Source organism: Sus scrofa, chromosome 13 (genome assembly GCF_000003025.6).
Source record: "Sus scrofa isolate TJ Tabasco breed Duroc chromosome 13, Sscrofa11.1, whole genome shotgun sequence".
In the NCBI taxonomy this organism is placed as follows: Eukaryota; Metazoa; Chordata; class Mammalia; order Artiodactyla; family Suidae; genus Sus; species Sus scrofa.
In genome coordinates this window covers 71,197,596-71,483,819 of record NC_010455.5, presented here as the reverse complement: position 1 = coordinate 71,483,819, position 286,224 = coordinate 71,197,596, and the positions used below count along the sequence as shown (strand labels likewise).

At 51.2% G+C, this 286,224-nt stretch overlaps 3 protein-coding genes across 22 annotated transcripts in view; 1 reads left to right on the top strand and 2 right to left on the bottom strand.

Moving 5' to 3' along the window:
- The window catches only part of KIAA1257 (KIAA1257 ortholog), a 72,399-nt gene extending 9,465 nt beyond the window's left edge, over nucleotides 1-62,934 (top strand). The window contains exons 5-16 of one of the 7 annotated variants that reach the window (XM_021069402.1): nucleotides 449-580; nucleotides 1,511-1,583; nucleotides 3,870-3,991; nucleotides 7,034-7,180; nucleotides 12,739-12,923; nucleotides 23,278-24,176; nucleotides 34,880-35,074; nucleotides 36,840-37,134; nucleotides 58,715-58,879; nucleotides 59,415-59,618; nucleotides 59,690-59,840; nucleotides 62,744-62,934. In XM_021069402.1, coding sequence (XP_020925061.1) covers nucleotides 449-580; nucleotides 1,511-1,583; nucleotides 3,870-3,991; nucleotides 7,034-7,180; nucleotides 12,739-12,923; nucleotides 23,278-24,176; nucleotides 34,880-35,074; nucleotides 36,840-37,134; nucleotides 58,715-58,879; nucleotides 59,415-59,618; nucleotides 59,690-59,840; nucleotides 62,744-62,778 — 2,603 coding nt within the window. In that variant the 3' untranslated portion in view covers nucleotides 62,779-62,934. Of the gene's footprint in view, nucleotides 1-448; nucleotides 581-1,507; nucleotides 1,584-3,869; nucleotides 3,992-7,033; nucleotides 7,181-12,738; nucleotides 12,924-17,021; nucleotides 17,092-23,277; nucleotides 24,177-34,879; nucleotides 35,075-36,810; nucleotides 37,135-58,714; nucleotides 58,880-59,414; nucleotides 59,619-59,689; nucleotides 59,841-60,608; nucleotides 60,911-62,743 lie in introns of those variants that run through there. The other 6 variants (XM_013990112.2, XM_013990109.2, XM_013990106.2 and 3 more) reach the window with 6 other exon arrangements.
- Nucleotides 61,389-108,894, bottom strand: ACAD9 (acyl-CoA dehydrogenase family member 9). Of its 2 annotated transcripts, none has more exons than XM_021069406.1 (18): nucleotides 108,650-108,894; nucleotides 89,560-89,653; nucleotides 81,313-81,414; nucleotides 77,597-77,703; nucleotides 76,708-76,808; nucleotides 75,910-75,988; nucleotides 73,939-74,113; nucleotides 73,157-73,230; nucleotides 69,113-69,188; nucleotides 67,781-67,851; nucleotides 67,430-67,549; nucleotides 66,181-66,309; nucleotides 64,434-64,513; nucleotides 63,777-63,903; nucleotides 63,515-63,592; nucleotides 62,975-63,103; nucleotides 62,270-62,342; nucleotides 61,389-61,850 (listed from the first exon to the last, which is right to left on the bottom strand). In XM_021069406.1, the coding sequence occupies exons 1-18, from the start codon at nucleotides 108,797-108,799 to the stop codon at nucleotides 61,750-61,752; spliced, it is 1,866 nt and encodes a 621-aa protein (XP_020925065.1). In that variant the 5' UTR covers nucleotides 108,800-108,894; the 3' UTR covers nucleotides 61,389-61,749. The 2 variants fall into 2 exon arrangements, with proteins under 2 accessions (XP_020925065.1, XP_020925064.1); XM_021069405.1 differs by having other exon boundaries at nucleotides 61,428-61,850; nucleotides 73,157-73,245; nucleotides 108,650-108,883.
- On the bottom strand, nucleotides 117,135-279,853 carry IQSEC1 (IQ motif and Sec7 domain 1). Of its 13 annotated transcripts, XM_021069392.1 has the most exons (15): nucleotides 279,472-279,836; nucleotides 254,265-254,309; nucleotides 158,430-158,724; nucleotides 153,280-154,526; nucleotides 141,512-141,673; nucleotides 139,551-139,673; nucleotides 138,122-138,288; nucleotides 133,951-134,090; nucleotides 133,469-133,498; nucleotides 132,463-132,588; nucleotides 130,907-131,006; nucleotides 128,712-128,873; nucleotides 127,741-127,917; nucleotides 122,425-122,474; nucleotides 117,803-121,264 (listed from the first exon to the last, which is right to left on the bottom strand). In XM_021069392.1, exons 1-15 carry the CDS (start codon nucleotides 279,492-279,494, stop codon nucleotides 120,716-120,718), a joined length of 3,396 nt encoding a protein of 1,131 aa, XP_020925051.1. In that variant the 5' UTR covers nucleotides 279,495-279,836; the 3' UTR covers nucleotides 117,803-120,715. The 13 variants fall into 13 exon arrangements, with proteins under 13 accessions (XP_020925059.1, XP_020925055.1, XP_020925057.1 ...); XM_021069400.1 differs by lacking the exon at nucleotides 254,265-254,309 and having other exon boundaries at nucleotides 117,135-119,226; nucleotides 279,472-279,853; XM_021069396.1 differs by lacking the exon at nucleotides 279,472-279,836 and having other exon boundaries at nucleotides 117,135-119,226; nucleotides 254,265-254,305.

The window sequence follows — 286,224 nt, the reverse complement described above, 5'->3', positions numbered from 1 at the left end:
CAAACCCTCGCATGTGGAGGCTAATCGGAGGCTAGGGGTCTAATCGGAGCTAGGGGTCTAATCGGAGCTGTAGCTGCTGGCCTTCACCACAGCCACAGCAATGCAGGATCTGAGCTGTGTCTGCAACCTACACCACAGCTCACGGCAACATCGGATCCTTAATCCACTGAGCAAGGCCAGGGATCAAACCCAAAACCTCATGGTTCCTAGTTGGATTCGTTAACCGCTGAGCCACGACAGGAACTCCCAAACCCTTAATGGTCTTATTTGGGACAATTCGCTGCCATTCGAAATTTGAGTACCAGGTGGTTTGAGGCAGTGACTCTAGGAGGGCAGGGCATCACCTATTGCCACCTCCTGCACCTCGAGTGTGATTGTTACATAGTGGGTGTTCAGTGTGGATTTCCAATTGATGGAGTCAGTGACGCTTTCTTCTCCTGCATTCTAGAGGAAGTGAAACATTTGGTCTTAAGTCAGAGAAGACTGTCAGAACAGAGCATTCACATCAAAGAGGAGCTGCACCAGGAGCACACCCCAGGGAAACCAGAAAAGGCAATAAAAAGCTTGAAGACTTTGCAGGGTGAGTGGAGCTGGCCTTGGTGGACTAGCTGAGTGCAGGACCACAGCAGGGAAAGCAGCTACTTGGTGCTGCTGGTGTGGCGACCGTGCCCCGGCGTCCATCCCTGTGTGTGCAGCAGCGGCTGCTGGGGCTCCTCACCTCCCAGCTGGCTGGGCTCTTCCTGTGCAACTGGCTTTCCTTGTTGATTCTTTTTCTGTCATTTCTGTGACTTACAAAGAAAATTTTCCAACTGTAGAAGTATATATATACATGCAGTACATATACATATATTTTTTTCTATAATTTTCAGTGCACATAGAAACATATAAAACCAACAGATAAAATAAGCTACAATTGCATCACAAAGACTGTTATATTTTGGTTATCGTATTATGGCATGTTTCTTTGTTTTTGTGCTAAGGTTTTTTTTTTGCCTAGCTGAGGCTATCCTGGATACATAATTTTGTATCCTGAGACGACCACGTTATCACACGCACTGTCCTATTTCCTTAACACATTTCTGTAAAAGTCATTCGCGGTGACTACATAATATTTCATCTCTTGGTGGTACCCTAAGTTGCTAACTATCCCCTGTCGTGGGAACTTACATACCTTGAGAGTATAGTTTTCAGTATATTCCCTGAGATAAACAGTGCTTAAGTCGATAAGCGAACGGATAACTTTCTTCTCTTTTTCTTCTGTGGGGTATTATATAAGGACCCGTGGGCTTCTCTTGCCTCCATTTGTGCAAAAAAATCCTATTTAGTCTGTACATTTATTCATTTACTCATCTCTTATTAGGCAGCCTTTTCACTGGCTGCCTACTGCACACCGGGCGGGCTGCCTAGAGGCTGGCGCCGCGTGCAGGTCAGGGCCCTGGCTGCAAAGTGAGTTAGATGGAGCAAGAGGTTTGGAGACATTGGCTTAATGTTATCAGTTCTCACCCAGCAGAAACAGAAATGCTTCCCAGGAGCACCGAGGACTATGAGAAGTTACTCAGGACGGAAGATCTGGCCACAGGGTGGTAAGGATGGCCCCACATGATTTTAGGGGGTGGGAGTGGAGCCCCCCTCGTTCTAGCCCACAGACTGCCACCAAGGGTCGTGTCCATTTTCGGGAACTTTGGTTGTTGGAGTTCATGCATCCAGGTGAGACTAACGGGATGGGGAAAGAGATGCTGTGTCTGTGAGCACGCATTATGCGCCAGGCCCTATGCTCTCTCAGGCATGAGTGCATCTCATTTAACCCTCAGAACAACTGTTCTGTGGGTGGTGTCACTGTCTTGGCTAAGTGATTGGAACCAAGACATAAGAACAGAATTCCTGGGAAACTTGGGAACACTGGTGAAGCCTGGGTCTCAACTCACACCTTCAGACGACTGAGTCCACAGTGTTCTTCTGGAAGTCATTGTCCTGTGCTCCTGTAGTCCTGCATGGGTGCCATGGGACTAGGGGAGGATGGAGGCCAGGATGGCAGCTTGGGAGAAAGGAAGAACCAAAAGAACATGTCATTGTATTTTATTTATTTTAATTTAATTTTTTTTTTTTTTGTCTTTTTAGGGCTGTACCTGTGGCATATGGACATTCCCAGGCTAGGGGTAGAACTGGAGCTGCAGCTGCTGGCCTATACCACAGCCACAGCAATGCAAGCCACATCTTTGACCTACAGCACAGCCCACGGCAACACCAGATCCTTAACCCAATGAGCGAGGCCAGGGATCAAAGCAGTGTCCTCATGGATACTAATTGGGTTCGTTACTGCTGAGCCATGACAGGAACTCTAAGAACAAGTCTCTTTTTTTGGTTTTTAGGGACACCCTTGTGGCATATGGAGGGTCCCAGGCTAGGGGTCCAGTCGGAGCTACAGCTGCCAGCCTACACTGCAGCCACAGCAATGCCAGATCTGAACCGAGTCTGCAGCCTACACCACAGCTCATGGCAACACTGGATTCTTAATCCACTGAGCAAGGCCAGGGGTCGAACCCACAACCTCATGGTTTCTAGTTGGATTCGTTTCTGCTGAGCCACGATGGGAGCTCCAGAGCATGTCATTTTAAAGTGTTTATTGAAAAAAATTTTTTTGCATTGAATTTATAGATTAATTTGGAAAGAACTGACCTTTTAAAATTGAGAAGTTTTCCTATACATGATCATGGTTTACTTTTTCACCTAATTCAGGCCCTCCTTTATGACTTTTAATGGGGATAATTTTTTTTTCTCCCTATAGATGTATATAATTCCTGTAAATGAATTCCTGGATAATTTTAGAGTTTCAGTTGCTCTTATTAATATATTATTTTCCCATCATAATTGATAGTGCAAGTTTGTCTGCAGACCAGAAGCCTCAGCATTACTGGGAGCTTGTTAGAAATGGGAGTCTAGTGGGAGGGATCGGGAGCTTGGGCTTATCAGACACAACTTAGAAAAGATTTACAAGGAGATCCTGCTGAGTAGCATTGAGAACTTTGTCTAGATACTCATGTTGCAACAGAACAAAGGGTGGGGAAAAATGTAATTGTAATGTATACATGTAAAGATAACTTGATCCCCTTGCCGTACAGTGGGAAAAAATAAAATGGGAGTCTTAGGGCCCCCCACAGGCCCACTGAACTGCAAGCTTCATTTTATTGAGTAACGTTCCTGGATGATTCATATGCACATCAACATTTCCTAAGCACTGGTTGAAAGGAATACAATGTCACGTATTTTTTAAATTTTTAAAATATTTAAAAAATTTTTATTAAAATAGGAATTCCTATCATGTCTCAATGGAAATGAATCTGACTAGTATCCATGAAGATGTAGGCTGGATCCCTGGCCTTGCTCAGTGGGTTAAGGATCCGGTGTTGCCGTGAGCTGTGGTGCAGGTCGCAGATGCGGTTTGAATCTGGCATTGCTGTGGCTGTGGTATAGGCTGGCAGCTGCAGCTCTGATTCAACCCCTAGCCCGGAATTCCAAATGTCATGGATGCAGCCCTAAAAATTTTAAAAAATTATTAAAATATCATTGATTTACAAGCAATATATTTTTAAAAATCTGCTTACAATTCAGTCCAGTAAATCGATTCTTGTTTTCTTTTAAGACTGCTTCTGTGGCATATGGAAGCTCCCAGGCTCGGGGCTTAATGGGAGCTGTAGCTACCAGCCTACACCGGATCCTCAACCTACTGAGCGAAGCCAGGGGTCAAACCTGCATCCTCATGGAGACTAGTTGGGTTCTTAACCTGATGAGCCACAATGGGAACTCTAGATTATTAGATGTGCTCCCTGACTTTTCTCACCTTTGTTTTTCTCTTTGTGGATTTTTTTTAGGTGGGGTGCTTCAAAACCAGTGATGTCTTCGGGAGGGGCAACCATGTCGGAGATGAGGCAGTTAATTGAGAGGCCATCACATAGCAGCGTAACAAACTTGTTAGAAAAGCAAAAATTTCAAAGTAAGTTATAGTGGGATTTTTGAAATTTTATAGTATAACCATATCTGGAAAAGAATTATGAAATATTTCAAATTCAGAATACTTCAATAAGATTCAAACGTTACTCAGAAGTAAAAAGTACTATGTGCTGTTTAGACTTACCCATTCTGACTCACCTCTTCTTGTCCATCCATCCATCCACCTGTCTCTTCCTTCCTCACTCCACCAGGGTTTCTGTGTTCCTGGTCCATGGTGTGGTATGCACGGGGAACATGAAAATCCCTAGTATTGACCAGAGACTTCTAAATAAATAATGACAGCTCTGTGTGATAGGTGCTGTGCAGGAGGGTGTGTGTGTGTGATAGGAGCTGGGGGGTGGGTGTGTGGGTTGTGGCGGGTGTGGACATTCTCTGGAGGATAAGAAGCCATCTGCCTCTCCCAGTGGAACGAGGGAACAGCCTCCCAGGGGCAGCAGCAGTTCATGGGAAGTGTGTGTGTTGGTGTCAGGCTGCCCCCAGGCAGGGTCCTTAGGTCACTGAATCCGCCTCCATACCCCTGGCCTCCAAATCCTTGCCAGGTTGTCAGCAAGTGGTTGAGCTTCCAGCATGAGGTGGAAAGTTCCAGATCCTGGATGTTTGCTGCCCATTTCCTGTTTTTTGGCTGTAACTGCCACAGTCAATCCACTTTTCTTGGTTCTAGTTCAACTTGAAGCTTCTGGAGTCGGATTCTCCCTGAGGGTGGGAGACACGGGATCAAGTCGGTCTTGTTTTTAAAACCCTGAAGACCAGTCCACATGCTCATGTCTGAACACCTCTCAATGCCTCCTACATTTTCTCTTCTCTAGATTAATCAGCCTCATTGTTTTTTAATTCCTTTAGCATTTTTATTTTTTTGTCTTTTTAGAGCTGCAGGTGCGGCATATGGAGGTTCCCAGGCTAGGAGTCCAATCGGAGCTGTAGCCACAGGCTTACGCCACAGCCACAGCAACAGGGGATCTGAGCCATGTCTGTGACCTACACCACAGCTCACAGCAATTCTGGATCCTTAACCCACTGAGCGAGGCCAGGGTTCAGACCCACATCCTCATGGATAATAGTCGGATTTGTTTCTGCTGTGCCACATTGGGAACTCCCTCCTTTAAGTTTTTTAAGGAGGTTTTCAAAGAATTATTTTTATTTTGAAATAGAGATATTAAAGTCCACAGAAAAACATAACAGCAGTGGTAACATAACATAAACATAACAATTTAGGTGTTAGTATTTTGTCATATTTCCTTTATTTCTTTCTCGTTCCTATTTTCTTTCTTTTTAAAGAAAAAGAGGTTACAGATACAGTGTACGAGCCCTTTGCATTCTATGCTTTTCTAAAAATTATTTTTGATTTTTTAATGTTTATTTTTTGGCGCACCCGTGGCTCTCTTCTCAGACCAGAGATTGAACCTGTGCCACAGCAGTGACAACACCGGATCCTTAACCACGGGCCATCAGGGAACCCCTGCATCCTGTACTTTTAAGAAGCACCTTAAAGTGATCCTCACTTAGAAATTGGTGTGATTCCCCCGCTCCACCCTCCGTCTTTCTCATGGATTCACACAATGTTGTACTGATCTGTGTGTTTGTGCGTTTCAGAAATGACTTCACATGTGCATGTCTTCTACAATTTGCTCTTTCACTCAGCTTGATTTCTGAGACTTATTTTGTGTCAGTACTGTTAAGTCCAGCCCCTTCTTCTACCTTCTGTGAAGCGCCCTATTGGGTGGGTGTACCCCTGCAGGCCTCACTGAAGGACATTTGAATTGTCACCAGTTTCCTGCTGCCACTAGCATGGGGTCTCCAGTGCACATGAGGAAGGGTCTAGGGCATGTGCCCAGTGGGATCATGGGCATAGGAAACTTTTCTTGCCCACTTGAGAGATGCTGCCAGCTTAGGGTCCAGGTTGTACCTGTCTGCACTCCTGATAGCAGCCCTCAGAGCCCCCACTTTCCCACCACACACCCTTGCTTGGCATGGGGGAGAGCATTCTAGTTTGCTTATTTGAGTAACACTTGTGTCATTTGCCTGTTCCAACTTCTTGGCTTATGTTTTTCTGTTGAGGTTAGCTTTTTTCTTGTTGATCCCAAAGCTTTATTTTTCTTAGGTCTTTTGAATAATGAGGGTCGTGTGTGTCCTGCACACACATCACAGGCTGAGAGCTTGCCTTACCCTGTCTTTTCATGGGGGCTGTCATGTTTTGCACACGAGTCACTCAATTCTCCTTTCCGGTTTGTATTTTAGGTAACACTTAAGAAACCTTTCTTCATCCAGACAGCAGTCTAATCGCCTGAATATTCTTCTAATGATTTGAAGTTTTTGTTTTCCACCTTTAGTCTGCCACTCATTTTGCACTTGGCATGAGCTGCTCAACAATTTCATTTGACTCCAGGTGGATAATCAATGTAATTGACAAGCCTGTCCTTTCATATGCACTTTAAATGCCACCTCTGGCATCTGTCAAGGCTCCCTATGTGTGTGGATGTATCCCTGGGTTTGCCCAGAAGGTCTGTTGCATTGGTCTTTCTATCACGGTTTTAATTACCCAGGGTTATGTGTCATATCATCTCCTTTTTCTCCTTGATCTGAGTTATGCCCCTCTGCTCACTGACTCTTCTCAGCACTCTTGGAGGTGGGTGCTCTTGTCCCACTAGACAGGTGGGGGAAGGTGCTTTGCTTAGGAGCGATAGCCCTGGTTCTGGCACTTGGGTGGTTCAGCTCCTGAGCCCACACCCAGCCTGCTCTACGGAGCCAACGTGGAGGACAGCTTGGCTACTTGTGGTACTGGTGTCGCGGCATGTTTGTTCTGGAGATCAGAATGATCTCTTAATGTTGCCCTGTGTGCAACTGATGACTGGTCTGTGGTGTGCACTTGGATGCCTCCTCTGGTTGCTGGAAGGGCCGGAGGCACAAAGAGCAGACTCTGCCTCCAAGGAGCTCCGGGCACCTTCCCACGTCCCTGCAGCATGAGGCGCGCCTGGCAGCTGGGATCTGAGCTCCCCTTAAGGCTTACTCCCTTCCTTTGATTTCATAGTTAAACAGAAAGAATCAAATGGGCAGAGGAAAAGCCGGAGGAGAAGGAAGAAGTCTCGACTGGAGGAGGAGACGGACTCCAGCCTGGCAGGCCTGGGGAGGCAGAGCCCCATCTCCATCCAGCTGGCCATGATGCCGCTCCTTGCAGGTAGCACACCTGTTCCCCACAATGGCCTGGCCACATGTGGCCAGAAGGTCCATAAACAGGACACTCCCAGTGAGGCAGCTCCTTTCCCACGCCACCTCGTTTTATGCTCTCAGGCTCCTCCGCAAAGTGGGGGGAATGTCTCCATTATACTGTGGGGGGAAGGGAGGCACAGAGAGGTCAATTGCTTTGTTCAAGATCACATAGAAAGTAAGTGAAATCAGGGTTGAACCCAGGCCTGATTCCAGAGTCCAAGGAAACCTGTGGATAAGAAATGTCACAGTTTTGTTGCTAAATAAAATGGTGCTTTGTATAAAAATGCATTCCTGCAGATTTTCACAAAGACATCTAGTAAAGGAAATGAGGAAAGGGAGACAGTGTTTATGTCCCATCATTTACTTCTCACAACAAACTCTGATCCCCACAATGGTGGTGGTGGTGGTGGTATCGGGGGGGTTCAGTTTTTTTCAGTGAGGAATCAAAATTCAGAGAAGTCAAGCAACTTACCTGTGGGCACATAGCTCAGTGGCAGAACAAGGACTTGATTCTTTTGCTTTGCAAGATCTGTCACGATTTATGAACTAGGTTCGATAAATAATAATAGTTTAGATAGTGAAGGCTCAGAATGTATTTTGGGTAAAATTATGTGACTTAGTTTTAAAAAAAGTAATATGGGGGAACCCTTTTTCATTTTAGAGAAAATAACTTCAGACCACTTTCACTATGCAGAAACTTAGGCAGAGGCAGAGGGCAAAACCCTGTAGGGTTGGCGCCCAGTTCCTCAGGTGCCTGGAAAATTGTAGTTCTTGCTTGAGTTGTTGTTGATACATTTTGAGGAAATTCTATTATCTTTTTTAGGTTGCAGTTTTAAATGGATTTTTGAAAATTATTTCCACCCAAAGTGAGTTTTCAGACTGTTACCCACTCAAGCTCTGTCTCCCATGGCACAGCTGTGTGTTAACCCTTTGGACATGAGTTCCCCTCTTATTGGCCAAGAGACTTTGCAGGATCACTTAACATCCCTGGGCCTATCGAGTTGAAGTCCAGCAGCAGTGGCTCCCACCCAGAGGACTTTGGTGCTGTGTGATGCATTTTTGGTTGTCACAGTGAGAATGGGATGCTGCTGAATGTCTCCCAGTGCATAGGATGGTCCCCACAACAGAGAATTATCTGTCCCCAAATGTTGGTACTACTGAAACTTGAGACCCTACCCTGGATTGTGGCTGACACCACCCAGCATTTCTGAGTGATGATCTGAGTTGATGTTTGCCCTGGAGAGTCCTTCTAAACTGGGCAGTCTAGGGAGTTCCTATTGTGGCTCAGTGGAAATGAATCTGACTAATATCCATGAGGATGTAGGTTCCATCCCTGGCCTCACTCAGTGGGTTGGGGATCCGCGTTGCTATGAACTGCAGCGTAGGTCACAGATATGGCTAGGATCCCACGTTGCTGTGGCTGTGGCATAGGCCAGCAGCTATAGCTCCGATTTGACCCCTAGCCTGGGAACTTCCATATGCTGTGGTGCAGTCCTAAAAACAAAAAATAAAAATATACAAAATAAATAAACCGGGCAATCTGGAGTTCCCACTGTGGTACAGTGGGATTGGCAGCGTCTGTGGAGCACTGGGATGCAGGTTCACTCCCTGGCCTGGCACAGCAGGTTAAGGATCTGGGGTTGCTCAGATTTGATCCCTAATCCAGGAACTCCATATGCTACAGGGCCAAAAAAGGAAAAGAAAAAAAGAAACGAAAAAAGCACTCTTACAGCTGCCTATGTGCCCTGCGGCCACATCACGACCCTTTTCTGTAGTTGCATTGTTATAAAACTGTCATGGCAGAAGGGGTGCTGTGCTGGATTTGGCTCAAATGTACCACTTACCTTCTACATCAATACCCATGCAAATACCTCTGCTTTTCTCCCTGGACCACAACAGTGAAAATGACACCCCTGGCCACCAAGCATAGACCCTGTGTTACCCGTTCCTGAGTGTGTTCTGTTCTAGGGTAAGTGCCCTGAGCAGCGCCCTGGCAGAGCTTTCTGCAGTGAAGGTCTCGATTCCTGTCTCCTCATAGCCATGTGTGGCCGGCTACTGAGCATGTGAAATGGGACTGTGTGATGGAGGAAATGCATTTTATTTTATTTATCTTTTTGGCCGCATCTGCAGCATGTGGAAGTTCCCAGGCCAGGGACTGAACCTGTAGCACAGGTGGGACCTATGCCACAGTTGTAGTCACACCGGATCCTTAACACATTGCACCACAGGGGAACTTCTGGAGGAGAAGTGCATTTTAAATTGTATTTAATTTTAATTAATTTGAATATAAAGTATCCACATACAGCCAGTATCTATTGGACTGGATAACACAAATCTAGGCTGGTAGTTCTAGACTTGCCTGGGGAGATTTTTTTTTTTTAATTAAAGTATAGTGATTTACAGTGTTGTACCAGATTCTGCTATAGAGCAAATTGACTCAGATGGGTGTGTGTGTGTGTGTGTGTAACCACATTCCTTTATATTATCTTCCATCATAGTCTATCCCAGGAGTTGGATACAGTTCCCTGTGCTGTACCAATAGGCCCTTGTTATCTATCCATTTTAAATGCTATAGTTTGCATCTGCTAACCCCAAACTCCCAGTCCATCTCACTCCCTTTCCTTCCCCTTGGCAACTACAAGTCTGTTCTCCATGTCCATGAGTTTGTTTCTGTTCTGTAGATAGGTTCATTTGTGTCATATTTTAGATTCTACATGTAAGTGATATCTTATGGTGTTTATTTTTCCCTTTCTGACTTATTTCACCTAGTAAGATAATCTCTAGTTGGATCCAAGTTGCTGTGCATGGCATTATTTCATTCTTTTTTATGGCTGAGTAGTAGTCCATTGTATATACGTACCACATCTTCTTAATCTAGTTGTCAGTTGATGGACATTTAGGTTGCCTCCATGTCTCAGCTATTGTGAATAGCGCTGCTGTGAACATAGGGGTGCATGTATCTTTTTGAATTATGTTTTTGTCTGGATATATGCCCAAAAGTGGGATTGCTGGATCATATGGTAGTTCTATTTTGAGTTTTCTGAGTAACCTCCATACTGTTTTTCATAGTGACTGCACCAACTTACAGACCACCAATTGTGTAGGAGTGTTCTCTTTTCACCACACCCTCTCCAGCATTTGTTATTTGTAGACTTTTTGCGAGGGAAGGGGTTGCATCCATGGCATCTGGAAGTTCCTGGGCTGGGAGCCAAATCTAGGCTGGGAATCAAATTGAAGCTTCGGCTGTGACCTAGACCACAGCTGCCACAACAAAAGATCTTTAACCCACTGTGCCAGGTTTCTATTTGTAGACTTTTTAGTGATGGCCATTCTGACTGGTGTGAGGTGGTACCTTTATGTTTATCCTTTTGCTATGCCTTATGTTTACCATCACTTTCACAATTAAGGTTTTTTTTCCTTTTTGATCTGTATACTGGTGTATTTAAGCAATTACTTTCCAGGTGTGATTTCCTGCTTTTTATATCTTCTTGATTCTTTTCTCTTTAGAGGAGACATTTCAATATTTCTTTTAGGGTAGGTTTAGTATTGCTGTACTTTTTAAGTTTTTGTTTGTCTAAGAAATTATTTACTTCTCTTATTCTAAATGATAATCTTGCTGGGGAGAGTATTTAGGTTGCACACTGTCCCCTTTCACAACTTTGAATATATCTTGCCACCCCCTGTGGCCTTGAATGTTTTTGTAGAGAAATCAGCTAATAGCCTTATGTGGGTTCCGTTTATAATTAACACTTTTTTTGGCTTTTGCTGCCTTTAGAATCCTCTCTTTATCTTTAACATTTACCATTTTTATTGTAATATGTTTTAGTGTGGGTCTGTTTGGGTTCCTCTTGTTTGGGACCCTCTGTGCTTCCTGTACCTAAATATCTGGGAAATTTTCAGCCATAATTACTTCAAGTACATCTTCAATCCCTTTTTCTTTTCTTCTCATTCCGGAATCCTCATTATGCAAAGATTGGCACACTTTATAATATCTCATAGAGCTCTTATATTTCAATTTTTTTTTCATTTGACTTTCTGTCTGCTGTCCTGATTGGGTGGTTTCCATTATTCTATCTTCCAGGTCACTTATTCTTTCCTCTGCATTATTCATTCTGCTGTTCAGTGCCTTCAGCTCAGCTTTTGTCTTGGCAAATAAATTTTCTAATTGTTCTTGGCTTCTCCTTATGGTTTCTAGTTCCTTTGTAAAGTAACCTGCATTACTGTTGAGAGCAGTTCTTAATTCCTTCGGTATTTTCATTGCCTCCTTTTTGAACTCTGTGTCTGTTAAAGGCAGAGGTCTGTTTCATTGTTTGCTCCTTCAAGGGAATTCTCCTCTTCTTTTAACTGGGAATGGTTCCTGTGCTTCTTCATTTTGCTTATATTTTTCTTAGTCTGTGAGTTTAGGGAAAACAGTTATCTAGTGTAGTCTTGGAAGGTTATTTATATGTGGGAGCATCCCTGGGTAGCTTGTGAGGCCTTACTATTTATTTTTGGCATGAGGGCTGCTTTTGGTTTGAATGCTTACTGCGTCTTTCCTCAGAGTGTGAAAGGGCATGGCCTGCGTGCACTCCCAGGGAGTGGCAATGGCAGGTGTGCTTGCTCCTAGGGAGGTGGAGGCTGGGTGTGGGGCCCTTGGCAGTGGTGGGTAGCACCTAGTTGTGGGGCCCTGGACAGCAACAGTGCTCCCTGGGAAGTTAGGGGAGTTGGGTGGTACTTGATTTGCAGTGCCCTCAGAAGGGTTGGTGGCAGCGGCAGGCCATAACTGCTCCTCAGGGTGGTGGTGGCAGATAGCGCTAAGTTGTGGAACCCCCAGCAATAGTGGCCACCCGTGGGAGGTGGTAGTGACAGGCAGTGCCTGATTGCAGGACCCTTGGCAGTGGCAGTGGTGGCAGTGGGCCATGTATGCTCCCAGGGGGCATTCCTAATTATTATTATTCTTTTTTTTGGCTGCCCTGCAGCGTAGGGAACTCCTGGGCCAGGGATCAGATCCAAGCTGCAGTTGTGACCTAAGCTACAGCTGTGGCAATGCTGGATCCTTAACCCACTGTTCTGGGCCAGGAATTGTACTCAGAGCCCTGCTCTCCCAAGACTTTGCTCATCCCGTGGCACCACAGTGGGAGCTCCGGTTATTATTATTCTTTTTTAAAGTTTTCCTCTTTAGGAGTTCCTGTAATGGCTCAGCAGTTAACAAATCTGACTAGCATCCATGAGGATGCAGGTTCGATCCTTGGCCTCACTCAGTGGGTTAAGGCTCCAGCAGTGCCGTGAGCTGATGTAGTTTGCAGACATGGCTTGGATCCTGCATTGCTGTGGCTGTGGTGTAGGCTGGCAGCTGCAGCTCTGATTGGACCCCTAACCTGGGAACCTCCATGTGCCGAGGGTGCAGCCCTAAAAAGCAAAAAAAAAAAAAAAAGTTTTCCTCTTTTAGGTGTAGTTTTATCCTTGCCTCTCAGGTTGGCCAACCCCCTATGCTTGTCTCGGGGACATGATAAGTAACCGTCTGCTGTGGTGTGTATCTTCCCCCAGGATGGCAAACTGTCGTGAGTCATGGCCACAGGAGGTCCACCAACATCTTGGACTGTTTTTTGACCTTAAAAACAGAAGTTCCTCTTATGACTGAAGAGCAAAAGCAGGAGTTGAACCCTTTGACCATAAAGATCAAGTGCGTCTCCTGCCTTCCTTCACAGCCTGTGTCCATCCCTGAACTAGAGGTGAGAGGGAGCCAGACCCCCGGGTTTGAGAGCTGTGTTTCCCAGCCCACCCACAATGTGTCACCCCTCATCCCTCCTCATCTCATGGCCTGGCTGAGAAGTTGGGTCCTCATCTCTGTTTTCCCATTTAGGATCTCAGAGCCAGACGTGAAAGAGATTAATTTCCTGGGATAAGAGCTTCCAAGCCTGAGGTCTCTCCACTACACTACAGGGTCTTCAGGGGAAGGGCCTCCTTGCCATGGCTGCAACACTTGGTGCATGCTGATGTTGAACCAGCCAGTTTGGTGCTGCTGCTCCCCTGGGAGTCCCCTCTCCCGCTGGGTCCCCATTTCCTAGATTGGGTCTCTTACTCTTGTTTTGTTTGCTCTCTGCTTTTGCTGGAGCACATCCTCCTGTAGATTTTTGAGAAAAGGTTAATGGGGGATATCTGTTTTATGATTTCCTATGTCTGAAAACATCTTTATTCTACCCTTACACTTGATGATGGTCTGGTTATAGAATTCTAGGTTCAGAGTCATTTTCCTTCAGAGTTTTGAAGGCATTGTTCCATCCTCTTGTACTCCATGTTGATTTCTGTATGTGCTTTTGTGCTTCTCTCAAAGCTTATAGAATCTTCTTTTTGTCTTCTGCAATGGCTTAAATATGTATCTTGTGTGGGTACATCTACATACATATATTATACTTCTTTTTTTAGGACCGCACTTGTGACATATGGAAGTTCCCAGGCTAGGGGTTGAATCGGAGCTGCAGCTGCTGAACTATGCCACAGCCACAGCAACACAGGATCCAAGCCACGTCCACAGCCTACACCACAGCTCACTGCAATGCTGGATCCTTTAACTCACTGATCAGGGCCAGGTATTAAACCTGCATCCTCATGGATACTAGTTGGATTCCCATATATTGTACTTTCATTCTTCAATATAGGTTCACAGTGTTAGGCGAGTGTGGAGAAAAAGAGAACAAGTCGGGTGTTTAGGCAAAGAGAAGAAAATTTATTAGAGAGGAGAGGAGAGGGTGACTGACCCTTGAGAAGAGCCAGTCCCCTGCCCTTCTCCCGGGGCCTTCTTAATACCCCGCGGATGGGAAATTGGATTCGCTGAAGCGGGGTCTCTGGTGGTCTCATAGTCATGAGAAAGTCAGAGGTGTCTCACGGTAGGGTGGTCTTGTAATCCTGAGAAAGCTGGAGGTGTGTGGTGTCCCACAGTGAAGAGGGAAGGCTCTTGTAGTCTTAGGAAAGTAGGCACCAGCGGCAAAAACAGGATGTCGCTTGAGCAAGGTGGTCCATCTCATGGGTCAGCATAAAGAGCCATTTTAACAGTGAGCCCCCATGTAGCTCCTAACACACAGGGAAGTTGTGAAGGTCATATAGAGAGGTTACACCTTGGATAGCTATTGTGCAATATCAAACTTAGGATCCTGACATTGTTCCAACACGTGTGTATAGTTCCATGCCATTTTATTGTATTGGTAAATAGATTTCTGTAACTGTCGTTGCACCCAAGATACAGAACGATTCTATCCCCAAAAAGATCTCCTTCCCACTAGTCTTTACAATCACCTCCTTACCTCCCACCATCCCTAAGCTACCGTTTTGCATTCCATCTCTATAATTTTGTCAATTTGGAAGTTTTACTGTGATAAGTCGAATTGTGTTACCTCAAAAAGTTATGTCGAGGAGTTCCTATTCTGGTGCAGCATAAACAAATCTGACTAGTACCCATGAGGATATGGGTTCAATCCCTGGCCTTCCTCAGTGGTTTGGGATCTGGCGTTGCTGTGAGCTGTGGTATAGATCACAGACATGGCTTGGATCTCATGTTGGTGTGGTGTAGGCTGGCAGCTGCAGTTCTGATTCAACCCCTAGCCTGGGAACCTCCGTATGCCACCTGTGTGGCCCTAAAAAGACACACACACAAAAAGGTATGTTGGACTCTTAACCTCCAAGACCTCAGAATGTGACCATATTTAGGAAAAGGGCCTTTGCAGTAGTAATTAAGCTAAGTGGAGGTCAATAGAATAGGCCCTAATCCAATATGACCAGTGTCCTTCCTTACAAGAAAGGGAAATTTGGACATAGACACAGGCATGCATGGAGGGAAGACTCCATGAGGAGACACAAGGGAAGCCATGGGAGGAGTGGATTTATGCTGCCATGAGAATTGTCTGGGACTGTTAGAGCTGGAAGAGGCAGGGAAGGATCCTTCTTTAATACCGACAGATGGAGCATGGCCTTGCTGACACTGTGATTTCACACTGCTCACCTCCAGAACTGTGAGACAATACACTTCTGTTGTTTTACGCCACCTAATTTGTGATAATTTATTATGGATGCCCTAGAAAACCAATAGAGTTATATATATGGAAATATCCAGTATTTGACTGTTTGATATTGGCTTTTCCCCCCTCACTCAACATAATGTCCTTGTGTATAGTTAAGTCATATATCTTTATTCAGCAGGTCTTTAAATTTATTTATTTAGGCCATTACCATTTAGTGTAAATGGTAGCTATGTTAGAACTGAAGTGTACCATTTAGATTTTGTTTTCTGTTTGTTTCCTCTGGTTTTATGTTTCTCTGTTTTATTTTTTTTTCCTGCCTTCCTTTGGGTTACTTGAACAGCTTTAGAATTCTATTTTGTTCTATCTGTAGTATTTTTGAGTATATCTTTTGATATAGATTTGTCGTGATTACTGTAGGAATTGCATTATGTGTGCCTAACTTATCATAGTCTATTAATGTGGACATTTTACCAGTTTGCGTGAAAGATCTCCTTCAAGTGAAACCTTCCTCTAAATTCTTTTACTGTCTCTCATTTATAATTTGTCTTATTTCCTCTACATAAGACTGAGAACTGCATCAGATGATTCATACATTTTGCTTCAACTGTGAAACATAGTTTATTTATTATTATTATTATTATCTTTTCTTTTTAAGGCTGTACTAACAGCATATGGAGGTCCCTGGGCTAGGGATTGAACTGGAGCTGCAGCTGCAGACCTACATGACATACACAGCAACACTGGATCTGTACTGCATCTGTTCCCTACACCTCAACTTGTGGCAATGCCAGATCCTTAATCTGCTGAATGAGGCCAGGGATTGAATCTGCATCCTCATGGACACTATGTTAGGTTCTTAACCTGCTGAGCCACAACAGGAGCTCGCAACTATGAAACATAGTTTAGAAAACTCAAGAGGGGAGCTCTGTGGCTCAGGGGGTTAAGGATCTGGCATTTTCACTGCTGTGCCTCAGATCACTGCTGTGACGCAGGCTTGATCCCTGGCCTGGGAACTTCCATATGCTGGGAATGTGGCCCCCGCCCCAAGAAAAAAGAAAAAAAAAAAAGAAAAGATGGAAAGGAAAGTGTATTGTATTTACCCATAACTTCGTTCTTTCCATTGTTCTTTCTTCCCTCCTGATGTTCCAAGATTGATTGACTGATTGATTTTTTAATATTTTAATAATTTCCTTTACATTTCAAGAACTTTCTTTTTCTGTGCTTTTTTTTTTTTTTTTTTTTTTTTTTTGCTTTTTAGTGCCAAACTTGTGGCATATGGAAGTTCCCAGGCTAGGGGTTGATTTGGAGATACAGCTGCCAGTCTATGCTACAGCCACAGCAAGGCCAGATCCAAGCTATGTCTGCAATCTATACCACAGCTCATGGCACCACTGGATCTTTAACCCACTGAGTGAGGCCAGGGATTGAACCTGTATCCTCATGGATACTGGTTGGTTTTGTTCTGGCTGAGCCACAATGGGAAGGCCTCAAGAACTTTCTTTAGCCATTATCTTAGGGTAGATCTGCTGATGATGAACTCTTAGTTTTCCTTTGTCTGAGGATGTCTTCATATTTCTCCTGTACTTCTGAAGGATCGATCACTTGAGTAGAATTTGGGGTTGACAGTCCTTTTTTTCTTTAGCACTTGAAAATGTGCTACTTACAGTTGGGCTTTATTTTATTTATTTATTTATTTATTTATTTATTTATTTATTTAATGAGAAATCCAAACCGTTTGAATTGTTTTTCCTTTAGGAAAGGAGGAATTTATCTCTTGCAGCTTTCAACCTTTTTTTCTTTGTCTCTGTTTTTCAGAAGTTGTGTCTTGGTGTGGATTTCTCTGAGTTCATCCTGTTGGACTCACTCAGCTTTTGGAATCCATAGGGTATGTCTTTCACCAGATTTGGGGAAATTTCAGCCATTAATTTCTTTGAATATGTTTCATCACCACCCTCTTTTTTTTTTCTTCTTCTGGAACTCTGGTGACACGAATGTTTGTTCTTCCATTAAAGTCCTACAGGTCCCTGAATCTCCATTCATTCATTTTCAGTCTGTTTTTCTTTATGTTCTTCAGGTCAGATTATTTCTATTGTTCTATTTTCATGTTCACCAGTTCTTTTCTCTGTCCCTCCCATTCTGTTCTTGAGCCCATTCATTGAGTTTTTAAATTTTAGTTACAATTTTCAGTTCTAAAATTTCCATATGGTTCTTCTTTATATCTTCCCTTTCTTTGCTGAGAATTTCCATTTTTTTCTGTTTCAAGCATGTTCATAATTGCTTTAAAATTATTGTCTGATAATTCCAAGATGTGTCATCTTGGTGTTGGCATCTGTTGATCATCATTTTTTATTTAAGTTGAGGTCTTGGTTCTTGGTGTGATAGGTGATTTCTAAGTTATAGTTTGGACATTTGGGGTATTGAGGTATGAGACTCTGGATCTTTTTTAACAGTTCTGTTTCAGCAGATGTCCTCTGACACCCTGCCAGTGGAGGGATGGGGTGCCAGCTGATTCCTGCCAGGCAGAGGAGGAAGTCCCGGTTCCCCACTTGGCACCTGTACTCTGGGGGGAGGCTGCCTTGCTGCTGCTCCCACGTGACCTTTACTGACACCATGGTGGTGGGCAGCTTCACTACCTCTAGATGGTGATGAAGGATTCTGTCCTCATACTCAGCTTCCCCGATGCCTTTTCCTGCTGGGCAGGGATGAAAGCCCTGATCCCTACTTGGTCTTTCCTTATCACCCAAGTGAGGGGGACAGCAAGGGACATCTTGTTGCAGTCGGGTAAGGTTGGCTTTTGCTTATGGGTGTGAAGGTGGGGCTGGGCTTTCTTCATAGTGCTTGGCTGGGGTAGGACATTTACTTCTCTATAAGTTTTCTTAGCTTGCTAGGCCCTTTGGCTGGAGCAAGAAGGAGTTTTCCTGGGGTCTCCCTGATGCTGCCATCAGCATCTGGGTTGCTAATTTTTCCAGCACCTGGTCCAGAACATACCAGAAAGGTAGAAACCCCAGAAAGCTCACCACATGCCCCTCAGGCCCTGCTGTCCAGCAGTCCTCTCTCTACTTTTCAGAGCCTTCCTACCTTTGTTTACACACAAGTCCAGGAGACTTTTGTGCTTAGCAGGAGAAATAGGAAAAATGTGTCTGTTTCATCTCGGTCCAGAACAGGAAGTCTGTGGCATATTTTTATCCACCAAGCTGTGGGGCCATGAGTCCAGCTGACCTGGGGGAATCATGTCCCTCATCTCTGCAGAATTGTCTTGAACTGTTTCACTCACCATTTCCTCCTTATTTTTCTCCTATTTTGGAACTCCTGTTACTTAGAGGTTGAATCTCCTGGACTGTTCTGCTTATTGCTTTTGTTGCTTTTTCTTCCTTGGTAGTTCTTTTTTTTTTTTTTAATAGCAAATGTACAGAAGAGTTGGCATAGCAGGCCCATGGTAACTGTCTTTAAAAAGGTCTGCTTGCACGGCTGGCTCTTAGCTGGCATTTGGAAACAGAAAGCAAAAAAGTACAAATATCCAATAGTAAAATTGACTTTTTGTCTTTCAGTACAGTTCTGTAAGTTTCATTCTGCGTGTAGATCGTGTTCTCACCCCCACCATAAGGATCCAGAACACTTCTTTTTTTTTTTTTTTAAGGACCGCACCTGCAACATACTTAGGTTCCCAGGCTAGGGGTCTGATTGGAGCTACAGCTGCTGGCCTACGCCATAGCCGCAGCAATGCCAGATCCAAGCCATGTCTGCGAACTACATCACAGCTCACAGCAACACCAGATCTGTAACCCACTGAGCAAAGCCAGGCATCGACCCCACAACCTCATGATTCCTAGTCAGATTCGTTTCCACTGCACCATGATGGGAACTCAGGATCCAGAACACTTCTATGACACCCCCCACAACACACAAAAAACGCCCTTTTGTACTTGCCCTTTATAACCACATCTTCCCCACCACTGATGTATTTGTCAGTACGTTTTTTTTTTGTTTTTTTTTTTTTTTGTCTTTTTGCCATTTCTAGGGCTGCTCCCGCGGCATATGGAGGTTCCCAGGCTAAGGGTCAAATCGGAGCCTACACCAGAGCCACAGCAACACCAGATCTGAGTTGTGTCTGTGACCTACACCACAGCTCACAGCAATGCCAGATCCTTAACCTGCTGAGCAAGGCCAGGGACTGAACCCGCAACCTCATGGTTCCTAATGGGATTCGTTAACCACTGCGCCACATCGGGAACTCCTTGTCAGTATGTTTTGAAGGCTGTCATGTAGATGGGGCCGCATATTGCATAACATCCACACCAGTAACCTCTGCTTCAGCAGGGAACAATGCAGTGGCCTCTTTGGCTCAGCACAGTGCTGGTGAGGTTCTGTCAAGCCTTTTGGTGGCTGAGTTGTATTCTGCAGCTGGATGTAACATAGTCTGGCTACCCTTTCACCCACCCTTTTACGTGGTTTCTAGTTTGGGGCAGTTAGGAATACAGCTGTTTAAAACATTCGTGCACGTGTTTTTGTGTGAACCAAGTCTTCAGTTCTTTAGGATGGATAAATGCCCACCAATGGGATTGCTGGCTCGAGGGCCAGTGTCCAGATGGCTCCCTAAGACCCCCCCACACTGTTCCCTGGAGCGGCCATGGCAGTCTTCATCCCCATCAGTGCCATGCGAGGGGTCAAGCTGCTCCTTCACCTCCCCAGAACTTGGCCTTGTCAGTGTTTTATTTTTAATTTTAGCCACTCTAATGAGTATGCAGTGTTATCTCAGAAGGCTTTGTGGGTTTTGTTGACCACCCCCAAGGCATGTGGAATATGCTGGGCTGGGGATCAAATCTGAGCTGTGGCAGCAGCAATGCTGGATCCTTAACCAGCTGCGCCACCAGAGAACTCCCAGCAGGCTTGAATGTGCACTGCCCTGATGGTGGTGATGTGGCACATCTCTTAATCTGCTTATCTACCATTTTATGTCCCCTGTGTGAAGGGTCTGTTCAAGTTTTCACCCATTTTTCAACTGAGTCTCAGCTTTCCTGTTGTTGAGTTCTGAGAGTTTTAAAATTGATTCTGGATGTAAGTCTTCTGTTGGATATATTCTTCACTGATATTTTCTTCCAGTCTATAGTCTTTATATTCTCTTAATTCTTTTAATTTTGATAAAGTCAAAATTATGCATTTTTTTCTTCTATGGATTGTGTTTTGGGGTCACACCTAGAACTCTTGGCCTAGCCCTTGGTCACAAAGATTTTTTTCTTCTCTATTTTTATTGTTTCACATATGACATTTATATCTACAATCAACTTTTTAAAATTTAAAAAAATGTATTGCTCAATGAATTTTATTACATATACAGTTGTACAATGATCACCACCACTGAACTTTATAGCATTTCCATCCCAAACCCTCAGCACATCCCCCCACCCCCTAACGTGTCTCATTTGGAAAACATAAGTTTTTCCAAGTCTGTGAGTCAGTATCTGTTCTGCAAAGAAGTTCATTCTGCCCTTTTTTAAGATTCTGCCTATCAGTGAAAGCATTTGATGTTGGTGTCTCATTGTCTGACTGACTTCACTCAGCATGATAATTTCTAGGTCCATCTATGTTCTTAAAAAATGTTGGTATTTCATTCCTTTTAATGGCTGAGTGATATTCCATTGTGTATATGTACCACATCTTCTTGATCCACTCCTCTGTCGATGGACATTTAGGTTGTTTCCATGTCTTGGCTATTGTGAATAGTGCTGCAGTGAACATATGGGTGCATGTGTCTTTGTGAGTCATGGTTTTCTATGATCAATTTTGAGTTAATATTTGTATAAGGTTTAAGTTGAGGTTCTTTTTTTTGGAATATGCATGACTGATTATACCAGTACCATTTGTGGAAAAGACTTTTTTTCATTGAATTTCTTTTGCACTTAGGACAAAAATCGGTTGGCTGTATTGGCATGGGTCTATTTCTGGGTTCTTTATTCTTCTTTTTCAAAACAGTGTTGGCTGTTGCAGTTTCTTTGCCCTTTCATATACATTTCTGAATCAGCTTGTCTCTACCTACAAAAACTCGTGCTGGGATTTTGACTGGTATTGAATTAAACCCATAGGTCAGTGTGGGGGAGAGTGACCTCCTCCTGTGTTGAGCCTAGTGGTCCTGGAATTCAGCATGTCTCTCCCTTTGTTTAGGTCTTCTTTCTGGCATCAGTGTTTTAAAGCTCTAAAGACCCTGTTTTCATTTGTCTGCACAACAAACAGCCTCCCACCATCATGAGGCAAGGGGAGGGTGCCCTGGATGGGCAGATGGCTTCTTGGGGGATTGACACTGGCTCCTGTGCTGGACTCTTCCCTGCGACCTCCAGATGCAGAGATCCTGGGTCCTGTCCGCCCCTAAACCTTGGGGTTCTGCCAAGAAACCTGGCTGGCCCCCAGCTTCTACATCGTGTTCTTGGGATTCGGCCCCTCACCTGTGCTCTCTGCCCACTGCTGTCCTAGCGCTCACACTGCCTTTGGTCCCCCTGACCTTTGGCCTTATACATTTATGTCTTAAAATGTCTTTGTGGTCTTAGTGGTGTTCGGTGAGGAGTGGAATTAGATGTATGTGTTTGATCTGCCACGTATCTGTTAGGACTGATGTTTAGCTCGCATCCCCACTGGGCTGAAGTTGCCGGCGCCCAGCTTGGGGCCTGGTATGAACTGTCGGTCAGCGTGAGAACGAACAGGCAGCTTGCATACACTCTTTGTTTCGCAGTTGCTCTGTTCCAAGAGGATTCCCCTTTCTCGCATGTTTAGGTGCCTGCCCATTGCTGCCTTGGCAACCATATTACAAAGTTGGAACTTGAACTTGCCTGAGGGCAGGGCCAGGAGAGTAAAACAATGGGGACCCCACTCCCTCTGTCTGTGGGGGTCCCCCACACTACTCCTTGGAACAGAAGAGCACTTTGCTCTCCACACCTGGTGCACAACCCTGGGATCCCGGCTTCTTTTGGTCTAACCTGGGACAGACGGAAGAAAGTAAAACCCAGGAAACTCATTTGTCTGCAGCTTTTTACTTTTCAGACACCACCCCCCCCCAATTTCTGCTCTGTGCATCTGTTTAGGGTTTTTATCCGGTTCACGGGGTAGATGTAGGTGGTGTGTGCTTATTGTGTTGAAACAGGTTTGAAAGCTCCTCTTTTATTATTGTCTTTTTTATTAGTGATGGATGGATATTCTTTTAATATTGTGGATACAGGTTCATCAGACATATATGTATTGTTTCTTTTTTCTGCCAGTCTGGAGCTTGACTTTAATTTTCTTAGTAGTGTCTTTGATGCAATCCATTTTATTGACTTTTTAGTGCTTTTTGTGTCAAATAGATCTTTTTCCACCCCAAGTTTATGAAGATACTATCCCATGTTTTCTGTTAGAAGATGTTATGTTTTTAGCTTTTATGTTTGAGTCCATGTTGCTGTAAGAGAACGTTTTCTTAGTTATTCTGCCACGTACCTGGGAGCCCCACCAACCCAGGGTTATTTTAAAATCAGTGGTCAGCATCTGTGTGAAATAAATAGTACAGTTGGAGTATGTGTTTCCACCACAAACTTGTGTAAGGGTTAGCTTCTGGTTATAAAATCCTAGCACATGAAAGTCTCCTACTTGTGCCCCCCTTACGCCCCACCCTGCTATTCTCTTAGACACAGACAGAAGTTGCCCTTGGGCACTTTATATGCTAAAGGTGAGCCGGTGTCCATCCTCCAGATGCATGTCTGGAAAACATGGGTTCTATCCTAAAGGCCCTCCTTTATACCTTTTCTGTGCCTGGCTGTAGGATGGGAAGGAGGCATAGGGCCTGTCCTCGAGGCGCGGACCCTCTGTGGGGAGGAAACAGTGGCTAAGACTTACTGAGCCCTCCTCTGCACCACCCATCAGCTTGGTGCTTTCCACGCATCCCTGAGACCTGCCCATGACCTTGAGTGCAGCTCTGTCATTGGAGTTTGTGGATGAGGAACTGTGGGCTGCAGGGGCTACGTGGGGCTTAGCTGGCGCTGGGATTTGTGCCCCCGTGGGGAAAGAGGGGCACTTGTGGCCATACGTTTGACCGCCCTCTGCTCTCTCACAGCGGCTGTGCATGCCTGTGTACTGCCGGTACCAGTTCCACGAGACTCCAGTGCACAGGACCGAGGGCCAGCCCCACGGCAACCGTGTCTACTTCCAGGATGTCAATGTCATTTTCCTGGGGGCGATGCACCCCAGCGACCTGCGGGAATACCTGGAAGGCCCCCCCATGGTGGTGGAAGTTCATGACCGTGACCGCAAGTTGGAGGGGTATTCCCGCAAGCCCACCCTGTTTGGGGAGGACCCCCTGGACTCATACCTCAACCTCCAGGCCCTCATCTCCCCCAAAGAGACAGAGAACAACCCCTTTGAGTACCGGGAGAAGACGTGGGACCCTTATGGGGTCGCCCAGGTCAGCTTTGCTGACCTCCTCCTTGGCCACAAGTTCTTGAACCTAGCGGTCCCCGTCCACAGCTGCAAGCCCAAGGCCACAGCCGTTGGCCAGCACTGCAGGAGCAGGAAGGTGGTCGGGTCCCAGGCCCCCAGGGGTGGCCTCCAGTGTGGCCCGATGCCCACTGGCAACTACCTGGAGGCCAGCACCCTGCTGAAGCTGCGGGTGGACGTGGCAGTGCCACTGCGGGCTAGGCCCGAGGCCCCCGAACCCCCAGCTGCCCAGTTTGGCCGCATCATCTTTGTGTTCGACTCCAGGAAGATCACCCTCCTGCTCAGCCTCCTGCAGGACATCACCATGATCAACGCCAGGGCCCTGGACCTGGATGTCTACCCACTGGAGGACATGCAGCAGATCCTGTCTGCCTTTAAGATGCGGGTGAAGATCCAGGAGAGGCAGGACCTGGACGTGCTCACTGGCTTCCACCTGCTGGACGGGAGGGTCCACCTCCTCATCCTAGAGGGCCTGGCCGAGCAAGGCTTGAAGCAGCTGTGGGAGGGCCACCAGAGCCGGTAAGTGTGGCAGATGGGGGCATCTGGGTGGGGAGAGGTCTCTCAGAGCCCAGCTCAGCTTCAGGGTCCCCACCTGTGGGTGGGGTCGGCTGATTTCGTGCTCCTCGGGGTGTGTGCAGGGCACTTGGCAGGGCTCAGCCTCCGGGAACAGGGAGAGTCGCTTGCCTTGGTTGAAGGGAAGACTTCAGTGCTCTGTGGAAGGGATGGTGGGCGAGGAAAATGGGTCCTGCCTCCAGCTTTCTGAGGGGCCTGTGGTCTCTCGGGAAGCGGTATTTGCGTGGCCTTGAGGGGGGCGCCACAAGGACTGAGATTGTCAGCCCAAGGAAGACGTGTCTAATTTTCCTGAAACTGGAGGGGCTGCAGAAGGTTCTGTCCCTGGAGGCCTTCAGTGCACCTACTGGCCATTCATAGGAAATGTTGCAGAGGCCATTAAAGTGTCCCCTTCTGGGCCGGAGCAAGCAGCCCCTCATGGCTTCTATTCTTCTGTTTTGGTGACATGATAATTCTCTTCTTTCCCGACATGCAGCCATCCTAGTGGGATAAATAGGGCCCCCCTCCTCCAGTCTGGACGCCCCCATCTGTCCTCAGGGCTCAGACACCCCAGGACCCAGATGCTGACAGCAGGGAGTCTGAAAGTTGAATCTGTCCACTCAGGAGGGGAGTGCAGTCCTTGGGGGCCTGTCCTGTGCTGATGGGCCCAGTGTACTGGGGGCAGTGGTACAGGGCTGGTTGTCTACCCAGGAGATCTGAAAGCTACATCCATCCAAAAGCCTGCATGCAAATATTCACGGCAGCATTACTTGTAATAGTCCAAAAGTGACATAACACAAATGCCCATCAACTAATGAGCACAATGTGGTCTATTCATAGCAGGGAATAGTATTCAGCCATAAAAAGGGAATGAAGTACCGGTACACATACCAACATGGATGGACCTTAAAAACATTGTGCTGAGTGAAATAAGTCAGTCAGAGAACTATAAAAACTGTGATCTCACTTCTCTGTGGAGTTGACAAAATACAACAAACTAGTGAATATAACAGGAAAGAAGCAGACTCACAGATATGGAGAAAAACGAGGGGTTACCAATGGGGAGAGGAAGAGGGAGGGGCAAGAGAAGGGGAGGGTGATAAGAGGGGCAGACTACTATGCATAAAGTAAGTAAGCTACAGATAAGCAATGAGATCCTGCTGTGTAGCACTGGGAAGTATGTCTGCTCACTGAGGATGGAGCATGATAATGTGAGAAAAAAGAATGTATACATGTATGTATGTGTGCCTGGGTCACCTTGCTGTACAGTAGAAAATTGACAGAACATTGTAAACCAGCTGTAATGGAAAAAATAAAAATCATTATTAAAAAATAAGTAAGCTATGAGGATGTATTGTACAGCACAGAACAGTATTTTATAGTAACTACACAGGGAGCACAATCTAAAAATCTTGAATCACTATGCTGTACCCCTAAGCTAGTATAATATTGTAAATCAGCTATACTTTGATAAAATTATGCTAATAAAAGAAGCCAGACATCAAGGGCTACATAGTATATGATTCCATGTATAAAAAATATCTAAACTAGTCAAATCCATAGAGACAGATCAGTGGTTTCCAGGGCCTGAGAAGAGGGCTGAGGGAGAAGTGGGGAGTGATTGTTAATTGTTGACTTTTTGGGGGGTACACTATTTTATTTTATTCACCTTTAAATTTCACCATCAACCATTGAGCTTAAGTAAGTGCTGGCCCTATGTTCAGATTTCTGAAATAAAGTTGGACAGACAGCTTTAGGGGTGCAGTGGATTACACAGTACACAATACATCACGCAATTAGAGAAAATGTAGGGGGTGATAGACCTGTAAATACCTTTACCCATTTAGTGGCATTAAGATAAGGACAGGCTCTACATTGGGAAGAAAGATCCGTTCAGGACTGAAGAGAGAGGGTCCTTGGCTGCTGACAGAGCCTCCCTTGGACCTCAGACTTGAGACAAACCAAGGAGTCTGTCCCTGTACAAACCCCTCTGAGTTCAGGGAAAACAGTAACAGGACAGATATTAAGGAAGTGGCAAGAGCCAGTGAGGATTGTGGGGGCTAGCTGGAAGTGTGCGGGGCTGGCTGGAGGTGGGACATGTTGCAGCTCCAGGCCAGGATTTGCAGGTGAGAGGAGCAGTCTGGAATCACAGTGGCCAGTACCTTCTTCAGAGTCCCGTTTTCTAACAAGTTGGTTTCCTCCAACAGAGTGAAATTGATTGTGTGTAGCAGAGAATTTGCCTGCCCGAGAGGGCTGCCTTTTGCCCTTGGCTCCTGGGAGGTGATCTGTGTCATACCCGGCAGGAGTGTTTTGTTTAGGTTGGGAGCTGACCACACGGAGTCTCAGGGAGAAGCCTCCCCTGACAGTCAGAGGGTGGAGGTTGGTGGTGCCAGAAAGACCAGCAGTGTACTAGGGCTTGGGTCATGCAGTGTCAGTGGACACAAAAACTGAGGTTGCTCTGTGCGCCACCAGTCAGTCATGTAAAAACCGCACACCAGGGCCAGGGGAGCTATTTTGTGTAACATGTCCTTTCATCATTCTAAAAATATCTTTTCCAAAGAAAAAGTTTTGAATTTTGATGGAGTCCAATTAATTGATTTTTTTTTTTTTTTTGCTTTTGCTTTTGTAGATTATGCTTTTGGAAACTGATTCTTCACAAAGCCTTAGGTCTTGAGTATTTTTCTGTTTTCTTCCAAAAGATTCATAGTTTTAGGGTTTACTGTTTTTATTTTTATGGCTGCACCCACAGCATATAGAAGTTCCTGGTCTAGGGATTTAATCCAAGCTGCAGCTGTGACCTGTACCACCGCTGTGGCAATGTAGGATCCTTTAATCCACTGCACCAGGCAAGGGATGGAACCTGTGCCTCCACAATGACCTGAGCTGCTGCAGTTGAATTCTTTACCCACTGCGCCACAGTGGGAACTCCATTTTATGGTTTATTTTTATTTTTAATAGTTTTTATTTTTTCCATTATAGTTGGTTTACAGTGTTCTGTCAATTTCTACTGTACAGCAAGGTGACCCAGTCACACACACATATATATATATATACATTCTTTTCTCACATTATCCTCCATCATGTTCCATCACAAGTGACTAGATATAGTTCCCTGTGCTATACAGCAGGATCTCATTACTTATCAATTCCAAAGGCAATAGTTGCATCTATTAACCCCAAATTCCCAGTCCATCCCACTCCCTCCACCTCCCTCTCGGTAACCACAAGTCTGTTCTCCAAGTCCATGAGTTTCTTTTCTTTCCTTCTTTCTTTCCTTCTTTCTTTCCTTCCTTCTTTCTTTCTTTCTTTCTTTCTTTCTTTCTTTCTTTCTTTCTTTCTTTCTTTCTTTCTTTCTTTCTTTCTTTCTTTCTTTTGTCTTTTTGCCTTTTCTAGGGCTGCACCCATGGCATATGGAGATTCCCAGGCTAGGGGTCAAATTGGAGCTGTAGCTGCCAGCCTACACCAGAGCCATAACAATGCAGGATCTGAGCCATGTCTGCAACCTACACCACAGCTCATGGCAATGTGGGATCCTTAACCCACTGAGCGAGGCCAGGGATTGAACCCGCAATCTCATGGTTCCTAGTCGGATTCATGAACTACTGAGCCATGACAGGAACTTCCATGGGTTTCTTTTCTGTGGAAAGGTTCGTTTGTGCTGTATATTAGATTCCAGATATAAGTTATATCATATGGTATTTGTCTTTTTCTTTCTGACTTCACTTAGTATGAGAGTCTCTGGTTCCATCCATGTTGCTGCAAATGGCATTATTTTGTTCTTTTTGTGGCTGAGTAGTATTCCATTGTGAATATGTACCACATCTTCTGAATCCATTCATCTGTCAATGGACATCTAGGTTGTTTTCATGTCTTGGCTATTGCGAATAGGGATGCAGTGAACATAGGGGTGCATGTATCTTTTTCAAGGAAAATTTTGTCCGGATGTATGCCCAAGAGTGAGATTGCTGGGTCATATGATAGTTCTATATTTAGTTTTCTGAGCCTCCATACTATTTTCCTTAGTGGTTGTACCAATTTACTTTTCCACCAACAGTGTAGGTTCTCCACATCCTCTCCAGACTTTGCTATTTGTTGATTTGTTAATGATGGCCATTCTGACAGGCGTGAGGTGGTACCTCATAATAGTTTTGATTTGCATTTCTCTAATAATTAGTGATGTTGAGCATTTTTTTCATGCGCTTGTTGGCCATCTGTATATCGTCTTTGGATAAATGTCCATTCAGATCTTCTGCCCAGTTTTCAGTTGGGTTGTTGGTTTTTTTTTTTTGCTGTTGAGTTGTATAAGTTGTTTGTGTATTTTAGAGATTAAGCCCTTGCCAGTTGCATCATTTGAAACTATTTTATCCCATTCTGTGGCTTGTCTTTTTGTTTATGGTTTCCTTTGCTGTGAAAAAGCTTGTCAGTTTGATTAGGTCCCATTGGTTTATTTTGGCTTTTATTTTCTGTTGCCTTGGGAGTCTGACCTAAGGAAACATTTGTACGGTTGATGTCAGAGAATGTTTTGCCTATATTGTCTTCTAGGAGTTTGATGGTGTCTTGTATTCTGTTTAAGTCTTTAGGCCATTTTGAGTTTATTTCTGTGCATGGTGTGAGGGTGTGTTTCAGTTTCACTGGTTTACACGTGGCAGTCCAGTTTTCCCAGCACCACTTGCTGAAAAAACTGTCTTTTTCCCATTTTATGTTCTTGCCTCCTTTGTTGAAGATTATTTGACTGTAAGTGTCTGGGTTTATTTCTGGGTTCTCTATTCTGTTGCATTGGTCTGTGTGTCTGTTTTGGTACCAGTACCACACTGTCTTGATTACTGTAGCTTTGTAATATTGCCTGAAGTCTTGGTTTACCTTTAAGTTGATGATTCATTTTGAGTTAATTTTTTTGTATAAATTGCAAGGTTTAGATTGCAATTTTTAAAAATGAAGGTATAATTTGCACATAACTTTATGTTTCAGGTATACAGCTTCATGATTCAGTATTTGTATATATTGAATATTACTTATCACTACATAAGTCTGATTAACATCCACCATCATAGATAGATAGATATATACATACATACAAGCAGAAATATCTCCTTTACTTTTTCAGTTTTTTGTTTTTGCTCTTTTGGCCTTTAAGCAATCAAATAAAAACATTTCCATAAATAAATACTGAAGCTATATATTACAATGTAAGTTAAAGCAATCAAGGAATAAAAAGCCAAGTATTGGCAAAAAAAAGTCCATCATCATGCATAGTTAAAGAATTTTTTGTGATAAGAATGTTTAAGATCTACTTTCTTGTAGTTCCCATCATGGCTCAGCAAGTTAAGAACTTGACAATATCTATAAGGGTACTGGCCTCATCCTCAATCCCTGGCCTCACTCAGTGGGTTAAGGATCTGGCATTGCCATGAGGTGTGGTGTAGGTCACAGATGTGGGTCGGATCTGGCATTGCTGTGGCTGTGGTCTAGACCAGCAGTGGCAACTGCTATTCAACCCCTAGCCTAGCAACATCCATATGTTGCAGATGTGGCCCTAAAAAGGAAAAAAAAAATCTTCTCTCAAGTACACAATATGTAGTATTAACTATAGTCACTGTCCTGTACAATATACCCCCAGGGCTTATTTTATAAATGCTTTAATAACATTTTGATCCCCTCCACCAATTTTTCTCATTCCACACACTGCCTCTGACAGCCACCAATTTTTCCTCTGTATCTTTGAGCTTTAGTTTTTATTATTTTGGTTTTTTAATTTTATTATTATTTTTTTTGTCTTTTTGTCTTTTCTATGGCCACACCCACAGCATATGGAGGTTCCCAGGCTAGGGGCCTAGTCGGAGATGTAGCCACCAGCATATGCCAGAGCCACAGCAATGCGGGATCTGAGCTGCGTCTGCGACCTATACCACAGCTCACGACAATGCCAGATCCTTAACCCACTGAGCAAGGCCAGGGTTCGAACCCACAACCTCACTGTTCCTAGTTGGATTCATTAACCACTGAGCCACGATGGGAACTCCCTTGTTTTGTTTTTTAGATTCCACATATAAATGAGATCATATGGCATTTGTTTTTCTCTGTCTGACTGACTTCACTCAGTAAGATGCCCCGGAGATCCATCCAGGTTGTCACAAATATCAAGATTGTCTTTTTATGACTGAATAATGTTTCATCATGTAAATAAACACATTTTCTTTTTCATTCATCCATTGATGGACACTTAGGTTGTTTCCATATCTTGTTAGAGATGATGCTTCAGTGAATGTAGGGATGCATGTATCTGTTTGAATTAGTGTTTTTGTTTCCTTAAGATAAATACACAGAAGTGGAATTGCTAGATCATATGGTAGTTCTAATTTTTTGAGGAACCTCCAAACTTCTCCATAGTGGCTGTATCAGTTTACATTCTCACCAGCAGTGCTTGAGGGTTTCCTTTTGTCCACATCCTCACCAAACTTGTTATTTTTTTTAATAATAGCTATTCATAGTAGGTATGAGGTAATAATTCATGTTTGTTTTGATTTGCGTGTCCCTGATGATTGGTGATGTTGAGCATCTTTCCATGTGCCTGTTGGCTATCTGTTTGTCATCTCTGGTAAAATGTCTATTAATATCTTCTGGCAGTTCCCATTGTGGATCAGTGGTTAATGAATCCGACTGGGAACAGTGAGGTTGCAGGTTTGATCCCTGGCCTTGCTCAGTGGGTTAAGGATCCAGTGTTGCCGTGAGCTGTGGTATAGGTTGCAGATGCAGCTCGGATCCTGTGTGGCTGTGGCTGTGGCATAGGCTGGCGGCTACAGCTCTGATTAGACCCCTAGCCTGGAAACCTCCATAAGCTGTGGGTGCAGCCCTAGAAAAGGCAAAAAGACAAAAAAAAAAAAAATCTGCCCATTTAAAAGTCAGATTGTTTTGTTTCTCTTGGGTTATATGCATTCTTTGTTTATTTTGGATATAAGCCCTTCTCAGGTATATGATTTGCAAGTATTTTTCCCAGCCAGTAAGTTGCTTTTTCATTTATTTATTGTTTTCTTTGCTGTGCAGAAGCTTTTTGGTTTGATGTAGTCCCACTTGTCTATTTTAGCTTTTGGTGTCAGGTCAAAAAAATAATTGCCAAGGCCAGTGTCAAGGAGCTTATTGCCTATGTTTCCTCCTAAGAGTTTTATGTTTCAGGGCTTACATTCAAGTCTTTAATACATTTTGAGTTAATTCTTGCATATGTGTACGACAGTGGTCCAGTTTCATTGTTTTGCGTGAGACTGTCCAGCTTTCCCAATGCTATTTATTGAGGAGACTATCATTTCCACACTGTATATTCTTGGCTGGTTTGTCATAAGTGGATTGGTCATATATGCATGGGTGTTTCTGGACTCTCTATTCTGCTTCATTGATCCATGTGTCTGTTTTTATGCCAATACCATACTGTTTTGGTTACAATAGATTATGATATAGTTTGAAATCAGGAAGTATAATGCCTTCATCTTTGTTTTCCTTCCTCAAGATTACTTTTGCTGGAGTTCCCATCATGGTGCAGTGGTTAATGAATCCGACTAGGAACCATGAGGTTGCGGGTTCGATCCCTGCCCTTGCTCGGTGGGTTAATGATCCGGTGTTGCTGTGAGCTGTGGTGTAGGTCGCAGACGCGGCTTGGATCCTGTGTCGCTGTGGCTCTGTGTAGACTGGCAGCTACAGCTCCGATTAGACCCCTAGCCTGGGAATCTCCATATGCCATGGGAGTGGCCCAAGAAATGGCAAAAAGACAAAAAAAAAAAAAAAAAGATTACTTTTGCTATTTGGAGTCTTTTATGGTATTGTACAAATTTTTGGATTATTTTTTCTCTTTCTGTGAAAAATGCCATTGGAATTTTGACAGGGATTGCACTGACTCTGTAATTTGCTTTGGATAATATGGACCTTTTAACAATATTAATTCTTTTTCCAGCTTTCTTTTCATTCCCCTGTGCATGGAATATCTTTTTTCCCTCCTTTACTATCAGTCTTTGTGTGTCTTTATGTTTGAAATGAGTCTCTTATAGGTAGCATATAGATGGGTCTTTTTTTTTTTTTTAAATCTATTCAGTCACTCTGTGTCTTTTGGTTAGAGTATTTAGTGCATTTCCACTTAGAATAATTGTTGAGGTGTTCCCTGGTGGCTCAGCTGGTTAAGAAGCCTACCAACAGTGTAGGAGTGTTACCTTTTCTCCACATGCTCTCCAGAATTTGTTTTTTGCAGACTTACTAATGATGGCCATTCTAACTACTGTGAGTTGGTATCTCATTGTAGTTTTGATTTGCATTTCTCTAATAATCAGTGATGTTGAGCATTTTTTCATGTACTTTTTGGCCATCTGTATATCTTCTTTGGAGAAATGTCTATTCAGGTCTTTTGCCGATTTTTCCATTGGGTTGTTGTTTTTTTGCTGTTGAATTGTATGAATTGTTTGTATATTTTGGAGATTAAGCCCTTGTCGGTTGCATCATTTACAACTATTTTCTCCCATTCCATAAGTTGTCTTTTTGGTGTTTTTGTTTTGTTTTGTTTTTTATAGTTTCCTTTGCTGTGCAAAATCCTGTAAGTTTCATTAAGTACCTTTTTTTTTTTTTTTAAATTTCTATTGCCTTGGGAGACTGACCTGCAAACATTTGGATGGTTGATGTTGGAGAATGTTTTGCCTATGTTCTTTTCTAGGAATTGATGGTGTCTTGTCTTATGTTTAAGTTTTTAAGCCATTTTGAGTTTATTTTTGTGCATGGTGTTTAGGTGTGTTCTAGGTTCATTGGTTTATATGCAGCTGTCCAGTTTTCCCAGCACCACTTACTGAAGAGAGTGATGGAGAGCTGTCCATTTTATATTCTTGCCTCCTTTGTCAACAATTAATTGACCATGGGTGTCTGGGCTTATTTCTGGGTTCTCTATTCTGTTCCATTGGTCTGTATGTCTGTTTTTGTACCAGTACCACACTGTCCTGATTACTGTAGCTTTGTAAAATTCTCTGAAGACTGGGAGAGTTATGCCTCCTGCTTGTCCCCCCACCCCAAGACTGCTTTGGGAATTCTGTGTCTTTTATAATTCCATATAAATTTTTGGATTGTTTGTTCTAGTTCTGTGAAAAATGTCATGGGTAATTTGATAGGGACCATGTTAAATCTGAAGATTGTTTTGGATGGTATAGCTATTTTAACAATATTCTTCCAATCCAGGAGCATGGATATTTTTCCATTACTTAGAATTCTCTTTAATTTCCTTGATAAGTGTTTTAGAGTGCTCAATGTGTAAGTCTTTCATCTCCTTCATCAGGTTTATTCCCAGGTATTTAATTTTTTTGGTGTGATTTTAAAAAATAATGGGGTTTTTACACATTCCCTGTCTGATACTCATTTTATATATGTGTGTATATATGTATATATGTGTATATATACATAATTTAATATATAATTATAAAAATTATAAATTATATAAAATTATATATTATAAAAATTATAATTACATATATAATTTTTTTGCTGTACCCATGGCATATGGAAGTTCCCAGGCCAGGGACTGACTCTGAGCCACAGCTGTGACCTACACCACAGCTGTGGCAATGCTAGGTCCTTGATTGGGGATCAAACCTGAGCTGCCACAGAGACACTGCCAAATCTAAACCCACTGCACCACAGTGAGATCTCCATGTTTTATATTTTTGATATCACATTTTACATCTTTTTACCTTTAGGATCTTTTAACTAGTTATTTTAATTTTAGTCATTTTTATTACTTTTGTCTTTTAACCTTCATATTAGGTTTATAAGTGATTAATTCACTGCTTTTACTATATTTTTACCTTTGTTATATTTTCGTATTTTTTATATTAGTAGTTGGCATCATTTCTTTTCAAATTAAAGAAATTTCTTAAACATTTTTGTGAGAGTGGTTTAGTGGGGATGAACTCTGTTAGTTTTTCTTATCTGGAAAACTCTTTATCTCTTCTTCAATTCTGAATGATAACTCTGCCAGGTAGAGTATTCTTTGTTGGAAGACTTTGTCTTTTGACACTCTGAATACACAGTGCCACTTCCTTCTGGCCTGAAAAGCGTCTCCTGAAAAAATCTGCTGACAGTCTTATGGGAGTTACCTTGTGCATAACAAGTTGTTTTTCTCTTCCTGCTTTTGAGCTTCTCTCCTTGTCCTTAACCTTTGACATTTTAATTATAATGTGTCTTGTTGTGGGTCTCTGGTTCATCTTATCTGGAATTCCACTTTGATGTGGCTCTTTTCTCTTTTGCCTTTGTGAAAGGGTCATTCAGCTAGTTTTTAGTGTTTTGTTTTGTTTTCCTAGAGGAAATTGTTGCATATGTAGCTGTAGATCTATGTCCCATGAGAGGAGGTAAGTTCAGAATATTCCTACATCACCCTCTTGAACTGGAACATAGGTTGAGTTTTTATTTGTTTCCTTTTGCCTATGGATATCTAATTTCTCCAGCACCGTTTGTTGAGCAAGACTGGTTTCACCGTTTTCACTGCCAATGTCCCTTTCAAGAGCCCAGGTTTTGAATGACTGTCTACCAGGAGGCATTTACTACTAATTCATTCCCTTGGTTTGCATGTTTTTAAACAAGTAAACGATCCCAACAAAGCAGAACTGCCGATTCCTGGTGGGTAGAACTGCCAGCAACACGGCCGGCCTCTCTTACAGGGTCCCCCAGGCGGAGCAGGGCGGGTACAAGGTGCTCTACAACTCAGAGCTGCGCTTCCGTAGCCGCCTCTATGCGGACCTGGAGACTGTCCTGTACCACGTGCGCCTGTTCCAGCCACTGGCACAGCTGGTGAAGCACACAGTGCTCTATGTGCGCAACACAGTGCCGCAGCCTGTCTTCCAGGCACTGAACAGGTATTCCCGAGATGCCCCTGGCCCATTGCTCCCTCAGCCTCTTGTGCTCTGCCAAGGGAGCTGTAGGAGCATCCTGGCGAAAGAAGACAGCTTACCAGAACCAGGCACACAGTCTTCCCTGTCCTGGGGAATGTTCTAGAATAGCCTGAGGAATGAAAGTTGGGGGAGCCAAGAGGCTGGAACCACAGGATCCCCCAGCCAACACCAGCTTTCTTTCCCAACTGAAGCCTCCCTTTCCTGTCTGCTTCTTCCCTAACCTCCCCCACCCCACCTCATTCCTCTGGAAGCCATTCTCCAGAGCCCTGGATCTTTCAGGATTTGATACTTTCACCTGCACGCATACTTTTGGTGACCTCCCTGGCCCTTGTGAGGCTGTACCCACCCTGGGCATCTGTGCTGCTAAGGAGGGGGGTGGGAATTGAGCATTGCTTTTGCTTGCTGGAAGCCACCCCCTGGGTGTGTGGGACCCCACCACCTAGCCTGCTGTGGGAGGAGGGCTGAGGGGCAGAGACTGACCAAGGGCAGTAGGGTCCCAGGGCCATGGCCAGGCTGGCAGCTCAGGTGGTGGCTGGTTCTTTCAGGAAGTCAGGAAAGGGTGACATTGAGAATGGAAGACAAACACTGTCAGGTGGGCAATCTGCTCATTGCAGGTCAGGGGCAGGAGGTACCTTTATATTGTACAAATGTACAGCTCTTTATATTTTTAGAGCCAGCAACAGATGAGGCCGAGATCCCCCCCCACACACACACACACTTGCTGAATGTACTTATAAAGGAGATGGAGGGCAGGGTCGGGGGAGAGAAGGAGCAAAAAAGAGAAGCAGATATAGAAAAGGAGAACTCTGGGCAGAACAGCTTCCTCCCCAACCTCATCTCTGAGGGAGGGCCTGGCACCTGTAGATTGGGTCACCCCAAAACAGTGGCCGATAGGAAGCTCATGCTGGGGAGGGGCTGGAGCATTTGGGTGTCCAGAGCCTCTGGTCTACGCCAGGAGGCTGGCCGTGGGGAGCCTGGCGGGTGATAGGAAGTAGGGAGGGTTCCACTGGGAAGAGGGTGGGGGGCAAGTACTCACTGCACCCTAAGGAGTTTCCCCTCTGGGGAGTCTCCGCTCTATTCTGGTCTGAGTGGTCAGGTTGGGAAAGAGAAACGCAGAAAGACCAGGTGGTGGGTCAGAGAGCACAGCTAGGGGGAGGCAGAGCCCACCAGGCATCAGCCTCACACCAGACCTCAGGAGCCATGAATAACAGCTCCTGACCTGTGTTCTCCAGAGCATCCATGCAGATCAGTGCTGCTGCTTGCTTGCTGGGACCCTGCGAAGGCAGTGAGGGCTCCCCACTCACCTTGGCGGGGGTGACCACTCCATCCTTGCGCTTCGCTGAGCTATGAGACTCGGTGTCTGGAGCCTGTCCCCTGGGCAAGAAGGAGTACTGAGTGCCCCCGTCCCCACCCCCCGACAGCCAGCCTGTTGAGGCTGCTTCCCAGTGGGCTGTGGGTTGGTGAGAAGTAAGGAATAAGGCCACAGGAACTGAAAAGTTATCAGGGGAAGAACATGGGAAGCCTCTAACTGCTGGGAGATGAGAGGGGAGAGGGAAGGAGGGCTTCCTCACCGTGGGCTCAGCAGGTGGAATGGAAGCTCCTGGTGCAGGGGTTGTGTGACCCAGGACCAGCTCATCACCCTCTCTGTGCTTCGTTTCCTCTGGTAAAATGGGGACCGTCGGACCTATCCTGCAAGGTAGGAGGCTGAGTGGGGCCCTTCTGCGTCTAGGATCTACTGCATCTGCCAGTACAGCGCCAGGCTCAGGGATGTGGTCACTGGAGACCTGCTGCCCTCCTCAGCCATGATCAAGGAGTTGAGCCAGGAGTTTGGGATACCCATTTCCCAGGAAGATCTCACAGAGGGGAAACTGCTGGCCGTGTCCCCACCTCCTGCTCCCAACCTTGACTTCTGGAGCCGGAAATCCACCCTCACCTCTGAGATCCAGGTGCACCAGGAGAAGTACCTGCAGTGGCGGAACACCATGATCCTGAAGAGCAAAGAGCAGAAGCGCAGCCTGATCCAGGTGGGCGTTCTCTCCCCATGGGACCTGGGCTGTTCTGTCGCTTGCTGGGAGATACAGCACAGGTGGTGGATTCCTGAGCAGAGCATCTCCTCTGGCCTGAGTGTGTTCTGCCAAGGGGCCTCACGTTGGGTGGGAAGGAGGTGCCCAGTCCAGGGCACAACCAGGTTGGAAGCTTTCACCCCCAACCCTGGTGTACCTTGTCCTTCCTGAAAAGGAATACTCTTAGGTATATTTCCTTTTATTTGGCCCCTGAGTTCATCTTAGAGAAAAAAACTGTGTGTGTGTGTGTGTGTGTGTGAGAGAGAGAGAGAGAGAGAGAGAGAGAGAGACAGAAGTATCTTGCTTAAACTGCAAAGGTCATGGATATTATATGATGTCCAAGCAACACAGGAGATAAATTAACCTGGGTGAGAAAATCTGAGTAGAGATGAAGAGAACAGGAGACCGAGAAGCTGGTGAGGTAATGGGAGGCCAAGTGCCTATGGCTTAAATGTCCAAGGGCCTCCCTCAGCCCACACCAACCAAAAAGACTGAAAAAAAAAAACATCTGCGTTGTGACTTGAACTCATAGGCCTGTAGTCTATGTGGGTAAAGCCTCTGTCCCTCCCTCTCACCTCAATCTCTTGTTTTAAAAAGGTTTTATTTTTATTTGTTTATTTATTTTTTGCTTTTTAGGGGCATACCTGTGGCATATGGAAGTTCCCAGGCTAGGGGGTCTAATCGAAGCTACAGCTGCCGGCCTACACCACAGCCACAGCAACGCCAGATCCAAGCCACATCTTGCAACCTACACCACAGCTCATGGCAACACCGGATCCTTAACCCACTGAGCAAGGCCAGGGATCAAACCCACAACCTCATGATTTCTAGTCAGATTTGTTTCCGGTGCGCCACTCCATGAAGTCTCAGAGGTTTGTTTGTTTTTTCCCCCCACTATTTTATTTATTTATTTACTTATTTATTTATTGTCTTTGCTAGGGCTGCACCCGAGGCATATGGAGGTTCCCAGGCTAGGGGTCTAATTGGAGCTGTAGCCACCGGCCTACACCACAGCCACAGCAACACAGGATCCCAGCCAAGTTTGCGTCCTACACCACAGCTCATGGCAACACCAGATCCTTAACCCAATAAGCAAGGCCAGGGATCGAACCCGCAACCTCATCGTTCCTAGTCAGATTCGTTAACCACTGAGCCATGATGGGAACTCCTCAGAGGTTTTAATATGTGTGCATTCTTTATGAAAACCAATAAGGAGGCTGTTTTTCAATCTATTTTTTCTGTTTCCTAATTCATTAACTTTACTTTGTTTTTCATGATACTTTAAAACTTTTTTTTTTTGGTCTTTTTGCCTTTTCTAGGGCTGCTCCTGCGGCATATGGAGGTTCCCAGGTTAGGGGTCGAATCGGAGCTGTAGCTGCCAGCCTACGCCAGCCAGAGCCACAGCAACGCAGCATCTGAACCGAGTCTGAGACCTACACCACAGCTCACGGCAACGCCGGGTCCTTAACCCACTGAGCAAGGGCAGGGATCGAACCCTCAAGCTCATGGTTCCTAGGCGGATTCGTTAACCACTGCGCCACGACGGGAACTCCCTAAAACATTTTCTCTTTTTTTTTGCTTGTTGGCTATTTCATTCATTTAAATTCATCTCTCTTTTTTTTTTTTTTTTAAACTGTACTGGAGTAGAAGTGGTATACAGTGTTTGTTGGTTTCAGGTGTACAGCAGGGTGAAACAGTCATGGCATGTATGTACCAATCCCAACCTCCCAGTCCATGCTTCCCCGAAGTGTGTTTCCCCTTTCATAACTGTAAGTTTGGTTTCTTTATCTTATCTTTTTTTTTTTTTTAGGGCCGCACTTAGGGCATATGGAAGTTCCCAGCCATAGAAATGCAGGATCCTAGCCAAGTCTGCAACCCATATCACAGCTCACAGCAATGGCAGATCCCCTACCCACTGAGGAAGACCAGGAATCAAACCCGCAACTTCATGGATACTTGTCGTATTCATTTTTGCTGTGCCACAACAGGAACTCCTATGTTTGGTTTCAAAATCTTTGAGTCTGTTTCTGTTTGTGAATAAGTTCTTTTTGTATCATTTTTATTAGATTCTACATATTAGTGAACTCATGTGATATCTGTCTTTCTCTGTCTGACTTACTTCACTTAGTATGATAATATCTAGGTCCCTCCATGTTGCTGCAAATGGCATTATTTCATTATTTTTTATGGCTGAGTAGTATTCCATTGTATACATGTACCATGTCTTTATCCACCCTGCTGTTGATAGACATTTAGGTTGTTTCCACATCTTGGCTATTGTGAATAGTGCTGCAATGAACATAGGCATGCATGTATCTTTTCAAATTATAGTTTTGTCCAGATAGATGCCCAGGAGTAGGATTGCTGGATCATATGCTAATCCTGTATTTAGTTTTTAAAAACTAAATATAGTTTTTCCATAATGCTTTCCAGAATGATTGTACCAACCTACATTCCCCCCAGCAGTGTAGGAGGGTTCCTTTTCCCCATGCCCTCTCCAGCATTTATTGTTTGTAGGCTTTTTAACAGTGGCCTTTCTGACCGGTGTGAGATGATATCTAATTGTAGTTTTGATTTGCATTGCTCTAATAATTAGTGATGTTGAGCATCTCTTCATTTTTTTTTTTTCGCCGTCTGTATTTCTTTGGAGAAATGTCTATTTAGATCTTCTGACCATTTTTTTTGTTTGGGTTGTTGGGTTTTTTTGATATAAAGGTGTATGAGATGTTTGTATATTTTGGAGTGTAATCCCTTGTCAGTCTCTTTGCATAAATTCTTTCTTTTTGGGTTTCCCTGTGGTATATGGAGTTCCCAGGCCAGGGATCATTTGCAAGCTGCACTTACAACTTATGCCGCAGCTGCAGCAACGCTGGATCCTTTAACCTACTGTGCTGGACCAGGGATTGAACCTTTATCCTGGCGTTTCAAAGATGCTCTTGATGGACCATGGCAGGATCTCCCTAAATTCTTTTCTTGTTTAAAAAGAAAAGCTCTGAATCCTCCTTTGGACGTATTCTGTGAAGTGTTGTATGTGCTGTGTATTCTTGTTGTTTTGCCTTAAGTTTCTTATAAGTTACAAAACAAGACCTAGGTCCATACCTATAAAAAGTCAGACAATACAGAGCATATTAGCAGACTGTCCTTACCCCTTTATCGCCCCTCAGTGCACTTACGTATACACACATATGTGCATGAATTTATTATAGTCACTTATGGATTAGCACTATTTTATTAATGCCATTTAACAGTGGGCCTTGAAGATTTTATAATAAGATAACTGTACAGAATTTTATGTGATTTAGTATGCCCCATCTCCTATTTTTTTGGCTGTGACCACAGCATGTGGAAGTTCGTGGGCCAAGGATAGAACCCATGCCATAGCAGCACCCTGAGCTGCTGCAGTGACAACACCAGATCCTTAACTTACTGTGTTACAAGAGTACTCCTCTTATATTTTGTAGAAATCCTTGGAAATACTGTTAGAGATTTTTAAGAAATTATGTTTTTGTCGTCTTAGGAATTGCTACTTCAGCTTTAGATATCTTACACACATTAAAATCAATAATCAAAACCCAACCATTATTTTTTTCTATGTTTATATTGTTACTAAAGTGTAATTAACATTAATATACAGGAATTCCCATTGTGGCTTAGCAGGTTAAGAACCTGATTAGTATCCTTAAGGATGCAGGTTTGATCCCTGGCCTCGCTCAGTGGGTTAAGGATCCGGTGTTGCTATGAGCTGTGGTGTAGGTCACAGACATGACTTGGATCTGGCGCAGCAGGTGCAGCCTTAAAAAGCAAAAACAAAACAAAACAAAACCCCACATCAATATCCATGAAACCCACTCATTTTAGGTATATGTAAGTCATATCAGTGATATTTTAATAAATTTATGGAGTTGCACAACCATGTGATCCAGTGTTAGTACATTTCCATCATCACATGAAGAAGTTTCCTTATGCTTATTTGCAGTCAGTCCCTGCTTCCACTCCCAGCCCCAGGTAGCCACTGATATGCTTTCTGCCTCTTACAGATTTGTGTTTCCTGGACATTTCATGTAAATGGAATCATGCAATATGTGACTTTTCATGTCTGGCTTCTTTCATTAAGCCCGTTTCGGAGGTCCATCCATGTTGCAGAATATATCAAAAGTTTGTTCCTTTTTAAACTGCTGAGTACTAGCATGTCGATTTGAGTGTACCACATTTTATTTATCCATTCAACACTTGATGGAACTTGTGTTGCTCCTGGTTTGGCAACGAATGAATGAATGACTATTGCCCCTGTGAACATGTGCATACAGATCATGGGTGGAAATGTTTTCATTTCCATTGGGTAGAAACCCAGAAGTAGAATTACTGGGTGGTTTGGTAAGTTTATGTTTGACATTGTAAGAAATTTTCAAGCAGTTTTACAGTGTAGTAGCACAATTTTACACCACCAAAAGCAGTGCACAAGGGTTCCACTTACTCCATATCCTCACAAACACTTGTTACTCTCATTATTTTTTGTTATAGCCATTCTAGTGTTTGTGTAGTGGTAACTTAGTGTGGTTTTATGTGCATTGTGTAATCAGTAATGGTGTTGGATGTGCTTTTAATGTGCTTATTAGCAATTCATCTTCTTTGATGAAATATCTATTCATATCTTTAACCCATTTTAAAATCAGATTGTCTTATTGGATCGTAAGTGTTCTTTATATATTTTGATACAATTGCTTAGTCAGAAATATGATTTGTAAATATTTCCACAGTATCTTTGTCTTATATTTTTATCTTCTTAAATCATACAAGGAAAAGTTCTTGTAGTATAAAAGTTTTTAATTTTCATGAATCCCAATTTATCAATTTTTTCTTTTTCAGTCATGCTTTTGGTGTCATAGGTAAGAAGTCTGCCTAACCTAAGATCACACAAGGCATTTTTCCTATGCCTTATTTTAGGAGATTTATATTTTTAGCATACATTTATGTCTATGAATTTGACCAAGTTTTTTTTTTGTGTTTATGATGTAAAGGGGTCTAAATTCATCATTGTACATATGGATATCCAATTTTCTAGCACCGCTTCTCAAAAAGACTAGCTCTTCCCCCACTGAATTGCCTTGGCAATTCAAGAATCAATTGACCATAAGTTTAATTCTGGGTTGTTATGTTCCATCAATTTATATGCCTATCCTTATACCAGCCCCACATTATTTTGATTACTGTAACTTTATGGTCACTTTTGAGATTGGATTGTGTTAAGTCCTTTAAGTTCTTTTTTTTTTTTTTTTTTTTTTTTTTGGCTGCACCCATGGCATATGGAGGTTCCCCGGCCAGGGACTGAATCCAAGCCACAGCTGCCTTTGCCATAGTTGCAGCAACACCGGATCCTTTAACCCACCGTGCTGGGCCAGGGATCAAACTCACGCCTCCACAGTGACCCGAGCAACAGCTGTCAGATTTTTAACCCACTGCACCACAGTGAGAACTTCTGCTTTTCAAAATTGTATTTTTGGTCGTACACATTTCTGTATAAAGTTTAGGATCAGCGTGCCAAAAAAGCCTGTGGAGGTTTTCATGAAGGTTGTTATTGAATCTATAGATCAATCTGGGGAGAATGACATCTTCACAGTTTGGAAGTTGCTAATTTATAAACAAGAAAGGTCTCTGTTTTTATTAATTCTCCTTAAATTTCTCTCAGTAATCTCTGTAGTTGTCACTGTACAAATCTTACACTTTTGTGAAATGAATGCTATTATGAATTGAATTATTTTGTTCAATTTTTGGGTTCCTCATTGCCATAATACAGAGATACAGTGGCTTTTTATGTATTGCTCTTATGTCCTGCACGTTTTGAAACTGGGTCACCTCCCTCTTCCTCTCCAGTCTGGATACCTCCCTTCCTGTATATTAGTCTGCTCAGGTTTCCACATTGAAATAGCGTGGGCTGGTGTCTTAAACATCAGCACTCAATTTTCTCACATGCGGGAGGCTGTGATGCCCAAGATCAAGGTGCTAGGAAGAGTCAGTTTCCTTCTGAGGCCTCTCCTCTTCGCTTGTAGCTGGCCACCAGCTCGAGGTGTGTCACGCAGCCTTTTCTCTGTGAGCAGGTGTGTGAGAGTGAGAGGGCCAGCTCTCGGTACCTCTTCTCATGGGACATTAATCCTGTTAGATGTGGGCCCCCACCCTCATGACCTCATTTAACCTTATCACCTCCTCACACCAAATACAGCCACACTGGGGGTAGGAATGGAACATACAAGTTTAGGGGACGCATAGACATTACAGTCCGTAAGTCTCCCACCCCTCCTCCCCTTTGCACAACCTCCAGCCTCTAGGACAAAGCACGCTGTGGAACAGGAGAGCAGAGACGTGCTTGCCTGGTTCCTGATCTAGGGGGCGCACTCAGTGTTCTGCCATGTTCTCCCAGGCTGGATACAGGCTTGGGGGAGCGGAGCTTCATCAGGTTGAGGAAGTTCCCTTGTGGTCTTTGTTTTTCTCAGGAATAAATGTTGGGTTCTGTCCATTGCTTTTTTTCTGCATGTGTTGAGGTGCTTCTTGAGCTTTACTAATATGGCATATTGTTACTCGATGTTTAGATTTAAAACAGCCTTGTATTCCTGGGATAAACCCCACTTGGTTGGTCAGGGTGGATAATCTCTTTGTGTTGCTGGATTTGGTTTGCTAATATTTTGTGTTTTTCTTATGATATCTTTGTCTGCCTTTAGTGTCAGGGTAATACTGGCCCTGGAAAATGAATTGGGAAGTGTTCCCTCCTCTTTTATTTTCTGAAAATTTGTGAAAAGGTTGGTTTGCCTTCTTTCAGTGCTTGGTAGAACTAACCAGTGAAGTCATCTAAACCTGAGCTTGTCTTGGGAAAATTTTTAAATTTTATTGTATTTTTTGTTTGTTTGTTTGCTTTTTTTTTTCTTTTAAAGCCGTACTAGCTGTATGCGGAGGTTCCCAGGCTAGGGGTTGAATCGAAGCTACAGCTGCCAGCTTCTGCCACAGCCACAGCAATGCAGAATGCAAGCTGAGTCTGTGACCCTCATGGCAACATCAGATCCTTAACCCATTGATCAAGGCCAGGGATTGAACCTACAACCTCATGGTTCCTAGTCAGATTCGTTTCTGCTGCGCCACGAAGGGAACTCTGGGAAAAATTTCAAATTACTGTTTCATCTCTCGCTTATTATAAGTTTATTCAGATATTTGTATCTTCCTAAGACAGGTTTGGTAATTTGCATCTTTCTAGGTATTTTTCTCTTTCATTTCATCTAGTCTTTTTGGCATATAGTTATTCATAGTTTTCAAGAGAATACTCCTTTAATCCTTTAAATTTTGGTAAATCAGTGGGATATCTCCTCATTTCTGATCTTACTGATTTGTGTCTTTTTTTTTTTTGTTCATTCTAGCTAAGTTTGTCAATATTGCTTTTTTCAAAGAACCAGTTTCGGAGTTCATTTTTTTCCTTTGCTTTTCTATTTTCTAGTTAATCTATTTCTGCTCTAAACTGTATTATAACTCTCTTCCTTCTGCTACTTTGGATTTAATTTGTATCTCTAGTTCTTGAGAAAAGTTAATTTTTTTATTTATCTTCTTTCATATATGTATTTCAGCTATGAAATTTCCCCTAAATACTACTTTAGCTGCAACCCATAAATTTGGAAAGTTGAATATCCATTTTTCATTTACCACAAAATACTTTATAATTCCTATTGTGGTATTTGGAATTGTATTGCTTAATATTCAAATATTTGGAGATTTATCAGATGTCTTTCTGTTGATAATTTTTAATTAAATTTTGTTGTGACTGGAGAAGTATTTTGCATGATTTCTGTCCTATGAATGTATTGCATTTGTTTCATGGCCTAGCATATGTCTGCCCTCGGGCCTGAAAGGAGTATGTATTCCTTTGATGTTGAGAGGACTGTCATATAAGAGGCAGTCCCCATTAGTGGTTGAACTTTCTATTTCTTCAAGGCTGTCATTTTTATCTTATTGTATTTGGTACGTCTGTGTTTATAATTATGAAGGCTTCCTGATGAATCAACCCTTTAATCATTGCAGAATACCCCTCTTTGCTTTTAGTAACGTTTCTTGTCTTAAAGACCAATCTGTCTTATGTTAATGTTCCCGCCGCAGCTCTTGTCTCTGTTTTTCATTTTCCCCCACCCTTTTACTTTGAAAGTGTTTGTGTCTTTGATTCTAAAGTGTATCCTAGAGTTCCCATTGCTGCTCAGCAGAAACGAACTCGACTAGTATCCATGAGGACGTGGGTTCTATCCCTGGTCTCACATAGTGGGTTAAGGATCTGGCATTGCTGTGAGCTGTGGTGTATGTCGCAGACATGGCTTGGATCCCCTGTTGCTGTGGCTGTGGTGTAGGCTGGTGGCTGTGGCTCCATTTTAGACCCCCTAGCCTGGGAACTTCCATATGCCATAGGTGTGGTCCTAAAAAAATAAATATATAAAAATAAAGTGTGTCCTTTGGAGAGCATATAGTTGAATCCTTTCTTTTATTTTTAAATGCATTCCAACACTTTCTGCTTTTTGATTGTTATGTATACAATAATTATTGATATGGTAGGAATCATGTCTCCTAGGTTTTTTCTGTATATATCATGTTGATTTTGTTCTTCTGTTGCTCCTTGACTGCCTCCTTTTGTGTTGAACAGATATTTTTAGTGTACAGTTTTAATATTTTTATTGGTTTTTGTCTTTAAAAAAGTTATTTCTGGAGTTCCTGTTGTGGCGCAGTGGTTAACGAATCCGACTAGGAACCATGAGGTTGCGGGTTCGGTCCCTGCCCTTGCTCAGTGGGTTAACGATCCGGCGTTGCCGTGAGCTGTGGTGTAGGTTGCAGACGCGGCTCGGATCCTGCGTTGCTGTGGCTCTGGCGTAGGCCGGTGGCTACAGCTCCGATTCGACCCCTAGCCTGGGAACCTCCATGTGCCTTGGGAGCGGCCCAAGAAATAGCAAAAAGGCAAAAAATAAAAATAAAAATAAAAATAAAAAAATAAAAACAAAAAAGTTATTTCTTGGTTTCTCTAGGTTTTTTTTTTTCTGTAATGTGCTTCTTAATTTACCATAACCTAATCTTTACTTAAGATTATTACTGACTTAATTTGGGTAAAGTAGAAACTGTTCTATAATATAGAACATTTCCATTTTCTTCCCCTCCTTTGTGCTATTATTATCATACTAAATCTATATATGCAATAACCCCCAAAATATAATGCTACAATTAATTTATGCAGTCATATCTTTAAAAGTAGAGAAAGGAAAAATATATTTATATTTTATTTTATATTTACCCACATATTTATCTTTTCCAGTGAGATTTCATTCTGTAGATTCTAGTTACCATCTGGTGTCTTTTTGCCAGATTTTAAAGGCCCTCCTTTAGTATACCTAGTAAGGCAGCTCACTGCCAATAAGTCTTGTCTTTATCAGAGAATATCTCTTTTGAAATGATTTTTATTTTTTCCATTATAGTCGGTTTACGGTGTTCTGTCAGTTTTATACTGTCAGAGATATCTTTATTTCACCTTCATTTTTGAAGGGTGTTTTGCTTAATACAGACTCTTTGGTTTACACTTTTTTTTTCCTTTCACCACTTAGAAAATACCATTACACCAGCTTTTGGTCTCTATTGAATCTGACAAGTATTTAGCCATTCATCGTATTTTTGTTCCCCTGTACACAGTGGGCTTTTTTCCTTGCTATTCCTGAGATTTGCTACTTCCAAGGTTTTCTTATTATCTTTTTCTTTCAACTGTTTGATATGCCCAGATGTGGATTTCTTTATATTTATCCAACTTGGGATTCACTGAGCTTCCTAGATCAGTAGATTAACATTCTGGGTCACCATTTCTTCAAATTCTTTTTTTTCTGTTCCTCCTTCTCTCTTCCCCCTCTCCTATTTCATGTGTGTTGTTTCACTGGATGATGTCCTACATGTTTTTGGCCATGCCCATGACATGTGGAAGTCCCTGGGCCAGGGATCAAACCCACACCATAGCCAATAGTGCCAGATTCTTAACTTCTAGCCACTAGGGAACTCCTGAGGTTTTTTAAAAAATTTGTTTCTTCAGATTGGGTAACTTCTGTTGACCTATTTTCAATTCCAATTCTTTGTTGGCTCAAATCTGCTATTGAGTCCCTCTCGTGAATTTTGCATTTCAGTTACTGTATGTTCTAACTCCGGAATTTTCATTTATCTCTTAAAAATAATCTCTTTACTAATATTGTCTATTTATTTAATCATTGTATACTTTCCTTGAAGTTTTAGAATAATTTCTTTTAGTTTTTTTTTTCATAATAGCTTCTTTGACATCTTTGGTTACTAAGCCAACCTGCTGGACATGATTACTGCAGGTTGGCTTAGTAACCAAAGATTGATTGTCTACATTTTCCTATTTCTTTTCACACTCCCTATTTTTTATTCAAAAGTTGGTCATCTAAAATACCTTGCAACAACTTTGGATTCTGATTTCTCCCCCTGGTGGGGAGGGGTGGTTATTGTTTACTGCGTAACTTGCCTGTACTTAATCTGTCTCTTCATGGGGGTGTGGCTGGTGATAGCTCTGCTGGATTTTAGATGGTTTTTATTTATTTATTTTTGGTCATGCCCACAACATGCAGAAGTTCTGGGGCCAGGGATCGAACCCCGCCACAGCAGTGACCTGAACTGCAGCAGTGACAATGCCTGATCCTTAACCTGCTGAAGAACCAGGACACTCCAAGTTGTTTTTATTTTTAAGCCTGCCTTCCTTGAGGTCAGCGCTAGGTCTGCCTCACTTAGTGATCAGACAGCTGGTCAGAAGTCATGCTCAGACACCTTGAGCCAGGCAGGTTCCAGCCTTACCATTGGATCTTCTTGGGTGTGGGAGGGCATGCTCAGTCTGCTGCAGCTTGTACTTGCCTTTACGGCTCCTCTGCACGTGAAGGCAGCCTGTCTGCCAGGGAGCTGTGAGGAGCTTATCAAGGTCCTCCAAGGCCATCTGATATCCTGTATCTTCCTGTTAAATTCTGATTACTCTGCTGGCTTGTTGCTTGCCCCATCTAGGATTGCAACCTCTGTCCCACTGAGCACTGGTCCTCCCCTGTCCTTTTGCTTCTGAGAGGGCCATTGTTGCTTACAGTGGCTACACTCATGGGGTTCTTCAAGCTCTACCCCAACTCAAGTGAGCCTGTAATCAAGTATGCATCTCTGATTTTCATGACTTGCTCACATAAAAGAACAATGCTCTGACCACAGAGGTGGCAGGAATGAAACCAACTCCTACCGTTCAGTACAATTTTTTTTTCTTTTTTGCCTGCATCTGCAGCATATGGAAGTTCCCGGGCCTGGGTTCAAATATGAGCCACAGCTGTGACAACACCAGATCTTTAACCCACTGTGCCCAGGTGGGGATCCAACCCAAACCACCACAGATCCTTAACTCCCTGTGCCACAGTGGGAACTCCCAATTTTATGAATGAATGTTTCTGTTCTATGCCTTTGGACAGTTTCAAGTGGTTGCTTTTGACAGTTCTGTTGTTTCATCCTTGCTCTTTGAGGGAAGGACCGTACTCCCTACTCCACTGGACTACAAGTCCTATTGTCCTCCTGCCTAATTGTAACTTTCACTTATTTTTGTGTTTGCTACTATTTCTTGGGTCTATTCTACTTCATCATTTGTTATATATTTTTTTCCTTTTAGAAAGTGTTTGTGGACAATAAACTCAGAGTTTGCAGAGCCAAGGTCTTCATTCTGTCTTTGCACTTGACTAGCAGCTGAGCTGTTTTGAGGATTATAGAATCAAATCCCCATTCCCCCCACCACCTCCCAAACCCATTGCTTTCTAGAATCAGGAGTCTCAGGTAAGTCTGATGCCTATCTGATTAGTTTTCCTTTTTAGCTAAACTGTGATACCCTCTAGTCTCTAAAACTCTCTTGACCCCAGGTTCATATGTACCTGTGCAAGTGGGGACTAACTTAAAGGGCCTTCAACTACAATGTTTTCCTCTTAATTTCTACCTTTTTTTTTTTTTTTTTTTTTTTTTTTTTTGGTATTGAATTCCACTTTATCTTGCATTTCACTGATGTGATCTTTCATTTTGACCATTGTTAGTCACAACTGTTAATAGTTTAGAATTCTAAATAACATCATTTATTATTTTCAAGGATTTCTCATTATTCCCTGTGCTATTGTCACAAATGATAGTTTTGTTAATATTATTAAGATACATGTAAGTGTGTACTATCAAAAATAACAAAACCAATATATCTTGACCCACTCTCCAACTTAAAAAATTAAACATTATCGATATTTCGGTATTTCCCATGTGCCATTTCCCACTCTTACCTCTTAGCCATAAAAAATCACTATTCCAAATTTTATTTATTTTTCTCTATAGTTTTACTGCATATGTATATAATCTTGTGTGGTTTTCATTTCTGCTAAGTGTTAATGACATCCAACCATGTTTATGTAGGAATATATATATCTATGAGCATTTGTATTGTTATTTTGTTTTGCTATTTTAAACAATGTGATTGTAAACATGTTAACATATCTTTTCATTTAAAACATGCAACATTTTTTCATAAAATGCACACCTAGGATTAGGATTGTTGAGTAGTACTTCCAGTTGTCTGGATAATACTTTATAGTCAGATTTAAACCATTGCTAATCTAATGTGTAATAGTGTCTCAAGAAGGTTTTAATTTGCATTCCACTGTTTACTAGTGAAGTTGAATATATTTTTATAAACTTGATATCTTCTTTTATACAAACTCTTTCCTTTGGATTTTAGGTCTTGTTTTAATGTTCTTTTTTTTTTTTTTTTTTTTTTTTTTTTTGCCTTTTTGCCTTTTTGCCTTTTTGCCTTTTCTAGGGCCGCTCCTGCAGCATATGGAGGTTCCCAGGCTAGGGGTCGAATCAGAGCTGTAGCCACCGGCCTATGCCAGAGCCACAGCAACGCGGGATCCGAGCTGCGTCTGCAACCTACACCACAGCTCACGGCAATGCGGGATCCTTAACCCACTGAGCAAGGCCAGGGACCGAACCCGCAACCTCATGGTTCCTAGTTGGATTCATTTCTGCTGTGCCATGAAGGGAACTCCTGTTTTAATGTTCTTAATGCTATGCTAATGGTATTTATATATGGCATAAGTATCTTCTGGTGTCTGTCTTTTCACTCTCCTAATGCTGTCTTTTAATTGACTATAAGTTACTTTACATTTTGTAAATTTTCCATTTCTTCCCTTATGACTTAAATCTTTTACCTTAAGAAATCTTCTCCTGCCCTAGTGTCATAAAATTATTCTCTTTTTTCCTTCAAGATTTAACTTTTTGTTCATCTAGTTTAAATCTTTAGTCCATATGGAGGTTTTTTTTTTTTTTTTTTTTTGTATGAGGGCAGGAATTTCATTCCATTTCCTTCATATCATCAGTGGTACCCACACTGTGTGAAGAAGTCCATCCCTTCCTCAGTGATATGCACCGCCCAGTCTGTCAGATCAAGTAGAGTTGCTGTTTAGGCATGAATCTGTTTCTAGGTAACAGAGATATTTGTTGAAATTGCATTTATGAGTGAAATATTCTCTTCAAAGAACTAATGTTCTTTGTTGCCTTGATTTCTGTTGTACCTTTACTTTCTCCTTCATTGATTTCTGCTCTTATTACTTTCCTTTTTAAAAAAAAAACTATAGGAGTTCCCGTCGTGGCACAGTGGTTAACGAATCCGACTAGGAACCATGAGGCTGCGGGTTCGGTCCCTGCCCTTGCTCAGTGGGTTAATGATCCGGCGTTGCTGTGAGCTGTGGTGTAGGTTGCAGATGCGGCTCGGATCCCGCGTTGCTGTGGCTCTGGCATGGGCCAGTGGCTACAGCTCCGATTCGACCCCTAGCCTGGGAGCCTCCATATGCCGCGGGAGTGGCCCAAAGAAATAGCAAAAAGACAAAAAAAAAAAAACAAACAAACAAACTATAGATTTAATTTTTATTTTTTAAAATGCTTTTAAGCTTTTGTATAGTTGATTTACAATGTTGTGTTAAGGTACGGTGTAGAGCAAAGTGATTCATTTATATACACACACACATATATGTATGTGTATATACTTTTTCATTATAGGTTATTGGAAGATAGAGTATAATTTCCTTTGCTAGATAGAACTTTGTTATTTATTTCATATAAAGTAGTATATATCTGCTAATCATAAGCTAATTTATCCCTCCCCCACTTAATGCCTTTGGTGGCCATAAATTTGTGTCTGTGAATCTGTTTTGTAAATAAGTTCATTGGTATCATATTTTAGGTTCTATATATAAGTGATATCATGTATTTGTCATCTTACTTCACTTACTATGATAATCTCTAGGTCCATGTTGCTGAAAATGGCATTATTTCATTTTTTATGGCTGAGCAATATTCCATTGTATATATATATGTGCCATATCTTCTTATCCACTCCTCTGTTGATGGACACAGGTTGCTTCCATGTCTTGGCTATTGTAAATAGTGCTTCTATGAACCTTGGAGTATATGTATGTTTTTGAATAAGAGTTTTCTCTGGATATATGCTCAGTAGTGGCACTGCTTTGTCATATGGTAGTCCTATTTTTATTTTTTTGAGGAACCCCCATACTGTTTTCCATAGTAGCACCAATTTACATTCCCACACGCTCTCCAGCATTTATTGTAGATTTTTTTATGGTGGCCATTCTGTCTGGTGTAAGGCGATACCTTACTGTAGTTTTGATTTGAATTTCTCTAATGATTAGCATGTTGAACATTTTTTCATGTGTTATTTGGGCATCTGTATGTCCTCTTTGGTAAAATTTCTATTTAGGTCTTCTGCTGTCTTTCAATTGGTTTTTTCTTTTTTGTAGGGCTGAACCAGTGGCATATGGAGGTTTCCAAGCTAGGGGTTGAATTGAAGCTGTAGCTGCTGGCCTACACCACAGTCACAGCAATGTGGGATCTGAGCTATGTCTGCAACCTACACCACAGCTCATGGCAATGCCAGATCCTTAACCCACTGAGCAAGGCCAGAGATCAAACCTGCATCCTCATGGATGCTAGTCAGATCGTTAACTCCTGAGCCATGACAGAAACTCCTGTTTTTCAATTGGGTTGTTTGTTTTTTCTGTTGTTGAAATGTGTGAGTTGTTCATATATTTTGAAAATTAAACTCTTGTCAGTCATCTCATTTGTAAACATTTTATCCCAGTCCATAGGTGGTCTTTTTGTTTGTGGTTTCCTTTGCCACGTAAAAGATTACAAGTTTGATTAGGTCCCATTTGTTCATTTTTGCTTTTATTTCTATTGCTTTGGGAGACTGACCTAAGAAAATACGGCTACAATTTGTCAGAGAATGTTTTGCCTATATTCTCTTCTAGGAGTTTTGTGGTACCATGTCTTATGTTTAAGTCTTTAAGCCATTTTGAGTTTATTTTTGTGCATGATGTGAAAATGTGTTCTAATCATTGATTTACATATAGCTGTCCAGCTTTCCCAGCACCACGTACAATAGAGACTTTTTCTCATTTTGTATCCTTGCCTCCTTTCTCAAAACTAGGCGTGTGGGTTTACTTCTAGGCTCTCTATCCTGTTCCATTTATCTATATTTCTGTTTTGTGTCAATATTATGCTGTTCTGAGTAGTTTTGTAGTATTGTCTGAAGTCTGGGACGGTTATGCCTCCTGCTTTGATCTTGTCCCTCAGGAAAAGATCCATATAAATTTTATGATTCCATATAAATTTTAGGATTTTTTGTTCTGTGAAAAATGTCATGAGATATCTGATAGGGATTGCATTAAATCTGTAGTTGCTTTGGGTAGTAAGGCCGTTTTAACAATATTAATTCTTCCAACTAAGTTGTTCTTTCTCTAACTTCTTCAGATGTTTAGATAACTGATTTTTAGGTATTTACCATCTTATATTCATTTTGGTTATCGATATCCCATGGATATTAAGTGTATCTTCCAAGTTTTCAAACATTGTATGTTCATGATGACTCATTTAAAAATATTTTTCTCATTTTTAAAAGTTTTATTGAGGTATCATTGATTTTACAGTGTTGTAACAATGATTTTTAATTTCCACTTTTTTGATCCATGGATATTTAATATTGTTTAATTTCCAGGTACTTTCAGTTTTTTTTTTTTTTTTTTTTTTTGTCTTTTGTCCTTTTAGGGCGCGCTCACGGCATATGGAGGTTCCCAGGCTAGGGGTCTAATGGGAGCTACAGCCACAGCCACGCCAGATCTGAGCTGCATCTGCGACCTATACCACAGCTCATAGCAGCGCTGGATCCTTAACCCAATGAGCAAGGCCAGGATTGAACTTCAAACCTCATGGTTCCTAGTGGATTCATTTCCACGGCGCCACAACAGGAACTCCACTTTCAGATTTCTTATTCATCCATACCTTTAGTTCTTAAGTTCTTCCTTAATGCAGTTGTTATCAGAGAATAGATTCTGTATAATTTCTATCCTTTGTTGAGATTTGCCTTAGGGTCAGGGTGTGTCAATTCTGTTAAGTGTTTCAGTGTTCCTGAAAACACATGTATCCTGTAGTTACTGGTAGTGTTCTATATCCACTATGCCAATTTTTTCCCCAAATCTGTATCCTTATCTTTAAATCCTGTTTGTCTTTCTTTTATCAGTTATTAGAAAAAGTCTGGCAAAACCTCAAAGTAGGATTATAGATTTATTTCTTTCTCCTCTTATGTGCCTGCTTTTGCTTTGTATGTGTCAAGGTTATGCTTTAGATATATACAAATTTAGGACTATTTTATCTTATTGATTTGATCTTTTTATCTCTGGTAGTACTTTGTAGGTGTAAACATTAAAGTTAGTAAAATGCACAAATTTTAAGTGTACAGCCTCATTCCTCTTTATGTACCTAGGAAACCATTACTTAAACCAAGATGCAGAACATTTCTGTCACTCCATAATCATGTCCCTTCCCAGTTAATTAACCCCTGTCCTCAGTTCTATCACCTTATCATAGTTCTGCTTGTTGTTGAACTTCATTTAATGGAACCATAGAGCATGTATCTTTGCATTGGCTTTTTTTACTGCACATATGTATTTTGAAAGATTTATATTATTACCTACATATTTATTGCTAAGCAGTTTTCCATTGTGTATAGGTTTATCTACTCTCAAATGGATTTACATTAGTGTTGTTGTATCCAGGAGGTACTTTCTTGGGGGGGGGGCGGTAATTGTGAATAAAACAGCTATGAACGTTTTTGTACAGACCTTCATTTTTGGACCTGTAACTTTGTTCCTCTTGGGCATATACCTGGGAGTGAATTACTGGGCGAAAGGGTAAGCATTAACTTTTAACTGCTACGTTTCCAAAGTAGCTGTACCATTTTAAACTCCTACCAGCAAATACACGTGGGTTCTGTTTGTGCTGCAGCCTTGCAAACACTTGGATTTACCAGTCTTTAAAAATCTTAGCCACTCAGGTGAGAGGTACTGGTGTTGTATTTTGGTTTTAATGTGCTTTTCCCTGGTGAATTGTAATGTTGAGCAGCTGACATTTTGGCTATTTGGATATCTCCTTTTGTGAAGTGCCTGTTCAAATGTATATTCCTCCCCCCCCATTTTAAAGGAAATTGTGTTTTTCCCACTCCTATTTTGTTTTTTTAAAAATCCAGATGAAGTTGGTGTCAGTTACATGTATTACAAATATTTTTTTTCCAGTCTGTGGCTTTCATTTTCATTGCTTTAGTGTTGTATTTTGACAATGAGTGTTTAATGTATTTCAATTCATCATTTTTCTCTAGTGAGATTTCTCCTGGTAGAATGCTAGGTTGGCAGTTATTTTAACTCTTTAAAGATGTCATTCTATTGTCTTCCGATTTCCATTGTTTTCCTCCATTGTTGAAGTCAGCTGTCTTATTCTTGCTCTTTTGAAGATAATGTGCTTCCTCTGGCCGCTGTTGAAATATTTCTTTTTCTTTGGCTTTCAGCAATTTTACTATGATGTTCCTACGCTTTTTTCATTGTATTTGTCTTGATATGGGTTTGCAGAGCTTGCTGTTGAATCTATGACTTAGGTTTTAAAAATCTTCGGTCAGTGTTACTCTTGGGATATTATGCCTTCTCATATTCTAGCCACTTTTCTCTCTGGAATTCTAATGACAGGTTAGATATTTTCACCATAATCTATATCTTATACTACCTATGTATCTCACACTTTTACTTTTCTATCCTTTTCTTTCTGTGCTTCAGTCTGAATATTTTCAACACTCTATATTCTGCTCATTAATCTTTTCTTCTGCTGTATGTCCAGTTTCCTGTTAACCCACCCAATGAATTATAATTTTAACAATTATTATTTCTATTCTAGGAGTTCATTTGACTTTTCTATAGATTCCAGATATTTGGTTAAATCCTCAACCTTTTCATTTATATTCCTAATAACATAATCATAATTATTTAATATCCTTGTCTGATAGTTCTAGAATCTGAATTCCTTTGTTCTCATTTGCCTGCCTTTTCTCCTGGTTTTCATCACTTGATCCTGTTTCCTGGCATGTCCTAATTTTTTGTGTTTTTTTAGCTGAGCTGGAACTGACATATAACACTACATTGGTATCAAGGGTACCTCATTTGATATTTGTATATAATACAAAGTGATCACCTCAGTAAGTCGACTTAACATCCATCACATTGTTACACTTTTTACTTGATCTTTTAGGATGTATTCTCCTAGAAACTTTCAAATAAGCAAGGGTATTAACTGTAGTCACCACTGCTGTACATTACATTGCATGACTAATTTTATAATTGGAAGTCTGCCTTTGAACCTCCTTCACCTATTTGCTCACCTGCCTGCAAACACCACTCTTCTTTCTCTGTATCTATGAGTTTGTTGGGTGTTTGTTTTGGGGTTTCAGGGTTATGGTGGAGGGGCTTGTTTTTTAGATTCCACTACTGAGATCTTATGGTTGTGCCTATTTCACTTAACATAATTCTCCCTTTAATGTCAACCTATGTCCCTTTATCTAAAGCAGTTTTTCATATACAGCTTTTTGTTAGTTTTACCAAAAAAAAAAAAAAAAAAATCCAACCTGAGACTCTTTAGTTGGCAAGATTAACCCATTTACTGTTACTGCTGTTAACATTAGGCTTTTTTGGCTACTTCTTTCTTTTAAACTACACCTTTCCTGCTTTCTTTGTATAGATCAGATTTTCTTCTGCTGATTAAAAAAAAAGTTTGGGAGTTCCCGTTGTGGCACAGTGGTTAATGAATCTGACTAGGAACCATGAGGTTGTAGGTTCGTTCGATCCCTGGCCTTGATCAGTGGGTTAAGGATCCGACGTTGCCATGAGCTGTGGTGTAGGTCACAGAGGCGGCTCGAATCCTGAGTTGCTGTGGCTCTGGTGTAGGCCGGAGGCTACAGCTCCAATTCAGCCTCTAGCCTGGGAACCTCCATATGCTGCAGGAGCAGCCCTAGAAAAGGCAAAAGACAAAAAAAATAAAAAATAAAATAAAAATAAATAAAAAAATTAAAAGTTATAAATTTTCTCTTTATTTCAGGGTTATCTGAAAGACCATATTCACTTTTATTCCTACTGAATTCTGGAACTTGTTTTATAATAATTTACTTTATAAACATATATAGCACACTTAGAATCCTTTTACTGTCTCTTTGGTACACTACTCACCATCCATTTTGGAAAAAATTCTCTAGAACTGCATTTCTAAAAGGTTATCATATTTTACTTTCTCTGGTCCTTTTTAAACAAAACTTTACTAGGACACTGGACATACCTTGCTAACTTTGCCCAAATACTCCCGGGTTTTCTCCATTTTGAAATTTCTTCTGAGCATATTCCCAAAGGAAGGTATTTGTGTAAAACCTCTTAAGGTAAACCTGAGAGTATGCCCTCACAATTAAATGGACATTTGGGCTGGATATAAAATTCTGGGTTCTTTATCTTCTCATTTACCATACTGCTATCGTGGAATCTGACATTAACCTGTTAAGTTTTCTTTCCAAGTGGCCTACTCTTCTTCTCTGGAAGTTTTCAGGATTTGCCCTTAAGTTTCATTAATAGGGTGTCCAAGCTTGGAATTTTCCTTATCTATTCTGACACTCATTATTTCTTCAAACTTTCCTATTCTCACCTTCTGCCTTCTTTTGGAACTTCTATTTTTTGGATGTCACTGCTTCCTTTTCCATCCCCTAATTCAGGTTTTCTAATTTTATCCTGGTATTCAGAGCTGCTTTCTGGGAGCATGTCAAGCTGATTTCCCAGTTCCCTAATTCATTCTATAGCTCTATCACCTATCTTTAAGAATGGTGATCATATATATCTTATATCTTTGTCCCATCCCTTCCAGTAGTTTGGCTTCACTTGTGAACTTTTAATTGGACATACTAGTTACTGAGCTGTGAGTCCGATTCCCCAGCAGATCTCAGTCCTACATCAGCAGAGAATACCCGGTATCCTGAACAACTGTTGACTGTTCTTTGTTTTCATTTTACTGAGGAACTCTTTTGGTCAGAACTTCAACCTTAAAGCCTCAGGGAGAAGCAGCACAGGAGGACACTGTCTCCCTGGGTTATAATTCACCAGCTCTGAGTTTGGAAGGAGCAGGGGACTTATACTTTCATTAATGGCAGAACAGCCCTTCCACTGGAGACAACTAGGAACGCTGGACAAAATATTAAGCATTCTGATGAAGCTACATGTGGGCCCCAACAGACCCGAGCCTGGATAGCCCCTCATTCCAAGGCCCTTGGGCTGTCTCTGCCTCCAGCCTCTCTTGCTCCAACCAGAGGGTCCTGTTACCTAAATAGTTGTTCCTCCCCTGTGTATGAATCACAGGTTTACGTAAGCCTTCTCTTGATTACTCTGTACTTTTAGAATTCTCCAAATATTCTGAAGTCAAGATGCTGGGCTTGGCCTAAAGACAAGGAATCAAGAGCATCTTGAGCTAGGTGTTTTTGCTTTAATGCAAAAAAATTGTTATTTTGCAAATGAAGGGCAAGCTACAGTGCATGGTATGTAACAATTTATGAGATGTGGCAGTTCTTGCTCTTTCTGTCCTTTTTTGGTCCCAGCCACCTTTCCCTGCACCTTTGTTTCATCTTGTCTCTTCCCTCATTGCTGTTTTCATTCACAAAGGAAACCAACAGTCCATTTTTAGGCTCTGGAGAGAAGGGGTAACTCTATGAACTCAGCACTGAAAGGTGACCATGGTCCAGGACGGCAGTCCTTACTGCTTCAGTTCACGCATGTGCCACAAAAGCTTCAGCATCTCCCACCTCTGACCACCCGAGCCACAAACTCCACCTGCCAGGTGTTGTGTTCCATTTACAGTGTGCCTAGGCAAGCCTCCAGTTTCTGGTCCTCTGAACTCCGCTGTGGATAGTGAGGAATGGTCTTGAGGGTCCTTTGGCAGGGTTCCGTGATGCTCTCAAGAACTGACACCTGTACTGCAGCCACATCCAGGAGATCATCTTGTTGGAATATGCACTGGCAATTGGTGGTGAGTGGGCCTCATATGGGTAATGGCTGGTGTCTTTCTCCAGAAAAACATCACAGGGGCCTACCAGGTCATCAAGAAGCCCCCCAAATCAGTGGTGAAGGTGATTAGGATCACAGCCCCTGCCAAAGATGCTGTCTATAACTACAGCATCCAAACCCTGAATTCTGCAGAGCTTGCCAAGAAGGAGCTGTACCGAGAGATGGGCAAGGTAAGGCCCAGGATGGGGAGCAGCCAAGCGCCTGCACTCCCAGCAGGAGGATGGGGGATCCAGCCAGCTCCTTTCTCTCTGTCCATGCTGCCTGGATGTCAGCAGCGGTCTCCAGTGTGTGTGGGGGGCGGGGGGCGGGGAGCAGACTGGGTTTCAGAGACTGTGAGACAGGCATCTTGTTGCCACCAAACATGAACCCTCTATACCCCAAGGTGATTCCCAGAGGTCCTCAGTGCCTGCCCAGGTGTGTGTGGCTGCACTCTGCAGGTTTCTGGCCTCTCGGCAGCCGTTTGTCACTTGTGAAGTGCTGCTGAATCAGGAGAGAAAGGCTGTGTTTAGGCTTCCAGCATTGGCCACTTCAGAAAAGGGCTTCTGTCAAAGTGGACAGTGGCGTGACCCTGACAAGGCTGCTACACATTAATGGTCATGCATCCTGCATTAGGTACTGTCATCAGGCCCCTGGAGAACTGAGGTCAGTCAGCCCTATCCAGGTCTGCTGCCCGCCTGTCCACACTGAGTCTGCCCTCGTTTCCAGGAGCCGAGGAAGAGATTTACATACTCCCAGAACTACCTCTCAGCCATGGTGGAGCCTCAGGATACAGAGGAAGAGAAGAGAAAAGCCATGAGGAAATCCCGCCAGGCCTGGCTCACACCGAATGGATTCCAAGTGGTGGGTCTTCACAGCATGGAATGGACCCCTCACCTGGGGCTGCTGCCGCCCATTGATGCCACCACAGAGGTTAGTGGAAGGGGCGGGGGCTCAGTGGGGTCCCCAGGGGCCGCCTCCTCACCCACTGCTCCCTGACGTAGGAGTGGAGGGAAAAGGCACTGTTTGCTAATGTGCTGGAGCCAGTGCTGCATCGAGAGAGGTGGTGCTGGGACCGCCGCCACCAGGACTTCGACCTGTACACACAGCCACCACCTTTCCTGGAGCTGCCCCCACCTCCGAAGCCCAGAACAGGTAACAACAGCCTCTGTGAAGCTGGCCTCCTGGTGCCATGGGCAGGCAGCAGCTGTGTGCTCTGCCGTGGACACTCACCCTCCATGCTGGAAATAAAGGTTCACATAGAACGCTGCGCTGGGACTCTAGCTGCAACTGGATTAGGCATGTGCCATGTGACAGCAGGCAGGTCCCCTTGCAGCTCCAGGCCAGTCTCTTAGCTCTAAAGGGAGGTGTTGGAAGGGAGTCTGAGGGCTGAGTTTCTACTGTGCTGCCCACAACCAGCCTCTGGAGGCCTGACCAACAGCCAGGGATTGAGGCTCTGGGCTTCAGTGGTCCATCCAGCTTGAGACGCTGCAAGCTATCCCTCTGTGTGGGGAGGAGTCTGGCCTCTGAGTCCTATTCATCCTTCTGTTTATGAGGAGGGAACCACAAAATCATTTGTAGGTTGATAGAGAAATTGGAGCCAGAACCTTTGTTTGGGGAGAGAAATTGGAGCCAGAACCTTTGTTTGGGGAGGAAGAGGAGTTTATCTGGCAACAAGGTTGGCCAGAGCCACCTTCCCTAGGAAGTCAGATGGGTTAAACCATGGGTTTCTTCCTTGCCCAACTCCCAAGGGAGCTGGGAGCTCTGTGAAACAGGAGGACATGGACTTGGTCTGTTTCCTGCCTGGATCTCCCTGCCTCCCTTCAGCACAGGCTCAGGTGCCCTGCTACCTGGTGGTGGATCCCAGGCTCAGAATTACAGTCACGTCCATGGGCCTTCCCTGACTCCCCTCCCTACACACAGCACAGGTAAGAAAGCCTCCGGTAGAGCAGGGGAGAAGGGAGACATGGAACCAGTGGCCTGATGTTTTACATTCAGTTGGACACAGAAAACCTGCTGCAGACGTGGCTCCATGCGGCCTTCTGTCCCCGCACTGCAAGAAGACACGTGCTCTCTCCTCTGTGCAAAGTGCCTCCCTGCCAGCAAGACACTGTAAAAACTAAGGGTTTCGCTGGCAAGTTGTTCATCAAGTCACTGTGTTTGTAAGCTTCCACCTGTGGAAGATTAGCTCTCACCTTTGAAGATGAGGTGCCAGAGGCTCAGCCCCACCCCCAGAACCAGCACAGCTCTCGAACCGGTTCCCATCACCCCAGCCAAGGCAGAATCCTACCTGGAGGAGGGGGAGAGCCTGGCTGCTGGCTGTGATGGGCTTTCTGGAGCACAGACCACCCAGGAACCAGACCAAAGCCTGAAGCCTGCCAGGTGAGCATGCTGGGACCTGGACACACAGAGTCCTGCTCGTGCTTCTGAAAGACGTCTCTTGTCCCCATGACGAACAAGAGGAAAGCCCAGCTGGGAGCAGCATCTCTTGCCACAGACCAGCAGCTTTACCTGGAAAGGACCAATGGCAAGGGCTCCTGACCCTACAGCTGTCACCAGAGTGTGGATCTCTCAGGGTCAACTTGCCACGTGCTAAAGGCTGGTTGTGAGGAAACACATGCCTAGTATGGCAAATGCTAAACTAACAATTGGTGCCGTTTTACACTCTCTTTGTTAAAGAGTTCTCGTTGAACATATTTTAAGTGCATTTTGCTTCTAGTTTAAAAGAATGACACATACGGATTCCAGGTGATGTATGAACTGCTTCTTGAAGCGGCTACCCTGCCTGAGGCATGTCCCTGCCAGCCCAGGCCACAGAGGGGGTGGTACAAGCCTGGTCCCACCCTGAGTGGGGTGGCAAAGGGTGTCCCTTGAGCTAGGGAATCTCAGCAGTTCTCACTCTCCCAGAAGCCACGTGGAGTCTGGTGGGATGTCAGGCAGCAGTGCCCCCAGGTCAGGGGCTGGAGGAGAAATGGTCAGCCTTTAAGGACCCAAGTTCTCTGCCTTCTGGAAAGTGTGAGCGTGTCCAGGGGCAGGTGGCAGCAGGGGACACTGTCCTTCCACTTCAGGACATCCGGTCCAGAGGGTGGGCACAGATGTAGGCTCGCTTCTCTAGGACCTGCTGGGACACTTTCTTGATCTGTTCGTCTAGATTTTCTGGAGAACCTGGGAGAGAAGAGAGTGGCCTTTCTATGTTGTGCAGTTTTTCTAACCACATAAGGCCACTGCTAGGAGGGAGTGCAGAGGTGACAGCTCCTCCCCAGGAAGTGATTCTGGGCCTCAGGGAGAAGAGGGGATAAAAAGCCCCCCTCAGCAATTCAAGCCTGTCAACTCCCCTTCCGCCGCAGCCACCATAGCAGGAGCTAACAGCCCTTCAGCACAGAGGGGCCGCCAGAGCCCAGAGGGCACAGAACCCTGTGCTCCTCCCTGGGTGGGTCAGATGGGGCGCAAGGAGTGAGGAGGCCAAAGCCAACACCTGCCGCACCTGCTGTGTGCGCTCCTGCTGGCAGCCTCACTTGGTGCAGACATCTGTGGGCACAGTGCCCTGGGAGCCCCGTTCCCCTGTCCCCAAGCCACCCACTTACATTTGTCCAGCTGGGACAGGGTGAAGAGATTCTGGTGATAGGCTTCCGTGCAGAAGATGTTGGTCAACAGAACCTGGCAGGACCCAAGGCATAGAAGTGGCTGCTGAGGACTCAGATCTCTGGGCCTTAGGACACGCCCCCACCCGCCCCCGCCCCCGCTTGACTTTCGAGCCTCTGAAGACAGTCTGTCAGCCAAAGTAGGCAGCTTGGCCAGAGTCAGGCCATGGCCTTAGATTCTGATTCCAGCCTGAGCCAAAGGGACTCTGTCTCCAGGGCAGGTCACTCAACCTCCCTGAGCCTCCATTTCCCCCTCTGTGGGAGGGAATCATAATTCCCACAGCTCCGGGCTTCTCAGACCAAAGTGCGTCAAGACACGCGTGTACACAGCAGGTGCTCAGGCTGCACTGCCCACCAAGAGATGGGGTGAGGGAGCTGGATGTGGGGCCCCGCCACTCACCCTCCCTCTTCTCTCAGGCAGGAAGATGAAAGGCAGTGGCCTCATGTCCTGAGCAGCAAGGACCTGCCCATCAGAGCTGAGAGCACTGGACACAGCCACAACTCTCCAGGTTCGCCTTCATCCCTCTGGGGACATGACCCTGGACTCGCACAGCAGCCCCCTCCCCCCACAACCACCACATCTGATTAAAATGCAGCATGACAAGCCAGCAGGGAAGCTGCCTGTGGGGAGAAGCGGGGGGCTCTCACCTCGTGGTCATGGTTCCGGAGCCCCATGCGGATGGAGCGGGTGGCCCGCGACAGCACAGCCGTCATGCCATACAGGTTGATGAGGACGTTGGCCACTCGCTTCAAGATCAACTGCTCCTCCACGATGGTCTGGGAACAGAGGGCAGGGTGGAGACTCGCCACCTGGGACCTCCTCACACAGGCCCTGCCCTGGGCCCCTCTGCCGTCTCTGAGCTTCATGCACTGCCCTCCCCTCGGGCTGTGGGAGGCTGGCTCCCGGCGGCTCTGTGCAAATCTGGGCAGAAGTCAAGACAAGTCCATGTCCCGGACACCTGGCTGAGACTAGAAGCCAGGGCTTAAAGTCACTTCAGCAGCAAGAACCTCACAGAACAGGTCCTGAGATTCAGGCCCAGGTAGGGCTGCCTGTCCTGCTCCAAGAAGCCTCTCTGCACCCAGAAGATGCCCTCCCAGCAGGGGTCTCCCAGCCCTCCATGGAGACCAAGATTCCCTCCTAGGCTTGGTCCCACTTGGATGTTGGCGCATCTCCCTGACCCCAGGTACCTTGCCAAAGCGAAGCAGCAGCATCTCCACTGTGCGGCCGAAGTAGTACACGTTCTCCTCGAGCTTGTGGGCACCGTCCTGTGGGCGGGGGGCTCTGCTCAGCATGGTCCTCCCGCAGTCTCAGGCCCTGCTACCAGGCTGGGCCCTTCTCCACCCGGACAGGGCGGAGACGGGGCATCAAGCAGCCCTCCCCAAAACCCCCGTTGCACCTCTTCTGGGAAGGGGACACCGATGGGGATGTCCACCTGCTGGGCCCACTCACCGCAACACTGGGGTGCACAGCTCCAAGCTTCCCTGTCAGCCCCAGGTCTACGGTTCGGCCAAGGGAGTCCCGAAGCCTCCGGCCAACGGTCTCCATGACGGTGGTCACATTGCCCCGTTTCAGCTCCCTGCAGGGAGCCCACGGCCCTGTTAGCTGAGGCATCAGTGCTCAAGCTCCCTGACTATGCACCCAGAGGGCCGACTCAGGACCCACGAGGCCCTCCCCCCACCAGCCCTCAGGGAGCAGCCATCTTTGACACGGAGGACTGGGTCAGGCCAGCTTCCAGGTCATCCTCCCCTGCAGGGCCTGGGCTCCAGCAGGATCGCCAACTGTTGCTGCCCCAGGATGGGGGTTGGGAAAAGAGACACTGGTCCTGCGTCAGCCTTGGAGCCACTGCCTGTTTGGGGGTCGCCTCTCACTGCCCAGGTTCTGAAAGTAGCTCCCTGCCCCATGGGAGTGGGAGCTGCAGGGAACGGGGGCAGTGTGACTGTGCGGCAGGGGACAGGGCCCGTCCCCTCCCTCCAGCCAGCCAATGATAGAGCTGAGCACTGCAAGCCTGCGCGGCCTGGTCCCCGGATGAGGCAGCCCCCTCCTCCTGCTGCACTGGACGGTTCTGCCAGGCAGGGGGACCCAGGGGACGGTGGAAGTGGCACCTACTTGACCCTTGCAGTCAGGGCGCGCCCGGCGTGCTGCAGGCCTGTCAGGGCGATGTACATCCGGAGAATCTCGTTGGTTCCCTGTGGGCAGCGTTCCCTGAGTCAAAGGCTGCCCCCAGCAGGGCAGCCCTAGCAGTGCATGTGTGTGAGAGGCTAGGCCAGGTACTGCCTGCTAACTCTTTGAGAGCAGCCAGGAGCAGGGCTGTGAGCAGGGGCAAGGGCGACACGCAAGCTACTGCCTCCACAGGATGGGGTGGAGGGGCTGACCAGATGGGACCTACCACCTCCTACGCCCACTGTATGTGGGTCATTTCTTTCTCCAAGTTTCTTATTTTAAGGGGAGAAACAGTGTTCCCTGGGTAGTGGGGGGGGGGTGCTCAGATCACAGTGAGTGCTGGGCAGACCCCAGGCCAGGCTTCTCAGGGAAGCAGCTGGCTGCTCCCTAGTGTCAGGTTCAATGCCCAGGAGGCCAGCTGTTCCCTGATGCCATCCCCAGACACCGCCCCTACCCCCGTGAGTCATCCAACCCGAGGAGGCAGGCCCATGGTGCACAACAGTGCTGGGAGTCAGAGAGGCAGGGGCTGAACCAAAGCCACACAGCCAGGCTGCACCACAGTCGTGAGGCTCCAATGGGAAAGGAAGGGGGCGCGAGTGTGGAGGTCTCCAGGCTGCATGGCTTTACAGGCCTCAGAGTGCCCTGAACTTGAGGGCCGCCCCGCCCCCGGGCTCTCAGAGCTCCTGAACACCTTCTGACCACCCCACCCAGGCCAAGGGGAGGGGCCTTGGGAGGAGCAGTGCTGGGGCAGCAGGGAGGGGACAGGGAAACTGCATCCACGTCCTGGCTGTCCTCTGAAGGAGAGGACCTAGGACTGGGACATGTGGGGGTCACAGGCCACATGAGGTCTTCCCCTTGGTAGGGGAGCACCCTATGCCCAGGTGCCCAGCTTTACACTCGCCCCAGGGGCTGCCTCCCTATGCCTCCATCCATCCTAAAACCCTGCGTGGCCTCTGGTCACACCTCTGCAGCCCATCCCCCCAGGGAGGCTTGGGGAACGTCCCAGAGCAAATGTACACTCGCCATTCTCTGCTCTGCACTTTGTTACAGCTTCTCCACCCTCACAGTAAGATGCAAACTGCTCTGCTTCACAGCCAGGCTCTTCTACCACTACTTACTCGCCTTCCCGTCCAGCCCCGCAACAGGACTGACTGCTGCTCCCTCCGTCCACCAAGTGCCAGCACGCTGCATTCCCCTGCCCTCCCCTAGGCCTGGTCAAAACCCTTTCTACCTCCACGGCCAAGTGTACCTGCTTCCTGAGACCCCAGCCCCTTGGGGAGGAGGTGCACCTCTGCCCGCCCCCACACTCTGGAGTTATCTTCTGTCAGCACAATCACACCTCCAGCGCCCCAGAGGCGTCTCCCTGCCCATCCCCTCCCTTCCATGGACAGCCAGAGGAGTCCTGGGAACGCCCTTGGGCAGAGCTGTCAACACTCTGAGAAGGAGGCCCTGACCCAGAGTGGGCTTTAAAGGCAGGATCTAGCCTCCAGGGGAAGCTCTCCCTTGCCCCACCACAGCCAACACAAGCAACTCTGCAGAGACCTGTGGCAGTCGGCCTGTGGGGATGGGCTCTCAGCCTCCTCCCCTGCAGGACGGGGTCCAAGCAGGGTGGGGAGGAGGGTCAAGTTGGGGGATGGGTGGGCGCCAGCCAGCATGGTCCTTGGTGAGGCGTCTGTGGGGGCGGGGCACTCACCTCGAAGATGAGGAGGATACGGCTGTCACGCAGGAAGCGCTCATACGGGTAGTCCTTCATGTAGCCTGAGCCCCCAAGGATCTGCAGAGCCTCGCTCACGCACTGCCAGGCGCCCTCTGAGCTGAACACCTGCCATGGGCCGGGGCTAGGTCAGCATGTGGGCATGGGAGGAGGCCCACAGCCAGGGGCTGGAGGCTGCAGACCGAGTGGAGGCTGGGTGCAGAGAACTGGGCTCTGGGATGAGAGGACAGGGCAGAAGCCCTGATGGCCACATCTCACCAAGGCCCCAGCAGGTCCTTGTCCCTCCACCACATGATCACCCTCATGACTCTGGATGCCTGGGTGGAAATGCCCCATCAACCCCTTCCACACCTGCAAAAACGTCTGGCCTCTTAATACCCACCTCAGATTTCACCTCTTCCAGGAAGCCTGACCCACACCCACCCAGCCCCATCCCCCTGCTGCTCACTCTGTACATGGCAACTCTTTGGCTGGACACCTGGCCCTATGTGGCCAGTGTGTGTGTGTCCACATCCTGAGAGCACAGACCAATACGCTCAGCTTCAGGCTTAGCCCCGCAATAGGATCTGCTGACAGCACCATTACTGCCATAGTTGTCAAGGGTGATGAGAGTTGGGGTGGTAAAGCTCCTCCCCAGTACCAAGGTGCGACACAGGGAGAAGCATGAAAACAATTAAGTTATGTATGATTCCAAACCTTTCAGCCAGGTTTTCCTACCAACACCAGAATGTTCACTTCTGTTTCTCTCAAGACTTGAATCCCAGAGACCAGTTTAAAAACAATTATGGAGAACCAAAGCAGGGTTGCTATCTTTCATACTATCGCCAAAAAATGACTACCCCCAAAATGAAACAGAGCACAGAAAACCCTGTGGTATTTACTTAGATCAACTGTTTCATAAAAAGAAGTTGTGATACCAGGACGTAGGATACTCAGAACAAGATGATCTTTCCCAAAGAAGCCCTGCTGCTTTTTATGCGGATATGAAGTTACTATGCATGGTCTGAATTTCTCCTTGTGCTACGATGGTGATCGATGGGTGACAACCTGGCACGAACTGGCCTCCCATGTGCTGGGCACGGTCTTCTGTGCCCCAGCCCCACCCCCTACTTCTCTGCTCTCCCCGCTGTGTCCTGGGGTGCCTGGCTTCATGGGCACACCATAAATACCAGAGTAGCAATGGACTAACGGGGAGAGGGAGATGGCAGGCAGCATGTGCCAGGGTTACCTTCACTATGGCGGCTTCGATGGAACAGTCAGGAAACCCAGGCTGGTCCAACATCCCTGCCGTGAGGTAAGCCATACTTTCCATCACGTAAGCCTTCTGAGCCATCAAGGCAAACTTCTCCTGGAGTGTTTTGGAAAAAAACACAATCAAGAACTTGCTTGTGCTGAGACCCGAATGTGCCAATCAGCAGAACAGGTAGTTTGGACCAATTAATCCCTGGTGTCCAAGAGCACCAAGCCCGGCACTTGTGGAAGGGGGCCGTGTGCCCACGAGCAGCAGCAGTACAGACCCCCACAGTGCGCTTTCAATCCACGCACTGGAGCCAGCCGATGCCCACTCAGCCTTCTGTACCTGAATCAATCCAAACTCGCTGAGGGTCCTGTTGAACTGTTTCCTCGTGCAGGCGTACTCGGCAGTCATTTCTGAAGTAGAGCACAGTTATTGAAAAGAACCGTTTTCTAGTTGTCCTAGGATGATTTCCAAGGCTGGAAATATGAGCAGCAGTCTGCTGAGACCAAACACCCTGAAAGAGCCCTGCCTTCCAGCATCTCTGAGTCAAGGGGTGACTGTCATCTCAGAGCGGCATCCAGAGTGGGGACAGTAGTGGGGGCAAGGGCTGCAGCAGACAGGTACCCGGCCTTCACCCTCACCAGCTGAGTCTGGGCCAAGTGGCCTCCTGTCCCTCGACAACATCTCTGACCTCCGAGCAGCAGCCACAGCCATGGGATGCAGGTGTAGGGCACCTGGCACAGAGCAGAAGCAATGCCCTGCACAGAGGAGCAGGCCAACACCCACATGTGGGTTCAGAAGGCAGCAGGAGGGCGGCTTGTGTTGATCACTTGAGCCCATGACTTCCATGTGTACAGCTGAATGCACTGTCGTAGCCTGGTGGCTCTGAAGGCACTGCATGCTCCAGCAGTCACCACTTTCCAACCCTTCCCAGTGCCCCCCACCCCCCCAGCCCAGGCACAAACTTGTCCCACATCGGGCTCAGAAAGGAGACGGGCTCCCACACTCCCAGGCCTCAGGATCTTTGGGACAGGCTGACCAAGAGTTTTCTAGACAAGGAAGCAGAGTCGGACAGCTCATGGACGGGGCAGCTCAGCAGTGGACGAGCCCTGGCAGCAGTCTGGGGGCGCCTGGGCTTGGGCCCATCATTCACACTCTGGGCCTCAATCCCCTTGCCTGTACAGGAATTCTGCCCTGAATGCCAAGGAGCCTACTAAGCAGCACCTGCATGTCCCTGCAGTCCCCCCCGACGAAGCTAAGCTGGCAATAACATTTTGTGCCCCATAAAAAGCCCATCAGGCTGTTTCAACATCACTGGCAAACGGAAGTAGGTTTCAGGCTCAAGAGGACAAACGGATGAGCCGAAGGCCGAGGGACCAGGGTTCCCAACCCGACCCCACTGCTCACTCACGGTGCCAAGTCCCCTACAGAGGACCAGTGCCCGGACCACACCGGGACCCTCGCTCAGTCACCCTGTCCTCAGCGGTCAGAGCAGCCACCCTCTACCTTCCGCCCTGATCCTCTGAGACAGGAGGGCTGGAAGCCTGAGGGCACCCTCTGGTCTACACTCAAACCCAGGTCCCAGACCTCCCAGGACGAGGTAGAGCCTTGGGGTGGAGTGGCGGGGAGCAGTGGCAGGCTGCCACTGAGGGCTCCAGTCCCCAACTCACCTACCAATGAGTTTCTTGAGCATCCCAGCCACCGTGCTGCCCATGCTGAAGCGCCCGCTGTTGAGGATGTTCATGGCCACCTACAGAGAGAGGAAAGCTCGCTCCAGCTCACTCCCTAAGAGTCCTGCCTGCAAAGCCCGAGGGCCCTGGAGGGCGAGCTCCACGGTGCTTGTCCACTTTCACCAGCTTTCTTGACAATAAAAGGCAGTGTCTGGGCGGAGTCAGCTATCTTGCCAACCCTCCCTGGCCGGGAGAGAACACAGGCCTGATGCCTCAAAATCCGGTGACCCAGCACTGTGACGGTTCTCACAAACATCCCTAGAGGCACCCCCTAAAAAGGAACATGATGCCTTATTCCAAAGGAAAGGGCCTTCTCGCAGCCTCAGGGGAAGGGAGCAGAAACGAGGGCTTATTGAGTGGACTTGCTCGAGCGCTTCCTGCTCCCCATTTTCCCAGCAACTCTTCAGTGTCAGAGCTGCCTGAGGCTCAGAATGGCGAGCCAGTTGTACAGCAGGTACTGCCTGATGTGCAGGCAGTGACCGGCACTGAGCCCTCACACCAACAGCACTCCTGCTCCTCCTTGATTCCTGCAGTGACAGCGTCAGCAACTGTGGCAGCTTTTCCTCTCTTCCAACCCTGACCTCCCACCTGACATGGGTGGTGAGCACATGTGCTGCCTCCCAAGTGCCAGACTGGCCAGGTTCAGGGAAGTGCTTCCTACACACCCAAAGGGGCACAGAGATCACAGCTGTCTAGGCAGCAGGTGGTCAGAGGTGTGATGTGGACTCAAGCGGAACACAGGTCCAGTGGGAACGGGTACGGGTCTTCTGGCCTGGGGGAGGGATGCTGGGAGCCCCCTGAGCTAGAGCAACCAGGCCACTCAGGGGAGGGGATCCCAGGCACAGGGTGGACCCATAGCCACCAGCACGAGGCTCCTAAAGGACAATGACCCGCCCACCACTGCTCAGGCCCGAGGCCCAGGGAGGAGGCCTCAAAGGCAGGGCCAGGCTCTGGGGCATGTCCCAGACTCGTGGGACTCTGCCCAACATGCAGTGCTGCTGTGTCCTGGCACTTGCTCACATGACTGGGACTGATGAGACATGTATCCGAGTTTGAATGTATGAATACTTACTAGTTAACCTGAATGGAGATCCTCTCAAAACGGACCCTGTGGGGCTAGGGGGCTGGGAACACCTGCTCCAGCCACTGGGCAGGGCAGCGCTGGTCCTAACTGGTCAGCCTGAGGTGGCTGGGAAGGAGGTGGACACAGACACTGGAGTGGCCCCTGGCACTGAGGGGGCCCTGTCCTGCCTTGTCCCCGGGGCTTCTAACCCCTAACAGCAGACTTCCTGCGTCTCAGGACGGGGGCACCATAGCTAAGAGCTAAGCTTACACGTTTGTTCCTCAAAGGCCAGCTCACAGTTCCAAGAACAAGACTTGCCTCATGGCCCCCTCACAGTTCAGTTTATCCTTAGCTGCACTTCAAACAAGGACAAAAGGAGGAAAGGACTGGACACCAGGCCTCGGTCCCAGGAGGAGGGCAGACTCAGCCTCACCTGAAGGGCCCGGGTGTCCCTCCCACCTGACCTTGGTCCTGCAGCTTTACCACCTTCTCTCAGGAAGCAGCCTCCTCTCACAACTGGGCGGCCATGTCCATCCTCTCCACAGCCCCACTGCACGCCTCTGTGCCTGATGAGCCTCTAATGGTCCAGAGCAAGTACTCACTTTACCCTTCGTGGGCATCAACATTCACTGGGCCTAGGGTCGTCCTGCCTGTGACATGTGGGACCACCCCAGCTCACAGCACTTTTTGGTACCAAGACCAACTGCAGGCAATCTCACTCAGCATAAAAAAGAGCTTTGATTTAATAGGCTCCCTTTTGCCTATTCAAACAATCACTTCATCTAACGCAATGGAAAAAAATTCTTCATGCAGTGTTCGCAAAGATGGAGATAAGACTTCACACATAGGAGTTCCCGATGTGGCTCAGTGGTTAACAAATCCAACTAGGAACTGTGAGGTTGTGGGTTCAATCCCTGCCCTTGCTCAGTGGGTTGAGGATCCGGCGTTGCAGTGAGCTGTGGTGTAGGTCGCAGACGCGGCTCGGATCCCGCGTTGCTGTGGCTCTGGCGTAGGCCAGCGGCTACAGCTCCAATTCGATCCCTAGCCTGGGAACCTCCATATGCCGCGGGAGTGGCCCAAGAAATGGCAAAAAGACAAAAAAAAAAAAAAAAAAACAAAAAACAACTTCACACATAGCCGGTGGGGGAGCAGGCAGAGCAGGCACCGGTCCAGCTGTCTGGCAGGCAGGGGGCAACATGGACCAAGAACTTAAAAAAATGTCCACGCCCTCTGACCCTGGTAACTTGACTGGTGGTGTTTAAACTCAGGAAATGAAGAGACAAGTATGTGAGATGTGTATAAGGACACATGACACACGATGTGGTCCTGAGTGGGGAAGAAGTGGAAACAGTGCTAAATGTTTGATCCCGGGACCCAGGGATGTAAACATGGCGTGACCACATGAGGAAAGACTGTGTGGCTCTGAACGCCAGTAAGTCACACTCCCTAGTCAGAGCCTGCCAGGAAGACCTGCTAAGTGACAAATGCAGGCTACACACACACACACACACACACGCGCGCGCGCACATTTCAATGATGTAAACTCTCTAAAAAGATCTAGGAAGACAAGCACTAAAGATGTGAAGATCAGGCGGGGGGCTTTTCAGGGACCCCATGTCCTTTCCTGGGTGTGACATCCGGACACGACACACCTCGTGTGCCTCCCCCTCTCCCACCCTTTACTCCATGCTCCCAGAACCCTGACTGATGGCCCTTCACTGATTCTTATATGGCCAGGAGGCCAGGGAGGGTCTGCTTTGATCCCTGTTCACAGCTAAGGTGGGGGCGGCTCCCGAGGTGAATACTCTAACCCAGGCCACCCAGTACATGAGGGCAGGGCAGCAGTAGAGACACAAACAGCCCAACTTAAAGAGGGACAAAGGATTTGGAAAAACATTTCTCCAGAGGAATAAACATTCAACAGGCATGTGAAAAGATGCTCAACATGACTAATCATCAGGAAAATGCTATGCATACCACAGGGAGATACCACTTCACACCCAATAGGTTGGCTATGACTTTGAAAATGGGCAATAATGAGTGCTGGCAAGGATGCGGACAAACGGAACCCTGACACACTGCTGGTGGAAAGTGAAATGGGGCAGCCGCTGAGGAAGAATTTGGTGGTTCCTCAAAAAGCCGAACATATACTGTATGACCCTGCATTCCTGTTCACACAAAATCATGCTCACGGATGTTCACAGCAGCATTATTCATACAGGCCAAAAAGTGAAAGAACCCAAATGTCCACCAACCAATGATGGAGGAACGAGACATGGTGCAGCCATTCGAGGGAATGGTACTCAGCCCTAAGAAGGAGAGACAGCTGCCAGAGATTGGATACTCCTTGAAAACATGATGCTACGGGACGGAGCCCACCCATGGATTCCAGCCAAAGGAAACATTCAAAACCAGCAGATCCACAGACACAGAAAGTAAAATAGCGACTGCCAAAGGCTGGGGAGGAGAAACGAGAAGGCATGGCACTTGCTTCGGGGGCGATGGGAAGTTTGGAATCAGACACAGAGATGGCTGCATAATACAGTGAACAGACCACCAAACTGTTCGAGTGAAAATGGTAAACTTTGTTATGAGAATCACCTGTCAGTTAAAAAAATATTAAATCTAAATCTAAGAAAAAACGTCAGGGCAGGGAGTCAAGCCCCAGGACAGTGCAGTCTGCGCTCCTGGGGCCCTGGGCTGCTCCTCACTCGCTGGGGGAGGAAATGACCTCTGCACCAGGCAGATGAGGCCTCAGGTGGAGGAGACCCAGTGCGCCCACACCCACCCCTCCCTGGAAAGACCTGTCTGCATCCTGCTGGCCTTCCAACCAGGTGCTACACACTGTCACCTAGTGGGGAGGGGACAGGAAGCTGGGGCCTGCAATTGCACACAGGATGGCACACCACCCGCAGGGCCACGCACCTTAAAGCCGCCGCCAACTTCTCCGAGGACATTTTCCACGGGCACCCGGGTGTTCTCGAAGTGGACCTCGCAGGCTGGAACACACGAAACTGGGACCTCACCCTGGTACTGGTCACTGGTCACTGGGAGCACGGGGTACCCCGCCCTTGGCCAGCAAGCAGGTGGCGCAGTCTAGGCACTTGCTGGTTCAGACCCTCCAAGGTCTGAGCTTGAAGACCCAAGCAGCAGTCTCCTGAGGCTGAGTGGCAGCAGTGGACAGGACAAGGGCCCCTGATGGACCCTGGCCTCAACTGGGAGTGCTGCAGGTCGGTCTCAGCAGGAGAGTGAGGACAGAAGGAGGTGTCGGGAAGGGCAGGCGGGGCTCTGCAGTTAGCAATGCTTCCCTCAGAAACCCCACCACTGCCTCAACACCGTCCCCGCCCGAGTGTGGGGATGCATGTCTGTGCCCACTGCACTGAGTTATTCCACAGGGCTCCCTTGCACTGCTGTGGAGGGGCCCCAAGGCAGCCCAGACCTGATTCTGCCAATGTGCTTGGGTGGAACCCCAACTATTTCAGTCTCATTTTATCTTGAGATCTGAGATATTGGTGTTTCTCTGTTTTGTTTTGTTTGCCACACCCGTGGCATGTAGAAGTTCCCAGGCCAGGGAATTGAACTTGCACTACGGCAATGTCAACACCAGATACTTAACCTGCTGGGCCTCCTCTGACAGCTTTTTATCAAGATAAAAATCTCATTCTCTGCCTCTCCTTCTCTCACATGTACACACGCCTGATACTTACTGTTGGAGCCTCGGATGCCTAGCTTATCCTCTGGTTTCCCGCTGGTGACTCCACCAAAGTCCCTCTCTACTATGAATGCTGTGATCTTGTCCTTTACTGAGCCGTCGGAGTCAACAACCTCGGTCTTCGCAAACACAGTAAAAACACTGGCCAGCCCCCCATTGGTGATCCAGACCTGAGGAAAGAAAGCAAGAGGGCTCCAGAGAGAACCAAACTACTAGGTGCCACCTCAGGGCGCCAGCTCTCGGTCACACCACAGGCCAGGCTGACGGTGGGAGAGAGGCAGCAAGGAGCCAGAAGGGGGGGAGGTGGAGGAGGGGGAGGGGAGAGGGACTTCTCCACAAACTGCTCCGTACAGAACTTATCTAGACCCTAAGTCAAGCACACTGAAAAACAAACAGGTATGAGACAGTAGGGAATTCTGAATGCCAGGTGGTAAGAAATCAGAATCATTTTTTAAATGTACAGTAGTTGCAGAGATGGGGCCACTGTGACCCATCACGATGCCATGCAGAGGTGGCGATGTAACAGAGGACACACTGTGCCAGGAGACAGGGGATGGAAGTTCAGGACTGAACTTTTACATGTTTCAAATTCCAAAAAAAAGTGAACGAAAACAAAAAACAAAACAAAACAAAGAAAAACAATCAGAGTTCCCACCGTGGCTTAAGGGTAAAGAACACAACTAGTATTCAGGAGGATGTGGGTTTGATCCCTGGCCTCAGTCAGTGGGTCAAGGATCCAGCGTTGCTGTGTGGTATAGGTCGCAGACGTGGCTCAGATCTGGCATTGCTGTGGCTGTGGCATAGGCCGCCAGCTGCAGCTCCAATATGACCCCTACCCTGGGAACTTCCATATGCCACAGGGGTGGCCCTAAGAAGCAATGTGTACCACCTCACACCTGTCAGAATGCCCATCATAACAAGTCAACAAATAACAACTGCTGGAGAGGATGTCGGGTAGAGGGAACCCTCCTACACTGCTGGTGGGAATGTAAAATGGTGCAACCACTATGGAAAACAGAATGGAGGTTCCTCAGGAAACTAAATATATAATTACCATATGACCCAGCAATCTCACTCTTGGGCATATATCCAGACAAAACTTTCCTTGAAAAAGATGCATGAACCCCTATGTTCACTGCAGCACTATTCACAATAGCCAAGACATGGAAACAACCTAAATGTCCATTGACAGATGAATGGATTAAGAAGGTATGGTACATATACACAATGGAATACTACTCAGCCATAAAAAAGAACAAAATAATACCACTTGCAGCAATATGGATGGAACCAGAGACTCATACTAAGTGAAGTCAGAAAGAGAAAGACACATACCATACGATATCACTTATACCTGGAATCTAAAATATAGCACAAATGAACCTTTCCACAGGAAAGAAACCTAGAGACTTTAGAGAACAGACTTGTGGTTGCCAAGGGGGAGGAGGAGTGGGGTGGACTGGGAATCAGGGTTAACAGATGCAAACTATTGCCTTTAGAATGGATAAGCAATGCAATCCTGCTATATAGCACTGGGAACTATATCTAGTTACTTGTGATGGAGCATGATAGAGGATAATGTGAGAAAAGGAATGTATGTGTATGTTGTGTGTGAGACTAGGTCACTTTGCTGTACAGCAGAAAATTGACAGAACACTGTAAACCAATTATAATGGGAAAAAATTGTTTAAAAAATCCATGTAATAAGAAATTTTAAAACAGACACACAAGAGCAGCTCTGGGGTGGGTGGCAGCACTGAGGCACACAGACTCTGGAGCCAAGATGGCTTGGTTCCCATCCCACCACTAAGGAGACAGGGTGATGGTGGTGACAAGACCTCTCAGCCAGTTCCTTCCCCTAAAAAGGAGCAGCACCCCACAAGGGTGACAGTTAAGGGACCCTGTGCACAGTGGAAACGGTCATGACGGCGACCCTGATGCAGTCTTGGAGGCTGTGGAGCTGTACCTTGGAGCCATTGAGGACATAGTGTTTCTTATCTTCGCTCAGTGTGGCCCTGGTCCGGATGGAGGCGGCATCACTCCCACTACGGGGCAGAAACCCATGGTTGAGGGGTAATGCTGGGAACCGAGAAGGATGGTTTCCAGCCCCAAATGGAAGGAGCTGGCAAACTTTTAAAAAAAAGGGCCAGATAATAAATATATTCAGCTTTATAGCCACAGACAATCTGTAAACAAGAGGCACATTCCAGTAAAACTTGATTTACAGCATATGGCAAGAAGGCTTTGTGAGGTCGGCAGCAGTGGTGACACTGGGGAGGTTAACCCCAGAGATGGGGCTCAAACAGGCTCGGCGCTCCTATGAGGGTGGGTGCCCGGGGCCCAGCTTCTGGGGTGGGGGACGCAGGGTGGAGGGGCCAGGTAATAGCCCTGCTGTTGGAAGCCCTGAGTTCCAGGGCAGCTGTGAGATTGTGGGCGGATCACACCATGTCCCTAAGTCTCATTTGCAGCTGTGAAGTGGGGACGATACCAACGCCCTTCATAGAGGCCTAAATGCATTACTGTAGGGAAGGGATGCTGCAAAGTACAGGAAAGCCACTGAACAGGGACTGTCAGGCCCATTATCTTGTGGGTGAAGGTCACGGGTTGGAGAAGTAAGGTAGAGAAACAGACCATGAAGAGACCCTGCAAGAAAGGCTGCTGACTCGACTCCAGGAAGCCTTCAGGGAGGGAAGACCCCGGCCACCAGCTGCTCAACCAAAGCCATGGATGGCCCCCGCCCTCTGCCCCTGCCGCCTGGGCTCACCTGGCTGGTTCCGTCAGGCAGAAGGCGGCCATGTGCTCCCCAGACGCCAGTTTGGGCAGGTACTTGGCCTTCTGCTCCTCGCTGCCAGTCATGATGATGCCCTGACAAAACACACAGGCTGCTTTCAGTGGTGGGGAGAAAGGAGCATGTGAAACACGGCCCCTTCTGGAACATGCTTCCTCCATGCAAGAGTTGACAGCTAAGAGGTGGCAACCCCTGCCCTTGGGGGGAAAATGGGGAGCTGCTGGCAAGTCTGGGGAGCTACGCTAGCAGGGAGCCCCAAGGGCACAGTCCAGGGTAGCAGCACCAGCACAGCTTCGGCACAGACTCAGGCTTTCCCAGCAGCTCTTCCACTTCCCAGCTGCGTGGCTGGGGGCCAGGGGTGCTGGAGCCACACCTGGTGCTCAGGCAGCGTCGAGAGGAGCAGCTGCACCGAGTGTGAGGCCGAGCCTGCTGCACACTCAGCTCCTCCCCACCCTGGTTACTATGTTGAGCAAAAACAATCAGAGGAATGAGCGGTGGACCCCTGGACCTCCCTGAAATGCTCCAAGCCAAGAACGGTGAGGGGAACAGGCACAATAGCAGGGGCACGAGCTCAGACCCCCGTGAGCAAATCCAGAGCTGGGTGGGGTCACTCCCAGCCCACGGTGAAGGCAGGCTCCAGTGGCATCTGACCTGGGCCTTGAAGGATGGGTCAGAGGTGATGGGGACAGAAGGTTTCAACGGAAGGACCACGTCACCGAAGGGCACTGAGCTCCAGACAGCAAGGCTGCACTTGGACACTGCCAGGCGAGGCTGCAGGACCTCGGGCCTCCCCGATCCTTGGTCAAACTGAGCAAGTCTGCTGCCCCGCCGCCAACTAGAGACTCTGGAAACCCAAACCCCTGACCTTGAGGCCGATGGCCTGGTGTGCCGCCAGGGTCACAGCGATGGAGCTGTCCAGGCTGATGATCTCGCACAACCGCGCATACATGGTGCTGGAGAGGCCCAGGCCACCTAGAGAAGAGACAGGCCAGTGCACTTAGGCTCTAGCCCCAAATTCCTCCCAGAAAAGGCAAATGGCTCTACTGAATAAAGCCAGCTCACCATTTTAAAAAATCATAATACAGAAAAGCACAAAGAAAACAAAAATTACCCATAATCTTATCTCTTGGAAAGTGCATTTTTGTGTACCTTTTAGACTTTTTCTAGACAAAAAGCATATACATATTTTAATATAAGAGGTATTTTTTTTTCTTCTTTAGGGCCATACCTATGGCATAAGGAAGCTTCCAGACTAAGGATCTAATCGGAGCTGTAGCTGCTAGCCTATGCCAGAGGCACATCAATGCCAGATCCGAGCCACACCATAGCTCAGGGCAATGCTGGATCCTTATCCCACTGAGCGAGGTGAGGGATCAAACCTGCGTCCTCATGGATGCTAGTCAGGTTTGTAACCCACTGAGCCACAAAGGGAACTCCCAACATAAGAGTTTATTTTAATGTAGAGTAATATTTAACATAAGACAAACACCTACACGTAATAAATTTATTTAAATGCTGTAAACCCCATCCAGTGTCCCATGACAGCTTCTCTTGGCCCTTTGGACAGGTCTCTCTGCCTTGGGACCCTGGCTTCCAGCTGGGGCTGGGTCCTCTGTCATAAGTTGAGCAGCAACCTTGGCCTCTGCCCATGAGATGCCAGCAATTCTCCTCCCCACAGTCTAGGCAACAGAAACGTCCCTAGATGTTGCCAAATGTCTCCTGGGGCGGGGGGCAACATCACCCTGGTTAGGAAACACTGTTTCAGGAGCAAGAAGACAAAAACATTTAAAAGAAAACAGAAACAAAAACAAGGACTGAGAGTTTACTCATGGTGTAATAGGTTAAGGATCTGGTATTGTTACTGCAGTGGCTGGAGTCACTGGTGTGGCACAGGCTCAATCCCTGGCCCGGGAATTCCCACATGACACAGGTGCAGCCAAAAAAGAAAACAGAAAGATTCAAGGAAGTGAAGGAGTTAGCACTGCGGATACCCAGGGGCAGAGCCCGTGCAAAATCCCTGAAGTGAGAACTCTAACCTCAACCTTGAGGCCCAAGGTCACGTGACCAACAGGTGGCAGAGCTGGCCCTGAATTCTGGGTGCAGTGCTGGCCTGGAGTCACCGCTCCATCACACAACCAAGTGCCGGGTGCCTTCACACACACACACACACGGGGAGGGCTGAGTCCCTGCAGAAGCAGGCAGTGGTCCCTTGGGCTCAGGGCACCAAGTGAAGCCAGGGCCCTGTACCAGCCACCTCCCCACCTATTTCAATGAAAACACTTTTGTTCTACTTGTTTCATATACTGAAGTCAGTTTGGCTTCCTTTTTTCTTTTTTTTAGGGCTACACCTGTGGCCTACAGAAGTTCCAAGCTAAGGGTCAAATTGGAGCTATAGCCCCCAGCCACAGCCTCAGCCACACAGAATCTGAGCTGTGTCTGTGACCTACATCACAGCTTGCAGCAACGCCAGATTCTAAACCCACGGAGCGAGGCCATGCATCAAACCTGCATCCTCATGGATATTAGTTGGGTTCTTAACCTGCTGAGCCTCACTGGGAACTCCTCGGTTTTGCTTCTTAAAAAACTACAATGCTTTTTCCTCAACAAAGTATCAGTAAAATCACAGGGGGAGGACAATCGATGGGGAGGGATGACAGGTGCTGATGGAGGAGGAACTGAGGGGAGGTGGGAGGGGGGCACGCAGGGAACTGGGGACAGAAACTTCTTTTTCAGGACAGTGGTTCCAACTGCCTTTAGAATGCTTCAGACTGGGAACACTTCCCAAGAAGGTTCTGGCCATGAACACAATAAGGTTGCCATTGCCCTACTTCCCAAGGAAGGATTAAATAAAAGGAAAGAAATCAAATAGCCCCAAATGTGACCACTACCATCTCATGAAAGAAAGAACATTTTCACAGCTGAGAGTAGGACACAAATAAAGATTAAGGGCCAGAGCTGTACAATCTCCCTCTCACATACACACACTCTCACACACACACATGTGCTGCAATAAAACACATGCAGATGCAAAGACATATTCCAGTCTTACACAGAAGCGTCTGCAGGAAACATGAACAATACTTTCTTAATGATTCTGCAGGGGTGGCAGGTGTCATCACTGCCGGGCTGTGTCCAGCAGCTCTCCTCTGCCACCTGCTTTTTCCAAGCACCTGTTTTTCTCAACAGAGCACCCTTGCTCCCCAGCTCCAGCCCCACCTGCTCTCCATTCTACTGCCTGATGGGCAGACAGTTCCTGGGGCTTGTAAGTTACAGCACAGGCAAGTTTCCAGGTCTAGGGAGGGCTGCAAGGTCAAGGTTATGGGACCAGGGTCACACAGCTCCCCCCACAGAGGCCATGCTGTGTTCCACCACCAGGGGGAGCGGCGGTGGTAATTATTTCCCATATTCTGTAACTTCTTTTACCCATTTGGAAATGTGGGAGGTTATTTCACAAGATGACAAATCAGAGACATCCTTTAACAGCTTAAGATACTCAATAAACAAACATACAAAGATTTAACCTGATTAAAATATGCCTCAGAATCAAGGAAATTAGGCAACAGGGTGGTTTGTCCTCAATTTTCACATTCTGTCTTAAACTGGACCAGCTCCAGGACAGGTCACAATGGGACTTACTCTATAGGCTTTGAGGGCCCCCACCCTTGGCTGTGTGTGGGGGAGGAGGGAACAGATGTAACTTCAGCCTGAGACCTAACAGGAAGGAAAAAGAACACCAGGAACAACTGCTTCTGTGACTCGCTGTACAAACCTAACCCAAAGCCAGGTTGGGAGAATGCCCACTCATGGCCACAAAGGTGTGCCACCAACAGCTCTCCACCCCAAGCCTCACCCCTGAGCTGAGGAAGCTGGAAGCCACCCTTGCAGGGGCTCATGGAGGCTTGAGAGGGCGGGTGTGTGGAGTAAAGGCCAGGCTTCCAGGTCACAAGATCCTGAGAGTGAAAACAAAGGGGATGAACATCTGTGCACGGACACACAGGACTGGCCTGTCCCCCTGAGACATCCCTGCCCCTCTAAGCACACTTCTTGCCTGTCCCCTTGGCCCCACGGAACTGAATGGCCCAGCTCTGGGTCAGGCAGAAGGCAGACAAGCGGTGACCATCTCAGTCTTCAGTCCAATAGGGCAGAGCCAGGGTCCTGGCAAGAGGCAGGGCTATTGTGCTCTGGTGGCCTTGGGCACAGGCTGGAGGCCAAAAGACCTGACAGTCATGTGCCTTATCCCCTGGGCGGGATGAAATGCTGGCCTGCTAGGCCCTGTCACCGCGGCTGTCCCACTCACTCAGAGAACAGACACTCCGCAGGGCCCTTCCCATCTCAGAGAAAGCGCAGCATACAACAGCTCTTCCGCCCAAAAGCCCATCAGTTAGGCCACACACTCACCAGCAAGCCACCCCGTAATTAGCCCACAAAGGGCTATTTTAGTCACTGCAGCATTTTTACAGGTCTACCTTTGACTCAGGGTATTTTCAAAGGCCACCACTCAGGAAAAGAGTCCTTTTTTGGACAAATACAGAAGGCTTTCTTAAGAGCCAAATCAGAGGGGCGGTGGTTTCTTTTACTTACCGTATTCTTCCGGGACCTGCATCCCAAAAAGCCCCAGGCTCTTCAGTTTCTCTAAGGTTTCATTTGGGATTTTTCCCTCACGGTCGATTTTTTGAGAGTCCACTGCCAAGAGGAAATACCGTGATTAAACAAAACATAACCTATGTTTATACAAATAAAATTAAACAGAACAAGTGTATATTTTACACAATCCCAGAGTCAAAACTGGAAGCTATTTGGTCATAGTCATTCAGCATGTGTTCAACTTTACCTAATTAGCCCAGCAAGAACTGCATTTCAAAAACTTACCGCAGGAGTGGCCCAAGAAATAGCAAAAAGACAAAAAAAAAAAAAAAAAAAAGAAAGGAGTTCCCATCGTGGCGCAGTGGATAACGAATCCGACTAGGAACCATGAGGTTGCGGGTTCGGTCCCTGCCCTTGCTCAGTGGGTTAACGATCCGGCGTTGCCGTGAGCTGTGGTGTAGGTTGCAGACACGGCTCGGATTCCGCATTGCTGTGGCTCTGGCGTAGGCTGGGGGCTACAGCTCTGATTCGACCCCTAGCCTGGAAACCTCCATATGCTGCGGGAGCGGCCCAAGAAATAGCAAAAAGACAAAAAAAAAAAAAAAAAAAACTTACCAATACTACCAGGTAATGTTCTGTTTCCCGATGTGGATGTATTCATTGCATAAAATTGCAGCAAATTATACTTCTATGAGACCTAAGCTTTTCTGTAGGTATTTACTAAACTTGAATTTTTGTTTTATTACCTGCATCTTCTAGAAAATTAGAGAATAAGTACACAACTGTCAGTGCTGCCCTAAAATGTTAGGCTAGACAGACTTTAGGCAGCACCGGGGCCTAGACATACTTAGTGTCCAAACAACTCACACACAGAGCAGAGCTCAACATTGCTGCTTCAGGTCTGTAGCTGCACACTTTTGCAACAGTCAAATTCAAGTGTTTTCATTTAACTGCCAAGAAATTAAATTTTTTTTTTTTTGCCTTTTTAGGGCCATGCCCGCAGCATATGGAAGTTCCCAAGCTAGGGGTTGACCTGGAGCTACAGCTGCCAGCCTACACTACAGCCATAGCAACGTGGGATCCGAGCCATGTCTGCAACCTACAGCATGGCTCATGGCAACGCCGGATCCTTAACCCACTGAGCGAGGCCAGGGATCAGACCTGTGTCCTCATGGATGCTAGCTGGGCTTGTTACCCGCTGAACCACGATGGGAACTCTGCCAACAAATTAAACTGTATTACTATAACGAATTAAAAAAATAAGCATAATCTACACTTATAAATCTTTTACACGTGGGTTACTAATGAGATATATGGATTCTTCAGATGGAAGCTAAACCTATCATTTTTTTTCTTCTATAACTTTATATATATATATATATATATATATATATATATATATATATAAAATTGGCATACAATAAACTGCACATATTTAAAATAATTTTTTTGAGTTCTGACATCTGTTGCTCTTGAAACCCTCCCTACAATCAAGAAAAACATTTCCTTTCCACCAAGTTTTCTCATGCCCTCTGTGACAACGCTCCCCTCCATCTCCAGCTCCATACAACTGCTAGTCTTTCTGTCTACAGGCTAGTTTGCACTACTGAGTTTTACATAAATAGAATCAGAGAATTAGAGAACATTTTTTTGGTCTGGACTGTGATTTGGCACAGTGATTTTAAAATTCATCCATATTGTTGCAGGTATAAATATGTCATTCTTTTTTATTGCTCAGTATTCTAGCATGAGTATAAAACTGTTGGGGCTTCATGGCTCAGAGGTTAACGAACCCAACTAAAATCCATGAGGACACAGGTTTGATCCCTGGCCTCACTCAGTGGGTTAAGGATCTGGTGTTGCTGTGAGCTGTGGTGTAGGTTGCAGATGCGGCTCGGTTCCAGCATTGCTGTGGCCAGAAGCTACAGCTCCAACCCCTAGCCTGGGAACCCCATATGCTGTAGATGTGGACCTAAAAAGTAAAAAAAAAAGGCATTTGGGTGGCTCCCAGTTTTTGGTTTTTAGAAATAAAGATTCTCTGAACATTCATATTCCAGTTTTGCATAGTTGTGTGTTTTCATTTCACTTTGGAGTGCAGTGGCTGCACTGCAGTGTAGGGTGTGTGTAACTTAAGGAACTGCCAGCATCTGGGGAGACTTCCTTCCAGCCAACGTGGGGACATGGGGACTGGATTTATCTCCCTGCCTTAGGACACAGGGCATCAGGTGCAACAAGGAAGGGTGATGTCTCACTACTAGAAAAGAGCCTGAGACCATGCTTACTCAACTGGAAGTATCAGCTCAAGTGGGTGAAAACCGGCTCTGGGAGAAGAGGGGCAAAAAAATATGTTTCTTGTATAAAGCACAGAAACACTACTAACACACAAATAGATTTACAATATAGCCATGGCTTTAAGACCACACAGAGGGATGTGATCAGGGTAAAAAGATGTCTACAAAAAGGCTGTGGGGGAAGCGGGAGGAATATATATATATTTTTTTAAGTTGAGAAACTCTCTGCTGCTGCTACAAAATTGAAAAGCAGCCTCGAGCAGATCCAACTATTCCAAGTAACTTAACTGCCCTCGAACAAAGCTTAAGAACATACTACACTTGCGCCAGCACCAATAGCGTAAAAATCCACAATGACTGAATCCAATAGGAAACTACCAGGCACATCGATAAGAAGAAAAATCATTAACTGAACATGACCCAGAAATAACACAGGTGACAATAGACAAAGACATGACAAGAGTTACTATAACTGAGTTCCAAATGCTCAAGAAAGCAGAAGAAAATATGAGCATATTACAGACAGATATGGAATAAAAAGATGCAAATCAATCTTCCAGAGACAAAAGAATGCCTGGGTTGAAAGACACTGGACTGGATGAACAGCAGACTAAATACTGGAGAAAAGGAGACTAGTGAACATAGGACATGATAATAAAACTACACAAAATAAAAAACACGGAGTTCCCATCGTGGCGCAGTGGTTAACGAATCCGACTAGGAACCATGAGGTTGCGGGTTCGGTCCCTGCCCTTGCTCAGTGGGTTAACGATCCGGCGTTGCCGTGAGCTGTGGTGTAGGTTGCAGACACGGCTTGGATCCCGCGTTGCTGTGGCTCTAGCGTAGGCCGGTGGCTACAGCTCTGATTGGACCCCTAGCCTGGGAACCTCCATATGCTGCGGGAGTGGCCCAAAGAAATAGCAAAAAGACCAAAAAAAAAAAAAAAAACCACAAAAAATAATAGTTGTGGGATAAATTCAAGCAGCCATATATTATACATCTACGCATATATTATATACACAGCATGTTATACACACACACACACACACACACAATTTCCAAAGGAGAGCAGAGGATGAGGAAGAGCAGGAATGTGGTACGGCTGGTGATAAAAAAATGTTTAAAGAAACAATGGGAGTTCTCATAGTGGCTCAGTGGTTAACGAATCCGACTAGGAACCATGAAGTTGCGGGTTCGATCCCTGCCCTTGCTCAGTGGGTTGGTGATCCAATGTTGCCATGAGCTGTGGTGCAGGTTGCAGACTCGGCTCAGATCCCACGTTGCTCTGGCTCTGGCACAGGCCGGTGGCTACATCTCCGATTAGACCCCTAGCCTGGGAACCTCCATATGCCGCGGGTGCGGCCCCAGAAAAGACAAAAAGAAAAAAAAAATAAAGAAACAAAAGTTGATAAAACTCTATAAACACACAAATTCAAGAAGTTCAAAGAACCCTGAGAAAAATCTGAAGAAAACTACACTAACATTTATTTCTCTAAAACCACTTAAAAGCAGCCAGAGACCAAAAAAAAAGAAAGATAAGTGAGTTCCTGTTGTGGCTTAGTGGGTTGAGAACTCAACATCATATCCATGAGGATGCAGGTTTGATCCCTGGCTTCACTCAATGGGTTAAGGATCTGGCACTGCCGAAAGCTGCAGCATAGGTCATAGATGTGGCTTGAATCTGGCATTGCTGTGGCTGTGGTGTAGGCTGGCGGCTGCAGCTCTAATTCGACCCCTACTCTGGGAACTTCCATATGCCACAGGTGTGGCTTTAAAAAGAAAACGAAGACAAAGATCATATGGTGGCAAACATCTCATAGGAAAAAATATTCAGCCAAAAGAGACTGCTGAAAGAAAAATGTTGTCAACAAAGAAATTTTTTCTAATGAAACAGCCTTTTCAGACATATAAAAGCTGAAAATACTCATCCCTGCAAAGCTGCAACACAGGAAACATGAAAAGAAATTCTTCTTAAAGAAGAATGATGGTACTAAGAGGAATTAATAAATAAAAGGGTGAATGGGAGAAACCAGCTGTAGACAACTGCAATCGACAAGGGCTCAATCTCCCAAATACACAAACAACTCATATAACTCAACAACAAAAAACAAATAACCCAACTGAAAAATGGGCAGAAGGCCTAAACAGACATTTCTCCAAAGACATACAGATGGTCAGCAGGCATGTGAAAAGATGCTCAACACTGCTAATTATTAGAGAAATGCAAATCAAAATTACAATGAGGTATCACCTCACACCAGCCAGAATGGCCATCAGTAAAAAGTCTACCAATAACAAATGCTGGAGAGGGTGTGGAGAAAAGGGAACCCTCCTACACTGTCGTTGGGAATGTAAATTAGTACAACCACTATGGAAAACAGTATGGAGGTTCCTCAGAAAAGTAAATATAGAACTACAACAGGATCCAACAATCCCACTCCTATGCATGTAACCAGAGAAAACTGTAATTAAAAAAATATACATGGAGGAATTCCTGTCACGGTGCAGTGGTTAGCGAATCCAACTAGGAACCATGAGGTTGCAGGTTCGATCCCTGGCCTCATTCAGGGGGTTAAGGATCTGGCGTTGCTGTGAGCTGTGGTGTAGGTCACAGACATGGCTTGGATCTGGTATTGCTGTGGCTGTGACATTAGCCAGCAGCTATAGCTCCAATTGGACCCCTAGCCTGGGAACCTCCATAGGCCACAGTGTGGCCCTAAAGAGCCAAAAAAAAAAAAAAAAAAAAAAAAAAGATGCACGCACCCATATTTTCATTGTAGCACTATTAACAATAGCCAAGACATAAAAACAACCTCAATGCCCACTGAGAGACCAATGGATAAAGAGGCTATGGGGAGTTCCTGTTGTGGCTCAGTGGAAATAAATCTGACTAGGAATCATGAGGTGGCGGGTTCAATCCCTGGCCTTGCTCAGTGGGTTAAGGATCTAGTGTTGCTGTGAGCTGTGATGTAGGTTGCAGACTCAGCACAGATCTGGCATTGCTATGGCTGTGGTGTAGGCCGGAGGCTACAGCTCTGACTGAACCCCTAGCCTGGGAAGCTCCACATGCCACTGGTGCGGCCCTAAAAAGCAAAATAAATAAATAAATAATAAAAATAGGAGTTCCTGTCCTGGCACACTGGAAACGAATCCGACTAGGAACCATGAGGTTGCGGGTTCAATCCCTGGCCTCGCTTAGTGGGTTAGGGATCTGGTGTTGCCATGGGCTGTGGTGTAGGTCGCAGATGCGGCTTGGAACTGGCGTTGTGGTGGCTCTGGCGTAGGCTGGCGGCAACAGCTCTGATTTAGACTCCTAGCCTGGGAACCTCCATATGCCGTGGGTGTGGCCCTAAAAGGACAAATGACAAGAAAAAAATAAAAATAAAAAAGAGGCTATGGTGTATATACACAATGGCATATTACTCAGCCATCAAAAAAACAAAACAAAACAAAATAATGCCATTTGCAACAATATGGATGCGACCAGAGATTTCATGCTAGGTAAAGAAAGTCAGAAGAGAAAGACAAATACCATATAACTTATATGTGGAATCTGTGGTGTAGGTCACAACTGTGGCTCCAACCTGATCCCTGGCCTAGGAACTCCATATGTCCCAAGGTGGCCAAAAAAAGTTTGGCACAAACTTTCATATGATTCAGACACTCCACTCCTAGGTATTCCCCCCAAGATATATACAAGCACATGTCTACATCAGACTCACAAAAATGTTCATGTCCTTTTTTATGACAACTCAAGTCTGGACACCTCCCAAATGTCAATTAACAGGTGAATGGACGAATTCTGGTATATTCATATGAACAAGTATTACTCAGCATCATAAAGAAATGAACTACTTTCTTTCATCAACATGGATGAAACTCAAACTTATGCCAAAAAAGCTAGACAAAAACAGATATTATATGAATCTATTTAAATAAAATTCCAGAATATACAAATTAGTCTATAGTGACAGAAAACACATCAATGGTTGTCTGGGGACAGGGAGAGAATGAAAAGGGCATGAGAAAATTTAAGAGGTTTCTTAAAAAAAAAAAAAAAGATACCAATGAACTTATTTACAAAACCAAAAGAGACTCACAAACATAGAAAACACTCTTATGGTTACCGAATGGGAAAGTGGGGAGGAGGTATAAATTAGGAGGTTGGTATTAATAGATACACACTACTATATATAAAATAGATGAGCTAATAACAAGGACCTCCTGCAGAGCACAGGGAACTATACTCAATATTTTGTAATAACCTATAAGGAAAACGAATTTGAAAAAAATATACGTATGTATGTATAACTGAATCACTATGCTGTACGCCTGAAACTAACATAACACTGTGAATGAACTGTACTTCAATTAAAAAAAAAAAAGGGTTGAGCAATAAGTTTTAATTGTTAAACTCTGGGAAGAAAACTTTTAGCGGTAATGGGTATGTTTATTACCTTAATTGTGTCGATGATTCCTTGGCGATAATATTCACATACAAAAATTTATCAAACTGTACACTTTAAATATGTGCAATTTACTGTAAATCAATTACGCCTAAGCAAAAATTGGAAGAGAAAAAAAGAGCCTGACAAACCCAACAGTAAGTTCAAATAGAAGACCAAGGAACTAAGGAGCTAAACATAGATACAAGAAGTAAGATAACCACTAGAGCAAAATAGAAATATTTCTAAACAACAAAATTCATTTATACACAACTCAACCCCCCTTTTCTTTTTTGTTTTTTTGGCTGTCTTGGGACACATGGAGATCCTGGACTAGGGATCAGATCCGAGCCGTAGATGCAACCTAAGCTGTAGCTGCGGCAATGCCAGATTCTTAATCCACTGTGCTGGGCCAGGGAAGGAACCTGCATCCCAGTGTTCCCAAGGGGCCCCAATCCCATTGCGCCACAGCAGGAACCCCCAACTCAGCAACTTTTAAATTAGCAACATACCAGTTAACTATGCAGATAAAAGGGTGCCCAAGGGGACCTGCCAGACCTCCGGGGAGTCTACAAGGTCAAAACTATTTTAATAAAAGGATGATGTTCTTTGCCTTTTTAATCCTAATTCTATCACGAGCATACAGAGGAGTCTTCCAGGGGCTACATGACTTGGATCGCAGATTAAATGCAGAAATAGACATGAGAAGTCAGCTAACAATAAGCCAAAAAATTGGCAAAACTATAAAACACCACCACTCTTCATCAAAAACACTGCTTATGTTATTATGTGATGCACTTATCATTATTTTTAGACAAGCAGTAAATGAACAGGCAGCATTTTAAAAATTCCCCAGTTTTCATTTGTAAAAGCGCACCCACATAAAACAAGGATTCCTTGGGTCCTGAGTTGTGGCGAAGCACTGCTGTCCATCTGTCACCACTTGGCCCCCCAGAGGCTCCTGCAGACAGAAGTAAATTGCCTTGCCAAGGCTATGACCCTTGAGTGAGGGACCACACAGTCCACACTGGTGCCCTCAACCTGAAATCTGGTCCCTATAAGCTAAAAGCACAGAAATTACGAGTAAACTTTTAGAAACATTTACAGAAGTTTTACATTGCCATGCAACCAAACCCATGATTGATGGGCTTGTATTTTGTGTTTTCTTCATTTCATTTTTCTAAATGTTCATTTTTATTGTACTTTATAAAAGTATTGATCTGCAACCTTTGGGACCAGATATATCTTATAATTAAATAGCAATTGGATTTTTTTTTTTTTTTTTTTTGCAGCAGTGTGCAGTGGCGTTGTATGGGACTTCAGTTCCCAGATGTAGGGTTGAACTTGAGCTCCTGTGCTGAAAGCTGTCCTAACCACTGGAGTGATCTTTTAAGCAAAATAAGTCCCTAGTCCTATTTCCCTGTGATTAATATATATTGCTCCTTATACAAATATCAAAGCAGTGCCCATAACTGGAAATCAGTAATGATAAAGGAAACCATACGTACCCTCTTCAGTGAAGAATTTTTCTACAGGTCCCACAAACTGATTGATTTCATTAAGTTCATCTTGGCTAACTTCTGGGAACGGGAAAACTTCTTTCTAAAAAGGATGAAGACGAAGTAAAATTTTAATTTTTGGCAACCTCCCATAGAGGTAGTATCAATCAAAAGGGACAGAAAAAGACTTGTTTCCACATCCTCTGGAAAGAACTGGAAAGCCAACTTGAGAAGGTGCCTAAGGCACAGGAATCGTGCGTTAGACTCCACCACCTTGTCTTGTCCTGCTCCCTGACCAGGCAGGCTTATTGCTGACTTTGATCAGCTTTCCTGAACAATAACAAGTTACGATGATGGTCCCACGAAACACAGAGCCTGAATGAACATTTCCAACCCTGATCTGGTCCCTGATTTGCAGCTGCCTGTGGCCTGAGCCATATCCCTTCACCTCTCCACACTGCTGTTTCCGCACCCGGAATATGCAGTTAACGTTTACTCAAGGTCGTTGTGAGGACCATGCAAGATAATGGACGTGAAAGCTCTTTACAAAAACGTAAAAACTCACATTAGTTATTTTGTGAGCTCAAAGATGCTGCCGCTGACAGGGTCAGACTGTGTGCGCAAGGCCTGATATCCCACCGGGTTCCCTGGCTGCCCGCTCCAGCACCGGCCCTCCCGCCAGCCACCCCTACTACCTGTGCAGAGTGTGTGAGGTTATGGGGCCGGAGCATGCGAATGTGGCCCTGACTCCACTGCTTCTTAGATGTGTGACAGGCAAGTCACACCCCTGCCAGTGTTAGTTCTTCTCCTGTTACGTATCATGAAAGGGCTGACACGTCCTGAACACGCAGGAACTCTAATTCTGTGTGTTGGATACCGGCTCTGCTCTTGTTTCCATGCTGGAAAACAACTTAGCTTCCAATCTATCTCAAACAAACCATGAGTGACCGACATTTCCAAATCAGCCTGGATTCCCCACGGGGCCACTGCTCTACGCTGCCTAAACCATCCCAGTGTCCTCAGCCCCTCTGGCTTTGGGGCTCCATCCTCCTCTTTAGCTGCCAGCAACGACAGGAATATGTGGATCTGACTCGCAACTGCTGAGATGCAGCACCACAGGCCCTAAACCCCAGCCCCCAGGAGCCCTGCCTCTCCTCACAGCATCTCACCCAGTGTCTCAAGATGCTCCCCCTCCAGCCCTGTCCTGTCCTCCTGCCTCCTCCCTCCAGCCCCATGTCTAATCGGCCGCTTGAGTAACAGGCTCCCAAATCTGTTTTCTCCTGTCGGGACCCCTAGACAGGCTGATAGATGGGGCCCTATCCACAAGCGGGAGGAGGCTTCAAGAGATCCCTGCCTCCAGGACATCTTGTCTCTGCCCCTAAGTTGGCCTAGGAGGACATTACACTGAGACTGTCACATCCCTCTGTAGCCCCTTAGGGCTGGCTCTTTAGCTGAATTAGAGGCTCAGCTCACTGCATCGGCCTTCATAGCCTCATGGGCTCACCTGGGCCTGGTGCAATGGCTGTGTTAGAGGAAGATTATCTGGTACCAGCAAGCAGCCAAGTAAGAAAAGAGAACACCCTAGGAACAGATGGCCCTCAACTACAACCAAAGGACAACTGCCACCAGGACAGAGACCTCAACCCAAGTAAGAACCCATCTCTGGTAGCAATATCCAGAGTCTAAATGGGGTGCCTAAGGGTACTGAGTTCAATTTCATTAGCACTTTTCAAATTTTTGAAAGCAATGTAATTGATTTCTCAAATAAGTCCAGTGTACAAGCCAAATATGTAAAACAGATGAAAGCCAAGCTGCTTTGAATGAGGCTATGGATGGGTAGAAGTTACCCAGATCCCTCCCACTCAATCTCCCACTGGTCCCTGCAGCAGAGCTGGGGATGCTCTAGGGAAGAGCTTGAGTCCCCTGAGGGCGGGGGTGGGGTGGGGGGGGTGTCAGGTATCAGCCCACGTGATCATGGAAGTCGCCTTCTATTCCGAGAGTCTAAACATGTCAGGTGCCACGTTGCTGCTCAAACCCCAACTATGCTGAGAGGAAATGGCAGCCTGAACCTGGGCAGTATCAGTGGAAGGGCTTAAAAGTTGTCAGATGCAAGTACAGGTGACAAGACAGGAATAGAAAGACTCAAGCTCACCTCCCCTCATGAAAACACCAAAATCACAACTAACTGCTGAACAACCATCAACAAGATAAACTTAAAACTATCAAAAAAGGAGTTCCCATTGTAGCACAGTGGAAAAAAATCCGACTAGTATCCATGAGGATACAGGTTCAATCTCTGGCCTTGCTCAGTGGGTTAAGGATCCAGGATTATAGTGAGCTGTGGTGTAGGTTGCAGATGGGGCTTGGATCCAGAATTGCTGTGGCTGTGGTGTGGACCAGCAGCTGCAGCTCTGATTTAACCCCTAACCTGGGAACTTCCATATGCTGCGGGTGAAGCCCTAAAAAGCAAAAAAAAAAAAAAAAAAGAAAAAAGAAAAATAAAAAACACTATCAAAAAAGATATTCTATAACCAAAAACAAAGAAAAAGCCACAAGACAGTAGGAGGGTTGCTTTCGCAATATAAGCAAGTTCCACACCCCCCAGGTGGGTAACCCACGAAGTGGAAAATGACTATGTGCAAAGGTTCTCCGACAAGAGTGAGAGTTCCAAACCCTACATCAGGTCCCCCAGTCTGGGAGTCTGGCATTGGAAGAAGGAGCACCCCCCTCCCCCGGCCCCCGCAAGCATCTGGCTTTGAAGGACAGCAGAGTGTGTGTGCAGGACTGGGGGAAACAGACTGCACTCTTGGAGGGTGCACAAAGGTTTCATGTGCACTGGATCCCAGGGCAAAGCAGGGACTCCATAAGATACTGGGTCAGATCTACCTGTGGGTTTTGGAGGGGCTCCCAGGGAGGCAGCAGTCAGCTGTGCCTCACTGAGGGGGCAGGATATTGGAGGAAGAGGCCACAGGGAATAGTTATCAGTGTGAGCAACCCTGGCAACTGTCATTTTGGAAAGATATGGCCCCACCCAATAGCTTGCAGGCACCAGTGTAGAGAAGCCCCAGGCCAAATAACCAACAGGGTGGGAACACACCCCCACCCATCAGCAGACAGACTGCCTAAAGGTGTCCTAAGCATGCAGCCACCTCTAATTATATCCCTTGACACAGCCTTGCCCACCAGATGGACAAGACCCAGCTCTACTCACCAGTGGGCAGCTACTAGTCTCTCCCACCAGGAAACCTGTGCAAGCCCCTGGATCAACTTCACAAACCAGAGGGCAGACACCAGAAGCAAGAAGAGCTACAACCTTGCAGCCTGAAGAAGGGAGACCACACAGAAAGCTAGACAAAATAAAATGGCAGAGATATATGTTACAGACTAAGGAACAAGCCAAAACCCCATGAGAACAACCAAGTGGAGAAGAGACAGGCAACCTACATTAAAGACTTCAGAATGATGATAGTGAGGATGATTCAAGAGCTTAGAAAAAAAAATAATAATAAAGGCATGGATTGAGAAATTACAAGAAGGGATTAATAAACAGATTTAAAAAACAGTGATAATATAACAACTGAAATGAGAAAATACTCAGGAAGGAATCAATAGCAGAACACATGAGGCAGAAGAATTAATAAGTGAGCTGGAAGACAAACTGGTAGAAATCACTGACATAGAACAGAATAAAGAAAACTGAAAAGAAATGAGGACAAACTAAGAAATGACCTCTGGGACAACATTAAATGCACCAACATTTGCGTTATAGAAGTCCCAGAAAAAAAGGAGAGAAAGGGCTGAAGAAAACAGCCCTAAAGAGATAATAGCTGAAAACTTCCCTAACATGGGACCATGAGTCCCATATAGGATAAACCCAATGAGGAATACACTGAGACACACATTAATCAAAATTAAAAGACAGAGAAAATATTAAAACAACTAGGGGAAAGCAACAAATAATATACAATGGAACTCCCATAAGGTTATCAGCTGATTTTTCAGCAGAAACTCTATAGGCAAGAAGGGAGTGGCATGATAAATTTAAAGTGATGAAATAGGAAAACCTACCAAGAACACTCTAGACAGCAAGGCTCTCATTTAGATTTGATGGAGAAAGCAAAAGCTTTACAGCCAAGCAAAATCTAAGAGAATTCAGCACCACTAAACCAGCTTTACAACAAATGGTAAAGGACTTCTCTAGGTAGAAAAGAAAAGACCACAACTAGAAACAAGAAAATTACAAATAATGGGAGTTCCCATGTGGCTCAGTGGTAACAAACCCAACTAGTATCCATGAGGATGCAGGTTCAATCCCTGGCCTCGCTCAGTGGGTTAAGGATCCAGTGTTGCCATGAGGTGTGGTGTAGGTTACTGACGCGCTGTGTTGCTTTGGCGCATGGGCCAGCAGCTGCATCTCCAATTTGACTCCTAGCCTGAGAACTTTCATATGTCACAGGTGAGTCCCTAAAAAGAAAAAGAAAAAAAAAAAATCCAAAATTCAGAATCTACAATAGATACACACAAATAAGAAAAAGCAATCCAAACGCAGCACTAAAGATAGTCATCAAACCACAAGAGAACAAAAGAAGAAGGGAAGAGGAGTTCCCGTTGTGGCTCAGCGGAGACAAATCTGACTAGGAACCATGAGGTTGTGGGTTCGATCTCTGACCTCGCTCAGTGGGTTGGCAATCTGGCGTTGCCATGAGCTGTGGTTTGGGTTGCAGACGCAGCTCAGGTCTGGCGTTGCTGTGGCTGTGGCATAGACTGGTGGCTATAGCTCCAATTAGACCCCTGGCCTGGAAATCTCCATGTGCTGCAGGTGCAGCCCTCAAAAGACAAAAAGAAAAAAAAAAGAGGAGGAAGGGAAGAAAAAAGACCTTCAAAAACAAATCCAAAACAATTACCAAAATGGCAATAAGAACATACATATCAATAGTTACGTTAAATGTAAATGGATTAAATGCTCCAACTGAAAGACAGAGTGGCTGAATGGATACAAAAACAAGACCCATATACATGCTATTGACAAGAAACCCATTTCAGATCTAGGGACATGAACAGACTGATAATGAGAGGGTGGAAAAAGATATTCCATGTAAATGGAATTCAAAGGAAAGCTGGAGTAGCAATACTTCTATCAGACAAAACATTTTCAAATAAAGATGTTCACAAGAGACAAAGAAGGAAACTACTTAACGATAAAAGGATCAATCCAAGAAGACGATATAATAATTGTAAATATATTTGCACCCAACATATAAGCACCTCAATATATGAGGCAACTGCTAACAGCCAAAAAAGGAGAAACTGACAGTGACACATTAATAGTGGGGGGACTTTAACACTGTCCTTATAGCAATGGATAGATCATCTACACAGAAAATCAACAAGGAAACACAGGCCTTAAATGACACATAGACCTTATGGACTTAAGTGATATTTATAGAACAATCCATCCGAAAGCAGGAGAATACACACTCTTTTCAAGTGTATTTGGAATATTCTCCATGACAGAGCACATCCTGGGTCACAAATCAAGCCTTGGCAAATTTAAAAAACTGAAATTATACTAAGCATCTTTTCCAACCACAACAAGACTAGAAATCAACAACAAAGAAAATAAACTGCAAAAAACACAAACAAGTAGACTAAACAAAATGCTACTAAACAACCAATGAGTCGCTGAAGAAATCAAAGAGGAAATTTAAAAAAAAAAAAAAAACCTAGAGACAAATGAAAATGAAAACACAACAACCCAAAATGTATAGAATGCAGCAAGAGCAGTTCTGAGAGGGAAGTTTATAGCAATACACTTACCTCAGGAAATAAGAAAAAGCTCAAATAAACAACTTAACCCTTATACCTAAATCAACTAGAGAAAGAAGAACAAACAAAAATCCAAAATATTTAAAGGAAAGAAGTCATAACTATCTGAACAGAAATTTTTAAGAAAGATGAAGAAAACAATAGAAAAAAAGCAATGAAACCAAAAGCTGGTTTTTGAAAAGATAAACAAATTTGCTAAGACTCATTGAGAATAAAAGGGAGAGCTCAAATCAATAAAATCAGAAACGAAAAAGAAGTTATCATAAAAGATTACCAGAAGCAACTGTATGTCAATAAAATGGACAATCTAGAAGAAATGGACAAAGTTTCAGAAAGGTACAACCTTCCAAGACTGAAGCAGGGAAGAAACAGAAGATATGAACAGACCAATCACAAGTACTAAAATTGAAACTATGATTTAAAAATGTCCAACAAACAAAAGTCCAAGACCAGATGGCTTTATAAGGCAAATTCTACCAAATATTTAGAGAAGAGTTAAAACCTATCCTTCTGGAACTATTCCAACAAACTGCTGAGGAAGGGACACTCCCAAACTCATTCTGAGGCCACCATCACCCTGATACTAAAACCAGACAAAGATAACAAACAATAAGAAAATTACAGGCCAATATCACTGATGAACATAGATGTAAAATTCCTCACCAAAACACTAGCAAACCAAATGCACACTACATTAAAAGGATCATACACCATGATCAAGTGGGATTTATCCCACTGATGCAAGGATTTTTCAGTATCTGCAAATCAATCGATATGATACACAACATTAACAAATTGAAGAATAAAAACCATATGATCATCTTTGACAAAATCCAACAACCATTTATGAGAAAAATCTACCAAAAGTGGGCACACAGGGAACACACCTCAACAAAATAAAGCCGTATATGACAAACCCACAGCTAACATCATTCTCTCTCTCTCTCTTTTTATTTTTTTGGTCTTTTTAGGTCTCTGCCCTTGGCATATGGAGGTTCCCAGGCCACAGGTTGAATCGGAGCTGTAGCTGCTGGCCTACACCACAGCCAGTAGCAACACTGGATCCGAGCTGTGTCTGCAACCTACACCACAGCTCATGGCAACGCTGGGTCCTTAACCCACTGGGCAAGGCCAGGGATCAAACCTGTATCCTCTTGGATGCTAGTCAGATTTATTTCTGCTGAGCCATGATGGGAACTCCAAGATTTTTATTATTTTTTTATTTTTTGTTGGATTTTTTTTATTATTATTTTTTTCCCACTGTACAGCAAGGGGATCAAGTTATCCTTACATGTATACATTTTTTCCCCCACCCTTTGTTCTGTTGCAATAGATTTTTAAATATTACATATAGTGTGTACCCCTGTAAATGAGGAGTTTGGGATTAATAGATAAACACCATCGTATATAAAACAGATGACCAACAAGGACCTACGTATGACATAGGGAACTATAATCAATATTTTATAATAAATAATAAGAGAAAAACTCCTGCTAACATCATTTTCAATGGTAAAGAACTGAAAGCATTTCCTCTAAGACAAAAATAAGATAGGGATGTCCATTTTCACCACTGTTATTCAACATAGTTTTGGAAGTCCTAGCCACAGCAATCAGAGAAGATAAAGAAATAAAAGGAATCCATATTGGAAAATAAGAAGTAAAACTGTCCCTGTATGCATATGACATATTATACACAGAAAATCCTAAAGCTACTATTAGAAAACTACTACAGCTCATCAATGAATTCAGGAAAGTTGCAGGATATGAAATTAATATAGAGAATATTCTTGCATTTCTGTACACTAACAATGAAAGATGAGATAGAGAAGTTAAGGAAACAATACCATTTACCAGGGCATCAAAAAGAATAAAATACCTAGGAATAAACCAACATAAGGAGGCAAAAGACCTGTATTCTGAAAACTGATGAAGGAAATTAAAAATGACACAAACAGATGGAAGGATATACCATGTTCTTGGACTGGAAGAATCCATACTGTCAAAATAACTATACTGCCCAAGGAAACCTACAGATTTAATGCAATCCCTATCCAGTTACCAATGGCATTTTCTGTAGAACTAGAACAAAAAAAAAACCATTAAAATTTATATGGAAGCACAAAAGACTCCAAATAGCCAAAACAACCCTGAGAAAGAAAAACAGAGCTGGAGGAATCAGGCTCCCTGACTTCAGACTATACTACAAAGCAACAGTAATCAAAACAGTATGGTACTGGGAGTTCCACTATAGCGCAGAGGAGTAAAGGTCCAGCCCTGTCACTGCAGTGGCCTGGGTCACTGCTGTGGCACAGGTTCGAATCCTGGCCCAGGAACTTCTGCATGCCACTGGCATGGCCGAAAACAAACACAAACAAAAACAAAATAAACAGTATGGTACTAGCACAAAAACAGAAATATACATCAATGGAAGAGGACAGAAAGCCCAGAAGTAAACCCATACACCTATGGTCAGCTAATCTACAACAAAGGAGGCAAGAATATACAATGGAGAAAAGACAGTCTCTTTAACAAGTTGAGCTGAAAAAACTGGATAACTACATGTAAAAGAATGAAATTAGATCTTTCTCTAACACCATACACAAAAATAAACTCATAATGGATTAAAGACCTCAATATAAGATCAGATACTATAAAATTCTTACAAGAAAACACAGGCAGAATACTCTTTGACGTAAATGGCAGCATCATCTTTTAGGATCCACCATCTAGAGTAATGAAAATAAAAACAAAAGTGAAATAAATGGGACCTAAATAAACTTAAAAGTTTTTGCACAGCAAAGAAAAGTATAAGCACAAAAAGACAACCCACAGAATGGGAGAAAAATCTTCACAAACAAAGCAGTTGAGAAAGGCTTAATCTCCAAAATATACAAACACTCATGAAGCTAGACAAACAAACCAAAAAAAACCCCCACAACCCAATTAAAAAAAAATAGAAGTTTCCACGGTGGCACAGAGGATTAAGGATCCAGCATTGCTATAGCTGTGGCATAGGTCACAGCTGTGGCTCAGATTTGATTCCTGGTTTAGGTAATTCTATATACTGTGGGCTCAATCAAACAAACAAAAAAAGGCGTAAGATCTGAACAGGGAATTCCTGTTGTGGCTTGTGGCGCAGCAGAAATGAATGTGACTAGTATCCATGAGGATGCGGGTTCAATCACTGGCCTCGCTCAGTGGTTTGGGGATCCAGTGTTGCTGTGAATTGTGGTGTAGGTCATGGACAAGGCTTGGCTCCTCCGTTCCTGTGGCTGTGGTATAGGCCAGCAGCTCCAGCTCCAATCTGACCCCTAGCCTGGGAACTTTCACATGCCGTGGGTATGGCTCAAAAAAAGCAAAAAGATCTGAATAGATATTTCTCCAAAGAAGACAAAGAGATGGCCCCAAAACATGTGAAAAGATGATCAATGTTGCTAATTATTAGAGAAATAAAAATCAAAATTACAATGAGATATCACTGCACACTGGTCCTAATGGCTATCATCAAAAAGTCTACAATCAATGCCAGAGATGGTGTAGAGAAAAGGGAACCCTCCTACACCATTGATGGGAATGTACACTATGGAGAACTGTATGGAGGTTCCTTGGAAAACTAAACATAGAATTACCATATGATCAAGCAATCCCACTCCTGGGCATCTGTCAAGAGAAAATCATGCACCCCAGTGTTCACTGCAGCATGATTTATAATAGCCAAGACATGGAAGCAACCTAAAGTCCATTAACAGAGGAATGGACAAAGGTGATGTGATACAGGGAGGTGGGATCGAGATGATGGAGGAGTAAGACGTGGTACTCACATTTTCCCACAGACACATCAACAAATCATCTACATGCAGAACAACTGGCACAGGGCATCTACTGAAAGCTGGCAGAAGACCTTAAACCTCCATAAAGGGCAAGAAACCCTCCACATAATCGGGCAGAACAAAAGAAAAAAAAAAAAAAGAGAGAAAAGAGGGGAACAAAAAGGAATCAGACCAGACCAGCACTCCTGAGAGGGTGCTGTGAAAGAGGAAAAAAGGAACCTGCAACTTGAGAGGCCACCTAACTGATGGGAAGATCAGCCAGGATGGAGGGAGAACCTCAAACCTTGGAAAAAAGTGCAGAAGCCGGACTGAGGAGGGTAAAGCAAAGGGAGAGCTGCACACATCATTGGTACCATCACCTGAGATACCACAGTCTGAGATGCTTGGATGGGGGCTGGGCACTGAGACTTAGGCTTCAGAGGTTAGTCTGAGGAGAGGACGAGGTTTGACTATGCAGAGACAACCTGGGGGGAAAGGGAGCAGAGCGCCACAGCCAAGGGAACCTGGGAGGAGGCCTGGGCCCACAGAAGAAGCAAGGCGCCCTTGTGGGGGTGGGCGAGAGAAAGGGCAGGACTGCCATAGGAATATCTTTCTCTGCAGGTGCACGGGCTCTTAAGCTTCAGGGCGCCTCTTGCACAGGCTATGGGAGGCAGGACACCCCCTCTGTGCAGGCTATGGGCAGTGGGGGAAACTGCCGCAGCCATCTAAGACTCCAGAAGTGGGCACGGCCTGCCACCACTAGGGGTCCAATGAACAGGTACCACCTGCAGCCCCAGCCACCTCATGGGTCACTGCTAAGGAGGGCACTGCAACTGGGCACCACCCATTGTTGCTCTCACTCTCCTGGGAATGCATACACCCAGCTCTTGCCACTGCCAAAGGCCCTGGGAGCTGCCTACACCACCCTGAGGGTCAGCGCCACTTCCCAAGGCCCTACAACCAGGCACAGCCTGTACCATCTCCCACTGTCAAGGGCCCAGCAACCAGGCACTGGCTACAGACCCAGTCCACTGCCTCCAACTTCCTGGACGTAACCATAGTCTGTACACCAGCACACACCCTATCAAGGGGATAACAGCCTGCACACGCTGAGGAAAGAGAGAGACAGTAAGCCTCCAAACCAAAAGCAGCCCTCACACCAAAAATAAATAGTAAGCTCCCACAAAATACCCAAGGGCGCTCTCACAAAGAAATAGCCCTCCAAGACTCCAAGACTCCAGTAGTTGTTTTCCCTCAACTCAGAGAATAAGAAAAATATAAGCAGAATGAAGCAGCGCAAGAAGCACTGCCAGTTAAAAGAACAGGACAACTCCTCTGAAGGAGCAAACAATGAAACAGGCCTCTGCAGTCTAACAGACAGCGAGTTCAAAAAGGAGACAGTGAAAATTCTGAAGGAATTAAGAGTGGATATGAACAGTAATGCAGATTACTTTGGAAAGGAAGGAGAAACTATAAGGAGGAGCCATGAAAAAGTAGATAATTTATTTGCAGAGATACAAGCTGAGCTAAAGGCACTGAAGAGTGGAATGAAATGCTGAGGAACAGTTAAGTGACTTGAAAGATAGAATAATGTAAATCACCCAATCAGGACAGCAAACAGGAAACCAAATGAAAAAAACATGACAGCAAAATAAGAGATTATGGAATAATATAAAGTGGGCCAATCTATGCATAATAGGGATTCCAGAAGGAGGAAAAAAGAAAAGGGGACTGAAAATATAATTTTCAAATTATGACTGAAAACTTTCCAAATCTAAAGGAAACAGATATCAAGACACAGGAAGCACAGAGGGCCCCAAACAAGTTGAGCCCAAAAAGACTCACACCAAGACATATTATAATAAAAACGGGAAGAGTTAAAGATAGTGAGAGGATTCTAAAGGCAGCAAAAGAAAAACAGAGTTAATTATAAGGGAACCCCCATAAAGCTATCAGCTAATTTCTCTACAGACACATTACAGGCCAGAAGAGAGTGGCAAGACATATTCAAAGTTCTAAAAAGGAAAAATGTGTGGCCTAGAATGATCTATCCTGCAAGATTACCATTTAAAATAGGAGAAATAAAGAATTTTGCCAACAAACAAAAACTAAAAGAATACAGCAATACTAAACCCAAATAATAAATACTAACTGAAAGGTATGGAGTTCCCGTCATGTCTCAGTGGTTAATGAATCCAACTAAGAACCATGAGGTTGCGGGTTTGATTCCTGGCCTTGCTCAGTGGATTAAGGATCTGGCGTTGCCGTGAGCGGTGGTGTAGGTCAGCTCAGATCCCGTGTTGTTGTGGCTCTGGTGTAGGCCAGTGGCTATGGCTCCAATTCGACCCCTAGCCTAGGAACCTCCATATGCCACAGGAGTGGCCCTAAAAAAGGCAAAAAGACAAAAAAAAAAAAAAAAAAAAAAAAAAAAAGAAAAGAAAAGAACCATGAGGTTGCGGGTTCGATCCCTGGCCTACCTCAACATGACAAAGGCCATATACGACAAACCCACAGTGAACATCATTCTCAATGGTGAAAAGTTGAAAGAATTCCCGCTGAGATCAGGAACAAGACAAGGATGTCCACTCTCGCCACTACTCTTCAACATAGTTTTGGAAGTCCTAGCCACGGCAATCAGAGAAGTAAAAGAAATAAAAGGAATCCAAATTGGAAAAGAAGTAAAACTATCCCTATTTGCAGATGACATGATACTATACCTAGAGAATCCTAAAGACTCTACCAGAAAACTGTTAGAGCTCATCCACGAATTTGGCGAAGTTGCAGGATACAAAATTAATACACAGAAATCTATGGCATTTCTATACACTAACAATAAAAGAGCATAAAAAGAAATTAAGGAAGCAATCCCATTTACCATCACATCCAAAAGAATAAAATACCTAGGAGTAAACCTACCTAAAGAGACAAAAGACCTGTACTCTGAAAACTATAAGACACTGATGAAAGAAATCAAAGATGACACAAATAGATGGAAATCCATGCTCTTGGATTAGAAAAGTTAATATTATCAAAATGACTCTGCTACCCAAGGCAATCTACAGATTCAATGCAATCCCTATCAAATTACCAAGGACATTTTTCACAGAACTCGAACAAAAGATTTTCAAGTTTGTGTGGAAGCACAAGATGCAGAATAGCCAAAGACATCCTGAAAAATAAAAATGGAGCTGAAGGAATCAGGCTCCCAGACTTCAGACTACACTACAAAGCAACAATCATCAAAACCGTATGGTACTGGCACAAAGACAGAAATAGGGATTAGTGGAACAGGATAGAAAGCCCAGAATTAAACCCATGCACCTACAGCCAACTCATCTATGACAAAGGAGGCAAGAATGTACAATGGAGAAAGGATAGCTTGTTCAATAAGTGGTGCTGGGAAAACTGGAGAGCCAAATGGAAAAGAATGAAATTAGAACACTCCCTAACACCATACACAAAAATAAACTCAACATGGATGAAAGACCTAGATGTAAGACCAGATGCTATAAAACGCTTAGAGGAAAACATAGGCCAAACACTCTGACATAAACGACAGCAGCATCTTCTCAAATCCACCTCTTAGAGTACTGACAATAAAAACAAAAATAAACAAATGGGACCTACTCAAACTTCAAAGTTTCTGCACAGCAAAGGAAACCCTAAAAAAAAATGAAAAGACAACCCACAGAATGGGAGATCTTTGCAAGTGAATCAACTGACAAAGGATTAATTTCCAAAATTTGTCAACACCTTCTGCAGCTCCATACCAAAAAAACAAACAACCCCATCAAAAAATGGGCAGAAGATCTAAACAGACAGCTCTCCAAAGAAGACATATAGATAGCCAAAAAACACATGAAAAGATGTTCAGCATCACTCATTATTAGAGAAATGCAAATCAAAACCACTATAAGGTACCACCTTACACCAGCCAGAATGGCCATCATCAAAAAGTCTACAAACATTAAGTGCTGGAGTGGGTGTGGGGGGAAAAGGAACCCTTGGACACTGTTGGTGGGAATGTAAATTGGTGCAACCACTGTGGAAAACAGTATGGAGATTCCTCAGAAAACTAAAAATAGAACTACCATTGGATCCAGCAATCCCACTCCTGGGCATCTATCCAGAGAAAACCATGGCTCACAAAGACACATGTATTCTGATGTTCATTGCAGCACTATTTACCATAGCCAAGACATGGAAACAACCTAAATGTCCATCAACAGAGGAGTGGATCAAGAAGATGTGGTATATATACAGAACGGAATATTACTCAGCCATTAAAAAGAACGAAATACCGGCATTTTGAGCAACATGGATGGACCTAGAAATTATCATGCTAAGTGAAGTCAGCCAGACAACGAGACACCAACATCAAATGCTTTCACTGACATGTGGAATCTGAAAAAAGGACAGATGGAACTTCTTTGCAGAACAGATGCTGACTCACAGGCATTGAAAAACTTATGGTCTCAGGAGGAGACAGTTTGGGGGTGGGGGGATGTGCTTGGGCTGTGGGATGGAAATCCTGTGAAATTGGATTGTTATGATCATTATACAACTACAGATGTGATAAATTCATTTGAGTAATAATAAACAAATAAATAAATAAATAAATTTCAAACTGAATCAACATCAAATTGGATAGTCATAAAGTGCAGGTAATTTATAAACATCAAATTCATAGTCATAAGTAGCAGGTAGTTTATAAGCCATTTATATATGACATTTATGTTTATCAGAAATTATTTGCATTAATTTTGCCTTCCTGTTTATGATTTGAGTAGGTAAATTATAGCATCTTTCTAACAATACAGTAATTCTGCAGTGAAATAATAAATATTAAAAAATCTAAAAAAAATAAAACATGGCAAAAATGAACCTATCTACAGAACAAAACAGACTCATGGACATAGAGAACAGACTTGTGGTTGAAAAGGGGGAGGGAGTGGGATGGACTGGAAGTCTGGGGTTAGTAGATGTAAACTATTACATTTAGAACGGAGAAGCAGTGAGGTCCTGCTATATAGCAGAGGGAACTATATCCAATCACTTGTGATAGAACATGATAGAATATAACATGAGAAAAAGAATGTATATCCATGTATTAACTGGGTACTCTGCTGTACAGCAGAGATGGACAGAACACTCTAAATCAACTGTAATAAAAATTTAAAAAAAAGAAGATATAAGGACTTCCCATTGTGGCTCAGCAGTAACGAACCTGACTAGTATCCATGAGGATGTGGGTTTGATCCCTGGCCTCACTCAGTGGGTTAAGGATCCAAAAACACCATGAGCTGTGGTGTAGGTTGCAGTCACAGTTCAGATCTGGTGTTACTACGGCTGTGATGTAGGCCGGCAGCTACAGCTCTGATTGGACCCTTTGCCTGGGAACCTCCACAGGCCACAGTGCGGCCATAAAAAGACCAAAAAAAAAGGAAGAAAGAAAGAAATGTCTTTGTAGGGCATGGGTTACCCGCACAGTGGGATTTCCAAGGTGGTCCATCAATAGATCAGGCTCTGATTTCCCCACAACAGGCCATGAAATTCTAACCTCCCTGAGGCTGTGTTTCTCAAACTCCTTACCACTCCAGGGCTGTGTGAAACCACAGGAGAGAAAAACTGCATTTCAAAGGGAAAAAAATAAAACTTAAAAAAAAGAAGATGTGATACACATATATATTGGACTATTACTGCCATAAAAAAGAAGTTACGCCATTTCCAGCAACATGGTTGGAACCAGAGTTTATAAGAGTGAATGAAGTCAGACAGAAAGACAAATACCATATGATATCACATATGTAGACTCTAAAAAAAAGTTACAAATGAACTTATTTACAAACAGAAAACAGACTTACAGACTTCAAAAACAAATGGTTACCTAAGAGGACAGGTGGAGAAGAGGGAGGGGTGGACGTGGGGTTTGGGACTGGCATATGCACAGTACTATATATGGAGTGGATGGACAACAGGGACCTGCTGTATAGCACAGGGAACTCTATCACTCAATATTCTGCGATAATTTATATGGGAAAAGAATCGCTTCTCGGCCTTTTGGCTAAGATCAAGTGTATATGGGAAAAGAATCTGCAAAAAAATGCAAATGTATATATGTATAACGAATCACTGCTGTAGCAGAAATGATCACAACATTGTAAATCAGCTATATTTCAATAAAACTTTTTAAAAAAAGTCATCTAAAAATAACCTGGAGGTGAGAAAACAGGATTTGCTGCCAGATTAGATGTGGATTATGAGAGGCGTCAAGGGTGACTCTAGCTATTTGGCCTCAAAAATTGAACAACCCCATCTCCAATATGAAGATCAGGGGTCAGGGCAGGATTAGGGAGAGAGCTGGGGATAGTTTTAGATGTACTAGATTGGAGATGCCTAGTAACATCCAAGTGCAGATTCTGAGTAGAAAGACAGACATAAAGAGAGCCTGAACAGTGTAGGCTGTAGCTACGGCTTAGCTGTGATCTCTGGCCCAGGAACTCTGTATGTTGCTTGGCAGGCAAAAAAGAAGGAAAAAAAAAAAAAAAAAAGAAAGAAAGAAAAAGGCGAGAAAGAGAGAGAGCCTGGAGTTCAGGGGAGAAATCTGAGCTACAGCAGTACATGTGCATCTTCAGAATATTGACAGTATGATACCAAATTAGATCATCAGAGGAATGGTTATAGATGAAAAGTGAGGTCCACAAAAAGCCTCAGAAAACTCCCAACTCCAACTGGGACAGTTGGAAATTTTAGCAAATGTTTATAGAGGTCAAGGAGCCAAGGAGGAACCAGCAAAGAAGTCTGAGAAGGACCAGCCAGTGACGTAGAAAAAAAAATCAGGAGAGGAGTTCCCGTCGTGGCGCAGTGGTTAACGAATCCAACTAGGAACCATGAGGTTGTGGGTTCGATCCCTGCCCTTGCTCAGTGGGTTAAGGATCCGGCGTTGCCGTGAGCTGTGTGTAGGTTGCAGACTCAGCTCAGATCCTGCATTGCTGTGGCTCCAGCATAGGCCAGCGGCTACAGCTCCAATTTGACCCCTAGCCTGGGAACCTCCATATGCCGTGAGAGCAGCCCCAGAAATGGCAAAAAGACAAAAAAAAAAATCAGGAGAGAACAGTTATTTAAAAGTCAAGAATGATGGGAGTTCCTGTTGTGGCACAGCAGAAACAAATCCGACTAGGAACCATGAGGTTGCAGGTTCAATCCCTGGCCTCACTCAGTGGGTTAAGGATCTCGCATTGCTGTGAACTTGGTGTAGGTGGCAAACGCAGCCTGGATCTGGCATTGCTGTGGCTGTGGTGTAGGCTGGCAGCTGTAGCTCCAATTCGACCCCTAGCCTGGGAACCTCCATGTGCCATGGGTGTGGCCCTAAAAAGCAAAAAAAAAAAAAAAATTAAAAGCCAAGAATGATGAACTGTGTCAAATGCCAGTGATGGGTCAAGTAAGGTGAGGACTGAGAAAAGACTTACAGCAGGCAGGTAGGTAGGTGTGAGCAGAGAAAAGGAAGCACCAGGCCAGGTGGCAGGAAACCATGTATCTTGTAAACAGCGAGGGTCCATGGGGGACAATGAAAAGCAGGAACCTCCAGAAATGGCAAGAAACCACATATTTGGGGTGTTAAGTGTCCTGAAGGCAGACAAAGAATGATGGGTAAAGGCATGAATCTGCAGAATCAAAATGTAACCTGTTGCTCAACATGACCTAATTATAAGAAAATAAGCCTTGCAAATAATAAGTTCCATGATGGAGAGACGTCTTGATACTTCCAATCAAGGCTAAATAAGGACAAACATCCCTCCTCCCTTCGGGAAAGTGGAGAGGGAATGAAAATCAGGGGATACAAACCCAAGTCCCTCCTTCCAATGAGTATTTGACCACTCATTTGCACACCCCTCAGAACCATCCTGCCAATGACACCCAGGGCAGCTGTTCGCCTGTCTGCCTGCCCATCCTTTTGGGGTGTATTTTCACTTAAATAAATCCTCACTTCACTTTCTGAATTTCCATCTCGTTTCTGAATTCCTTCTCTGAGGAGACAAAGTACCTTTCCAAGAGAACAAGACCACAGATGCAACAACAAGGAGGTCACTACAGGCGTGCATGAGAGAGCACCAGTGGACTGGTCAAAGCCTGAATGGTATGCGTTCAAGCTGCAGCGGAAGGTAACAAGTGATGATGCAGAAGAGAAAGGAGACAATTAAGGCCCTGGAGTAGTTGAAAAGACTTGGGGTCTAGGTGGCTTTTGCTGGAAGTTAAGGTCCACCCACGTTGATAGAGAAGGTAGACCACATGGGCACACATGGTGGGGGTGGGGTGGAAGTTCTGACCTGACAGCACATATTTTCTCAGAACAAAGGGAAGCAAAGCCAACAGGTGAGATGAGGATGAGGAGGTGCTGCCAGAGGTTTGGAGTAAAAGAAGCAAGAAAGATTTGTGTTCTTTCTTCACCTTGGCGGCAAAGCACAAGGTCCCAGGACCACACAGCTTCAGGTTCTGGGAAAAATGGTTTCCCTAACTTTAAAGGCCTAGTTTTGTACTTCCTACCAGGGCAAATCACTCCAGTCTGAGTGTCAGCTTCTGCATTTGTAATGCCTGACCACCTTAGAGAATGTTCTAGAGAAACCAGGGACTAACTCCCTAATACATATCAGCTACATCAAGGATGCACAGATTCCAGCCAAGCTCAAAGTGCTTTACATATCTTTTTTGTTGTTGTTTGGGGGGAACCTACAGGAGGGAGTCGAGAACAGTTTTTGCTCCTATTTTGTGTATGATCACACGGAGGCACTTCACAGTAGTAACCCCAACGCACGGGACTAGCAGGTACTGAAGCCAGCACTGACCACTTACTCTGCTGCCTCTTGCATCTGCACCGTATCGTACAGTTTAAATGCATTTCCACACATATACATCTCACTGGGGCTTTGCAACACATCTGTGAGGGCAGAACACAACGCTAGATCCATTTGAAGTTTGAAAGAACTGGGGCCTAAAGTCACAGAGCCAATGTTAAATCCAAGTCTTTCGACTGTTAAGAGCCTGGTAAGTGCTTAGTGCAAACGGCTACTAAGGGTTGGGTGGGGAAGGCGCCTGGGGACCGGTCTTCAGAGGAACCTGATAGGCGGGGTGAGGCGCGGGGACTTGGCTGTGGAAGCCGACAGAGGGGCGGCTGGGCGTGGACTGTGTGAAGGAATTAGAGAGGAAGGCCCCCAAAGTTCGGGGCCAGAACACTGCGTCGAGGGTTGCTTAGCGTCCACCTCGCCTGGGGTTTCCCAAAGCGACCTGGAGACCTTAGTTAGAACACCGGCCCCGCCTGCAGGGGAGTCGAAGAGTTAGCACACCTGCTCGCATGAGCGTTTGTCAGGCAGTTGTGGAGACTTTGACCGGGATCGACCGGCCTTCCCGAAAAGGGCAGAAAGCAAGAGGTAGAGAGCAAGGACGACCGGGAGGTTCTGCATTACCTTCTCGATTCTGCCCAGGAAGAGCTCCTTGGCGAAAGCTCGGCTGGGCTGACTGGTGCGCAGCAGTCGCCGGCTCTCGGCAAAGGCCACGAGGGCTCGGCAGGAGCGCGCCGCCGCCGCCGAGCGCAGGAAAAGCCCGCAACAGTTCATCACGCCAGAGACGGATTGCTTGCGTGCAGATGCCTCTACTGCTTTCCCAGCGCCTCACTCACGTGCTGCGAGCTCGCACCGCCCTATGACGCCATCGGCAGGCGCCTGCTCTCTCTGGCCGCTTTTGCGCCTGCGCGGCCTCGGGCTTCGGACAGAGGGTGGAGTCGCTGTCAGTTTAGCGGAGTCTTGCGGCGGCGCTGCGGGGGTGGCCTGTTACCTGAGTTATTCATCACTGCTTAGTATTTTCAAAGCCTGTCACCTGGGTTCTTCATCACTGCTTAGTATTTGCGGGTTTCAGCATTCAGCTTCACAAGGCAACGTTTGGTAACCGTTGCTTCTGTGAATTAACCCCTTGGGCAAAACAAAGGAAAAGTTATATTGCTGGGATTTAAGTTTAAGCTGGTGTGCATTAAGGAAAAGTTATATTGCTGGGATTTAAGTTTAAGCTGGTGTGCATTTTGGCCGCAATAAGCATAATCAATCAATCAGGTAATCCGATCCTGTGTCAGATCCTCTTGAGTGTTCCAACTGAAGGGCTCAAGGTAAGCCTGCAGTTGTCACCAGTGCATTTCCTGCTGAGAGAGAAGTTGGCTGATACCTTACTGTCCAGAGATCTTTGTAGAGGGGTATCCTCAAAGAATAATTTTATCTCATACACTAGATTATGCTGTCCACTATTACGATGTGTATTTGTCCCCCTTTGGGTACATTACTTATTATGGAAACATGGAGTCACTAGCTTGTTGAAAGCCACAAAGGTAAGGAGGTGTTATGGGTCGAACTATGCTCCCCCAAAAACCATTTGTTGAAGTCCTAACCCCATACCTCAGTGCACACTCAGCCTGAACTGATAGAGAATAAAGTTTGCTTGCCATTAAAGCTCAATACCTAGCAGACCACATTGTGATTTTCTAGGCAGAGACTGATATCTGTTCTCCTTTTTTGTTCTCGTATCATTTCTACCTGGCTTGCCTCCCTGAAGGCCCTGGCCTATACAGTCACATGTGATCATGGGAATGGAGTGCATGAAAAAATCCTCTCTGCATCATTCCTGGATGTTGTAAATTCAGGTTACAGGACCACGGAGACTTGGCATTAAATCAACAATTATTGATAATTGCTCTGTCTGTTCTCTTTAAAGGAAAATTACTCCTCTTAATTACTTAATAGAACTTGGCATTTACTTGAATTCATTTTTTCCCTGTTGTAATTTCCAGGAGAGATAAATAGGTAAAACTCATCTGAAGACCTAATTGTGTATTTTCCCTGCAATACACTGTACTGAATAGTTTTTTTTCCTTTACCCCCAAAGATCCAATATTCTCTTGCTGCCAGATTCTAGTATGTACACTGTAAGTACCCAGCACTGCCCTACAAATAGCTCCCATCTTAGCTGCTACCTACAAAAGGCTGACAGGAGTGGGTTTTCAGGACATCCAGCCAAAGGCGTCAGACATCTGGGATCGGATTCCAGGTTACGAGGAAAGGGCCACTTGGGATGCCATTTACTAAGAAATATTCCTTAAAATAAAGGCTGGTCCCGCCAAATGTGGATGAGTAAGTACTTCCTCAACTTGGACAAAGTCCAGGTAAGTGTATGAATCGAGCTCATAAGATAAAGCAGCCGCTGGTCGCTGGTCGCTGCCGCTGTGGATGCAAAGTCTTTTCAAAGGAATAAAAGTGTATTGTAAACATACAAACATATATTATAGCTATATTACAGCAGCTCCTTTTTTTTTTTTGCCACACCTGTGGCATGTGGAAGTTTCCGGGCCAGGATTGAACCCGTGCCACAGCAGTGACCAGAGCCACTGCAGTGACAATGCCATGGACCCTCAACCCACTGTGCCACCAGGGCACTCCAAAACCATGGAATTCTCAATAGGCTCAGGAACTGGAAAACCCAGGGCCTCTTGAGATAGGGGTAAAAGGATGTCTGAAATGGGGAATATTGGATAAAAGTTTATTGAGAAGCAGTTAATCAGGTCCCTTTTCCAAGAATGCACTGCCAGGCAACTGCCCCTCCCCTACCCCAGCCTCAATCTGAAAATTTATTCCTTGGGAAAGGTTAAAAAAGAGAAAAGAGAAAGTAGTCTTTAGACAGTGGCTCAGTTGAAGGCATGGGGTTATGCTGAAAATGGGCAAATTCAGCAATTGTATGTGAACTAAAAGTTGAGCTCTCCCCACATGCCTGCTCTGGTGCAGTTGGTTAAGAATCCGACTGTATTGGCTCTGGTTGCTGTCACTGTGGAGGAACGGGTTCAGTCCCTGGCCTGAGAACTTCCATGTGCTGCAAGTGCGGCCATTAAAAAAAAAAAAATTTGAAGTCTTTCAGCCCTTTTTACTCACTTATTTCCTACCTTTAGGGCAGAAGATTGGAAGGCTTTTCTCTGGGGAATCGGACCCCAGAGCAAATAAAGACCTAAAGATAATGTTACTGGGGACTCCCCAACCAGTTGTCTAGCCGGATCACCACTTAAAATAAGGTTCACCAGGAGTTCCCGTTGTGGCGCAGTGGTTAACAATCCAAATAGGAACCATGAGGTTGTGGGTTTGATCCCTGGCCTTGCTCAGCATTGCCATGAGCTGTGGTATGGGTTGCAGACACAGCTCGGATCCCGCATTGCTGTGGCTGTGGTGTAGGCCGGTGGCTATAGCTCCGATTAGACCCCTAGCCTGGGAACCTCCATATGCTGAGGGAGTGGCCCTAGAAAAGACCAAAAAAAAAAAAAAAAAGATAAATAAATAAATAAAATAAGGTTCACCAACAGCACTTCCTGACACTCCCCAAGCTCTGAGCCAGCTTTTCAGCCCCTGACTCTCAGTTATAAGCATTCGACCAAGAATTTTAAAACCTAAGAACCTCCAACATGGAAGGTAAAGATCAAAACAAACTCTAAAAAACAAACCCTAGTGGAAGAAAACAGAGATTCTTCAAGGAAAATATAACATTCAAAGCCCTATCAGTGTCTTCAGAGAGGCAGGAGAAGATTCTGTACCCATGAAACAAGAACTGGATACTCCAAAAAAAAAAAAGAAAAATACAGATAGTTAGAGAAAACTATTTAATACAAAAAATGAGATAAGTGAAAACTTCCATTAAAAAGTTGGATGTAAATGGAGAGAATCTCCCAGAAAATGTAGGAGAAAAATCTGAGGACTATTCCACTGAATGAATAAAAGTGTTTCCAAAAAGACTGGGGTGGGGCAGGGAAAGTCATCACTGACATAATTCAAGGAGATTTTCCAGGACTGAGAGATACAAGTTTCCACACTAAAAGGGCCCATCAAGTAGTAAGTGCAATGAATGAAAACAGACTCAAACCAAGGAATATTACTCTGAATCTTAGAATGCTGGGGACCAAGAGGAGATATCATGGGGGGATGAGAGTCATAGGAATACATTAGAAATCATGAAGGCTTCATATTTCTTATTAGGAACACTGGGAGCTTGGCTAGGATGACCAAGGCCATCAACATTCTGAAAATTTTTTTCTCTGAAAAATAATTTTCAACCTAGAATTTATACTCAGTCAATCAAAGGTGGAAGTAGAAAAAAGACATACAAAATCTCAAATAATTTACCTCCCATGTGTGCCTCCTTTCTCAGGAAGACACTGGAGGATGGATGTGCTTGCTCAAAGCAAAGGAATAAACCAGGAAAGAAGAAGTGATCCGAAAACAAGGATCCAGAACAGAAAGGGGTGGAGGGACCCCCAGGCAAGTGGGAGTCACAGAGGGCAAGCTACTGACATTTAAGAAAAGTCAAACATTTCAACTCAGGGGAGTGTCAGGCTCTCTCTGCAGTCACCTGTGAAAGTAAACCGAAGCCAAGCATTATCGATGAGATCGCCAAGATGGAGTGAATAATGATATAACCTAAGCCTCTGCACTGAAGCCTGGGGACTCTGTTTTAACCAGCGTTTTGCTAAGACCTTCCCACCGGCGTGCGGGTGGGCTGAGGCTGGTGGCAGAAAAGCCTGGCCAGATTCACACATTGCAAAGAAGACAGCAGCTCAAGGGCCTGGAAGAAGATCCCGTCCCTCTGGCAGTGTCCCCGTGGCGCCCTCTATCGACCGAGCGAAACCTCACGCAAGGCGGCAGAGGAGGGAGAAACCAGCCCCAACCCCAGAGTCCAGCAAAGCAGGGCGGGGGCGGGGCCGATAAACCGAATTGGGCGACCATGTATGAGGAATCCAGGGGCAGAACATGTCACCTTTTCCTTACCTATATTTTGATTATTCTTGAGGCTACTCCCAGGCATTTAAAAAAATGACGTTGCAAGTGTGGACTTTTCCCCATTTTTTTGTTCAGAATATATATATATACACACGTATATATATGTATATATGTATGTGTATGTATATATGTGTGTGTATATATATATATGTATATATATAAAATACACATAGGGAGTTCCCGTCGTGGCTCAGTGGTTAATGAATCCGACTAGGAACCATGAGGTTGCGGGTTTGATCCCTGGCCTTGCTTAGTGGGTTAAGGTTCCGGGGTTGCGGTGAGCTGTGGTGTAGGTCGCAGATGCAGCTCGGATCCTGCCTTGCTGTGGCTCTGGCATAGGCCGGCTACTACAGCTCCTATTTGACCCTTAGCCTGGGAACCGCCATATGCCACAGGTGAGGCCCTGGAAAAAGACAAAAAGAAAAAATACATATATATAGCTGTTGATCCTATATATTAACTCCGTATTGTTCATAGTTTTTTCATTGATTCCTTCAGATTTTCCAGATATGCATTACCTGCTTAAATAATTTACCTCTTGCAATTTTCATGCCTGTCTATGTTGGCTAAAACTTTCACTACAATGCTAAACAGAAGTGAAGACAGATGTGGTCCATGTCTCTTTCCCGACTTTCATGGATGGAATGTGTTCACTGTTTCTCCATTAAATAAAATTCTGGCTTTGGGATGGAAGTCCATAACCTCTATCTTGCTAACGAAGTATTCATCTATTAAGTGCCTAGGTATCAGGAATGGGTCTGAATTTTGTGGAAGGCCTTTTGGCAACCATGAAGATGATCACGATTTTTTCTTCTTAATTCAATTCAAATGATGGATTATCTTAATGGATTTCCTATTATTGAACCATTCTTGCATTCCTGAAATAAACCCATACTTAATCATAAAGTACAGTTGACTCTAAAAGTGGACCCTTCATGAGTTTAAACTATGAGAGCCCACTTATGCTCAGATATTTTTCAGTAGTAAATACTTCAGTACAACTCAGTCTGAGGTTGGGAGACTCCTTGGATGTGGAGGAACTTTGGGTACAGAGGCCAACTATAACTTCAAGGTGGATTAATCCCCACATTGTTTAATGGTATGAACATTAGTTTACATTTAATGTGTCCTTAGATGTTTGCTGTTATTCACAATTTGGCTTTGGTTGTCTGCAGTTTTGTACTTATGTAACATTTAAGTTTAGAAAACATTGCTATACTCACTTTGTAACAAGAATTTATAGGTTTTCCTTCCACTGCTGTGATCTGAAACAGTTTAAGCATTGAAGATTATTTGATATTTGAAGGTTTGGAAGCATTCCTTTATGAAAGCACATGGACCTGGAAGGTTGATTATTTTTTTCTGTTTCTCTTATGGGAATTTGTCTGTTTTAAATCTCTGTCTTTCCTGGGGTCAGTTTTGACTAATTATCAATTTTGCCTAGGTTTTTCAAATTTATTTGCATAAAGCTGCTTTAGGCCCTGTTCTAAAATTTTTCCTTCATTACAATAGTTACTTCCCTCTTATCACTTATTTTGTGTATTTGTGCTTTCTTTTCATCTTAATTGAGTGAGCTATAGATTTGTCAACTTTATTTTCAAAGAACCAGCTTTTTGATTTACAAGTTTTGCTATTTTTGTTTTCTAGTCAATTATTTTTTTGCTTTTTATTATTGTCTCTTCTTTGTTTACTTTGCTGCTCTTTTCCTAATTTTGAATTTGATATCTCTTTCAATTCTTTCACGTTTATCGATGTAATTTTCCTAGATTCTTGCTTTAATTGTAACAGATTTTAATATAAAGTGTTATCATATTAAAAAAAATTCTAGAGTTCCCTGGTGTCCCAGTGGGTTAAAGATCAGGAGCTGTCACTGCTGTGGCACAGGTTCCATCCCCGGCCATGGAACTTCCATATGCCAGGGACATGGCCAAAAAAAAAAAAAAAAAAAAAAAAAGGAATGAATAAATGAATAAACAGGGCATCTAAACACACTTACACTTACTGATGCAACCAATATGTTTGCTTGCTTTCTGTGGTACTTTATGTTGTATGGTTACTGTATTACATTCTCCTCTCTCTTCCCTCACCCTTTTCGCTTAGTTTTGTTCCTGTATTTAGGAAGGTTTGTATTTTTGTTCTAGTGGTTATGCTTCTAACATCACCTTCACATAAGGTCCTTAGCCCCCCTTCTCAGCCTTCTGCTCCTTGGCTTCATCAGGAAGCCACTGACATGGATTCAAGTGGGCAGTACCTTAAAAAGACACATGTGGTGCCAGTGCAGAATGGGGCTGATGGACCCATGGAGGAGGCTGGGAGTCCAGGTACCAAGCTCTACTCCGGGTGACAGACAGATCATGGCCTGATGGTGGGTGAGAGGTGTGAAGAGAAACAGGTAGATGCATGAACACAGGGCAGGTGAAAATCAGAAGGGCTTGGCCATCAAATGGCCTTAGAGAGTCAGGGAAAGGGCAGGTGTCCAGAACAATCCCTAAACTCTGTTTTGCACCACTCACAAGGATGCCCATTCACCAACACGGGGGCCCCAGCCCCGTGCATGTGTGTATGCGTGTGTGTGTGTGCATGTGTGAATGTGCAATCACGGACTTGGTGTGGAGAAAGGGTTTGAAGTACAACTGAAAGATCCAAGGCACGTGGGGGTTTGGAGCGGAGGTCTGGGCTTCGGATTCAAATTTGGGGATTGCAGTAGGAAGTTGCAGCTGTGGGCTTGCGAGGCACTGCTGAGAAGTAGAAAGGAGGAAAGGGCTTTCTGTCATCCTGAGACGGAGACCTCTCGGCCCCATGGGAGCTATCAGCCTGCAAAGGAGGCAGTTGAGGAAGAGGGGAGTGTGGGGTCAAAGAGGCCACATGTTTCCAGAAGGGTCGTGAGAACAGTGTGGAAAGCTGCTGAGAGGTCAAGTAGAATGTGGGCTAACAAACATGGTCAGTGAGCGGGAACTGCTTCCGGAGAAGTTGCACTGTGTCACCTGTGTCCCCAGCTAGACTTCTCAGTGCAAGAACAGGGCTGAGCAAACAACTGTCCATCAACTTCTGATGACAGTGACAACTGACTCATGCTGAGCTCAGCCAGTGGTTTCGCTGAGACCCCCCCCCCCCAACCATCAATTCATTTTCAGATGCCTCTTGACAAGACCAGTCCTGAGCTGGTCACTGGACAGAGAAGGGGATCAGACACATCCTTTGCCCCCCTTCTCCAGAAGCTCACAGTCTGGTGGAGGAGACAAACATAAAACCCAGGGAATGGTCACACGGAAGCACCGGCTTAGCATCTCAGTCACAGCGAGTAGCAGGTGGCGGGCAGCCCTGTAGGTGACGGCGTCCACCGCTGAACCAGATGTAAGTATTTCAGGGAGTTCTGGGAAGCAGTGTCACTCCTCAGAGCCCTGCGCATATGGGAGGATGGCTCCCAGCCGCAGACACCAAAGAAAATCCTCTGACAGGAATACACCTCTCTGTGAAGGGTGCACCACGGCTGACTTTGGCCCCTGACATTAACCTCTTGTTTCCTGCAAATTAGATTTACCCAGTTTTACTTTATGTTATGCTACATACTGAAACTTGAAGGAGTATCCTCTGGAACTGAATTTGGTTCAAGAAGATAAACAGGACATGCTCGTCACATTCCCACAGAATTTCTGCTTCCAGGACCATCACCTTCCACAATAACCTGGCTTCCACATCAGGTTAAGCACTACCTGAAAAAGTGGGCAGCTGTGATCTCAGGAAATAACCTCTTGAGGCATCTGGGGACTGGGCCATTGGGTGCTTCCACCCCACAAGTCAGGCCCAGTCCACCTCAACCCTTCATAGGATCCACCTCCTCTCTGACTCAAGGAAAGAACAAACACTGGCTCAAAGTTGCTAGAAATTATAAGTATCTTTGAAACCTTCTCCCTGTGCCTATGTGGCAGTATGTACCTTTATCCTAAGTCGTATCCTCAAATCAACGTGTTCCCGGAAAGCTAGAGCCCACGGCAGGCGGGGGCTGACGAGGAACAGGCACACTTGTCAGCTGGAGTCTCTCTGTGCCTGGCCAAGAGGGAAACTGCTGGACTTCTCAGAAAAAGGAAGAACTCAAGAGTTTTAAAGGATTTATTTGATATCTCCACACGATCACAGCTATGGTTTTACATCAATAGCGTCTGTTACTACTCGCACACAGAATGCATATTAATAAAAGCCCTCCTCTCCTCCCCAGAGAAACATCGCAGGAGCTGGGCTTCCTGTGAGCAAGGTGTCCCCTGAAATCTGAAGAGCCTGCAGTCAAGCCCTGGTTCTAACTGTGTAAAACAACTCAAAGGTGAGGACAAGAGGACAGCACCCCAGAGGAGACGTCCTGCAGGTGATCTCAGCGGGACCCCAGGAAGGTCACACCCACACGCGTGTGGGGCACATGTCACGTGGCTCTGAATTGCTGTGCCGTTCACCACCCACACCTCACACCCATTCATTCTGCAGTCTGCTTCCTGGATTACTGCTGTTGAATTTAAAATACTTATAAAATGACTTGTTTTCCAGGCAAGAAGGGTGATGATACTGCACAATGAGATTGTAAGATGCATGCTTACCTGTAGAGACACAGCCTCGTAAGGTGCTGAGACAACATTGAAGGTCATGTTTACATATCTGATGACTTTTCAGTTCATCTTAAAGAGAACCCAGAGGCCTCTGCTGCATGCAGTGCCAGATGGAAAAATCGCTCTACACTGGATGATTTTGAAGACGTTTTTAAGCAAGACATGCACATTGTATTAGGATGAACTTTATTTTTACATTGTTGTACAATCCATTCGTAAACTTAAAAAAAATACAAATACATGATTTAATTGTCCCAGAAAAGATTTTTGTGATGCGACCAGCTGCTTCCTCTAAGGGTCTCCTGCTGACATCATTTGTGACCTGGGTGGAACGCCCCATGTGCCCACCTGTGTCCTGACAGTGAGGAAGGATGACACACAGCCTGCTGGTGCTCAGCTTCCTGCCTCCTGTGCTGGGGGCAGGGCAGGGGTGGGCACAGGTGCCTACTGCTGTGATCCTGGGACGGGCTGGGATCCAGAAAGAACAGTCCCATGAAAGCTGCACGGGTGCACCAGCCTGTCAGCCTGTGAGAAGCGTTTGTGTCCCAAGTGAGACTGGGGCTGCCTGGCTCCAGCCTCCTCCGTGGAACAGCGTACCTTCTGGAAACACCTGTCCCACGGTAAGTTTGTAAACGAAACGCATGGAATGATGAAGCCCAACCGACTGGAACCCAACAGAGCAGAGAGTTGGAAACATGGGGAGAAACTGCCCCCTTTACAGACCCAGCCCTGCGGACCCAGTGGGGCCGCAGGACAGGCCAGTGACAGTTTGGAGGAGGGCATCCTGAGCAGCCTGTGGAGCACACCTCCCCACCCTTGGTTCTATCCTCTCTCATCAGTGACCACTCTGAATAAAAGGCGCCCTAGTGCCAAACACCTGCCTGCATCTTTTCTGGAACAACCTGGGGTTTACAGTTAGATCCTACGATTGGTACAGAGAGAGAGTGAAGAAAAGCCGACATATTTAATATGTTACCACTTTACTTCAACTATTTGTCAACAGTAACACTGATAGTTTGCAAATACACAATACACAGAGTGGCCTCACGCGCCTGGCGGCGGAGGACATGCAGTACAATTCGACTCTTCCTTGTCAGAACACCCTTTAAACCACAAGACAGAGAACGCCTTGGGGAGCCCGGCTCTGACGGGAAACCGAGGGGTTCGGGGTCAGGGGAACGGCGGAGCCTCCCCCCCGGCCAGCCCTGCCTGGACCCAGCCGGACACGCTGTGCTTGGGATTTCCCTCTCCCTGAGCGGACACCCGAGAGGGACCGGGCACGGAGGGGAAGGTAAAGGCGGGCAGGATGAAGTCACACTTCTTTCAAGAAAGGAAACAAAGGCTAAGCTCTACATTGCTGTATTCGTTCTCTGTGGAGACGAACAAAGTGCTCGGTTGCAGATTTGCTGGTTTGGTGACCGTGATGACAGACAAGGGGGTGGGGTGGGCTCCCCGCTGCCGTCCCGCCGCTGCAGGGTCCCGCGCCAGCTTCGCCCTTTTTGAAAGGGCTCCCGCCGGCAGGCGCCGCGGGCCGTCCTGGGTCCCGGCTTAGGAGCACCGCACCGGCGGCTGCCGAGGCTCGAAAGGCTGAAACTACAAAGTACGGCCCATGGGTGACTCGGGCAGAGAACCAGGCGCATGGGGCGCCGGCCCAGGGGGAGCGCAGGGTGTCACCACAACACGGAAGCGACAAGAGCACAGTCACGTGACACCCAGGGCCGCTTTGGCGGCCGGGCCCTCGTTGGCGGGGTCGCGGTCAGGACACGGGGTCGTGCTAGCACATGGCCACATGGAATCACGATGATCACGGCTACCACTCAGAAAACAAAGCGGGAAGCACACACACCGCCCTGGGCGCTAAACGCTAACATCAGCCTTCAGGTTCCGGAGCGGCTGCACTTGGAAACGGGATGAGGAAGCTATGGAGCTGGGGAGACGAGGATGAGCTGGTCATTTTCATGTTGGAGATGAACACTTCTGCTGTGGATGGGGGTCCCACTCAGAGGACTCTGAATGAGTGTGCGTTAACGCAAATGCACATAAAGGAAATATGGATCATGGAAATTCACAGTTATTGCAGCCATTAAAGTGTCTAAGAATCTGTGTCACCGATAGTCTCAGACAACCAGTTCCTAACCAGTTGCCCCGAGTTGCTACTGTAGAGTTTACTGCATTTTATCTATTTGCTTACCTGAAATAACAGAGCAGTTATAATACTGATTACTTATGATAGTATTCTGTTAATAAAATAAGGATTTATACAAAGCAATATCGGACTTTTAAAACAGTTAGATGCTATGTTACTTGGCACAGTTAGTAATGATTGCGTAAAGATTTCGGCCAGTCCTAGGGGGGAAACTTTTCTTCTGTTTATGAAAATATGGAAGTATCTGAGTTTGTCCGTAGCATTTAAGTTTTTGGTTTACTCTCTCACGCATTTGCCTAAGGTACTGTCCTCCTATCAGGTAAGTGGAGCTCCTTGTAAAGTCTATATTGCTAATTTTGTGGACTGACACATTTGCCTTTCACACACAGACACTACCTATACAGTATATATATATATATATTTATATATTTATATATTTATATTATATAAAGTTTACTTACGTATTTTCATCAACCATATCAGGTCTACTTAATTTTTGCCCATTGTCAATAAAAGAGCAATAATGCAGCAAGTTTGGGGTTTTTTGTTTGGTTCTGTCTCTGGCTTTGTGTGTCGCTTCTTCTCTTCCTAGGCTGGGATCTCATATGCGTGTACAACGAAGGGGCAGAGAGCTGGGGCTGCGTGGAGTCGGGGGGCAGCTCAACGTCTCCTTGGCCGGCGGCACCGACTCAAGGCAGATGGTGGCCGAGGCCCACGTCTCGGGCTGAGGTGGACGGAGGCCAGGGCCCCACGGCTAAATCAGACCAGGAGCTTTGTTCCCTAAGACACAGGCCCTCAGGGCTCAGGGTTTCCATCTGGGCAGGGGAACAGAGGGGAGAGGTGGAGACACAAAGTGCCCTGGGTCTGCCAAGCCCGGGCGCGCCTCTGTGTGGTGTGCACTTGTTCCGGGGGGTCCTAGACCCCCGCCCAGGCTGTCTACACGATTGTGCTGATGCCGCTGGGTTTGACCTTGCTGCTGGTGGGGGGCGGCGGGGCAGGGGGCTGCCCATGGTGGTGCGCTGCGTGGCCCATGTGGCCGGCGTGGGCCGAGGGCAGCGGTGGGTGGCTGTGCGCGTGGACCCCGTAGGGGGGGTGCCCGCCATGGGGGCCGTGATGGTACTGGTGTGCGTGCGGGATGTGCTGGGGGGGATGGTAGTGGTGGTGGTGGTGGTAGGGGGGCGGGTTCTGCTGCATGTGGCAGTACTGGCCATGGTGCCCATGCACCGGGGCCTGTAGGGCACTCTCCGTGGGCCCCTGGGGGTGGCTGGCCGCGGGGTGCTGCGGGTGGGCCAGGCCTGGTGGGTGGGGGGATGGCTGGGAAGGGGCTGAGGGCAGGTGGGCCTGGGGAGGGGGCTTCCCTCTCTTACTCCCAAATAAGGAGCCCAGGAGGGAGGAGGAGTTGGGCAGGGCCTGGTGTGGGCGAGATGGACACTCCAGTGTTGATGCAGCTCTCCGGCGCATGTGAGGACTGCTAATGATGGACCCCTAAAAAGGAAATTCATAGAAACCAAAATTAAAAGAGCTTAAAGCACTTATGTCAGAATGATTCTTTAAAAATGGAAAAAAAGTGCACCCACTGACTGCTAAGCCTGAGTTCACCTCGCTGGCCGCAGCGGCCACAGGTGAGGCTGGACTCAGCCACCACCTCCTCACACTACCACGCAGGTTGGCTAGGGGCCCTGAGAGGGGGCCCTCCAGGGAGCAACGTGGGGGTGACCCCCTCTGTGGTCAGCAGCAGCAGCAGTTCAAGGTTGACCGCTGCTCTTGGCCTGACGAGCACCTGCCCTGGAGGCGGCCTGAGCTCTCAGATGTGAACTGTGGGTTTGGGAGCATGTGTGAGCAGTGTGTGCTGGGGGTTGGGCGGGCGTGAGTGGGGGAAGGAGCTCTCAGCTCTCTTGGGTCCTCTCAGTGGGTCCGATAGCGTGTGCTCTGCCTGGGAGGGGCCCGAGGTTTCTGGGGAGGTGGCGAGAGGGACAGGAGGGGCTTGGGACTCCTTGTCCTGGGTTGGGGGGCCACTGCCTGGGCCTTTCACTGCAGCTACCTACTGCAAACCAAACACGGAAAAGAAGGAAATGAACAGATCTGCAAGCCAAGGTTAAGATGTGAACAGGAAGAGAGAGATGGCTGGAGAATGAATGAAATCTCATGAAATCCACACTGAGTTCTCTTTCTCACGGCTCTCCTCCTCCCCCAAGCTAGCTGAGCAAGTCCGTGGTGCCCTGACTGCAGACACACAGCAATCGAAACTCCAGGAAGGAAGCGATGGGATGGCAGAGCGTGTAAGTCCAGAGGGTGGAGGGTACCACCTCCCGCCCAGGAGCAGCGCCGTGGGTGGGCCGGGGGATTGCTGGGAAGCCAGGATGTTAACCATGCTTGGGACCAGGGGACGGGGTTAAGCGGAGACTAAAACACAACATCCAGGACCCCCCCTCCCCCAGTTCCAGCCCAAACAAGCACTGAGGGCACAGGCGACTCTAAGGGGGCTGGCATGCACGGGGGCGAGGCAGGCGGGGCGGGGCTGCGCCTCTGTGCAGAAGGGGAAGGAAGAGCAATAAATAAATAAATAAATAAATAAAAGACAACAGGTATAAATCAGGGACAGAAGGCGACACACGACAGCCAGCTGGACGGGGCTTCCTACTTACTTCCACATTGCTCTCTAGCGATCCCGCACTGCTGCGACGCCCTCGCTTCCCTGCCCAGAACATGCAATACCACAGGTTAGACGCGACACGAGGCCGGGCGCTGCCACCTGGCTCAGGCACGGTCATGGCCGCAGCCCGGGGAAGCCGGTGGCAGGGCAGTGACGAGTTAGAAAGAAAGACAAGGGGTTCTTAAAAAGCCAAAAAAAAAAAAAAAAAAAAAAAAAAAAAAAAAAAAAAAAAAGCCGGAAAAAAAAAAAAAAAAAAAGGCTCTTTCAATCAGCCCAACTTTAGCCCCCTCTCCTGGACCAGGAGTCTGTGGGGAGGAGCCTCTGGGCAGCTTGGGGGTGGGCATAGACCTGGCTGACCCCATGCTCCAGGGGGGCCTCAGCTGCAGGACGGTCAGTGAGGGCAGCTCCTCCCACAGCTGAGGAGACACCGCGTGGCCCTGCAGCCCTGACACTCGGTGGATTTCACAGATGTATGTAGGTACATACACGCACACACACCTCCCTCCCTTCTGCAGGGGGGCTGGCGGCTGGGAGGCCAAGCTCCCCGCCCTCTTTTGTGCTAGAGCAGAGGTGCCCACACCTCTAAGGCCCAGTGTTTGGTTTGTGCAGTGTCTGGCCAGGGGCTGGAGCAGGGGCAGAGACTGCTGGGATTTCCTCCCAGCCCAGGGCCTGGAGTCCTATGTCCCCTCTGTGGGCACGTGGAATGCCCTGCACGTTCCCCAGTCTTGAGCTCTCATTGCCGATGCCCCTGTTGCCAGCATGTGGCACATGGTGGATGCTCAATATGTGTTGGCTGTGTCCAAGGTGGCGGAGTCATGCTCTTGGTTCTGGATGCCCAGGGCCCACCCCAGCCTCTGCAGGCCCTTGGAGGACTTCTCTGTGGATTTTTGCAAGACAGCGAGGCTGTTGGGAATGATAGTGCCCAGGCCCAGGGGTCTGGGCTCTAGCCAGCTCTCTGGGGGCAGGGAGGGGGCCTGTGTGATGTTCTTCCAGCTTCCACCTGTGCAGCCTTGGCCAAGCCCAGGAATGCAGGACAGGTGTCCCTCCATCCATGCCCAGGAGGTGATGCAATGTCCCGATTGGCTCAATTCTCACAGGCCCATGCCGGATCTGGTTGTCCACCCGAGGCTGGAAATCTTGTCCACGTCATACCACCTTCTCATCTGGATCCAAGCCAGGCCCCAGAGCCTGGGAGATGGAAGGGGTGCATTGTGCCACCCTGTGGCCTACACTGGGTGGAGAGGGTATGTCTATGGATGCTTTGGGCCTCATGGCAGCACCCAAGGTTGCCTGGGACAGGGCCTTGGGTCTGGGCACTCAACAGCAGGCCCCAGGGGTGGGGACCTGGCGCATTCTTCCTCGCCTGCTGACCCCCAACCTGAGCTCTGCTGGGAGGTTGCTCCAAAATCCAGGATGGACCCTGGCCCGTGTGAGATGGCCTCCAAGCCCACTCAGGACTGGGTTGCACTGCGGATGAGGTTGCTGAGGACCATGGAGAACCCCGTGGGCATGGGCCCTTGTGCCCAGCAGAAGACGACCTTTCCTTTCCTCATCTTTCTTCCTCATCTGTCACAAGAGGAGCTGATCTGGCCTTCCTACCTTCTGTCCCAACAAAGTGGCCCAGGGACACAGAGCAGAATTTGTGTCTAGTCTCAAGGAGGCTCTGCAGCTGAAGGGGTGACGCCACTGGGCACTCCGTGAACTCTGCCTCAATTTCCACATCTGGGAAAGAGTCATGGCCCCTGCTTCGCCAGGGTGGCTGTGCTCAGACCCCTGCTGCCTTTGGGGTTCTAAACCAGCCCGCTAGCCCCTCTAAAGCTGGGAGGACTCCTTTGAGGACCAGGGACAAGGACCAGAGGAAAGACAGCCCATCCTGTCTGGCCAGCAATGCCCTCCAGCTGGCCTCCTTCTCCCAACAGGACAGGGCCAGGCCCGAGCTGGGGGTGGGGGCTCCAGAGGCTGACAAACTGGAGTTAAGGAGCCCTGCCTCCCTCCTGCCCAATACGGGCAAAGGCTCAGGTGAGCTTTAACTCGAATGTCCCTGAGTGATTCTGAGTTTCTAAGAATCCATCTTTCCAGGTTCAGGTCAGCATGAGGTATAGGGTGTCCCTACAGGCGCTGTCCACTCTCCAGTCCCAGGTACACCTGGAGACGCCTGGCCACTACAGACCCACGTGCGGGCATGGGCACACACGCACACCATCTACTGAAGGAGGTAGAAGTGCCAGAACAGTGGCTCATGTACCAGCCGCCCTCACCTGAGCCGTTTCCAGGTGCCCACCCTGTCTCTGGATCCTGCAAAAGCCTCAGGGAGTCCAGCCTCAGCCAGCACAGGCCCTACCAGCCATGCATAGGACAGGGGCTCCCAGGTGGCTCTTCACAGCCCTCCTGGATTCTCAGCACTGGGACAGGAGGCAGGCAGGGTTGCCCAAAGGTCGTGACCCTGAGTGATGATGAGGGCTGGGCAGGTGTACTGCTCAGGGACACAGGTTGCACACTGGGCTGGGCCCCACGCCCAGCATCTGTACATATCGGCTCTCCTTGCGGGGAGTACTCATCCCACCTGCAGCTGGGAACTCCAGGCCCACAGGTACAGCTGGGCCAGGGCCTAACAGCCAGAGTGGCAAGCGGAGGGAGCAGGTCTCATCACGCGGCCCTGGACTCAGTGTCTGCATGGCGCTTGGTTGGGCTCTGCTGGGGTGCCCCTGGCCACCAGCTGTTACAGATGCAGCATCCATTGTGGGGTGGCAGGTGCTGCTTTGGACACTGCCCAGCTCTCCACAGACAGGCACAGGATGCAGCGGGTGTCTGGCTCTGTCCTGGGTGATGGCGATGAGGTGGATCCTGGGAGACGGCCCCTCCACATGGGGACTGGTGTTGGGCAGCTTGGCTGGGGAGGGGCTGGGAAACTTCGGGGGGCCTGTGCAGTGGCCGCAGTGATTTAACTGATCTTGGGCAGGGGCTGAGGCCCAGTCACATCTGTCCTTGTAGGTCCTAGATCTTAGGCTGGGGGAGTTCTGGTGCCACTGAAATGATCAGGGGCTCAGCTGAAGGAAGACTGTGTGCTTTCTGCGTGGAGCAAAGTCTGCTATTGGTTCCTCCAGGGCTTTCCAACCATGACTGTAGACAGCGCTCCAGGCTCGTGCTGGGCTGCAGCTACTTCCCACTGTGTCAGTTCCTGGATAATATTTTCTCCTTCAGGAGCAGGTCTGGGCGCTACTTTCCCGAGGGGAGAGGCTGCCTCTTGTTGACAAGCTCATCAGGGCCAGGATGTGGCAGGTGGGAGAGATGCTGCCTCTGGAGAGCGCCACCCTGACGAAGTCCAAAGTGCCCAGTGCCAGCACTGGCATCTTCCTCCGAGGCCTTGGGGGCCTGCTCCAGAGTGGGGCCTTGGCGGTTGCCAGGACTCAAACGCTCACCTTCTCTTGCCTCCTACCCTTGAGTGCAGGGGCTCTTTCCTGGGAATCCTCTTCACTGTGACTTGGGACCCCAAGAGGGCTTGCTCCCTGGAGTCAACCCCCGAATAAAAATGGCAATGGAGACAATAAACGGAAATCAGCCTAACCTTGGGGCTCCACCCTCTTATGGCCGTGCCCCTGGCCATGTGGCTCCCTCTGGCCTCTAAGCAGAGAGTGGACGGTTGAGATTCTGACCATGGGTGCTGGTGTGGCTGTGGCTGGCTGTGCTGAGACCCACTGCCGCCTGAAGGGGCCGGACAGGGCCTAGTGAGGCCAGAGCCTGGCCCACTGCACAAACTCAAACACGGGCCCCAGGCCTCAGCCTGCAGAGGTCCTGAGCGGTCCAGTTATGTTTAGCTGGGTAATGAGCCATGGAGAAAACCAGTGGTTCTCAACCACGGGTGATTCTGCCAACCAGGGGGTGATTCTGCACCCACAGAGGCACCAGCAATTTGGGGGGACATGACTGATTGTCATGATGGGGGTACTGCTGGCGTCTATGGTAGAGGCCAGGGACAAGGCTGAGCATCCTGCTCAGAGCGGCCCCCGCAGCCAGGAATTATCGGGTACAAGATATCAGCAGAGCCGGGGTTGAGAAGCCCTGGTGGACGCTCATGCTGGCGATGCGGTTTGGATTCTCACCATGGGAAGAAAAAAAAAAAAAAAAAAAAAAGACACGGCAGAAGCAAAGGAAAAAGTTCAACTCAAAAAAAAAAAAAAAAAAAAAAAAGGAAAAAAATCTTCTGGGAATGAATAGGCTGAGTGAGACAGCGCTGCTGGGGTGGGAGGTGGGGGCAGAAGTGGAACAGAGTAGTGAGTGGACTCTGTGGGACCCAGTGCTGGTCTGCGGCAATGCCTGTGGCGGGGTAGGGCAAGCACCTAGGAGGGGAGGGGCCACTGGCCCCTTGGAGATGAGGAGGCTGCTCTCAGCCTGAGAGGGTCTCCCCAGCAAAGCACAGCGATGTCAGCCTCCTGGGATGGGGACATCCAGGGCCTGGGTTGGGGGGTGGGGGAGCACTGCAATGTGCCCACTGCCATGCCTCCACTCCACCAAGGCCCCCGAGGCTCCTCCAGGGGGAAGCTGCCTGGCTAGTCACATCCGGGGGTGATGAGGGGCTGCTGGGGTGCACCCTTCACCCCACAGCTCCTCTGACAATGCCAGCAGGCAAAGCAGACTGGAGCAGCGCTACCCCAACCCTGCCGAGGTCTGGCCGTGCTGCCAGCAGAAGCTCCCCATCCCTGACGTGCTGTGCACCCCCACTCAGGAGACATGGGTGACTTGTGGGGTGCTGTTGGCTTGCGGGGTAAGAGGCTGGCAGCAAATTAAACACACACAGAAACAAAGAAACAGCGACGAAAATCACATTTCCACCAAGGCTGTCCCCTGACGTCCCCAAGCCCAGTGTGGCTGCCGACCCTGGACTCCTAGGAAGGGGTTCCTCTGCGGGGGGAGCAAGAGCATGGACAGTGGGATAGGGGGGCCTTAGACAAGCTTCAAGGGCTTCACTCCATTTCATTCATCAGCATAAAACACAGGGATGGGGCAGCACGGGACACATTCATCAATGGGGCCTGACTCGCTCCATGTGAGAGCAGTTTTCAGAAAATGAATAAAAAGGTTAATATGTAAATAAATGAGCAAGGGGGAGTAGGGGGCCTTCCCGGCTGTCCTGCCTTGATCATTGGGTCTGTTTCCTTTTGCCTTTGGGGGTGCCCTCTCTGCGTGGTCAGATGCTGATGTGGTTTGGGGATGGTCACCCAAGGGGCCTCTGCCCAAGCCCCTCCCGGTGGGCAGCAGGCCGAATCCTGTGAGCACTGGGTAGGCAGGCAGTGCCGGGCCCAGCTCTTACCCGCTTCTGAGAGGTCCCGCAGGGAGCTGCTGAGCGCGCTGCGCTTGAGGCCCTCACCGCTGGCATAGCTGTCGTCCAGGCAGGCCCGGCTCAGCGTCCCGCTGCCCGGCTCCTTTTTGAGGCTGGAGCACTGGGATATGCTGGGCCGCACAACGCCCTTCTGCTTCTCCAGCTCCGCTGCAACAGAGGACAGGGGCCCTGGTGAGGGTGGCACAGGCCATGGAGGGCAGCCTAGGGAGGGCAGCCTGCAGAGAGCAGCGTGAAGAGGGCCTTGGCGAGGGCGGCACAGCCCGTGGAGGACTGCGTGGGGAGGGCAGTGCAGGGGACCACGGGGCTCCACTGGGCTGAGTCACCAGGGAAAGAGCAGACGTGACAGACACCTTAGACCAAGGGAGCTGGAAGGAGACCCCAGAAAGGAGGCTGGAGAGACTAGAGTGCCTGAGGTCTGTAGGGCTGACCCAGTCTGGCTGTGGATGGAGGCTGGAGGTGGGGACACTCACGCCTCCAGGAATGAGGCTGAGAGCTGGAGAAGTAGGGGCAGAATCAGCTTGGATGGCTCCGGCCCTGACCCTGGTAGTGGTCGGGCGAGGAAGACAAACACCAACCATGCAGCAGTGCAAAGGGGTCAGCTCCCCAACTTGGGGACTCTTGCACCACAGGGTGTCCAGGGAACTGGGGCATGCAATGTAGTTCCCAGGAAGGATGGGCCTGGGTCTCACCCCAAGGTCTCTGCCCAGCCCTCCTCCCTGCTGTGGCCTGGGTGGGTGGGCTGCCCGGTCACATGGCCGTGGAGAGGCCAGAAGAGGCTGGGGGCATCTCATCTCTGGGCTCAGAGACTCACTGCACCACTGGCCTCTGTCTTGATCCCCGTCAGGGAGTAAGGAGGGGCAACACCGAATCCAGCAGGCCCCAAAGGATGTGGGCACTGCCCCCAACCCCATCCCACCCCTGCCCCCTGCACTGTGACTCACTCTCTATCCTGTGCTTCTCCATCTCTTGCACCTCTGCAATGGACTCCCGCAGGTCGTCAGTGAATTTCTTCCGGTCTTGAGGATTGGGAGCATTGAAGTTTATTAGCACTTTGATGTCTGCTCCTGGGACGGCAGACGTGAGCCGGATGCCGTTGGGGTAATCTGCAAGGGAGACGATGGGCCTGAGCAGGGGCTCTGCCACCAGGCTCCCAGTGGACATCTCTCTCCAGAAAGGAAGGGGGCCACGGTGCAGGTCAGGGGGGCCACTGGACAACCTGCAGCTCTCACCTGGGTCCATGTTGCTCCATGTGTAAGTTGGGGGCAGATATGGCTGATTGGAGGCAAAGCCAGGGCCCCCAATTCTGCCCCTCAGGAAAGCTATGGCACCTGGACCCTCTACTTCTGGGTCCTTGGTTGCTCTGCCTGATGCTTGAGACTGGCTAGGAGCCGAGATGGAGGCGGTGTTCCCGCTGGGGGACAGTCTTATCAGTCATCGAGGACTATTCCGTTCTCTCACGACCGCCTCCAGACCCGCAGCCCCAGGGAACACTGTGGGCGCTGACACCCAGACTCATCTGCTCAGATCTGTCTGGCACCTCTTCTGAGCTCTTGGGGTCTCTGGGGCCTCATGGTATGGAAGCCTCTCCCCAGTGGGAATCAAACATCACCATAGAGTGTGGGAAGGTTCCTGACCCATAACCCCACCTACCATGGCTCAGACTTGCGTAGGGGCTGGGAATGCCAGCACCTTGAGGCCTGAGCAGGTTTCCTAAATTCGGCGGCGGCCAGGGAGATGGGGGAGGGCGTGCAGCCCACACTGTCTGCCATGCCGAAGTGCAGACCGGCGATCCCAAACCTCACCTCATGAGAGAAGCCAAGAATATCTAACTCTTATGTGAAGAGTTAAATATTGACTCAACAAATGAAAACAAACAAACAAACTTCAAACCCAATATAATATGACTAAGCTGGGACCCATGGACTGTCAGTTTGAGGCACGTACCATGGCAAGGTCAGAGATGGCTCTTGCCAGCACAGGCATCTGGTGCCGAGGGCCAAGCCCTGGGAGTGTGAAATGGATCCTGGCGTAGCCTCTGCCTGAGGATTGGGCCTGGTCAGGCTGCTGCTGGGGGATCACTGCCAACACCACCCCTTCCAGGAGGGCCTGCTGGCTGGCACAGTGCAAGTGGCACTGGTGCCACCTACGGAAACCAAGGCAAGGCAGGCCTTGTGGGTCAGGGTGGGTGGACAGGGTGGGGTGGGGGTGATGGTGGGTTCTGTATCCTGGGCTCCTCATGGGCACCGATAAAGGAGGGGATGTGGGTGCCAGTCCCATTTAATGCAGAGAAGAGAAAGGGTAGGCTGTGTGGCCCAGCCTCGGGTCCCTGGCACTTTTCAACCTGCAGAAGGAAGGCGGATGGGGCGGGATGTGGACCTGATGGCCTCAGGCCCCTCCAGAACCTATGGGGCAGCAGGACCCCCCACTCCCTCCAGGAGGAGTGGCTCAGCCTGTAGCTCAAGGACCTCCAATGGGGAGGGGGTTGGGAGAGGGAGGGGAAGAGGGAAGGGTGTGGGGTGAGAAGGGGCAAAATCAAAGGGAGCTGTTGCCGGGTGTCGTTGGGGGAACCAGCCCCTTCCAGGGGCCCCAGCCCGTGGCCCAAGCATACCAAAGGCCTCCCTGAACACCTCCGGACCAAGGGCTGTCCTAGCCCTTATGTGCACGGGCTCACGGCATCCTGAGCAAGGCACCGCTACCACCTCCTTGTGGACCAAGGGGATGGGGCCCTGAGAGGTCAAGGAGCTGGGCTGCATGGCTGCCAAGGCCAGAGTGGGGGACCCAGGGCTCTGCTCTTGACCTCTACAGTCCCTCAGGCATGACCGTGACCTGCTGGTTGCTCCATATTTGCATATCGCCTTTGCCATTTACTTGGTGCTTTCCTATCAATACTTTAATTAGATAAATTCACACTACCCTCAATTAAAACATCTCATCATCTGTAAGAAAACCCAGACAGCCCCACATATGACACTCAACTCTCCCTGGTCAATGCCTGCCTACCACCTCTGGTAGGAACCAGGAGGAAGGACAAGGAAGGGAGAGCAGTGCTTCTTCTCTATGTGCTGGAGGAACCGTGAGAGGCCACCTCCTGCGCTGCGGAGCAGGCCACATGTGACAGGCCCAGGGACACACTTACACTGGTTCTCGAAGAGCAGGACCTGCATGCCATACAGGGAGAAGGACTGTCGGAAGCTGTACGTCACCGAGTTCTTCTTCTTCTGGAAGATCTTGGTGACCTGGGGGCAGCCAGACAGAGGCTTGAGCCACAGACCTGGGCTGCCTGGGAGCAGCCCTGAGCTCTCAGGATTCTAAGTGACCCGGCACTATCTGTGTTGGCCGGGTGACAACCCTCCTGCAGTTCATGGTTCAGGAGGACCTGGGGCCAGGGAAGAGCTGATACAGGGAGGGACAGTCACAACTGTCCTCTCCATGCACAGCCTTGAGGGCACAGTGAAACCTCGATGGGATGAATTTGAGAGGAGGACCCTGAGGCTAGAGGTCTGAGTAACTTGCTCAAGATCAGGGACTTTTTTTTCCCTTCTTTTTCAGGCCATACCTGTGGCATATGGTACTTATCAGGCTAGGGGGTCAAACCAGGCTGCAGCTGCTGGTCTACACCACAGTCACAGCAATGCCAGCATTTGCAACCTACACTGCAGCTCACAGCAATGCTGGATCCTTAATCCATGGAGTGGGGCCAGAGACTGAACCTGTATCCTCATGGACACTATGTTGGGTTCTTAACTTGCTGAGCCACAATGGTAACTCCAAGGTCAGAGACTCTTTTTTTTTTTCTTTTTTTTTTTTTTTTCTTTTGAGGGCCATACCTGAGACATAAGGAAGTTCCCAGGCTAGGACTCAAATCAGAGCTATAGCTGCCGGCCTATACCACAGCCACAGCAACACAGATCCGAACCACACTTGTGACCTACACCATGGCTTGTGGCAATGCCGGATCCTTAACCCACTGAGCAAGGCCAGGGATTGAACCTGTGTCCTCATGGGCATTATGCTGGGTTCTCAACCTACTGAGCCACAACAGGAAGTCCAAGATCAGGGATTCTTAAAGGACTTGAACACACATGTCTGGACTCCAACTTCAGGAACCTGACAAAAGCAACTGGTCCTCAATCAGGTAGAGACAGGGGACAGGCGCCTCAGTCAGGAAAGCCCACAGTACGCGGAAGGCAAGAGCTCCAAAGGGCAGGCCGCCCTGCTCCCTGCAGGAACACCTTTATCCCCATGGACTCATGTCCATGCTACCTGTTTTGGGGCAAGAGTTTCTCAACTTCCCTTTGGGGGAAGAATCTGTCACATTCAGTCCCCTGTGCTGGGGCTGAGACCCAGACCAACCAGCGAGACAGCATCACAGCCAGCTGGCCCAGTGACTGGCTCAGGGTCGGGTCAGGGAGCAATGAGACCTGTGCTCAGGGTCTCGGGAAGAGATTGACCAGAGGCCAAGGGGGAGGAAGCCTGGAGCTGCCCAGGCCCACCTCCCCTCTTTGGGTGGAAGCTATCTGAGGCAGAGCCACACTGTCCAAGCCTCTGGGGCCCCTTGGGTTCCGACACAAGCCAACGAAGCCCTTCTCAGAGCAGCAGTTTGGGGCAGCTTCTGCCTGAGAGAACTTCCCACATGCACACATAGCCAAGTCCGCCTGAGCACCTCTCTACCCCACACCCGGGACCACGTACCACCAGGAGATCATTGAACAGGAAGATTTCTCGCTGGTGCAGCCCGAGCTTCTGAGGCTTGTTTGGGTCTGGGACCTCGAAGAGCCGGCAGTAGCAGACCAGGCGCCGGTGTGGCAGCGAGAGCACCTGTGTGGGAGGGGTGGCCATCAGCTATGAGCCCTGGTGCCCAGGCTCCTCACCTCGTCTCCTGCTCCCCGGAGACTGCCTTCAGATGAGGAACTGGGCTTTATACACAGAACCCAGGTCTCCCCACACCCAGCCCTCCCTCCTAAAGGACCTTGGCCCTCACGATGCCTAGGAGAGCCTGGTCAGGGCCTCCGCCCTCTGTAGGCACACAGGGTCCACATTTGTGCACCACTTGGGGGTCAGATGCCCAAGCTCAGTGACCCGCAGGTGGGGGGGGGAGGGGATGCAGGCCCAGCCTAGCGCTCAGGGGTCAATGTCATCTGCAGCAAGAGTGTTAAGGAGGGACATGGGGCTAGAGGGGTGGTGGATGAGGGAAGGTCACGGGGGCGTCGGGGATCTTGGTCCCTCTGTAGGGAACCTGGCTGCCCAGAGAAAGGTAAGGCAGACACCTGAAGAGCTGGCCATATGACGGGCAGTGGGAACACCTCCCCCAAGGTCCTGGCAGTGCAGAAGGACCAGGGAGGCAGAGCGTGGGCTGGGTGAGGAGGGGGCCTCAAACCACCCCAGGGACATCTTTCCAGACTGAGCTTCTTGGGACATGGGGATCACACTCGGGTCTCTGAGTTCAACCAGGCCCAGGTAAGAGGGGAAGAGACCACCTGCTTTGGGTACAGTCATCCCCACGTGGCTGCATCCTGGGGTCGCCAGAGATCCCAGGCAGGGAAAATTGTGAAAACCAAATTTCTTATTGCTCTGGAAATTAACTTAGGCAGCCAGGACTGTGGGCCTGGGAGATGGGAGCTGCAGCCGATCAAATGAAGGATATTCGCTGGCCCCCCAGGGTGGGGGACAGTGGAAGGTGACAGCAGAGGGTACTCACACAGCCCAGCCCGTGGTGCAGGGATCCAATCTACGTGGGGAAACAGTAAACAAACAAAAAAGATGTTAATGTTCCAAAGGTACACCTGGGTCCTGATGCAGACTCTGGGTGACATCCACCCTGAGCACCCTGGCAGGTTGTAAGGGGAAGCCTGGGTCACAGGGAGCCACTGCCCATAGGTTTATTAAGAGCCCCAGGTTCTCTTCCAATGTGACCTGGAGGAAATGGTTGTTACTCCCCAATATTAGGAGCCACTTAAAGAGCCCCAAACCTGAGATAATTCACCAACCCTGCCTGGAAGGGACAAGATTCCAAAAGGAGCCAGTGGGCACCCTGGGGTCATGGGGTGGGGGACGAGCTCCCTGGGCCTCCCCATCAATGGGGATGGAGTACCATCCCCTGAGGGTCATGAGGTCAGGGGGCAGATGCCCGGGCCGCCCATGCTAGCCCCTCAACCGCCCTGAGGATGGGGCAGCACCTACCGGCTTCTTCCCCACGATAAGCTTCTCCACCTTCTGCACCTGCGACACGTGGTCCTCGTTGGTCTTCAGCTCCCGCTTCCGGATCCGCTCATAGATCCCGATCAGCATCTCCCGGGGAATGTCCTCACCATCGTCCACGCCTGGTAGGTGACAGTGGCTGGGCTCACCCCAATGTGCCGGGTTCCAAACCAAATCCAGACTGCCGCCCCCCTGCCCGTCCCCAGCTGAACCAAAGGTCTCCAGACCCACAGCTGCTGGACGTGTTCAGCCCATTACACATTTTTCCAGAATGTGCACTGGGGACCAGGCCAGCACAGCCCCCAGGTGAGACTGGACAGGCCTGGGGCCACCTTCCAGCTGTGCTCAGAGGGCTTCTAGATCCCGACTACAGCCCCTGTGGGGGTCTCCATTCCACGGATGGGCAAACAATGGCCTGGGAAGGGGCTGGGGTGCAAGAAGGCTGTGTAGACAGGGTTTTGTGAGTTCTTAGGCTCCAAGAGGCCAGGTTCATGTCCTCAATTCAACCCCCCCCCCATTAGCCTGAGACTTGATCTCCCTGAGCCAGGAGTCCTCACCTCTGTGACACAGGCCACTAAGAGTATGGCAACTCCATGGGGAATGAGGACAGCTCGTGGGGTGACCCCAAGGGGGAGTTCAGTGCCTGTGAATGGCTGCTGTCCCAGTTCATTGGGACTTGAACCTGGGCCACTCTGATCATGAGCTGTGCCCTCTCTGCTACGCAGCCTGGAAAGTGCTGCCAGAAACACCCAGCCCTGTGCATGGGAGAGATGTGCACTCTGCACTCAGAGCCCAGACTGGGGGAGGCGGGAGTGGGGGAGTCGGGGGCAGACTGAGCCCTCTGCTGGGCCACTGGGCATTGCCGGCCAGTCACAAATTCACATAGCATCTGGTCCCCTGACTGCATCTGGGGGCTTTGTCCCTCAGGGAGTGACATTCGCTCAGTGTTGTTTCCAGGTGACAGGAAATGGGAAGTAACCCCCTTGCCCACTAATAGGGGAGTGGCTGACCCATCCTCATGTGGGACCCCCATGACAGGGATCACTGTGCCCTGCAGAGCAAAAAGAAATGTCACAGTGGAGCGGTGTGGACCCCTGCCTTAGGCTTACTGCAAGGAAAAGCGAGGTGCCAAGTAGAACAGGACAAAACCAGTCATGCATTTTAGTAGCACTCCAGCCAGGAGCTCTGGGCTGCACAGCGGGGCCTCAAAGCTGATGACCCACAGGGGTGAGGGTGGGGAGACAGCAGGGATGGGAGGGGCCCTGCTGCGCACCTTCTTTGCTTTCTGCGTTTTGTTTTGAGTGGGTTTTTTTTTGTTTTTGTTTTCTTTTTGCCATTTCTTGGACCGCTCCCACGGCACATGGAGGTTCCCAGGCTAGGGGTCCAATTGGAGCTGTAGCCACCGGCCTACACCAGAGCCACAGCAACACGGGATCCGAGCCGTGTCTGCGACCTACACCACAGCTCACGGCAAAGCTGGATCCTTAACCCACTGAACAAGGCCAGGGATCGAACCTGCAGCCTTATGGTTCCTAGTCAGATTCGTTAACCACTGAGCCATGACAGGAACTCCTGTTTTGAGTATTTTTTAAGAGCAGTTTTAAGTTCATAGCAAATGAAACGGAAAGCAGAGAGTTCCCATACACCCCTGGCTTCCCCCTCATCAGCATCCTCCATCAGAGAGGTGCATTCCCTATGAATGATGATCCTCCATGGACAGGGTGCTATCGCCAGGGTCCACAGTTCACACTGGGGTTCGCTCTCAGTGGGGTCTGTCCTACGGGTCAGGAAAAAGTCTAATGACACCTGTCCATCATTATGACATCACACTCACTGCCTAAACTCCTGAGCTCCGTTCCATCCCTTCCCTCACCCATGGCAACCACGGGTCTTTTCACTGTCTCTAAGCTCCGCCTCCCACAGGATGTCCTACAGTTGGAGTCAGGCACACAGGCTTTTCAGAGGGGATACTTTCACCTAGCAACGCTCATTTCACTTTCCTCTGTGTCTTTTCACGGCTTGGTGGCTCATTTCTTTTCAGCGCTTACACTCCATTGCCTGGATGGACCAGTTTATCCATCTGCTGAAGGACGTTTCAGATGCTTCCAAGTTTTGCAACTATGAGTAAAGCTGCTGTAAACGCCCATGTGCAGGTCTCTGTGTGGATGGGAGTTTTCAGCTCATTTGGGTAAATACCAAGGAGGGTGACTGTTGGGTCACTATCAGGTTCTTGAATTATGTGAAGACAATATTCAGGATATAAGTTTAAAACATTTAAAAGTAAGTATCGATAAAGCAAAAGACTGCTTCTCTTGCTTCCTCACTGGGGAGTGCCCCCCCTGCCCTCCCGCCACCTATCCCTGAACTCCCAGAGGCCCCCCTGCTGCTGGACTCACTGGGCAAACTGAGCAATTCCAGAGAAAACGTGTATCCAGTGTCTGTGAGGTAGGGACTTTTTCTCTAAAAAGGACAGGTGGATGTGTGCAGAGCGCAGAGCGCCAACCTGACTTTGGAAGACCAGGGTCCTGCCTCCCTGACACTCACTTGCTGTGTAACCGCGGGCCAGTCCCTTTCCTCTTTGAACCTTGGTTGCCCCTTCTGAAGTTCAAGAAAGACAGGGGCGAAAACCCTTGAGTTCCTGGCTTGAGAAAAAGAGGAGATTGGTGGGAACAGCCCAGCCTTGAGAGCCAGAACCGACAGCTTACTCTCTTTCCTGCCCTGGGGACCAGAAATAGAGTCTCCTGGGACTGCGGGTGCAAGGCTGCACACGAACCATGAAGCTTCTGACATGAGGGTGGCTCATGTCAGGATCTGACCTGCAGCCCTGCCTTCCTGGAGCCTCTGTCCTCTGGGCTCATTTCTCTCTCCCCCTTACTTCTCACACAGGAGAGGCCCCACTTACGTGGGTGGTAAAGCCAGAGAAGAAAATCAGAGTCCCTAAAGCTCCCCAGGTCACCAACAGCATGTGAACCCAGCTAGCCCAGCACAGCTTCCTGCATCAGGGGCCTGGGGCCATGTGGAGACCAGGAGATGCCTGGCCCATGAAGAGAGGGGCTTGGATTGATGGAGAGGAGGGAGGGGCGCAGTCCCCGTGTGCCATCAGTCCCTTGCCTGGTGGTCTGATTTGTCACTAACGAGGTTCCTGATCCCCAGTTTCCCAGGAACTACAGCTAAGACCTGACCTCTCTTGGGGCCCATGTGGAGGGTGCCCGAGCCAACCCCGCGTGAGCGCCTGTTAGGGTGGTGCCCACCAGCAGGGGGCACCCCAGCAAGGACCCTTGACAGGGAGGGGGAAGAGAGCAGCGGGGCTTACAGAAATAAAAGACAAAGTAAAAAACTTAAATGACTCAAAAAGTTCACCAGCTTTCTTGACTCAGACCAGCTTTCTTCCCTCTTATAAACTCATGCTGCCACTTCTAAAGGGACCTTGGCTCCTCAGAGCTGGTGCTTCCCCCTGAGAGGGCAGTGCCTCTCCTTCCAGAGACCTTGCCCATCCCTCTCCTGCCTGGCCACATCAGGAGGAGGCCCCCTCTTGCCGCCCACCCCCTCAGTACCTGCCCCAGGGGGCACCTGCCAAGGAGGGAAGGGTGGCCTTGGCCCCACAGCCCAGCCAGAAATAGCTCGGCTGGCATCATAGCGGTGCTGCCTTTCATGGCATTTGTTTTTGTCAGTAATGCCCAGATGTGGCAAATGCTGCTGGTTTCCACTTTACAGTGACGACATAAGACTCCTTTTCAAAATATAGACATTTAAGCAAACAAACAGAAACAAAAAGATGAGTCCCTTTCAAGAGGAGGACCAAGGTGGGGACAGCAGGCAGATGCTGTGAAGGGGGCAGCCATGGGGAGGGCAGTCCTGGCCCCACCCCTGCTCGGAGGCCCTGGACACCCAGCACCTGACCTGCAGTCTGGCTCCTCCTCTGCCCCTGCAACCAGGCCTCCAACCACTGAGTCCAGCTGGGGCCCTGGCACAGGACCCTCACGACGGCACCAGCCCATTACAACTCCTGCTATGTAGCGTCTGCTCCTTTGAGGCCCTCCGCTCACCTTGGTCCCTGCCAGGGGCAACCGGGCACTGCGGTACCATGTGCCCCCTGCAGGGTGTGCTCAGAGGGCATCTTGAGGACCGCAGGACATCCCGCCCAGGACCTCACCTCGCAGGTTCTTGACGAAGTCCTCCAGCTTCATCTTGCGCTCGGGCTTGACGTTGGGGCTGTACATGTCCGTGTTGAGCAGGATGATGGCGAAGGCCAGGATGAAGATGGTGTCCGGGTTCCGGAACTGCCGCACCACCCCGGGGTTGCAGATGCAGTAGCGCTGGCTGCAGGGAGGGACTGCTTCAGCCAGGGCAGAGGCGCAGCCAGCCAGGACTCACGCCGAAGCTGGCCACTGCCTCTGAACTGGTAAATGGGGAGGACGTTTGTCCCAAGAGCTGGCCCTGACTGTCCACTGCTCCTTCTTACGTTCTGTCCTGCCACCTGCCCCCACTCCCCTGCCCATTTCAGCTGGCACAGGGCTGCTCAGGGTGTGAGAACCACACACCTAAGTCTCAGTCAGAGCTGAGTTCTGGCCAGTAGGGGGTGGGCCCCTTCAAGGCTGTGCCTGGAGGCAGGCCCTGTGCCCTCCACACTCTGCCTGCCTGGAACAGGGGAGTGACGGTGGGTAGTAGACCTGTCCCCGGAGACCTCGAGGTGACAAGAGGCCAGGCCTCCTTCACACCACTTCAGAGGGTGGATTTTAGCCAAGGCAGCTGTGGCGTCTCTGCTGCAACAACTGGACAAACTGCCTCGCTAACACATTGCCTCGAGGAGTCACCTGCTCACTGTCCTCACTGCCTCCAACACGCCCCCTGCACCACCTCTCCACTGGTGACCTTGTAGATGGGTGAGTGGGTGGGGCAGGGATGGAGAAGAGGAACCGGATGGGGCATCATGATGGAGGCCCACATCCTGTGGGCAGCAGTCATCTGAACTCAATGTGGGCTTCGATTCCGTCTTCCCTTTTAAGTGCTGCCCCCTCAAGGAAGCCCTCCTGGATGGAATGCTCCCCTCCAGGGCCCAGGGTTTCCCCCTCTGTGACCTTGCTTCTCTTGGCCCCATCACCCTTGCTGAGCCCAGGGGACTGGGTCTTCCACATTCAGCATGGGGCACAGAGGCCCTCCACAGCAGTGTGCACAGCATCCTGGGAAAAGACAGTGCAGGGACAGCCCACTGCAGGCTCTCTGGGGTGCCAGGCACTGGGTAAGTGTGCCCACACGTCCTGGGTAGTTTAACCCTTCTACCCCCTCCAGGGTAGGTGCCTTCATCATCCCTCTCTACAGGAGAGGAAGTGAGGCACAGAGAGGTTAAGTAACCAGAGCAAGGTCACACCGCTAGTAAGCGTGTCGATGTCATAACCAAGCCCTCTGTATCACTGAGGGAGCGTGTGTCCCTGTGAACACAAAGACAGATGGACTCATGAACCAATGAGGATGTGGAGGTGCATAAAGACCCTCCAGGCCCTGGTTCCAGCACTGACCACACAGCTCCTGGCACCCAGGGCCCTTTTCCTGCCTGATGCCCACCTCACCTGCCCAGCTCTCACCTGAAGGCCTCAATCAACCGCTCCACCTTCTGAGCCTCCCCCTGGACCCGGATGTGTGCCTGGAACTTGCGGAGGGCTTCGTCCAGCTCCATGGCAGAGAAGTCCATCTCGTCTACCACGCAGCTGCAACGAGATACAAAGGCTTGGTCTGTGCCCCTGGCCCTCCTTCCCAGCCGCCACAGCAGGGGATGGAGCACAAGGGGTCAGCGCAGGGAGGCCCGAGAGCAAGGGCAGGAGCTGTGGAGGCCTGGGCCCTGCAGCCTCTGTGTCCCAGGCAATCCCTCACATCAAGGGTTTCCTGGGCATCTTTGATGGGCTCTCAGTGGGTCCTCATCTGTTGACCCCACAAGGAGGGTAGAGATGGGAAGGTCGCAGGTAGCAAGCAAGTCTCACCATGGTACTACCCCCAGCACAGCCTGGTCCTGCCTCTGATGGGGACCCATGAACAGGGAGGGTGGGCCTGCACCAGGGACCCTTGCAGGAGGCTCTGGCACCCAGGGCACCTGTTTGTAACGAAGCTGTAACCACCCCGCTGGGGCTGCAGAGGCCTCGGCTGTGGGGGCCTAACCCCCCTCCCAGGGCTCCCTTCCACTGGAGTGATGCTCTGAGCCAAAGCCCTTAGGAGAAAGGTGGGGGTGGGGACCCCACAGGACGATCTGCTGACCAGTATCCGAATAGGATGCCTGTTGGGGGGGGGGGTCCCGCTACTTCCTGAGGCTGCTGCTATTTTCTGATCTGAGGAGAACAATGCCCGGATTTCCTACAGGCCAGGAGCAACTTGGAGGGGGCGTAGGGGAGCAGGGGTGGCTGTAGGGGAGGGGGCTGGACTGGACAGTCTTGGGCCCTATTCACCCAAGCAGAGCTATCTGCTTTCCTTGGATGGTTCCTCCCTGGTTTTGGGAGGGCGGGGGGCGCTAACCATAGAAACAGTGTGACCCCATCAGAGGTGGGGGTGAGGGAGAGCAGCCCAGATAGCACAGATGCCACCCATGCCAGGCACCGCCAAAGCCCCAGCGGGCTCGCTGCCTCTGTGTTTGCATGTGACTGAATGCTTGTGTGTGCAGATGTACGTGCATGTGGGGGGGTGAGGCGCACATCCAGACCCCCCCTACACCTCGAGCCTGGGTCTGCTCAGCTGTGAAATAGATGCTGCAACCCCGCCCACCTCCTCCAGGGGAAGCCCAGAGGAGACAGGTGCGAGTGGCCAGGCTGCCTGCCCACTGGGGGCTGAGCAAATAGGAGACATCGCTGTGGTTACTGAGGGTCAGTCTTTATCCAGCGCTAATTCTGCTCCTGGCTACTACCCGGGTCATGCATCCCACATGTAGCTGCCTGGGTCAGACGTACAATTACAGCAGACCTGGAGCTGTGCCCCCAGGGCAGGCAAAGGGGAGCAGGACACCGGTTTCAAGCCAGCCTGATGCTGACTTGGTTCCTCATCTGCAGAAGGGGTTTTGATGCCCCGACACCCATACCGGGGGTGGGGGCGAGATAGCCTGCATGGAGAACCTGCCTAGTGAACACAGGTCTAAACATGATGCTTTTCTATGCAGAAGTCTTGGGGACTATGGGGGATGTGGGAAACTTGCAGGCAGGACTGCTCACGACCGCCAGCAGTTCCCAGGGAGCTGGAAACCTGCTTTTCTGCAGTGTTCTCAGGGTCTATAGCCGCCAGCTTGGCCAGACCATCACCCCCATCTCCCACCAAGACAGGGAAGAGGAGGGGGCAAAGCTCAGGCTGGCACCCCTCCTGCTGTCCCTGCAGGAGGTGAGCACAGAGGCACCAGGCCAGGGGAAGGGCCAGCCCCAATGGACAGGCTCGAGGTGCCAGGGTGCTAGCCTGTTCATGTGGCAGTGGGGGTATGCATGTGTCTGGGAGCCAGAGGACAGGAGGACCGCTGTGGGTCCCAGCGGTGGGAGAGCCTGGTGGTGTGTGTCTGCGCCTCTCCAGCCTGACTCACTCGAGCACGTCGCGGTTGAACTGCTTCTGCCGGTTGCCCAGGAACTCCCCGATCATCTGGCGACTCAGGCCCTTGCGCTGCAGCAGGAAGTGGGCCACTCCCACCGGTGTGTCGGGCACGAAGCCGCGCTCGATGAGGTACTGGATGCCCTTCTCGGGCTTCCTGGGAGGACAAGAGACAGACTCAGCCAGGCGCCCAGCCCCGCCCCAGCCTTTGCTCCTCTCCCCCTCTGTAGCACCCTGTCCTGTCCCACCCTGAGCCCAAAGAATGGGGGAACTGGGACTGCCTGGGCCCTGCACCCAGGCTGGCCCAGCGGGAGCAGGTACTGGCATGGCCCCCCCTCGGGCAGCACACACTGGCCACCCGAGAACCATCTCTGACACTGCTAAGCACGTGTCTGAAGACCCTACTCATCCGACTCCCTTGGTTCCCACACTACCCTTTGGGGTTGGCACGCTCCTTGCATGTGCCGCTTAAGAGTTGGACAGTGTGACCTCACTGGGGCTGTGACTGCCCTTGTTGTGGGACCTGTGTGCTGAGTTAATGCAGTAGGCCACCTGGAGAGATGCATGTGTTGAGCACCGTGACAGTTTAGGATTGACCTTGATCCACAGCAGAGGAGATGGAGGCACAGCCAGGAGGGTGAGGCAGGGCTGGCCCCACAGGGCTGAGCATCCACTTGCGCCAGGGCCAGCAGTCCCTTCCTCCTTGTGGTCCTGCACCATGGTGCCCGCTCAGCTGACCTTATGGGGAGGCATGACCGGCTGCTCCACACATGTGACCCTTGGAGGTGGTGTCCTCCGCTGACAAGCCCAGAGCCTTGGATGGGCCTGAGGGGCGGTGGAGCCCTGGTGGAGCCCTGGGTACACCCAGCATCCTGCCCATTGCCCTAGATGGCAGAGTTGGGTCAATGTTCTGCTGTGCCCTGGGCATGAAGAGGAGGGCAGCATCCACCAGCCATGCTGCTCCCACTGATGGTGGGTCCCACAGATGCCATATTTCCATGGGTAGGCCAACTTCTCGCTGGCTGCAAGGAGACCCTGCTGTTTTCTTTTCTTTCAGCTGAGCCCACAGCACACGGAAGTTCCCAGGCCAGGGACTGAACCTGCCCATGGCAGTGACCTGAGGCACAGCAGTGATAATGTTGGATCCTTAACCTGCTGAACCACCAAGAACTCTGACCCTGCTATTTTCAGCCCAGGTGGCCATACACCCTCACCTTACACTTGGGAGCTCAGAAGGGAGTGAATGAGTGACTGCTGGAGGCTTGGGTTCTGGGATGGAAGTGGTGATCAAGTGGCTCTGCTCTCCCACGTTACTGGTCCTGCCACGGCTCTCGGGTCTCCAACCAAGAACCTCCTCATCACTAGCTCCACGGCAGCCTCCACAGCACCCCGGCCCACACCTGTGCCCTCCCCCACCACCACGGTAGCCCAAAGACATGCTTTCTTTGACCCACAACTGTTAATAAAAAGAATTCCAGTTAGTTGCCAGCGCTTAGAAACTGGGAGAAGATGTGCACACCCTTCTGGACTGGAGGGCCACGGGGCCTCTCCAACTCTGGTGCCCTCGTCACCCATCCATGCAGGACTATCTGGGCCCTGCAGCCCAGCCTCCTCTTGCCGCCCTGGGGTGGCTGCTTCCTGCTCTGGTCAGCTGCCCTCTCCTGTGTTCACATGGATGTCAGGCAGCATTAGGGATGACCAGGGCCCCTCTAGGAGCCCGCAGCCCAGCGGGAAGGGCAGGCTGTGCTGGGGCCACGGGCAAAGAGTGACCTCCCTGACCACAATCAGCCACTGTCCTGGACACCGTGGATGTGGGTCCCTTGCCATAGGACTGTGTTGGCCCCTTCTGCTCTCAGCAGTGCAGTGAGGCCCTACCTGCCCAGGTGTGCTCTGCTGGGTGGGGCCCTGGATCCAAGGGCCCTGAGAGGACTGGAAGAGCCCACATGTCCTGTGGATGTGTCACACACAATGGCATGCTGCCACCCACCTGCCTCTCTCAGGCTGAGGCTGTGAGGCAGGGCCTGTGGGGCTGTGAGAACCCCACGGCACCCGGGGGCCCCATGGAAAGGAGCCGCAGCCCATCTGGTCCCGAGAGAGAGCCTCGATGAGGAGGGGACATGGCAAGGTGGGGAAACTCGCTTGGTTGTGGCAAAGCCCATCCCCACTGAGCAAACTGGGTCACTGGGTTGCCTCCAGGCCAGGAGGTGGGGGGCTCGGCCCCCGGTCTCCCCCTTCCCTTCATGGGCTTGGGCTTGAACTTGGAAGAGGTACTGACTGGGGCCCGGATGACTGCAGCCTCAGGGGCCAGCAGGAGCCCAGTGTGCACAGTGAACGCCTGGCGGGAGAAACAGCGTGCTGTGCCCAGGATGGGGCCAACGGGACTCGGGGAAGGGCTGCCTTGGCCTGTGTCTCCAGGACTCTGCTCTAGACCTTCAGGGCCACCCAAGCCTACACGACAAGTTCCAGCTCCTTGCCCTTCATCCACTTTTTTTTTTTTTTTTTTTAGGGCCGCACCTGCAGCAAATGGAAGATCCCAGGCTAGGGACCAAATCGCAGCTGCAGCTACCTGCCTATGCCACAGCCACAGCCACTCGGGATCTGAGCTGTGTCTGTGATCTATACCACAGCTCACGGCAACACCAGATCCTTAACCCACTGAGGGAAGCCAGGGATCAAATCCACAACCTCACGGTTCCTAGTTGGATTCGTTCCCATTGCACCACAACGGGAACTCCTTCATCCACTTCTTTATTCCCTCCAGAAGTTCACTGCGTGCCTCCTCTGGGCCAGGGCAGTGCTGGCACATCTGTGGTCCGAAGTCCCTGCCTTGAACATGCACATCCTACCTGGAGCACAATAGGGAGGGAGATAAACTCTAGGACAGAGGGACACTTGCAGGCATGGCTCAAAGCCAGCTCTACTCTCTGGCTGGGTGACCTAAGTAAGGCAAGTCACTTAACCTCTCTGTGCCATCTGTGTAGTGGGGACAGGGACAGTGCACACAGCAGAGCTATTGTGAAGAGTAAATGAGTTGGTGCCTCTGAGCCCTCACAAAACACTGTTGGTTCTATAGCTCTAAGAAAAGGGTTAGCACCAGGCAGAGTGAGACCAAGGGGAAGCCACAGTGATGCAGGAGGCGTGGCCTTTAGGTAGATGGGGCAGGGAGGGACCGTCCAGCAAGGCCTCCCTGGGGAGGCGGCACTGAACCTGGAGCCAGGAAGAGGGTCCCTGGGCACAGGAACAAACAACACAAAAGCCTTCCTGGACACATGACAAGACGCAGCCTGGAAAGGCTGGGTAACTGTGCTCCAGGCTGTCCAGCCAGGGAGAGAGCCAGCCTTTTTACCCCTTTGCTCTGAGACACCCCTAGAGTTCCACTCCAGGCCCCACACTCCTACCAAGGCTGCAAACCCACTTTGGCCACCTGTGGAGCCAGCCCTCCCCGGATGCCCCTAACTCCCCTTTCTCTAGCCTTTCTGACCGCCACCCTCTGGCACCCAGCGTCAGTGAGCTGCAGAGGCCACCCTTTCACTGTCTATAACTGACCCACCTCCGCATCCGGGCTGCTGGGCCCCTGTCTGCAGGGCCAGTGAGTACCCTTGGCCATCCCCGGGGGCTGGCTGGCGGGCTTCTCTCGCCTTGGCTGTGAAGGGCCAGCATGGGCGGGCCACAGCAGGGCTTCCCGCCCTGGCATCTCTTGTCCTTGGCTGCAAGTAGTCAGTGTGCAAGCTCAGGGCCTTGTGAGGGTTACGAGGTTGGCTCTGTACCCAAGGACCACCCACTTGCTGGAATGCTCTTCTCCCAGCAGAGCCCGGACAGGCCACAGCAGGCTGTTTTCAGTTGCTATAGCTGAAAAGACGAGGACATGGGTGTCTGCCCAGCACCTCCCTTCTGGGCACCCAGCTGGCCTCCGGATTTCTCACACACCCCTGCCTAGAGCTCCGGCCCCAGTCCCTGCAGGCTGACCACAGTTCCAGCCTGGTCGATCAGAGCCCTGCTGACCACAGAGATGGTCTTCCTGCCGGGCTACCATAAGGCTGGACCACAAGGCCCGACTGCTGGCCGCCCTCCTGCCCTGGTGGGGGGATCACAGGGCATGGCCAAGAGATGCCCTCAGGCCCACGAACCAGGAAATCCTCTTTGATTGGATTCCCACCCCACACCATGGAGAAGGACCTGACTAACAGAGACCAACACAAGGGTCTGTGCAGACACCTGCAGGGCCCGAGGGTCCTCCGAGGAGGGGCGTGGTCAAGCTATCCACGTGCTGCCCTCAGACTGGTTGAGGGGGCAGCTGGGCTCACCAAGTTCAGCGCTCAGAGAATCCCATATGTCTTCAAGTGCCCTTCAACTCAGGAATCCAGACTCGAACTCCTCCAACATCCTGCAGAGAAGCAGCCACCTTCTATCTGCTCACATACCTCCAGGGCCAGCAAGTGCGTCACCTCTCACAATGCTTATTTTACCCAGCTTTGATTTTTTTTTTTTCTTTTTCTTATTTTGGTTGTACCCGCAGCATCCCAGACCAGGGATCAAATTTGAGCTGCAGCTGCCAGCCTATGACACACCTGTGGCAACAGCAGATCCTTAACCTACTGTACCGGGCAGGGGACTGAACCCAGACCTCCGCAGCAACCTAAGCCACCACACAGATAATGCAGGATCCTTAACCTGCTGCACCACAATGGGAACTCCCCTATCCATCTCTGAATTCTACAAAGTTCTTTCTGATATTAGAAATCCAAGCTAGATATGGCGCCCAGAGGCTTCTTAGCACTTATCCCAGAGACAAGGTGGAAGAATTACTCTCTGCCCCTCGTACACTGTTGGAATGTAAGCTGGTGCAGCCACTATGAAAAACAGTATGAAGGTTCTTTAAAAAACAAAAAACTGGGTTACCATAGGATCCAGCAATCCCACTCCTTGGTACATAACCAGAAAAAAATCAAAAACTCTAATTAAAAAAGACACATGCACTCCATTGTTCACAGCAGCGCAAGTAACAATAGCCAGGACATGGAAACAACCCAAGGGCCCGTCAACAGGCTTGAGAAAATATGGTGTATATACATGATGGAATACTACTCGGCCATAAAAAAGAATAAAATAGGAGTTCCTGTTGTGGCTCAGCAGTAATGAAGCCAACTGTCTTCCATGAGGATGCAGGTCTGATCTCTGGCCTTGCTCAGTGGGTTAAAGATTGATATTGCTGTGAGCTGTGGTATAGGTTGCAGATGTGGCTCAGATCTGGCATCACTGTGATCATGGTGTTGGCTGGCAGCTGCAGCTCTGATTTGCCCCTAGCCTGGAACTCCCATATGCTATGGATGTGGCCCTAAAAAGGAAAAAAAGAAAGAAATAATGCCATTTGTAACCACATCGGTAGATCTAGAAAATATTATACATAGTAAGTCAAAGACATATACTTTACAATATCACTTAAGTGTGGATTCTAAAAAATACAAATGAATCTACATACAAAACAGAAACAAACTCACAAAGAAAACAAACTCATGGCTGCCAAAGGGAGAAGGAGGGAGGGAGAAATTAGGAGTATGAAATTAATGGGAACCACTGCTATATGTAAAATAGATAAGAAATAGGGATTTACTGGAAAGCCCAGAGAATTATATTCGATATCTTATAATAACCTATAATGGAATATAACCTGAAAAAAAAATAAATGAATCACTTTGCTGAACACCTGAAATCAACACAAAACTGTAAATCACCTATACCTCAATTTGAAAAGAATTACCCTCTGGCACAGCTGGATGCCTGGTGGGGCCAGCCCAGCACTGCCTTCCTCCCTGAGACACTTGGCAGCTGCTCCCGTCCCCAGACCTGGGACAGGGCCAGGGACCCCCAGGGCTCTGAGGGTGGTATGGGCCACCAGCCAAGGGTGGCTCATGTCGAGAGGAACAGGACCCCAATCTCCAAGACCCAAATCAAACTACTCCCAAAAGGTCCAGTCACTTGACCTGTCAGCATCACTGGCCCCAGACATGGTATCACTTGGGGGCTGGCATTTCTGGCTCTGCAGCAGCCACACTTCACAGATTACCATGAGGACTGGGTGAGATGTTGCGCACAAGGGGTTCAGTGCTGGCTGGCATGTTACTCATCTGCCCAGACTGTCTGTCACCATGCCTTTTTCACTGGTTACGATGAACACGTTACATGTAAAGCCAGCAGCTCAGGAGCCCAACCCCAACTCTGCGCTGACCACACAGCTGCCTGAGCCCCTGGCCTGCTGACCTCCAGGGATGTTGGAAGGGTGGTGCCTCAGGGCACCTCAGTCTGGCCACAAGGCTCCCTGGCCCCTCCTGTAGGCAGTGGGCCCTGGGCAGGGGCTGGGTGGAGGAAGCCCTGTCTCAAAGCACAGGCCCAGGGCCCAGTCAACAGCTCTGAGTCTGAGCAGGGGCCCTGGGGCACCTGCTTACATGCTCCCCAGACACGCTGTGTCCACTCCTTTCCAAGGGCTCTGGGGAGGAGAACAGTGGTCCAGAGATGGGAGAGAACTGGTCTGGCCCTGCGACAAAACTCCCCTGGGGTCTGAGCACCTGTACCTAGGCCAGAGGGCAAGCGTGAGGAGCATGAAAAAGAGGAGCAGGGCATGAAGAGGGCTGTACCCCAGTGGTGTGTGGTTGCAGGAGCAGGTCCCTCTCTGGGCATCAGGTGACAAGCGGAGGAGGTCCTGTCAAGTGTCCTTTTGGGCTGGGGGGCACAGACCCAGCTCCTGCCACTATGGTGGCCCCAGGACCACTGCTCCAGGGCTGGCTGGCCTCCTCTGAGCGTGTGGCTCTGCTCCTGGGCTCTCAGAGTACACATGTGGCCCAGTGAGCAGTGGGGTGTGGAGGGTTACTCACAAGGCAGTAGTACCTGCACCGGGTTTTAAAAAGGGTTCAGGAGTCAGGTGGAAGAGGTGTGAATCCCAGTCCAGCCACCAACCAGCTGTGTGACCCTGGGCTGGCTGCCACCCAGCATCTCAACTCATTGATCCGCAAGGTGGTTTAGTACCAGCCCATTCCCTATGGTCTCCTGGAAACACACCGTCAGCACATGTGGGCATCACGGCACTATCCCTGGGTTTTAGGCTGCTCTGCCGCTAGGCCACCTGCTGGTGGCCAAGCCTGAAGCTGGAACCTCCCACTCTCCCCCACAGGTCAGGACAGCTGCATCCACAAGCATCCTCGATGGAGGCTGCGGGCAAGCTCTTGGTTTCAGTCTCTAACCCTTACCAGGCCCCAGGGTTGGGGCGGGGGAATCGGGGGGAGGCAGGAAACACGCACCTGGTTTCCAGGCACGGCCAGTAGGGCTCAGGGCACTGCACGGAGCAGTCCCTGCAGTGCAGCAGAGGTGGCTGAAACCCCTCTGCCCGAGGCTCCTGGACCCGCGCCCTGCCCCCAGCACTGTGAGCCAGATGTGTGGCCCTGGAGCCTGGGAAAGGCGGGTGCTGAGAGGCACATCTGGGTGCCAGGCAATGGGACACCTCCTCCCACCAGGATGTGTACTTTCTCGGGTTTCCTTTGCTTTGTCTTTCCTCCTCTCCCTGGCTGGCGTGCTCTCTGCTTTGGAGACGTCTCCAGACCCTCCACATACCCTTTGGCTTGCGGGGGTGGGGTGGGGGCTGTGCTGGAAAGCTCCCTCCTGGGAGCGGGTGGGAACCAAGAGCTGTTTGGAAGGCAGCCTGGACCTTGGGTGATGGTGGGGGCTGGGAGTGGGGGAGATGGTGGGGAGAGAGAACTACGGGGAGCAGAGGGGGGCACTGCAGAGGTAGGGGTGGAGAGGGGGTGCAGGGCGGGGAAGGGAAGGGACAGAAGTACCAAGGTAGGGCCTCCTGAGGAGGGAGCTGAGGCCTCGGGCAGCAGGCTGCTCACTGTCCACCAAGACTTCCGCTCTCAGTCATCCTGGGTGGAGGCTGCAGTGCCCACTTAGGGTCAACAATCTCCCAGCTTCGCCTGCCTCCCCAGAGGCCTTGGCTTCCACCCCCCCCCTGGGTCAGACCACCAACCCCTCTGGGCCTGGTGAGGCTCAGGGGAGACAGCTGGTTGGCACAGGTCACTGGGAGGGCTTCAGGAACTAAAAAGCTGCAAATCTGTGTGAGGAATGGGTCTTTGGAAAAGTAGTTTCTCCTTCCATCCCCTGACAACTGGAGAGAAAACCAAGGTGAGTGAGGAGGAGGTAGTGCCTGTCATTTTCACCGTGGGTCTCCCGTCCCCATCTGCCCTGAACACTGCTCAGAGCTGCCTGCTGCCAGCCTGCCCTGTGCTCTAGGCCTGTGCTGCCCATCGGCGAGTTCTGTAGCAAGAGACTGTCCCGGATCCGTGCTGCCAGGGATGCAGGCACCAAGCACGTATGGCTGGTGGGCACCTGCACTATGGCTCACAGCCCGAGGAGCATGACCAACGGTAGTTACCATTTATTTAGCATATGGAAGTTCCCAGGCTAGGGGTCGAATCAGAGCTACAGCTGCCAGCCTACACCATAGCAACGCCAGATCTGAGCAGCGTCTGTGACCTACACCGCAGTTCACAGCAACGCCGGATCCTTAACCCACTGAGTGAGGCCAGGGATTGAATCCACAACCCCATGGTTCCTAGTTGGATTCATTTCTGCTGCACCACAGTTACCTTTAACTTCAATTTAAACACCATCTGTGGCTGGATCCCACCGTCTGTCCCTCAACATGTAAAAGGGTGGGGTCCCCCTGGCTGGAGAGGCTCCAGTGAAAAGTCCACCAGGGTTTTTCATGGTCTTAACGAGCCCATTCTATAAACTCCGTGGAGGAATAACTACCAGTAAGAACCAAGGCCACTTTTACAAAGAACAAAAGAGGGGTTCCGTCCTAATGAGAAAACATTAGACTCAAAAGTCTGATGGTGGCAGGGGAACAAAGAGACCCTCTGCCCACAAGTGTGGAGCTTCACCAAGATCCTTACTCTATTCACGGACAAGTCCCAGGGCCCTAACGCAGGGCCTGCAGTGCAGCAGGTATTCAATAAATATTTGCCAAGTGAACGAAAGGGTCCGACCACAGACCCTGTTCATGGAGGAATTAGATGGGGTTTCAAGTCAACACAGAAAGGACCTATTCAAGAAACTGCTTGGAGGCAAAGGGCAAATTCACACAGACTAACAAAAGCTTCACCCCTCATCGTGTACCATTGTCCAAACCAAACGCCCAGTTAGAATCCTAACTGGATATACAACTGGACTATGAAAGTCCTGGAGAAAATACCTTAAAACTCTATTATGACCTGGGCCAGAGTCTTTTAAAATAAAACACTAAAACCCAAAAAGACATGGATGAACTGACTAGTTAAAATTTAAAATATCCCGTTCAGCATGGTGATAACAGTATGTATCACATATTTGGAAGTTACCAGGAGTAGATTTTAACAGTTTCCATCGCAAGGAGAAAAAAACTGGTAAACCATGTGTGATACTGGATGTTTCAGATTTATTGTGGTAAAGATTTTGCAATGGATACAAATATTGAATCATTACGTTGTATACCTGAAACTAATGTCTTATGTGTCAATTTTATTTCAATAAAAAATGCAAAAAACCCAGTAACTTCTGTTAGAACAAAAAAAAAAAGCATAAACAAAGTTAAAAGATGTATAACTAAAAAACCACTGAATGGTACAATTTATAAGGGTAGTTTTAGGGTGTATGAATTTTATCTCAGAAGTAAAAAGGACAAAAAAAAGTGATGGACCTGAAGAAAATATTTGTAATTGCAAAGGACTAGTATTCCCATATATAAAGAACTACTATTAAATTAAAAAGACAACTAACAGGAAAATGGGTAAAAAACATGAATGGGCATTTTATAAAGGAGAAAACCTAAATGGCTACAGGACACACACATGGATGCTCTGTCTTAGAAGTAGGCAGGGAAACCCAAATCCTAACAAATGAGACACTATTTCTAGGCTGTGACAGGTGGTGGGAGAGCACACTGATGCTGTCCAGCGTGTGGGACATAGGAGCTCTTGGATCCAGCTGCAGTTTCTATTTCAATGAGCAATGTGCCATGTGAGGCTCCCAAGCCCCCAGTTCTGCTCCCCAGAGGCTCTCAGGAGCAGCTGGGAAGGGCAGATTCACGCTCCCTCTCATATCCGTGCTAATCATGAAAATGGAGCATGGATAAGTACACATGGACCCCACGCAGCAGCACAGGAACTTGATGGTCCACAGCACCGACAGGGATGGTCTCCAACAGCCACAGTGTGCATGGCCCTAGGCCCAGGTAATGTCAGCAGGGGCCATGGAGATAGCCTGGCGCTGTTCCGAACACTCTACACACATGCTCAGTTCCTGCACACCCTGCAAAGTGGATGCTCCTAAGCGTAGCACCATCCTGCAGGCACGGCCTCAGTGGCAGAGGCTGCACTGCCCAAGGGTGTGCGGAGGGACATGCCTGGAGCTGTGCTCCAAACCTCACATGCGCAGAAATAGACCTGGGGTCGGGGGGGTGCTCCAGACTGACAGCAGAGGGGATGGTGTCCGCTCCAGGCCTACTTTCTCTACGGAGAGCAGAGAGCGTGTTCATGCATTACAGGTGTAACTTAAAGACTGATGGAGCCAGAAAGACACTACCAACACCAAGGCCACTTGGATGTAGGAGACAGCTGTTCTGGCCTCCAGTGGTCCACTCAGCTGGGACCCCCACATCAGGACACCACGTCTGTCAGGGATGAGGGAAGCTCAGGCCCTGGGGGCCCCCAGGCTGTCCCAACCTCCCCCCCAAAGGGCCCAAGGTGATCCGGGAGCCGGCTGTGCCCAGAGGCAGGTGGCGGCAGGCCTTTGGGCCAGAGCTCAGGATGGGCTTGACAGCACATGACCCTCCCTTCCCAGGGCACCGTTTTGGCCTCAGCTTGTGTGGCAGTGGGTCTGGTCCTGATGCGCAGATGGAAGTCTCAGCAGACAGCAGCCCTAACAGTTCTGACAGGTCCAAGACTCTTAGTTCTGAGCTGATCAAGGACCAATGAGCCCAGGCCCTGGTGGCCCCCATATGAATGCTCAGTCCCCTAACTCGCCCCCCAGCACAGGCCTCTCTGAGTTCCCCAGACAGCATTGGCACTTGCATCAAGAATGGCTCAGAAGTGTTCCCGAGTCTCTCCGTGTAGAAGAGGAAGCAGAGAGCAGGGAAGTAGAGCAGCTGTGTGACAGAAAACACCAAGCAGGCTAGCCACGTCCCCTGCATGTCCCCAACCTTGGAGTTGGCGTATGGTGACCTCAAATCTGGAGGCCTTGTAGATGGAAATGATGAGAAACCGGAGGTTTAATAACCAGAGCCGGCCAGCGTCCTTTCCCGGGGAGTGCTCAGGCCTCCTCCTCCTCCACTTGCTATTTTCAGCCACGCTAAGAATAGTCTGCTTTAAATACCAGTCTCCAGCTTAGATCTGCTCTCAGGACTGCCCCACAGCACCTTTCCAGAACCCTAGCAGAGCGGCCACTCCATGGACCTGATTCACACATCTCCCAAAGAGCATGAGACCCACCTGTGTCCTTCCCCCGCCGAGGGCCTGAATCCAGCCAACACGACCCCTGTCATGTCCTTGCTCAAAGCCCTGCGTCCCCCATCATCCAGGCAGCCAGCCTCCATAAAGCTCGTTCCTGAACCTGGGGCGCCCACCCCTCCTGCCCACTTGTCACTGAGCAGCCCCTCTTGCCACCTGCACCAGGCTCCTAGGAGGAAGGCTGGCCCAGTGCCCTGCGGGCTGGCAGGTGGGCGGGCAGATGGGGACTCACTTGTTGAAGAGGTTGAGGCCGATGCGGTAGTGCCGCTTGCGGATGACATCATTGCTGAAGGCAGGTGAGTCCCAGCTGTTGCGGGTCTCCTTGTGGTAGGTCTGCTTGCTGAGCGTCTGCTCCCGCAGGCTGTCCCGGGATGAGGACTCAGAGCTGCAGTTGATGGTGTCGTTGGAGTTGGACGTGCTATTGATGCTGTCGTTGTCCCCGTCTGAGTAGTCCGACTCGGACTTGCTCTGCCTGTTGGCCGAGCCGTTGATGGCGAGGTGGCTGTCCAGGGGCCTTGGAGGCCGGGGCCGCAGCTCTGGCTCCTCCCGGGGCAGGCCCTTGGGGAGCCCGTGGGGGCCGTGCTTGGGGCTGCCTTGCTGCCCGCCCAGGCTGCGCTCATATACGCTCTGCCTCTTGAGCGAGCTGCGGTCCGAGCGGTCGCTAAGGTCCGCAGAGCTGTCGCTAGGTGGCTCGATGGTGAGCAGTGGGAGATGCTCCCCACGCAGCCGTGGCTCCTGCGGCTCGAGTGATGGTGTGCTCCGGCAGCTTGTGTCAGTGTCCCCCTTGTCGTCCTTGTGGGCCAGGGCCCAGTAGTCCTGGGCACTGCCGCCAGCACGTAGCCGCAGGTCTGACTCGGCACTGGATGGCCGGCACCCTGCTTGTGCGAGGGGCAGGGGTGGTGACAGCTCCTCCTCGTCTATGTACAGGGTGACGTCGCTGTACGAGGCTGTCATCTCGTCCAGCTGGCGGTGCTCAGCTCCGTGCAGGGCCTGTGAAGGCTCAGTGTCCCGGGCCCGCCCCCCATCGGGGGGAGGGGCCTCCTCAGTGTGCAGGCTGCGGCAGTTGAGTGCGTCGTCGATGGACTCAGCCAGTGACTTCACCTGCCGCGAGAAGGCGTCCTCCAGCTCAGTGATGGCATCTGCAAAGTCGCCAGCTGGGGCGGGGGCCTTGAGGGCAGGTGGCTCGCCGAGGTCACCACACTCGGCCGGTACCAGGGTCCCCAGTGGGGAGCCCTCATCGGTCACCGAGACCTGCTTGCCCTCAAAGTAGGAGCTGTGCACCTTCTCGGGCCCCTCGAAGGAGAACTGCATCCTCATGTTGGACAGTACGATGCGGCGCGACATGCGGTTCTCAGACATGGAGCTGCGCAGACGCTCGAAGTTTTTGTTCATCTGGTACTGGCGGAAGGCCGTCTGGATGGTGCGGGCCGCATGGCGGGTCACGAGGCGGCCCCCATACTTCCGTTCTAGCATCTCCACCTGTGGGGTGGGAGAGGAGGGTGAGGGAAGCTTGGGGAGGCTCAGCATCCCCCCGACCCGGGGGCCTGGGGGCCTGTGTCAGACACAGTCCCAAAGCCCAGGAAAGTAGAGAAACCCCGCATTACAGTTAAAGCAAGTGCGTTCCCTGCAGGACTTCTCAGGATCTTTAAAGGGAGGTGATTTCCCAAACTTCTTTGGCCATAGCAGCCTTGGGCAGGTACAAGTTAAGAGACCTGCCCAAGACCCAAGTAGGCCCAGGGCACCGAGCACTGGCTGCAGCCCCTAGTCCTGCATCTTTCTGAAGCATCAGCATTAGCACCTGAGCCTGCCCCCGTTAGCGGATAGACTCTGAGAAGCCTTGGACCCTGCAGCTCCTGAATCCCATCAGACCTACCTCGCAGGACTGCAGTGGGCACGGGTGAGACCCTCAGCACGTGCTGGCATAGGGAAGCGGGGGTTATAAGACCTTCGACTGCATTCCTGGGAGGTGACAACAGTCTGTGGGGTCCCCAAGTCCCTTCCCTGTACAGATGGGGAAGCTGAGGCACAGAGAAGAGACCCAACACGCCCTGGAACAACAGGGCCAGACTGCGGGCAGTTGTGGAGACAGGGACTCCCATGTGCCACGTGGGCCTGTGAAGTCCTAGGCTCACGCCGGCCCCAGGACCCAGGACAGGACAGCCTGCTCTTTAGGACCAAAGAAAATCCAGGATAAGGGACTGGCTGGTCCGCTTGGGCGCTTGGGCAGAGTGGCACTGACGGAGGCCGAGAGGCCTCAGGTCCTGGGGAGAGAGGCGCCTGTGTCCGGGGCAGAGTGCCACACCCACATGCCAAGGCCCCTGCTGTTGGCTCTGAGGAGGACCACACCCACGCTGCTGCAGGCAGACAAGGTCCCCGCCCTGGATGGGCCCAGCCGTCCAGAGCAGACAGAGGCACACGCATAACTAAACAAAGCCAAACAGACGCTGAGCACATCCAGGCTGTGGCTGAGTCGGGGCTGCTGGGAGCTGCCTGGGGGTGGGTGGGAAGAGAGGAGGAGGGCTCAGTGTGGGTCCTGGTCCCTCGAGTCCCCAGTGGCCTCTCTCCTCTCCAGAAAGAGGCAGTACCCAGCTCAGGAAGGCCACCCATCTCAGGGACACCAGCTCTCGACAAACGCGAACGTGCCAGCCCTGCAGGGCCCACAGGTGGGGAGCGGCCAGCTGGGCAGAGTGGGCCCCTCACAGGAGAGGAGTGGGGGGCACCGGGGAGGTTGAGGATCAAAACGACTTTTCAAAGCCTGGCGGGGCCCAGAGTCAGCCAGGGCGGGTCTGTTTTTTCTCTCGCCCTGAAGTTACTGAACAGCATCCAAAGAGATGACCTCACTTCCACATCTGTAAGCAGGGTTTCTGTTTTCTGGGTTTGGAGCGGAGCTCTGAAAGCCCGTGGGGCCAATAAAGGGTCCAAGGCTGAACTCCAGGAAGCCCTCCCCCTCTCTGCCCTCCAAGGCCTGTGGTCCTGGGCCCCTCGTCAGCATTAGAAAGGGAAGGACCCATTCACTCCATGGCCCCCTCTCTCCTGCAGACTCTGGATCTCACAGAGCAGACAGTGACACTGTGCTCGAGACCCGATCCCCAGATCCGCATGGGGGAGGAGGGACTTGGGAAGGAGGGGCAGGTCCTGTGTTCCTGGCCTCCCCCAGGGCAACACGGACCCAGGCCTGCCCTTCCTCAGCCCCTTGGCCCTCACCATGGTCATTCTTCCTTCTGGGCCAGAACTGACCTGAGACCCAGTCTGAAGGCTCACTGGGGGCACAGGGGAGGGAATCCCATCAGTGTGTGATCACCTGCTATCTGTCACCCTCACTTGGCACAGCGACATCTCGTCTGCAGCGGGGCCCAGGATCTCCCCTCTTAGAGAAGTGACAGGACTGGGAGCCAAGAAGGTCACCCTCCCGTGAAACAGAAACACTGCTTCTGGGGACTTGGGCCTCCTGCTCTGACAGGAAACTGTCAGGAGATGCAGAGGCCGGAGGCCCACAAGAAAATACATGACCTCCCACTGGGCTCCTTTCACTAAACTGGGGCTTGGTTCCCCTAGACTCTAATCCCACATGGAGTCAGGCACCCTATTTCCATCTGGAAATGAAACCTGCCCTGTTCCTATTGTTATCTCGACTGCCAGGAAGCTCAGCAGAGAGTCAAATGCTCAGGGTTGCTCAGTGGCCCTTACTGTCACCTCTTTCTGGCCATCTTTTCTGCCAAGCTTGTTCTGCCTCTGGCCTTTGCACCTGCTGTTTCCCCTTTTCCCAGAAGGCCCCTTCCTCAGGCACCCGGTCCTCATACCACACTGGAGAGGTTTCCCACACTTCACCCAATGCCGCCACCTCCACACTTGACCTCCCTCCCCTCTCTCAACAACCCTGGAGTTTCATCACCTTCTGGAATGAAACCGTCTCATTGCTGACTTGTCTCTGGTCACCTCCTGGACCATGGTGTCAGTTCAAGGGCTGGGACCACACTTCGTCCCCTGATGGCCCCCTAGCATCCAGAATAGTCTCTGGAGCTTGGTGGGCTCTGGCCTAATACACATGAGATGAAAATGAACAGCTGTGGTGGCTACATTATGGTCACAGAAGCACATGATTACCTCCACAGGCCTCCACGAAGTTTGAACCTTTCTTGCTTCTATTTTAATGGTTCTGCTGCAGACATCTGTCACCATAAACTATTCCTGATCCACTTTGGATCTGGGTGTAACTGACACGTGGAACAGAGGCCCCTGCTAAGTGCCACAGGGCAGGGGGTTATTTGCTTCAGGCTCTTGCCACTTGCCAGCATCCCATCAGTCCCAGCTCACAGGTAGATGGATAAAGAAGATCAGTCCCAGGTCACAGGGCTGTCCAAGGTTACAGGGCAGCACTGAGAGCAGGGAGGGGGGCTGGTAGGGACTCTGTTGGGGGAAGACCACCCTGGGCCGTACCCACATTGCTCCCCAAAGCAGCCCAGGGCCACACCAAGCCCAGACCTCTGCTCCACAACAGATAAACTAGAGGACCAGAGAGCAAAGAGAGTTCAGGCTATGGCAGATGTGAGATGGGGACAGGGAACAAGGCAACTTCTGCAGCCTAGGGGCTGACGGGCCACGGGGAAGTGTCCTGGGGCTGGGCAAGGTCAGAGGTGGCAGCCCAGGTTCAGTGCCTAGGAGCTGGGGACAGGCCACAGGCTAGCCCAGACCTGCAGGCCTGCACAGTTGCTTCTGGCAGCCTGGGGGTTCTCCTGAAGGGACTTACCATCAGAGTTTCACATAAGAATTCTTATTAAAGTGCCTACTATGTGCCTGCACTCTAAGGGGCCGGGAGTGAGACCTATTCCCCCCGCCCTGATGCCAGGCTGCAGTCCTGCAACTCCCTTGCTCTGTACACGGGTGCTGACCCCATTGTGGGCGCCGGGGCCCCAGGGAGGACGCACAGACTGCAAGGAGGCAGTTTCCTAGGTGAGCATGGCGCTGCGAGCTGGAAGGGGTGTAATAGCAGCCCGGCCTTGCTGGCTGGGGACCGGCTTGCTCTCCTTCTCAAAGCACGTGCTCTTTCTGCTGTGAACTGACACCCACCCCCCTCCTCCTGCAGACCTCCGAGGCCCAGGTCTCTCCTGACCCCGGAACCTCAGTGGCTGCCACATAACCCATGTGCACTGGTGGCATCAGGAGCCCCCAGGGCCCAGCCATTCCAGCGCTTCCCTCCCGAAGCAGTCCTGAAAGCCTTTTGGGAGGAAGCAGCTGGGGTTTGGCCTGAGGCGAAGGCCACGTTGGTGGAAAATAGCACCCACCCCAGCTGTCAGGGGCGCAGACCCCTGGAGCCTCAGGCAGCCTGGCCTGAGGCCACGCAGGCACTGCTGCCTCGCCATCCTCCCCGCAGCCAGTACCTACCTGCTTGTCCTGCAGGTCAGAGGAGAGCTCATAGCTCTCGGAGAGGGATCTCGAGCGCTTGATGGCCTCCTCCTCGGCCTGCTTGCGCAGGATGGAGGTCGAGTGCTGCAGCTTGGGCCTCCGCGTGCGCTGCTGCTGCCCGGGCGGCCCTGAGTACAGCCCATAGGCACCCCCCGATGTGTGCTCGTAGTGGTCCGGGCTCAGGCTGGAGCCGGGCGCCAGCGGGCCCTGGTGGTAGGCTGCGGGGCTGTCCAGCGATGTGCCCGTCTCGCTGCTGGGAGCCTCGCCCTCGACGCTGCAGAGAGACAGGAACAGGCCTGCTGTGAGCAGGACACCAGAACCCAGGACCCCACAGGTGTTCCTCCTTGCCCTCAGGCAGCTGGTCCTCATGGGCAGCCAGGGGCCTGAGGTGACCCTCTGTTCTGTGCCTTCTTAAGGCTCACCTCCCCTTGGGGAGCTCCCGCTTTCTCTGGACAACTGGCCACCTTCTCACAACTGATGCGCCTCCCTGATGGTTTTGCTCACTGTCCGTCCCCTATTGGAGAACCTTGGCGCCATGTGCTCACTGAGGACTCCAGTGGCTCCAGCAGGCCTGGCACAGGGCAGGTGTTTGGTGACACTTCCTGCCCTGCAGGGGTTCCTGTTCTTTTTCTCCCTTACCATCACCTCCTGGACTGAGTAAACCACCCAGTTTGTATCAAAAAATATTAATAACAATATTAACAAAAGTGACTCTTCGCTGCATACCTCCTGGGGGTCAGGCCTTGCGCTCGAGTTGGTTATGGGCTAAACTGGCCCCGCTGGCCAACATGTGCATATCTCAAGCCCCAAGCCCCCAGTGCCTCAGAACATGTCTGTATTTGGAGGTAGTCTTTAAAAAGATAATTAAGTTAAATTAGGTCATTAGGAATCTAATCAATATGACTAAAAGGAAAAGCGAATAGGGGATACACACACACGCATGCACGCCAGAGTGAGGGTGTGGGGAGAGGACGTTTGTCCATACACCCAGGAGGCCCCTGTAGGAACCAGCCCTATCCACACCTTATCTGGGGCTCCCAGGCTCCTGAACCGTGGGGAATACACAGCTGCGTTCAAGCCGACAGTCTGTGGTGCTGGTAGCGCCAGCTTGGAAATGAATACAGAGCTGTCTGGGCGTTTTGTCTAGAATGTAAAACCAGTCTGCAGGGGACAGATTATTAACCTCCCTTTCCAGGTGAGGAAATAGAGGCCCACGCAGCACCGGCCTTGCCCCAGGTCGCACAGGTGGAACGTGAGTAGGAATTAAAGCCCAAGGCTCCCCCACCTGCTTTGCCCTCATCCCTGGGGACATGCACATCCCTCATGTGCCAGGTGGGGGCAGGCTGGGGGATAGAGAGGGACAGCTTACTCATGCCAAACTCATGACCCCAGAAGACACAGGCCACAGAGAAAAAAGAGAAATGGAACCGAGCTTCCGGTAGCCTCTGGCAGCCTCTCCAGTAGTGCCTGCCATTCCCCTGGCCCTGCAGGAAACCACTCCGATCCCTGGGGTCAGGGCTTGGAGGGGGAGGGGGTTGGGAGGGAGCGGGGGAGGCTTCAGAAAGTGACCCAGCAGAGGGAAAGGCCCACAGACGCCCGCGGGCTACAGTCCTTCCTCCCGCAAACATCTTCAGAGCAGTGGGAACGCCCTGCATTCAGCAGCCTCTGCTCCCATGGTCCCCATGGGTCACAGGGCCTGGCAGGGTCCCCACTGCCCAGCGTGGCTGCCTCCTGGGGGAGGGGCACAGCAAAGGACCCTGGAGCCAGCACACCCAGGCTGAGGCCAGCTGCCCTGGAGGCCAGTCCCACCCCAGCCGGCCCTGGCTGCAAAGCCCTGCACGTGCCATCCTGAGGAGCTCTAAGAATAGCTCAGGCCTTCCGCTCCAGCCCTCAGGGACACGCAGCGGGTCTCCTGTGGCAAAGGCCATCCCAGCCCAGAGGCTGCAGCAGGACGAGGGTCCTTCTGCTGGGAAAAGCCCTGGGAACTGGCCTCAATGTGGCTGAGTGGCTGAGTGGGGGTGGGTCATGTCAAGGCCTGTCCCCATCTGTAACACTGGTGGGCTGCACTAGGTGCTCTGGGACCACCACCCCTGGAGTCCCTCCTGCCACCAGTCACCCTGCGGCAGCCTCTCTGGGCCTCAATGGTCTATGCTGGGCACAAGATGGGGACAGGGATGGGCAGAGCTCCAAAGCCTGCCATGTTCCCTCAATGGACAGCTGGGTGGAAGAGAAAGGGGCCCAGGTGGGACCTGCGGGAGGTGGATGCCCTAGGCCCCCACCCCCCCAACGTCTCCCACAGACCATCTCTGTACACATGTACCCCCATCCCCCGCACTGCTCAGGGGCCGGATCTGCCTTTACCAGCAAGAGGCTGACAGCACACACAATGGTGTCCTTGAGGAGACAGCCAGATTCAGCTCACAGGGATTTTAAACCTGGAATCTTCAGAGGCCACAGAGACCGAGGGTGGGATCTGAGTGGGAAACCCCTTTGAACCTCACGGGCCACTTCTGCCAGGGAGTTGGGGGCTGGGACCCACCCCCAGCGGCCCCTGGGACAAGGGGGCATGTCCACCTCCCAGTGGCAGGGGGTTTAACCCTTTACCTGGCCCAAGTTCACCTGGCCTCAGAGACTGAACAGGTGAAAGGGACCCTCCCCCACAGCAGGTCCAGGCCAATCTGTGTGAATGGCACCGCTTGAATTGTGCCATGTGGCAGCCCTTCCACACCAACATCAAACTGCCCCAGTAAGAAATGGCTAGGACACCCTCCGGCAACCCACACGTCGCGGCACTGTCCTCCAAAAAACGGGCAGACACAATGAGCAGAGCCCGGAGCCTAAGACCCATCTTGAGCCAGAGAACATCCCCCTGCCTGGCCCCCAACAAGCTACACAGCATTAGACACTAAGAGTCTCCTTAATCTAAGCCAAACCACCAGCTGACACAAAGACAATGTTTAAGAGAAAATACCCAGTGTTGACAAGTACGTGCAGCAAGAGGCACTCTAGGGAGGACCCGCTGGCCTGACTTTTTCAGAGCACCCCCTGGACCTTATCACCAAGCTTGAATTCTACAGATTCCTGCCATGTTCTGGGTGAACCCACAGAGATGTTCACTCACATCTAGAGCCCTTGGCGCCAAGTCCCTGCGTCCCCATTAGTGCTGGGCTCTGCCCTGCTCCTGGGGGGAGGGGTGCTGTCTGATGAGCAGAACAGCCACCCCCAGCTGGAGGCCCACTGCAGGCAGCTGCAGGGACTCAGATCCTTGGTAGACTTTCAGACCTCGCCAGCCCACCCACCCACCTCTTCCTCCATGGCACTCTCCCACTGGAGCCAACACCTTGCCACCTGGGGCCTCTTGGGGAAGCTTCTCTCAAGCTGTACCTACCAGCCGGATGGGAAACGCTGTAGTTGGTCCTCAACCGCCCACTGAGATTCCTGAACACTAGACTCCCATGGTGCAGTCCATCCAGGTCTGGGCAGGCACCTGTTCCAAGTCCCTGCCATCCCCTGTTGGTTTAGCGTTTCTGTGATGTTCCAGGACTGTTAGGGCTGCTGCCAGCACTCTCCTGACACAGCAACCTCTCCTCTAGAGATGCACACGGGGAATTAGGACCGACAGGCAAACATGGAAGTGTTAACAGGGGTGCTTGGAGTGAGTGCTAGCCCCTCAGCGCTCCTGCTCCACCAACAAAGAGTCTTGAAGGGATCCTCAGCAGAGGGACTATGGTGGGGAGTGATGGTGGCCTTCTCCCAGTGTCCTCCGGCCTCGGGCCAGTGGGGAGCCTAGGGACAGGCTATGTCCTGCAGAGCTCCAGGGCCCTCACCATGGCCTCCACTGGCCGGGCCCAGGCCCCACCTCCATGACCTAATGGTAGGGCAGTGTCCCTGGATCCCACCTGCGGGCCTGGCCACTATTTGCATAGCTTGAGGAGCCTCAGGGCCAGCTGGGTCCCAGGAACCTGGCTCCCTCAGTGATGACAGCTAGGTAGGGTTTGGGGCCCTGGCCCGGAGGGTGCCGCTAGTTGACATCTGCCTCATCAGCCGGGCCTGGGCACTGGCGGGAGGACCCAGGCTGGATGCTGGACAAAGAGTGCCGGGCAGGATAACCAGCCCTTACCCTGGCCCCTCCTCTTAGCCAAGGCCTAGACCTAGGAGGGTGAGAGTCGATGCTGGGGACCTTGAACAAATAAAATGAGGGCTAATGTTGTGCTTTGCTTATGGGATTTGTTAAGTGTTAAAAGCCACAAGGAGGCATGGAAACAGAATTTAATGCCTCCCCTTCCCCTTCTTGTATATTACACCTTTAGATAGAAAGGTGCAGAACAGAAAACATTGTTTTGAAGGAGAAACATCAGGACAGCTGCAAGAACAAAACATCTGACACGAAGAAGTCTGCAACAACGAACCACATCCCGCCCTCACCTTTCCCATAAAGGGCTTTGCTGAAAGCCTTCCAGGAGTTTGGGTTTTTTAAGGCACAAGCCACCTGTCTGCCTGCACTGCCCTGCAGTATAAACGTTTTGCTGCTGGTACTGCATGGCTTCACTGTGCCTCTGGCATGCAGACTTGGGTTCAGTAACATAAGTGCAAGGAATTCCCCTATAGCGTTGTTCCTAGTTATGCATACTTGGAAATAACATAAACGCCTGTCAACAAGGGACTGACTTAAATTAATTATATATCAATCTAATGGAAACGTCAAGATGGGGGAAGATCTGGCTTGATGGCTGTACTTATGAGAAAGGCTAGGGGATCTTTTTGGGTGACATGAGTTTAATACAAGCTGAGAAGCCGGTCACTAACACAAGCAAGTGAAAAGCCAGAAGCAGAACCAGCCCTGCTGTCCACAATAGGTATGAGACCACAGCAGAAAGCATCAGGAACCCTAGAGCTGGTCCTCAAGCCTGGGGTGTGCACTTGCCCCGACCTTCTCCCCACCAGACCTGGGCAGACATGGCTAATTTATCACAGACTCCCTTTTGCAGATCTGCCAGCACTGCTCACTCTGGGCGTGGGAGTGAGAGGTGCCCTGTCTGCCAACCTCAACTATAGCACGAAGCCCCCTCCCACCAAGGGCTGGGACGCTCAGCCAGGAGAACAGGAGCCAGAGGGGATATGAGGCCCATTGTCTGACAGGCAGAGGACAGAGCACATCATTCCTACAGACAGAACCTCGACCCATGTCACCGGCAGGAGAAGGAACACACTCAGATGGATAGGGATGCTCTGGAGGTAGAGCTTCCTTGGCACTGGAGGTGTGCAAGCGGCACTTGACACCTGTCAAGAGGCGGGGCAGAAGGACACCTGTGCTGGCTAGAAGTCACTATCACCTGTACCCCACCTGTGTACCTTTACTTGTGTTTCTTGGCCTCTGAGGCCACTCTTAGGGCTCAGCTCCAATACCACTTCCTCCACAAGGCCACCTCTGTCCGCTGCAGACCCCATCCTGGACTCTTGGGCACTGTGGAGATGACCTGGAGGAGCATTTGTGTGGTCCACCCACGCTCCTGGAAGTCCTGTTCTATGAGGGCTGGGTCCCCAAAAGCACCTGCTCCAGCAAAGACAAGGACCTAGGACTGGCTCCCTTCCAAGCTGTACATGTGCATGACAGGGACCCAGAGGTGGGGCTGGCCTGGCGTGTGCCGCAGAACGTGCATGGGGGGGGGGTGGGCTGGAGTGGGGTGGGGGCTGCAGAGCAGGAGGGGCTGGAGAGCAAGTAGGCGCTGGACAGCATCAGGCTAGAGCTGTACCCAGAGGGAGAGGTGTCCACACTTGGCCCCAGTGGCTCTGGCCCTGCCCTGGTCAGCCTGGGAACTCCAAGCTCTGAGTCACTGAGTTACCTGGGCTCTTCTTCCCCCTGGTCCAGTTTTCCAAACACACCCTCTTACACTAAGGCTGGACTGTGTTACTTCTATGTGGGGAATTAGCTGGATCACTACAAAACGGCATCTGGAGCTCCGACAGCCTGAGGATGACGGAAACCACAGAAGAAGAACGAACACATTTTGAAGTCTCTTCGCCGTCCAGCTCAGGGGCTGGACGGGCTCCTTGCTGTGCCCTCTGAGCCAGATGTCTGGGTTGGAATCCCTGACCAGCAGTGACCACGGGCAGGAACCCCTTTGTGCCCCAGTCCCTTTCCTGTGAAATTGGAGTGATCAGAGGGCCAACATCATACGGCTACTGTGAGGCCTAACAGAGTCGGTACAGGTAAAGTCCTTAAGAGCCGCTTGGCTCATTAACAAGTGCGTTCTAATAGCTGTGTCCACTTTTTCCTTGACCGAGAGGGCCTGGCTGCATGTGCTAGCAGTTGAAGCAGGAGGGACAGATGGGCAGGAACCCAGCCAGGATCACCTGCCCTGCCTGCTGCAGGGCCTCTCCTTCTACCAGTACCCGCCTCCACGGTGGGCCAGGGATGCTGGTGACGGGCTCCCGGGCGGGCAGGAGAGAGACCCGGGCCCATGGCCGACACCACATCCAGACTGTATGTAGCTGTGGCGTGAGTCAGGGCAGGGGACCCTCAGACTCGGGCCACGGATGTCTCTAATTATGGGCTGTGAAGTCATAGATGACTTTTCTTCAGAAAAATGTTAGTCAGAGGAGGTTCTGGGTAGACGCAGGACCCACTGTTCACCCCCAGCACTGGCGAAGCTGATGACAGTAACAGTAACTAATGCCTGCACAGCCAGCAGTGCTCTGAGCTGTACACGTAGCCTGTTTAGTCCTCCCAACCACCCAAAGGCACAGAGAGGTTGGGCCCATGCCTGAAGTCATGAGTGAAATCAGAACCTAGGCAGTTTCACTTCAGAGCCCACACACTTACCCCCAGTGCTTCTGTAACTTATGAGTCTCTCTCTGTCTCTCTGTCTGTCTCTCTCTCTCTCTCTCTCCACACACACACACACACACACACACACACACACACACACACACACACACGGGTTTGGGTTATGCAGCAGCAGCATCTCCTCCTGGTACAGGTCTGTGCTTGGTGTTTAAACTGTGTGAACTGCAACCCCAACCACCATCCCTGGGAACCAGGAGGTAGCGAGGCCACTGTCCCTTCTATTGATAAAGAACCTGGGGCTGATGGAGCTGAGTCACTGGGCCAAGGCTGACCTGCAGGGGACCTGAGCCCAGGCGGGTGCACCTTTTGCCCGGCAGCCCAGAGGAAGAACATGCAGTGGGCGCGCTAGGGGCAGGGCTGGGGCCCAAGGAGGTCTTGGGATCGTGCATGGTCACAAGATAAGCCAGCCTGGGCTGCATGGTGCCAGCTATGGTGACAGTACACAGGAAAGCCACCCACTTCAGAATGGGTTGGGCCCTGCGGAGGGAGAGCAGTCTGCAGGCTTGCCTGGGGTCAAATGACTAGGCCAGAGCCTCCCTCTGGACTCCTGGCCACCTGCACAGGCCCAAGCTGCATGGCCTCCCAAAACACACATGTCCCTCACACCTCCAGGCCTCGTGGCCTCATCCATGTCCTGCTTTCAGTTTCCGATTTCCAGAAAGGGAGTCCAGGCCAGAGACAATGAGTGCCCAGTCCTCACAAGTTCCCTTTGGGGCTCTTTAGCCAAGGCCATGTTAACAGAGGTTTACCACCCAGAATAGGGAGGGGACAGTCTTGCTCTACACTGGTTCCTGGGGGAGGGACGCCGACAGAGCAGGCCAGCATCTGCAGGGGAAGGGAGGGTGGGAAGGAGCTGGCGGCCACATCCTCACCTTGGGACCGGGGTGAGGGCAGCCTGGGAACTTCAGGGAGGTAGAGGCATCAAGCCATTCAGCTGCTGGGGAGGGGCTGCCTGGGGGCAGTGCAGGCATTCCAGCAGGGTCTGGGACTGCCAAGTCCTGCAGTGGGTCACAACACACATACACTCCCCCGGCCCCACCTGGGAACCCCAGCACAGGCTAAGTGCATGTGTCTAATCCCTGCAGTGACCCCATCGAGAAGGCACAGCTCCCCCTTCTCTGCAGATGGGAAAACGGGGACTCGGGGTTCAGGGCTTGCCCAGGATTGCAGGGCTCGGAGCAGAGCCAGGACTCAAGTGCGTGTCATTTTCCTAGGGTCCTGACTCTGACATGTGCCCAGGCCTGGAGGCAGCCCCCGAGGGGCAGGGCACAAGGACACAGAAGGGTGGATTAGAAGGGAGGCATGAGTATGTAAAGGGTCACAGAGCTGGGGAGCAGCATGAGGTGGACAGAAAGAGCCCAGGGTCTCGGGGAAACTGCTCCCATGCTGGTCATCCCCACCCTCCCCCTGGCCTGGGCAGAGAAGCATCTCCAGGGAGGCTGAGAGCCTTACAGCCTGGACCACAGTTGATAAGCCGTCCCTAGAAAGGATGGATGCCTAGCTGGCAACAGAAGGGACTTATGGAGCCTGAGGGTTGCCTCTGAGCTTGTCTCTCCCAGGGGGGAGGAGCTGGGGACCTCCTAGACCAAGCTGGGTGATGCTGGGCATCTCTTCTGGAGGGCAGGCTGGGTGAATGTGACCTAGAAGGGCCTGGAAGGGGCGAGGGAGAGCACGTCTCAGCCTGCAGGGCCCAGGGAAAATCTAGGGAGGGTGGACAGAGGGGCAGCGAGGGCGAGTCTACAGGGAGTGACTGGAGCCTCCAGACACTGCCTGGGTCTCAGACGAGGGGCTGGGGGAGCTGCAGCCACATCCACCTACGTGTCCAAAGGACTTCTGGCTGGTTAACTAGAAGTTTTATAAGCAAAATGAGGGAGGTGACAAGCTTTCTAGACCATCTGGAGGCAGCCCTGCAGGCTTGGCAAGGTCAGCAGAATCAGGAGGGTCTACAGGGTTCACAAAGGAACCCAATATACCCAGAGTCCAGCCCCAGGCACTTTGCCCTTGCTATAGGCTCAGCTGAGCTCCTGCACCTTCCTCCCCACCCCCACCCCACTCCATTTCTGGAGAGAGACCTCATCCTTCCAGCTGCTCAGGCCAGTAATCCAAGGGCCACTCCTGGCAACTCTTCCTTTCACCTAATTCCCCATCTGTCAGCAAGTTAGGTTGCTCTACCTTCAAAACAGAGCCAGCATCTGACCACTTCACCTGCCCAGCAGCAGCCCAGTCTGCAAGCCCCAACCCTGTCTTTGCATTACTGAGGCTTTCCAGTGGGCTCATCCAGCCCCTCTGGCCACACCCCTCACTCTCCTGCATTCCGCAGCTGGGATCCTATTAAAACACAACTGACCCTCCTCCATTCAACTGGGACCAGGCTTCTCCTCCGCTGCCCCACCTCCACACTTGCTTGGCTATTCCCCCGCTCCCTGGCCTCCTGGTTGTTCCCCCACACTCCCATTAGGGCTCCTAACCTCAGGGCCTTTGCACGTGCTTTCCCTCTGCAGGTGTCTTTCCCCAGACATCGACCTGGCTCCCTCCCTCACCTCCCTCATCTCCCTCAGGTGTCTGCTCAAAGGCTGTCTCTCAGTGAGGACCCCCTCCCCCAGCCTCCCCCACTGTATCTCTCTATAGCTTGATGCCACCACTGCACTGCCATCTGTGCCAATGTCCGTCCCATGAGGTCTGAGCCCCAGAACAGTGTCTGGGACACAGGAGGTGCACGCATTCTGAACTACTCCTACCAAGATGGGGAAGCCTTTAAAAAAAAAAAACCTCAGACTCCTGAAGGCTGCTCTGTCTGCCATGTGGACCATAAGGTCAAGCCAAGGTGGGCACCAACTTATAATCAACAGTCCTAGCCAGGCTGGCTGGGTTGCCCCTCCGGTGAGGTTTCAGATCCTGGGTGGGTACGGTGGTACAGAGAGCCACAGAGATCCCAAACACACCCAGCCTCACAATCTTAGTGTAGAAAATCAATGTAAACATGACTTAGAATTGTCCAGGAATAGGTTTTTCAAAGGAACGCTGGAAGCTTTTCCACCTCCTTGCCCCCTAACCACGGGCTTGAAAGGGAAAAGGCCACCACCGCCAGGCAGACATCCCTTCCTCAGGAGGTGGTGGCCAGGTGACGGACACGAGGTAACTGTGAGACCCAGGAGACTCTGTGAGGACCTAGGGCATAGGGCCCCCAAACTGGGTTGGTCCCTAGACTTACCTGGGTGACCAGCAGCCTATTCCCGCCCAAGTTCCGGGATCCCAAGAACTTGAAGCGTCAGCCAACAGTGCGGCCCTGGAAATGGCTTTGAAAAGAACCCCAGATGGTTGTGGTCTATGGCCTGCCTGGAATCCCAGAGGCCAAGCCAAGCCCCTCCAACAGACATAGAGGAAACTGAGGCTCTGCCCAGCCCTCCCCCCTCCCCTCCCGCTCCTCCACGGGCAAGGCGCACCCCCCAGGGACCAGCCCATGTGGCTCTGTTTGACCTACACAGAGTGGTCACCATCTTCATTTCCTTTTTGAAGTTGGAACTAGGTACCAGGTATGTTTAATCGAAAGCCAGATTTTGGGCTTTTAGAAAACAAAAATCAGAAGAGAACGCATTCCCATGTGGCCTCCATCATGCAGCTGAGCGGCGGCCGACTGTCTGGTGATAGACGCCTGGGGCCTGCTGTGCTGGGGCCCAGGGCAGAGGCATGGCCACACGTCCAGGTGCCAAAGATGTGACTTCCTCTGGCTGGTCTGACTTGGTTTCCCACCAGCAAAGTGGCCTCACTTCCCCTGGCTGTGCACACAGCAAGTGTCTGGCCTCCAAACCGGGCCCAGCCAGGGGCCCCTGCCACAGTGGCCTGACAGCTCAGGTCCCACAGGACACAGTGTCCCCAGGCAGGAGCCTAAGGGTGCAGCCTAACCCAGCTCCCTTACTGAGACTTAACACGTACCTACTACATAGCTAGCTTACTACAGGTTTTTTTTTAAAGGATGGCAATTTTAAAATTTTATCGATTTTAATCTCTCTTGAGATTTTCTCTGGACCTAAAATGTCTTATTTACCAAACTATGGATGAGGCAGCCGGGCTGCACAGGGACCACAATGTGAATTAAAACAAGCTACCCCTGGGGGTGTGGAGGGGTGATATCTGCCCTCTTCCAGGACTCCCACAGCCCATCTCCCCAGGCTGGTCACTTCATTCCATGAACATGTGCTGAAGCCAACTTTGGGGCAGACTGGTCAGGGTCAGGGACACAGGAGATACAGACAATGACAATGGCCTGCGTTAGGAAGTGATGGGGGAACATTGGGTGCTGCAGGCTAGCGAGCCGAGCATGAGTCCCCAAGCCAGAGGTGGGGAGGCTGGCTGGGAGGCCCATGCCATCTGCTGGGACCCTAGGAGGAGCAGCAAAGGTGGGGGTCCACCACGTGCACAAGACACGGGGAAGCTCAGTCTGGCAGGACCTGCGTGGGGGCTGCAGGAACCAGAAAGTTCAGGTCCTTGCAAGGCTTGTGAGGGAGGGTGCACTTGATCCCAGCATTAGGGCAAGGCCGAGAAGGGTCCAGGATTTAACTGGGGTGGGATGGATGGCAGTGGGACTCCAGAAAGGCAACCCCAACTGCAGAGCGCAGGCCTTCCTCCCCCCAGTCACTGCCTCTGCCTCCCCTCATCATTCCCCTATGGTGACTCTGGGGGGACAAGAGGGCCTGAGCAGACCAAGAGAGTGGAATAGAGAAAAGGGGTCAGCGACAGGCCAGAATGTGAGAGAGCCATGGAGGAAAGGACAAGCGTCCTTGGGACCTGTATACCACACTGATGCTAATGCTGGGGCGGCTGAGGACCAGGGGTGTGTGTATGTATGTGTGTGTGTGTTTGGCAGGGCTGGGCAGAAGCCCGCGTAACTCAGGATGGTGGCTGAGAGAAGACAGGTGGCAGCTGAAGGTGCTCCAGGCAAGAGACCAGGCACCTCTGAATGGTGACTGGGGAAGGGCCTGGGAGGAACTACAGGAGGAAAGGGACCCCTGGGTGGGCAGGTAGGAGCTCCCTTACCCCACCCCAGGGGCCTTGCTTCTCCCTGATGGGCAAGAAGCGGTGAGTAGGCTGGCCAGGGCCTGACCCAACCCCCACCAGCAGCAAGCTGGGACTCAGGCAGGGCGAATTTGGGGAGCCCAAGGTCTGAAGTAGGCAAATCGAGAAGGGGGTTCACTCCAACCTGTTTCCAGCCACAGGAAGGGCCCGCAGCTCCTACAGAGGACCCAGGTCTCCAGCCCCACAGCTCTTGGCTCTTGACTGGCAGACCCCTGGGTGGCCCCTGAGCCTGGAACAGCCCCTCTCTGGCAGGCCAGCCCCCACCTTCCCAGCCTACAGGCCATCACCTCGGGGAAAGGGCCCCACCCCAGGCCTGCCCTTCCCCCGGAGATGAGGTCGACTGGGCTCTGCCTCCTGGGCTGCAGCAATGTCTCTAAGGATGGGCACAGAGACCTCCAGAAGTGGCTTGCATTACATACAAAAATATAGGACTCTGAACAATGAACTTCTCACAGCAGGAGGCTATTTTTAGACCTCTGCTCACGGCACCAGCACTGAGCACTCCCTTGCTTGTCAGCTGCTGTCAGCGAGATGGAGGAGGCACGGGGTCGCGGGCTGCCAGCACCACAGGCCAGGGAGGCCCAGGCTGTGCACACAGCCCCATGAGGCACCCACCACCCCAAGGTGTTCTGACGACATGAGACTCCACTGGGGCCGCAGCCCTTCCTGAGCCCTAGCTTCCCAGCTGCATGGCAGGGACAAGGCGTGGAGTTGGGGACATGGTGCCCTGGAGAGGACCCTGCAGACGGCTGCTGTCCAGCCTTTCTGGATGGGAACTGGTCTGGGGGTGTGGGGCAGCGCCCCTCCTCAGTCAAGCTTGTTGTCACCAGCGCACAGACAGAGGGAAGGAAGCAAAGTCCACGGCCACAGCCAAGCCGTCACCCGGTCCTGTTGACATGTTTCCAATCGCCTTTCTGGCCCCCGGGGTGGGTGGGGGGTGGCAGCTCTAGCCTTCCCAGAGCAGGTCTCACCTCTAAACATAAAGAACGCCAGTCTGTCTGCCTGCAGGGGCCTGGCCAGACCTCCTCATGGCTCCAGGAGGGTCAGAGGTCAGTCCCAGGAGCCTGCAATCAGGTCTCCACATTCGTTTACAACTTTGGGGACCCTTGGGAAGAGAGCTGAGGGTCCTGGCTGTGCACTAACATGGTGCCTAGTGCAGGGCTGGGGAGGTCCCTCGAGGCATATGGGTGCCAGGGCAGGTTGTCCCCCGGGGCTCAGGGCACCGCAAATTGGGGGCTAAGGGTCACCGGGGCAGGAGGGAAGGGAAAGGGTGTTCTATCAGCGCCACTCCCTTGCACCCCCACTGCATGCACTGCATGGGGCTCTTCAGGGCAGCCTGGTTACCTGACTGCCTTTTCTCCTGCATCGGGCTCTGGTGGGAGAGGGGGTTGCAGGCTAACCTGCCCCTTGCTCAGGGCTCCGGGCTGAAGACAGGGCAGGCACAAGCAGGTGCTCAGTGAGCGTTTGCTGAAGGAGTGGACAAGTGATGCTACCAGCAGCTAAGGGGCCCAAACGAACCTGGGAAAGAGCATCATTCATTCATTCATTCATTCATTCAACACAGAGATGAGGACAAGGCCCACTGGACCATCAGGTCCAGAACTGCAGAGCTGTGTGCCAGGCACTTCCTCCCTGCCTCTCCTCCCAAACCCATGCTGGCTCAGATCCTCTCTGGACCAGGGGCCATAAGCCCTGAACCTCTTCCCTCTAGGACCCTTGGGCAGTGCCCTCACCTGCCTGTCCAGGCATTTGACCTGGGTTACCTTGGTCACTTCCGTGAGGCCATGGCTGGGCTCCCCCACCCCCTACACTGACTTACAAGTGGGGACCAAGGCCTGGAGGGGAGACAGATTCATCAGGGCCACACGTGACACACATAGCGGCAATAGAGCCCGTGACTCTGGACCTGTGTCCACACCTGCTCCCTGGCCCTGTAGCCAGGCCTTGGCAACATCAAACTGCAGACACCTGTGACTTTCTCTGAGGTACAGACGTGTGGTCTGCATGCACAGCGCTGCCCCCCACACCTTGGGGCACAAAGGAATGGGCTGTGCACAGCTCAGCTTGGGGACACCCTGACCCAGCTCCCCTGGGCCCACCTCCCACTGCCCTGGGAGGCCTGCTGGCCAGCACCAATAGGGCCTTGGGCGGGAGGCAGGAGGGCAGACTCCCTCCACGGGCAGCAAATGTGCGTTCTGACTTGGGCTGTGAGCCAGCTGGGGAAAGCCATGCTGTTCGAGGTGGGGGCTGTCGAGCCCAGCAGGGTCTCTGCCCAGAGAGGTGCCACTCACAAGCCATCACTGTCAGACCCAGGGCGGCCCTGACTTATCTGGAGATCTCAGCCAGATCCCGAGGACTAGGGGACAGGCCTAAAGCAAGAGGAAAAGCGGGCCTCAAACACCAGTCCTGTGGCCCAATCCAGGTCAGGCAGCCAGCCTTTCCAGAAAGGGTGTGAAATGGCCCTTTATTCTCTCCACGGCCATCTTGGCCCCTGGGCCTCCCCTCCCCCCAGCGACGGCTGGTTAGGAGGCCAGGTGCCCACCTCCTCTCCTCACGTTCCCTGGGAGACAAGGGTCCTAAGTGGGGGCTCCTATGGGCAGCTGGGCATCAGGTCATGGGGCCCACACGCCCTCTTGATAACAGACAGGGAGTTCCCACTGTGGCACAGTAGGATTGGTGGTGTCTCTGGAGTGCTGGGATCCTCGCATAGCAGGGCACAGTGGTTAACGATCCAGCGCTGCCGCAGCTGCAACTTGGATCTGATCCCTGGCCTGGGAACTAACTCCATATGCCAGGGGGTGGCCAAAAAAGCAAAAAGCAAAAAAAAAAAAAAAAAAAAAAAAAAAAATCAGATGGAGCTGGGGGGCAGCTGCATCCACCAGATGGCCCGCGACCACCTATCGCCACAGTCCTCACCACTCCCTACAGCCCACCACTTCTGGCTGCTCCTCTCCCTTACACCGCCTTCCTGCCTGTCGAAGCACCTACATTTTCTTGCCACACTTGCAAAGGACCAAAATGCAAGACCCAACTCAAAGAGCAGAAATCAGACCTGCAGCTCCCGGATCTGCTGTCCCCAAGGGGAACAAGTCCCGAGGGGCAAGGTTTAAGAATTCCCACAGCTCTGCACGGTGCTGGGGACTCCCGGGCCTCCTGTTCAGCTGCATTCTCTCAGTGTTTGATTTCTGCAAGACCCACCAAAGTAGAACCATCACACTGATGACATCCACAATCACATGGTTGTCAGGGCCACCAAACTTCAACCAGACAGCCTCCTTCCTCAATTTCATACAGTTAGGATACAATTTAAAAAGTGTTTGTTCAAACCTAGACACCCAGGTGACATCCTGGGGTTTGCCTGCCCCCAGTAGCCTGCTTCACCTGTCTGTGTAGGGGACACTGCACTGCAGCTCTGGAAGGACCTATAGGGACTGTGGATGGAGGTGGGCCAGGTGGAGCTCCAGCTATCCCACTGCCCCACTGCCAGGGTGAGGGACGCGGGGCAGGTGACCTCAGCGCTGGTGCTTCTGCTTCTGGTCTTAGCTATGGTTATTGGTCCTGCCCATTTACTCAAAATGCACATGGGGATTAGGTAAGGACACACCCTGACAACCGAAAGCCCCGTGTAGTGCGGGGCTACTTCTGCTCGGCACCACTGATGAGGACAGGCTCGGCCCAGGGCCTTTGCCGGCTTTGTCGAGGCCCCTGAGAGGGACGTTGGAGGTTTGTCCCCAGTCCTACACCAAATAAACAGCTCTGCCCAGGAGACCAGAAACACCTGTGCTTCAGGACAGAGCCTCATGCTCTCAGCAGCCCCTCTCCTTCCACTCCACCCACAGCCCACCTGCTGTACAAACCACTGCCCTCACCGTGGCCTCATGTGCGGGCCACTTCCATAGCCTGCCCTCTGCCAGGCCCTCATCCTGGCCGGGTCCAGGTGGGTCCTGTTGGTTTTGACTGTTTGATGGCATACACATGGTTGGGCTGCTAGGCCCGGGGTTCGCTCAGAAAGATTTTTCAGAATACACACACACACACACACACACACACACACACACACACAGCCAAAAATCTTCCCGGCTGGGCCAAATTAAATACAGAGGCCTCTAGTTATTTCCATACGTGTAAAATGGACTTAAATAAAGCAGTTCTCTGTGGCAGGCTCCAGCAGACAGGGCTGGGCCAGGCCCCAGGGACGCCTGACGGTGTGGTGGGAGGCATGGGCTGGGGAGGTGGCCCAGGAGCTGGGGGGTGTGGGCAGAGAGGAGATGCAGTCTCGCAGGCCTCCTGCCAGGATGCCCTGCCTGACTGCGAGCTGACCCCGGGACAGGCACATACATGCGTCTGCATCCTCAGGGCCAGCCTGTCTTAGGAGGAATGAATAAAGGAGCTAACAGCAAAGAAGATACTTGTATAATAGCAGTGGGGGGTGGGCAGCCACCTACCTGGCCCCTGAGGATGATACATGGAACCAAAGCTCACCATCCCAGAACTTTATTCTTAGAAGGTTTTCACTGTTTAGTGTAGTTTTAAGTTCTCAGCAAAGCTGAGCATAAAGTACAGAGTTCCCACACACCTGCCCCCCGCCCCATTCACAGCTGTACCCCCATCAACACCCCCACCACAGCATGCCTTTGTCACCATCGGGGCCATGCAATACCATCCACGCCCAGAGGCAGAGATTACTGAGGGCTCACGCCTGGAATTGTGGACAAGAACCTTCCAAAGTGGGTGCTTTATCACCTATTTTGTCGATGGAGAAACAGAGGCACAGAGGTTCTGTAACAGAGCAAGGTCCCAGGATTCACAGAGGGGAGGCTGACCGAGGCACTGGGCCATTGCATCACCTCTCCCTCCACAGGGGAAGCCCAATAGCCTTGAGTGCCCCCCAAACCCCGCCTGCCGCTCAGGACCCAAACCCACAGCATTGCTGAAGGGCCCCCACCAGCACTGGGCACTTGGAGCTGGCGCAGCAAGGGCCCGGGGGAAGAACCCTGCCCCCCCCTTCAACTCCTGCATCTGCAGCGCTAGCACACAGTCCTTCCCTGTCTGGCGTCTGGCAGGCAGGAGCTGTGCAACCTTGGGTCAGTGACGAGGCTCTCTGCGCCTCAGTTTCCTAGCTCTAAGATGCAGGTGTTGTCCAGCTCACGGGGTGGCTGTGAGGGCCAAACGACAATGCACACAAGCTGTCATCTGGGGCCTGAGAATCAGGAAGAGCTCAGGGCAGCTGCAGTTGCCAACACAACAGTGGCCTCCCCATGGCACACAGGTGCCATGGGGACCGGCGTGCTGGAGTGCAGTGCGGGGGCAGCAGGGGGAAGAGGCCTTGCTTAAGGAGAGGTCTTTGCTCAGAAACAGGCACTGGGCACATGACCAAGACCGGTCGCCCAAGGAGAGGGAAGGGGCACGGACCGGGTGGGACACGGGCCCACAGCCAGCTCTCCAGTTGAGCACTGCTGTGTTTAGAAGCACTGTGTTCAACCACAGGGGCAGGAACAATAGATTCCTGAGGACAAGAGCAACTAGAATCCCTTGAGCACCCACTACGTGACAGGCTACAGACACTGGGCTGTGGGGCCGGGAGGGGTCGGGATGGCTCAGCATTCGGTGCAGAGCTGGAGGGATGGGGGGCCAGGTCAGAAGCTGCAGGGTGGAGAGCAGAGGACCTGGGAGAGGCCTGGGTAGGGGAGGAGCTGCAGTGCGGTGGGGTGGGAGTCTCTCCTAGGCCAGAGGGAAAAGTATTTGGAGGCAAGGTCAGGCACCCAAGGCCAAGCAAGAGGAAGGACCAACATGTCTGGGGGGACAGGACGCAGACGCTGCCCAATCCTACCACCTGGCCGGGGCAGCCAGGGCAGCAGGCAGGTGCAGTGTGGATACCAGAGAGAGCCTGGGTCCTACCTGGAAGCCTGAGGTCTGAAAGCAAGTGCCCTGGGGACCCTGCACTGATGGGATGGGCCAAGAGCACCTCTCCAGAGAAAGCCCTGTCTGCTGGGCGGTGAGGGGGACTCTCCCTCACCAGTGGGGCAGGCAATGCTTGTCTCCAAGGCTGGGAAGTTAGCCCAGGTTGGGTCGCCTCAGTTCAAGGAACAAGGATCTGCCCCAGGGACCCACCCAGACAACATGACACCTCGGCCACCAGAAATGAGGCTGACCACAAACAGGTAACCTTGATTTAAAATCAACAAACTTCTGGGATGTGCTTCAGAATAACCCAGGGGCAATGAAATAAAAGTGCCCATGGGGGCCATTATGCCATTCTCTTTACTTTGTTTACAATTGAAGTTTTTCATGAGAAAGAGTTTAAAATAGTGCTAAGAACCTGTGATCCACATCAAGGCCTATCATCTTCCTGGGCCATTTTGCCATTTTTACTGAGTAGGGAAAAAAAAAACCCCAAACGCTGCATGTTTAATTTATGGCTCTGAGAAAGTCAAGGGCTGGAGGGAGCAGAGAACTGAATCAGCTGCACCTCCCCCCTCCCCTCAGTGGCTTGCAGCAGAGGAAGCAGCCACTGCCCCAAACACTTCCTCCCCAACCCCCGCATGGACCCGGACGCTAGGGGCCTGTCCCACGTCTGCACAGGGAAAGAAGGGCAACAGTAGCAGTAACTGGAGTTGAGACCAATTAATAAGAACCCCGGAGCTGCTGGCCTTTCCTGAACACCTCCTCCACCCTGTGTGGCCCTGGCCCCTCTCCCGTCATTGGGGGAAGGGAGGGTCACCCAGCACTGTCAGGGCATCTGGAGGGGACTTCTCATACCCAGGCGACCTCCTGGGGCTGGCCAGCATGGTTCTGAGATACAAGGCCACTAGCCAAAGCCTCAAGGGTGCTGTGTGCAGTCTGCAAGGTGGACTCTGCCCATCCCTGTGCGGCTGCTCGGAGAACCGGCTGGGGGGTTGTTCTGCTGTTTGGACTGGGGGTGGGGGGCTGCAGGTTCCTGTCTGCCCCACTAACCCTCCTGCCCCTTCCAGCCTCTGCCTCATTCTCCATTCTAAAAAGTCCAAGTCCCCCACAGGGAGGGGGAAAGATATACGTTAACCACAAGACCAAATCTACATTGTGCAAAGTGTTATTTTCATTAATACATGATTTTCATTTCCTTGCCTCAGTTTACTTGACTGTAAAATAGGGGTAATATCAGCTACTTCACGAACTCTTGGGAAGTTCAAATAGGATACGTGTGTGTAAAATTCAAAGGCCACCCAAACATCAGACATTATCATTTTTATCCTGTAGCCTGTTCCAGTCTTGATGAAACCCGTGCCAACTCTACACCTACCAGAGACAGGAAGGGCTTTGTCCAAACCCAGCATGTACTGGGCACCTGCTGTGCGAGTTACCTGCAGTGCTTCTCCCTCTACGGCCCGCACCTGGCAGACAAGGCTACAGCAGCTCACGGAGGTGACTGCCCTGCCCTGGCCACGCCTTCACAGAAGGGCAGATGTGGGACTCCTGCCAAGTCTCTCCACCCCAGGTGCCATCCTCTGTCCCCTGCAGCAGCTGTCTTCCTACCTGGCGGCTAGGCCAGGCAGGGCGGGGCTGCTGGCCCCAAACCCAGGCTCTGGAGTTCTCAGCACATTAAGCGCCAGAAGCGGCCCTGAGGACAAGATGCCAGAGTCCCAGAGTCCAGCACAGGCCACCAGCTGGGAGCTCCAGGTCCCCACGGCTGGGCTGGATCTCCCTCACCCACTCGCGGGCACATGCTCGTCCCATTTGAGGTCTCCCTCCAGCTGTGCTGCACTCTCAGGTTCACAGGCAAAACACTCCTGAGGTTTAAGTGCTCAGCTGCAAGCAGCGGGCCAGAAGCACACACACCAGCCATGTTGCTCTCACCTTCTCACCAAGGCTGCAACCAGGCCCCTGGTCATCCTGCCTCACAGTGCCAAGAGCCCCGGCTCTGCAGCTGCCTCCCTCTCTCTCAACCCTGGCCCTAAGTGCGGCCCAAGAGAGAGGTCATCCAGGAACAGCACAGTCAAACCTCTCAGCTCTGAAAGCACTAAAGGCTACCATCTACCAGGTATCTACACTGCGTGTTTATGCACTTTATGTGGATTAAGTCATTTCAGGAGCTCCTACTGTCATGTACATGTTACAAATGGGGAAAGAGAAGCACAGAAAGACTAAGGAACATGCCCAAGATCAGAGAGAGGCACAGAGCCAGGGTTGGGGTCATAGGCTGCAGTGTCTGCCCCCCTAACCTCTGGGTCAAACATCCTTCCTCAGCAAATAGCCACAAGGTCACAGGCCCATCTGTCTCCACAGAGGGGGAAGCTGAGGCCCAGAAAGGGGGTGTGATATGACGCCTGGTGCCAGGGCTGACAGAGGGGGAAGGAAACTGAGGCCTAGAAAGGGGACACGGGAATTCCCGTTGTGGCTCAGCGGTTAACAAACCCGACTAGCATCAGTGAGGACGTGGGTTCAATTCCTGGCCTTCCTCAGTGGGTTAAGGATCTAGCATTGCCGTGAGCTGTGGTATAGGTCACAGGTGCAGCTAGGATCCCTTGTTGCTGTGACTGTGGTATAGGCCAGCGGCTACAGCTCTGATTTCACCCCTAGCCTGGGAACCTCCATATGTGGCGGGAGCAGCCGTAGAAAAGGCCAAAAAAGAAAGAAAAAGAAAAGAAAGGGACGTGATGTGATGGGAGGGCTCCTGGCTCTGGAATAATCAGGATAAATAATAACAGTGACAATGACAGTAACTAACACTCACTGGGCTCTTACTACGATACAGTAAGGCACCGTTTTCAATGTTTTGTGCGGACGAATGCATCTAATACTCACACCACCTAGCCTCCTGGCCAGAAATAGAAAAGCACAAGCTGTTTGCTTCCATCTTCTAAAATGGGCACTGGGGAGGAAGCACACACATAGGCAGACAGACACCAACCTTGCCTGAGCCACAGGCGATTTCGGGGAACCCCAATGAGGAGGCTGCCTCCCAGCTGGGACTCTTTCAAATTTTCCTCACATGGGATTGAATTCAGCCCATAAACATGTGTTCCCTAATGATGTCAAAGACCATGGCCTTGGGCTTCCTCAGCACACAGAGGCCGGCTGTGTTTGCCTGGTTCCTACAGCAAGTCAGGGACAGTTGGTTTTTGTCCCTAAGACCCTATGTCATCTTGAGGCTGGCCTGGGACAAGTGTGCTACCCTCCAACCAAGGGGCACCGTCTAGTAACCTGCTGGGGCGTCTGGGAAGGCAACTCGGGATCGGAGGGGTCTGGCTGGACTCTAGGAGAGCAGAGAGCTGGCATCAAGCCACCTGTAGGCTGGGACACTTGGGAACAGTTGGGGAATCCTGACAGTAGGGGTACTAGACAGACGCTGGTTCTGCAGTTTGGGAAAGATGAAAAAGGTTCCATGTGCAATGTGACATATTTTGCTGAAGATTACTCCCAGAAGATTACTCCCAGAAGAAGCAGAGACTGGCTACAAAGAGCACAGACCATGGGAGCCAGGCTGACCGAGTTCAAATCTCAGCTCTCGGACTTCCTGGCTGGTGACCCTGGGCAGGTCACATAATCTTCGCCCAACTTAAAAATGGGCACAGCAAAAGTTGCTTTGAGGACTAAGTACTAAGTACTTCACCGAGGTTACCAAATGGTGACACTGCTATCATCATATCATTGCCCCAACCTTTGAACAAAGGAAAAAACACTATCATAGTTTCCCCATCTGTATAGAGAGGAGGGGGACGCTTGCTATGGTTGTACATCTGGACCTTAATTTTACATTAAACTGCCACCAGGTTAAGAGGTGAAAAACAGGAAAATAAGATGGGTAGAAGGGTCATTTCCACAAAGAAGCAGAGAAGCCACAGCCATGTATGAATAAGGCACTAAAAGCGACTAGAGTCAGGAGGGGCCCGGCCCCTCACAGAGAGAGTACACAAAAACCAGGCAACCCGAGAACTGTCCTTGACCCCAGAGCCCAGCCAGGAGCCTGAGACAATGGGACCAGGGTTGCTGTTCGCTGGGCACGTACCAGGCATCCTCAGTCACCAAAGCTGCATGGGCCCCACGAGGGATTTTTTTGGCCCTGTTTCACAGATGAGAAAATTGAGGCTCAGACAGGAAGAAAAGACACCTGAATCACATAGCCGGGAGGAGGAGGGGTGGGAGTTTTGTGCAACCCTGAAGCCTGGGCTCTGGGATGCACAGCTTCACACGAGTCATCTGGTGGCCTGGCAGAGCAGGCGCTTGGTGACCACCTGGTGAGTGAACCAAGGAACAGCAGGTGTGCGATGCCCGGGGGCCACACTTGTCTCTCCAGGGAACAAAGCCCCCTCTGGGCCCAGAGAGTACGTGTCCACGGTGCACTGCCGGCCAACAATGGCTGTGCCTACCACACGCAGCACCGCACACAAACCACGCACGACCTGGGGCTTGAAAGGGCGCACATACCCAACCCGGATACAGCCACATGACCAGAAGAGCAGCAGCCCAGGTGGCCCCATGCCACTGTCTTCCTCTATGATCACCATCAACTACCTTTCAGCAGCCGCTCATGCAGCGGGAGGAACAGCCAGATTCTCTAAGCCCAGACCAATTCATTCTTCAAGAGCCATAATGGTCTTTAAACTCATTATGATTTGCTTTTGAGGACAAGTGATAAATCACGCTCCACAGCTTCTGCACATCCCTCCCGCCACACAGACATACACTTCCAGGGGCCCTGGGCCACCTCTGCAGAACTGGTCCCTGCCGGGTCCAAGCCCATCAGTGCTGTGTCAGAGCCCGGCCTCTGTGCTTGGCAGGCGGATATTCCACGCGTCATCATAATTCAGAGGAAATTTACAAAAGAGGAAGGAAGAAAATCCAATGGGTCCTTGGTGGTGGGAAGAGCGGGGAGCTGACCCGGGTGGCTGTGCACATGACCAGAGCCCAGGGTGGCCAGCCAGGAGAGGGCTCTTAGACACCTACTGGGAGGGTCTCAGGCATGGATGGGGAAGCTGAGGCTCAGGGGCTACGAAAACATGCATCAACTCAAGAGCTGACCCGGGCCCTGGAATGATGTCTCCTCAACTCCCTGAGCCTTTCTTTCCTGCTGCCCAGAGCTGCCCTACCCAGGGGTGCTCCCAGCAAACCACGATCCCACGTTCCACAGAGTCCAGCCAGGGACACCTGCACACATCAACACCTGCACACTGTGCACCCGTAGCCTGGGAGCCCTGTCCAATCTCTTCCAGAAAGACCTATCTACCAGTCATCACAATGCCTGACTGTGCAGCTGGCAGTGCTATCCGTGTTTCTGAACAAAGTTGTGTAAATATTAGCACACCTAGTTCAGAGTCCAACTTCCTTGAGCAAAAGCCTGAGGACCACGGCTGGGCTGGAAGGGACCCTCCACCAGTTGTCCATAGAACTGGTTCTACCTTGGGCTTACCTTGTAATGCTCCCTGCCTTGACGTACCCACTGAGAAATGAAGGGCGGGGAGAGGCTTGGGCTGCCCCAAGGCTCAGACAGCAGAACACCAAGGACCAGTGCCCGGTGTGAAGCTGGCTGGGGGAGTACAGACGACCGGGACAGGTCATCTTGGACCTGTTACAGACTGGGGATGTCCCTGGGTCTCTGGAGCATGCTGGATCCTTCCTGGGTTTTTAGAGTGTGAAAAGACCACCTGGGTCAAAGTTGGGGGCAAGCTGGCTAGCCCAAGGAGTACCTGGCTAAGCCTCTGAGACCAGGGCTGGACTGATCCTCTCCCGCCCACCCTCAGGCATTCCAAGGCAAATGGGGCCCACCTGCTCCAAGGTCTGAGGGTCAACTGTTGGCTGGGCCTGGGCAGGGCTTCCTAATCTCCAGGGCACCTGGCCTGGCTGAGACAGGGGAGCAGCTGCTCATCACCAGCTCTGACCACAAAAGGGCCTGAGCAGGCTTCCCTGCAGCTAGAAAATTTAGATTCCACCAGGAGGGACTTCCAATGAGAAGGGATGCAGGGCCAAGAAACACACAGAAGAGGTGGCCAGAGACAACCCAACTGGAAGGGTGACACTGGTGAAGTCCTAACAGATGGAAAGGCAAACTCCTCAGTCCCTCTCTGTGGGGGTGAGAGGTGGGGAGAAGGAGCAGCTAGCAAAGCTTGTCCCTGTGTCCCCACTAGTCTGTGGCCCCAGGAGGACAAAGACTCTGAGTTTTGCTCACTGCTATGTCCCCAGTGCCCAGAACAGGGGCTGTACACAGCAGGCACTCAGTAAAGCACAGAGCCTTGGTGCTGATGAGACAAGGCTCAACCTCAGTTCCCTGCCCTGCAAAAGCGGACAAGAACACAAACCAAGACCGTGCGGACAGCTGCTAAGGCAGTGGCACGTGTGGGATGTGAATATCGCGACCCCCATACTCGGACTGATGCCACCGATTCCAGACAGCTGGCCCTGCAGCTGCAGCCTGCCCGGCCTCGGCCCCAGACGGAAGCAGTAATGGGTCCTTGGGAACTGCATCCCCACAACCCCACCTGGAGCCTCAGGCCCAGGGCCTTGGCCCCTGGGGGGCTGCAGGCGGAGAGGAACATATGTGCCGTTCTCAGAGCAACTGCCAGACACACGCTGCAGAATTTTTGAACTCAAGATCAAAAGGCTGCAGGTGGGCTCCCCCTCCTCCAGGGGCCTGACACGAGCCAAGTCAGTTTGTCAACAAACCCCCTCCACCCCACAGCCCTGCTCCTCAAGGGGCCTGCAGACAGTGCCGGGGGCAGCTGTGCTGGCGAGCAAGAGAGGAAATCGATATTCCCAGCACATACACACACACTCTCTCTCTCTACCCATAAACACAGGCCCTTGGATGCTCGGCCAGCCACCCACAGGCCCTGAAGCACAACAGGGATGGTCTCTGGGACACAAATCTCTCCGGGACTTTGTGCCTGACCACACCAGACGTACATAAACAGACACCCCAACCCCACCAGCAGCCCCTTGCAGTCAAGCAGCAGACACACAAAACTCAACCTTCTTGGGCTCCTGGATCCAGAGGCCCAAGCACATACACAGGCGCCCTTACAAGAGCACACCTGGGCTACCTGCGCAGAGACCAAAGGAGTCCCTGACCACTCTCTCCCCTGAGATCTCCCTGATAGAGCGGACACAGGCCCGGGGTCTGGCATAAACCAGCCTTCAAGAGAACTCCCTGGCACCTCCTCCCGCCGGCAACCAGACACAGCACAGACGCCTGCTGGCCACGCTCCCTCTAACAAACTCCGTCCGCTCGCTGGCCTGCCTGCACCGGATACCAACTCCCATCAGCCTCCACCAAACTCACCCAGACACGCTCCCAGCCCAGTCACTCGCAAGCGTGATGTTCACACTCTCGTGTTCTTCTCCGTCCGTCTGGCGCGCACGCACCCTAAGAGGTACACACTGCACCCTGCGCCTCCTCCCCGCTCACACTCGGACACGCGTGGCACGACGGCTGCCGCCCTGCCCCGGCCCAATGCAGCCCCGCCCGGACCTTACCCGCTGTCAAGCTCCAGCTCCAGCAGGGACTGCGTCCGCTCCGAGTGGCAGTGCAGGCACCACATGGCGGCAGCGGCGGGAGCTGGCGGGGCCGGGCACCCGGGACCCAGGCCGGGTCAGCGGTGGCCGGACCTGGGGCCGACGCCCGACCGCCCGAGGCCTGCCCACCTGCCACGCGACCACCTCGGGTCGCCCGGCCCAGAGTCGGCAGGTCCCCGCTGCTCCCGGCCCCAAGTCCGAGCCCCAGGCCGACCAAGCCCACCCCGCCGCCCCGCCGCAGCAGCCACCGCCACCCGCCTGGCGCAGCGCGAGGCCCTGCCCGAGGAATGTGGCCCGGGCGGGGGCGGGGCCGGGGCCCGGCCGCTGGGGGGGGAAGCGGGACGCTCAGGGGGCGAGGCCGCGCGCAGGAGGAGGGAGCGCAAGGGGCGGGGATCGCCTGGGGGCGGGGCTCTCCGGGGCAGCATGCTCTGTCCCAGCCAGCCCGATGCTCTTCTGGGAGCACTGCGCACTCCCCCTGGGACAGAGCCCCGCCCCCCAGTAGCCATATCTTCCTCCTGAGCCTGTAATCACAACAAATACAAAACCCCAACCAGCCAGCTGTAGCCCTCTGCCAATCCTGACTCTGCTGATAGCGTCACCCTCGGTCAGTGCTGACTCTGGCCTCAGTTTACAAGACGTAGTCTTTGCTTTCCCGGATGGCGTGTTCTGGGCTCCGACGCTCCTTGCCCCAGAGAAAGGGGAGTGGGTCCCATCTCTTTAGGGGACTTTTTGGTGAGGATCTGATGGCAGCAGCTTCTATTTCCCTAGGCCCACTCAACCCGCTGTGCTCCCCCCACCCAGAATCAACTCTCGGGCAAGCTTAAGTGATATTGATTAGCATTTTAGAGCTCTTTACTGGTATTTGGTTCTCAAGACAACATTGGGAAGAAGGTGCAGTTATTACTGGCCCACTTTCCAGAAGAGGAAACTGAGGCTCAGATTAACTGGGTTAACTCAGGCTGCACAGCTCTCCCTGCTATAAGCAGTCATGGCTTGCTATTCTCAATGTATGCATTTACCTATTATCTGTCCTTGGGTTCTTTGAAGGCAGGCACAGTGCCCAGCACCCACACTTGTGGCATGCCCAAATGTGGTTGGGGGACATCCAGCAGACAGATGCAATCAAAAACCCCACCTGTCCTGGGCTGCCACACGGGAAAGTCCATCTCCTGGAGGGCCAGGCAGCTGGCAGGTCTGCAGGAGTCAGGAAGCTGCAGGAAGCCACTAAGGAAGGGCATCGTCTTATGGCCTTTTGAATCTTTCATTTGGAGGGAGTGGTGCAAAGGGCCTGATAAGGAGTATTGTTCCCTGATAGGAGAACTGGGACAGGTGGGGACCAGTGAAGGAAGAGGGCTTCTATATGTCATAGGTGCAGCCAAACGAATAAATAAATAAAGACACATATGGGAGAAAATATTTGCAAATCATCTATCTTGTAAGGGTCCGATGTCCATAATAGGGAAAGGACTCTTAGAATTCAAGAGTGAAATGGAAAATAACCTGATTGAAAAATGGGCAAAGGATCTAAGCAGACATTTCTCCAGAGAAGATACATGAATGGCCAATAAGCACATGAAAAGATGCCGAACATCACTAGTCATTAGGGAAATTCAAATCAAAACCACAGTGAGGTATCACCTTACAGGCACAAGTCTGGCTGGAATGAAGATGGACAGAAGCCTATCCACATAGGGATCTGGAAGGAGAAGCTTCGCATCCTGCATCCGGTCTAGGGGTGGGGAGCTGGAATGGGGAAATTGTCAATAGGGTTGAAACGGTCCAGTTGTGGGGGTGAACTCCCACCCCAGCTTGAACTGAACTGCCCTCTATAAATAGGCCATCATAACTGAAGCCAAGAGTTCCCCTCAGCCAGCTGCTGAAGCACTCCAGACACAGGCTCCCGACAGCCTCACGACCCGGATTCTCCAGGAATTCCAGGCACTTCTCCAGGCCCAGGACCTCGCCGCCAGCCAGGATAGTCTTGGCGACATAGTTCCAGCTGGGATTTAGAAGAAGGGGGTTGAATTTCCCTGGGAGCACTTGGAATACCAGAGGATGGAGTCCCTGGAAACCAAACGCCTCTTCATTCTTTTGTCCTGCTTTATCTTCCTGCAAAGTGTGACTTTCGCTTCTACTCTCAGTTAACTGCCTTGCAGATGAATAATTTAGGGAATTGTGAAGCAAGTGAGAAAAGTTCCAGCCTGGAGAAATAAGGAATGGTGATTTTTCTGCTAGAGTGATTAGACTGTGCAAAAGTCTTACAGGTACCATCTGGGTGAATTGCTTAGCCTTCTGAGTCCCAGTTGAGGCTCATCAGCTTGCTCTCTCCTGGCTAATTCACCTGGCCATTTAATTTAGCAAGAATTATTAGTGCTTACCCCAGGCCCGTCCTCTGAGGCACAATGGGGAGACACTGCTGTGACAGGTGTCTCTGGGTCTGATGCTACAGATAGTCTGGCGGAAGGAGCCTGTAACTCCCCCCCACATGACGCTCCAAAGATGAAGTGACATTTAGGTTGGGCCTTGAGGGGTGAGTAGGTGCCCACTGACAAGGCTGTAAGATGCAAGAAAGGCATGAAAATGTTTAGTTCCACTGTATGGTCCTGGGTTTCAGCTCTGATCTACTTGCCTTGGTCCATTTCATATGCCCAAAACCTGACTTCATCCTCATCCCCAGCCCCCAACCCCTGCCGGCTCTGATGGCTTCCTGTCTTCCCCAGCCTCCCCGCTTTCCTTTGACCAGACATGTGGTACCCAAGCCCCTGAAGGCCAACCTCTGCAGTCCTCCCAGAAACCTCGGCCTGCGAAGCCTGGTCTGGTTCATCTGTCCAGACCTCACTACCCCTCGGGCCATACAACCCACTGCGCTGGCTCATGGCTAGGACGAGGGTTTCAGCTTTTGATATGACTTTGGCCAGCAAGCCACCCTGATTGGCTCTCAATTCAAGTCAGAAAATCCCTTTAAATGCTCTCAGATTATTCTGCCCCCACTCACCCATCACACCAAAGAGCTGTGCTGTCCTTGCCAGGCAGAGACAGACCTGTGTCCTTCTCTCTAGCATCCACCGAGCCTACCCTCAACCTGGAACACAGAGGTGCCCCATGGAATAAATCAAAACCTAGGAAGCAAGTCTAGCCCACAGCTTGCTTTTCTAAATAAAGTTTTCTTCGAACAGAGTCACACTCATTCAGTTCTGTATCGTCTGTGTGCCACAACAAAGTTGAGCAGAGACTTACAGCTTGCAAGCCTGAAATATTTTCATCTAGCACTTCAGGAAAAGGTTTGTCAGCCTGATATAACCAAGCTCCCCCCGTGAGCTTCAATTGTGTGGCGGCTCCATGCAAATTCTCTGCCCATTCAGCTGAAGCCCCCATGCCCTGGCTCAGCGACCATGGGCGAGACCTGGAAAATCACACATCATGGTCATCAAAACCATCAGGCCGGGCCAGGTGACCTTCAGACAAGATGGCCACAAGATGGGACCACTCATTGTTGGGCACTTGCCCATGTGCACAAAGACACAGCACCAAGGACATTAGTTGTTTGTAGGAGCAGAACAGGTAGAGGCCACCCAGTCACATAAACAGCAGTATGGCTACCAACGGAGGTGATGTTAAAAGGACAGTTGCAGAGCGTTCTCTTATGGCGCAGCAGGTTAAGGATCTGGCATTGCCACTGCAGTGGTTCAGGTTGCTGCTGTGGTGTGGGTTCTGTCCCTGGCCCGGGAGCTTCTGCATGCCAGAGGTGCAGCTGGAAAAAATAAAATAAAAGGACAGCAGCAACATCTACTCTTCTAGGAAAAGGTCTGGGACACAACATTGTAATAAAAAGTTCAAGCCAATGTGATGTGTAAATACACGGAACACTGGTATGCTTACTTAGTCTAATGTACTCACAGACTATTTCTTAAAAGAGACCCAAAACACAGGTATCCATGGTGGACTCCGGGAAGGGAAACTGGGGGTTCCAGAGAGTCCCAGGGTTAGGCCTCTGCCACCTCTAAGTTTGAGGCACAGGGTGGAGGAGGGAGGAGGACTTCTGAATTATAGTGTCTGCAAAACTTTAAACAAGTACTTATTGCCTAAAAAAAACCCCAAAACAAACAGACAAGGAAAAAAACAGTGGAATGAAGAGATCAGTAAAAGACACGTTAATCCCAGGGACTCCAGATCTTCTAGCCTCTTCTAGGAGATGCCAGAGCCGGTCTACAGAGACCCCAAATTCCACACTTTCCTTGAGCTGCCATGCTCAGATCAGGTCCTGTCCTCCTGGTAGCCCAGCTTCTCTCTTGGCGCCTGTTGGTATTTAATGAGTCACTCCTCATATCACTGCAAGGCCTGTCGCTGTGTCACAGCCAGAATGCAGGTCTGGGGGGGCTCTGCGAACCTCCCTCCAGCCCAATTGTGCACTCTATAGACAGGGAAACTGAGGCCCAGAGCAACAAAGGGATGAGCCTGGGTGTGGGGCCAGGTCCTAGAAACAGTGACCCTGGCCCAAGCATCCTGCCTCCCAGGCCATAGTCCCCTACAGCGGGATGGCATGGCAAGGACGGGGATAGTCCGCATACGGCCTGGGTACGGGCCAGGTGTCAGTTCCATATGGAATGGAACTTACTTATATGAGTGCCGGATGCCATGAAAAACCAGAGACACAGGAGTTCCTGTCGTGGCGCAGTGGTTAACGAATCTGACTAGGAACCATGAGGTTGCGGGTTCGGTCCCTGCCCTTGCTCAGTGGGCTGATGATCTCGTGTTGCCGTGAGCAGTGGTGTAGGTTACAGATGCGGCTCGGATCCTGCGTTGCTGTGGCTCTGGTGTAGGCCGGTGGCTACAGCTCTGATTCAACCCCTAGCCTGGGAACCTCCATATGCCGCAGGAGCGGCCCAAAGAAAGAGCAAAAAGACAAAAAAAAAAAAAAAAAAAAAAAAAAAAAAAAAAAAAAAAAACCAGAGACACAGCACAGAACACAGAATTCTCTAGAGTATTATGTCTGGGAGGCTGCTCAGCCTCCCAAAGTAGAAGTTTCACAGGTAAATAAAGCTGCTCTTATTAAGTGTCAAGTCAGAGTTAAAATTTCAGCCACCTTTCTTAGAAATCACGGCAAATCATGGACTTCCCTAATCTTATTAAAAGTAAACTAAATGACCCTGGTCTAACTTACTTTGGGAGGTGGGGTCTCCCTGAGGTGGTAGAGCATTATTTACCTTGAACTAGACTAGTCCATCTACCCTGCTCAGGTACTAACTTGGTATCTTCCAACCCCTGACTCTCTTTTTAACCTCATTCCTGCTACGGCCCCTCCCATACAGTGACGCTCAGAAAGCACCAGGCACTTTCCTGCTCCAGGGCCTTTGCTTAGGCTGTTCCCGCTTCCTGGTCTGCCCTCTTCATCCTCATGGCAACCTCCTACCCAACCCTTAAGGCCCAGTCGAGTGTCACCTTCTCTTTGAAGCCTCCTCTTGTGCCCCTACCCCCTCAGGCTGAGTGAGAACCCCTCACCCAGAGTGTGGGCACCTTGAGAGCAGGGACAGTGGCTCTTCATGAATTGTCCTGGTGCTCAGAAAGGTTAAGGAATTTGCTTACAAGCAAACAGCTAGTAAGTGAAGGATCTGAACCCAGGGCTGTCTGATCCCACATCTTACCCACGAAGACTGTCTTCGATCTTGGCTGATATGATGTGAATAACAAAGGCAACTCAGCTCAGGGGCCCAGGTGGGGTCAAATCAGGAGGTGGTCCTTGCCTTCCATTCCTCAACACATCTCGGCCAAGCCCATGCTCAGCGCCCTGTGGTACAAACCCTCTGGGAGGCTGGGACCAGGGATGAATTAGGGCAGTGGCTCCAAGCCCCACACCCAGGCCTGAGCTCTGGCAGGGAGACAGACCCGCATGGGCCCTGAGCTGGGAGACTGGACACATGCACCAAGGGATGGCGTCTGGCTTACTAATGTCACCTCCCTGAGGGACCTTCCCTGACCCCCAGGTAAAGCACACCCAGTTCTCGATCTCACCTAATCCTCTTTAAAGCCCACCTCACAGCTCAATTACTTGTTCCCTTGTTTACAGACTCCTCCATCAGAGTGGGGCATCTCCACTGTGGCCCAGCATCCGCAAGGTGCCCAGTGTACAGTAGGTGCTCAATAGATGTCTGATGACTCATGTCGAAACAGGTTCATTCTGGTTCGGGGCCAGCCCCTCCTCACTCCCCCTCTGCATCCTGGTCCTATTCCGCCTGACCCCACGCCCCCTCTTTATTTGAAACTGTTTTTCAAAAATGCTGCTTCTCACACACGGTGTGCCCAGTGCTTAGAGGAAGATATTGACTAAAGATTCCATGAAAAAGTACCCATGGGCAAAGCGAACGACCACTGCTGACATGTTGGGGTTTCTTTCCTAGTAGCTGTGCTTAACTGCAGGCCCATCTACACTCAAGGGGGTAGAGAGGGGCTGCAAGGGCTTGTCCCACCCAGACCACCCACTGGCGGCACTAATTCAGGGCTGGGCCACATTCACATTCCAGGGAGCTTCTCCAGAAGTAGCTCTTAACCTTCCTGCTCACACTGCCCCCAAGGGCCAGCTGAGCTCAGCCCCAGTGGCCCTCAGCTTCAATGAATAGATGCCTTCATTTGCAAACGGATGCCACTAAGTGCTCCAAAAACAAGGGCTCCTCCTTGTAAGTGGGTTGAAAGTTCCCCTTTGCAATCTTTAAGTTACTGATTTAAACAACACCTTCTTCTGTCCCAGGGGGAAGAAGACTTCATCCACCTTGCCTCGGCCCCATGGATTCCGACCCAATGGGCACGGGATACTGTGGCATCTAATTCATCACTCTAATAAATCTGTAACTGGGCATGTGTGCATTCCTGCCCTGCCCCCTGCCCTGGGGCACAGGTTGGGTATCTCAGAGGATCCAAGACAAGGTGAGACGTGGGGCCTGCCCTCAGGAAGTTCTGAGGGGAACGGACTGGAGGTAACTCACACCAGTGGGCGCCAGTCCTGGTCCCACATGCCTTCATATGATCCTGCCAGCAGCTCTGCAAGGGGATGGGTCATAATTCAGATTTCCATGGAGGCCCTGAAGCCCAGAGAGGGTAAGTGATTTGTCCAAAGATACACAGCTCATCAATGATGAAGCTGGGAACATGGAAACAACCTAAATGTCCATCAACAGAGGAGTGGATAAAGAAGATGTGGTACATATACACAATGGAATATTACTCAGCCATTAAAAGGAAAGAAATATGGCATTTGCAGCCACATGGATGGACCTAGAAATTATGCTAAGTGAAGTTAGTCAGACAGTGAGACACCAACATCAAATGCTATCACTTACATGTGGAATCTAAAAAGAGGATACAATGAACTTTGCAGAACAGATACTGACTCACAGACTTTGAAATACTTATGGTTTCCAAATGAGACAGGTTGGGGGTAGGGGGATTCACTGGGGGTTTGGGATGGAAACGCTATAAAATTGGGTTGTGATGATCATTGTACAACTGTAAATGTAATAAAATTCACTGAGTAATAAAAAAAAATGATGGAGCTGGGATGAGAACCCAGGGACACTGACAGTCAGCCTGCGTCCTTGTCACTCCACCAGTGGTTCTGTGTGTGGTCCCAGGAACAGCAGCAACTGCAGTCCCAGCTGGGAATTCTTAGAAATGCAAATTCTCGCCCTCCAGGTGATTTTGATGGGCAGAAGTTTGAGGACCCTTGCACTATGACAGGGCACTAAAGTTGGGTGGTCAATACAATCATGGGGTTGACCTGGCACTGAGGCAGGAATGACCACGAGCTGGTGGGGTTGCCGTCAGAGAAGGCTTCCTGGAGGAGGTGAAGGTGTGTTACCATTTGAGGCATGAATGGTAATTCACTGAAAGGCACTCTGGATACTGGGAAGAGCATACATGGGAGCGTGAAGTGCAGGGACAGGTGAAGTGTGGGGTGCGATGTGGGGAATGAAGTTCCATGATGGGGAGGGGCTGCATCCCATGGATGTGTGTGCAGGGAAGCCAGCAGAAGCGGCCCGGATTTATCCCGAAGTAGGTTGAGCACCTGTGTGCCAACTACTTAATACGATCCTATCAGGGACATGTTACATCAGCTCCATCAATGAAAAGCCAGTCTCACTGAGCATAAATTGAATTTTCTCATAAACACAAATCACCCAACCAAAACACTGTTATAAAATCCTGCTCTGACGTGGTTATCCACAGAAGGCCTGTGCTTGAGGCTTGCTCTGTCTTTGCTTAAAACAGAGATTAGCGAGCACAGAGAATCCATGTTACTGAAGGCAGCCGTAAAAAGGAAGGATGCTCTTTATATTCTGATAGGGAATGAGACACAAGACATAAGTTAAGCTGAAGAATGCTGTGTTTGGGTAAAAAAAAGAAGAGGAGAAAAAAACACACATATGCTGACAGACACTAATCAGAGTAACCACTCAGGGAGTTGGGGGGGGCGCTGGGGCTTGCAGGGGGCCCACGGTTCATCTTGTAGCCTTTTGTATCTTTCACTGTTGAACCATGTGACATATTACTTCCCATAAAGTAATGGAATATAATTAAGGCTTTCTGTGAGAGATAAAGAAGCATTAAAGAGATATTAGTGCTGATGGACACCTTCGGCTCAATGTGATCAGAGGGGCTGAAAGCACCCTGGGAAGGGGAATAACCTTCTCCTGGGTCCAGGTGACAAGGACGGACACTCCTTGCAGCATTTGTAGTTCGCCTGGCCTCGAAGTTCCAGAAACTTCGAGGGTAACAGGGATCTGAGGACACTCTTTTTGCAGCAGGAAATAACACCAAGTTCATGGCCACCTAAGGCTGGGGAAGGTCCCAGCCCCTCCTCTTGGGAACAAAGGTCGCTGCTTCACTGTGCGCCTCTGGCATGTGGAGAGAGGGTGGGCACCCAGGGAGCCCCTCCTGCAGGAAGGCAGGTGCCCACAGCTGGATCTACCTGTCTGGAGGGATCAGTTACCAAGTCCTGTTATTGAGTCCAGAAGGAAACTGAGACACACAGAGGTTACAAGGCTTGCCTCGAGGCCACTCAGCTGGCCATGGCAGAGCTTGGATTCGAACCTGTGGGTCTGTGTGTGAAACGTCTAGGACTGGTAAAGAGAATCTGACCCCGTGAAACACAAGGAAAGCTCAAGGCTCCTGGAGCGCACCCACCACAAGCATCTCTTATGCAACACAATCCAATTCTGGTCTCTCTGGCAATTTCCATAAATGACTGTAATTTATGTGTTAATAGCCCAGATATCAAGGTTTGGAAACCCCTGGAGTGTTAGACACGCACTTTGTAATTACAAGCACACAACAATTTGTTCAATGTCAGCTACGTCTGCAGTAATTATTACCCTGGTTAAGGGTAACCCACATTGAGTACAGCAGAGTGCCTGGGGACCAGGGGTGGAAAGCCAGCAGCAGGATGCTGGGTTTGGACCTGGGCGGTTTTCCTGATGCCACATTCTCCTCCACGACCCCTCCTTTCCCTCCATGGTGCCCTGTCCTGGGGGCAGCCACGCCACGTGGGCCACTCCTGGGGCTCGGCCCTTCCTGCAGGCACCCAGGTAGGAACAAGTATGCAACCCTTTCTGGGGGCACTCCCATGGGAAACTGCCTGCTGCCCCCCCATAGGAGGGGCCCTATTTCGGGCCTGTTTCCCGTCCCTCCTGGGTAGTCTGGGGACAATGCTACCTTCCAGTAAATTCCCTCTTGCTTTAGTCAGCCAGCCTGCGGCAGGCTGCTTGCAAGCAAGGCTCTAGCTTCTGCCCCATGGTCTCCCTTAGGGAGACCAGTGGTTCCAGGCAGGAATAGTTGGTGGCACTTCCAGGGGCGGTGACTGCCATTTCCTGGGCACCAATTCTGTGCCGAGTACTCTGAGGGACTCACAATGGGTGTCTGGAACCCCTCAACCACAGAGAGGGCATTGTCCACACCTTAAAGAAGGAAGAGGGCTCAGAAGGGCCAAACCACTCGCCCGAGATGCAAGATCACACACTGGACGAGGGCAGCTGGAGTTCATACCAACGACGGCCCAAGACCGAGGTTCCTGCCCCGAGACGCAGCCTCTGGTTGGAAGGGCACTTCTTTATTCCATATACCATGACTCCCCTGTGCTTCCAGCCCTTGGGCCAGGGGCAGGATCCCAGGGGAACAGAGGAGGCACCGCCAGGCTCTGCAGGCACTGTGTTTTGATGGCCACCCACTCTGGGAGGGGGCATTTCATCATCTGCATTTCACTGGCCAAGGCTGCAGCGTGGAGATCTGGACCACAGCCCTCCCCTGCAGAGGGTGGCTTCACCCAGCTGGCCCAAGGTTGGGCTTGGTGGCAAATTTAGATCGGCTTGAAATGACAGCTCAGGGCACAGCTGGTAGACATTCCTCTGAGGGGATGAAAGATGGGATGCTGGCAACTGCAGGCCGGAGCCACCAAACCAGCAGTCTGGGTGCCACTTGGGGTGTAGGTGAGAGCAGGGGGAGGCGTGGCCCCACCCTGCCCTGACCAGCGCTGTCCCCAATTCCACCTGTCTCCTCACTGGTCCCTGCTGGGCCAGCCCACCTGCCACCGCTAAGGCACTGGTGCCATCTGTTGTCCTGCTGGAGAACTGCAGCCTGGCCTTTCCAGCCCCAAGCCAAGGGGACTGGGTAGAGCCAGCCTCTGGAATCCACCCGAAGCTTCTCCTTCCTGCACAAGCTAAGAGAGCGTCCACCCTGACCCTCCTGGATATACAGGACTCAAACCCAAGTTCACTGTCATTTCAATCTGACAAGTCACCAGCCTGCTTCTCACCCTGGCTCCTCACTGCTTAAGAAATAAGAACCAGGAGTTCCCGTCATGGCGCAGTGGTTAACGAATCCGACTAGGAACCATGAGGTTGCGGGTTCGGTCCCTGCCCTTGCTCAGTGGGTTAACGATCCAACGTTGCTGTGAGCTGCGGTGTAGGTTGCAGATGCAGCTCGGATCTCGTGTTGCTGTGGCTCTGGAGTAGGCTGGTGGCTACAGCTCCGATTTGACCCCTAGCCTGGGAACCTCCATATGCTGTGGGAGTGGCCCAAGAAATAGCAAAAAGACAAAAAAAAAAAAAAAAAAAAAAAAAAAAACCAACAAAGACAAAAAAAAAAAAAGAAAAAGAAATAAGAGCCAAACTCACCATGCCCACAAGCCCCTGCAGATATGGCCTCAGCCTGCCTCTGTCCTCCAGTCTACTGCAAGCTGACTCCTGTCCCTGGGACTTTGCATGTGTTGTTCCCTCTGCCTGGTGTGTACATCTCTCTTTTCACCTAAGTATCCCTGACTCCACCTTCAGGGGAGCCTTCCCTGACCCACGGAAGGCCCCACTGTGCACTTCCTGGTCAAGGCCGCTTGTGGTCACCTTCCTCTCCTGCAATGGACAGTCTGAGGACAGAAGACTTGTCTGCAGGACTCACTATTTACTTTCGGCCCCAGCACAGTGCCCAACACACACTAGGTGCTTGAGAAACTGGTGGAAGAAGTGCCTCTGTCCCATTCATACGAGTCCCTGTTCCCAAACACGTCTTTACAAAGTGGCCCCTTTCCAGGGGCCAGGCACAGAGGTAAGGTCCTTCAGACCTGAGCTTTGGCAGGATATTAGCAGGTGCTAAAGTGGAGGGTCTGTGCTGACCAGGAGCAGCAAGAGCTTAGATGTAGGCCTAGGTCTGCTCTGAGCCATGGCCCAATTCCCTCTGCAGATTCATTGGGCCAGATCTACTCAAGCTGCTCACACAAACAGAGAGAATGTTTGGAGTTCCCGTCTCCTGGGGGGAGATGGTAGAAAGCTGAGAGAGGACAACCACGTACATGGAGAGAAGATACCATGCCCGGGCACCTCTCCTGGGTCAATGGGCATGCAGGGCCCCTCTGTGAAGTTGTCAAAGGCGCCCTCTTCTCAGGTCTGTCGCTGGGCAGGAGTGCATTCTCCCTTTGCCAAGTGCACTTGTATAGTGCACAACTTGAGCATCTGCACACTGGCAGTGTCTGGAGCTCTGCCTCACTGGGTGACTGTGACCCTTGGTTCCTGCCACCTTCTGACACCAATGGTGGATCCTGCTCTTCCTTCAAGGGGCCAGGGAGTCCTGCTGAGGCCTAACAGTCACGTATGCAGGGTATGTTGCCACATGTAGCCACCAGCTGCCTTCCTTTCTCAGACGCTGGGAGAGATGAAGCCTTGCACCCGCCCGCCCCGCCCCCCGGGGATTTACATGGCAGAGATAAGACACCAGCATGTGGCAGGTCCAGGAGTCACAAAGCCACAGGGAACAGCGGACTTAGAGCTGACTTCAGCTGCCTCCCGTAGCACCATCAAAGCTCAAGAAGAAGGCAGTGAAAACTCCAGCCCACATCACGGGCTTCTGCCCAGGTGGGATGGGTGAGGTGTGGCTTGTTGAGTCCTCAAGCAGACAGACCCTCAGTGCTCTCACCAAGGGTAACACGTATACCAGCTGGGGGCCCAGAGGAGCTCAAGGTCACCCAATGCATAACTGGCAGCCAGAATGGGCCTCAGCCAGGTCCCCAGACCCGGATCTGCTGGGCCGGGGAGGAGGTGGAGCTGGTCTCCAATTGGGGCCCTCAGTGGGCACAGAGGGACCGTTCTTTGCTGCTCAACAGTCCCCCTGTTTGTCCCGTGCCAGGCTGCAGCCTCCCTCCAGTCCTGCTGACGAGGACAATCTGGTGCCAGCATCCACAAATATGCGTGCCTTCTGGAGGGAGGCAGCCATGGGCTCTCCAACCGAGTGGGTGGATTTAAAGGCCCAGAGGGAAGTCACAGGATGGGGGTAGAGCAAGCTGCCGGGTGGTCTCTTTAAAATACGCAGGGAACAATTACATACATAGGCGCATTTCTGGCCAGATACAGAAAAAAAAACACTTGCCATGTTTGCTCTGGGGAGAGGGTGGAGTCGTTTACATTGTCTGCTCCTATAGTGCTAAGCATTTTTTACCACGTGCCTCTATTTCCACAGCAAATATGAAACTCATAGGAATAGGAATATAATGAAATGAATATGAATATGAGGAAACTCATATTCACAGGAATAAACGCATTAAAGAGCCCAGGAAGAAGAGAAAAGGACAGGAGCTCAGAATTTCAGAGGACGCAGTGAGCTTAGGTATGACCTTCCCTGTGAAAACAAAAGCTAAGTGCCAAGGGCCTGCTGGGAGCCTACTGGGAAGCCCTTGCAGGCAAGGTGGCATTTCAGAGTGACCTGGAGAGGTGGGGCCTGTTACTCTCATCCCCTAGGGAACAAAGGAGGAAGAAAAAACAAAGCCCAAGTCTTAGCCACTAGCTGGGCAGAGGTGGGCCCCAACTCGCCTAGAGACCAGAGTCCTGGGAGAGCCCCCAGGAACCATGGCTGCCTCAGAAGGACGGGGTCTTCAGGCAGGGGACCAGCGCACTGGCAACTTCTGGTGTCACGCAGGCCAGCTGCTGAGATGCTGGGGGCTGCCCTCCCAGCCTAGGCCCCAGCTGGAGCCTCATCTATTAAATGGGCACATCATACCCATCTTGCAAGATTACTCAAGGGGAGGTTCCTGGCTCATAAAAGGTGCTCAGAACACACCCACTTCCTCCCTGCTTCCCTGCCACTGTCAGGAGAGGAAGGCTGTGACCAGGTACTGGGTTTGCCTGGGGAAGGGTGCGAGGGTCTGGAGGGCAGGTAGGGGTTGGCAGTGACACCTCCACCCACCCCTCCCGCCTGGTGGGCAGGCCCTGGCCACTGAAGAGGACAGAATCTCCTGGCAGCCGGTGGGCAGGTGTATGTGCTTGTGGCTATGAGCTCGGGTGACCCTGCAGCAGCCTGAGGCCTCTACTGCACAGACCTGGGTGGAAAGAGCAAGTGGGGCAGGGGCATTTTATTTCCAGACAGAAGTTCCCAGAGCTGGGCAGGGCCTGTCCTGGCCCTCTCTTACCTTGTCTCAGTTCCCCGGCTGGGGGCCTCCCGCCGCAGAGCACGCAGCCTCAGGGGCCTCTGGGGGTCTCCTCTGCAGCCGGTGGAGATATACTCCCTTGGCCCTCCCCTGGGCCTGTGCTATGGCCGGTGTGGGTCATAAGCCCTGAGCCCCTACTTAATCCGCCAGAGCCCGAGTCAGCGCCAGCCGGACACGTGACAGGCCCCACAGACCTGTTTGGCAGGAGCGGCAGCTGGTCCAGTGGGGGAGGGCTGTCTGCCCTGCCCCCAGGGGCTGTCCCTGCTGGATCTTCCAGCCCAGAGCTGTGGTCCCAGGCCTCTGCCTGCCCTCGAAAAAAAAGGTAGGAATACAGGAGGAGGGGCGGGCAGGGAAGGTAGGGAGCACACAGCAGGGTGGGAAATGGGGTGTGGGGGTGTGTGTGGGAGTGAAATGGGACCCTTATCTCACACCATACACTATCATCAATTCCACAGAGATATGAGATCTGTAAAAGGTGAATTCATGAGCACAGAGTAGGAAAGAATTTTTCCTTTTCTTTTCTTTGTTCTTTCTGTCTTTTTTGGCCCCATCCGTAGCATACAGAAGTTCCCAGGCTAGGGGTCGAATCGGAGCTGTAGTCTCGGGGCTACATTATAGCCACAGCAATGCGGGATCTAAGCCTTGTCTGCCACCTGCACCACAGCTCATATCAACGTTGAATCATTAATCCACTGAGCAAGGCCAGGGATTGAACCTGCGTCCTCATGGGCATTAGTCAGATTTGCTTCTGCTGAGCCACGACAGGAACTCTGGAAAGGATTTCTTAAAACATACAAACCATTAAGAATAAAGTGAAAGAGAAATGTGCATTAAGAACCCTGAGGTTAAGCTGTTCATTCCAAGACGCCAGGAAAAATGAAAAATGTGAGCTATTTCCAACATACAGAACTGACAAAGGATTGGCATTCAGAATACCAAAAGAATCCTCTGAATCCACAAGAAAATAAAAAGACAGGCAAGAGGCTTGAACAGTCATTTTGGCAAAGAGGAGATCCACATGGCCAAGAAATATACACTAAGTGCCCAACTCCATCAGCCATCAGGAAAATGCAGATTCAAACCATGACACACCCACCAGGTGAGCAAAAATGGGGTGCCGGTGAGGGGGTGAGACAGGATGGACAGGCTGCAACTGGCTCTGCTTTAGGAAACCAGACATGTGCGTCCTGTACCGTGAGCTCAAGATAGATGCCGCAGAGAAGGCTATCCAAGCACTAGGATGCAAGCAGGTTCAAGTACACAGCCCTGAGCTGAAGATGCCCCACATGTCCATCACAGAGCCCAGATTGCTACACCACAGCCTCATGCTGCAGTGGGTGCCATACATCATGACGAGGACAAGCCCTGGCTACTATGGCTTTGGGGAGAAGGAGCCAAAGCCTGACAAGTATCTGCAGCCTAAGTCTATGTGTAGACAGCTCAAAAGTAAGAACAGTCATGTAGAGTTGCTCAGATAGGTGGTCAGACACTGAGGACAAGAAGAATGGTATTATTACAAAAGCCAGGATGTTGAGCATCTGAGGGGCAATGTTTGCAGAGGAGCCCAGGGGGTGGGGTGGGGGCTTCCAGCAGCGCCATGTCTCTGAACCTGGCCAACGGTCCCATGTGCGTTCCTCTTATTTTCCTTTAAGCTGCTGCGTATCTGTTTTTTCCTTTCTGTGTGACAGGTTACATGTCACATTTGTTTGTTTATTTACTAACTTATTTATATCTAGGGCCACACCTACAACATATGGAAGTTCCCAGGCTAGGGGTCGAATCGGAGCTGCAGCTGCCAGCCTACACCACAGCCACAGCAAGTGGGATCCGAGATCCTCGACCTACACACAATGCTGGATCCTTAACCCACTGAGTGAGGCCAGGGCTTGAACCCGCATCCTCATGGATACTAGTCGGGTTCATTTCTACTGAGCCACAATGTCACATTTAGAACAGAAAGGTATGTGTGGGACAGGCAGGGACCCCGACTGTGTGGCACCACCACAGGGCGGTATACCCCAACATGACAGACATCCCAGCCACACAGGGCATCTGAGCTGGAGACGCTTATCTGCTGTCTCATTCACAAATGAGAACTGAGGATCAGAGGCAGGAAGGAACTTGCCCAAGTCTACACAGCAAGTAGGAAGCCATGACCTGAACTGAGGTCTCCCAGAGCCCAAACGAGGGCTCCTTCAGTCTCTCTCGTGGGAGAAGTGTTCCATTTCAGACCACCTGAACACCAACCACAGTCTTCTTTTTGGCCCTTAGCACTCTCTGAAGTTGTTTGTTTGTTTGTTTGTTGCCTGGAAGGCAGGGTGTTTTGTCTGTGTGGCTCATGGGCTATCAGAGTAGGCATTCTGTAAATATTTGGTGAATGAGAAAATCAACGGAGCTGGCATTTTCTATTTGGACATTGAGCCCTTAGAAATATTAGTAGCTTCTCAAGAGCCCCCGAGGAGAAAATGGAAACTAGCTGTAAGACACTGACAGACTTTCCAGAACTACTTCACAACCACCTTAGGAGGTTGGCCCTATCATCTCTCCCATTTTAAAGAGGAGGAGACTGAGGGTCAAGGAGGTCCTCAGCTGGTCCACACACTGAAACCTATCCGGATCTGTTGCTTCAGCCCCTCTGGTCCCCTCCGCCCTGCCCCCAACCCTTACACCTTCTAAAGTGTTCTCCAGACACTTCCAAACTCTTTCTGCTCGGGGAGAGGAATGGACTTGGCTCTGGGAAGGAAAAAGCAATGAGTTCAGCTCTCTGGCCTCGGTGTGGCCGACAGTGACCCCAGTGCTCAGGGATTTACTGTAAGACTCTCAATTTCCTTCCTGCTTCAGCCAAATCCTCAGCCCCTTGGCTAAGTCCAAAACCTGGTCCGAGTTCTGAATCTGGAAGAGCCAAATAATGACAGGTTCCCATATCACCCCTGAGCTATTGTCTTTATTACAACACCCTGGCACTTAGCATTTTTCCTGAACCTATATTACTATCCTGATAGCTTTCACCAAGTCCTCAGATAACAATTTTTTAAAGAAGAGGTCATTGGTTCTGGGAGTCCTGGGGCTACGATGGCGCTTCAGGGCATCAAACTAAGCAAGACATAGGACTCTCCTCAGTGTGCACACCTCCAGTGACAGGAACTCACTACCTTCTTTCTTGTTTGGATCCACCTCAGTTGAGCACAACAAAGACTCACATTAGCCCCTGGTGCTGGGACCAGCAGGTGCCTCAACCACTGTTCTGCCCTCAGGGAATGCACATTCTGGTGAAGGAAGAGACAGCATCACTCCTACAAGACTGCCTTTTAAGGCAGCGGCATGCGATTATTATTAGAGAAATGAAAGTCAAAGCTACAATGAGGTACCACATTATACCATCCTCAAGAAGTCTACAAACAATAAATGTCAGAGAGGGTGTGGAGAGAAGGGAACCCTCCTACATAGTTGGTTCAAATTGGTGCAGATACTATGAAGGTTTCTTCAAAAATTAAAGAGAGAACTACATCTGATCCAGCAAGCCCATTCCTGGGCATATATCCAGAGAAAACTGTAATTCAAAAAGATATATGCACCCCAATTTTCATAAGTCGCACTATTCACAATAGCTGAGACATGGAAGCAACCTAAATGTCCATCAACAGAGGAATGGATAAAGAGGATGGGGTACATACACACAATGGAATATTAGTCAGCCATAAAAAGAATGAAATAATATCATTTGCAGCAACATGGATGGACCTAGAGCTTATTGTACTAGCCAAGTAAGTCAGAAAAGGAAAAGACAAATACCGTACAATATCCTTCATATGTGGGATCTAAAACACTGCACGAATAAACCTATTTATGAAACAAAAACAGACTCAAAAGATATAGAGAACACACTTGAGGTTGAGCGGTGGGGGAGGGAAAGACTGACAGTTTGGGATTAGCAGATGCCAACTAGCATATATAGGATGGATAAACAACAAAGTCCTACTGACAGTTTCTGACATGGCTCAGCGGTAATGAACTCGACTAGAATTCATAAGGACACAGGTTCAATCCCTGTCCTTGCTCAGTGGGTTAAGGATCTGGCGTTGCCGTGAGCTGTGGTATAAGCTGCAGACTTGGTCCGGACTCTGAGATGTTGTGGCTGTGGCATAGGCCAGCAGCTACACCTCTGATTAGACCCTATCCTGGGAACTTCCATATGCCATGGGTGTAACCCTAAAAAGACACAGACACACACACACATCAAAGTCCTACTATATAGCACAGGAAACTATACCCAGTATCATGTGATAAACCATAACAGAAAATAATATGAAAAAAACATGTATATATAACTGAATCATTAATTAACATAGAAATTAACACAACATTGTAAATCAACTATACTTGAATTAAAAAAAAAAAAGAGGCAGCATGCAAGCCTCAACTTCATGTATGGAGTTATAGGTTCCCACTGTGAGCCCTTCTATCTTGGTCCACAAGGGCCATGTGGATTCACAAGCTCAGCCTGACTCTGGGCACCTGGTCTGAGTACCTGTCTGGAGAAGTGCTTCCCCAGGCTGTCTGGACCCACCAACTGCCCAGCGGTTGAGGACCTGGGCCCAAATCTCAGAAAGGACTCGGGGAAAGTGGAGGGTGGGAGGGTGTGGCATTCTCATTGGCTTCTGCTGGCCCGTGGGGCTGACGTCACTGTTTTGATGTTATTCTTCTAGAGTTGAGTGGATGGGTGTGTGGTTTTGCAGATGAAATGGGATAATACAAGTGAGACCCCATGGCACTGTTCACTGGGTTTGAACATGCTGCCTCAATAGGCACATACACTCAGTTCTTCCGAGACTCACTGAGAACTGGGCTGCCCGTGTGTTGCCCTTCCGAGCCAGCATGTGCTGTTCTGGCCCAGGGAAGAGCCCGGGCATCGAGGGGGGCGTGTCATGAAGTCAGGCCTACTACCTGTCTGTACACCGCCACCCTCCCCTGTTCAGTGATCATGGGATCCTCCAGGGGAAGACAGAGAGATTGGGGCAGGCTTTGGTGAAGAGATGATGTAGATGAGTATAGGCTGAACAACGGTTTCTGGAGTGCATGGGTAGGGGAGCATGTCTGCAGGAGCAAGGTCAGGCAGGGCTGAAGGCTGGGTCCAATGGGAAGGCACTTCGCAACACTTCACGGTGGCAATGAACACAAGTCTGAGCAATGGCAGCATGTGGGACCCCAGGCCTCATGCAGGGACCTTCTCCAGAGCCTTTATACAGCCTCTTTCATACGAGAAACATCTCCCAATAGGAGCAAGCAACCCCGTTCCCTACCCCTGATTATGAAGGATGGGGTGGGGAGGGGGGTGATGAATATCTGGTCAACCTTCTCACCTGAGACCAAAGTCATAGCCTCCCTGACCAGTTAGTACTTAGCTCCATTCTGCACAGCCCAATGACAGGGTGCTTACTACAGAGCAAGGGATGGCTGTGTTCTTCCAGGGACACTTAAGTGCTTAGCACCCCAACAGAACACTGGTTGGAGGAACACTGAGGACATGGATGGCCCCAGTTCTAGCTTGGCCTTGGCAACCACTTTTCACAGTGGGGCAGGGGTGTGACTGAAATCCTGGGTGGTGTTGTGGGGACAGCAGCACAGGGTGAGCAGAGAAGTGGCTGGCAAGGCAAGCAGCTATGGGAAAGGGTGGCAACTCTGGTCATGGGTCTCATTTACTTAATGTTTGCATACTTACTGCACAGGAGCCAGAGTCCCTTTCCTTGTCCCTCCACTGCAGGGACCTGTCCAGGGGAACACTGAGTCTTCTGAGCATTCCCCAGGTAGTAGCTCCCCACAGACGGCTGCACCAATGCAGAGATTGGGACACTGGAGTGCTGTGTGACCTCAGCATGTTCCTGCCTCTCTCTGGCCTCTGTTTCTCCATCTCTAACAGCAGACTGGCCCCCAGACGTGCCCTCCAAGGCTGAGACTCCATGGCTGGGCCATGGGCACTGTGTCACGCTGAACAGTGCTTAGCTTGTACTTTCTGGCTTCTGGTGGGATCTGGGGCTGCTTCTCTTCCTCCCTTTCAAACTCAACTGCTGCACTTGGGCTCCCTGTGAGGAGCCAGACATAAAGCTGGGGTCAGGGGAGGGTGGCCAGAGGCCACTCCAGCGTCACCTTCGTTCAGAGGTGTTCCCAGGGGCTGCACAGGTCGGCATGCATGCTGTCTGGTGGGGCTAACCACAGAGCAGAGCGGTGGTTCCTCAAAGTGAAGGCCACGTGCCTCACTCCCTCACCGCCCCAACCAATTACAGAGCATGCCCAGAGCAAAATGCACAAAGCTGACCAGGCAGAGCTGACTGCTGTTCCCGGAGTCTCCTCTCCTGGACAGGCCCGGGGGAGGGGACACCCACTCCAGTCTTTCTGCTCCGTTTGTTCCAGGAACAGATCAGCTGTGACAGTGTAGAGCTTGGCGCTTTAAAGCAGCCACTGCCTAGCAGAAACTTGGGAGGGGGTATTTCCCCATGACTGTGGGAGCAGGGGGATAGCTTGGCCACTCCTCTGTCAACTCTCCCTGCCTCAGCACAGCCCAGAGGCAGCTGGTTTGGACAGGGCAGGGGTTTCCTGCACTCAGAGCCCCCTGGTCCATGAGGGTTCCGCCTGAGGCTGGCAGGTGGAACAGAGTCCTAACAGCCGAAACAGCCCTATGGTCACTTCTCAGATCCCTGCTGCCTTTGGCCCCAAGTGGGCCCCAGTACGAAGACTGCTGTGGCTGCTCCAAGCCCCAAGCACAGTCTCTAAACGGACTCCCTCCACAGCTGGGTATCTGACACAGAGGCCCCCCAAGACTAGGAGCCAGCTTCTGCCCACGTGGTAGTGGGAGGAGGGGCTGCCCAAGGTCACGCAGGGGGTCAGGGGCAGGGCTGAATTTGGGGCCAGTCCCTGCAGCCCAGCCCAAGACCGTCTATCTGGCTCCCAGCGAATTCCTGAGATGCCTCGACCTCCCGCCCGCAGGCTCCGGACCCTGGACCCGTGGCAGGATTTCTCCACGGAGAGCTTGGAGCAGGGGGGGAGGGAGAGAAAAGAGAGGGAGCTGGAGGGAGGACAGCTTTGTCCTGCGACCCCCGGGTCCTGGGTTCACGTTTCCCAGCTCCGACGAGGCAGCGAGTGTATAGACGCGGAAACGAACACTCCCCTCCCCCAAGATCCCGCCTTCCGCGTCCGCAGGATTCCGGAGGAGCGATCCGCAGAGCCGCGGAGACTCCATCTCCTGCGTCCCAGGGAGCGACACCGCAGAGCCCCGGTTCCGAAAGCCGGGAGCCGGCGCCCCCGCCCCATCCCTGCCGGCGTCCGACCCTGCAACCCCGCGGCTCGCCGCGTTGCTGACACTGCGGCCTCGGCCTCCTCCCGGGCTCGGCTCCGCCAAGCCGCCCACGACCCCCGCCGGCTTCCCGAGAGCCGCTCGCGCGTCGGTGCAGCCACGGACCCCGCCGACCCCCGGGCGCACCGCCCGCCGCCGCGCGCCCCCCTCGCCGGCCCGCCTCCTACCTCTCGGGGCGGCCAGCAGCCTCCGAACGCTCTCCGTCCCCGTCGCCCCGCCGTCCTCGCGGCCGGCAGCAGCGCGGCGCAGGAGGGGGGGCCGGGCGCGCGAGAGCCGGAGCGCCAGCCGGAGCCCGAGCGCCGCCGCCGGCTGGCCTCAGCGCGCCGTGACCTTGGCGTGCGCGGCCTCACCGCGCCGGGCCTCAGTTTCCCCGCACCGGGGTGTGGGGGCGGGGGGACGGTGAGTACGGTGCCGCCCCGGCCGCCGACGTCACCTAAGCCCGGGCCAGTCGAGGGCGCCCGGGTCGGTGGGGCCGCAACGGGGACGGGCGGGGAGCGGGTTCGCACAGCCCGGGCTCGGCGGAGGGGCGGGCGCCGTAGCCCTGGCCTTTCGCTCAGACTCCCCAAGAGCCCCTATAAACATCCAGCAGCCGCAGGCCAGTCCCCGGCGGCCCTCCCACCCCAAGAACTGCAGTCCACGCCGGCCATGCCCTGCCCCCTTCCCAAAGCCTCCCCAGTTCTCAGATGAGAAGACCGAGGCCCAGAGAGGGGTAGCCACTAGCCCAGAGTTGCACAGCGTGGTGGGGAAGGTTCTAGGTCCCTTCCAGGACGCCCGCTCCTCGCAGTTCGTGGAGGAGGGTCCGGGCCTGCCGGCGGCGCCCCTTACCCCACAGCAAGCATTGACTCAGCACCAACTGAATGCTGGGCACCGGCCTCAGTGGGCTGGCAGCGGTAGAGCGTCGGGTGGCGCGGCTTTGGAGAGGGACCCAGCCCATGGGGAAGAAGTGGCGCAGGCTGGAGAGAGGCTGGGCCTGGGAGGGGGGAGGGGGGGTTCCACGGGGACAGTACCCAAGGAACAAGCACAGGAAGGCGCGCTTCCGGGTGTGGAGGGGAGGTTCTGACAGCCCTCAACACCAGATTAAAGAAGGCTTCCTTGCGTGGGAAACGGGGAGCCCCCGACCAGGTTGGCGCAAGGGCGTCAGCAGTCCCGGCCAGGTTTAGGACGCGCCCCCTAGCGGTCAGAAGTGGAGAGGCAGGAGGCCGGAGGGCTAGGCTGCAGTGGTCCAGCGGAGAAGCCGGGCGAATGATGTAATGATTAGTCAGGAGACTGGAGTATCTGCCGGCCCTGCCACTGTGGGTTGTGTGACCTTGGGCAAGGCACTTCCCCTTTCTGGGCGGGGGGGGGGGAGCCTGATTTTCAGCTCTGTTATCTCATGACACTGGATATTGGAGCTAGGTGGGGAATAGGCAATGGACCCTGGGAGGAACAGGCAGATCAGGAGTGAGAGATGGACATTTCACTCAGCACTTTATGAGGCTTATTTCATTTACTTGGGGTGGAAACTCTTATCCCAATTTCCCAGGCAAGGACACCACAACACACAGAAGGTAAGTCAACTGTCCACACTCACTCAGCTGGCTAAGTGGCAGGGTTGGGGTCTGAACTCAGGCCTGGGAACCTGCAGAGTCGAAGTGGACTGCCTGACCACCTCAGTCACCAGTCTTGCAGCAATTACAAGGGGAGTTCTTGTAATATGCAAGGTGCTGGTGACAGGCCGAGACGGAGAAGGAAGGGTCCCTCTCCTGGGGGGCCTTCCCCACCATGGTGGTGCCTAATTGGTGCTCACAGCAAACAGGACAGTGGTCCCCTGGGGGGAATGGGCTTTCAGGGCCAGGCATGAGCCCCCACCCCACACTCCGAGTTAATTTTATAATTTCAAAAAACTTTTTAAAAGGAGTTCTCATTGTGGCTCAGCTGATTACAAACCTGACCAGTATCCATGAGGATGTGGGTTCAATCCCTGGCCTTGCTCAGTGGGTTAAGGATCCAGCATAGCTGCGAGCTGCAGCACAGGCTGAAGACCTGGCTCAGATCCCTTGTTGCTGTGGCTTGGCATAGGCTGGCAGCTGCAGCTCTGATTCGACCCCTAGCCTGGTTACCTCCACATGCCACAGATGCAGCCCTAAAAAGCAAAATAAATAAATAAATAATAAACAAATAAAACTGCTCTGCTAGAGAAGCCGAGCCCTTTTGTTGTGAGCCCCAGGAGCGAGATACTTGGCTGGCAGGATGGCAGGTAAGGGACATGGGAGAGGAAGGGTTTTAGAATCTGTTCAGCCTGCCCTGAACCACCACCTTTCTGAGCCACGTTTGAATTCCTCTGTAAAACAGGACTGCTGATTAAAACAAACAAACAAACAAACAAAAACCCCACCTTGCCTCCCCTCAAAGGCTGCTGTGAGGATCAACTGTGATAATATGTGAAAAGGTTGTATAACATGCACTGTATAAATATTTATGCTCCCAGAAGTCATGAAGGAAAATACTGATAAATTTAACTATATATAAACGACAGCTTCTAAATGGAATAAAACATACCACAAAGTAAAAGAAGACAAATTAAAAAGAATGTCTGCAGCACATATGAGGGAAGTTAATTGAGGAAAATGAGAGGAAAGTTAATTTCCCTGATGCATAAAGAGCTCTTGCCATCACCCGGAGAGACAGGACCAACCAATGAGAAGAAAGAGCAAAGGATATGAACAAGCAGTTCATGGAGAGACACTCAATCTCACTTGTAGTTAAATGCGTATTAAAGGAATACAAACCGAAGCACAACACTCTGGCCGTTTTTGGTGTCTGCCAAGTTGGCAAAAATGGATCAGTTCAATGATACTTTTGATGTTGAAGGTGGGAGGAAAGGAGGACACCCCAGGCATGGCCAGGTGAGGTGCAAGGTGGTGTGGCCTTTTCTGGATGATCTGGCAAAGCATGCTAGCATAAAAACATAAGGACAGTGCACACAGCCCGGTGTGTCAGAGTAAGTGAACAGAGAAGGGAAACACCTTTGCTGTCCAAAGGAGGCGGGGGTGGGGGTGGGGGAGAGCTGGCAGGAAGACCCCCTAAGGCTGTGACTTCAGGGTAAGATCTCCAGGATGCATTTCTGCTCAAAGATGCAGGGGACAGAAGACTGTGGATGCTTCAACCCCTTCTGTGTAACTGTAAAAGGTTATACATATGTGTGTACTGGGGTCTCCTAATTCTCCCCAAAAGGATACCCACACACCCAAACAAGCTGTTATTGACGGCTGCCTTTGGGGAGATGGTGGGGGTGTGTGAAATGGGTGTGGGAGAAGCTTTCCCTTTTCCTTTTATACTTTTCTTTGGGCCACGCCTACAGCATGCAGAAGTTCCTGGGCCCGGATTGAATCCATGCCATAGCTGTAATCAGAGCCACAGCAGTGACAGTGCAGATCCCTGACCCCTGAGCCACCAGGGAACTCCTTGTTTTACACTTTTTTGAGGATTAGGTGGCTGTTTAAAAGGTCACCAGGGGTCATCTGGACATAGGCATAGGCTCATGGGCCAATTACATCTTTTTCTTTATGTGCCTTAAAAAAAACCCTAAGTAACTGTCTTTAAAGTGAGTAAAAATGACTGGATTCTCATTACCTAAAGTGCACCAGTGTGAGAATGCTGAACAGATGACCATGACCATACATCTGTATGGTGGAAACCCATGCAGCAGTCAAAAAGGATGCAACGTCTGGACATGACTGATAAGGAACAATCTCCAAGGTATTTTGGTCAGTGGAAAAAGCAAGTTCTGTGCTGGGTATGGTGCATTGCTTTTATGTAAAAAAGAGGGGAATACAGAGCACATGCTGGCTCTTGCATGTGTTGTCTCTGACAAAGATGCTCAAGAACTGGCACAGCGGTGCCCTGGGAATGGTGTGGAGAACTGGGGGCTGGGTGGGTAGGAGACACTTTTCACTGAAATGTTCCATTTAAATATTTTTTCTGCTTTATGCATGCACTACCATTTTTGAGAAATTGTGGAGACTTTTTTCTTGTTTGTTGTTTTTTTTTTTCCTTTTTTTCTTTTTAAGGCCACATCTGTGGCATATGAAAGTTTCCATATGGTTGAATCAGAGCTACAGCTGCTGGCCTATACCACAGACACAGCAACGCAGGATCCGAGCTGTGTCTGTGACCCACACTGGATCCTTAACCCACTGAGCAAGGCCAGGGATCGAACTGCATCCTCATGGATACTAGTCTGGTTTGTTTTCCCTGAGCCACTATGGGAACTCCAAGAAATTATATTTTAAAAAGAATCATTTCTGAGACTGGACGAGGAGCTGGGGGGCTTGCTCTGACATGGGCTGGGGCTCACTCCCTGTGTGACCTTGGGGTGGGTGGTCTTCCTCTGAGCCTCAAGGTCCCCTCCATCTAGCGGACAGGAAGCCCGAGATAAGGCATAGGCCGAGGCTCCTTGCAGCTCTGACGCCATACCAGCCCTGTACCATTCCTGCTGGGAGAGCCAGCCTGCCATGGAGTGCTGCCAGGGGGGTGGGGCTACCCGGCCTTGGACTGTGGTGGTGGAGGCCGAGGGTCAGCTGCCTTGGGCTCATAGATTTCGTGGCTTCTGAGCCCCCACCAGGCTGGCCGCCACGCTCTTCGCTTTTCCTTCTCCCGCCCACAGGGTCCTGCCCAGAAACTCCTGGTTCAAATTTCCTCTCTAGATCACTCCTGGCAACTGTCCTGTCTGTCTGGGTTGGAGGTCAGACCCATGGAGCAGGGAAAGACACAGCATTGGGTACCCACGTGGGATGGAGATGCCAGTGAGAGAAAACCTCCTGCAGGGGGACCAAACCATTCACCCTACCCAGGTATCAGCCTTGACCTCAATCCTGCTCCCTCCCTCCTTCCCACCCCTAGTCATTCCCCAGAACATTCTATGGATCCCCACTGCCCATCAAACCAAGTAGACTCTCTTCAGTTGGACATTCAAGGCTTTGTGCTTTCTGGCCTCAATTTATCCTTTTAGCCCTTCCCTCTATCCATTATTGACCCTTATTTATAGCAACTTTCAAAAATACAGGTTCAGTCATTCCCCCCCCCGCCCCCCGTTCAAAACCCTTCTATGGCTCCTGGTTTCTACCTCCCTGCTTCGCTCCATCTTCAACTGCTTCTCCCAAAGTCCAGCTATACTTAAGTTCTTCTGAATGCACCCGAGTGCTGTTTCACAACACAGAGTATTTGCAGGTACTGTTGCCTTGGCTCCTCAAATGTATAAAGGATTTTAACAAATTAGTAAGAAAAAACCATGAACAACTCAAACGTATCTTTAAGGGGGTAGTTCAGAGAAAAAGAGATACAAATGACCTATAAATGTACAAAAAGACATACACTCTTACCTATAAAGGATCACATGTAATATGATGAGATACCACTTTCCACCAACGGGGCAAACATTCCTAATGCATGCTTTTTGCCAAACCTGCCCTTTACATCCAGTTGCAAAAATGTCATCTCCTCCAGATGGCTTGGCTCCCACAGTGCCCTGGGTGTGCATCCTGAGACAGTGCTTAGCAAAGGACCAGGCACATAGTAGACATTCAATAAATGTTAGCTATTAATAACAAAAAGAAGCACTGCCATGCTGTTCTGTAACCAGCAGCTAACGAGTCTATTCACCGTCCAGTGTTCCCAAGGGCAAGGATGGAGTTGGAGTCATCTCTGACTTGCCAGCATCAGCACAGTGCCCACAACAGAGCTGTGGTCAGTGGATGCCCAAGCAATGGGGACAGGTGAGGCAGAGGGAAGGCAGGAGCTGGGAGCCAGCCCTGGGGGAGGTCTCCACTGGGAGAGGAGGCGCTGCAGAGGATGAGGAGCTGGGATGCAGGGCACAGCCCCAGGCTTGCAACGAGCACATCCTTTGCAGGCGGTGCCCCCCTGTGTCAGGCAGGTGCAGTGCTGGGCTCTCTGCCTACACTGTCTCTGTCACTTGCTCTCCTTTAAGATGGTGATGTCCCCTCCATTTCACAGGTGAGAAAACTGAGGCTTGGGGGGGGGTGCTGGATGACTTCCTATGCTGCTCTTGTTTACTTCACATAGCCTCTCTGCCAGTTTGTGGGCACTCACAGGTGCATGGCTTTCCCTCCACGGGCCTCTACTTTCCCATCTGAGAAATGGCTCTGTAGTAAGTGTATCTCAAACTTAAGGACTGGTGATTCTCTGAGAATACAGTTTGCGACATTCATCAGTCCCACTTTAAGGAACACTGCATCCAAAGTTAAATGCTACAGGGGAGGGCTCCTTGATGTCTCCGTGTTCACAAACACAACAGAAAAGGGCGCCGCAGAGACCAGGCAGCAGACCTCAGTTTTTAGAGTCATCCAGGTGATCTGGTATGTACTTCTGGTAAAATGGGGGAGGATATTCATCATAAAAATTAAAAAAAAAATTATTGTCTAATGACCTGAGAGAGAATGGATGTTTGTACATGTATAACTGAATCACTTTATTGTACAGCAGAAATGATCACAACCTTATAAATCAACTGCACTTCAATAAAACTTTAAAAACGGAAATAATTATTGTATCATGGGCAAATGATTTTTGGCAAGACAATTCACTGAAAGGAAGAATTTCTTCAATAAACGACACTGGGACAACTGGTTATCCACCCAGAAAAGGCTGTATTTGGATCTTTACTTCCTATTAGACATAAAAATTAACTCAAAATAATCAAAGAACTGAATGTGAGAGTTAAAACTCTATATAACTCTTAGAAGAAGAAATAGCAGTAAAACTTTGTGACCTTGGATCAGGCAGTGGTTCTTAGCTATGACGCCAGAGATGCAAGAAATAAAAGAAAAAAAATGAAAAGTTGAACTTCAGCAAAATTCAAAACTTTTACACTCTGCTTCAAAAGACATGAAAAGAAAGTAAAAAGATAAGCCAGAAGAAAATATTTGCAAATCATAAAACCAAAAAGAGGATTGTATTTAGAATAGAAGAAGAACTCTTGTGATTCAATAAGAAAACAATACAATTTTAAAAGGGGGAAAATGTTTGAATAGACATTTCACCAAAGGAGATCTGCAAATGGCCAATAAGCATGCAGGAAAGATGCTCAACATCATTAATCATCGGGGAAATGCAAATCAGAACCACAGAAGGTACCACTTCACAGCCACTGGGACTGGACCACTAGAATTAACAAGACAGTCAATGACAAGTGTTTGAGAGGCTGCGGAGCAACTGGAACCCTCATCAGTGCCAGGGGGAATGGAAAGCGGTACAGCCACTTTAGAAAACAGATGGATATTTCTTGAAAAGTTAAACGTAGAGTTACTATCTGACCTGGCATTTCCACTCCTAGGTATCTACTCAAGAGAAACGAAAATATATGTTCAACATAAAAGCTTGAATGTGGGAGTTCCCTCCCTAGCTCAGCAGTTAACGAACCCGACTAGTATCCATGAGGATTTGGGTTCAATCCCTGGCCTTGCTCAGTGGGTTAAGGATCCGGCATTGCCATGAGCTGTGGTGCAGGTCACAGATGTGGCTCAGATCCTGCATTGCTGTGGCTGTGGTGTAGGCCACCAGCTATAGCTCTGATTCGACCCCTAGGCTGGGAACTTCCATATGCCACGGGTGTGGCCCTGAAAAGAAAAGAAAAAAAAAAAAAAAGACCGCTAGAAGAAAAACTTGAATGTGAATATCCCTAGCAGTTTTATTCATAATAGGCAAAAGGAGGAAACAACCCAAATATCCATCAACTGGGGAAATGACACAAATATCCACCAACTAGGGAAACAACCCAAATACCCATCAATTGGAGAAACAACCCAAATATCCATCAACTAGGGAAACATCACAAATATCCATCAACTGGGGAAACAACCCAAATGTCCATCAACTGGGGACAATAGATAAACTGGATATGGTCTATCTGTACAGGAGAATCTTGTTCGGCAATAAAAAGGAAGGAAATTCTGACACTCACCACAGCATGGCTGAACCTGGAAAACATTAGGCTGAGTGAGAGAAACCAGTCACAAAAGATCATTTACTGCATGATTCCATTTATATGAAATGCTCGGAAAGGCAAATTTATAGACAGAAAGTAGATGTGTCAGGGGCTAGGGGTGGGACAAGATAGTGTAGCAAAATAGACACAAGGTTTCTTTTCAAGGTGATTTAAAACGGTTTAAAATAGAATCGTGTGGAGTTCAGTTGTGGCTCAGCAGTAACAAATCCGACTAGTATCCATGAGGGTATGGGCCATGGTTATGTAAGAGAATGTCCTTGCTCTGAGGAAATGTATGCTGAAGTATTACTTGGGAGTAAAGGTCACCAGTTTGCATGTTTGCGATGACCTCTTAAATAGTTCTGGGAGAAAAAAAATGTTCTGGTGAGAGTGAAATTTGGTGAAATGTTACTTATGATGAATTTGGGTGAAGGGGACATGGGAGAATTGTCTTTTTAATTCTTGTACTTCTTCAAGATTGCAATGATTACAAAATAACTCTTACTACTCTTAAAGAATCCACATGCAAACATATAATTGGGTGGAATCCAATGCATAAATCCCCTGAGAATAATTCTCCCCCAAAGAGAAAAGGCACTGATCTAATAGCAAACGCATCTGCCGGAGGGTGTGTCCTTGCTCAGGCATGTCTGCAGGACCCGCCCAAAAGGAGACATAGCCCAAGCCTGTGTGTGCCAGAGCCTGCATCCACCTACCCAATGATATTTATTGAGCACCTACTATGTTCCTGAAATCAGCCCTGAGCCGGACGCACACAGATCCCTGCCCTGATATGCAGGTGCTGGGGGGTCCTGCAGGAGGCAGGGATGGAGGATGGGATGTTAGGGGGCACTTTGCTCCCCTCCCACCACAAAACCCCAAAACGCTACTATGTGGAGACCCCACGGCTCAGGAGCTGCCCAGAGCCTCCATCATTTCCTAAGCTGGGAGCCCCTGAATCCTTTTAGGGGATCTCGCATCCTGCATGCACCCAATACCACTGCTGGGAGACCAAACAAATACTACGTTTCACACATTAGCATCTTTCAAACCAAAATAAACAGTGTGAGGTGAATAAAATTCATAGACTTCGGATTCGTCTAAAATGGGTTCTCAGTGGCTCACTGTAATTTTTCAGTCATGGATACTAACCCTGGTGTGTGGAGGTGGGGACATGTGTGTGGGATTTAGGGTGATGAAGAGGCACCCTCCCTTTACTGGATAAGCCTGGTATGCACACATGGAGACTGCCCCCTTCATGGATGGGGACAGGGTCCAAGGGGCGAGTGGCAGGCCCTGGGCTCCCACCTTAGCAGTCTCCGGGGCCTCTCTGGCAGCCCTGCCCCCACTCTGGCACCCCGTGTTTCCAGCCCGCCTGCCCCCACTGGATCAGGAGCCTCTCAAGGGCAACAACTATGAAGGGGCTGAGTCACTTCTGAGTCCCCACAGGCCAGTCCTGGGCCTGGGTGGCCATGAAGGCGGGGGTGGGGAGAAGGGGGCTGGGCTGGGGCCAGCTGACTCCTGAGCCATTGCAGTGGGGCTTGGCGATCAGTTTTTAAAAAATTTTTCATTAGTTGAAACCCAATAGCCACCTATGGCAGCAGCCTCTGTCCTGGACAGTGCTGCTTCTGGAGGCTTAAGGGAAACAGAGCAGAGGCGACACAGAAGGCAAGCGTCCACATTAGACCCCCTCCATACCCGGCTGGATCTAGGGTCCCCTCCCCACCACAAAGGCTGGAGTGCCTCGGCAAGCCTGGCCCCATCTGGTCTGGCTTAGGGACACCAGCTCAGTGGGCACAGAGCTCCCTGCAGGGCGGGTGCACCGACCAGGGACTCCACGCATCACGGGCAACAGAAGCATACTTTTCGAGGGTAATTTTTAGCTCTGCATACAATGACTTTAGAACTAGCTCTCCTGTCCCCAACCTTATAAGATAGAAACCCAGCAAATTCTTTTTTTTTTTTTTTTTGCTTTTTAGGGCTGCACCCATGGCATAGGGAAATTCCCAGGCTAGGGGTTGAATCAGAGCTACAGCTGCCGGCCTACATCACAGCCACAGCAACGTGTGACCTGAGCCATATCTATGACCTATACCACAGCTCACGGCAACGCCGGATCCTTAACCCACTGAATGAGGCCAGGGATCGAACCCACAGGCTCATGGATACTAGTCAGGTTCTCAACCCGCTGAGCCAGAACAGGAACTCCTGGAACTCAGCAACTTCTAATGATACATGTGCTGTGACTGCACAATATGGCCCCCAATTCCCAGCATCCTGGAATCCAGGCCCCTTCACATCCTCCCACAGATGGGGTCTGGCCATGTGACTTTCTTTGCACAAGAGAATAAGACAGGAGTGAAGGTTGTGCTAATTCCGAGGCTGGACCTCAAGAGCCTTGAGGCTCCCCCTTTACCCTGGAAAGAGGCTTTCAGACACCGTGGAGGCTGGCTGCCCACTGGGGCCATGTGCAGGGTAAGCAAGGTGTCCCGTCCAGCCACGTGAGCCAGCTGACCCACCAGCTGAGTGCAGAAAGAGGTCATTCCTGGGGACCAGCGGGATAGCACAGTCACGCACGGCAGGAGCTCACTGCTGTTGTGCCACTATGTTTGGGGGGTGTTATTACACCGAACACTAAACGAAACACGAAACAGTACACTTATCATGAATGAGGCCGCCTGGGGGCTGTCACAGCCCACACCCAGCCCATGGTCCCTGGAGGCAGAACGAGGGCCTTAAAGTGTTCCCTGGAGGGTATCCCCCCCTCCCCAAGCCATGTCCACGGCCCCCGGGGGAACACATCTGCCCTTTAAACAGAACAGGGACATAAGTGGGTCTAAGCCTTTGAGAGATGGAGGAGAGTCTGATGGGGCTGGACCAGTTAGGCACAGACGGCTTTTGGGTTGGCAGCACCCGGGACATTGCAGGTGCTCAGCAGACATTAGCTGCACTATTTCTAATAGGGTAACTTGCTGGATCCCCTCCTAGGGCGGGAAAGGAAGCTGTGGGGAGGGGGCACCCAAGCGTCCCTGGGTTGGGCATTCCATTAGTCCCACCACTGACCCCTGGGGTCATGATGTGAAGGCCATTTCCCAGGTAAGACAACTGAAACCCAGAGAAAGGAGGTGACTTGCCCAAAGCCACACAGCTCGTAGGACAGAGAGCTGGATCTTGGGCCCAGGGTCCTTGGGATCCACAGCTGTCCGCTCATTCTGAGTTTACTGTGCAAAGAAGGACCCATCACAGTTGACATTCATGCACACCTGTGAGGTGCCAGGCACTGGAACTTGCAAGGTTTTTTCACTTGCCCCCTCAGCAAGGTCATTAGAGGTCCATGGGGCAGATGTGAAACCAAGGCCCAGAGTAGCCCTGCAGACTGCCCTAGGTCACACACTGAGGCAGCAAGCCATCAAGGACTCAGGCCTCCAGACTCCCCCATGCGGTGACAGAGAGGTTAGAGTGGGCTGTACCCCACTGCCTCAGTTTCCCCTTTGTGCAAGGAGGCTGTGGGGAGAATGACCTCTAACACAGGGCGATGTCACTGGGGAGGCGGGGCTCTGCCTTGGAGATCTCAGGGCTGAAAGGGGAAGTGAGGAGAGGCTGTTTCCCCATACCACCCACTCCCCACCCTGGCCATGTGCCAGGGGTGGTCACCTCCCTTTGACCACTTCCTCCGGAAATTCCCCCGGAAGTGCCCTGTGCCCACGGCCGGAGCATAAACCCAGCCTAGAGGCCCAGGAGACTCATACCTCACATCCTCCTGCTCAGATGGCCCTAAGCAGACATCAGGAGGCACAATAATGTGTGTGTGTGTGTGTGTGTGTTTGTATATACATCATTCCTGTACATTTTCTCTGCTTAAGGAAATGTCACAGAAAGACTAGGCTGGCAGGATGTCGGAACAGGGTCTTCAGACACCCCACAGCCACATCTCTAAGGGCTTCCTCCCCCCCTGCCTGCCTGGACTGGCCTCCTGCCCACCCTCTGCCTCCAGTCCACAGTCCACTCTGGGTCCTGAGGCGCCCTCTTCAAACCCAGATCTGACTACTGTGAGGCAGTGGGGCAGATGGCTAAGAGAGTAGGCGTCAGGTTTGAGCCATTAGCTGATGGCGTGACCTTGGGCAAGTGACTGTATCTCCCTGAGCCTCGGTTTTCTCATCTTCAAAATAGGGATCCCGAGAACCCTACCTCTTGGGGCTGAGAGGAAGGGAAGACACACATCGTCAGTCTGGTGGCGATGCTGGATGTCTGTGCCTGTCCAGCCTTCATTCTTACTTCCAGGAAGCCACCCCCATTCTTTGGAGGACCACCCTCCTCCACTCTTCAACTATCTAATTTGTGTCCACTGACTCCATTCCTAACTTGAGAGTATCCCGTCCCCTCACCAAAGGGATGGGTCCAGCGATGGGCATGTGACCCAAGCCTGTTCTGGGAGTTCTGCTGGAACCCACTTCTGGTGGGATCATGAGCTATCAGACCATTGTAAACCTGGACCACTGGGGCCATCAGGAGCAGAGACTGCCTGCAAACAAAGTTGTATAAGAAGATGGAGACACTAGTGTCTCTGACATACAGTTTGAGCCCCTGAATCAACCTGTACCTGAAGCTCCGTCTGTTTCAGAAATAGAAGGCTTAAGCCAGTCTGGGTTTTCTTCTTACTGGCTTTTATTACTTACACCCCTAAGAGTACTGGTTAACCTAACCTCCCTGATGGCTCCTCTGTGCACTTGGGCTTCAGACCACTGCCTTCCTTTTTGGCTTCAACTGCCTTTTTGGCTTCAATCTGGCCCTCATCCCTTCTGACCCCATGTCCCCCACCACTGACCGCTACTCCCCAAACAGCGTGGGGACACAACCTACAGAGTCTACCTGCCCACCTGCCTAGGTCTACTCACTGCAGACCACACTCCAGCGTTGCCTCTCTGGACATCCCTCCTCAACACCCACTGCTCTTGACCACATCCCTAGGGTGCAGTGCACCAGCGTTTCCTTTTATCTGGCTGGCTTGTTTAGGTAAAGGACACTGTGGCAGGACTTAGGATTTGACAAATTCAACTGTGGTTTTAACCCACCAAGCGCATTTCTGGAACCTCAGGTCTGACCAGCCTACTGTCTGCCCTCAGGGGGCTTATACCCTGAACCAGACATTTTCCCATGTGGTTCAAACCCATGGTTTGCAAAAACGATAATTTGAAAAATGTTACAGTCAAACCAAGAACGGTAGCTTTACTCAGGGACAGTAATCACTGACATTTACAGAGACACTGCTGTGTCATTACACATGACACACTGTAAGTAATGTCCTTTAATTCTCACCTTCCTCAGAGGAGGAAAGGTAAAGAGAGCTGCCCAAGAGGTCACAGCCACCAAAGGGAGAGCTGGGATCTGAGCCTCCACCTTCCTGCTCCCACCCAGGCTCTTCCTCCGACGTTTCTCTGCCTCATGTGAGTGAGTACATGACAGGGGCAACTTGGAAGCAGTTTAAAAATTCACACCTTAGTAGTTCCCACTGAGGTGCAATGGGATTGGTGGTGTCTTGGGAGCATTGGGACGCAGGTTCGATCCCTGGCCTGGCACATTTGGTTAAAGATCTGGCATTGCCACAGCTCTGGCTTAGGTGACAGCTGTGGCTTGGATCTGATCCCTGGCCCAGGAACTCCATATACTGCAGGGAGGCCAGAAAAGAAAAAACAAAAAACACTCACTGCTTAAAGGTCAGAACCAAGCTGATTTCTAGGCTGCTCAGGAGTGGGTGGCTGTCCACACCCTTGTCCACACTCCCTAGGGCGTGGGGGTCTCTAGCTTCACAATTCTCGCCCCGCCTCTGGCTCTGACACTCCCCTGTTTTGTAGACACCAGGTTTCAGATTTACTGTTTCCTGCTGGTGTGATCGCAGACTTGATGCTTAGTCTGCTGGGAAGGTGTTTCAACACACAACTGTTTTGAACATGGCGACTTCCCCATATGACCCTGCCACGGGGCAGCCCAGGAGCCTCTAGATGGCTGAACAGAGGCCACCGAGCCCAGCCAGGGGGTGAGTCACACAGTCTAAGTTTGTGGGGAAATACGCCTGACTGACTGAGGCTTGTTCTGATGGAGCACCTGGTTCATTGTCTCACAGCCTTGAAGCAGGGCCATCTCTCAACCACATGCAGACCCTGTCACCCCCTCACCCGACCCAAGCACCTATCCTGACCTCCGAGCCTGGGCCGGAACCCCAAGAACCCAGCACGGCCAAGTCAGCCCCACGCTGTGCGGGTCTTGAGCCAACCCGAGCCCCAGACTGGACTCCGGCATTCCTGCTCCCTCACTTCTTACTCCTCAGTCCAACTCCTATGCTTTCAAAGACCAGCTCAGCTGCCACCTCTTCCAGGAAGCCTTTGGGGAACCTGTCTGCCTGTAAACTCTGACGTTCCTCCTTGGGGCTCCCACAGAGCTTAGAGCTCATCCTCGCTCAGCTCTGACTGCCTGTGTGGTAACTTCCTCTTTTCCAGTCCCATCTCCCTCAGGGCACTGCTAACCTTCCAAGACAGAAACAGCGTGTGGCTCACCATAGCCCGGCCCCTGTAGCTGGCCTGTGGCAGGGGTGGGGAGCACTCCCCACAAACCAGGCACAGAGCCAGAGACCCACGTGGAAAGGCTCAATAGAGAGGAAAGCAGGGTGAGAGCTGAAAAGTCCAAACCCATTACATAACTTTAACTCCTGGATCCAGCCATTCCTGAAGCTAGTCAGCCTTAGGGTTTTCAGTTTCATGAGCCAGTGAAACCCCATTTACGTGTAAGCCTGTTTGATTTGTATTTATCTGTCACTTGCAGGTAGAAGATCCTCTATTGTGAGGCTCAGCGATGTGACCTGACAGACAAGGTCACACGCCCAAGAAAGGAGCAGGGTGAGACTGACACTAAAGTCTGGGCTCTCGGCCTGCTTCAGTAGCCTGACCACAGCCCAGCGTCCAGGCCCAGCACTCTGGGTATAGCCTGGACACCCTGCTCTGTATGGCCACAGCCTTCTTGTCTCTCCTAGGAGCAGGTGATGTCACACTGAGAGGGATTTCTGGGCACTGGTTTGGTCATCTATCAAATGGGGCTAACCTCCTTCACAGACTCTTGGTGAAGGTCAGAGGGTGCCTCACCTGGCCTGCCACATGGGCAGGCCTCAGGGAGTGGAGGCTGCAGTGTGGACCCGCCTTCCTGCCCTCACCTGGCTGACAGCCTGGAGATGCTGTGCTCAGTAGACAGCTGCCCCTGCCCAGGGGCCACATGGAGCTCCACACACACCCTGTCCGTGCAAGGCCAGTTTTCTACCTTGGCAATGACCCCACTTCTGGGCAGGGGTCTTGAAGGCCGAGCTGCTCCAGCTTTCTGATGGTGGGAGCGGGGGTCCTGCACAGCCCTTGCTAACTCTAGGCTCAGGGAATGGGCTCCGAGGAGGATGAGGCTGGCAGGCCTCCAGGAGATGGGCAGGCTGGAGGCCTCCGTGTCCCAACCCAGGCTATGCCGCAGGGGAAAGGCTCATCTGGAAAGTATCTAGGGCCCCAGAAAACTCTCGCTCTCTGAGGACTGGGTCGGGCTCTTCAAGGTGAAGCAGGGATGGGCCACAAGCTTGAATTTATCTGGCGACCATGAAGCAGTCTCCTTTTGTGTTCAAGCAAGTGGAGGCTGACCAGGCTCACACAGGCAGGGTTGCAGTGCCAGGACCCCAGAAAATGTTGTGGACCCTAACATCTACACAGCTGTGACAGATCACTCGGCTTGTTTGTCCCTTTTGCATGCCTGGAGACAACACAGTGTTAGACACACAGTAGTTGTTCAACAAATGTTTGTTGAATGCTTGAATTGATGAATGAGTGAGGTACTGAGACTGCCTGGGGTCCTGGAGTGCTCGGGCCCCTAACCCCATTGGCCAGTGCACAGGTAAAGGACATGAGGCATTGGAAGGGACAGCAGAGGCGCTGCCCCAGAGTCCCGCTGGCCTGGTTCCTGATCACACTCCCTGTACCTGCCTGGCTGGACTGAACAGCCTTCACTCAGAAAGGCTGGCATCTGCCTGGCCAGGATCCCCAGCTATGTCCTGGAGCCCAACAAAAGCAGGTCACTGATGGAGATGCCATGCTGGGGGCTGGTGCCCTGGGCTCAAAGCAGCCTGGCCACGGGTCCTGCCCTGGCCTGGGCTCACTGGGGCCATCAGAGGGCTCTATGGGTGGGTCCGAGGAAGCTTTGCTGACCTAAGCTTAGTGAGCAGCCCTGAAGCACTCACTCCTGTGGCCAAGCTTCCCACCCCAGTCCCGGCTGCTGGGGACCCAAGGGGCAGATGGCACCCCCAAACTTAGGACTGGAGTCTGACTCAGTGATGGGGTCGTCATGGGATCATTCAAAGCCCTCTCCCCAGCACCCCGGGCAGAGGCTGCAGGATGCACTGGGGGCTAGACGTTGCTTTGGGTTCGAGCCCCAGCTCCCCAACATACTCCGGCTGGGGGACACTGAGCAGACACCCTAGCATCTCTGGGTCTGGGTTTGCACAGGGCCAGTGGTGATAGCCATTCACCTTCCCAGGTGGCTCTGAGGGTTTCGGGGGCGAGTGAGAGGATGCGGTGGGGAATCTCCCTGAGGGGCAGGTGGCTCAGGTCCTCCTCAGCAAAGGGGGTTTCCCGGGAGAGCCTCACCAAATCCCTCATTCAGCATGTCCAGAGCTGCCCGCTCACCTGGGACTGTCCCCCGGGTGCTTCCCACCCCAGGGACCTTCAGAACCTCAAGGTTCCATTCCAGGCCACTTCAGAAAAAGCTGACATTGTTGGCAGGTCTGGGAGCTCCCGAGGGGGCAGGCACTGGGCCACTACTAAGCTGTTGGGGAGACCTCTTGGCACAAAAGCTGACCCTGATGGAATGACGGGCGAATAGGAACCTCACCTCCCGGGGCCCGGGAGAGCCTCCCGCCCCCTCGCCCTAAGCCTCCAAGCACTCAGTGTGTGCAACCGTGGCTGAGGGGCAGCCTTGGGAGAGGAACCTGTGCCGACCACGCTTCAGGGGCCAATGGGGCCTCTGTTCACTGGCTGTGCAGTGGGCGTGGGCCAGCCTCTCTTTCTCAGGGGGTTGCGGGGGCCCCCAGCAGAGAAGCAACCAGCTGGGGTGGGCGGAGGGGCCCCGAGTCCTCCACCAGGGTGTGGGGCTGGTCTAAGGCCCAGGGGAGCTGCGGCTGCCCTTCCAGGCAGCTGGGCGGCAATACCTAGGGCTCCCGGGCCAGGCAGGCCACACCCTCTGGCAGAGAGGAGGGCCCAGAAAACAGTCCCAGGAAGCAACCAACCCCGACGAGACCCCAGAGCCCCCACCACAGCCGCTGCCCCCACGATCTATTGGCAGCCCCCACGGGTCGCTCAGGTGGCCATGACCCCCCAGCCCCTGGCGGCGGTCCGTACTCACAGTGTCTCCGCTGAGAGGGCGGAGGTCCTCCTGGAGCCCCTGTACCCGGCCTCCTCTGTGGCCCCTGGGGACCAGCCTCCGGCCCTCCCCACCACAGGGCCTGACGTCTGACTTCCTCCCTGCTCCTGGCCGGCATCCAGGAAACCACGCCCCATGCACCCTGGGGCCCTGCCCACCCTCCGGCTGGGCCTGGACGCTGCCCAGGGGGCTCCTTCAAGGTCCGGCCAGGCCAAGTGGTCCCAGACCAGGCAGGACCCGGAGGCTCTGCTCTATAAATAATACAGCTCCCTCCCTGGCAGGTCTCTCGCGGCCGATCGCGTTTCGGGGCCACTCGAGTTTCGTGGAGGCTGCTTTGTTCAGAGCTGGCCACCGGGCACTAACACTGAGGGCCAGCCTGAGCAGGCAGGACAAAGGCCTGTGACGGGTGGCCCTGGAGAGAGGCTGCCCTACTTACTCTGGAAGCAGCTCTGGCTCACAGAGGACTGGGGACTGAGGGGGTGGGGCAGTCAGCCTGGTCTCCTCATGGCCCCAGGCTGAGCTGGGGTGGGTGGTGGTCTCTGAGGCTTCACTGCACTCAGCTCCCCATCCCCTACCCCATACACCAGTCATGCCACCTGGAGAGCCCTCTGGCCACGCCCCCACTGCCTGGCCCATCCCCCATTCGTAGAGGCCCTGCCCAGGCCCCCCTCCAGGAAGCCTCCCCAAAGGGGAGTGTTGCTCCCCAGCTGAATTCCCACTGCCACCGTCTGCCAGTCTGTCTCCCTGGGTATCAATCACAGTCTCTCTCCTAGATGGTGGCCATCACCTCCTGGCTGGTCTCTGGCCCCCAGCCCACACCCTGCCCTCCACTGTCTCACTTCCTCACAGCAGCCTGAGTGATTGTTTTGAAACAGAAAGCACATCATGTCATTATCCTGCTCCAAAACCTACCCTGTCTCTCGCTCAACGTCACTAAAATCTCGAGTCTTCAAAAAAAAAAAAACTGGTCCTGGACCCTGGGGACGGCACATTCCTCCCCTCCTTGACGCCTGTCCCAAACACTCTGCCTCAGGGCCTTTGCACCTGCTGTCCCCTCTGCCTGAAACACTCCCCCTCAGGTCTTCCCAAGCTCACTCCCTCCTGCCACCCTCAACGCAAGGCCACTCCTCACGCAGGTCTTTCTTCTCTTTGTCTTGTGTTGTTTTTAAACAGTTTTATTGAAATATGGTTTGCATTCCATAAAAGTCACCCATTTAAAGCAGGCAATTCAATGATTTCAGTATACTTAGAGTTAGGCAAACACCACCGCCATCTAAGTTTGGAACATTTTCATCATCCCAGCAAGAAACCCAGTACACATTAAGCAGTCCCTCTTGGCCTCCGCCCCAGCCGGGAGCCACTAGCTTACTTCCTGTGTCTCCTGGACGTACCTCTTGTGGAACTTCGTGTGAGTGGAACCATACGCTCTATGGCCTTTCATGGTGGGCTCATGTCACTGTGTCTGAGTTTTCAAGGTTCATCCGTGTCATGGCGTGCACAAGCCCGTCACTCCTTTTTACAGCTACATAACATGCCATTGTCATGCGGCCCCTTTCGCCTGCTCATGCCATCACTCTTCCTAGTTTCACCCTCTTACTCGAACCCCAGTCTGCAGGCATCTTCGTCCAATTTTGTGTACAGTTCCTCTCCCACCTAAACGTCAGCCCCGGAAAGCCAGGCCGTCCACCTACTTACACTGGGGTCCCCAGGGCCTGGCGCACATTAGGGACAGCCTTTCCCATGTCCGCTTGGCTGCCTGTGTCCACCTGGTTCTCCAAGGGCAAGCGCTGCCCCCACCAAGGAGGGCCTCCCCAGTGACCCCAATGGGAAACTAATAACACCAGGGCCTCTGCTCCTCCTCTTCCCTGGATGCGCACCCCTCCTAGGACAGATGTGAGAATGTACCCTGCCGGCCACAGAGAAAGTCTTCATCTCTGCACAAAGACTCCATGGAGGGGGGTCAGTGGGGTAGCTTGTGGAGGGGTGGGGGTCCACAGGGCTGAGGCACGATGAGTCCCATCTGTGAACGGGAAAGCAGCTGCCGGAAGAATCCATGTGCACTTTGGGCAGTGCCCAGGGCATGGTGGCCAGCTCTGCCCACCTAGGGTCTCCCAATTTGGGCTATTTTTGGTGCTTGTGCCTAGAGGGGGCCGGGGTAGCCTGGTGTGTGTCGGGGGAGAAAGAGGTGAGGAGGGGACTGGACAGGCTGTGCCAGGACAGGGGAGCAGATGGGATGCGGCTCTGTAGCACAGGGCCAGCACCCCCACAGTGTGGTGGGGGGTGTTGGGGGAGCATCACAGGAAGGAGGTGCCAGCTCCAAGTGGGAAAAACCTTGGTGCTGCCTGGGCACGCCCCCTGCCCTGGGAGGTGTGCACACAGGCCCCCCACTGAGGGGCATCAGATGGCTAATTGTCCGGGAAGCTCCCCTGAAGCTCCCAGAGTCTGGCTGCCAGCTGCTCCCCAGCCCCGCTCCCTAGATGCAGCACAGCGGGGAAGGGGCTGGGGGCAGGGGTTGCTCAGCTGAGCATCCCCCCACACCTCCCACATCCCAGGTGGGCCACCCCACCCACCTGGCAGCTCAAGGGCCCTGGTGGCCCCCAAGGCACTAAACAATCCTTGATCCTTTCTTCCCCAAATAACACCAGATGCACAAGGGATTTTCCTGCCTGACTCCGGGGGTTACCAGTGCCACAGAGGAAGGCCTGTGACAGACAGGCCTGGAGATGTGGGCTCAGACTGGGCCACACACAGACCCACCCCACCCACAGGCCTGGACTGCCGCATCAACTCTTTTAATCTCGGCACAACCCTAAGAGTCACTAATGCATTCGAAAGGGCCAACCGTTCCAAACTCAGGTCACCCTGACTGCCAAGCTTCATCATCCGCCTCTGGACACTGACACGAGGAAGGAGGGAAGGCAGGGGGTGGGGACCACAGAACCCATGTAGTGTCCCCCCAAGAGGCCCACACAGCTGGTACTCCTCCCTCCCTTTACTGGCCAGGAAACAGGCGGAGAGGCTTAGCAACTGCACTTGACAACCTACTGTTGCTGGCTGGGACGCTGGTGTGCCCAGCTCCTTGGAGGTCTGTCCAGGAGACACCCCGAGCCCATGGGCCCCTCTCAGGCCCAAGTCCCAGATACCCTGCCCCTGGCCTCTCGGCCGCAGCCACCAGAGCCCTGGGCAGAGGGCCAGGCCCAGCCAGCCAGCAGCCCACTCCCCACACACACACACACCTCACGCTTTTCCAGATGTGAGCAGCCGGGCCAGGGCGACAGGCGCACATGGAAGGGAATCTGAAGACGCAAGTGGAAAACTATGCGCTGTCCAGTCGCAACTCTCCAATTTGTCCCTGTGGCCGCCGCCAGCCCCTCCTCGGGCTGCAGACCTGCTGACTCAGGCCTCCCCTGGCAGCTGAGAGGCTGGGATCCCACTGAGGGCTGGGTCAGCGCTGGCTGGCTGAGGGAGTGGCCTTCACTCTCTGGGGGGGTGGGGGTCCAGAGAGCAGAGCACTCTCCTGAGTCTGGAGTGGTCCAGGGCTGCCCCTGCCCCCCACCCTCTGCCCAAGCACACAGCACCCTCTACTTACAGGTGCTAAGTGAGGGTTTGGGGCAAACCTAGTGCCAATTATGGTGCCTACACCCACCCCGAGCTGGTCCTCTGTCATTGACAGCCAGGTGGCCACCCTGCCAGTGTGCACACCAGCCCCGCACTGCAGGCCTGTCCGTGGCCACTGTACAATGCCCACAAACACTCAGTGGTGCTGACCATGAGGCTCTCAAGCCCTGTGGGGCGGCTATGCAATTGTTCCCACCCTGTAGATGAAAAAACTGAGGCCCGGAGAGGACAGGCTGCTGGGCTCTGCGAGGCGGGACTACTCCTCCCCAGAGGGTGACCCTTGGCAGAGTCGGCGGGGCCTCCCAGTCCCAGGCCCGCTGCATCCTGTAAACAACCCCTGAGGTTTCCAGGGCGCCAATCCCCGGAAACCACAGAAAGAACACGAAGCAGGAAAGCCCTGCTGTGGTTACAGGGAAAGGCACCCAGGGACACCCCACCGCCTGGCCTGGCCCCTGAGGTCCCTGCCCATAGAGGCCTATCCCAGGGTCCAAGGAGGGACAGGAGGCGGCTGACTCACTCCAGGGGTGAGCTTTCCTCTCTGTTCCCACAGCCAGCCTGTATCCCCAGCCAGAGAAACCCTCGGACCTCACTGTCTGCCCTGTTTCCCTAAAGCCAGGCCCAAGCCTGTCCCCACAGTGCCTTTCACTACCACCCACTCATCCATCCAGGATGAGGCCCAGGGTCCCAGACACTCTCATCCAGCAGCAGAGACAAACCCCATAATGCTGGCTTATCACCACAAGAGCAACCTGGGTGGCCAGGTTTTCCCTTTTCCCTTTGGCTGCCAGGAAGCTCAGCAATTTTCATCTCAACAGGACCCCAGGACCCTGACTATCTCTATTCTGTTTAATTTTTTCACCCCGCTAGGTCATGGACATCCTATTCTAAGTTGTGCTTTTCCTGAACCTGACATTTTATTATTTATTTTTATTGTTGGTATTTCACATAAGTGGTCACAAATACTTTGGGAAGGAAGGAAGGCAGCAAGGGAAGTTTACATCATTTACACACCAAGTAATGAGGGTGGGGAATCTTCCAACCCCTTACCCTTCCTGTTACCTCTCCTTGAAGTAAAAAATGTGCCCTAAGGTTTTATCCATCAGGCGGGACCTCCAAGCCCTTCCCAATCCGTTTACAGATGGGGAAACTGAGCCCTAGCCTTGCCTGAGATACACAGAACCCATGGGCCTGAACCCTTTCAAGAGCTGCAGAGGCCAGAGCCAACCTGGAGGTAGGGGTGGGGGTGCCCCCACCCCAGGGGCGAGCTCTGCTCTACCTCCATCTCCACATCTCCACCTCCACTGCACGGGCTGGGTTCCAGGCACCTCCAGCTGGCAGAGGGGGCAGTTAGGAACAGCAGCAGCTAAGGCTGACCCAAGCTGGCTGCGGGCCAGGCCCTGCCCATTGTTACCTCACTTAATCATCACATTAATCCCATAAGTATCTGCAGGTGGGAAACACTTGGCTGGTGAGGTGAAGCCACCTCACTCCACCAAAGCCAGTGAAACGCAGGCAGCCTGGTGCCTGAGTCCAGGCGCAGCCCTCCGTGACTGTGTGGAGGACAGCGAGAAACAGTCCTGCGTGTCACATGCGTGAGCCCCATCTCAGAGGCTGGGGGACAGGGCTAAGGTAACTCAGCTGTGCCCAGGGCCAGTGTGCTCTGTGATAAGCGCCAGTTCCCGTGCACACTGGGGAGTCTGCCAACCACTCGGAACCTGCCGGCACATCCTCTCGGCCCCTCGGCCCAGTCTCCCCACTCCCTCCCCATCACTTTCCTGCCTCTGTCCCTGCTCCTCCAGGCTGGGCTGCCCAGGACCTGGGGAGCCACCCTGGTGCCTGCTCACCCCTGCCCGCCAGGCGACAGCCAGGCAGAGCTGTCCCCCCACGTGTCCCTGGTACCTGAGGGTCCTCACAGAGACGCAGTACTTCCACATCAGGCTCCACACGGCGCTGCCACCACCCTTCATGCCTGGTTTGGTGTGAGTGGGAGGCCACGGGCCCACAGTGCTGCCCTCCAGCCCTGGTCTCCTCCCGTCAAGGGGCTGGCTCTCAGGTCACTTCCTTCTCCATGGTGGGAAGAAGAAAGAAAAGGCCCAAAGCCAGGAGTGGGGGAGGTGCTGGCTCCCACAGGCCACTGGCCTGGCTGTCCCCAGGCCAGCCTCTGTGCGCTGGCCCCGTCCGTCCGCCTGTTCCAGACCCTCCTGGCTGAGTGGCCCTTGCACACCAGACCCCGTGGCTTCTGCACAACCTCACGCCTGCCTCCCGCCAGGAGCCAGGGGTGGCCGTGGGCCAGGGGAGCAGTGAGTCACTGGGGTGGGATGGGCGAAGGGTGTCCGCCCGCCCAGTGAGGGAAAGCACAGCTGCCCGGAGCCGGGGCTGGCCCTGCGTCCAGAGGCCTGCCTGGGACGGGAGAGGCTGAGCCAGGAGGGAGGTGGGCGGGGAGGCGAGGGCGGGCCCACATCCTCCCTCATCTCCCCAGAGGCCTAAACCCAACACCCGCCTGCCCCGCCCGCAGCCCTGCCCACCGAAGCCTGCCCAGGACGCAGAGGGGCTGGGAGCCTGGCTCCCCGAGGAAGCCTGGGTGGGCAGAAAACAAAGCAAAGACAATCGGCTGCTTCTTGGGAGAAGATCTGGCCTGGGAGCTGGGAGGAGAGTGGCAGTTTCCAGTCCCGCCAGGCCGCCTCCCTGCTGTGTGACAACGACCCTGGGTGTGGCTGACCCCCCTGCTTTGGCTTCAATTTCCCTTGACCACCTCAGCCCAGGCGAGCCCTGAGAACTGGCCCAGAACTAACTCTCCCAATCCTCCCAACTGCCTGACGAAGTGGACTTTATCATCAGCTCCATTCTACATGTGAGCAAACTGAGGCCCGGACAGAGGTGGTCACTCATCCGAGGTCACAGATCTAGGAAGTGGTGGGCGTGGATTTGAACGATGTGGTCTGGTTCTTGGCACCCAGGCTGGAGGAGAGGAGGGGCTGGAGGACCTCTGAACAGTTGTAGGGTCTGGGGCATTTCCAGATGGGGCCCCCACTGGAGCCCCCGCCCTCAACCCCTGCCAGCTGCTCCAAGGCACAGCCCAGAGCAGGCAGCTGGGGCTTCCCAGGCTAAGCCCCCAGGGACAGTGACTCACAGCTCAGATCAGTGCATACAGAACCCACTTCTCACCCACGGTCCCCAGGAAGTCCCCTGGAGGACAGGTGGGCCCAGATCCTGGCACCCTGCAGCCCTGGGTATCACATACAATTGCTAGTGCCATCACGTCCACTAGGGTCCCCACAGCACATTCACTGGGGACACCAAGGCTCACCAGCTCAGAGATGGTCAGGGAGGGTGGAGCGGGGCCTGGCCAGGTCTACGGGCAAAGCCTTTTTCTGCCCCTGGGCCCCTGCCCTGGCCTGAGCAGGATGGGAATTCCGTTGCAGATTCCAGCCGGATTCCCACAGTGAGGAAAGCAGCTGCCTGCTTGTCCGCCCTCCAAGCAAGGAAAGAGTTTTTTATCTGAAAGATAGATGGGCTCCTAGGAAGCCCACGGCCTCCCCAGGGGCCTGGAGAACACCAATTCTTTCTCCTTGTTATCAGACACCACTGCAGTGGGCCCCCGCCTGTCTCAGGGGCTCCTCCCCTTTACACTGGGGAAGCGGGTGTCCCTCCTCAGCTTGAGTGCCCTTGAACACTCCCAGTGACAGAAAGCTCACTCCCTCTCAAAGTGGCCCATTCCATTGTGGGCCTCCACTGACCTAAGGAGACTCTCCCTGGGATGGAGTCTCCCTGTCACTTTTCATACTGGCCTTGATTCCTTGCAGCACACAGAGCAAGATCTTTTAAGGGTTTATCTAGTCTGTCCTGAGAATGGATGTTTTCTCAACACCCTTTGTGGGTGAAGGCAGCCTCTAAACAGATGTCTACCCACGCCTCTATCCACACATGCACCCACCCACCCACCTTTCCAACTCCTTCACCCGCACATATATCCATCCGCGTCTACCATCCATTTATCCCCTCCCCACATTTCCATCAACCCACCCATCCCTTCCCCTTCCTTCCATCCATCCCCTCATCCACCCACCGCCTCCCTCACTCCTCTCTGGCCTGGGCCCCTTGTCCCCACAGGGTCAAGAGCTGTAGCAGGTGGTGGCTGCAACTTCTTTTTCTTCCTGAACCCTCCTCCTGGCTTCCTCGACAGCCTCTGGCTTCACTTGGTCCCCAAGCTTCCATACGTGACCTGTCACATCTCTGACAAAGTGGAGCCTTCCCATCTCTTCCCTATGTCCTCCATGGTGCTGCCCGCTGGGCTCTGATTTCCCACGTCTGTGGGGTCCCACAGCCACAGGCTCTGGGCAGACCCCCTGGGCCTGGCTCAGCACTGGTGCGCCTTACCTGCTTGCTCTGTGCTGGACACCAGGCCTGGCAGGCACCCAGTGGACGGGGCACATGGCACCTTTGGCCCTGGAGGTGATCTAAAGAGAGTGTTGTTTTTAGGACCAGAGGCCCAAGACCCTCATGGGGGCCCCTTTCAAGTCCCTTTCATCTGGAGGATGCCCTGGTCCCATCACCAAAATCTCAGGAGAGCCTGGGCTGTGTCCACTGGGTCCAACTCCTCTCTGACAACATCGAATTTGGGCTTCCCTCCCACCACTTTACAGATGGGAAAACTGAGGCATGGGGACGGGGTGGGTAGTGACTTCTCAGAAGGCTGCTCCCCTGGCTCGGGTGGGCTGTGCCACAGGGTTTAGGAAAACTTTGGGGTGAGTTACAGAGCTTACTCGGTGGCCCCACTCAGCAGAGGCCACCCAGGAGCCATCTTCTCTGCTCTCCTTCACTGTGGTCCTTGACAATCTGCCTTTTGAACCCCTGGCAGCCCCATTCCATGGCTGTCGCTGGTCTAGCCTGGAACACGGGCTGCACATGGTCCTGCACTGGCCCAGGGGCTGGCGGCAGCAGAGACTGGCGGGGGCTGAGAGGGCCCGCATGCTGGGGGCTGCCCTACCATTTTCACACTGCTCCCATAGGGCCCTCTCTCAGTTTCCCCCATCCCTGAGGGGTGGGTGTCACTGTCCCCATTTTATGGATGAGGAAACTGAGGCTCCCAGCGCTTTGAGCCGCTTCATCAGCGATGGCAGCTTGTCCACCTCTGACCCCCTCGTCCCTGTGAGCATCATCTCTCTAAGCCTCAGTGTGTTTCTCCGAAAAATGCGATGAGCATCCCTCCCCCGACCCTACCCCCGCCCCATCCTGGCTGTGGTGCCGAATAAGTGGTACAGGCCACAGAATGGCATGACCCTGCGTGCAGCTTAGCTTCTTAGGGTCATCTTCTATAGGACAGTTCAGCTCAGTGTCATCTCAAGAGCCCCTGGCACCACCGGGCATGTGTGAGGTGCTCAGTGACTGTCCCTCCTCCTACCCTGTAGGATGGTGGCCACAGCAGCAGGAGGGGGCCACGTGGATGTTCACACCCTCCTCTCTTCCCTCTCCAGCCACACAGCCAAAGCCGGCTCTGCAGAGAGCTGGCCAGCCCTCCACCCTTGGCTCAGTGACTCACATGGCCCATTGGGGCTGAGCTCACTGCATCCCAGGCAGAGAAAAGGACACATTTGTTCCCTGGGAGGTGCTGACACTGCAGTGAACTTGGCCTTCCAGGGCTTATGCAGCAGCCAGGTGGGGAGGGCAATGGGTTAGGGCCCAAGAGGCACTGGGAGACCCCTCCTCTGTGGTAAAATGAGGGTCCACAAACCTCAGTCCAGCCTCCAGGCCCAGATGCACTTGTTCCTCTACTGGCCCGGCGAGGAGTATCTGTGGTCCTAGGGCTCCAAGACCCCCCAACTCCCACTTCTGACCCAAGGTGCTGCTCCAGGTCAGCCTTCCTCATCCAGCAAGGGGGTGAATGGAGGTGGTGCATCTTAGAGGCCAGAAATCGACCCCTCCCGCTGGCTGGGTCTCCATGCGGCCTCGCCAGTGCTCACCCTGCCCTCTGTCAGTTTCCCTGTCTACACGAGGGCCCTTCCAACACCTATTCCTCTCTGCACTGCTGACCTCAGCCAGGTAGGTGAGGCCCTTTTCCATCAGCCACCTGCATTGAGCTTCCAGCCACCTGAAAGTAGCCCCCCTCTAGCCACGCCCCCCAGCCCTCCTGAGCCTCCAGGAGGCTCACACCTGGGCTGGTGGTTATCACTCTCCAGCCTGCAGATGGATTCTCCACTCTGTTTGGGCACCAACTGCATTGCCGGGTACCCTGTTTCCAGTGGGTGTGGTCAGTGGGAGGTCCTGGCAGGAGCACAGCAGGTGGAGGAGGGGTTGGAGGAGGGGTCCGGTGTTCCCTACCCCACTCTCTCCTGTCCTACGCCACCTGCAGCCACAGTGCCCCAGTGCCCCGTGGGCAGCTTCTGCACACAGCTCTCACTTTCTGGATTCTGATAACGGCTCCCTCCTCCCCACTCAGGTTGGGAAGCCCCCCTTCACTGCAGCCAGCCCAGATGCTACACTTATCCCTGCAAGCCCCCTTAACCCCACCCCTGCACACAGCCCCATGGAGACCAGATGGCCCACCACCTCCTAGCAAACACACTGTTTCCACCAGAACCTGATACACCATCATTCAATGTGTAACACAAAGGCTACCACCTCCAGGAAGCCAAAGATTTTTTCCTTCATCCACTCAACATGGACTGACTGCCAGACATCAGATGCAACTCAGTGAAGACAGGGGAGCCTAGTAGGGTGACACTCTGGTGGAGGGATGACCAGCACATAAATAGAGATGACTTACGGTAGTGACCTGTGCCTTGAGGAAGAGGAGCAAAGCAGAGTCTCTGCCCATGAGCTTGCCCTGCTTCCCCTTTACCGCCCCATCCTCAGTCCCTGAACTTGGGCTGCTGCCCTTCTCACTATGTCTGTCTCTTCTTACCCGTGTCCATGTACCTTCTGCCTCTTCTTTGAGGGTGGGGGAGGGGGAAAGGGGGAGACTGTCCTTGTGGCGCAGTTCTTCACAAGGCACCTGAACCTGCCCCACATCTACCTTTTCTTTTCTTTTCTTTCTTTCTTCTTCTTTTTTTTTTTTTTTTTTTTTTGGTCTTTTTAGGGCTGTACCCATGCAGCATATGGAGTTCCCAGGCAGGGGTAGAATCAGAGCTGCAGCTGCTGACCTACACCACAGCCACAGCAATGCAGGATCTAAGCTGAGTCTTCAATCTACACTGCAGTTCACGGCAATGCTGAATCCTTAACCCACTGAGAGTGGCCAGGGACTGTATCTGCATCCTCAACATTAGTCAGATTCATTACCACTGAACCACAATGGGAACTCCCATCTCCCTTTTCTATAAACTCAGGAACCTTGCCCCAGATGACACCCAAACCCAGTGCAGCCTGCCCGACTCCACAGTCAAAGCCCTTTCTCCTCCTTCGGGCTGAAAGCAAAGTGCTTCACTGTCATCTATATTTGCAGACTTCTAGTGGCGCCCAGAGCAGGGCCCGGCCCGAGGCAGGCATGCAACCTCACACCCACTGGGCTGAACATCAAAGTCTGAAATTGTCCTGCTTCTTAAGCAGCATGTGCCCTGTGGGGGGGTGGAGGTGCGGATGTAGGACTCCCCTATTTTCCAGATGGAAAAAGAGAGGTCCAAGGATGCTGAGAGTGTTGGGTCACTCGGGAACCTGGGTCTTGGCATCTCCTCTCGGGCAGATGCATTTTTTTTGCAATAAATTCAAAAAATTTCCTTTTGCTTTTTCAGCCACCCTTGCGGCACATGAAAGTTCCTGGGCCAGGGATTGAATCCGAGCGAGGGTGTGACCTATGTCACAGCTGCATCAACACTGGAAACATAAACCACTGCATCAGGCTGGGGATCAAACCAGCACCTCCACAGAGACAAGCCGGATCATGAATCCACTGTGCTGCAGCAGGAACTCCCAATAAATTCAAATTTAAAATGCCACGTGGGTGAATCCTATGCACATCAAATAAAGTACATCTGTGGGGGTCTGCCCCCCAGGTCACCTTTTGTAGCCCTGTTCCTCTTCCGTGTCAAGGTTGAATAAGCTGCCATTTCCTCCAGGAAGCTTCCCGTGATCGGTCTAGCTCCAGAGATGCTTGCATCTCCTCAGAGCACCGAAAAACAAGACTGGTAGTGACGTGCAGGTGGATATGGGTTTGGTTATCAGTTTCTTATGCCCCCACCCCCACCCCCCAGACAGGTTGGCTGACAGGAGGTATGAATGAATACCCGTGAATGAGCTTTCTCTCCCTTGATCCTCGTACTTTTCATTTTGCAAATGAAGAACCAAAGCCTGCTTGCTGTCCAGCCTGTTTGTCGGCTGCCCCCAGGACCGGGTTAGCAGGAAGTAGGAAGATAGATGCATAATCTTAGCAAGTTTTGGCACCTGAGGGAAAAGCAGGATTCTGGGCAGCTCTAGAGTGTCTGAGGGGGGCCCATTCCAGGGTTGTGGAGGCTGCCAACTGGGGTTGGGGCAGAGCCAGACCCTAGGACAGGACACCAGCGAGGGTGGGCCTGGCTGTGGACAAATGTCTCCCAGGGGGCAGGGTCTGACATCAGCAGTCAGCTGAAATGACTGCCAGCCCTCCTGGGCCCTCTCTTCTGAGAGTTCCAACCCAGTTCCCTTTTGGCCCTGGGAGGGCAGAAGGCGCCAGGGACTTTTAGGGTTTGTGCCCAGATCTGCCATGGAGCAAAATCAGATGATGGATTTGATGGAGGCCCAGCCCAGTTCCCAGTGTTGGAGATGGAGAAACAGAGTCTCAGAGATGTGCAGTGACTTATCTAAAGTCACACAGCTGGGGAGCAGCAGATGTGGGATCTAATCGAGGGTCCTGATGCCAAGTCCCATATCCTTTCCATCTTGCTGAACTGTGCTGGCCCTGGGCTCCTTACCAGCCACACCACACACCTCCTCCCCACCTCAGTGTCCTCATTTGCCAACAGGGGAGAGGTGCAGATTCCTGCCCCCACCACGCCCTTGAGGGGCTCTGTGCCAATCAGTCCTACTGGGGGACCAATGTCATCACCTGTCAGTGCTGGGTGGGGCTGCCTATAACCCCCCTTCCTCTTTTTTTTTTATTTTTTTAACTTAGGGCCACACCCTTGGAACATGGAGATTCCGGGCCAGGGGTCAAATCTGAGCTGTAGCTGCCAGCCTACTCCACGGCCACAGCAACGCCAGATCTGAGCTGCGGCTGTGACCTACACCACAGCTCACGGCAATGCCAGATCCTTAACCCAAGGAGCGAGGTCAGGGATCAAACCTGTGTCTTCATGGACACTAGTCAGGTTCATTACTGCTGAGCCTCCACAGGAACTCCAACCCCACCATCCTCTTAGCTTCCAACCCCTGAATGTTCTGGGTGAGGCAAACTTTCCAGCCTCCAGGGAAACACACTTCCCTCTCGTCCAAGATTAACAACACTGAGCAGCTGCCCGGTGCACCCTGGGCCATCGCTCTCCTGTGATGGACGCCTTCAGCCCATCTACGAAGTGAGTTCTATTACTGCCTCCTCTGCAAGGTGAGGAAACAGAGGCATGGTCAGGTTTACAGACACACCCAGGGTGATATAAATAGAGAGCCAGGATTTGAACCAGTTCTGCTCCCAAGTATGTAACCACCATGCAACACGATTGCCTAGTGTGGCATGGAAGTCCTTCTTGAGGTCTAACCTAAATCCTTTTGCTGCAGGCTGTGCCCTTCTTGAGCTCCTTCTTAAGCAAAGGAGAAAGCTCTCCCTTTGACCCCTGTTCTGTGCTGAAAGGCCTAATTCTTTGGCCCCTGGATCCCAGCTCTCTGGGTCCTGCATGCAGGTCAAATTATCCCAAACAGGAACCCTCACCTTAACTCTGTGTGTGTGTGTGTGTGTGCACTCGTGTGCGCGTGTATGCACACAGAGGCCTGGTGAGGATGCCCCCACCTCCTCCGGCCCAGGACCTCACCTCCTCACCTGCCTCCTTTCATTTTCATCCACTTGCCTCTGGGCTGGTCCCTATCACACAGACTTGTCCAGGGTGGTGCCTGGCCTGGATCTTGTTCATCACTTATTTGCTGCTACTCACTGATTGTTCCCAAGGCCCTCTCTGTAGACAGTATGGCATTTAATTGAATACTATTGAATATTTTCCTTTAAAATTGCCTGGTTTAAAAAATTGGACCTTGGTCTAATCAAACTTTTTTTTTTTTTCTTTTTAGGGCCACACCTGCGGCATATGGATGTTCCCAGGCTAAAATCAGAGCTACAGCTGCCTGCCTATGCCATAGCCACAGCCACGCGGGATCCGAGCTTCGTCTGCAACCTACACCATAGCTTACAGCAACGCTGGTTCCGCAACCCACTAAGCGAGGCCAGGGATCGAACCCACATCCTCACAGATACTAGTCAGATTCATTACCACTGAGCCACAATGGGAACTCCTAATCAAGCTTCTTGATCTAACTCCAAGTTAGCTGAGCCACAGGAGACAGAGAAACAGGTTAAAGGACACCTTGGGGAGGACGATCAGCCACACCCTGAATGTGGGGTGTGCTGAAGGCAAGTGGCTCAGCTTCTGCCACAAACAAACTGCACGGATGACGAAGAAAGGGGGGCATCCAGAGAAAAGGAGGCTAAGGGGAACCTGCAATGAGTGGGTCTTGTAGGCTACGGATTTGAGCAATCAACTGTAAAAAGACATTTGTGGAGACCTTTTTTTGCTTTTTAGGGCTGCACCATGGCATATGGAGGTTCCCAGGCTAGAGGTCAAATTGGAGCTATAACTGCCGGCCTACACCACAGCTCACAGAAACACTGGATCCTTGACCCACTGAGTGAGGCCAGGGATCAAACCTGCAACCTTATGGTTCCTAGTTGGATTCGTTTCCGCTGTGCCACTATGGGAACTCCTGTGGAGACTATTTGGGAAAGTTGAACATGACAAACATCACGGCAAAGGCAGAGGGGAGCTGACACACCGGCAAAGCCTCGACATCTGGTTTGATGTCTGGTTGTGTGGTTCACAGTGGAGCTTGAAGCAACCGTGCTCTCTGCTTCCCACCAGGTTTAATATGCAACAATAGCAAGTTAAAAACAATGCACACAATACCAAATTAACTGGCTTTTGCCCCCTGAATACTTTTATTTTAAAAGGGAAACTTTAGCTCACTCCCCTACATGGAAAACTGGTATCACTTGCTGTAAGTAGAAGGTTACCATGAAAACAAGACAATGTGATCCGATTTCCAGAGGATACTGTTTCCTGCCAAGGGGGCCAGCAGGCAGGCGCAAACCTGCCTCGTCTCTGTTCTCAAGAGCCCTGAGAGAGGTGAGCACCTGCACAGAATGCTGGGCTGCAGGTAGGTCCATGAAGCATGTTCTCACCTTCTGCTTCTCCTCCACTGGGGAGGGAGCAGTGGTCAGGGTGGGGGCCGTCTCCGCGGCAGAGGGGGCTCATTGCGGACATGGCCTTGGCAGCAGTCTGGGCATCATACAATCCACAGGCTTTAGCTGGGTTACAGATGGAGAAGATGAGGCACAGTGGAGCAGGCACTGCCCAAGGTCACGGGGAAGGTCCGCGGTGGGGGGTGGGGGATGGGTACCGGGAAGACAAGACTCCAGGTTTTCTGACCTTCGGCCCTATGACCATTGAACCTTGCCTTGTTCACAGATGTTTACTGAGCAACTACTGTGCATGAAGCACAGAGGGTGGTGGTGGTGGGGTCAGGGATGAACGGGACAAAGTTCCATAGGCAGACACTTGGGCTGGGGACAGAGGACAAGTGCTAAGCAAACGATTGAGATCATTTCTGATGCCAATGAAAATGGTAAAGAAACTAAGCTGGAGAGAAGTTCCCGGCGTGGCGTAGTGGTTAACGAATCTGACTAGGAACCATGAGGTTGCAGGTTCGATCCCTGGCCTTGCTCAGTGGGTTAAGGATCCGGCATTGCCGTGAGCTGTGATGTAGGTCACAGATGCGGCTTGGATCCCACGTTGCTGTGGCTCTGGCATAGGCTGGCAGATGCAGCTCCGATTAGACCCCTAGCCTGGGAACCTCCATATGCCGCAGGAGTGGCCCTGGAAAACGCAAAAAGACCAAAAAAAAAAAAAAAAAAAAAAAAAGAAAGAAAAAGAAACTAAGCTGCAGAACATGAAGGATGACAGGGGTAGAAGGCTGTGCTGGACCAGGTGATCAGGGAGGGTTGCCCTGAGGAGGTGCCACTCAGGCAGGGAAAGGCCCCAGGGGCAGGGAGTGCTGGAGAAGCCAGGGCCTGAGCACAGGCAACCAGCCCTGAGCAAGACACTTTTTTCCCCAAATTTCTATTTCAAGTTAATTTCATTTACAGAAAAGTTGCAAGAAAAGTACAAAGAATTCTGTACACTGTTCACTCAGATTCCTCACATGTTAACTGTGTATCTCATTTGCTTTATCATATTCCCTCTCTCTACAGGCATGAAGGTGCGTGTGTGCGCCCCCCGCCCCACACACGCTTGTTTGCTTGCAATCAGAATTGTCTGAGAGTAAGATGCCCACCGCCAAGTCCTTGCTTCCTCTCTGTCTTCCCTGAAAACAAGGACCCTCTCTGACACAGAACAGTTTTCAGCGTGGGGACATTTATGGTGGTTCAATGCCACTATCTAATCCTCAGATGGTGTCAGAGTTGTCTGCTGATGGACCGATGTCCTCTCTGGAGAAATAGTCCCTGACCTTAAGCCTCCTTTGCAACGTGCGGAGGGACACGTGTTCTCGGGCGGGGCTGCAAGGAGGGCAGCAGTCTGGCCCTGAGGGAGTAGATGACACAGGTGAGGACTGGCCAGCTCAGGGCCAGCACACTGGAACCAGAAGCAAAGGGGACATTGCACCGTATACACACTTAACAAAAGAGCCTCCATACTTTTTTCTTTCTTTCTTTCTTTCTTTTCTTTTCTTTCCTCCTTCCTTCCTTCCTTTCTTTCTTCCTTTCTTTTAGTGGCCACAGCTGCCACATATGGAAGTTCCCGGGCCAGGTGTTGAACTGGAGCTGCAGCTGAGACCTACACCATGGCCACAGGAACGCCAGATCCTTAACCCATGAGTGAGGCCAGGGATCGAACCTACATCCTCAAAGAAAGCACGTCAGGCTCTTAACCTGCTGAGTCACAAGAACTCCTGAGCCTCTGTATTTTTGATCCAAGGGGAAAAGTTAACAAAGCTTTAACACTGAAAGGATGACTATAAAGACAGCCCCCTACTGCCCGATCTGATCACACATTGTCCACTGGGCCCTGGTGACCCACCCTGCGGGGCACATAGGATTGCAGCCCCCAGAAATGACCGTTGCTGTTACACGATAGCGCAGGGTTGTAAAACCAACAACAGCCAGTCATTATGGACAAATTGGACATGTGCACAGGGCTGCGAGGTTTCCTGGTGCCTACTTAAACTCCGTACCCGAGGTGAAGCCTCACCTGCCCCACCCAGATTCCAGCCCCGCCCACCACACGCCAGTCCTGTGGGTTCCACTTGGAGCACCAAGCATGCGCACGGGCTGGTGTTCAACAGACTCGGGAGAAGCCTGAGGATGGGTCCTTGTGCCACTTGCAGGAGGGAAGGGAGGCCCTGGCGCTGTCTGCCTGGGTGGCCAGAACCAAGTACCACAAGCTGGGTGGCTTCCACAGCAGATGTGTGCCGTCTCCAAGTTCTGTAGGCCAAGGAGCCGGCAGGGCTGGCTTCTTCCAAAGCCTCTCTGCGTGGCTTGCAGGCGGGATCCTCTCCACTGTGCCCTCACGGGTTGTGTTAGTCAGGGTTCCCGAGAGGGAGGGAATAGGAGTGTGTGTGCGCACACATGTATATATTTATTTACCACCCACACACATATCCATAAGCAGATGTCTTCACTGAGAGTAAAGAACAGGCTCACACTACTCTGGAGGCTGGTGCATCACCAGACCTGCAGCTGGGGAGCTGGGGACCCCATGGCCAGCTCTAGGAGAGCTGATGAAATTCTTCTACCCCAGTGCCTAGAGACTTGAGCCCCAGGAAGAGCTGATGTCTCTGTTTGAGTCCAGAGGTAGGAAAAAACTGATGCGCCTGCTGGAGGGCAATCAGGTCTGTGTGGTTCCCTCTCATTCCAAGATTTTGGTCTCTTCAGGCTTTCGACTGATTGGGAGAGGCTCACCACACTGAGGAGGGCAAGCTGTTCTGCTCAGTCAGAGGATGTACGTGTTACTCTCATGTGCAAACACCCTCATGGACACACCCAGAGCAATGTTTAGCTAAAGATCTGGACACTCCATGGCCAGTCGGGCTAACACATGAAATTAACCTTTAGACATAGCGTCCGTGTGTCTGTGTCCTATTTTTCTCTCTTTTTTTTTCTTTTTGTCTTTTTAGGGCTGTACCCATGGCATATGGAGGTTCCCAGGCTAGAGGTCGAATTGGAGCTGTAGCTACCAGCCTACACCACAGCCATAGCAAGACGGGATCTGAGCTGCATCTGTAATCTACACCATAGCTGACAGAAATGCCAGATCCTTAACCCACTGAGCAAGGCCAGGGATTGAACCTATGTTCTTATGGATACTAGTCAGATTCGTTTCCACTGCCATGGTGGGAACTCCTATTTTCCTCTTCTTATGAGGACACCAGTCCTCATTAGGGTCACTCTGGTGCATTAGGGTCACTCTGGTGCCCTCATTTCACTTTAATCACCTCTTTAAAGGCCCCATGTCCAAGTACAATCAAATTCAGAGGCACTGGGGTTAGGGCTTCAACATCCAGATCCTGGGAGACCTGGCTTTTAACAGGCCCAGACAGGATAAGGGGCTCAGCTCAGAGGCACCTGGTTCCAGCTCCTTCCTCTGCTGAGCTGCCCAGCGCCTGGAGCTCCTCAGGCAAGCCAGCCCATCCATCCGATGCTGCTAGGACCTGGCCAAGGTGCAGATGGTTACTCAGGATGGACTGCCCTCACATGCCAAGCCCAGCCATAAAAGGCAGGAATTGTGTCAGGCAGACCCTGGTGGAGTCTGTCCCAGCAGCAACGCCCCATCCCCCCCAAGTAAAGTCTCTGTGATCAGAACACCCATCTCCCAGCACTTTCTGGCCACCAGTGGGACCTTGAGAAGACACAGAAGGCTGCCAGGCGGAGAGAAGCGGTCATACAAAGCCCAGAGCCCCAGAGCCCCAGGGCCCACCCCACCTGCAGTGCCTGCTTTACACGCCCTCGAGGTACAGATGGCAAGGACATGCTGGCGTCCCACTCCAGGACGTTTGCTCTTCTCTAACCTTGGGAAGGGTTTGGCTCTGGCTGCTTGATTCTTAAACCTCCACTGATTACTCTGTTGAAGAGAAGATTCTCAGGCCCCTGACAGTGTGGTCAAGTGGAGCTTTTGGCTTGAATCTCAGCCCTGCCTCCCTCTGGCCCAGCAGACATGCCCGAGCCAGGACACGCTTGCAGGGGAGCCCTGCACACAGACTCTTTGCTACCCTCTGCCTGTGTGGCCTGAGGGCTGGCTGGCTTCTCCCACACAGGGTGCAGTTGCTGACTGGCTGAACCTCAGGGGCCATTTAGGGAGCTCCCTCATGTCTGGCTGGCTCAGGGGTTTTCTCTTGCTCACCACCAAAGACTCTGCTAAGCATAGGCTCACACGCCACCATCCTTGCATCCCTCATGTGCCTTTTCTACTAAGGGCTCTGCCTTAGCCGTGTTGATGGGAAAACAATCTTCATCCCCAACACCTGTCTCTACAAGACCCCTTCCCGCTTTCCACATTGAAAGCTGTTCCTTCTCCTGAATAACACCCACACTTTCTCTGAACTTCCTTCATTAATGAAAAGAACACCCACCATTTCTCAAGGGCCAGCTGTGTCCCATGCACGCTTGCACTCATCAGGTTTTCTTCCTGAGTCTATCTCCTCTCTGCCCGAGGTGTGAAGGGCAGAGAGGAGAAGCGACCTGGGTGTCACTGTGTCCTGAGATGGCCACTTGAGCACTATCAGACGGTGCCACTCCCCATAGAAGCTGGAGTCTGTCCCGCCCCTGGGAAGGACCTCGTGATGCTCCAGTGAAGAGGACGTGAGAGAAGTGAGGCCTGCTCCTAAAAGGCGGCGTGCCTTCTGCTTGGCTCTGTCTGCGCTCCCACCCCACCGACACTTGCTCTGGGCACCCAGCTGCTACAATGTGAGGAAGCCCAGGCCTCGTGGGGAGGCCCTGGCTAAGTGTGAGGTGAGTGGCTGGGGAAGTGAGGCTTCTGAGGGATCACGCCCTCAGTCTTCAAGAAGCCCCATTTGAGGCCAGGTAGGATGGGCCCTGCTCAAACTGCAGACCCATGGGAAAAACAGACACTGCCATTTTTTTCTTTTCTTTTCTTTCTTTCTTTCTTTCTTTTTTTTTTTTTTTTTTTTTTTTTTTTTGCTTTTTAGGGCCGAACCCGAGGCATATGGAAGTTCCTGGGCTAGGGGTTGAATTGGAGCTGCAGCTGCTGGTCTACACCACAGCCACAGCAATGCTGGATCCAAGCGCATCTGCAGCCTACAACACAGCTCACGGCAATGCTGGATCTTTAACCCACTGAGCGAGGCCAGGGGTCGAACTCACATCTTCACGGATACTAGTCAGATTCATTTCTGCTGAGCTACGACGGGAACACAAACACTGCCATTATTTTATATAAATTTGGAGGTGACTTGTTACAGAGCCACGGCAAAGGGAGCAGCTGCACGGAGCCAGGAAGTGGTAAATGCTATGGATAACAAGGGCGGCTTGGCAGCTTCGTGGAACTGGTTCCTAGGATCAGACTGACTACACCCCATCTTGGTGACCTTAATAATGTCATGTGTCCTCTCTGGGCCTCCGTTTCAAGGTCTGACATACGGAGGAAATAACAGTATCTATTTGGAGTTCCCGTCATGGCACAGTGGTTAATGAATCCGACTAGAAGCCATGAGGTTCGATCCCTGGCCTTGCTCAGTGGGTTAAGGATCCGGCATTGCCGTGAGCTGTGGTGTAGATTGCAGACACGGCTCCGATCCCGCGTTGCTGTGGCTCTGGCGTAGGCCGGTGGCTACAGCTCCGATTAGACCCCTAGCCTGGGAACCTCCATATGCTGCGGGAGCGGCCCTAGAAAAAGCAAAAAGAAAAAAAAATAACAGTATCTATTCAACAAGGTTGTTGTGGGGATTCTGGAGACCCCACCTGCACAGCACTCGGCACAGTGAAACAAACACCCAGTGAATGTGCATAACAGCGGTAATAACAGTGGCCTAAGATACTGGCCCGATCGGACTCCCAGCCAGCCTGATGTCAGAGCCTGCACTGTGTCCTCAAGTCAGTCACAAAGCCTCGGGGTGCCAGCTGCACAGCCACCTCTCGTGCGACTGAACTTGCCCGCTGGGAGCTGAAGCCTGGGCTTCAGAGTGTGTGTGTAGGCACCTCGAGGTCTCTGACTATTCCAAATCTCTGTCTGTCCAGCTTCCTGGGCTGCAAGCTTGGAGTCTGGCGTCTCTTTCCAAAGTGAGCATCTTTACACTGTTTTGGATACACCTGGTCTCAGTGATTTCCAACAGAAGGGTTGGTGAGACCTGCCCGTCAGGAAGCAAGCTGACAGCTAGGCTCACCTGAACCTGTCCTCCATCTGAGAGCGGACGATGGCATCCACAGCCTGCTCACCAGGGAGGCTCCAAAGTCAGCTCGTGGGGTAAGAGAACAGGTAGTTACTATTGCCCTTGAAAACCCTTTCCCTTGGAGGACCTGGAACCACACAGCAATGGAATAGCACATGCGGGCGCCACCTCTCACTTTGCGATGCCTGATGCTGAGTGGAGCCTTGGTGGAGGCCCCACCATGTTCTCCCCCCACCCCATATACATTGAAAATATCACACTGGTTTGGCCAAGTGTAGGCAAGAGACAAGGGCTCCCACCCACTACTGCAGAGGATGCACATGGCTGAACCCCTCTGGAAATCAAGTTTGCAAAGCTCAGTAAAGCTGAAGATACCTATATACCACCCTACGTGCAAGGATAGTGTGCAGGAACACGTACTGCAGTCCTGCCTGGAGTATCAGAAAATAAGAAGCCACCTAAGTACAAAAGAGCAGAACAAAACACTACTATACACCAATGCAAATAAACACAAGAACCACACACAGCCACACAGACAACTCTCACCAATAAAATGTGGAGCCAAAAAAGCACATTGCACCTTGAAGAGCTATCTGTACACCTGTGTCCACAGCATTATGACCTACAATAGTCAAAAGGTGGAAGCAACATGAGTGTCCATCCGTGGAGGAACAGATAAACAAAATGTGCTCTATGCACAGCATGGAGTACTGTGCAGCCTTACAAAAGAAGCAAGTGCTGACCCAGGCTACAACACAGATGAACCTCCAGGATGTCATGCTCAGTGAAATAAGCCAGGCACAAAAGGACAGATACTGTATGATCCACTTATATGAAGTCCCTAGAGGAGTCAGAAAAGGAGAATGATGGGGAGGGGGAGGGGGAGGGGTAAGTCAGTGATGAAGGGGACAGAGTTTCAGTTTGGGATGATGAAGTTCTGGAGATGGATGGCGGTGTTGGTCGCACAAGAATGTGAATGTATTAATGCTGCTGACCTCTGTGGTGGTTAGAATGGTCAATTTTACATCATATGTATTTTACCACAATTAAATTTGAAAGAGCAAGTTGCAGATTATGACATAAAATATGCAAAGGTCCAAAACTTGGTGAATGACGAGTTCCCGTCGTGGCGCAGTGGTCAACGAATCCAACTAGGAACCATGAGGTTTCGGGTTCGATCTCTGGCCTCGCTCAGTGGGTTAAGGATCCAGCGTTGCCGTGAGCTGTGGTGTAGGTCGCAGAGACAGCTCAGATCACACGTTGCTATGGCTGTGGCATAGGCCGGTGGCTGTAGTTGCGATTCGACCCCTAGCCTGGGAACCTCCATATGCCATGGGTGCGGCCCTAAAAAGACCAAAAAAACAAAAAACAGAAACCCCCAAAACTTGGTGAATGGTTTTTTTGTGTTAGCAAAATTATAAAAATATGCATGTGAAATAAATGGGGGTACTTCTCAGATTTAGTGCTGGGGCGATCGGGGTGGGGTGGGAGTTGAGGGCAGTCCACAGGGGCCATCCACCCCAACCTAACAGTTTAGTTCTAAAGCCAGGTGACACGTATGCCACTCTATGATTTCTTCAAAACCAAGCTGCTTCACTGAGAGTACGCTGAGGTCTGCCAAGCTGGGGCCTGGGGAGAGGGTTCTGTGCCTCCCACGATGGCCTCTGGGCCAAGATTGGAGGCTGTGCAGGAGGGCCATCGTCCCAGGCAGAAGGCAGGGATGCCAAGAACGTTCCTTTGCATTTTCCACTTGGAATAAGCAGCTCCATTCCCCCGCCCCTCAGCCTCTGGCAGAGCGCCAGGATTATTTTACATGAATTTAAGATCACTAATGAAGAATAATTAACAGCTTCAAGGGAGCCTGGCACACCCTGTGTTTAGAAGTGGTTAATTATGCATTGTCTGCAAAACACCCTTTTCATACTTTAAAGTTTTGGGTCGCTGTTTTAAGCAACAGAATAGGGCATCAGGAAAAAAGCCAAGGGGTTCCGTCGCCAAGTCCCTGGGGTTACATCTGTTTGGGCAGAGGTGACCACCATTCCCTAAGTTCCCTCAGTGAAGCATGGTAAGTGCTGCCCAGCAGGGGCCGGGGCAGGGAGGCTGGCACCCTCCCAGGTACAGTCAGAGCCCCACCAGGACCAGGTCTGGCCATAAGGATGGGGTTTCCGTCCACCTGACAGACGTGTCACCACTATTTATGGACACCAATCAACGGAAAGAGGGCTGACCCCAGCCCTGACCATCTCATTTGCCAGGGCACAGTTGAGCTCCTCAGCTGGCCATGTGCAGCCTGGTGAAACCTGTGGTCCTGCTGACAGGCCCTGTGACTGTGGGCCAGCAACTCCCCCCTCCACCCAGAGTCTTGTTGTGCTCTCCTGGAAAATGGGACAATGACATCCTCACTTCAAGGGGTCAGTGGGCTCAGAACAATGACTCCAAGGCAGCAGGTGCCCAATGAGCCTTTGCCCACCCTGCCTTCCTTTTTAGCCTCACGGCCTGAACCTGCACCCTACCATTCAGCCTCATTGTCTTTTTGCCATTTCTTGGGCCGCTCTCGTGGTATATGGAGGTTCCCAGGCTAGGGGTCGAGTCGGAGCCATAGCTGCCGGCCTACGCCAGAGCCACAGCAATGCAGGATCTGAGCCCCGTCTGCGACCTGCACTACAGATCCTTAACCTACTGCCCACTGAGCAAGGCCAGGGATCAAACCCGCAACCCCATGGTTCCTAGTCGGATTTGTTAACCACTGCATCACAACGGGAACTCCGACCTTCGACCATTTCTAAACCACACCAGGCTCATTCCCACCTCTATACATGTGTTCATTCTGTGCTCTCCTTCTACAGTGCCCCTCCCTATGTGGAAAAATTCTGCTTCGACATTCAGGCCCAGCTCAGATGATACCTCCTATAGGGAGCCTTCCTTGATTTCTCCCAGGCCAGATTGCCACCCCCAACTCCATCCACGCTGCTGGTATTTTTGTGCTGCCTCTATTTATCTCTCATCCTTAACTTACATGGCCTGGCAGTGGATCTCTTTCCCCTTGTAGGCTGGGAGCTCCTTAAGGACCATGTCCCATGTGTCTTTGGACCACAGTTGCGTCTTGAGTGAAGAGCACCTGCTTTGAATAACAACTTCTCACAGTGGGCGGGGCCAAAAGGCACTCACAGGCTGCCTCTGGAGGCTGAGCTGGGGCCTCCAACAAGGACCATGTGACTCTCTTGCTCGGCCCCTTCCTGGGCTCCCCACTGTTCTTGCAGGAGGCCCAGACCCTGGTCCTGGATACAGCTCCACAGACTTCTACCACCGCTGGAAGACACCTGCCCTTGAAAAGCCTCTGGGGTTTTTCACGTGCCTTTCCCGCTGCCTGGGACACCCATCCTCCCCTTCTTGGCCCCGCCAGCTCCTTCAGACACTTCATTGCCTGCTCAGCTGTCCTCTCCTCCATGAAGCCCCTTATCCAGATCCATTCCCCCTATCGTGTCCTCCTGAGCCCCTGGTGGGGTGGGGCTGTGCCTCCTTCACCCCTCCTGCCCCAGGACCCTGGCCCATTCCTGCCCCAGGACCCTGGCCCACTCTTCCCTGAGCTGTAGAGCACTCGAGAGAGAGTCTACCTTGGAACAAGAGAGACCCGGGTCCAAACCCTGTGGCCATACTTCCTTGGCTGCCTGCCCTTGGGAAGCACCTGCTCAAAGCAGGGCTTCATGGCCCCTTTTCCAGGAGGGGTGAGGACCGCCCAGTGGAAAGTGCACCCTTGGCAGATACCTAAAGACTAACAGCCAGAACTTTCCAGGTGTTCCAGGCCTATAAGAGCAAACTCCCCAGACGGCAGGAAGGGTTGGCCCACCTGCCATCGTAGAGGGTGCCCCGAGTATGGCTGCTGCCAACCAGATGCAGGGCTGGCTGCTCCTCTGCACTCCTCCAGGAACAGGACTTCCTTTCTGAGTCTGTTGTGAGCCCCCAGGACCTCCCCCTTCAGAGAAAACCCCTGGAAGAGAAAAGCAAAGCTCTCTCACTTTCCCAGAGCTGCTCGCATGCTAATAGACTTGGCTTCACAGTGTGTGGAGTCAGGATATCTGATCCCCTCAGAAAGCCAGTATCCTCCTCCCCTCCCGAAAGTCTTTAATCACAGGCAGTGGAGGATGACAACATGGGGTTGGGGGCCCTTTCCCCTGGCCTGGGGCCCTGGTGCACCTCAGCCAAGGCGTGTGTGTGGACGGAACACGCGTGTGGAAGACATCATCAGGTTTACTAACTTTCGGGGTCCTGTTTGTAGCCCGCATCATTTCCGAGAGCAGCCCCCAAGTGCCACTACACACCATCAGGTCCAAATCCCCGAGGATGGGGAAACTGGGGCTCAGAGAGGGAAAGTGACCTGCCCAAAGTCACAGAGCAAGGAAAGGGACTTGAACTCTGGTCTCCTGACTTCCAGACCAGGGATCCCCCAATTCTGGGCACATTCCCTCCACCAAGTCTTAGATGCCTGCTTGGGATGGAGCCCATCAAGCCCATTAGTCACATGAGCCACCTGCGCAAGGTCAGAGGGAGTGGTCTGCCATAGGGCCGGGCCAAGGTGGGGGCTGCCCCCTGTGGGCTCAACTGCTCAGAGCAAGTCAGCTTCAGGGCCAATCCCAGCAGCAAGGAACAATAAAGCTCAGCGTTGGGACACAGAGCACTCTGGGGTGACTGCTTCTCTGCAGAGATCCCACTAGCTTCAGGGCCAGAGGGAGAAGGGTATGATTAAGCCGAGTTTCACAGTGGCCGGGGGGCCCTGCACCAGGATGAGGTGGCCCTGCAGCCGGCAGGCGGGGATGGTCCCTCCAGCCCCGCTGCCCATGGCAGAGGCCCTCCCGGGTCCACGTACCTTTTATAGACTCCATGCAGGGGCTGCAGGCACAGGAACTGCCAGTAATCCAGGCAGAAGGCCTTGAACTTGAGCATTTTCGCCTTCCGGTCTCCTGCTGGACCCTCGTGGCACCTCCACCGAGAGAGGCTGAGGAAGTTGGGGGACGGGCCACTCTGGCGGCCTGGGTCCCTGCTGCCACGGTGGCCCGGCTCACATGGCCCAGCCCTGCCAGTGTCTCCTCCAGTGCACGCCTCCAGTACAAAGAGCGCAGCGCACACAAAAGCCCGGCAACTCCTCTGTGAGGCTCGCCAGACAGCCTCAGGCGGACGCTGCCTCTGGTGGCTGGTGCTTCTCGGGCCAGTCGGGGGCAGGCCTGGCTGTGCTGAATTGGGGGGGGGCCCGGCCCGTCATCCTGGGGGCCTGGGCGCTGAGGTTCCTGATAGTGGCTCGTCAAGCTCCTTCCTCCAACGGGGCCTGGGCCCCAGTGGCCTCGCCAGCCCCCGGCCAAACAGTCGCTGGCCCGAAGTGGCCAAGGCTGGGAAGACTAGGGTGGCGGCACAGGCGGGGAGGGGGCGCGATGACAGAAAAACTGGGGCCTCGTCTGTCGGGTCAGTTATGTTTGGCGGAATCCCCGTTCAGCTGAAAGTCACCACATAACCACATGGTGCAGTGGGAGCAGCGGCTCTGAAAAGCGCAGAGAAAGACTGACAGGGCCACCGCGGTTGCCCAGGCGACAGGGACACATTGATAAAATCTAACATGGAACCTCGATGACAGCCGCTCATTGGCTGCTGGGAGGGGACTCCTGTCTGTCGGCAGCGACGGGGGGAGGCGGCTGGGCTGCCGGGGCCATGGCCAGCTGGCATTGTCAGGCAGAGATGGGGAGCCACAGGCGGGATGGGGGGCTCTGCAGCCTGGGACCCAGTGGTCACAGGCAGCCAAGCAGAGCTGCTGGGCCCAGCATCCCTCCCTGCTCCTCCTGTCAGGTCCAGTTTCGGCCCTGGACACCCCGCAGCCCTTTCCCTACAGCTCACACGCAGGGACCTCGTCATGTCACTTCTGCTCCACACCTTCATGTGGCCCCTGCTGCTTTCAGAATCAAGGCCCAACTCCCAACTGTCCACTGTCCCTCATTGCCCTGGCTCCTGCCGCCATCTGACCCCCAGGCTCCTGGCTCCCATCAGATCCTGGAGCCCACCCACTTTCCAGGCCTTCTGGGCAGTCCCCTGGACCAGAGGTGCCCTCCCTGCGGCTCCTCTCCACTCACCAGGTGGTGACCCAGCACGGCCAAAGAGCGGTCCCTGACCATGGGAGCCCCCGCACTCCCCACCCTACTCTCCACCGGGCCTGCCATCCTCTGAAATGATCCTGTTTATGAGTCAGCTTTTCCACTGCCTCCTTCTCCCCTCAACTGCAGCTCAGCCTCCCAGCCCAGTGCCTGTTCCCCTTCATCATTTGTTGTGGGAAGAAGGGTCTTGGGCAGTGGAATGGAAGGTCCTCCGGTACACACCACACCTACTCCACCTGCTGCTTGGGGTCCCTGGTTAGCTCAACATTGTTTGCAAAGCAGTCGTCTGATCACATCCTTGTGCTGTGGCGGGGCAGGGGGTCACCACCGCTCCCTGCTCACAGACGAGGAGACAGAGGCTCAGAGAAGATCCCATGGCCTTGTGTGCAGGATAACGCCAGGCTCACTGGCCTCACACAGGAGCTCGTGCCACTGGAGGGCTGGGTCCTGTGTCCCTTGCAGGTTGCTGGGCATCCAAGGCTGGGTGTGGAGCTAGGTCTGATGCCGGCAACCCCCACCCCTGCCACCACCCCGCAAAACCAAACAAAGTCATCATCCTCAGGATGGTGTCTCCTCTCCTGCTGCTTCTCATCTCCTCCATCTGTCATTGGCGGAGGCGCTGCTTCTCCAGCTGCGGCTCTCCCCCAGGGTGACCCTGCTACTACCCCAGCCCTGAGGGGACACTGGCCATGCCTGGGGACCCTCTGGACTGTAACAAGGGAGAGGGAGGTACTACTGGCTTCCAGTGCCTTTAGATGCTGCTGTCCCACAGTGCACTGGATACCCCCCCACACAAACCACTACCACCAAGGCGAATCCAGCCCAGCGGCTCTGGAGAGCAACCCTCCCTCGGGAGTGCCCAACATGGACCATGAGAACCAAAAGGCATCAGCGGTGGCTCAGCCGAGCCTCCGGTTACACAAGGGGAGCATGATTCTTGGGAGGGGACAGGATGGCCAGGACAGATGCAGTGTGTGGCATGGACTGCTGTCCCAGGCTGGGGAGAGGTGAGCTGCTGGGTAACTGGGCAACTGGGAGGCGAGGAGGTGGGTGAGGGGCCTGTTTGGTGCCTGAAGCCTGGCCCCTCCCCCCAGGACATCAGCTTCCCTCTCACGCCTGCCTGCTGGTGCCAGAGGAAGCTGGCTGGGCCTTTGAAAGGAGGCAATTACCGGCTGGGACCTTTGTTTCTGAATTCCCAGGCTGTGCGCAGGCCTCTAGAACCTCCGTGGGACTGGCCACCAGACCCCGGGGGCTGACTTTCCCAGAGGCTCCCACAGAGCAGCAAAGCCAGTGGCCCCACAGTGCAAAAGGGCAAAGGGCAAGGTGTGGTGGAGGCGGGGGTGGGCCGGCACCCCGACTCCTCCAGTCTCTGGATCCCAGTGTTCCTCAGCTGTGAAGTGGGAATGCTGTGCTGGGCTCCGCCTGTGCCCCAGGGCTGCTGTGGGGGAGACGAGTCGGGTGTTATGTGCTGGCCGGATCTCGGGATGGGGCAGACCTCACGTAGCCCCAAGCATGCTTTACCTCAGGACCTTTGCACTGGCTGTCCCACGGCCTGGATGCCCTCCTCCAAGAGTCACACGGCTTCCCACGACCCCCTCTGCCCTGGTGTCTGGTTAAACAGCGCCTCCTCCCAAAGGCCTTTCCTGACTGCCCTTCCATCACTATCCCCTATACTTGGTCTTCTTTTTTTTCACTGTACTTGAGGACAAAAGAAAAAATGTTGCCTGCCATTTCAGTAAACAAAGAATGTTGCCACCATCAAGCCATCAGCCACCACAGCTGCCCTGCAGGTGCATCCTGAGGGGATTCAGGAGGGAAGAAAACAGGAGGCTGGCCCTAGGTGGTTAAGATGCGTATCTAAGGAACAATTTCAAGGAGCTCAGACTTTTGCATCTTCCCATACACAGAAAAGTGCTAAAATCATTAATTTGAGGACTCTGCTTTTTGCGATCATCAGTCATCTTTTGACAGTGAACTACATCTTTTTTTCAGCCAAAGGTCCTATATACCCTGCCCCTCCCTGCCCTCTTTGCAGCTCCTCAGCGCTCTGAGAGGCCGTCTCCCGGCTAGAATCCTTGGTATAAGGCTCCTAAAGAAAACCTAACTCGCAACTTTTAGGTTGTGTGTTTTCCTTCAGTTGACACCCGACGGTATTATGTTAAGAACCTATCTGTCTGCTTGCAGCCTGATACAGTAGCCCTGCAAAGGCAGTGGGGAGGCTCACTGTGGTTTCCCAGGCCCCCGACACCTGCAGGTGCTCAGGAAATGATGGCTGAGAAGTGGTGGGGGGAGGTAAGGAAGAGCCATGGGGCCCTGTTGGCTTTGCTCTGGCCCCCGGCTTATCCTTCAGGGCTGTGAAGGTGCAGGGTCATTGGCTGGTCAAGTGTGGTCGTCAGCCTCGAGGGATGGTGGTTACTGTGGCCACTCCTTGACCATGACCGCCCTGCCCAGTTGTGGTGATTGCTGGGCTTTGCTGGTGAATTGCATGGCCAAACCTGAGGGGCCAGGGCACTTGTCACGGTCCCTACCCAGCCCCCAGACAAGAGCCTACCCACTCTCCTTTCCTGGCCTGGCCCCTAGCAGGGTGGCCACTAGTTGGGCAGGGTGGACCAATGCAGTGTGGCCTTCACCAGTGTGTTGGGTTTCAGAGAAACCAGCCACTCAGCTGCTCCCAGCACAGGGGTTTCCCAAATCTTTCACCCTGGGGCCCAGCCCACTGTGCCACAACACCCACACACCTGCTGGGCCATGTACATGAGTGAGCATGTACGAGTGTGAGTATGTGCCAAGACTGGGCTGTGGCTGTGGGTATGTGTGAACCCATGTGCAGAATGGAGGTACAAGGGTCCAGCCACGGAAGGGAGTGTGCAGACATCCTGGAGTCTGTGTGTGTGTATGTGTGTGTGTATGGATGGTTGTGCAGGAGGAACACACACATGGGCGAAGATTGTGCTATACCATCAGACTGTTCACACCAGGATCTGGGTTCAAGTCCCAGCTCTGCTCCCCAGCTGAGAATTCTGAACCAGTGATATCTACAAAATGGGCTGATATTTCTACTGCTGTAGTGAAGAGGTGGGACGCCTCCAGCCATCATCCTACGGAAGTGACCACTATTACTGCTCTGTGTGCTGTGGCTGTGGAGTGTCTGTGTCAGGATTACATGAGTGTGTGAATGTGTGCGCGTGACCTAACTGGCCCCCAGGGTGTCAGCCCCAACCTGGCTCAGATGGCCATCCCCTGCCCTTCTTTTTTTTCTTTTTAGGGCTGTACCTGTAGCATATGGAAGTTCCCAGGCTAGGGGTTGAATCGGAGCTGTAGCTGCCAGCCTACACCATAGCCATAGCAACATCAGACCCAAGCCACATCTGTGACCCATACCACAGCTCACAGCAACGCCGGATCCCTAACCCACTGAGCAAGGCTAGGGATCGAACCTGCGTCCTCATGGATGCTAGTCAGAATCGTTAACCACTGAGCCACGGCAGGAACTTCTATCCCCTGCCCTTCTCACAGCCTTGGGCTGCCTCCAGGTTTCAGAACTGGCTGCTACAACCATCTCATGCCCATACGGCACCACCGCCACCAGACAAGTGGGACCCAGTCCCCACCTGACACCTCCAGTGGGCACAGAAGCTCCTCCCACCGAGGCCTAGCCCCTGAGCCACTTGGCTCTGCTGCCCCCACCCCACCCCCTCCTCCCTCTCCATGCACTGTGGCCACATCCACTTGTTGAAGAACCTCACAAATACGCCTTCCTAGGAGTGACTCACCTCCCACCCCTGCCAACTTCTAGTCACCCCTGAGTGTGGCACAGAGTCCCATCCCAGTCCTCCCCCCATGCCAACCCCACTCCAGGACCAGCTGCCACTCCTGGCCTTTGTGGCAACAGATGTGAGCAGAGAGAGACATGCTGCCCCCTCTAGGGCTCCCCCTATGCCCATCTCCAGCCCTCTCTTCTGAAGACATCTGACAGAAACGTCAAGACACAAGACCCTTAGACACCCCTCACGGCCACCAAGCACAGGGTGGAAACTACTAGAAACCATGGGCTTCTACCCTGGGCTGTAGCCTGGGTTGTCATGTGAACTGTGGCCGCAGGGGACCATCAGCCTTGGATCCCAGAGGAACTATCAGCTGAGCCTAATGCAAGGGGGACCTTGGACTGAGCCCGATTCTGGGGCCACCGCCCACTGAGAGCTGGGCTTACTCTCAGGAGACATTTCAGCCATACCTCCTATCCCTGGCGGAGTTTTAGGGCCAAATGGGGGGTAACGTCCCCTGATGGCCCCTTGAGGCGCAACCTATGTGTTGATGGGGAGAGCGGGCTGGTGGTCCCAAGCAGGCCTGCAGGTGGGGACAATGCAACAGTACCTGTGTCGGTCAGTGGAGAGGCTGCTTCCGGTCTCCAGGGAACTCCTGGGGTGGCAAAAGTGAGACTGGATTACCAATGATCCCACACAGCAACCCCTTGCCCCCCTCACCCCTGGCCAAGGCAGTTCAGGCCACGCTGGGTGGTCCAGGTCTGGCCCAGGGTGGTGAGCAGCCCTGGGAAAAGCTTTTGCCCCCACACGAGAAACCACGTGCTTTCTCTCCCTCTGATGGGTCTGCCGCGAAGCTGCCCTGTTCCCACCCCACGCACCAGTGCAGGGGCTCATTCTCTGTTGGGTCAAACTGCCCCCTGTTCGATGGGGAAGCTGGGGCCTGAGGTCCCATGGGGAGCCTCCCAGCAAGGCTCTGCAAGTCAGAGATGCACCTGGGCTGTGGCCTGGGCCTGCCGGCTGGCAGCTCTGCCCACAGCCAACTCTCCCCCAACAACAGACAACTCCTTCCCAGCCCAAGCTGCCCCTGCACCCCAACCTCCCTGCTCCCCCTTCACACAGTCTCACTCCTGCCCCAGGGCCTTTGCACTTGCCTTTCCCTCTGCTTGGAAGGCTCTGTCCTCATCACATCCCACAACTTCCCCACTCAGAGAGGCCTCCCCTCACCATCTACAGCAGCCCTCCCCTCCACCCCTCGGTACCCTCACCTGCCAGCCAGCTTGATTTCTTTCTTTCACGTGACAGGGACTGAGCCATCGCTTGCTTATTCAGTGCTGTCTGCCCATCAACATCCCCTCCAAAGGGTTGAATCGGAGCTGTAGCTGCCAGCCTACATCCCTCATGTGTCCTGGTCAATGCTGCCCCACGAGGGCACCAGTCATGGCCTCCTCTGATCCTGTAACCTGCTACAACCTGGTCAGAGGTGGGGAGTGCAGCTCAAGGGGTAGGGAGGCCCACCCGAGGCCTCACAGGTGCCTCATGAGTAAATGGGCTTAGGGAGGGGAAGTACCGTGGGTCCCACCCTCTGAGGAGCTGGGCTGGGACTGACACTTGGGGTGTTTGCCTGAGACCAGCATGTCCCCCCCTTACTGGGAGCCAGAAGCCCCACTGAGAGGGTCTGGCTTGGGGTCCAGGCTCCCGGGCAGCATATCTGGGATCAGATCCCGCCCTATCCCTGACCAGTCCTGCATTGTTGAGAGTACCTCTCTGAGCCTCAATGTCCACATCTGTAAAAGGGGAGGAACAATACAGAGCTCCTAGAGGCAAATAATGGGTCTGAAACCATGTCCAGAAAGTGGAGCTTCTGTTCCCTCTGCCTGGTGCCACACCTGGCGACCGAGGCCTTTGGGGCCTGGGTGTCCCTCCTGCTAGGCGGGGGCCCAGCTCCCAGCACAGCCTGCCCTTGCCTTCCTGGGGAGTGGCTGCAGTGACGGGGACATAGCCCTGGTGGTGGTGTCCTTGGGCTCCACCACTCCTCCAGTGCCACCCTGCTTCCCACGGCCCCTCACTGTAGCTGCCTTTCACGATTCTTCCCAGCCAGAGCCCAGACATCCAGCACACCTGCTTCGAGTGGGCCTGAGCTTGGCACCGTGGGCCCTGCCATCCTGAGCCTCATTTCCCTGACCCTGCTTCCACGTCCCCACCCTGACCTGTGATCTGCTACTTCCTGTCTAGCTAAAGCATTGCTGGTTGCCAGATCCCATGTCCAGCAGACTGGATTCCTCAGAACCAAGCCCTGATCCAGCCCCCTCTTCTCCAGCCTCGGCTAAAGAGGCTGCAGACAGTGCCCCCTCCCCTGGAGCCAGAGCCCACCTGGGCCAAGCACCACCACTCGGCGACTCTGCCTGTGTCAACAGGCCTGGTCAGGGATCAGGAAGAAAAGAGGACACGCGGGGTGGTGCCAGGACTCCCAAAAGTCACTTCCCTGGACCATGCACTGTCCTGTGCCCACTCTGGGGCAGAGAGTGGTTTTCTAGGAGGGATGGAGGGCGGGGCTGGCAAGGCAGGCCTTCCCCCCTATACACAGCCATGCCAGGACCATAGTAGGACTGTGCCAGGAAAGGTGAGAAATCCTGGCCTCCAGGAAGCCCCAGGGCTGGACAATCCCCCCGGGTGGCCACTCAGACATGGACATGCCATGCGAGGCAGTGCCAACTCCACGTGACAGGGAAAGAGCCAGTGGTGCTGTGGCTCCCAGAGGCCAATGGGCCCTGGGCCCAGGGCTGCCCTGCACACCAGAGGGATGTCCCCAGCTCCAGTCCTGCCCTGAGTACATGACAACATGCCACCATCCTGGCCTGCTGCCGAGAGCCCTCCAAGTGCTAGATCCCTTCTCCATACACTTCCTCATTGAACCCCTGCCTGAGCCTCATGAGGCACAAGGAATCATGAAAACCCCTTTACATGCTATTGGTGCAGCTCAGGGGGTCCCTGTACCTGGAATGCCATTCTAGTCCCTCCTCTTTCTCCTGTAGCAAACTCCTATTCACTCTCCAAAACCCTGAACACATGTCAGCCCCTTTGTGAAGACTTCATTGCCTACTCTGTGCCCCATCAGAGTCCTTCCTTTTTTCTTCACTCTCCTCCTCCCCCCTCCCCTTCTTCTCTTTCCTACTCCTTTAATGACAGTGAATATTTTTTAGCAGTTCCTATGGATGAAGTACTGGTGTTAATGCTTGACCAGGGTCAACTCATTCAGTCCTCACTACAGCCTGTAAGGGAGGCACAGGGACATCATCACACTGGGACAAGGGTCCGAGATACAGAAAGGTGCACAATGATTCCACCCAGGCGGTAGTGTAGCCGAAGCACACACGTGGGGATGGGGACTGTCTGCTGGGCACGACCTGCCCTCAAGGTTGTGCAGGGCTGACCTGGCTTGCCATGGCCTCTGCCTGGGCTCCCACTCCTACCAGGAACCCCTTGGCAGCCTGACTCCCTCGGTGGGCCCCCCTCCTGGTGTGTGTGACATCTCTGAATAGGGAACTGCCCTCTGCCGTAAGCCCTGCGGGGTCCCTGCAGCTTTGTCTGCCACAGACTGAGAGCCACTCTGCTCATTACCCTCCTTCCCGCCCAGCCAGTTGCCAACAGGAGGGGCACGGCCAGAGCAGGGAAGGCCCAGGGCAAGGATGCATGCAGCACATGGTGCACCGCCCAGCCCCACACCTGGACTGGGAGCCAACAGCCTGGACTCAAATCTCAGATCCAGCCAGAGACCCCCATTTCTAGGCCTCCTCACCGGGAACATGGGGTGGGGGTGTGGTAACAGTGCCACCTCACGCTGCTGCTAGGAAAGGTGACATGCTACCCATAGCTGGGAGGCGCCTTGTAGAGCAGAGAAGCAGAGAACAGGCGTCCTGCGGAGCCCCTGGCTGCTAGACCATCACACGGTGCTTGTTGAGATGGCGGAGCTTAAAAGTTACCATGTGAGTTCTAAGCCAAAAGGGCCAGGGTTCAGATCCCAGCTTTACCACACACTAGATGTGTGGCCTTGGGCAAGTTAATGAACCTCTGTCTGTTTAGGGTCCTCTTTTATAGTGCTTTGGGACGATTAAATAGGCTAATACATTGAAGGCACTTAGAACAGTGCCAGGCACAGAGTCAGCCTCCCAAATCCAGCGCCAACCAGGGCAGTCTCAGAGCAGGAGCGCATTAGGTTCACAGGAATGTGCGATACCACAGTATGCAAATGAAACGTTAATGTGTTGTAGTAACACTCTGACTTCATATTACTAGAAGTCTGTCTTATTCGCATGTATAAAAATCCTCATTTATAGGGGGAACCAGCACTCTGAGAGGCAACTTACTCAGGGCCACCAGCTCTTACTGAGGTGTGGTGGCCCCAAGGCCAGAGCTGTCTGCTCTGCTGGGGCTGCTGCACCGTCCCCCGGCCACACCTCTGGGCGCCCCTGGACCAGGCTCATGGCCTCGGTGCTCTGGGTCAGCCAGGCAGGGCTCCCTCTCCTCCTCCTGCCTCTGATGTGTGTCCCTGGGGGGGGAAATAGCCCATTCCCACCAACCTGGACAAGATGAGCGCCCTGGGGCAGTCCCTTCGCCGAAGCCCGGCCCCCAGCCCTACAGATCAGGCTCCTGGGAGGCCACTTCCTTCTCCCTCAGTAAACTGGCCACTCAGGTCCTACTCCCTGGCATGGCTTCCAGAGGGCGCCCCGGCACCAATAAAGTTCACCAACAGGAAAGATGGCCTGGGTATAAGTCAGGAGAGGGTCCTCTGGAGGGGCTGTGACTGCAGGGGGCGTGGGGGCTCCTGGGAGGTTGGTCAGTTTCTGCTTAGGGGTCAAGGTGCTGGTTATGTGAGTGGTTCGGTGTGCGACAATTCAACAAGCTGTCCATCGGATGTCAATAAACATTTACATTAAGAAAACACAAAATAGCCTGGTTCAGCCCCAACCTAGAGCAGCAGGAAACACCCAAGGCCTCAGAGCTGGTGGTCCACCCTTCTGGTCACCCCTTCCTCCTGTAGCAGCTGTGTGGCCTTGGGAAAACCCCTTCCCCTCTCTGGCCTCAGTTTCTCTCTGCTGAATGAGGCAGTGGCCAGTGTTTCGTCTCTAGCTATTCGGTAGACACACAGGGCAGTTCTAAGAAATGTGTATGTTCTGAAGCCTGGGCCTGACCCAGACCAATGAGTCAGAACCTCTGGGGGATTCAGGAAGGAGAAAAACAGGAGACTGGCCCTAGGTAGTTAAAATGCATATTTAAGGACAATTTCAAGCAGCCCAGACTCTTGCATCTTCCCATACATAGAAAAGTGCTAAAATCAGTAACTTGAGAAATCTTTTTTTGCTTTTTAGGGCTGCACCTGCTGCACATGGAAGTTCCCAAGCTAGGGATTGGATCAGAGCTACAGCTGCCAGCTTACACCACAACCACAGAAACTCGGGATCCGAGCTGCATCTGTGACCTACACCACAGTTCATGGCAACACCAGATCCTTCACCCACTGAGCAAGGCCAGGGATCGAACCCAAGTCCTCATGGATAGTAGTTGGATTCATTTCCGCTGCACCACAATGGGGAATCCTGAGAAATCTGGTTTTTGTGATCAGCACTCATAATATTTCAGGACATGTTTTGTTTTTTTGTTTTGTTTCCAGCAAAATCTCCTCTATCTATCTGGCTCCTCCCTTAGCTCTTGAGAACATTTCCTCAGAGTGATGTGAGGCTGTCTCCTGGCTAGAGTCCTCAGTAAGGCTTCCAAATAACACATAACTTGCAACGTTTAGGTCCTGCGGCTTTCTCCCGCTGACCACATCTTACACAGCTACAGTACATGATCAGAAGTTGGACACTGAGGTTGGAAGAATCAATACTATCAAAATGACTATACCAGCCAAGGCCATCTGCAGATTCAATGCAATCCCTAGCAAATTACCAAAGACATTCTTCACAGAACTAGAAGAGAATATTTTAAAATTTGTATGGAAACACGGAAGACTCCTAGTAGCCAAAGCAATCTTGAAAAAACAGGAGTTCCCACTGTGGCTCAGTGGGTTATGAACCCGACTGGTATCCATGAGGATGTGGGTTCGATCCCTGGCCTTGCTCAGTGGGTTCAGGATTTGGTGGTGCCCTGAGCTGTGGTGTAGTTTGCAGATGTGGTTTGGATCTGGCGTTGCTGTGGCTGTGGTATAGACTGGCAGCTGCAGCTCTGATTTGACCCCTAGCCTGGGACTTTCCATATGCCGCAGGAGCACCCCTAAAAAGCAAAAAAAGAGCAGAGGCAAAAAAAAAAAAAAAAAAAAAAAAAGGAAAAGAAAAATAGAACTGGAAAAATCAGGCTCCCTGACTTCAGATTATACTACAGTGATCAAAACAGTATAGTATTGGCACAAAAACAGAAATTTAGATCAATGGAACAAGATAGAAAGCCCAGAAATAAACCCACACTTCTATGGTCAACTAATCTACGACAAAGGAGACAAGAATATATAATGGAGAAAAGACAGCCTCTTCAATAAGTGGTGCTGGGAAAACTAGACAGCTACATGGAAAAGAATGAAATTAGAGCATTCTCTAACACCACACACAAAAATAAACTCCAAATCTATTAAAGGCCTAAATGTAAGGCCAGATACTATGAAACTCCTAGAGGAAAACATAGGCAGAACTCTCTCTGATATAAATTGCAGCAGTATCTTTCTGGATCCACCACCTAAGGTAATGAAAATAAAACAAAATAAACAAATGGGACCTAATTAAACTTAAAAGCTTTTTGCACAGCAAAGAAAATCATAAAAAAAAGAAAAAGGCAACCCACAGAATGGAAGAAAATATTCGCAAATGAAGCAACCAAAGCAACCAAGAGATTAATCTATAAAATACACAAACGTCTCATGCAGCTTTATATAAAAAAACCTAAAACCAATCAAAAAATGGGCAGAAGATCTAAACAGACATTTCTCCAAAGGAGAAAGACAGACGGCTAAAAATACATGAAAAGATGCTCAACATCACTAATTATTAGAGAAATACAAATCTAAACTACAATGAAGTATCACCTCAAGCCAGTCCATCATCAAAAAAAGTCTACAAATAAATCCTGGAGAGGGTGTGCAGAAAAGGGAACCCCCTACACAGTTGGTAGGAATGTAAATTGGTGCAACCACTATGGAGAACAATATGGAAGTTCCTTCAAAACCTAAATACAGAACTACCACAGGATCTGGGCATATATCTGGAGAAAACCATAATTTGAAAAGATAAACACACCCTAATGTTCACTGCAACACGATTTACAATAGCCAAGACATGGAAGCAACCTAAATGTCCATTGACAGAGGAATGGATAAAGAAGATGTGGTACATATATGCCATGGAATATTACTCAGCCATAAAAAGAATAAAACAATGCCATTTGTGGCAACATGGTTCGACCTAGAGATTGTCATACTAAGAGGAGCAGTAAGACTGACAGAAAAAGATGAATATCATATGACATCACTTACATGTAGAATCTAATAAAAATGATACAAAAGAACTTATTTATAAAACAGAAGCAAACACAGATTTCAAAACCAATCTAAGGATCACCATGGGGGAACCCATGGTGGGGAGGGAGGAATTGGGAAGACGGCAATAACATATATACACTACTGTATATAGAATAGATAAGTCACAAGGACCTACTGTATAGCACAGGGAAGTCTTTAATAACCCATATTATTACAGGTTGTATTATAGGTTACAATAGTCTGTAATAACCTGTATGGGAAAGAAAAATGGATATATGTATATGTATAACTGATTCACTTGCTGTACACTTGAAACTAATACAACATTGTGAGTCAACTACACTCCAAAAAAAAAAAAAAAAGAAGTAGAACATGCAAGATTTTTCAGACTTCACCAGTTATAGAGCATGTGTGTGCATATGTGTGTCTATGCAATTTCTACCATGTGACCCTCCCGCTGTGATCAAGCTCCAGGACTTTCTATCACAAGACGCTCGCAGGCCACCCCCTCCTCAAGATCCACACCCACCGTGCCCCCAATTCTTCACCCCTGACAGCCACCAACCTGCCCATCATTTTGTCACTTCAGAGTGCTATATGAACAGAATCGTACAGGATATAACTTTTCAAGTCTGGCTTTTTTCACTCAGCCTAATTCCCTGGAGGTTTATTCTAGTTGCTTGTGTATCAACAGTTCCTTCTTTTTGACAGTTGAATAATGTCCCACGGCGTGGAGGTACCACACAGTCTGCTCATTCATCCCCCAGCTGAAGGACGTCTGGGCAGGTCCCAGTTTGGGGGTTGTTATGATTGTTTTTTTCTTTTCTTTCTTTTTCTTTTTTGGCCTCCCTGCAACATATCGAGCTCCCGGGCCAGGGATCAAACCTGTGTCCTGGCACTGCAGAGACAATGCTGATCCCAATGCACCACAGTGGGAACTCCTGGGGGCTTTTATGGCTAGGAGTGCTGTGAACTTCTCTCAGAGGTTGTTTATTTGTTGCTTTTTCAGGTTACACTCATGACATATGGAAGTTCTCAGGCTAGGGGTCGAACCAGAGCTGGAGCTGCTGGCCACAGCCATAGCAATGCCAGATCGGAACCACATACACTACCTACACCAAGCTCTAGATCCTTAACCCACTGAGTGAGGCCAGGGATCGAACTGTGTCCTCACGAATATGAGTCAGGTTCATTACTGCTGAGCCACAATGGGAACTCCCCACACAGAGGTTTTTGTGTGCACATATGTCTCCATTTCTCTGGAACAAAGGCCCAGGAGTGCCATGGCCCGGTTGTTTGGTAAGAGTATGTTTACTCTGGAAAAAACCCACCAAGCTGTCTTCTAGAGTGGCAGCACCATTGGACCCTCCCAGCAGCCACATACAAGGGATCTGATTTCTGTGCACCCTGGCCAGCATTTCGTGTTACCCTTATTTCTCCTGAACCCATCAGATCCACGTGTAGTGAAGTCTCACTGTGGTTTTAATTCCATTTTCCCAACAGCTTACAATGTTGACCATTAGTTCATGTATTTATCTGCTATCTGCACATCTTGTTCAGTGAAATGAAGATACACCTTCATCTTTAGAAGCTCCCCAGATGCGTCTAACATGGAACCAGTAACTTCCCTGGGGCCCTCTGAGGCTAAAAAGTTTTGTCAGTTTTAGAAAGAACACGTTTACTGGTGTAAGAATTCTCCCAGGCATCCTGAGCTTTCTGGAAGGGCCTCAGACAGGCTCTAGGTGGCCACAGGTGGCTCTGAGCCACTGGGTCTTGGGAAGAAATAGGGAGGAAGCGGAGATGGGGCAGGATGGGTAGAGGGCAGACCCTGGAGGCTGTGTGGGCTGTGATAGGGCCCCTCCATGGAGCCCCCACCCCAGGGAGGCCACTTCAAGCCCACAGGAGCCTGAGTGGGCTTGTTGGCAGAGGGTGGTGGGCAAAGGCATGACCCAGGACGGGGCTGGGGGCAAGGAGGCTCCAGCCATCACGGGCTCCAGGATGGGTTATTTGTGGAATTCACCTCTATTTCCAAAGGGGCAGGGAGGCCACAACCTCCCTCTTACTAAATAGGTAACACACACCCACTGCATCAATTGTAGAAAATAACAGCAGAGCACAAGGCAAATAAGTTACCCACCATCCCACCTCCCCAGGGATTAACCAGTGTGATGTCTAAAGACGCCTGAGGATCCTGAAGCCTTTTTCCAAACGTGTCCCCGTGGCAGGCGCTGGGTGGATGTGTGTTTTTTGGTTTCACAAAAGTACCCTCTGTTCTGTAACCCAGGTTCTCTCCTCACTTAACACTTCTCGGGAATGTATTTTCCGGTTGTCAAATATTCCTCTGCGTCACCCTGTGGAAGCTGCCTGGAACCCCGGGCACACTCCCCACTGCCCACACAGGGGGTCAGGCCTGGCGTGTCCCCCAAGCCCTACACCCCCACCTCCCACCGTCCAGGCTGTGGGCCTGTCCCCACAATGGGCTCTTTGTGCTGCTCAGATGTGCCTTTAGGACCCATTCCTGGAATTTCTGGGTCACAGGGCGGGGTGTTTTCTCGGCTCTGGGCACACACGGATGCTGACCCAAGGGGCTGGACCAACACGCTCCAGGCAGCGATGGGGGTGTTTGGCCATTCCCAGGGCTCCCCAAGTTTCTGTGTGGGCAGAGTCTGGGTGTCATTTTCTCCCTGTACCCATGCTCCTGAGTCAGCCAGCCCACAGCCAGAAAGCACTGAGCGGCTGGCTGGGCTCACCCCTCACCACTGCCCCTAACTATCACCCATCCTCCCTGGGGCCCAGATACAGGAGACAGAGAAGGTAGGAGGCGACTGAGACACGAACCCAGGCCAGGCTGCCCTGTGATCTCATCCCATCATCCCCGAGGGGGAGGCTGTGGTCCAGTGTCACCTGCCGGGGTACCCAGTTCTGCTGCCTTGGCCTCGGTCTCCTCGTCCATGGAACGGGGCTGATCCTCCTGCCTCGGAGGCTCCCGTGCAGCTCTCAGGAGCTGACAGGGCTGGGGGCGCCTTGTAAACCAGACAGACCTGAGGAGCTGCTGTGCTAGCTCCCTGCTCCCAACCCCTAGCTGTCCTGCCCTGGCCCCCAACCCCCGCCCTAGGGCCTCCCTCTGAGAAAACCACAGAGGGCCCTGCCCACCCACCCAGCCTTCCTGTTCTGGCTCTGGGCCCCAGACAGCCCTGCCCAAGGGCACAGTGAGTGACTGTCCCGGGGCTGGCCTCCTCACCTCCCCATCCTGCCAGGAGCCCGGCCCAGGCTGCCTGGCCCAGGAGCATCTGGAAAACTCTCACTGTAGGGCACAGTGGTGTCTCTGCCTGGACAGAGGTGTGGGGAGGGTGCAAGGGCAGCGGGCTGGGGCCTGGAGTGGGGGGATCCCCAGGGAGGTACCAAGGCCCTCTCTGGGCCTCAGATTCCCATCTGCACCCTGTCTGTCTGGAGAAGGGATTCTTAAAGGTGGGGGTGGGGATGTCTTGGGTCCCTTTGGGACAAGGCTTCATTCATCCCATCCCCTAACCACGCAGCCCCTGCCTTATGCCTGGCTCTCTGAGAGCGCTGTCCTGACTCTCATCACCCTCAGAATCACCCTGCTTTACAGTTGAGGAAACTGAGGTGTCATCAGAACACAGGGTGAAAGACAGAGAGTGAGATGCGTGGCTGCCCATGGAGGGAGGGGCCCCCGAAGGTCACTCCATGAGACTATGTGGGTGGGGGCTCCCCCAGGAAGCAGTGATCGCTGGGCCCAGACCTTGGCTTGGGGGAAGGGGCTGCATGCAAGGTCAGCAAGGGCAGAGTCTGAGCATGTGTAAAGTGAAGGTTCCGGAGTGGAGGAGGGCAGGGGACGGGGGCCAGGCAGAGCATCTGCTGCAGAGACAAAGGCCTGGCTTGGAGAGGGAGGCCCTGTGGCCACCCCCACCTGCTGAGAAGCACCCCTCAGACCCCAGCTGCTTCTGTGATCCTAAAGCTCTCACCAGGATTCTCTTCTTGAGGCTGAGGCACTGGCCAGGGCGCTGGGCCACCAGCCAGGGCCCGTCCAGCCTTCCTTGGCTCCCGGGAGTGGGGCTGAGGCCTTGCCACGTGGCAGGAGCCTGGATGGGCCTGTTCCCAGGGCCCTTGGGCGCTGGTCTGGGAACCACGTCCTGCCACTCCCAGGCCTGGCTCACGAATGGGCAGGAAGCAGAGAGCCTCTATCCAGCCTGGCCGGAAGGGAGGGTTGGCCGTGCTGCAACTTTCAGATGCTGACATGAACTCATTTCATCTGTCTGGGAAGCTGGAGTTGTGTATCCTCACTTTACACATGAGGAAACTGAGGTTCAGAGGGTCTGAGACCTGCCCAAGGCCCCTCAGCTGTCACGCTGTCCCACTGGATCCTAATTCTGGGTCCCCTGCTCTCAGCTCCAGGGAGCGTCCCCAGTCAGCCAGGCAATGGACCCCCAACCAGGACATCCGGACCCCACTGACCCTGAGGTGGGGGATGTGCTAAGGCACAGGGTTGCTGAGGGTGTCCCTCCATGGGGGTCCCCTCAGATACCCAGAAAATAAGCCAAATCACCCCAAACCCAGCAACTTACACACCTGTGAAATTCAATTTTTAAATAGCTGATGAACTCTCATGGCTCCAAAGCAAGACAAAAAAGATATCAAGTGGCACATTCCCTCCCAACGGTCCTAAGTCTACCGAGGGCCCCCTGCCCCCTGGGGCGTCCCGTAACCAGATTTGGGGCCTCCTTGCAGAAATTCTTTATGCACAAGTAAGTGGACATGGACGTGCCCAGCTGGAGATGTGCACACGCCTGAGACTGGCTGTCTCTCCTCATCCTGAATGCAGGCCCTCGCTTTGCCCTGACACCTTGTCCTGGAGGCCACACCTCAGCCTGGGGCACAGTGGCCAAGTGTGACTGAAGTTGGAGCCAGAGGGAAAGCAGGCCCCTGGCTCCAAAGCCCCTCTAGCTGTGAAGGACAGCTGTCCTGTATGGCAGGGCAAGATGGGGCCCCTGACTGACCGGTGTCCCTGACCCTAGATCGGCGCTGAGGACACAGTGGACACCTCCCGGATGAACCTGGCCGAGCCAGGATGGCCATGAAGTGCGGTCAGGCTGACTCCCCTTCCAGGCCTAGCATGGGGGACCCCGATGGCACCCCGACCACAGACACATTCTCAGAGCCATGCTGACCTCACATGGGAGATGGACGCACACATGCGATACCTCTTAGCCATCACACATGCACACAACTGTTCACACATACATGTACGCAGAGCCTCCCGCAAGCAGCCGAGAGCATCCGGCTGACCTCAGGTCTGGTCTCAGGGTTACAAGCGAGCAAGTGTCTGGCTTAGGTGAGCCCCTGGACTTTGCATTAAACAACCACGGTCAAGGGAAATCCACCAGGGTTTTTCCATTTAAATTTTCCCCCCTTCCTGCAAACCATGCGTGTTATTTCACTTTAGCTGAATGACAAGTTACAAGCAAGGAACACTTCCAGAAGCCCTGCAGCTGGGGACTTCACAGAGACCTCCAGGGAAAACTGAGGCTGAGGGCCACTGCGCTGAGTGCCCACTGTGCGCGGGGCGCCGGCTCTGTCCTTCCAAATGCCCCAGGGGCACACTCCTACCCCCACTATTCAGAGGAGCGAGCTGGGTGCAGAGAGGGCAAGAGGCTTGTCCCCAGCCCCTCAGCAGGTGAAGGTTCCTGGGCACCCTCTGACAGAACTGGGGAGTGGGTGGGATGGGAGGGAAGGGGAAGGGGGCCAGGTTTGCACAGCTGCCCGGGACCCCCACCTCAGCAGCAGGAGGTGGACCTCAGATCTGTATGGGAGCACTTTCTTGAGTGCTGCAGAGGGGTCTGAAGCCTTAGTGGGAGCCTGGAGGCAGAGCCCTTGGGGACCCCCAGCCCCTGGATTCAGGGCTGTGGTGTCTCCTGTAAAAACAGGGAGCCCAGCCCCAGCCCCTCTGTTCATGGGAAGCAGGTGAGCTCAGCCTGAGGGCCACGGCACGGGGGCATCTGTTTCTGGGGTGGCGAGAGGCCATCACTGCATGCGCTGTTCCCCATGCGTCTGGCCTCTGCTTGGGGTGTGGAGCAGCCCTGGCAGATGGCCACAGCCCTGGCGGAAGGCCTCAGGTACCCTCAGCCCATGGGGTGGCTGGCAGCTGCAGCAGCTGTGGGGGGCACATGACCTTGGCCAGTTGGGCAGGGCTGAGCCCCAGAGGGCAGGGCCACAGGGGTGCGTGGAGGGGCTGAGAGTGAGAGCAGGGGGCGTCCCTTACTTACCACACCCTAAGGTTGCCCAGGGAGCACGTGAGCTGAGCCCGGGACCCAGGGCAGCCCGGGTTGTGAGTGTGGTCAGGGGGAGCTGGAGATAAGCTACATGCCCGCTAGAGTCTCAGTCCTGCTCTGCTGCCAGGGCACTCGGTAAATGGGGACGCTCTGCGGATCAACATGAGGTTGCTGCTTCCTCCAACAGCAGAATCTCGGCCTCAGTGACCCCCACCCTGGCTGAGCCTCTGCTCTTGCCTGAGCACCTGCGTGCTGCCTGCGGTCATCTCTGTGTCCTCACTGGCCTCAGGGCTGGGAATGGCCCATTTTACAGGTGGGGACATGGGGCACGCAGCCAGCAGCAGAGCCTGCCCGCTCCCCCTGTCCTCGCTCTGCCCCCAACCCCACCACACCCACATACTGCTCCTCTCCAGGGAGGCTGAGTGTAGCCGGGAAGGGTTTCCTTCCTGGAGGTGCTGGAGAAAAAGAAGTGAGGTTGATCCGAAATAGAGGACAAGCTTTCCTAGGAAACACACAATGCCCCAGGCAGATTTGGGTTTTTTTAAAAAGACTTAGAATACACCACTGGAAAAGAGGAAAGATGAAATAGTAAGAAAAAAATTCTGTTTACAGTGCCTGTTGCTAAGAAAGAGGGAGATATGAGCGAGCACCTGGGTGGGGGTGGGAGGGTCAACCAGATCCTGTGGATTTATTTACCTGAAGCACGCAACCACAAACCCGCACCCCCCGCCTTCAGAGCCCCGGACCTCAAGCTGCCTCTGGGCCTGGCTGTGTTCATCCGCCCACCGCTGAGTTGAGGCTGCCCGCTTGGCCCACTGCCCTCTAACTCCAAGCATTCCAGTGGACCTTCCCCAACACACACAAACACACACACACACACACACACACACACACACACACACACACACACACACACACACGTCAGCCCCTCCTAAACTCCCAGTGCAGTGACTTGGGCAGAACTGACCCCATCCACGCAGCTCCAGGGCTGGTCAATCAGCACGCAGCCTCCTCTGGGCCTTGGAGGTGGTTTCAGGAATGGCCATGAACCCTAGGGCTGGCCAACAGACGTGAGAGGTTCTGGGGGGCCAGGGGACACCCACATGGGGACCTTCCAGGCAGAAGAGTGCTGGAGCCCCCAGAACCAGCCATGTGGAAGCCTGATCCCTCCAGGCTGTTCACCACAATGACCGTTACAATCCCTTCTGACTTGAGTTTCTGCCTTTTGCACTCCAACTTCTGGTTAACACACTCCTTCCCCCAGCCTGGCTTCCTTCCTCTTCCCAGATGTCCCTGTTTCTGAAGTCCCAGCACACCCCAGCCTATCCCTGTGCAGCGAGAGCCCAGAGGAGGAAGGGGCGAGAATATGTGTAAGTTCCAGACCCACCATGTGCTTTATCAGCTCACCAAATCTTTATGGCCACCCCACAAAGTTCCATTCATTGGCCCCATTCTACAGAAAGGAAACCTGAGGTTCACAGAGGTTAGGTCATCTGCCCAAGTCACACAGCTACTAGGAGCAGATAAGGGGCTACATCTGAGCAGCTTCTGTGGCAGTGAGAGGTACTGGAAAGGCCTGGATCACCCCAGCACCTCAGCCCCCACTTTGGCTGCACCCGCCCAGTTTGGGAACCTCCTCTGAGGGGCCCTGATCACCATGAAGTCTTGGAGATGGAGACTGAAGCCTGATCAAGGACGGGGGATCTGAGGGGCTCGGGGGTGAGGGGCTGCAGCCATGCCTCCTGAACCAGGTTGGGTGGAAGCGCCTCTCACTTGATGACGAGCAAACGTGAGAAGATGCTTGTGTTATCTTGGCCTGTGGAGTCCTTCAAGATGAGGGCTGAGGGTTTCAGGGAGAATGGTGGTGATTAAAAATACATCACCTCCCTTATTAACCATTCCAAACAGATGCCGGGACCATCTTGACGTGGAATGAAACCACCGAAGCCAGTAAAACATCTTGCAATTAGCCATGCTCTTACAACTCCTCGGAGCCCGCGGGCTGCTCTGATGGACCCTCTCACGGGGACCCCTCTGGGGCAGACATGCTCGGGGACAGCAAACACGGAGCATCTTGGGCCCTGGTTCCTGGAGCCCTCATGTCCCCAGCTCATCCCCAAAAACAGGATAAACAGGGGGAAGGCCAGGACCCTCTGTTGGGTTGGTCCAGAGAGCCGAGGTCTGGAGGGCAGGGCCCCAAGCTGACACTGTGCCTTCAACCCCGCTACCCCCAGCCTTGCCAGCCTGGTCCTCGCTTCGCTGCAAACTGTGATGAGTCAATTTGCCAAAAGCCGATTCATGGAACAGTCAGTTTGAGGATGACAACTTCATCAAAAGCACTCGCTCCCCTTAACCTTTCAGTTTGTCGGCTTGGTTCATTTTTGTCTCCAAAATGGCACTTGAGAAGTTCCCACTGTGGCTCAGCGGTTAACAAATCCAACTAATATCCACGAGGATCCAGGTTCCATCCCTGGCCTCACTCAGTGGGTTAAGGATCTGGCGTTGCCGTGAGTGGTGGTGTAGGTCACAGATGTGGCTCGGATCCTGCATTGCTGTGGCTGGGGTGTAGGCTGGCTGCTGCAGCTCTGATTTGACCCCTAGCCTGGGAACATCTATATGCCATGGATATGGCCCTGAAAAAAAAGAAAACAACAACAACAACAAAAAAGTCACTTGAAGGAACCTCAGTTTGTGCCTGTCCAAGCTCCCTGCTGCTGGGTGGGGGCAGGGACAGAGGGACCAAAGGCAGGGAGAGCCAGCTGACTGCATCACCACTGTGCTGGTGGCACTGGGCAACAGCACAGTCACACAGGCCTGGGGAGCAGGCTGTCCAGCTGGGGGCAGCCCCTGGGGTCAGGTCTGCAGCCTGGCTCCTGGAAGGCTCTGGGGAGCGTGGACAAGACTTTGTCCTAAGGTCCCAGCTGCTAGAAAAAGGGACTTGTGCTGCCTTTTTGTGGGGAGAAGGCAGGTCCCAGTGTCCTGGTGGGGTTCAGCCTCAGGGAGAAGGGTTCCAGGGGCCTCTGCTGTCAGGGAGGTTGGGGACCATACAGGCCACCCATGGAGGAAGGGATTGAGACAGGCTGGGGGGTGGCCACTGGCCTCCCTGCTCCACAGTCACCAGGGGGCCAGTCATCAGACCCAACACCTGCCCCAGGCCTCTTTTTTTCAATTAAACTTTAGATTTTGAGATACAGATTCACCTACTATTGTTAAAAATAACACAGAGAGCTCCTATCTACACTTTTCCCTATTTTCCCCAATGGTAACATCCTGTAAAACTACAGGACAACATCACCATCAGGATGCTGACACTACCATCCACCATCTTATTATTATTATTATTATTTTGTCTTTTCTAGGGCCGCACCTACGGCATATGGAGGTTGCCAGGCTAAGGGTCTAATCGGAGCTGCAGCTGCCGGCCTACACCACAGCCGCAGCGACGCCAGATCCAAGCCGCGTCTGCAACCTTAACCCACTGAATGAGGCCAGGGATCAAACCCGAAACCTCATGGTTCCTAGTTAGTTTCGTTTCTGCTGCGCTGTGATGGGAACTCCCACTGTCTTTTTTACTTTTTATTTTTTGGCAACGTCTGCAGCACGTGGAAGTTCCTGGGCCAGGGATCAGACCTGCGCCACAGCAGTGACAATACTCGGCCACCAAGGAATTCCTGGCTCCACTGTCTTAGATTTCCTGTCTTACTTCTCCATGTGCGTGTGTGTGCGTGTGCATGCGTGCACGCACGTGCACACACACAATGGTTCCATCACCAGAAAGATCCCTTGTCAAACACCCCCTCTTTACAGCTCCAAACTGAGCCGTCCTCTGATCTGAAATGAACTTCATGAATAATATGATCTACCTGCACATATTTTTTTTGGTCTTTTTAGGGCCACACGCACGGCATATGTAAGTTCCCAGGCTAGGGGTCAAATTGGAGCTGTACCTGCCAGCCTACACCACAGTGGCAACGCTGGATCCTTAACCCACTGAGCTAAGCCAGGGATTGAACCCACATCTTCATGGATACTAGTTGGGTTTGAAACCTGCTGAGCCACAATGGGAACTCCAAATCTTAAAACAAAAATCAGCAGAAGGTCCCAGTTGTAACAACACAGAGAAAAGGAGGAAAGTAACATACAATGAAGGGACCAGGATGTTAGTGGTGGGTGCCCAGGAATGAGGAGACCACCCTTAGGTGACAAACCCAGATGCACACAGGGGGCTGCTCAGGACTCAGATGTCCAAGAGAAGCTGCCCTTGTTGACACTACGCTCTGCATGGTGACAGCTCTTAGCAGAGCTCCGGGCATATCAAATTCTGATCTTCCTCACCTGTGAGAAGGGCAGTCAATTCCTGGAGAAGTAACGTATATGCCAACCCCAAGTATGTGCTCTGTGGTTTAGGTGTCAAACAGAGTGAGGCCCCAGGCTCAGATAACCACACGTGGATTTCATGTCCATGGGTGTCTGGTGACACGTTTGCAGGCCTCAGACATGCAGCCTGCGTCCGACACTGCAGGGAGTGAGCTTCCCTGGCCTGCCTTCCAGACCCTCTCCTTGCACCTGCCCCGAATGCCACCACATGTCCAGTGGCCCCTGCCAAAAGCCCCCAGTGCACCCTCTGCCTTTGCGCTGGCAACTGCACCTGTGCCTGCCTCCCCATGGGCAGGAGCTACTACTCCCCAGGATGCAGCCCAGGTCTGGGGCCGAACAGGTGCTAATAAACGTGTGGAGAGAAGTGATATGGACGGACAGCCAGCCCGGGTCATGAATGGGCTGCTGGGAGGTGTGCTGGGATCTTGGCTACAGATGTCCCAGGACCAGTTCTGCCAGCCTCCCCTCTCCTGCCATGGCTCTGCTTCCTTTGTGGAGACCACACTGCCGGCCACCAGGCTGGGCTTCTCACCAGACGGAGAACACTGTCTGCTTGAAGGGCTAGCCAGTCACCTTATCCCCCCAGTGGACCCTCAAGTCCAGAACTGCAGTGCGGTGACTAGAATCTCTGCTTTGTGTAACTGGCTGGGTGGCCGAGGCACTTTAATAATAGCGCATAGACATCAACACACAGAACTCCCCCAGAAGGACCCCAAGAAACTGGACACAGCAGTGACCTCTAGGCAGAGGGACGGGGGAAGGAAGTGACTTTGTCTTGTGTACATTTTTGCACCATGAGGATGAATTATCTCTCAATTATATCAATGAACAAAGAACAGCTAAAAACAACGGAGGCAGGTATTATAGGCTGATTAAAATTTTTTGAGCACCTACCAAGGACTCATTCCTTGGAGTACTTGTATGCTGGAGGACGGGGCTCTGGGCAGGGAGATCAGAGCCCCATGTCACCCCCATGCCCTGCCCCGGGACAGAAACTCTGACAAAGACAGTGGAGGCATCAGAAGGTATCCAGGTAGCCCCAGCCCCCATCCACCCAGTCGATGCCAGGGTCCTCGGGGCTAGTGGTCCATCAGGAGAGAAGGAGGCTGAACTTCACCACTCACATCTGCTCTTATTCAGGAAATGGTAAACCCAAACCACAGTGAGATGCTGCCTCACACCATGAGGGTTGCTATTATAAGAACGAAAAACAACCAAAAAGCAAAATAGCAAGTGTGAGTAAAGATGTGGAGAAATTGAAATCCTTGTGTGGTGTTGGTGGGACTGTAAAATGGTGCAGCTGCTGCAGAAAACAGTATGGAGGTTCCTCAAAAAGTTAAACATAGAACTACCATATGAGCCGGCAATTCTACTTCAGGGTAGAACTGAAAGCTGGGTCTCGAAGAGATATTTGCACACCCACATACACAGCAGCATTATTCACAGTAGCCAAAAGGTGGACGCAGCACAGGTGTCCACAGAGAGATGACTGGAGAAACAAAGTGTGATCTACACACAATGGAATGTTTTTCAGCCTTAAAAAGAAGGACATTCTGACCCTCCAACAACATGGATGAACCTTGAAAACATTATGCTAAGGGATAGAAGCCAGTCACAAAAAGATAAATGCCACATGATTCCCCTTGTATGAGGTCCCTAGAGATGTCAAATCCACAGAGGCAGAAAGTAGATGATGGGGCCGGGGGCGGCGGGTTGTTCATCTGAAATGGGAACTGAACTTCAGTTTGGGAAGATGAAAAAGTTGTGGAGATGGAGGGTGGTCATGGTTGCATGACAGTGTGAATGGATTTAATGCCACTGAACCGGACACTTAAAAACGGTTAAAATGGTAAATTTTATGTTGTATGTATTCTGCAATTTTTAAAAAAAGGTTATTGGTGTCTTGCCAGGCCCAGGCCTGCAAAGACCCAGGAAACGAGGCAGAGCCTTGCCCAGGAAGCTCCCGGTCAGGGGGAGACAGAAAAGCAGGCAGCTGGTGACCACAGAGGGGAGGCCCAGGGTCCAGGAACTTGGTGAGAAGACAATTTCCCCTGGAACCTCCCAGGAACTCGGGAGTTAAGAGGGAGGTGTGAATGGGTCTTGAGGTCTGAGGGGAGAGGGACAAAGGACACTCTAGGCACAGGGGCCGGCGGCGGTTGTGGGGGGGCTTCTTGGTGGGGCAGGCAGATGGGCATGTGGTGGGCCTCTGGGATCTGTGTGCTGTGTGTCTCTGTTCTAGGCTGTCAGCTCCAGGTGGCAGGGCCCACCCTGGCTCGTGTACAGTCATGGCCATACCCGGCCTGGCACACAGACGAGGTGCCTGACCACCACTGTGGGCTGAGTGAAGGGACGACCTGGGACCACGGGTGACAAACAGAATAGGGTGTGTGTGAAAGAGCTGGAACATCTGACATTCAGCTTCTGCTTTGTGTGGCCCTTGGCCCCTCTCCCCTCAGCCTCCTGTGTGTCCACATAACAGAACCACCAAGAGCTGACCCTGCCAGGCAGGCCCAGAGAGGGTAAGAGGCTGACTCAGGGGTGCACAGCAAGGTAGGGGCTCTGTGAGCTCCAGGGAGGGCCAGGGCCTCAGAGACCAAGGGGCAGAAGGACTGGAGGGAGAGGAAGAAGAGCCAGTGAGCAAGCGGGTTGGGGAGGGAGGGGTGGACACAGCCATTCATGGTGGGGGTAGGGGTGGGGGAGCGGCAGGCTTCAAGGTGAGCCTGTTGGGCACTTAGTGCCTGGCAACAGTGCCCCTTAGGTGTGTGCAGGCAGAGACAAAACCACTTTCACCCACAGTCCCCAGGTGCCAGGCTCCCTGCCACTGCCAGGCAAGGCGCCCTCAGCTCCGGGATGAGGCAGGGCTGAGGTGCAGGGGGTGGGGGGGCAGCTCCAGGCATGGGGGAGGGGCAGAACCATGAGGCTGGCAGTGGGGAATCTGCTCAGGGGTCAGGCACTGGGGCCCATGACTGGGCTCTGCCGGACCACCTTCCGGCCCTGATGTCTGCCCACCTTCTATGCACCTGCCTCCTCCCTCTAGGGCAGACAGACTGGGGCTGGTGAAGAGAGGGGTCTGCGGAGTGAGCAAACCCCACAGGATGTTGCCAGGCAGGCAGGAGATGGTGCAGCAAAGAGTTTCTTAAAGGGAGGGTGGCAAGGATGACCTCCCCATCCCGGGTCCCCCAACCAGGCTCAGTAGTATCCTCAAGGGCAAGCAGAGGGTCCCTGTCTGGGCCACTGGGCACCATGTGGACCAGACTGGATTGAGTATGGAGGTCAGATGTGAGGCTGGGATGGGCAGGGTCTCACCCCAGGGCACAGAGCTTGGCTGTTAGACCACGACCTGGGAACCATGCCAGCCCCTGCACTGAGCCACCTGTAGGCAGCCCTGGGGGTATGGGGCTCCTAGGTCTGGAATAGGGACCTGGCTGCTCTCTCTGGGCACACGAAAAGGATGATGCGAGCCTGCCAGGCCTCCCCTCAAACTTCCCGCCACAGTCCAGCGATGTAACATGGCCCCTCACAGCTCCCTAAGGCCCACTGCCCACAGGGAGAGCCCCTCCTGGCCTGCGGACACCTCCTGCCCTGGCCCTAAGTACACCTCGGCTCCCACCTCTCACCTCCTCACTCACACGCGGTGTCAGGCCAGACCAATTACTTTAGCAAAAACCTTCAGTGCAACAGAGCACTAGGGCTGGGCTCTGCGCTGCCCCATCACAGTTCAAGCCCAGCTCTACCCCTCACCAGGTGTTGCCTGGGGTAAGTCACTCCGTGACTCAGTTGCACTGTCAGTACGATGGGCATAACAACAGCTCACCCCTAGGGTGAAAGTCAAATAAACTCCTGCCTGCAGAATGTCTGCAACTCTTTGAGGCCTGGATTGCCCTCACCTCCCTGACCACCTGGCAACCTCCCTTAACCCTGCATCCTGCTGTGGGAGGCGTGAGCCCTCCCCGTCTCTGGATCACATCCCCTCCTGACTCTTGGCACTTTGTATTGACACTGTGTTCACATCTATCTCTCTCACTGGCCTGCAGGCTCCCAGGAGGCAGAAACTATTTCTTTTCTTTTCTTTTTATGGCCACACCCATGGGATATGGAAGTTGCCAGGTCAGGGATTGAATCCAAGCCATAGCTGCAGCAACGCTGGATCCTTTAATCCACTGCAGAGGTCCAGGGATTGAACCTGCACCTCTATAGTGCCCCAGGCCCCTGCAGTTGGATTCTTAACCCACTGTGCCATAGCAGGAACTCCCAGGCAGAAACTCTTTCTTACTGGGCTCTGTGTTTCCTTGCTTAGGGCAGTGCCTGGCACAGGGAGCTGTAATTCATTCAATCAACAAAAATTTACTGAGCAATAACTACATGCCCAGCGCTTTTCTAGGTCCTAGAGACAGCTGCAGCTAACACACTGTCAGCCCCTCTTCCTTGGGCATAGACGACACTCTAGTGGCCAAGATGGACCAACCAGCAAGCATCAGGCTAGCCGGGCAGGACGGAGACAGTGCCAGGCAGGGAAGAGGGCTGGGCAGTATGAGGGTGGGACCTACAGTCTAGAGCTGGTGGTTCAAGATGGAGGGAATGAATGAATGAGCCAATGAATGAATGAATGATGAATGGGCACCCACTTCAACCCCAACCCCCAGCAGCTCCGAGTCTTAAATTCACTGCCATTCCCTGCAGCCCAACTTCCTGTGTTTGAGTAAGAGGAAGTGACGTGCCCAGGTTAAGTGTAGTTACAGTCGGAAGGGGGCTGACCTTAATTAAGACACCATTAATTAAGCTGTGAGTACAGTAATGACCTTGGCTGTTAGCAAATCTGATTAAGGAACTAATTTGTGGAGGCCTCCTGATTTCCCCACTTCATGAATAAATCTTCCACGGCTTCTGTTGTCATTCCTTGTACCCCTCACTAAGCCACCTCTGCCAGTAGCTGAGCTTCCCCTTCTCAGCAGAATCAAAGCTCTAGTGGCCCAGAGGGTGGAGGAGCCGAGACCAGAGGACAGGGCGGTGGGGAAGGGGATGCCTGGGGCTGCCGCTGGGCTCCTCTGGGAGCAAGTCCATCCAGGTGTGGCATGTGACATATTGGGGAGAGATACTGCCAAGTGCACAGCAGGAAGCATCCAGGGGACCTCAATCAAGTGGCTACTCCTCTCTGAGCCTCGGTTTTCTCCTCTGTAAAATGGGATCAATAACACCCCATTTTGCCGCAGTGGTGAGAACTGATGAAGCAACTGACATGAGAAGCTTCAAAGTCAAACAGTGCAAGTCTGACAGTGGCTACAGCAGTCCTGGCCTGGTGTTTCCAACTGTCCTGAAAGTTAAGCATCTGGAGACACTCAAACCCCCCACCATCACCATGTTGAAAGCCTGGGTAACAACAAGGCTCAAGCTGCAGGTGCCAAGATAGCCCTGGTTCTGTTCTCAAAAATCCTTCTATAGAACAAGGCAGTTCCTTCTCTTCAGCCACCCCCATCCCAGTTTCTTTGCAACCTCTGGCTTGTGGGTTTGGTGGCTGCATGTGGGGATTGGCCTGGATGTTGTGGTGCCAGACGGTGGGGGCCTGAAAGCAGAGCAGCATGAAAAGACCCACAGGAGTTGGACAGGGAGCCTGGAGCCACCACCAGCCCAGCCCCTCTCCCAGGCAAGCGGGAGAGATAGACGTGGCTCATGGGTCAGCAAACCTCCCAGGGGCCATGTGTTTAAATGCAGATTCCTGGGCTCCCAGCAAACCGAATGAGTCTGCATTGGTGTTGGGAGGGGTACTGGAATCTGTATGGTGGCTGTGTCCTTGGTAAAGTCACGTGTGGACGGATTGGGCAGCGATGCCATGGGAAGTGGCTGCATCCATGAAAATCAACCACAGCTGGGCACTAAAATCAAAGGGCAAAGTAAAAGGGTCTTGATGCTAGAGCCCTCCCTGGACCTGCAAGCCAGACTCTCTGGGGGTGGGACCCAGGCGTGGGAGTTGTAAACAGTTCTCAAGTGATTCTAGTGCAGAGCCCAGGCTGAACCCCATCCTCAGGCCAGTACTCAAGTTTCTCAGGGGACTTTGCTGAGCCTCAGTTTCCTCACCTCTAAAATGGGAGTGTTGATACCAGCCCAGCCAGGGCTACTGGCTGCTGTCCATCACTGAGCCCAGGCCCTGGGCTGTGTACAGGCAACTTCCAGTCACATTTTACCCCGACGACCCCCCCCCCCCCAGGGTTTAACAGCCCCTGGGAGGTGAGAATTTCTCTGCCATCTGGGCCCAGGCAAAGGTGTAGCAGGAAAAAAGACGGCTGCGGGAGGGAGCGGGGGGGGGGGGGGGGACCTATTCCCAGGGATGGTGGCGGAAGTTCCACGCCGGGAAAGGATTTACTATTTGTTTCCAAAAATACAGCTGAGGTCCTGTCACAGGGAGTGAGAATTCTGGCGTATTCCGATCACATAACAAACCAACCCATAGGCTTTTCCACTAAAAATGCAAATGAACATCACAGCAAAGCACAGACCCAAGTGGCCTTCATCACCCTCGGGGCTCTGGGCCGGGCCTGCTCACGCAGCGCAGGAGCCAGGTTTCCTTTCCTCCCTGCTCCATTAGTGAGCCAGCTGCCTGCCCCTCAATTCAGCGGAGTGGATGCAGCTTAACTGGGGGCTCCACAGGCCCCTGTCATGGTATAGGGCGGCTTGAGGCTTTGGAGTGTCCTCCAGATGTCACCCTGCATAATGCTCCAGGCTTTCCTGTTTTCATCCTGGGAACCAAGCCCAGCCTGAGGGTCCAGCTCTGCCCTCTAACCCTCCAAGGTCTGAGGTCACTGAACAGCCCCAAGAGGCTGGGCCTGGGCAAGGCGCCTGGGCAGGTGGAGACGTGGGTCTGTGTCTCAACCCCTAAGGCCTCCGGTCCCAGAGGAGCGGTCCTGTGAGGCTGAGACCAAAGGCCTCTCACCCTGGAACAGAACATGGCAGAGCCCGGAGAGCTGAGAGGGAAGCTGGTGCTCTAATCCGATGCCCCAGGAAGCCGGGCTTAATGAAGCAGGGGCATGGGTTTCCATAAATACCCGGCCCCGTGATGTCACCGCCCCTCACAGACTTTCACATTCTCTGCCACTGGTGCTGGGCCAAGGAGGCAGGTGCTCAGCTGCTGGCCCACAGAACACCTGGGTGGCATGGGGGTACGGATGCTCCCTGCTCAGGATGGCTGGCCGAACCTTCACCTGTCCCCACCCTGACCTTCCTGCCAACCTTCCATCAGCCATGGCTGAAGTGCCGGTCATGGAACAGCCAGGCACAAGAGGCTTTTTCCAAATAGACACACTGAAGGCTATACCAAAGGCCAAAATGGTAACAGTAGGTCTGGGGACCCTGGGCACATATTTGGGGGGCCATCTGCCCTCAGAGATAAGAAATTTCACAGTCCAGTGGAGACCCGCTGAGTAACAGCCTTCTCCTCAACGGCACCACCGACGAACACCTCCACTGCAGGGGACAAATGCTGGCATCTCTGCCGGATGGCCAGCTCCCTCTGCAAGCCACCTACATGGCAACCCACCCTTCCCCCGACAGAGCCCCAGCTCCAGCTCCAGTCTGGGCTGGGGCTCCTCTGGCTTCTGGCCTCGAGTTCCAGGCATAAACCTGCCACATATACTCACAAATAGCGTCTCCTGCACGCCATCCTGTCTGGGGGCAGTTTTCCCTTCGCTCTCTCTCCAGCTAGGAAGGCTCAACGTGGTTACGGGAGGAGCGGGATGCTCAGGCGAGAAGTGGAAGGGAATAAAATTAATTCATCAGGGGGGCGAGTCACATTCCCGGGGGTGGCGGGCTCCTCCAAGGAGGCTGGGGCAGGAGCAGGAGGTGGCAGCAGCGGCTCCGAAGGGCCCAGACACGCAGAGCTCAGGCCGTGCCCAGGAGCCCGCGAGGACGTTGAGTCACCATGGTCGCCAGGTTGTGCGGGGGGACTTCGGCCTCACTGCTACCTGGGACCACCTCGGGCTTCTTCCCTCCCGCACATCCGGGGTGGCGGGAAGCACGGGGGAGGGGCGGGCTTGGAGAGGGGGGCGTCCGCGCCAGGTTTGCTCTCTCATCCGGAGGAGGGGCCAGCGCGGAGGCTCCCCCCCGCGCCAAAGGAGCAACGTAGTGCGGGCCGTGCTGGACCAATCGCCGAGGCGCTCGTCGCCGTGGCAACCGCAGCATCAGGCGCGGCCGCCCCGCGGCGCCCTCGCTGCAAAGTCACCCAGCAGGCTAAGAGCGCCCGCGCAGTAGCCCGCGCTGGAAACCTGGAAATCTGTTGCTGAAATGCACGCGCTGCCCCGGAGCCCGTGATGACGCTGCTTCCTAGGGTGCAGCTGCCTTTGGCACAGAGATGTGCGAGCCACGGAGTGCACGGCTCTGGGGCCTTGGAGTCAGGCCGGCTGATTCTCAGACTGGCTCTGCCTCCCAAAGGCCCCGAGACTTTGCGCAAGCTGCTTTTCTTCTGGCGGCCTTGATCTATGCTACTGTAAAACGGGATCATACCAGCTATGTCACAGCGTTCCAGTAAGGGCTCAGCCCACACAGACGCCTAGCTGTTATCACACACTGGCCGTGTCCTGGGGCCAGGGAGACTATCTGGTCTAGCTGCGGGGCCCACTCATTTCTCCACCCACTCACACACTCATTCCAAAGGCACTGCTCTGGGACTGGCAACCCGGTGGTGAACAAGGCAGAGTATCTGCCCTCATTCCTTCACTGGAATGCCCGCTTACATTCCAAGAGGGAAACAGAAAATCAGCATGTGATCAGAGATACAATTTTGCATGGTAATAAGGGATCAGGATAAAAACAGAGCAGAAGCATGGAGGGAGGGAGGCCACCTACATGGGGGTGCCCCAGAAGGCACATGTGGGCTGAGACCTGAATGAGGGAAGATCTAGGGTCAAGGTCCTGAGGCAGAAATAAGCTGAGTTTGTTTGAGTGCCATTGAGTAGGCAGAGTAGCTGCAGGGGTGGGTCATAGGGAGAAGGCTGTCATCCATCCTCTCCTCCCAGGTTCACTTCCAACTGATCAGAATCTGTTTCTTATATGCAAATCAGGAACTCTAAATCTATTGTATATATAAAATATAATAATATAAACAACCTACTATAAACATAATTTTATGTGCATATTATATAGTACTATATATAACCTATTATATACATAATTTTTATATGCATTATAATCCTCATAACAACCTCAGTAAGATTTACAGAAGAGAAAACTAAGCCAGAGGTGTAGCAATTGGCTCACGGTCACAGGTGTTGGGTGGCACACGAGGGCATTCTGGCTCAGAGTCTTGGCACCTGGACACCTGCAAAACTTCCTCTTTGGGATGAGTACATGAAAGAGTATGTATGAATTCCCTGACTTCTGGTGGGTGGCTCAGAGGCCCATCCCCTTTTTCCCATTTTCTCTGGGCTTTCAGACCACTGAATTTAGGGGAAGGAGGCATGCTGCATCCTTTAGTTTTGTTCCTTCCTTTACAGTGGAGGCAATGGAACTCAGAGAGGGCAAGTGACTTGCCTGAAGTTGCACAGCAATGAGTGGCAGAGGTGGGACTGGGACCCAGTTCTGCCAGCTGCATGTTCTCACATGGGAGCTGGGCGATGGAGGTGCAGGACATCAGACGTGCATGAAGCTTTCTGAATTGCAGCTCTGAATATCCAGCCTTCCCACAGCATTGACTTCCCTCCCAAAAGGAACACTGTCAGGTGAGTGGGCTGAACTTGTGGCAGAGCCTGCCCACCTCTCTCCTCACTGGAGCAGCACCCGATTTGAACAACAATGCAAAAATGACAACAGACACAACCAGTAGGGCTTCGCGAGGCTGGTTTTGTTTAGTGACTCCCCAGAGGCTCCTCCCATTCAGGGAGGGCTCACCTCTATGCAGAGGCAGAGCCAGGACTCGAACCCACATCCCTGCGGCTCCCAGACCTGGGCCCTGACATCGCACCTCACAGCCTACCAGTGGGGATTATTTATGTATGTTTTAAGATATTTATTGTTTCTATTACAGTTGATTTAAAATGTTCTGTCAATTTCTGCTGTAGAGCAAATTAGCAGGGATTATTGTATCGCATCCATTTTCCAGAGGAGGAAACTGAGGCTCAGAGAAGTAGAGTGGGCAGACTGGATGCCAGCGTCCCTTCCTGGGTCTCCTCTCTCAGTCCCCCTGGGGGCCTGGGGGCCTGGACACTCATTGCTTCTTGGCACTTCTTCCCCACAAACCTACATGCATGTTTCTTAGATGTTGTTCTGTTCATTCTAAGCAGGGCAAATGGAGAAAACCCGGGCGTTCAGATACAAATGCCTGGAGTGGAGACGTTTACCAAGGTGGGTGGTAAACCCCACGATGGGGGTCCAGCACAGGGTCAGGCACAAGGGAGTCTCCAAAACTCGTTGGGCTGAGATTCTGGCTCTGGTCTCTGATTAGAGCCCCACAGGCTTGTCCTTTCAGGAAGTGACGAAGGTCCCTCGGCAAGGGGACATGCCCACACGAGCAGGCGTGTGTGTGGGCTTTGCCTGCGTCACACCAAGCCCGCAGCATCACCACGGCAAGGTGGGTTTATGAGCCCACTCTCTGAATGTGAAGCCTCAGGTCATGGGCAGGTCCAAGGGCACACAGTCAGGAAGTGGCCTGCAGGACTCTGCACTAAGTGGTGGCTGGGGCTTTCCAACCAGTTGCCTGAGGTGTGGGAGTAGGGAGCAGCCAGCCTTCCCAGGTGAGTGGCAGGCTCACCCACCCACCCCTTCCTGCAGGCCTGGGATGTGGGCTGGAGGGATCAGTGTCAGGACAGTCCCTCCCTCCAGCAGTCACCTGCTCTCTGGGTCACTCTGGAAATGCCCGCTTTCACTGCCTGCCCCCATCTAATCACCACGGACCCTTGCCAGCAACTCAGACACGGAGGAGGCAGCAGAGAAAACACTTCACACCCAGGACTCCCTTCCTCCACTGGAAAATTCCGCCCTGCAGGTGGACAGGCATGTTCATGCAGAGAGCTCTTGGTCCAGCTACCTGAGGCCACCTGCCCCCATCTGTCCCCACCAGGAAAGGAACACGGTGGCATTTGGCAGGGGGAGGAGAGGGCTACAGCTTAGAGTCAACAGATCCTTGGGTCTCAGGACCCTCAGGGCCAGCAGAGTGGGGGGTCCCAGCATCTTCCCACAGGATGGAATGAGGCCCCATCCTGCCCTTCAGATCACTGACTGTCCTAATTGTAGAAATGCAGAACCATCAACATTGTGACTCTTCATATCTCAGAATCACCAATCCTTCAAGGCCTGGGATTTTTTTCCCCCTTCTTGCTTAAGCTTTACATTTTAAAGAAACAAAATCTTAATTGAACAAATAAACATGAAAATCTCTTCTCCTTGCACAAAACAAAGTCCTCTTGACCCCTCCCCTAATTCCCACTCCCTATGCCCATCTCTGTAGAGGTGCCTGCTGTCGTATGTTTGGATGGACCCTTTTGGATGTTTTCTATGCATTTAGATACATACACATGCCTGTAGAAAGTCAGTACTGTGTAGACCCTAAAAATGGTACCATATTAAGTTATGAAATTAAAAATGTAAATATAACCAAAAGGCATAAAGATGAAGACAGCAAACTCTGTGTTCCCTCACCCACTACGAGATCTGGAATACAGCAAGTCTGATGGAAGCCGCCGCCTCTGATCCATCCCCTCACCAGCCTTCTACCCAACCCTTATACCCACAGTGAACTTGCTCCCTGAACGATTCTTTCCTGCAGTTTCCCTGTGTAGCTGGGCACCCACAAACACCAGGAATGCCTGGGCATGCTTTTAGACTTTGCATAAATGGAGTCATACTGCGTGTTATTTTCCACGACTCCCTTTCCACCCACGGAAGACACTCAGGACACTGAATCATGGAATCCCCAGTCCACAGGCTCTCCTGCATGGAGTTTCTAAATCGCAGGCCTGGCTCAGCTCTTGGAGCTGGGAGGGGCCCCGCAGGCCATGTCCCTACACCCCTGCTTCCCAAGTGCAGGGAGCTGAAGGAGGAGGAAGGGCCATAGCAGTTGTCTCTGGAAATGCGGGTGGGCTTCTAGGGGCCTGGCACTCCCCACCCCGCAGTGCACCAAATACCGTACCCTGTCTCCTGTCCTGGGGAAGAAGGGGTCCCTGACACATGGCTGAAATGCAATGGCTGCTGCTTCCAGGAGCCGTTCTGAATGGAGAGCTGGACGCCACAGGGTGGGCATCAGTCTGTGCTCTGGCCGCCGCGCCAGGCTTGCCAAGGACAGAGCCTGCCCATGAGGAGCGGGGGAGGCAGACCCGCAGATGCTCCTACAGAAGCTCTGGCAGCATATGCGCTGTGCTGGAGGATGGAGGAGCGTGGAGACCCGCAGCGTGTGGTATGGGGGCTTTGGCACGACTGGGCCAGGGCGAGCAGGGACAGGGGGAGCCTGAGAGGGTTCCCACAGGATGGAGGGTGGCATGGGGGCATCACTGGCCATCCCAGGGCTGTGCGGACAGCAAGGGAGGACAGCCAGTCACTGAGCCAGACATGAGGGGTCTGAGTGTGTCCAAGTGTGGCCCCTCCCCCGCCTAACAGGTGCTGACCCCTCCCACCCCCCTCAAGCTGCTGCAACTTCTCATCAGGCAGTGCAGCCTAGGGGTCAAGACCAGGAGCCATCTGTACCACCAGTTGGGTGACTCAGGGCAGGTGACCCAACCTTGGCCTGTTCAGAAAGCCCTAGCCAGTGTGGCTGTCTGGAGCCAGGCTGGGCTGCTTGGAAGGTCACAGAACTGAAGTTGCCGGGCCTGGAGGCAGGAGACCTGGGCTAAGGCCTCCACACATCCCAGAGCTTGGGTCGAGAGGCCGGCTGACAGAAGAGTGGGTGTGTTCCCTAAAGCCCCGCCAGCTTGTCCAGACTCCACGTGGCTCCCACTTCTCACCCTGCCTGTGCTAATATGTGACTAATAGTTTTCTTTAAGTCTAAAATCATTTGAAAGCAAAACTTCCTGTCACTACTGTAAATTGTGTATTTGACAGGCTGGGTAGTCCACCAAGAAACATTCAAATAAACATGGTTATGAAAGAAAAACTGCTTACCCAAGACCTTCCTTTGGCCCCAGGCATCTGCCCACCCTAGCCTGGGAAATCCCTGGTGATGCTGGGGACACTGGGCGGGCACAGAGAAGGTGGCGGACTTGGCCTTGCTCACGGGCTGGGTCAGGATGGGGCAGGTACCTGCCTGTGGTCACTGCTGGACTGGTACCTGAACTTACCCTTCCAGAAGACCCACCTGCCTGTCTTAGGCCAAGGGTTGTGTGTGTGTGTGCGTGCGTGCGCATGTGCACACATGTATATGTGTGCATGTGTGTGTTCACGTATGCATGTGTGTATGTATGTGTGTGAGTGTGTACATGTGGGTGGTGTGTGCACACACATGTGTATATGTGTGTGCGAGTGTGTGTGCGTGTGTGTGTGTGTGTGGTGATTTGCACTGCTCCCCAGGACAGGGTGGAGGAAGCCTCCGGAGTCTGTGTGAAGGGGCAGCAATCCCCCATGCCACCTTACAGTGACCTTAGGGGCTGGTCTGCTGGGCCTCTCTCCTCCTGGGTCCTCACAGGAATCTACAAGCCACATGGTTGGGGACGAGGAGTGTGGCATCACTGCCCAGCCCCCAGCCGTAGGCCAGGAACATTCCCCAACCACAGAGCAGAACTAATTCTCTACCCACTTGCTCCTTCATCCATAAAATGCTGACTAATGCCGGAACCAGGCCAGGCACCGTCTGGGGGGTTATGGGTGGGAAAGAGCCTCATCTCCCACCTGGAGGAGGGAACAAGCGCATCTCAGGGCTGTGGGGGACAGCTGGCCTGCCCCCTGCCCAGTGCTCCCCTCCTGCAGTCACCCCTGTGCCCCCCTTGGTGCCTGGGGCTCTGGGTGGGGGTGAGACTGACTCGACTCCCAGGTCAGGAACAGGTATGGGACTCAAGCTGGGCCCGTGGACAAGGCCCCAACTTCACTGCCATTGTTGGGCGGGAGAACCTCCCCTTGAACTTGAGTTTAGGCTGGAAAGATAAGAGCTGGTGCTTCACATGGCTCCCTGAGAAGAAGCTGGATTGAGGGTGGAAGAGAGACAGTCCTGGTGTTGTCACTTGAACCTGGATCCAGCCACACCCAAAGCTTTGAGGTCATGTGAGCTGAAAATGTCATGCAGACCAGTCTGAAGTGGGCCTTCTGTCACTTAAAACCAAAAGTCTCAATACATGTGCCTTCTAACAGTTATAATTCTGAGTGAATATTATAATACTGAGTGACACATAGAGGTGACACAATACTCTGTGAGTATGAGGGAAGGAGAGTAATTTCTTTGGGGAAAAGGGACATGGGAAGGAAAAATGGAAGTTTCC

Bases quoted from the DNA above. Each gene is read 5' to 3' on its own strand.
- ACAD9 (XM_021069405.1), bottom strand. From the start codon at position 108,799: ATGAACTGTTGCGGGCTTTTCCTGCGCTCGGCGGCGGCGGCGCGCTCC. The intron at 77,704-81,312 runs GTAAGTAAAAGA...TCTCTTCTCTAG, and splicing joins GCAGGTCCCGGAAGAATACG to GTGGCCTGGGCCTCTCCAGC. The intron at 66,310-67,429 runs GTAACCCTGGCA...GGCCCATGGCAG, and splicing joins TCGAAGCCGCCATAGTGAAG to GTGTTCAGCTCAGAGGGCGC.
- IQSEC1 (XM_021069389.1), bottom strand. From the start codon at position 222,707: ATGGGGCGTGGTTTCCTGGATGCCGGCCAGGAGCAGGGAGGAAGTCAG. The intron at 154,527-158,429 runs GTAGGTACTGGC...CCCACCCCACAG, and splicing joins CTGACCTGCAGGACAAGCAG to GTGGAGATGCTAGAACGGAA. The intron at 128,874-130,906 runs GTAAGTGTGTCC...TCTCCCTTGCAG, and splicing joins CCTGCTCTTCGAGAACCAGT to ATTACCCCAACGGCATCCGG.